At 42.7% G+C, this 232,143-nt stretch overlaps 2 protein-coding genes and 1 long non-coding RNA gene across 5 annotated transcripts; 1 reads left to right on the forward strand and 2 right to left on the reverse strand.

The window, feature by feature from the left end:
- Nucleotides 1-35,421: 35,421 nt before the first annotated feature.
- On the reverse strand, nt 35,422-148,893 carry GRIPAP1 (GRIP1 associated protein 1). Of its 2 annotated transcripts, XM_060763131.2 has the most exons (26): nt 148,596-148,893; nt 140,026-140,092; nt 137,155-137,216; nt 136,299-136,325; nt 133,817-133,924; nt 131,037-131,202; nt 128,371-128,603; nt 125,478-125,525; nt 125,336-125,367; nt 123,227-123,274; nt 117,751-117,850; nt 115,710-115,787; nt 105,760-105,852; nt 101,697-101,831; nt 100,458-100,553; nt 97,715-97,927; nt 97,425-97,538; nt 97,022-97,099; nt 94,072-94,167; nt 92,424-92,480; nt 91,033-91,132; nt 76,003-76,130; nt 73,457-73,585; nt 72,346-72,439; nt 48,697-48,851; nt 35,422-36,585 (listed from the first exon to the last, which is right to left on the reverse strand). In XM_060763131.2, exons 1-26 carry the CDS (start codon nt 148,635-148,637, stop codon nt 36,493-36,495), a joined length of 2,592 nt encoding a protein of 863 aa, XP_060619114.2. In that variant the 5' UTR covers nt 148,638-148,893; the 3' UTR covers nt 35,422-36,492. The 2 variants fall into 2 exon arrangements, with proteins under 2 accessions (XP_060619114.2, XP_060619115.2); XM_060763132.2 differs by lacking the exon at nt 105,760-105,852.
- A 3,531-nt stretch (nt 148,894-152,424) lies between these two features.
- TFE3 (transcription factor binding to IGHM enhancer 3) lies at nt 152,425-212,292 on the reverse strand. Its single transcript, XM_060763130.2, has 10 exons — nt 211,914-212,292; nt 181,811-181,924; nt 174,250-174,463; nt 172,618-172,908; nt 172,404-172,481; nt 162,528-162,645; nt 162,356-162,412; nt 157,544-157,619; nt 154,917-155,064; nt 152,425-154,809 (listed from the first exon to the last, which is right to left on the reverse strand). Exons 1-10 carry the CDS (start codon nt 212,021-212,023, stop codon nt 154,513-154,515), a joined length of 1,503 nt encoding a protein of 500 aa, XP_060619113.1. The 5' UTR covers nt 212,024-212,292; the 3' UTR covers nt 152,425-154,512.
- On the forward strand, nt 167,124-168,451 carry LOC137096108 (uncharacterized). 2 transcript variants are annotated; one of them, XR_010909273.1, is made up of 3 exons: nt 167,124-167,267; nt 167,410-167,487; nt 168,347-168,451. It is a non-coding gene; the product is annotated as an uncharacterized lncRNA (long non-coding RNA). The 2 variants fall into 2 exon arrangements; XR_010909274.1 differs by lacking the exon at nt 168,347-168,451 and adding an exon at nt 167,853-167,903.
- Nucleotides 212,293-232,143: the final 19,851 nt, after the last annotated feature.

Here is a 232,143-nt window from a genome sequence, read left to right on the forward strand (position 1 = left end):
TAATGGAAATCTATATAAATAAAAATGTAACGTTTGTTTGTGGGATTAACATAACTCGAAAACGAATTGATACCAAATTTGGACACAAGACACCTATCAGGCCAATGAGTGACCATCACTAGTTGGTAAAGAAATACATTTAGCTTACAATGGCTGGATGGGTTTGCTAAACATATATATATATATATATATATATATATATATATATCTGTATTTTAAACGTATTCTTTCAAATGACTGCCTGCTGCATAATCTTTTCTAAACGTCCTGGTGGGAAAGATGTTTCATATGCCATGAGACCGCAAGGTCAAATCCATAAAGTTTTGTATTAAGCATCATAACTCCTTAATTTTGTTTCAGTAATGTATACATACAAACCTTATATTGAAACTTTATATAAAAACACTGAAAAACACGGCTAAAGGGACTTTAAAAGCGGAAAAAATCCTTACAATGCATGCACAAAACCATATATATACACACACATATATACATACAAAACACATACAGACTGGGCCACAGCAATGCGTGGAATCACTAGTATAACAATAACAGCAATAAGGGCCTTGTCTGTGGCTGCCCCATTCCTCTGCAACTCCCTTCCTAAGGAGATAAAGGTGGACCCCTTCCTCCCCGCTTTCAAGAAACAGCTGACGACATAACTTTGCTCACTGGCTTACAAGGAGGAGGAGGAATAGTAGCTGGTAATACTACCATTATACCCCAGATTAATAGTTGCCATCCGTATCCATGCCCTGCTCATCCCACCAGCTCAATAGATATCTTGAGCAATAATTAATCCATTTGCCCCAAGGAAATGGAAATTATTGTTTCCATTCAATGTTTATTTAATTTTAGTTTGTTAAGTTATAATTCATGTTTATATGTAGGGTTGTTTAAATTTTGTTAATATGGATGCATTGTTGTTGTATTCGGGCACTGAATGTTTGCCTTTTATGTTTGAAATCTGCCCTGAGTTCCTTCGGGGAGATAGAGCAGAATATAAATAAAGTTTTACTGTTATTATTATCATTATTATATACTAAAATAATAAATGTAATGATAACAATAATAGGTAAAGCTAAAGGTTTTCCTCTGACATTAAGTCCAGTTGTGTCCGACTCTGGGGATTGGTGCTCATCTCCATTTCTAAGCCGAAGAGTCGGCGTTGTCTGTAGACACCTCCAAGGTCATGTAGCCAGCATGACTGCATGGATGCCATACCTTCCCGCCAGAGTGGTACCTATTGATCTACTCACATTTGCATGTTTTCGAACTGCTAGGTTGGCAAAATAGCAATAATAAATAGAGTAAAATAATAAATGTAATAATAACAACAATAAATAGAGTGAAATAATAAATTTAATAATAATAATGGAGTAAAATAATAAATGTAACAACAACAACAATAACAACAGAGTAAAAAAATAAATAACTTTTACTCGAATATAAGCTGAGGGGGTCTTTTTCAGCTTCAAAAAAGGGCTGAAAAACTAGGCTTATACTCGAGTATATACAGTATTTGTGAAGATATTTTTTTAAAGGGTGGAGAATGCACCATGAAGAATGTAGCTTTCCTCTTGCTAGATATATTACAAAATAAAGGCAAGAGTTTGGTTTGAAGCACAAATTACTTTTCCAAAAAATAATGAGAAAGCAATACATTCAGGGAGACTGATTTTTCAGACAGTGGTTTTCCTCTGCTACACTTCTGGTATAAGTTTGTACAAGCAGATGATCCAAATAATTAAGCTTTACCTGGATTGACCCACCACACGCTTTGAGGAAGAGGGGAGGGGTGCATTTTTTTTAATGCTGCCGGAAATGACACGCAAACACATAACACACACGAGGTAGCAAGACTCCTCTTACGCACTGCCTCTTTTCTTTGTTTTCTTTCTTTCTCTTTCATGAGAGAGAGCATTTAATCACACACTTGCTTTTATTCAGGCGAGGAAAAAACAGTTTATCACTCCCTTCTCCAGACTGTATAAACTGGCCTTGAGATGAAGCAGAGGAGGTGACCTACGGCAAGGGGCAAGAGCAGTGCCATCCTTGTTGGAGTCCTTGGGGATGATGGGCTACGCTACAGCGGGAAACAGACTCATCTTCTGGAAAGTTGTGAGTGGGTAGGAGGAATGCAAAGACTGTAAACACGTGGTTCTCACTCTCAGCAGTGACAAGGCTCTTCTCTTGCTCCGTAGAGAACTGGATGATGCCAAAAATACCATCTTGTCTGAGTCGGTCCTTCCAGAGAAGTGGATGGATCTTAGAATCATAGAATCATAGAAAGAGACCATAAAGCCATCCTGTCCAACCTCCTGTCATGCAGGATTACACAATCAAAGCACATAAGAAGATGTGAACCTTCAAACGGTTCTGGCCCAAATTACCTGTCTGAACGCATTTCCTCCTATGAACCAGCTAGGACGTTAAGATCATCTGGGGAGGCCCTGCTCTTGTGATCCCTGCATCACAAGTACATCTGGTGGGGAAGAGAGACAGGGCCTTCTCAGTGGTGGCCCCTCAGCTGTGGAACGCCCTTCCTACAGAAATTAGATCGGCCCCCTCCCTAACACCAAATTTGGACACAAGACACATATCAGGCCAACAAGTGACCATCACTCATAAAAACACAGCAGAAGAGACTTAAAAAGCCAAAAACCAAAAAATACATTACAACGCATGTGCAAAACCACATATATACATGCAAACACACATATATACACATATACAGAAATATATACACACCCAAAACACATTTACACAGAAAGGAGGAAGGAGAGGAGAGAAGGAAGAAGAGAAAGAAGGAGGGAAGGAGAGAAGGAAGGAAAGAAAGAAAGGTAGAAAAAGAAGGAAGGAGAGAAGAAAACAAAAAAGTGAAAGAAGGAAGGAAAGAGAGAGGGAAGGAAGAAGGAATGAAAGAGAGAAAGAGGGAGGGAAGGTAGGAAGGAAAGAGACAAGGAAGGATGGAACGAAAGAGCAAAGGAAGGGAGGTAGAGAAGGAAGAAAGAAAAAGGGAAAGAAAAAGAGGGAAAGAAGGAAAGAGAAAGGGAATGAAGGAGAGAAAGAAAGAGAGAAAGAAAGAAAGAAAGAAAGAAGGAGGGAAGGCACCGCGTTGCAGGTACAGCTAGTAACATAACATAACATAACATAACATAACATAACATAATATATAAACCTATTTTGGGGCTCCATGAAAAACCTTTGCTTTCAACTTTTGCGGCTGAAAAAGTGTGAGAACCCCTGCTCAAGGCATGCCTTTTCTCTTTCTCATCCCCTAGGCCAAGAATTTTGTTCATGCCACTTTTCATAGGGATGGTAGTTTGCTGCTTTCTCAAAGAGGAGAAAAAGCTGCTTCTTCGTTTTCTGCCAGTTACTGCATTTCAACATCTCCCTGCATAAACAATCGTGTCAGGAAACGAATTCTACTTGCGTATTCTCTCGTCTTCTCCATACTTCAGTTTTATATGTTGCATTGCAGGAGGAAGTCTTTTAAACAGCCGTCACTGAGAAGAACATTCAAACAAAACAAACCTCTACAAACACACTCAGTCTGAAATGCAGCAATAACAAGAGCTTGCTTCTTCAAACTGGTACCTTTCTGGGGTGCTGGATCAAAATTCTCATCATCCTCAGGATAGGAGTATATACCTAGGTGGGCAGTGCAACACATTTAGATGGAGCAGATAAGGCAAGACTTGGCTTAAATTTCTTCACTACAGGTGTTTGCAGACAAACTCACACAGAGATGGTCAAGACTGTGATTTCCCTTTTGTTGTTGTTGTTCATTTGTTTAGTTGTTTCCGACTCTTCGTGACCTCATGGATCAGCCCACGCCAGAGCTCCCTATCGGCCATCACCACCCCCAGCTCCTTCAAGGTCAATCCAGTCACTTCAAGGACACCATCCATCCATCTTGCCCTTGGTCGGCCCCTCTTCCTTTTTCCTTCCATTTTCTCCAGAATCATTGTCTTCTCTAAGCTTTCCTTTCTTCTCATGATGTGGCCAAAATACTTCATCTTTGCCTCTACTATCTTTCTCTAAGGAAAGCTTAGAGAAGACAATGATGCTGGGGGGAAAGGAAGGAAAAAGGAAGAGGGGTCGACCAAGGGCAAGGTGGATGGATGGTATCCTTGAAGTGACTGGATTGACCTTGAAGGACCTGGGGATGGTGATGGTCGACAGGGAGCTCTGGCGTGGGCTGGCCCATGAGGTCACAAAGAGTCGGAAACGACTGAACGAATGAACAACAACAAATTATATTATGGTCTGGGTGCTAGACTCTGAAAAACTTGGGTTCAAATTCCCAGCCAGCCATGGAAACCCACTGAGTGACCTTAGGCAAGTCATACCCTCACAATCTCAGAAGAAGAAAAAAGGCAAAGTCCTTCTGAACAAATATTGCTAAGAAGATCCTGCGATAGGTTTGCCTTAGGATTTCCATAAGTCAGAAAGGATAAAGACGTGCCACCATCTCCTCTAAATCTAAACACAGGCACCAATATGAACACAACGAAGAAGGAAGAGCTTCTCCTACAAGAACTGAACTTCCACCTCCAAACTGAGCAACTTCAGAGACAACAATGGAATCATGTATTTCACTCTGGCATGAAATTAGAACAGTCACATTTTTCTAACAGACCAAACACATAGTACCCCAGAACTGTAATTTTAGAACATATTCACAAGATGTCCATACAAAAAATGTGTTACTTAGATCCCTGCCAAGTAACAAATAGATCTGGAACGTGTCCACTTAAATTTAGCTAAGGTCAAATTCAATGATTATCACTGAAGCCATTTTCAATTTTCTGTAAAATATTTATAGGGAGTGAAATTATAAGTACACCTACACCGTCTATATAGTCTATTGGTCCAGAAGAGAGAGATAAATCTGGGACAGGGAGGACCTCCTGTAGGCTCCTTCTACACTGCCATAAAATCCAGGCTATCAAAGTAGATAATCCACATTATCTGCTTTGAATTGGATTAGATGAGTCTACACAGTGCCTTATAATCCAGTTCAAAGTCAATAATCTGGATTTTATATGTCAGTGTAGAAGGGACCCTAGATATTTTCAAACTACATTATCTTTTAAAAACCCTCCTGCTTAGATACATCCTACCTCTGTTCACGCCCAGTGTTTATTTTAATTTTTTTAATTTATTACTTCTGGCCTGGCCATAAGGTTTTAAATTCTCTGTGTTATTGTTTATATGTAAGTTATATTAATTGTACTGTTTTATTTGCTTGATGTTTTGTTTTTACTGATGTGTTGTTGGGCTTGGCCTCATGTGAGCCGCCCAGAGTCCCCTTGGGGAGATGGTGGCGGGGTATAAATAAAGTATTATTATTATTATTATTATTATTATTATTATTTTATTGTCATAGGCTTTCATGGCCGGAATCACTGGGTTGTTGTAGGTTTTTCCGGGCTATATGGCCATGTTCGAGAGGTATTTTCTCCTGACGTTTTGCCTGCATCTATGGCAAGCATCCTCAGAGGATTATTATTATTATTATTATTATTATTATTATTAAGCAATAAAAGAAGTACTAGAATAACAACCTCGCAATTGCCCAATGAGTGAAATATTATTAAGTCTTCAGAGTAGCCAGCATCAAAATCTGTAATTTAAAGAAATACAGTATTATAAACCAAGAGTCCCAATATAAAGTTTCCACAAGGAGCAATCTGTAAATTAAATTTGCACAAACATGGAAGCATCAATACAACAAATTCAAGTTATCTGGAGGAAGCGGTTTCAGAAGGAACTTTGTGTAGCAGTTTTAACAGTTTTGTAGCTCTTTCCAAATATATTTTGCAGTCTGGGTGAAATAAATAAGTGGTATCTTCATCCATTGGCATGTAAAAAAAGGGATAAGGGTAAGTATTTCAATGTTATTTCAACACTGACAATGGGATAGCCTTGAATACTGCAAATGTGCAGAAGTTCAAGAAGGCCAAATTTAATTTCAGAGGAGTTATTATGGGTCACATTTAGGGGAGGAGAGTTGTCAAAGGCAAAAGGGTGGCTCTAGAAATACTATTCTATTTTAGTTTAAAGCTCTTCATTAAACCTTTAGATAGGCATGTCAACTAAGGGGGAAATATCAAAGGCAAAAGCTGGGAAACCACTGGTGGTTAGCATCTTGTTCACACTTCAAGTAACCCCATTTCGAGTGAGATGGTTTCTTGCCATGGAGTCCTGGCTATTGTAATTTCATGAGGTATTTGGAATTTTTCTGCCTGGGAAAATTCTGCCTACTCAAAGAACAAATTCTAAAATTCAAGAGGAATCCTTGGAAATAGGTGGAATATAGTAAAGGTAAAGGCTTCCTCTTGACATTAAGTCTAGTCGTGTCCAACTCTGGGAGGTGGTGCTCATCTCAATTTTTAAGCCGAAGATCCAGTGTTGTCCATAGACACCTCCTAGGTCATGTGGCTGGCATGACTGCATGGAGCGCTGTTACCTTTCCAGTGGAGCGGTTCCTATTTATTGACTCATATTTGCATGTTTTTGAACTGCTAGGTTAGCAGAAGCTATCAACGGGAGCTCACCTCATATTTTGGATTCGAACCACCAACCTTCTGGTCAGCAAATTCACCAGCTCATCAGTTTAACCTGGTTTGAAATGAAAATAACCGTTACTGAAGGATCTGAGTGCCATAATTGTGTAATGTGAAAGAGAAGAGAAGAGAATATGGCTATCTGGAGAATCCTAAAATGCTGGATTAGCACTTGCAGGGTGAACATTTGGCCTTTGGGACTCAGGTTGCCTTGAAAGCCAAGGAAAAATCATGCATCACCCACAGGTCTGCTGCCTAAGGTGGCTACCCCAGCCCATCTAATTGCAAAGCCAGCCCTGCCTTTTCGTATTTTAGTTAGTTTCAGTTCAGGCACCTTATATAATTATTTTGCCCCAGGCAAAAACTTCACAGCAAAGCGTATCTAGCAGGAGCAAGTATTTTGGCTATTCCTACAGTGCTCTTCTCCCTAATACCCTTTCATTTTCAACTTTCCTCTGAAGCACATTTATTAAGTCCTACATGCAGGCTACAAACAGGTCTTTAGCAGAAAGATGAAGGGATTGTTATCTAAGACCATGAACCCCAATACCCACGACCCCAGGAGTCCATGGATGAGCTTTCCCCAGAAATCCAGTTCAGCTGGTCTCCACAGACAGCCTCTAGCCTGAATCTACAAAGTTGTACAAGCATGTAAACACACACCAGGAGGAAACATTGAGACCCTCGCCAATGACTAATCAAGACCAAACTTGGCATACAGAGCCCCCATGACCCAATCTACATCCTGGCGCACTTTCGAGGAGGACAGACAATGGATGATGGGACTTCAAGTACCTCCACTCCCTTCCCAAGACTACTGCAACCCTCATCTAATGACCAATCAAGACCAAACTTGGCACACAAAGCCCCCATGACCCACTCTACATCCTGGTGCTGTTTGGAGGAGGATGGACGATGGTTGATGGGACTTGCAGTACCTTCAATCACTTCCTGAAACCACAGCGACACTCATCCAAATACCAATAAACACCAAACTTGGCACAGAGAGCCCCCATGGCCAACTCAACATTCTGGTGAGGTTTGGGGGAGAACAGACTATGGATGATGGGATTTCAAGTACCTCCACTCACTTCCCAAGACTGCTGCAACCCTCATCTAATCACCGATCAAGCCCAAACTTGGCACACAGAGCCCCCATGACCCACTCACCATCCTGGTACAGTTTGGAGGAGGATGGACCACAGATGATGGGACTCGCAGTACCTTCACTAACTTCCTGAGACCACTGCGAGCCATATAAATAACTGATAAAGACCAACCTTGATACACAATTTCTTTCTCAAATAACCCGGGCAGCGCCGGGTCCCCAAGCTAGTACAGGGTTAGTCAAAATGCATAGGCCAATAAGCCATTCAATTGAATGGCTTATTGGCCTATGCATTTTGACTAACTCTGTATTTTAATAAAACGTACATGGACATTGCATTGGTTTTCCACATAATCACCATTTAGTTCAATAAATTTTGTCATCCGTGGGACGAGTTTTTGATGCCTGTCTCCTAAAAGTTTCCCTCCACCTTTTTCAGCCAGTTCATCACTTCGATTTTCACCTCGTCCTCGTTGGAAAAATGTTTTTCACCCAGGTGTTCCTTCAATGTAATGAACTGATTATAGTTGCTAGGTGTGAGATCGGGGCTGTGAGAGGGGTGGCTTAAAACATCCCAACCAAATGAAGTCAACTAGTCTTGTGCTCCATGAGCGGTGTGCAGACTCGCATTGTCGTAAAGAAGACTGACTCCCACCTTCAGCATCCCACGGCATTTATTTTCTATGGCTCTGCAAAGTTTCTTCATGGTCTCGCAATATATTCCGTACCCATTTTGTCACATGCTGTCTTGACATTATGTCCTCTCCATAAGCTGAAATGATTTCATGATGAATCGCAACGGTGTTCATGCCCTTAGCATTTAGGCTGCGTATTACAGCGTGAACTTCGCACTTGGAGGGAAAACAAGACTCTGACTGTAAATAGAAAGTCAGCTGTTGTCCTTACCTTTTTGCCTTGTTTTTTTACTCGTGTTCTATTTTGAAATGGTCATACGACTGGCCAAATAAATAAATTATTATTATCACTTGGAGGGAAACTAAATGAGGACCTTCATCTCTAAGCTTCACCACAACGCCAGTCGATGAGCTACCAACGACTGGCACTGCTCGTTCGCTTCCGCAGGCTTCCCGCTACACAGCAGTGCTACCAACTTCCCCCGAGAAAATTCGCCATGAGAGATATGTGCCTTATAATCTTACTTTCCGTATAACCCTCGTATAACAACTAAATATTACGAATTTGCCATCTTTCATTCCTTGAGGGCCCCTTTACTGATACCAGACAAGGCATCACAAAGAAACTAATGAGATGATTTTTTTTTCTGGCACAGATATTGATATACCTAACATAGAAAAAGTCATGCTTTTACCCTTTCTGCATGTTGAGTGTGCAAATAATGTGCATATAATCAACTTCGATTGAGAATATGCCCAATATTTTATTAGTGTATGGAAATTATATCTTTGATTTAGCATCCTATTGAGATTTTAAAAGGGTATAAAATACTAATGGATCTACTAAAGCTATTTTTGAGTTATTTAAAAGGTGATGTAGAAATGTTTGATTTAGAGATTATTATTAATTTGCTGACAGCAGCCAATTTTTTTTTACTGTATCATATTTTTTAAAAAGAATGCTGCCTCTCCCTTGATAGATTTTTTTAAAAAAAGATTGGGGGTGTGGAAGCTGCTCGTTGACAGAAATTGACTGACTATATAAAAGCAAGAGCAAATTCAGTGTCTTAAAATGGTGCTGAGCAACAGGTTATGGTCAGATTTTAGAGTAACAAACTTTTGGATCGCATTTGACCACTCTGTTCTTTTTCCTAAATTTGAATTAACAGTTTAGAGGGATGGGCCAAAACTAACAAAATGAAGTTCAACAGAGACAAATGCAAGATACTCCACTTAGGCAGAAAAAAATGAAATGCAAAGATACAGAATGGGGGATGCCTGGCTTGAGAGCAGTACGTGTGAAAAAGATCTTGGGGTCCTTGTGGACAGGAAGGTGAACATGAGCCAACAATGGAATGTGGTAGCTAAAAAAGCCAATGGGATTTTGGCCTGCATAAATAAGAGTATAGTGTCTAGATCCAGGGAAGACCACACCTGGAATACTGTGTTTAATTCTGGGCACCGCAATTGAAGGGAAATGTTGACAGGCTGGAATGTGTCCAGAGGAGAGTGACTAAAATGATCAAGGGTCTGGAGAACAAGCCCTATGAGGAGTGGCTTAAATTGCTGGGCATGTTTAGCCTGCAAAAAAGAAGGCTTAGAGGAGACATGATACGGCCATATGAGGGGAAGTCATAGGGATGAGGGAGCAAGCTTGTTTTCTGCTTCCCTGGAGACTAGGATGCGGAACAATGGCTTCAAACAACAGGAATGGAGATTCCACTTGAACATTAGGAAGAACTTCCTGACTGTGAGAGCTGTTCAGCAGTGGAACTCTCTGCCCTGGAGTGTGGTGGAAGCTCCTTCTTTGGAAGCTTTTAAACAGAAGCTGGATGGCCATCTGTTGGGGGTGTTTTGAATGTGATTTTCCTGTTTCTTAGCAGGGGGTTGGACTGGCTGGTCCACGAGGTCTTTTCCAACTCTATGATTCTATTATTCTATGAATTTAGAACACATGCATTTGAAAGATGATGTGTTGTGCATTTTTATCACCCTTACTCTCATCTTAATTTTAGAAAGCTATAAAAATAACGATTCAACAAATACGCAGCCTTATTTATTTCCTATATTTCTACCACGCCCTTCTCCCCCTGAAAGGGGACAGCCTTGAAGACTGTCAACCACATTGTGCTTTGTTTGCGTTTTCGATTTGCGTTTTTGGTCATATTTTATTGTATTTTGTTGTTTGGGCTTGGCCTCATGTAAGCCACTCCGAGTCCCCATTGGGGAGATGGTGGCGGGGTATAAATAAAGATTATTATTATTATTATTATTATTATTATTATTATTATTATTGTGCTGCTGCAATATGAAACAAGCAGTACATATGAAAGAAAGAAAGGCTGCTCTTTGCTGGAATATGTCCAGAGGAGGGCGACTAAAATGGTCAAGGGTCTGGAGAACAAGCCCTATGAGGAGCGGCTTAAGGAGCTGGGCATGTTTAACCTGAAGAAGAGAAGAATGAGAGGAGACATGATAGCCATGAATAAATATGTGAGAGGAAGTAACAGGGAGGAGGGAGCAAGCTTGTTTACTGCTTCCTTGGAGATTAGGACACGGAACAATGGCTTCAAACTACAAGAGAGGAGATTCCATCTGAACATGAGGAAGAACTTCCTGACTGTGAGAGCCGTTCAGCAGTGGAACTCTCTGCCCCAGAGTGTGGTGGAGGCTCCTTCTTTGGAAGCTTTTAAACAGAGGCTGGATGGCCATCTGTCAGGAGTGATTTGAATGCAATATTCCTGCTTCTTGGCAGGGGGTTGGACTGAATGGCCCATGAGGTCTCTTCTAACTCTTTGATTCTATGATTCTATGATGCTTTAAGACCAGAAAACCTACCATGGAGTGTGATAGTAAGCAAAACCAATGGCACAACAATGAATGGTGCTAATATATCCAAAGAAAATTGAAAAAAGAACACAATGATAAAAGCTATTACATTTTGATCTGATTAGTGAATTAACCATGGCAGTACGTTGCTTGAGTTCCAGAAAACAGAACTGGCTGCAGGATCTGCCTTATAGTAGCATTCACTCAAACTAAATTAGACCAAGGGGAGTTAGGCTCTCCAAATGATTTAGTTCAGACCCCCTATTATCTCTATGGGCCATGGCTAGAGCAAAGGGATAGTATAAGGTATAAGTCCATAAGCAACTGAAAAGCCACAAGTTCCCCAGACTTGATTAAGGCAGCCATCCAATTCAGAGATGGCCAGTCATCCTGCACTGATCCTCAAATGTCTGCTTTGTTTGTTTATGCTCTCCTTCTGAACACTGGCCCAGGATTTTCTGCCGGACTGTCTGATTCATTAGCTTCCACTTGAGCTGGGGAAACTCCTCGTAAAGCCAAGCTGAAGGGCTACATCGCTAGCCGTTCCAGCAGGACAGCAGCCGCCCCCGCCATTGGACTTCTCCCCCTGCATCTCCGAGCTGGACACTCCAGCATGAATCAACCTCTGAATCAGCAATGAAGGAACAACCAGCACTTAGCAGCGATCAATACAGGCCCTGGCTAAGAGCTGTTCATTACAATGGCCAAATGCCAAGCCCTCCCTCCCTTTTCCAAGGCTGGCATGCAACCAAAGGCAACTCCCCCTGCCCTCCCCATTAGAAAAGAAAGAAAGAGAAACAACAACAACAAGTACTACAACCACAACAACAGCTATTATGAGATTCTAACTGAATTAGGGAGAATGGCTTCCTCAAGGTTAGAGGAATGCTAATCTAGAAGACAGGATTACCACTCCTTAATGATCAGATCCCAACCAACCGTAGGTTTGGCTCAACAGGCCTGAAAATGGACAGTGTGATGTGGAATCGATGAGGTGGTTGGTTCTTTAGAAAAGAGTGAATGCTTAGATTTCAGCTTCACTGTGCAGCGTCAGATTCATGGTGCGTTTATGCAGCTATACACCATGACCACAGTTTGTTTGCAGACGGTGTGGTCATAGTGCATAGCTCATGGTCTTTCCTTCCACCTACACAAAATGCAACTGAACAAAAAACAATAATAATAATAATAATAATAATAATAATAATAATTTAAGTTTATTTATATCCCACCCCATCCCGCCCATCTCCCAATGAGATTCAGGGCAGCTCACAATATAATCAATAGTGCATAGCTCACGGTCTTTCCTTCCACCTACATAACATGCAACTGAATGAAAAACTAATAATAATAATAATAAATTAAGTTTATTTATATCCTGCCCCATCTCCCAATGAGACTCAGGGCAGCTCACAATATAAACAATAGTTCATAGCTCATGGTCTTCCCTTCCACCTACACAACATGCAACCGCATGAAAAACTATAAATAATAATAATAATAATAATAATAATAATAATAAATTAAGTTTATTTATATCCTGCCCCATCTCCCAATGAGACTCAGGGCAGCTCACAATATAATCAATAGTACATAGCTCATGGGCTTTCCTTCCACCTACACAACATGCAACTGAATGAAAAACTATAACTAATTATTATTATTATTATTATTATTATTATTAAGTTTATTTATATCCTGCCCCATCTCCCAATGAGACTCAGGGCAGCTCACAATATAATCAATAGTGCATAGCTCATGGTCTTTCCTTCCACCTACACAACACGCAACTGAATGAAAAACTATAAATAATAATAATAATAATAATAATAATAAATTAAGTTTATTCCCCATCTCCCAATGAGATTCCGGGCAGCTCACAATATAATCAATACAATAAAATACAATACAATACAATACATAAGGTAGGATAAACAATAATATAAACATAAATTAACTAGAAAGGACTATAATACTTCAGTCGGTTGGAGAAGGTTGTGTTTCTGGATTTTTTCTAAAAAATACTCCCTCTGTGCCAATCCTGCCATTAGATAATCATAGAATCATAGAGTTGGAAGAGATCTTGTGGGCCATCCAGTCCAACCCACTGCCAAGAAGCAGGAAAATCGCATGCTAAGCACACCCAACAGATGGCCATCCACCCTCTGTTTAAAAGCCTCCAAAGAAGGAGCATCCACCACTCTCCGGAGCAGAGAGTTCCTGCAATAGGAACCAGATGCTATGAGTGACATGGCCAAATGTGTGCTTGGGGAGTAATTTTCTTTCCACTTTCTTTCGCAGTTTTTGAGGATTGTTCACAATTGGGAATTATTTATGCAAAATATACATGTGGCTGTTTTGCAAGGAATACACTCAAAAAGTGGGTTGTAGGTTTTTCGGGCTGCATGGCCATGTTCTAGAAGCATTTTCTCTTGATGTTTTGCCTGCATTGATAGCAGGCATCCTCAGAGGTTGGGTCTGTAAGCCTTTGACAATACACTCAGAAAATGCTGTGTTTTCTGCACCAAATAAACATGCACAAATTTTGATATAAACAAGCATCAGAGTTTGTGCATGGTTATTTGGTGCAGGAAACACAGCATTTTCTGAGTGTATTGTCACACTCTCTCAGCCTCAGAGAAGGCAACGGCAAACCTGCTCTGTGACCATATCTTGCCAAGAAAAGCTCCTTATGAGCAGGTTTGCCGTTGCCTTTCTCTGAGGCTGAGAGAGTGTGACATGTGCCCAAGGTTATCCTTGAATTTCCATAGCTGAGCAGGAATTCATACCCAATTCCGCCCAAGCCCTGAGTGCATCTGTGAAATTGCTACACCACACTTGCCTCTTTCTTATTTTTCAGCATTGGACAGAGGACATCTTAATTTGAGAGATAGGACTAACTCCTACAAAGATGCCCTCAATCCACTGCTAAAAATGGACCTATGAGAATGAACCAATAGTAAGAAGCAGCATTCATTTTCTCACAGTCTGATTTTGGGCACCAAATGGAGTCTTGGAGGAATTCTCGAGTTGATAGGATGAGAATACAGACACAAGATACATACTCAAAGGAGTTATTCTCTCCCAGTACTTTGTTGAGATGCTAGGGTCCAGTTTGCTTCTCAAAGGAGGCAAGATGAAACACAGCAGGGATCAAAGGCATGGAGTCCTTGGATGCAATTCCCATAACATCATGGGCTGTCTTCCTATGACTTCCTCTCACATATTTATACATGGCTATCATGTCTCCTCCCAGCCTTCTCTTCTTCAGGCTAAACATGCCTAGCTCTTTAAGCCACTCCTCATAGGGCTTGTTCTCCAGACCCTTGATCATTTTAGTTGCCCTCCTCTGGACACATTCCAGCTTGTCACATGTTCCTTCCCCTGTAGCATGCATAGCCTTGGAGAGTAGCAGTGTTTTTTTTTTATTATCACAATGTCATCTTGGAGTGAACGGTGTGCTGCCTTGCTGTTGTGGCATTCGTTTCTCTAGCAATCCGCTAGGCAACCTCCCCTTCCCTTTGTGCAATTATTCTCCAACCCACTCAAAATGCTCCCAACTTCCCAAAATAGGCCTGAGCTGAAGCCAGCCCCGTCCCCACCCCGCAATTCACTCCTCACCACCTTCTACAAAGAGGCAGAATCCTTCTTTCCCACCCCGCCATGCCCACATCAGCTTTCAATTAGCTCGGAGTCTGTGACAACCACCGCTCTTTAATCTGAATCCTTCAAAGCCAGCCTCAGCGACAGGTGGGTGACAGTGACCCTGATATGTCAGTGCTTGGGAGAGATGCGCCCCAGAAAAACAACCGGCACAGGAAGAAGAAGGCTTATTACCACCCTACCTCCAGCCCCCGCATAGAATCGCTCTCTATTCCAGAGGTGGGAACATAAAAATCTGCACCTCTAGAGGAAAGAAGAGCGACAGAACAGGGCTGCGGCTCTGTCACAGAGCCCATGTTTCCAGGCTGGAGCAGGTGGCAATCCAGCCAGATCATATCCTCCAACATTTTGCAAAGGAAAACCAGGGATGTAGTCGAGCAAGAGCCGAGCGAGGCCAAAATGGCACAAGTTATTAAAGTGGAAGGACACACAAGACAGAAGAAGCAGTTTGCTTTTTCCCGAGACAATTGGGAAAGGCAAGATTCTTCCCCCTTCCTCTCTTGTATCGTAACTGCAAGAAAAATTACTTTTGAACTACTTTTTTTCAACTACTTTGAACTCAATTTGCAGCAAATAAAGTAAGCTGAGGACAAAGGAAGAATGTAGAAGGAGGAGAAAAAAACAAGGATATTTGGAATTGAAAAAAAAGAGGACTAATTGGAGTTATTCCTGCCAAATTGGGACAGTTGAAAGATATGTAAGCTTCCAAATGTTGTTGATGTGCAATTCCCAAACAGCCACTAGGTAGTGAATAAGTATTTGCAGTCCAATGACATGCAAAGGGCCATATGGCTCCTCATGCCTGATAGCTTCTTCCAATGGATAGCAACAGCCTGGCCTAAATACCTTGAAGGCAGGCATGTAGCCGGGGGGGGGGGGGGGGGGGGGCTTTGAGGGGCTTCAGCCCCCCCCCCCCAATTCTCATGGTGGTCTGCGAGAAGGCCTTACTGGTGCATTATTTAAACTGTTATGTTTATTCATATCATGATCTGATCACCATACTCAATATATCCCATATGCATGGGGGTATTGGGGTAATGATACAAAAGGTTTGCTAGGCTAGACCCTCTTTCACTCAGACTCAGCCCCCCCCCCGCCCCCGCCCCCCCGAAACCTTCCCTGGAAAAAAATTCAGCCCCCCTCCCCGAAACGAAATCCTGCCAGTTTGCTACCGGGCACAATTCAAAGTGCTGGCTTTGGCCTATAAAGCCCTAAACGGCCCCGGCCCAAATTACCTGTCCAAACGCATCTCCCTCTATGTACCATCCCGGAGATTAAGATCCTCCGGGGAGGCCCTGCTTTCCGTCCTGCCATTGTCACAGGCGCAATTGGTGGAGACGAGAGACAGGGCCTTCTCGGTGATTGCTCCCCAGCTATGGAACTCCCTTCCTTGTGAGATCAGGTCGGCCCCCTTCCTCCTGTCCTTTAGAAGGATGGTAAAAACTTGGTTGTGGGACCAAGCTTTCGGGACAGGGCAATGAAGTGACAATGGGAAAGATGACAGGGCCAATTGGATTTGATGCGGATGGCTAGGACGGTTTTAAATTGTGCTATTTTAAATGGTGTATTTTAATATTTAGATAAATGTTTTTTAATGTTTATGTATTGTATCCGGGCATTGAATGTTTGCCATGTATATGTTGTGCTCCGCTCTGAGTCCCCTTCGAGGTGAGAAGGGTGGAATATAAGTGTTTTAAATAAATAGATAAATAAATAAATAAATAGATAAATAAATAAATAAATACATAAAGATTCTTTGTCTAGGGAAAACCTTTACAATTCATGGGGTCACCATAAGTTGGCAGACGACCTGAAGCTGCATGCACACAAACACGGGGGTAGGTCAGACTCTATTTGATATTTCAGATAGAATTAATATTTCTGGGGTCTCTTGGCCTTTAAGTCTCCCTTTTAGAGGGGTAATTTAAAGAAGGGTGCAGCAAGTACAACATTTCCAGGGGAGGGCAAGAGTCTCGAGAATGATTAAAGGATGTGCTCAAGATTACACTGAAAAAAAAGGAGGGGGGGAAAGCAGGGCTGTCACTACTATTTAAAAATACCTCTGTAATAACTATAGCAAAGCTATCAACACAAATCAAAACAGCCTCTTTTTAAGCGAAAAGGATATATGCCTTTTGACAGGAAGAGCTAGCAACACGGGCCCATTTACATTGTTTATAACAGTCGCTGGATGCGTACAGAAAAGCAGTGAGAATTAGCCAGAAATACTAGTGCTCTGTGGGCTAAACCAGACCCAAGTGCAAGGATGGGACCAAAGGGCTGCACAGCCAGGCATCTGGAAATGGCTCACATCTGTGCAGGCTGCCCATTTTAGTAAGAGTCCCCAGGACTTTTCCCAATGATATCTGTTATTTCTTTCTTTACAGTATTTATTTATTTGAGGTATTTATATTCTGCCCTTCTCATCCCGAAGGCGGATCTCAGAACATACATATACGGCAAACATTCAATGCCATTTTATGCACAAAGAAGACAGACAATTATACATAGAGGTATATATATCAGCTTTCCTAACTTTGGCATCTTGGAGGCTGTTTGTGCTCCATTCCGGCCACTGAAGGGTGTGTGTGTGTGTGTGCGTGCTGTCGCTCCATTTCCAAGTTTTTATGATAGAACCCATTAGGAAATGAGATTTATAACCGAGGAATAAAAATCATGTTACATAGTGTTGTGTTTTTAGTAATGTTGTAATCCGCCTCAAGCCACAAAAGGAGGCGGGGAAGAAATAAAATTATCTACAGACGTCACATGCAACTTCTAGAACAATTCCATCAGTGTTGCCTCCAAAAAATCCTGCAAATCTCTTTGGAAGACAAGCGGACAAATGTCAGCGTGCTGGAAGAAGCAAAGACCACCAGCATTGAAACGATGGTCCTCCGCCATCAACTCCGCTGGACTGGCCACATTGTTCGGATGCCCCACCACCGTCTCTACTCCGAACTCAAGAATAGAAAACGAAATGTTGGTGGACAGGAAAAGAGATTTAAAGACGGGCTCAAAGCCAATCTTAAAAACACAGAAATGCTGGACCACTCTCACAACCACCATGTCAGACTACACAGAGAAGCCATTGAAATCCACAAGCATGTGGACAATTTCAACAGAAAGGAGGAAACCATGAAAATGAACAAAATCTGGCTACCAGTATTTAAAAAACTCTAAAATTACAACAGCACAACAACAGAGAGGAAACAAACAAGGACATCTAATCACCCTCAACAAAAGTTTGCTCTAGGCACTGCCAAGCCATCAAATGCTAATTAAGGTGATCAGTTGAAACATTCACACCTAGCTCTAGCAGACAAGAGTCCTTTGTCCCACCCTGGTCATTCCACAGATATATAAACCCCTTTTCCTAGTTCCAACAGACCTCACTACCTCTGAGGATGCTTGCCATAGATGCAGGCGAAACGTCAGGAGAGAATGCCTCTAGACCATGGCCATATAGCCCGAAAAACCTACAACAACCCAGTGATTCTAGCCATGAAAGCCTTCGACAATAAAACCTTAAAAACTCTGGCATAGACACTGAAAACTTGGAAGCCCTGGCCCTTGAGCGCTCCAGCTGGAGATCAGCTGTGACCAGAAGTGATGTAGAATTTGAAGAGGCTTGAATGGAGGGCGAAAGAGAAATGTGTGAAGAGGAAGGTGCATCAAGCCAACCCGGACCGGGACGGCCTTCCACCTAGAAACCAATGCAGATAAAGAATAGGGCTCACCTATGGACAGTCACCTATGGACTCACCGCCAGTACACCGATCTTGGAAGGCAATCCTACTCGGACAACAAGGGATCGCCTAAATAAGTAAGAAAGTAAGTAAGTAAGTAATTACTACTACGACTACTACTACTATTGCTACACAGGATTTTCCCTGCCAAATTGGGATACACATTACCTAGACTGATGGCAATCTAAGTTCAACAATTTCTTGGAGGCCACTATTTCACTTTGAACCAATAGCTAAGGTTTTCTTCTTTTGCTTGTGCTGAGAAAGAGTAGAGGAATTTCAAACGTTAAAAAGCATTAACACTAAAGGGGAAGAGAATAAAATTACATTAAAATTAAAAACTTGTCTCCCATAGAAGTCTTGGCCCAGCTTCCCACATTTCCCCTGAAGACAACTGTGTATTTGCAGAGCTCCCGTCCACTTTAGTGGGAGTGAATTTAGCCCCCAAAGGGCAGGTCTCCTCTGTGAATCTGCTGTCTGAAGCAGACCTACCTTGGGGTAGTGGCTACCGGCCTTCAGACTCCAAGCAGTGATTCCAAATAACAGGCCTCGTTTTTCAGTAACCGTTTTGTGTCCCATCTTTTATGACAAATTGATTGACATCCTGGCTCAATCGATAAAGGATGCTGCAGGCGAGGGAGGGCAGGAACTGTCACTGCTTTTCAGCAGCACTTAAGACATTTAGGAATGAAGAAATCATCAGGGCAGCATCCCAATAGTCTTCCCACGCTACCCTACAGTTTTTCCTCCTTGTTGCTTTTTCTGTGTGTTAGAAACGACTTGAGAAACCGCAAGTCGCTTCTAGTGTAAGAGAATTGGCCGTCTGCAAGGACGTTGCCCAGGCTGGATGTTTCACTATCCTGTGGGAGGCTTCTCTCATGGGAAGCTGGAGCTGACCAACGAGAACTCACCTCTTCTCATGGATTTGAACCGCCGATCTTCAGGTCAGCAGTTCAGCCGGCACAAGGGTTTAACCCATTACACCACCATGGCTCCTTCTTTGTTGCATCCAGATCTCAAGTTCAAAGGGTTGTTGTTATACACCTTTGAGTCACTTGTGACATGATTTGTTCAGAAAGGGTTTGCCATTGCCTCCTCCGAGCCTGAGAGAATGAGATGTGCCAGAGGTCACCCAGTGAACACTTATTTGAACACTTAGACAACTACACCACACTGGTTCTCCTGAGTAATGAGGTTAGCAGGCTGAAACATGCTATTCAAAACTTAAGGTGATTAGGTAAAGGTTTTCCCCTGACATGAAGTCCAGTCGTGTTCGACTTTGGGGGTTGGTGCTCATCTCCATTTCTAAGCCGAAGAGCCGGCGTTGTCCGTAGACACCTCCAAGGTCATGTGGCCGGCATGACTGCATGGAGCACCGCTACCTTCCCACTGGAGTGGTACCTATTGATCTACTCACATTTGCATGTTTTCGAACTGCTAGGTTGGCAGGAGCTGGGGCTAATAGTGGAAGCTCACACAGCTCCCCAGATTCAAACCTGCAACCTTTTGGTCAACAAGCTCAGCAGCTCAGTGCTTTAACCCACTGATTAAAAACCTATACTGATTTCTGGAAAGGCTTGGCTTAAAAGCTATGTTTTATCTTAGTGCTGGAATGAGGCCAGTGTTGGCATCCGTCGGACATGCTCCAAATAAGGAGCTATCAAGGCACCTGTCTCATATAGGCTGAGCTTTCCTTATTTGGAATTTCAAAATATTCCAAAACCCTAACCCATATGGGTGACTGACATAGTGATACCTTTCCTTTTTGATGGTTCAATGTACACAAGTTTTTCCTTCACACAAAAAAATCATTAAAAATTATATTCAGGCTATGCATGGAAGGTTTGTATGAAACATAAATTAATCTTTTGTTTAGACTAGGGTCGCATCTCTAAAATATCTCATTAAGCATGAACATGTAAATTCAGCTTTTCTGAAAACTGAAAAAAAATCAAAATATTTCTGGACTCAAGCATTTTTGGATAAGGTCTACTCAACCTTTTATAAGAGACACCAAGTTATTATGACCACCCGGTGGCGCAGTGGGTTAAATCCCTGTGCTGGCAGGACTGAAGACCGACAGGTTACCGGTTTGAATCCAGGGAGAGGCGGATGAGCTCCCTCTATCAGCTCCAGCTCCTCATACGGGGACATGAGAGAAGCCTCCCACAAGGAGAATAAAAACATCAAATCATCTAGGCGTCCCCTGGGCAACGTCCTTGCAGACGGCCAATTCTCTCACACCAGGAGCGACTTGCAGTTTCTCAAGTCGCTCCTGACACTACAAAAAACCTCTATATTTCCCAAAGCTCAAATGAAGTTTTGAATTATTATGACCACCAGTAATAATTGTTTGATACCGTAATGCAGAATGCAGACTCAATTGTCTGCTCAACATTTCTGCTTCAGGTACAAAACTGCACTGAAAAGGGGGCCTTTCACATTATTTACATTTATTTATCTATGACACTAGCCACCCCCTGCCATGAGTTGCTGTGGCCCAGTCTATGTATATGTGTTTTGTGTGTATATGTGTGTGTGTAAGTGTATATATTTGTGTATACATGTATATATGTGGTTTTGGGCATGCATTGTAATGTATTTTTATTTGGGGGGGGGGGGTTAAGTCTCTTCCGCTGTGCTTTTCAGTGTTTTGATGAGTGATGGTCACTCGTTGGCCTGACAGATGTTTGTGTCCAAATTTGGTGTCAATTCGTCGAGTGGTTTTCGAGTTATGTTAACCCCACAAACGAACATTACATTTTTATTTATATAGATTTATATGCCGCCCTTCTCACCTCGAAGGGGACTCAGAACGATTTACAAGATATATATACATACAATATATTAAAGTATTGGCATAGTACAATATCAGTATGATATATTACTATATTGTAGTACACTATTATTTTGTGATATTGTTACTAATATTACATGTAATATAAAATATCTATATAAATAAAAATGTAATGTTTGTTTGTGGGATTAACATAACTCAAAAACCACTCGACGAATTGACATGAAATTTGGACACTATACCCCTAACAGACCAACAAGTGACCTTCACTCATAAAATCTCCCCTCAAAACAATGGAAAGGACTTTAAAAAAAACCCAAAAATGCTAAATGATGAAAACTAAATGACAATACAGAAAAAATGGAAGGAAAAGGGAGGGAAGGAAAGGGAGAAAGAAAATAAGAAATAAAGAGAGAAAGAGGGAGGGAAAGAAAGAAGGAAGGAAAGAGATCGAGAAAGAAGAAAGGAGAAGGAAAGGGAAAAGGGGAGAAGAAAGGAAAGAGGTAGAGAGGGAAGGAGAGAAGGAAAGTGAATAATGGAAGGAAGGAAAGAGGGAGCGAAAGAAGGAAAGAAAGAGGGAGAGAAGAAAAGAAAGAATAAGGAAAGACAGAAGGAAGGAAAGAGGTAGAGAAGGAAGAAAGGAGAGGAAAAAGGGAAAGAAAAAGGAGGGGAAAGAAGGAAAGAGGTAGACAAGGAAGGAAGGAGAGAAAGAAAGAAAAAAAGGGAAGGAAGGAAGGAAAGAGTGAGGGAAGGAAAGATAGAAAGAAAGGAGAGAAAGAGGGAGGGAAAGTGGCCCACAGCAAGGCGTGGCAGGTACAGCTAGTATAATTAAAATATTGTATTATTATTAGTAGTATTGTATTGTATTACATTATCTATATATATAAAAATGCTCTGTGCGTAATGAGTACCCTAAAAACAAAAAATCTACGGGGCCAAAGGACCCCAAATCTGGCAAACAAACTCCTCACAATCCAAGGCCCCTAACTAACACTAAGGCAAAGGATCAAAGGGAAGAGGCTGAGGAGAAGGAGGAGGGGGAGGAGAGAGAGGGTGGAGGAAAAGAGGGAGGAAGGCCACACTCTGTGCACACACTCTGACTCTTTTCCCCACACACACTCCCACAGCACAAGGGAAGGAGAAAGGTGCCATGAAGGGGATAATAGGGACACACGAAGCTGACATTGCTTGGAAAGGAGTTCCAAAGACCATCCAGCCCCAACCTCATTTGGCAGTGAAGGAAGACACCATCAAAGCCCTCACAACAGATGGCCAATTAGTTGGAAGAGAGCCCTAAAGGCCATACAGTCCAACCCCCCTCCTTCCCTCCCCCTTCCTATCCTTCCTCCCTTTCTCTACTTCCCTTCCTTCTCCTTCCTTTACTTCTTTCCCTCCTTCCTCCCTTCTTTTTCTCTATCACTCCTCCCTCCCTTTCTTTCTTTCCTTCCCTCCCTTCTCTTCTTCCCTTTCTTTCCTTCCTTTTTCACCTCCCCTCGCCAGCTTCATCCTCCTTTATTAAATCTACCGTGTAGATGCACCCAAAGTCACCCCTTCCACAACGCCATGTAAAATCCAGTTTATCTACTTAGGACTGGATTATATGGCAGTGTAGACATTCACACACACACACATATGGATGGATGTTGGCTCACTGGTTGGTGATACACACACACACACACACACACACACACAATACTTTATATATTACTATTATATATACTGCTATATAATACACATATATTATATGATATATATTAGGGCTGGGCGGTTTCGTTTCGTAATTTCGTAATTCGTTAAAAATTCGTTTTTTTTTATAACGAAGTGATAACGAACCATTCAGGAGCAACGAAAAAACGAAACGAATTTTTAAATTCGTTTCGTAATTGTTTCGAATTTGTTTTGTATTCGTTTTGTAATCGTTTTGAAATCGTTTCGTTATTATTTCCGCATGTCTGGGGCAAGTTTTATAGTTGTTGTTTGTTTAATCAGTGAAAAAAAAATATATAAATATCACACCAACAGTCAACAACAGAGGGAGAGGGAAGCTTCAGAAGTTCCCCCTGTCCCATATGGAGGTTTTTTAGCGTATTGCGCGGTCGCGTCCGCCATTAACGAATCGATTCGTAATTGTTTCGTTATTGTTTCGTATTGTTTTGTAATTTACGAAATTTCGTAAATATCGAACTTTTTAAAAGAAAAATTTCGGAATTCTTTTAAAAATCGAAACGCAAAAACCCCCAAAAAACAAATCGATTTTAGAAACAAATTTTTCCGTGGTTGCTCAGCCCTAATATATATTACTATATTAAATAGACTCATAGAATAGAGTTAGAAGCGACTCTACTATGGTATTGGGGAGAACAGATAGGAAGGAAGGAGAGAAGAAAAGGGAGAGGAAAAAAGGGAAGGAATGAAGGAGGGAAAGGCTGAAGGAAGGAAAGAGAAGGAGGGAGGGAAGGAAAGAGGGAAGGAAGGAAGGAAGGAGGGAGGGAGGGAGGGAGGGAGGAAGGAAGGAAGGAAGGAAGGAAGGAAGGAAGAAGAGAAGGAAGGAAAGAAAGAGGTACCAAAGGAAGGAAGAAGAGAAAGTAGAAAGGAAGGAAAAGGGGAAGGAAAGGCAGGAAAGAGGTAAGGAAGGGATGGTGGGAGGGAGGGAGGGAGGAAGGAAGGAAGGAAGAAAGGAAGGAAGGAAGGAAGGAAGGAAGGAGAAAAGGAAATAAAAAGTGAAAGAAGGAAGGAAACAGGGAAGAAAGAAGACAAAGGAAGAAATAGAGAAAGGGGGAGGGAAGGAAGAAAAGAGAGAAGGAAGGATGAAACCAAAGAGCGAAAGAAGGAATGAAAGAAGGAGGTAGAGAAGGAAGAAAGGAGAGAAAGGGGAAGAAAAAGGGGGGAAGGAATACGTAGGTACCTCTCTTTCATAATAGACCAGATATCTATCTACCTCTACTTCGAAAATTCTTACTATAGGCCACAGCAACGTGTGGCAGGGTACAGCTCAGAATATTATAAATATTATATGTATATACAATATATTATATTATATTATTAGCAAAGCACAGGAGACAAGATGAAACTATCTATATAGCACTTTGATTTCAAAGTTATAGCACTTTGCTTCCAAACCAGGGATCAGCAGTTTAGGAGAAAGGGTTCAGATTATCACCCAAAGAGCTCTTCTAGTGCCTCCCCAAACAACAAAAACCAGGAGTCCATAGGATGTAGTCACGGCAGTTAAAGGGAATCACTGTGATATAATTGTGTCATATTAAAGGGATCAATTCAGTGTGTGTATCAAAGATGCAATGATTTGATAATGATTTCTGTAGCACTTGTAAAGTTCAACTCAGTTCACACGTATTATCCTAGTCATTTTACAACCACCATCCTCTGAGGCAGATCTGTTTTATTATCCCCATATTGCAAGTTGGGGTGAGGCTGTGGGAGAAAGTGATTGATTGCACAGCGGAGAAAAGAGGACACCTTAGATTTTTCTCTTAGCCACGGCATTGACGCTTCTTCTTTTGTAATACTTCCTGATGAGAACAATTCAGAGCAATACAAGAGGCAGATAATGGGCAAGAGACAGGGTTGAAAGACTGCAAAGAAATGGAAATGGTCAAAGCATACACAGGTTCCCATCCTAAAATCTCTGTTAGTGGAGCCTTTTTTTAAATGTCAGGAGCAACTTGAGAAACTGCAAGTCGCTTCTGGTGTGTGAGAATTGACCATCTGCAAGGACGTTGCCCAAAGAATGCCTGGATGCTCTACTATCCTGTGGGAGGCTTTCCTCATATCCCAGCATGGGAATCTGAGACTGACAGATGAGAGTGCTGATCTTTTGGTCAGCAGTCCTGCCGGCACAAGGGTTTTACCCATTGCTCCACTAGGGACTCAGTGGAGGCTGAGCAACCTTCAGAGAGCATATAGTTTCCATATTACAATATCTCTCTTTATTCCTTCCCCGTAGATGTGAATAATGGCTATTCACACCACAAATTGTCACCCGTTTCCTTTGTAGCATGGAAGTCAATGGGATTCAGATGCAAGGGTTGCATACCACCCTCATTCCTAAATCCTAAAGTTTTCAGGAAGTTACCTTCTCTAAGTCTGTGTCTATGGTTCCCAACCTTTTTTTTGACCAGGAACATCTTGGCCAGGGACCACTTTAACCAGGGTTCATTCTCCAACATTAATACCAAATCGGTTTTTGGTCAACTTTAGATTCGGTTTGGTTATTTGGGGTGCTGATTCAGAAAACTGCATTGGATAGATCACATCAGCTCTAGCTTCTGATACAAAACATATACCATCCAACACCAGGACTGTGATGCAGCTGGCTGGGAGTCAGCTCCATTAAGATCACTACTGACCAAAAGGTCATGAGTTCGAAGCCAGCCTCGGTCGGAGTGAGCTTCTGACTAATTTGTGTAGCTTGCTGTCGACCTTTGCAGCCCGAAAGACAGTTGCATCTGTCAAGTAGGAAATTATTTATTTATTTATTTATTTACAGTATTTGTATACCGCTTTTCTCACCCGAGGGGACTCAAATTTAGGTACCGCTTATGTGGGGAGGCTAATTTACAACGCCATAAAAATCTCCAGCAAACATGGAAAGAATGAGGAAGTACTTCATCAGTGTCACAAATGGACAATGAAGCGACGGCTCCCCTGGTGGCCAGAATACCCTCATGAAAATGCTGGAATGTTAAATAGCCTCTGTGTGCCTGTCTATATATGTTGTGTGTCTATGGCATGGAATGTTTGCCATGTATATGTACATTGTAATCCGCCCTGAGTCCCCTGTGGGGTGAGAAGGGCAGAATATAAATACTGTAAAACAAATCGATATAAATAAAAACGTAATGTTCGTTTGTAGGATTAACAGAACTCAAAAACCACTGGACGAATTGACACCAAATTTGGACACAAGACACCTAACAACCCAATGTATGTCCTTCACTAAAAAAATTGATTTTTTTGAGTTGTAGTTGCTGGGATTTATAGTTCACCTACAATCAAAGAGCATTCTGAACCCCACCAACGATGGAATTGAACTAAACTTGGCACACAGTTCTCTCATGACCAACAGAAAATACTGGAAGAGTTTGGTGAGTAATGTCCTTTGATTTTGGAGTTGTAGTTCATCTACATCCAGAGAGCACTGTGGACTCAAACAATTCATGGATCTGGACCAAACTCTACACAAATACTCAATATGCCCAAATGTGAACACCAATGGAGTTTGGGGAAAATAGAATCTTGACATTTGGGAGTTGTAGTTGCTGGGATTTATAGTTCACCTACAATCACAGAGCATTCTGAACCCCACTAATGATAGAATTGGACCAAACCTCCCACACAGAATCCCCATGTGGGCCACAGCAACGAGTGGCAAGGGACGGCTAGTAAATAATAAATCTGCTCGCCTACAGAAAACCTTATTTAATAATCCTTGGCACTATAAGAGGGTGTTGTGATGTTGCGTTTATCGTTTCTGTGATGTTCCTATACTGTTTAATGCTTTTTATCTATTATGTTTTATGTATACTGATTTGTTGGAAACCGCTTTGAGTTGCCAATTGGCTGAGAAAGGCAGTATACAAATACAGTAAATAAATAAATAATAAATTGTGAGACCAGTCACTCTTGTCGCAGTAGTAACAGGGAGGCTGCGGACCATATTTTAAGACTTCGGATCATGGACCACAAGTTGGGAACCACTAATCTACACCAATATTGTCAGCTCCAACTGGCAGCAATGATTCTCAAGTATTTCAAGCATTTTTACCTTCATTCAAGGCACCAAATCCCGTTTGATGTCAAAAGCTAAGCACAGTGAGATCTGGCTGGTATGTGGATGGGAGACCACTAGGGACTACTAGGTACTGTGGGCTATATTTCTGAAGAAGGAAAAGCTCAACCATCTCTGAACATTCCCCGTCAAAGAAAGCTCTATGAAGTTTGTGGATCACAGTATGTTGACTGGCAACTTGAGGCCACATGTATGTGTACATTGACATCTGTCAAGTAGGAAATTTAGGTACCACTTATGCGGGGAGGCTAATTTACGACACCATAAAAATCTCCAGCAAGCATGGAAAGAATGAGGAAGTACTTCATCACTGTCACAAGGAAGTACAGTGTCACAGGAAATACTTCATCTGTGTTCCTCTTAGGTCAGTGTTTCTCAACCTGTGGGTCCCCAGGTGTTTTGGCCTACAACTTCCAGAAATCTCAGCCAGTTTACCAGCTGTTAGGTTTTCTTGGAGTTGACAGCCAAAACATCTGGGGACCCACAAGTTGAGAACCACTGTCTTAGGTGGTCTCCCCATCGAAGCACTATCCAAGTATGACCCTGGTTAGCTTTCCAAATGAAATGAATTCATTTAGGATACTAGAGTGGCAAAAAAACCTCATTAAGAACAAGTGTATGTGTATCTGTTTTAACCACACCCTACCAGTGAAGACTGATATTTTGTATGTGTGCACAGTGGGAAAGAAAGTACACAACCAGTACAATTTTTGTCTCCAGTGCAGCTGGCAACACCCTGATGCAGGGATAAATATTTCATTGTTATTGTTCCCCAGATCAAAGGCCCGGTTTTATTTAGATTCTCGGGGGCGTCGTAAGCAGTGGAAGAAAGAGAAAAAAAAATCAAGAGAGGAGAGAATCAGAGAACATCCAGGCGCTTTGGTTTCATCCTGTGAAAGACAGGTTTTGTGGGTGAAAGGAGCCTGTAATGCAGCTGCCCCTTGAAGGCAGGACTGGATTCAGAACACCAGGCAACGTATCGGTGGGTAACCTACTTCTGTCACTGTTGGGAAGTGACAGTCTCTCTTCCTGTCTGTCTCCTCATCCATGAGAAACCAAGCAAAATGCTAGCTCTCATGGTTCAAAAGAATACCTGACAGCTTTAGGAGTGTCTGATGTAAACGCAACCATCAGAGGAGGAGGAATGGGGAAGGAGAGCTCCCGAGGATCAAGCATAGCTCTTTTCCTGCTTGCCAGAACTACTTTCCTAGCCATTCATTTCTAGTTTAACAGAAAGAACAGACCTCAAGACTGCACAAAAAGCACATACTCTATAGATGCCGTACGCTGTTGTTGCATATGATTCTGGTTCTAACAGCAAGATTTTAGGCCATTTCTAACAAAAAACAAAACAAAACAAAGAGCTGTCTGCTCTCCTAAACACTAGTAAACAAATATGTTGCAGATCTATCCTTCCAGCCAATTCTCTTCTATTAACCCTACTTTTCAAAGGAAAAAAATCTGAACACTATTTTCCATGTGTTGTCGAAGGCTGTCATGGCCGGAATCATTGTGTTGCTCTGAGTTTTCCGGCTCAGTTTTATTTACAGCTTTTATATTCCGGCCTTCTCACCCCGCAGGGGACTCAGGGCGGATTACAGTGTACACATATATGGCAAACATTCAATGCCAATTTTTGACATACAAACATATACAGACCTACACAAAGGCTATTTAACTTTTTCTGGCTGCCAGGGGAGCTGCTGCCCTTCATTGTCCATCTGCAACGCTGATGAAATACTTCCTGCATTCCCCACATGCTTCTGCGCTGGAATGCTTTTGCTGGAGTCTTCTTTATGGCCTCATAAATTAGTTAATTTAGCCTCCCCACACTTTAAAGTGGTACCTAATTTTCCTACTTGACAGATGCAACTGTCTTTCGGGTTGCAAAGGTCGACAACAGGCTGCACAATTGGTTGGAAATCCACTCATGACCTTTTGGTCAGTGATCTTAATGCAGCTGACACTCAGCCAGCTGTGCCACAATCCCGGTGCATGACCATGTTCCAGAAGCATTCGTCTCCTGACGAATGCACTCTACATGGGACTGCTCTTGAAAATGGCCCGGAAATTTCAATTGGTTCAACGGGTGGCGGCCAGGTTGTTAACTGGTGCTCCTTACAGGGAGCGGTCAACTCTCCTGTTTAAGGAGCTCCACTGGCTGCCGTTCATTTTCCAGTCCCAATTCAAGATGCAGGTTCTTACCTACAAGGCCCTGAACGGTTTGGGACCCGCCTACCTGCGTGACCGCATTTCTGTGTACGAACCCACACAATCTCTTGGATCATCTGGAGGGGCTTCCACCTCCATTGCAGGCGCGATTGGTGGGGACGAGGGAGAGGGCCTTCTCGGTGGTGGCCCCTCGACTCTGGAATTCACTTCCCAAGAACATCAGGCATGCCCCAACTCTGGCAGTCTTTAGGAGGAGCCTGAAAATGTGGTTGTTCCAGTGTGCTTTCCCAGAATAAGGAAACTCTCAGCAATATGGCCTCTAAATACACTTTATTACTGACCTAGGACTGTCTGCACACCCCATCCCTCTCTAAATATTCTATCCGAGTTATATCTTACCTGTTCATGCCCAGCATTATTTTTTTAAATTTTAATTATTACATTTGGCCCAGCCATAGGTTTATAAACGTTTGCTGTGCTATTGTTCATGTTTATTGCTTATTTTTGTTTATGAGATTTATTTTAATTGTTTTGCATTGCTTGTTGATGTGTTGTGGGCCCGGCCTCATGTAAGCTGCACCGAGTCCCTTGGGGAGATGGTAGCGGGGTATAAATAAAGTTTTGTTTTTATTTTTATTACTAGCTGTACCCGCCATGTGTTGCTGTGGCCAACCTTCCATCCCTCTTTCTCTCCTTCTTTCCTTCCTTCCTTTGCTCTGTTTCCTTCCTTCCCTTTTCTTTTTTCCTTCTCACTTTCCTTCTCTACCTCTTTCCTTCTTTCCCCCTTTTTCTTAACTTCTTCTTTCTCTCCTTCCTTCCTTCGTTCTTTCTTTCTTTCTTTCTTTCTCCCCTCCCTTCCCTTTTTCTGTATTGTCATTTAGCTTTTCGTCATTTAGATTTTTTGGGTTTTTAAGTACTTTCCCCTGGTTTATGGGGGGGGGGGGGTTATGAGTGATGGTCACTCGTTGGTCTGTTAGGGGTATAATGTCCAAATTTGGTGTCAGTTTGTCCAATGGTTTTTGAGTTATGTTAATCCCACAAATGAACATTAGATTTTGATTTATATAGATTATCGTATACTACATTATTGTAATTATTTATTATTTACAATTTATTTTTATTATTTTTATTTATATAGATTTCTAGCGGTCCCCTGCCACGCTTTGCTGTGGCCCAGTCTGGTGATCTGGAAAATAAAGTAATGAGAAAGTGTTGGTTTCTAATATATGTAATTTCTTTCTTCTTGTGGGTAAACAGTATTTCTTGCTGTTCCTTTGCCAGTGTTGATGTGGAAATTGTTTGGTTTGCCTACTCTGGAACATGCAACATATCATTGTCCTTCTTTAGGAGTCCATTTCAAATCTTTGATACTGCATCTGTCATAGACATGTGTGTGTGTGAATGGATGGATGGCCCTTTGTCAGGAGGGATTTGATTATGTTTTCTTGCCCTGGTGAAAGGAATTGGACTGGATGGCTTTAAGGCAGCATTTCTCAACCTGGTAAGTCAAGACCCCGGGGGGGGGGGGGGGTCACCAGGGAGGTGTCAGAAGGGTCACCAAAGACCACTAGAAAACACAGTATTTTATGTTAGTCATGAGGGTTCTGTGTGGGAAGTTTGCCCCAATTCTGTTATTGGTGGGGTTCAGAATGCTCTTTGATTGTAGGGGAATTATAAATCCCAGTAACTAAAACTCCCAAATGTCAAGGTCTATTTCCCCGAGACTCCATCTGTGTTTATATTTGGGCATATTGAGTATTCGTGCTAAGTTTGGTCCAGATCCATCATTGTTTGAGTCCACAGTGCTCTCTGGATGTTGGCAAACTACAACTCCCAAACTCAAGGCCAATGCCCACCAAACCCTTCTAGTGTTTTCTGTTGGTCATGGGAGTTCTGTGTGTCAAGTTTGGTTCAGTTCCATCATTGGTGGAGTTCAGAATGCTCTTTGATTATAGGTGAACTATAAATCCCAGCAACTACAACTCCCAAATAATAAAATCATAATTTTTTGAGTGATGGTCACTCCTTGTGTTGTGAGACGTTTTGTTGCCAAATTTGGTGTGATTTCGTTCATTGGTTCTTTTGTTCTTAAGGAACTCATTATGCACAGAGCATTTTTTTATATATAGATTATATCGAATATTGTATTCTACATCATTATTGAATTATTATGTATTATTAGACCAAATATTTCATTTTACAGTAACTGAAGGTAAAGATTTTCCCTTGACATTAAGATTATTATTATTATTATTGTTGTTGTTGTTGTTATTATTATTATAGAAACCCAGAACTAAGAGTTCCAGTTGCGGAGAAAAAGGCCCTTTCCTGACTGAATTTTGGACTAAGCACCACACCCAAGATGGCGGATTTGCGTCAACAGGTCGAGAGTCTCATTCCCCTCAGTGGGCTGTAGCGGGAGGGGGACTCCCGTAGCCGCCATCTTGGGTGTGCAACTTTACCTGCCGAGGTATTTGGTCACGCCCAAGATGGCGGATTAACATCACCACGTCGAGCGTCTCATTCCCCTCAGTGGCTTATAGCAGGAGGAGGTCTCCCGTGGCCGCCAGCTTGAGTGTGTCACTCTCTTTTACTGGGCTTCCTCACGCCCAAGATGGCAAGCGCAATGCCAAATACCTTGGCATTGGGGGGAATTTGCATATGCTAATGAGCAGTGAGGGAGGATGGCCGTTGGTGCGTCTCGTGCTGGCTGTGCCTGCGTGACAGGGGGAAGAGAATGGGTTTGCACGCAGGCGCAGTGTTCTCTTTTTTCTTTGTAGAAATTTAAAGGTCTTATTGTTTTTTGGGAGGAATTTTTTTGAGTGCAGGACATAGATTGCCTTGAATGGTGTCTTGTGTCCAAATTTGGTGTCAATTCCCCCAGTGGTTTTTGAGTTCTGATGGTATCACAAACGAACATTACATTTTTATTTATATAGATATGATGATGATGATGATGTTTCGCCCACGTCTATGGCAGACATCATCAGAGGTTCCACAGATATATAGACCTCTCTTGTGAAGGTTCCAATATACCTCACAACCTCTGAGGATGCCTGCCCAACAAAGGATTCCCCCAGGCAGGAAGCAGCCAGGCTTTGAAGCTGCAGGGCCATTCAATGCTAAGGTAGCCAATTGCAGCATTCACACTTGCCTCAAACAGACATGAGTTCTTTCTCCCACCCTGGATGTCCCATAGATATAGAACACCCACTTGCCTAGTTTATTTATTTACAGTATTTATATTCCGCCCTTCTCACCCCGCAAGGGACTCAGGGTGGATGACAAATGCACATATACATGGCAAACATTCAATGCCATAGACCAGGGGTCCTCAAACTATGGCCCGGGGGCCGGATACGGCCCTCCAGGGTCATTTACCCGGCCCTCGCTCAGGGTCAACCTAAGTCTGAAACGACTTGAAAGCACACAAGAACAACAACAACAACAATCCTATCTCATCAGCCAAAAGCAGGCCCACACTTCCCATTGAAATACTAATAAGTTTATATTTGTTAACATTGTTCTTCATTTTAATTATTGTATTGTTTTTAAATGGTTTTTCCGCTACAAATAAGATATGTGCAGTGTGCATAGGAATTCATTCATGTTTTTTTCAAATTATAATCCGGCCCTCCAACAGTTTGAGGGACTGTGACCTGGCCCTCTGTTTAAAAAGTTTGAGGACCCCTGCCATAGACACATAACATACATAGACAAACACTGAGGCAATTTAAGCTTCATGGGGGCATGTTCGAATTCCGGCTAGTGGGGGAGCTGTCGCTTCATGGTCCACTTGTGGCACTGAGTCCTTGATGAAGTACTTCCTCATTCTTTCACTCGCTGCTGGAGATTTTTATGGCATCGTAAATTAATTAAATTAGCCTCCATGCATAACCGTTACTTAAATTTCCTACCTGACAGATACAACTGTCTTTTGGGCTGCAAAGGTCGACAGCAAGCTAGACAAATAGTTGGGAGCTTACTCCGACCCGGGCTGGCTTTGAACTCATGACCTTTTGGAGAGTAGCCATATTATCATACACAGTTGCTCCCCCTCAACGGTTTTTGTCCCCAGAGTATATTTTCCCCACCTGTATGAAGGTCCATATTTATGACCCCGTTCCTTTATGAGTTTCTCCCCCACAAACAATCTGCTGCATCCCTGTCTCATCCTGATTTTAGTACATTTAGTATTTTAGTTTTTTATCTCGAACATTGTTATTTTATTGTGTATGATTTTGCTGTAGCTTTTTTTGTATTTATATGTTGTATGTATTTTATTGTGTTGCTATTGGTTTTGGTTTTACTTTATTGTAATATGCTGTTGGACTTGGCCTGATGTAAGCTGCCCCGAGTCCCCATTGGGGAGATGATGGCGGGGTATTAAATAAAGTTTATTATTATTAATTTATTATAGTGGTGATTTAATGCAGCTGACTCCTAGCCCACTGCGCCGCAACCCGGTCCTCGTTTCCAACAGACAGGGGCAGCTCAACACGTTACGGCAAAGTAAGCATTTGCAGTATAGTTGATTTTGCCCAGGGGCGCTCTTGAGGCGCTCTTGGGGGAAAATAGACCTTGACATGTGCAAGGGATGTATAGTTCACCTACAATCAAAGAGCATTCTGGACTCCACCAATGATGGAATTGAACCAAATATGGCACACAGAACTCCCACAACGAACAGAAAATATATATCAGTGATTGGTGGTGGTGGGGGGGGGGGGGGGGGCAAAATACTGTTTGCTTACCTAGGGCCGCCTCTGCTAACAGACACCTCAACCTCTGAGGATGCCTGCCATAGATGTGGGTGAAACATCAGGAGAGAATGCTTCTGGAACATGACCATACAGCCTGGAAAACTCACAGCTACCCAAACTACGAGGGGTATTTTTAAAGTAAGGTCTGTTTTGTTGTAGACACTAGTATTTCGCACTCATACCACAACGAGCGCGTGCGTCATGTACTGGCATGCCTCGGAAACAACTGTGCTCAGTTTCCGCTCTGTAGCTAACCTGTACGGTTCTGTTCTGTGCTTTAAAAATGTTTAAGACTATCAACTCACCCAATTATGGTCGAAAGCCTCAAAGTATTCTTAAAAGAGTGGATATCGAAAGAACAATCAGGCTTTCTCCCCAATAGTCAAATTAAAGACAACACAAGAATATTAATAAACACAATTTAATATTATGAGAGACATAATGAGAAAAAACTCGCATTACTTTTTGTCGATGCCGAAAAGGCTTTCGACAAAGTTAACTGGAATTATCTGAAATTGTTAATAAAGGAAATAGATATGGGACACCATTTTAGAAACGTAATTGATGCAATCTATAAAAATCAAGAAGCTACATTAATAATTAACGGCCAGGATACGGTGATACTGTTATGAGTGAAAGCAAAGTGCGTAAGTGGGTATGATAATTCAAAGATGGCTGTGACAACGTCCATGATGAAGACCGCTTCGGTCGCCCTTCTTTGATTACAGTGAACTCTTGGTTATTGGAGCAGGTGGCAAGTTTTTATGAAGAGGGTATTTTAAAATTGGTTCAGAGTATGATAAGTGTTTGAACAAACTTGGCAACTATGTCGAAAAATAGAGTGAAGTATGTACTTTCTGAAAATAAATTTACTTTTTTGAAATAAACTTTCGTTGTGTACTTATGTTCAAACGGACCTTACTTAAAAAATACCCCTCGTATTTTCCAATGGCAGAGCATTTGAGCTGCAAGAACAGCTCTGAAACTGTGGATTTGTGGGGCCCAAATCTCACTTCCCCACACATCAGGGTCTAAGAGAGGTATTGGATTTTCATTGAGCAATTCCAGTAAGAGAGTAGCCCAGAAAACACACAGGCCGGGAAGATTTTTTGAACATCTCTCAGAGACACTAGCCGTTGCCTGTTACGGCTGGAAGACTTGCGAAGCAATACTGCAAAAGAGCAACAACACACAAAGAAAGAAAGAAAAAAGAGAAAAAAATGTCAAAATATATCACTCATTTCTCTCTCTCTTTTCCATACAGCACACACAACATTCTCCCAGCAATTCATTCACCACGACTCAGAGCCAGAAGCCTGCGCAGACTTCAAAAGAGGGACGTTTAATCCCATTTCACCCCACCTTTTCAAAGCAAAGACAACACAGAGGTAGAGCCGGTCCAAAAAAACAAAATCATTGTTTGCATTATCAGTTGCTCAACAATTACAGCTTGGTACAAGTCGTTGATAACGTTAAATAAACACACAGCCCCACGCCACCCTTATCCTCACCACAGAAAGTGCAGCCGGGACCTTGTACGAGCTTCTTGCGCGAAGAGAAGAGTTTGCACTGCTTGGGTTCAATCCCACCTGGGGGAGGGAATCATCACCAATATATATATACATATATATTTATTTATCTATAATATTTAACTCTTTATTAACAGCAGCAACAGCTGGAGACAGCTGGGACTGACCAAGCATGCAAAATGAAGCTTGTGGGAGAACAAGGGACCAGCGGCGAGGTGGCATGAACGAAACATAAGGGACAAAGCTGGAAATGAAGGGCAAGAGGTTACAGGTGGGTGGGGAAAGTGTGGCATCTTCACTTGTGGTTGGACTGCAGCTCCCACAGACCTGAGTCAGTGTGAGGGATGATGGGAGCTGCAATCCAATGACATAAGGGGGAGGGGTTCTCAGTTGTTCCCGACCGGAAACCTGCTATTCAGTGCTGGTTTACATTATTAAAATGACTACCCTAAAAACCAAGTTGCAGTTTGCCTCCCATGCCACTAGGAGCGCTAGAGCAGGAAGGCTGCTTCAAGCAGTGCTTCTTAAAGGGCCAGGCATGACAACCCCAAGAGGGAACCGACAAGAGCATAACTAGCATGCATGTGACTTGGGAGAAAGAAATCTGTTTTGGGGAGGGTCTTCGCCGGGCAGTGGTTTAAGGAGAATCCATTTGTGGCATTAAGAAAAGGGGAAGACAGACAGTTGGAGAGGTTTAAAAACACCTCCGCAAAATAAAACTAGCGAGAAGTGATCCAATGGAGGAGTGCAAAGGAGGGGGGAGGGGAGGCAGAAAGTGCCAAGACTCGCTCCAGCCCCACAACATCAGCAATGCAGCTGTGGGCACAGCGAAAAGGGGTTGATGTCCTTGGACGGAGTGGAGCTCAGATGGCATCATCCAAGGCAGGCTCAGCATCAGGGGACGGGACACACTCCTTGCTGAGACGGACAATCTCCTGGGACAGAACTTCCAAATCCTAGAAGTGGGAAGGGAGGGGGAGGAGGCGGGACCAGGGAAGGGAAGGAGGCAAAAAGAGAAAAAAATGGTGTTAGGAAAAGATTAACCAATTAGTTTCATTGAATCATAGAGTTGGAAGAGACATCATGAGCCATCCAGTCCAACCCCCTGCCAAGAAGCAGGAAAATCGCATTTAAAGCACCCCCGACAGATGGCCATCCAGCCTCCGTTTAAAAGCCTCCAAAGAATGAGCCTCCATCACACTCCGGGGCAGAGAGTTCCACTGCTGAACAGCTCTCATGGTAGGAAGTTCATCCTCATGTTCAGGTGTGTTACAGTAAGTCGTAACAGGATCAAGTGTGTGTGTGTTAAAGAAAACCTTGTGTTGTTATTATGTGCAGCTGCTAATGTAGGTCAACTAGTAAGTTTGGACCACACCGAGTGGGGTGTAACTGTATTGCTTTTAGAATACAGTTCAGTTTTTGCTCTGAGGAGCCTTTGTTCAGGCATTTTGCTCAACCATTTTTGCTGCTCTCTCATTTAGATGAAGATGAAGAAGCCTTATTCTGTATTGCTTACAAAGACTATGTAAGTTTGGGATGTTGAAGGTTTTTCCGGGCTATATGGCCATGTTCTAGAGGCATTCTCTCCTGACGTTTCGCCTGCATCTATGGCAAGCATATAGCCCAGAAAAACCTACAACAATCCAGTGATTCCGGACATAAAACCCTTCGACAATACTATGTAAGTTTGTTGCACTGTTTGTAACATGGCAAGTTTATGTTTTAACTCTGCTGATAAGAGTAAAGTTTTGATTTCCTTTTTCCTCTTGCCTGGGTGCAATGTTATTGTGTCTTCTGTATTGGACTTGACTGAAATAGGCTTAGCGCAACAAGGTGGAATCTCCTTTCCTGTAGTTTGCAGACATTGTTCTGCATCCTAATCTCCAGGGCAGCAGAAAACAAGCCTGCCCCCTCTTCCCTATTACTTCCCCTCACATATTTATACATAGCCCTCACCCTGTCTTCTCTTCTGCAGGCTAAACATGCCCAGCTCTTTAAGCCGCTCCTCATAGGGCTTGTTCTCCAGACCCTTAATCATTTTAGTTGCCCTCTTCTGGACATATTCCAGCTTGTCAATATCCCCCTTCAATTGCGGTGCCCAGAATTGGACACAGTGTGATTCCAGGTGTGGTCTGACCAAGGCAGAATAGAGGGGTAGCAAGACTTCCCTGGATGTAGACATGAGACTCATATTGGCTTTTTTTGCCCATAAGGCCAGGAATGTAAAGACTTGGGAACCGCTCTGAGTCCCCTCGGGGAGATGGAGCGGTATATAAATAAATAAATAAATAAATAAATAATAATAATTATTATTATTATTATTATTATTATTCCAAGACACTGCACTGTGGGTGGGGAGCAGGGTAGACAGTATATCTGCCTATGTGGATGGAGAATGGGCTTTGGGAATAGTCTAGTGTGAAAGGAAGAAGAGGGCAAAGGTTGGTTGGTGTAATCTCTCTGCAATCCTTAGGCTATAGTGGCCAACACACATTTTGGGGCTCAAATGTTAGACCTGTTGCTGACTTCCTTGGATCTAGACCAGGTCCTCAAACTAAGGCCCGGGGGCTGGATGCGGCCCTCTCAGGTCATTTACCCGGCCCTCGATCAGGGTCAACCTATGTCTGTAACGACTCAAAAGCACACAACAACAACAACAACAACAACAACAACAACCCTGTCTCATCTGCCAAAAGCAGGCCCACACTTCCCATTAAATAAATAAATAAAATTAATTAAATTAATTAAATAACATTATATTTATATTAAATAAATTTATATATTTATATTAAATAAATTTATAGTTGTTAAAATTGTTATTCATTTACATTATTGTATTGTTTTTAAGTGGCTTTTGCACTACAAATAAGATATGTGCAGTGTGCATAGGAATTCATTCATGTTTTTTTCAAATTATAATCCGGCCCTCTGACAGTTTGAGGGACTGTGATCTGGCCCTCTGTTTAAAAGGTTTGAGGACTCCTGATCTAGACACTAGACTCATATTGGCTGTTTCTGCCGTCGCATCATATTGTTGGCTCATGTTTAACTTGTTGTCCATGAGGACTCCAAGATCTTTTTCACAGTATTGTCGAAGGCTTTCATGGCCGGAATCACTGGGTTGTTGTAGGTTTTTTCGGGCGATATGGCCATGGCATTTTCTCCTGACGTTTCGCCTGCAATAACCAGAGTGGGACAAATGCTAATCAAGGTGGTCAGTTGAAACATTCACACCTAGCTCCAGCAGACAAAAGTCCTTTGTCCCACCCTGGTCATTCCACAGATATATAAACCCATTTTCCTACTTCCAACAGACCTCACTACCTCTGAGGATGCTTGCCATAGATGCAGACGAAACGTCAGGAGAAAATGCCTCTAGACCATGGCCATATAGCCTGAAAAAACCTACAACAACCCAGATCAGATCTCTGTTTTCCATACAGCTGAACCTGACTCCCTGCACAAAATCCAAGACTCCAAAAGCGCACTTTTTCCTCTTCCCTTGAGAAAGAAGCCCCAAAGTGATCAGACTGCTCCCATGCAAATCTACCACTCTCCATATGTACACTATCTCTCTCCTTTCCATGGAGCAGAGCATAGCGGATGGAACAGACTCCTCAGGTTTGCCACACTTTGAGCATTATTAGACTGAGTCTTTCATAGGAATATTCTGCTATATGGCCATGGCCTAGAGGCATTTTCTCCTGACGTTTCGCCTGCATCTATGGCAAGCATCCTCAGAGGTAGTGAGGTCTGTTGGAAGTAGGAAAATGGGTTTATATATCTGTGGAATAACCAGGGTGGGACAAATGCTAATCAAGGTGGTCAGTTGAAACATTCACACCTAGCTCCAGCAGACAAAAGTCCTTTGTCCCACCCTGGTCATTCCACAGATATATAAACCCATTTTCCTACTTCCAACAGACCTCTCTACCTCTGAGGATGCTTGCCATAGATGCAGGCGAAACGTCATGAGAAAATGCCTCTAGACCATGGCCATATAGCCCGAAAAAACCTACAACAACCCACATCTTTTTTACACTTACTGCTGTTGAGCCAGGCATTCCCCATTCTGTATCTTTGCATTTTTTTTCTGCCGAAGTAGAGTATCTTGCATTTGTCCTTGACAAAATAACTTTTGAGTTAGGCCAACTGCAAGCCATGTTGGCTGCGAGATTCTGGAAATTGCAGTTCCCTTTCTTTAGAAAAGTAATTGATGCAGCTAACAGCAAAGACTGACTCCCTTCTTCGAGACAGATATATGCACACCCACACACTATTCCCAGCTAGTGAGCATCTGCATGCAATTCATTATCCAATTAAAAATTGCTCATTGATCACCACTGGGCTCTGCATCAAAGGAGAACTCCGGAAAGAAGGAAAACGATAAAGCACCGGCATCATCATCAGTGAGGCTTAAAAGGCGGAAAGAACGAGCCAAGATTCCCGAATGCAAGTGAACCTCTCTATTCCCTTGCTTGAGTGTGGCCCAACCATGGAGAGCTCAGCTGCTTGCCCCACATCAACCCACTGAATGGGACCTCATTCAACCCCAGTACCTGAGCGCAGGCAGCGTCCTTTCCCAGCTCCACAGTGCACCCTACAGGCCACTAACCAGCCCACCCACACCACTTCATTTACCCTAAAACCCGCACTGGCGCTTCCTCAGCACATCCCTGCACTGCATAATGTAGCCTTGGGACCCAACACAGCCCTGACCGCAGAAGACAGTCTCCTTTCTCTGCCCCAGACTGACCAATCCTTTGCAGCCCCAACCTTGAAGCCCGTCCTCTGAAGCAGCCTCAAGCCCCATCCCCTCCCCATTCAGATACAGCTATAAATAGCCTCCTCTTTCCGCTGACATCACTCTTTCGTCCCCTTCTTCCATTAGGACGCTGGAAGGATCAGATTCTACATTAAGCTAATGGGGGGAGAGTGAGTGAGTGAGAGAGAGACCCAAACACACCACATAGTATACTGCAAAGTCTTCCACTGGGGCAGGCACGCTCTTCTCTCTAGCTCTCTCCTTCTTGCCTCAGCCATTAAAGCAGGCAAGCAGAAGAACTGCCTCTCTGGATCACACGAAAGGGCTCTCTATGTCCAGAAATCTTTTCCTAACAGCGGCCAGGATCCCAGGATAAGCTCACAAAATATAGGGGAAACGGAGTGTCTTTCCTCTATTGTCTGTAAACAAACAGATCGGAGGGGGTGTCTTTTTGGACAACTCCCTCAAGTCCTCCAATGAGGGAATTCTTGTTGTAATTTTTTTCCCCAGCCTCGGATTCAGGTACATATTGTTGTTGAACATGGAGGCATTCCGGGTGACTGTGATGAATCCCTCTAAAAGAATGGAAAAACCCATAAAATGTTCGCTATGAACATATTTATAGAAGTCAAGTGTTTACTTTCTCTCGTTCTTTATTTCCTATCTCCCTTTCTTTTTTGGAATGTTTGGGAGTAATTCTCAGGGCATTAGGATAGGAATTTTAGGACCCTTGGATAGTAATATAATTAACATTGATATAATTAGATCAATAATATAATTATTTTTTGGAGGCATCAGTGCTGCCTCCGAAAAATCATTCAAATCTCTTGGGAAGACAAGCGGACAAATGTCAGCGTGCTGGAAGAAGCAAAGACCACCAGCACTGAAGTGATGGTCCTCCACCATCAACTCCCCTGGACTGGCCATGTTGTCCGGATGCCCGACCACCGTTTCCCAAAGCAGTTGCTCTATTCCAAACTCAAGAACGGAAAACGGAATGTTGGTGGGCAGGAAAAGAGATTTAAAGATGGGCTTAAAGCCAACCTTAAAAACTGTGGCTTAGACATCGAGAACTGGGAAGCCCTGGCCCATGAATGCTCCAGCTGGAGGTCAGCTGTGACCAGCAGTGCTGTAGAATTTGAAGAGGCATGAATGGAGGGAGAAAGAGAGAAACATGCCAAGAGGAAGGCGCATCAAGCCAACCCCAACTGGGACCGCCTTCCACCTGGAAACCAATGCTCTCACTGCGGGAGAACAAGCATATCAAGAATAGGGCTCCACAGTCACCTATGTACCCACCGCCAGCACATCTATCTTGGAAGACAATCCTACTCAGACAACGAGGGATTGCCTAAGTAAGTACTAATACTACTACTACTATTCCTACACAGGATTTTCCCTGCCAAATTGTGAAGGCGCGTCAAGCCAACTGCGACCAGGACCGCCTTCCTCCTAGAAACCAATGCCCTCACTGTGGGAGAAAATGTAGATCAAGAATAGGGCTCCACAATCACCTATGGACCCACTGCCATGATACTACACTTGGAGGACCATCATCCTAGACTATGAGGGATCGCCTAAGTAAGTAAGTAAGTAAACCACTGAGCTGCTAAGCTTGTTGACTGAAAGGTCGCAGGTTCGAATCCGGGGAGCGCCGTGAGCTTCCGCTGTCAGCCCTAGCTTCTGCCAACATAGCAGTTCAAAAACATGCAAATGTGAGTAGATCAATAGGTACTGCATTGCTGGGAAGGTAACAGCGCTACATGCAGTCATTCTGGCCACATGACCTTGGAGGTGTCTATGGACAACGCCGGCTCTTCAGCCTAGAAATGTAGATGAGCACCACACCCCAGAGTCGGACATGACTGGACTTAATGTCAGGGGAAAACCTTTACCATTACCTATATACATATAATATTTATAATATTATCATGTAATATAATATAATACTACTAATAATAATATGATATTATAGTTATATATTTTATACTACATGTAATATTATTAATAATATTACAATATAATGGTATAGTACAATATAGTAATATATAATACTGATATTGTGGTATGCTAATAATATATATTGTATGTATGTGTGTGTGTGTGTGTGTGTGTGTGTGTGTGTGTGTGTATATATATATATATATATATATATATATATATATATATAGTAAGCTGCTCTGAGTCGCCTTCAGGGTGAGAAGGGCGGCATATTAATGTCGCAAATAAATAAATAAATATTCTAGACTACATATCCCACCATCTCCATCCATTATGGAAAAAGACCACAGGATCATAGGCATGGTAGCCCAGGACATCAGAAGGGCTAAAGCCCAAATTCCTTCGCTCTGTTCCCAGAGATTCTGAGACATCTTCCCTCCAGACCAGTGGTTCTCAACCTGGGGTCCCCAGATGTTTTGGGCCTACAACTCCCAGAAATCCTAACAGCTGGTAAACTGGCTGGGATTTCTGGGAGTTGTAGGCCAAAAACATCTGGGGACCCCAGGTTGAGAACCAGTGCTCCAGACCAAAGCCTAGGGTCGTTTCAATCTGCACAATTATAATACTGCGATTCCACTTGCGATGGTGTCCTATGGATTCTTAGACTTTGTAGTCTCTACCTGCCCATCTCTTTGCTGCAAATGCCATGATCCCACAGGACAGAAACATGGCTGTTAAAGTGGCATCAAAGCGTTGCAACTGTGTGGTGGGAAAGGACTTCCAAAAAAGGGCAACAGCTACCTTGCTGAAATGTCAAGAGTGGGAACCGAGCCGTTTCCAGGCACGTACAAGAGGTGTGGGATTTCTGCCTTCAATCGCTCTCTTTTGCTGTTGAGCCCTCCCCACCACTCGGGTAACAAGCGTTCTCCTCTAGCTTTGGCTTGGTCACTCATTTGTGGCACAGGAAGACGGATCGAGCGTCGGCAGCTCCTTGGCACGAGGCGGCAGCTGCTCTGAGCTCAAGGTCGCCCCAGCCTCAGCTTGGAGGGAAACCTGCTACTCCCTCAGCTGCCATTTGGAGCCAGCGCCTGGCTCATGCTGCCTCTCTTTCCCCAGCAGTCACCTTGACCTGTGCAGCATGCAGAGAGCGGGCACAGAAGCAAGACAAAGGGCCCCGCAGTGGCATAAGCTCCCTTTTCCACTCGACCTGGGGCCAGGGGCACCCACAAAAAAGGCAGTCGTATCTTTCCAGTCCTTTATACAATGGCAATATGTCCCTAACAACAGCAACAAGAAAAACAAGAAAACTGATGACATTCCACTACTCATTACACCAGTGTAGTGATGTCGACAGGCTTTACCTGCCCAGAAAATCAGGAGCAGAGGGCTTCTGCAAGTGAAATAAATGGTAGAAGAAGAGAAAAATGCACTGACAGATTATGTGAAAGGCAGTCAAGAACCAACATTGAGGGAAGTCAATAGTGCTTCAAGTGCAAAAGACAAAGAGTGAATACCGTAAAAACACCATCCAGAGCAGAAGAGAAAACTGGCCAAAGAAGGCTCTCCATGGACAGTTCCTGGGAAAAATTGAGAGCCAAATTGGAAAAGAAAAAACATGGCTGTGGCTCACAAATGGGACTTTGAAAAAGGGGATGGAGGGCCTGATTCTGGCAGCCCAAGAACAAGCCATTAGAACCACTGCCATCAAAGCCAGAATTGAAAAGTCGATGACAGATACCAAATGTAGACTCTGCAAGGAAGCAGATGAAACAATAGATCACATCCTCAGCTGCTGCAAGAAGTTCGCACAGACAGACTACAAGCTGAGGCACAACACCGTTGCTTAGATGATTCATTGGAACTTGTGCCACAAATACCATCTGCCTGCGACAGCCGGAAAAAGTTACACAAGCCGGAAAAAGTTACAGAGAATAAACACACCAAACTCCTCTGGGACTTCCGAATTCAGACAGACAGAGTTTTGGAGCACAATACTCCTGACCTCTCAATTGTGTTAAAAAACAAAGTATGGATTGTCAATGTTGAAATCCCAGGAGACAGCAGGATTGAAGAGAAACAATGTTGGAAAAGCTGACACGATATGAGGATTTAAAGATCGAACTGCAAAGACTCTGGCACAAACCAGTAAAGGTGGTCCCAGTGGTGATCGGCACACTGGGTGCAGTGCCTAAAGACCTTGGCCTGCACTTAAACACAATCGGCGCTGACAAGATTACCATCTGCCAGCTGCAAAAGGCCACCTTACTGGGATCTGCATGCATTATTCACCGATACATCACACAGTCCTAGACATTTGGGAAGTGTCTGACGTGTGATCCAATACAACAGCCAGTAGAGTGTCTGCTGTGGACTCATCTTGTGGTGTTTCAAATAATAATAATAATAATAATAATAATAATAATAATAAGTGTTCGACTTGTGGTTTTGCGATACGAAATCCAGCATATAGATTTCGTTTGCTGTGACATACTGTGCTTTTGTGTCAGGAAAATAATAATAATAATAATAATAATAATAATAATAATAATAATCTTTATGTATACCTTGCCATTATCTCCCCAAAGGGGACTTGGGGCGGCTAACATGAGGCCAAGCTCCCCCCAAAAATACAGCAAAGTTAGATACAAAACAATAGTAAAAATACATCTCAACAAAATACATAAAGTAACAAAACAAAATAAACAGTGTGAAATAACATACTAAAAATCAAACACAAAGGGCGGGCCAAATGTGCAAGATAAAATGTTAAAACATTAAAACCCTGGGTGAGACAGGGATAGAAAAATTGCATTTATGAGAAAGGAGCCCAAGATGGAGGAGCAATGGGGTTTGGCTTTCATTAGGACAGGGAAAGTCCATCATGAGGGCAACTGTAGATGGAAACAAACAAAATGGGTTGAATGGTCACTCTCCGAAGGCACATCGGAAGAGTCAAGTCTTTAGATCTTTCTTAAAGGCTGCTGTAGCGAGATCCAAAGCTGGGGGGCCACAGCGGAGAAGGCTCTCTCCCTCGTTCCCATAAGTCGGGCCTGTGATAGAGGAAGGGGTGAAAAGAGGGCCTCCTAGGAAAAAGTGTTCTCTCTCCTCAACCTCTTTCCTTTGATGTGGAGGCACTCTGAGAAGGTTCTGCTGTCTACAGGGGTGGCTACGTTTACCAAGCCCTTCCCCTCTCCTGTCCAGCTAGCCTTCCCTTTGCAGCCCTTCCCATCTTCTGGATCCAAGGATGGATCTCATAATCCCCAGATTTTTAAAAATCTGGCTTCTTTGGATGTGTCTATCTGAGCAGAGAGGCTGGATCTACAGTCTCAGGTTCCAGTTTACTCAAGTTTGGCACCCCTGCATGGCCACCCCTGCCCACTCCCCAAAGGCACTCTGCAACAAGGGTTCTACCACCTGAACATTAAGGGGGTAGAGTGCCCCCTGGTGGCACCCTGCAGCCACAAGAAATGCATGTGCACTCCTGCAACTGCAGTCTGGCCACACGCAGTAGTGTAAGACACAAGTGTGCAAAAACACAATATGATCACAAAATCAACCATGCCCGCTTGAACACCATGAATAATTTAAGCCATACGTTAATCTAGTTATTAGCTTTACCTATCATCTCTCCGACCCCCTGTATCAATAGGACTATAGTGTCTAGATCCAGGGAAGCCATGCTCCCCATGCTCTATTCGGCCTTGGTTAGACCACACCTGGAATATTGTGTCCAATTCTGGGCACCATGATTGAAGAGAGATATTGACAAGCTGGAATGTGTCCAGAGGAGGGCGACGAAAATGATCAAGGGTCTGGAGAACAAGCCCTATGAGGAGCGGCTTAAAGAGCTGGGCATGTTTAGCCTGCAGAAGGGAAGACTGAAAGGAGACATGATAGATATGTATAAATATGTGAGGGGAAGTCAAAAGAGGAGAGAGCAGACTTGTTTTCTGTTGTCCTGGAGACTTGGACGTGGAACAATTGCTTCAAACTACAAGAAAGGAGATTCAACGAACAGCTTTGATAACAACAACATTATTAACAACATTATTAACATTATTCAGATTCCATCTGAACATTAGGAAGAACTTCCTGAATGTGAGAACCGTTCAGCAGTGGAATTCATTGCTCTGGAGGGTGGTGGAGGCTCTTTCTTTGGAAGCTTTTAAACAGAGGCTGGATGGCCATCTGTCAGGGGTGCTTTGAATGCAATATTCCTGCTTCTTGGCAGGGGGTTGAACTGGATGGCCCATGAGGTCTCTTCCAACTCTTGGATTCTATGATTCTTACGTTTTGCAATATTATGCTGGGGTAGTGAGGGGAGATTTGCTTCTTGGCTTCTCTCTGTCACTCCCATCTGCTCTGAGGTTGCCCCATTCATAAACTAGGCCTAGAAATTATGTGATCCTTCAAGTATTGCTGGTTTGCAGTTCCCCACACCCCTCATCACAGTCTATGTTGGCTAGAGCTAATGAGAAGTCCAGTCTGCCAACACTAAAAGAGTCACATTTCCCCCATAATACTAGCCAACATACATTTTGGTGCCTCAAATGGTGCCTGCATTCTGGGTATATCTGACCTGCTGATTCCAAAAATGGCACAAGTTTTCCCCTATCAGCTCTAGTTTTTGAGATTCAGAGTATATGTCCTGTATTACTCTTTGTCTGCTTGCTCATAGAAAATCATGTTATCTAAGAAATTAGAGTCGATGCGCTCTATACAATGCAATTTTCTGAATCAGCGCCCCAAACAGCAACAGGCCTAAAAACCAAGACATCGTGCTTTTTTCTTGGTTGGGCTGTGCAATCTTGTTAGATGTTGTTATTATTGTGTGCTCACAAGTACTTTAACTATGGCAACCCTATCATATTTATTTATTTATTTATTTGCCCTAGCTGGCATTGCCCCCCCCCCCCCCATGTGCGATGGGAAGTTGCTGCTAAATGTGAGAGAAATAAGGTTGAACACTGTGAAAGCCACCCACTACATGGCTACCAGCCTCCTCCCAGTAGACTCAAATCAAGGAAAAGCTTTATCAGAATGACCACTCCTCTTGGCGTCCCTCCAGCAACAGCAAGGGTATCCCTCTGGGCAGCTAAGCCAGGAAATCCCAACTGGATGCCCCCCCCCCCCCCCCCCGCCACGAGAGTCTTCTTCCGGGGACAAACCAAGAATGGACAACCTGGAAGTCCCTGAATAGACTCAGAAGTGGAGTGTGCGGATCAAAAGACAACCTGGCAAAATGGTACTACCTAAAAGAATCCCACACCTTGTGTGACTGTGGAGCAGAACAGACAACTCCGCATCTGTATGCTTGTCCACTATGCCCTGCCTCATGTACAGAGGAAGAATTGTTGGAGACTACAGACAATGCTGTCACTGTTGCCCGTTTTTGGTCAAAAGATATTTAGCCACCTGTGCTCCTTCTAATTTTATCAGTTTCATACTAATTTATGCAATGCTTTTGATACGAAATTAATAAATAACCCTATTTATACCCCGCTTTTCTCTACCCCAAAGGGGGCTCAAGGTGGCTAACAACAAAGGCAATTATTCAATGTCTTAAAACACATACATTAAGATAAAATTAAATTAAAATTAATACATATTAAGCATTTAAAAACATTTAATTCTATACTAAAATCACGCAGTCCATAATTGTAGTCCAAGCCATTCCATTGTCACTGCACATATTCCAAATTTGTTATTGCACTTGACGATTCTCCAAAAGCCTGATTCCAAAGCCAAGTTTTTTACTTTCCTTTTGAAGGCTATGAGGGAGGGGACTGATCTAATGTCACTGGGAAGGGAGTTCGACAGCCAAGGGGCCACCATCAAGAAGGCCCTGTCTCTCGTCCCCACCAGACGTGCTTGCGAGGGGGGTGGGACTGAGAGCAGGGCCTCCCCTGACAATCTTAATCTCTGAGGTTTCATAGGTGCCATATTTTAACATAACTTCTAGTTTTTGATTGAAAAAAGTATTCAGTTGGTAGGCAATGGTAGTCCTGATCCATAGAAGTGTTTGTGTACAAGGAGGAGGGTGTCAACATATTTTTCTTTTACCACCATCCTATAATATCTAAATTATGAGTGGGAAAGCTTTGGCTTTCAGACATTTTAGGCTTCTCTCCTCAAAAGCCAAAGTCAAATACAGCCAAGAGCAAAGGATTGTGGAAAAAATTGCCCCAAATATCTGAAGTATCAAAGATTTCCCCACCCATGATATAAATGGTAAGTTTCAATTGAGTACCAGAGGTTGAGTGATATATCTTCTTAGCTCTATGATTCTCCTGTCCTTCATTTACCCCACTTTTCTATGCTCCATCTAACCCAATTTTACCACTAAAAGGTTCCCACACACCTTCTGTAAGTGCATGTTTTTGGTGAGTTGCTCCTCCAGCATGTTTTGTAGCTTCTTGTTCATCTCACGCAGGTTCTCATCTCCCGGCTTCACCAAATCCCGCAAGACACTGCTCAGACTGCTCCGGTCAACCTGTCCATGGGCTCCTGAAACATCTGTCCCAAAGAAAGGGTGGGAAAGAAAAGGAGAGGTTGAGAATGTCACAGGATGAGGTTTCATGGTAGACTACCTACAACTTGAGTTAACCAACCAATGCTTAGGCTATGCTATCTCAGAAGCAGAAGGAGAGCAAGTGATTGTCACAATTCAAATCATTTCTAACTTCTGTTGACAAGATTGGTTCAGAGGAGATTGTCCACTACCTTTCTCTGGAGATCAGAGTATGACTTGTCTAGAGACAGAGGGTTTCCTTGGTCAAGTGGGAATTTGAACACAGTCTCCCAGTGCACTAGTCCAACATTCACATTGCTACACCACATTGTATGACCCTTAGAAAGATTCTCTCCACACAAAACCTCAGCATATCTGAGAAGTAGGCAAGAATATTTTGTTCTGACAGCTATCTTTCAGTGTGAAAGAAGCGTTCCTACTTGTACTCGGTTCTGTTCAAAGTGGTATAGTATAGATACATATTGTACCATATTTCATTGCATAATAGTCACCATCGCATAAGAGTTGCACCAACCCTTTTATTTATTTATTATTTATTTACTTTGCTTGTATACCGCTCTTCTCAGCCCTTAGGCGACTCAGATCCTGGTTTTTGAGATCCTGGTTTTTGTTTTTATATTTCCTCACATAATAGTCGCACGTACACACACACACACATATATACACACACACACCTATGCATCTGCCTCTTGGAGGTGGACAGCTTTACAGTTATGGGGTTTCCCATGGCTGCTAGTCAGAGGAAACCCAGTAGCTGCCACAAAAATTCACCACATAATAGTTGCACCCACCCCTTTTCCTTCTTCCACACATAATAGTCGCATGTACATGCACACACATATACACACAAACCCTGGCCCATGCATCTTCCTCTTGGAGGCGGACAGCTTTACAGTTATGGGGTTTCCCTTGGCTGCTAGTCAGAGGAAACCCAGTAGCTGCCACAAAAATGCACCACATAATAGTCGCACTCACCCCTTTTCCTTCTTCCACACATAATAGTCACACGTACACACACACACATATACACACAAACCCTGGCCCATGCATCTTCCTCTTGGAGGCAGACAGCTTTACAGTTATGGGGTTTCCCTTGGCTGCTAGTCAGAGGAAACCCAGTAGCGGCCACAAAAACGCACCACATAATAGTCGCACCCACCCCTTTTCCTTCTTCAAAAAGGAAAACAAGCGCAATATGGTATTTACCACCACAGTGAAAATCAGGCCTGTGGTCTGCGCTGATTCCAGTATGAACCATGTGGCATAACAAGACCTTCAGACCACGGCCATGTGACACAGCAGAGAATGATGACCAAATACAGAACAAGGATTCTGCAACTATGGCAAACCCCCACCCCACCCCCGACAATCCTCAAGAAGTGGTTAATTCAATTGGTTTATTTCTGCAGACCTTTGAGACAGAATCATAGAATCACAGAGTTGGAAGAGACCCCCTGGGCCATCCAGTCTAACCCCCTGCCAAGAAGCAGGAATATAGCATTCAAAGCACCCCTGACAGATGGCCATCCAGCCTCTATTTAAAAGCCTCCAAAGAAGGAGCCTCCACTGCACTCTGGGGCAGAGAGTTCCACTGCTGAACAGCTCTCACAGTCAGGAAGTTCTTCCTAATGTTCAGTTCTTCCGTTCTTGTAGTTAGGTGGAGAAAGTGCTCCCCAAGGTTGTAGAACTGAAAGCATTGGCTTTTATTGGTGTGGATATGGATTCATCCGTTTATTGCTTATTCATATTGCAGATTAGCCTAAGGGGCTCATTGGTCATGAAGAAAAGTAGAACATGAGAGAAACAAAGTACGTTACTTTTACAAACCACAAGTCAAATTGTCACACCTCTTTCAGGTGTAATGGCCCTATTCCCTGAATGATTCAAGCAGCAAACATAATGCTACTTGGCTGATCAGATTTAATGATGCGGCAACATTAAAAAGCCAGTTCAAAGGGAGGGCAGGGCATATGTGTCTGAGTAAGCGTTAAAGAGCGACTGGCATTGCAAATACTCCCAAACTATTGGGGAAAATGGCTAAAATCAGAAGGGTGTTTTGCAGCGCGAGTAATTATTGTCATAATTATTATAATCCACAAAACTTTGTACGGCAAAAACATATTCATACTTAAGACTCCACAGGACTCCGTTGTTTCTGCTGCAACAGACCAAAACTGCGACCCCTTTGGGGCGCAATGTTATACAACTACTTCCACCGCCCTAACCCCTTTCAGCTCGACCCCAGTGGGTGCTCCATTTCAATTTCAATACAATAAATAAAACAATTGTGATATCGACCCATGACTCTATTTCCTCGCAGAACTGGCATTTATACGCCTGCGCTCCCACTTCCATCGCCCTCTAACCATTACTCACTGCTCTCTTTTCCAAAGCTTAGGATGGATCTAATCTCATCAGGGGACTGACATAAATTTGGGGTCTTTCCCTGCAGGAAGGCTGAAAAACTGCTCAGCCATGAAATTAGCAAAACAGCAGGAAACAGATAACAGCAGTAGCCCATTCTCCATCCTACTCCAAGAAACCGGCTTCAAAAAAGAAAGATCTGGAACAAGAACTTAAACGGGATTTTCAAAAAAAAACTTCCATACTGGAAGGAACAACCAACAGGCCTCCCACATGACTCCTGTTGCAGCGGATGTTACATGGCCCTGTGAGAATATGTTTCTGTTGTATGGACTGGCAGGAGGCAGGCACAGACCAGCATGAGGACAAAGCTGCAAACATGCCTCAAGTAAGACCAGATGTTGCACCCTAGAGCAGGAACAGAACCCTCTAAACCAGTGTTTCTCAACCTAAGGGTCGGAACCCCTGTGGGGGTCACCAGGGGGTGTCAGAGGGGTCGCCAAAGACCATAAGAACACAGTATTTTCTGTTGGTCGTGGGGGTTCTGTGTGGGAAGTTTGGCCCAATTCTATCATTGGTGGGGTTCAGAATGCTCTTTGATTTTCAGTGAACTATAAATCCCAGCAACTACAACTCCCAAATGTCTAATTTCCCCAAACTCCGCCAATGTTCACATTTGGGCATATTGAATATCTGTGCCAAGTTTGGTCCAGATCCATCATTGTTAGTGCTCTCTGAATGTAGGTGAACTACAACTCCCAAATTCAAGGTCAGTGCCCACCAAATCCTTCCTGTTGGTTATGGGAGTCCTGTGTGCCAAGTTTGGTTCAATTCCATTGTTGGTGAATGTCAGAATGCTCTTTGATTGTAGTGAACTATAAATCCCAGCACCTCCAACTCCCAAATAACCAAATCAACCCCAACCCCACCAGTATTCAAATTTGGGCGTATCGGGTATTCGTGCAAAATGTGGTCCAGTGAATAAAAATACATTTTGCATATCAGATATTTACATTATGATTCATAACAGTAGCAAAAGTAGTTATGAAATAGAAATTAAAATAATTTTGTGGTTGGGGGGTCGCCACACCATGAAGAAGTGTATTAAGGGGTCACGGCACTAGGAAGGTTGAGAACCACTGCTCTAAACATTAATCACACCACACCTTGAATGAAGGAAGAGTTCTTTTTTTATTGAAGAACTAGCTGTACCCGCCACGCTTTGAGGTGGCCAACCTTCCCTCTTTCTCTCCTTCGTTCCCTCCTTCTTTCCCTCCCTCTTTCCTTCCTTCCTTCCCATCTTCCCTTCTCTTCTTCTTTCCTTCTCTATCTCTTTCCTTCTTTCCTTCCCCCTTTCTCTACATTCCCCCCTTCCTTCGCTCCCTCTTTCCTTCCTTCTTTCCCATTTTTCTTCTCTCCTTCCTTCCTTCTCTAACTTCCCTTCCTTCCTTTTTCTTTCCCTCCCCTTTCCTTCCTTCCTTCCTTCCTTCCTTCTCTCTTTGCTTCCATGCTTCCTTCTCCCTTTCCTTCTTTCTTTCCCTCCCTCCCTCTTTCTTTTCTTTTCTTTCTTTCTTTCTTTTCACCCCTTCCCTCCCTCTTTCTTCCCTTTTTTCTGTATTGTCATTTAGCTTTTCATCATTTAGCTTTTTGGGGCTTTTAAAGTCCCTTCTGCTGTGTATTTCAGTGTTTTTATGAGTGAAGGACATACATTGGGTTGTTAGGTGTATTGTGACCAAATTTGGTGTCAATTCCACCAGTGGGTTTTGAGTTCTGTTAATCCCACAAACGAACATTACATTACATTTTTATTTATATAGAGAACTGCTGAGTTTTCTGGGCTGTATGGCCCTGTTTCATAAGCATTCTCTCCTGATGTTTCACCCACATCTATGGCAGGCATCCTCAGCGGTTGAGGGATCTGTTAGAAACGAGGACCGGGTTGTGGCGCACCCACATCTACAGCAGGGATCCTGGAGCCCCCGGTGGCACAGTGGGGTAAACCCCTGTACCGGCAGGACTGAAGACCGACAGGTTGCAGGTTCGAATCCGGGGAGAGCGTGGATGAGCTCCCTCTATCAGCTCCAGCTCCTCATGCAGGGACATGAGAGAAGCCTCCCACAGTGATGGTAAAAAAATCAAAGCATCTGGGCGTCCCCTGGGCAACATCCTTGCAGACGGCCAATTCTCTCACACCAGAAGCGACTTGCAGTTTCTCATGACAAAAAAGAAAGCAGGGATCCTCTGAGGATGCCTGCCATAGATGTGGGTGAAATCTCAGGAGAGAATGCTTCTGAAACCTGGCCATACAGCCCGGAAAACTCACAGCAACCCAGTGATTCTGGCCATGAAAGCCTTTGACAACACAATGTTTTTATAGTTTGTGAATGCGCAACCCATCCACACTTACAAAAAAAAGAAAGGTACCCCATTCAGAAAAACAAAACAAAAGAACGTTGTATTTCTAGCCAGATCCAGTTTTATTCCCAAATGTATACCTCTATGGGCAGGGCCGTAGCCAGAAAAATTTTTCGGGGAGGGTTGACAATTTTGGCGGGGGTGTGTGTGAAAATTTGGGGAGGGGGGGTTGAAAATTTCGGGGAGGGTTGAAAATTTCGGGGGGGGGGGGGGGGTTTGAAACCTGCCTCCTAGCTCACGCTGAAGCAAAGAGCACAGCAGAGGGCAGAGCAGCCTTCACTAGCCTGCAGCTCTGCCCCTGTCAACCACCTCCACCAAGTCTGGCCTTCAACACACACACACACACACACTACTTGGTTGCTTCACTACATCGGCTATTGCTGCAAGTAATGACAGTGTGAATAAATTGTCAATATTTGCTTGAGATAGTGCTTACTGTTCTGGAGGGACTCTTAATTTTTTTGCATCTCATAGACAGCATGGGGATTTGGTTAACCAGTTAAAACTCATGAGTAAACCAGGTTTTTTTAAAAAAAATCTGAAACATTTCGGGGAGGGTTTGAACCCCTAAAACCACCCCCTCGCTACAGGCCTGTCTATGGGGCATTTTGGTTTCCCCAATGACAGAAAATTGGACCCACTGGTCTTCTTTTTGTTTTGGACTCCAGTTCCCACAATCTCTTGTCAGTGAGCCATGATGGTTGGGACTGATGGGAGCTGCAACCAACAACTCATGCCAGATAAAATGTCCCCAGGACAACTTCTATTCAAGTGATCAGGCAGTCGCTAACTATCTTCTTTCAGATAATCAATAGGCTCCATTAAGCCAGAAGCTAAGGTGCATCACCAGTCTCTACACACAATTGTACAAGTCCCAAGCTGGATTTAGCCTTTTTTATTTGGATCCTCTGGTTCTGCTCTTCCTGATGCCCAACCCTCTCTCCTTCCCCAGTTCATGCCACTGGATGAACCCTAGTTCACAGTACTGTCGCATTATTTAATATTTCCCCTCTGTGCTGGAAAACATAGCAGTGAAGGGCTGAAACTGAACAGTGGGGTTCTTAGCTTCTTTCCTCCTGAAGGCTTGGGGGCAAAACAGAGCATCCTCTGCCCTTCCTCTTACAACTGTCTGTTGCCAGTTTTGCTCCCTCGATTCCCCAGACTGATGCTGGGCTAAAGCATCCTTGACAACATGATCGATGCCGGCTGCTCTCCCTGCTCCTCAACTTCAACCCTCATCAGCCCAGCTGTCTCTCAAGATAGAAATCCTTCCTGTCCCTTGGCTGAGCCAGTGTGCAGCAGCCCATCAGGCAGATACACACACAAAGATACATTCACTGTGTGACCAATGGACCCCAAAGAAAATGGAAGTCCATTCTCCCCAGCCGTTCCCTTGTGTCATCCCATGTATTTATTTATTTATTTATTTACTGTATTTGTATACCGCCTTTCTCAGCCTTTCAGCGACTCAAGGCAGTTTACAGGCAACAAGTAATATCCATAATATCAAAATGCACATAAAAACATTAAATACAATATAAAACCACAACAGCCAGGAGACAGGTGTTTTTAAAGTCTCTTCCTCAGTCCCTTTTCTCCTCTTAGCTGGCTTGAGGGCGGGGTAGGGAGAAGCAGCAGGATTTCCTCCTTCTCCTCCTGAGGTGGCAGGCAGATGTAGTAAGCAACAGCCAGGAGACAGGAGTTTTTAAAGTCTCTTCCTCAGTCCCCTTCCTCCTCTTAGCTGGCTTGGGGGGGGGGGTGAAGCAGCAGGATTTCCTCCTTCTCCTCCTGAGGTGGCAGGCAGATGTAGTAAGCAACCTTCTCCTCCTGAGGCGGCAGGAAGATGTAGTAAGCAACAGCCAGGAGAGAGGTGTTTTTAAAGTCTCTTCCTCAGTCCCCTTCCTCCTCTTAGATGGCTTGGGAGGGGGAGAGTAGCAGCAGGATTTCATCCTTCTCCTTCTGAGGTGGCAGGCAGATGTAGTAAGCAACCTTCTCCTCCTGAGGCGGCAGGAAGATGTAGTAAGCAACAGCCAGGAGACAGGTGTTTTTTTAAAGTCTCTTCCTCAGTCCCCTTCCTCCTCTTAGACAGCTTGGGTGGGGGTGGGGGAGAGTGAAGTAGCAGGATTTCCTCCTTCTCCTCCTGAGATTGCAGGCAGATGTAGTAAGCAACAGCCAGGAGACAGGTGTTTTTAAAGTCTCTTCCTCAGTCCCCTTCGTCCTCTTAGCTGGCTTGGGGGGGGGGGGGAGAAGCAGCAGGATTTCCTCCTTCTCCTCCTGAGGTGGCAGGCAGATGTAGTAAGCAACCTTCTCCTCCTGAGGCGGCAGGAAGATGTAGTAAGCAACAGCCAGGAGACAGGTGTTTTTAAAGTCTCTTCCTCAGTCCCCTTCCTCCTCTTAGATGGCTTGGGTGGGGGTGGGGGAGAAGCAGCAGGATTCCCTCCTTCTCCTCCTGAGGTGGCAGGCAGATGTAGTAAGCAACAGCCAGGAGAGAGGTGTTTTTAAAGTCTCTTCCTCAGTCCCCTTCCTCCTCTTAGCTGGCTTGGGAGGGGGAGAGTAGCAGCAGGATTTCATCCTTCTCCTTCTGAGGTGGCAGGCAGATGTAGTAAGCAACCTTCTCCTCCTGAGGCGGCAGGAAGATGTAGTAAGCAACAGCCAGGAGACAGGTGTTTTTTTATAGTCTCTTCCTCAGTCCCCTTCCTCCTCTTAGACAGCTTGGGTGGGGGTGGGGGAGAGTGAAGTAGCAGGATTTCCTCCTTCTCCTCCTGAGATTGCAGGCAGATGTAGTAAGCAACAGCCAGGATACAGGTGTTTTTAAAGTCTCTTCCTCAGTCCCCTTCGTCCTCTTAGCTGGCTTGGGGGGGGGGGGAGAAGCAGCAGGATTTCCTCCTTCTCCTCCTGAGGTTGCAGGCAGATGTAGTATTGTTTCTGGGGGGAGGGGCTCCCTGCCAATGATCCAGGAGACATGGTGGAAATTGAAAAGGTTTTATCTTGTGTCAAGGATGGGGGACCTTTGGCACTTTGGAAGCTGTACTTGGGATAAGCTACAATCCTCAGAGTTCCTAAGCAGTGGCCAAGTTCAAAACATCTGGCAGCCCAAAGGTTAGACACTCCTTCTTTATGTCCTTATGTTAATCCATACTGAATAACAGTCTCCAGCAGCTAGCATCACTTTCCAATTATTGTCAACCCAAGTTCTAAGCCAGTGGTTCTCAGCCTGTGGGTCCCTATAAGTTTTGGCCTTCAACTCCCAGAAATCCTAACAGCTGCAATATATGTCTATGTGCTTTTAAATGCCTTATCGGGGTACCTTATAAATTTCAAAGGATTTTCTTAGACAAGGAATACTCAGTGTTACCAGTTCCGTCCTCTGAAATCTAGCCCACAGCACCTAGTATTCCTTGATGGTTCTCCATACATGTACTAGACCTAAACAAAGTCAGGGACCTCAGAGCCCGGGTTCTGCATTCTTAGCATTACATTACCTTGCATCACACTGCTTCTGATGAAAAGCCTTACCCCTGAGGCCTCCAAGGCTTCCCCAATAAATTGGATTCTACCTCCATGGCCACAGCCACTGGAACCATCTTCAGTCACTCCCTGCACTAAACAGCTTACAGAATCCCTAGGAGCCCCCGGTGGTGCAGTGGGTTAAACCCCTGTGCCGGCAGGACTGAAGACCGACAGGTCGCAGGTTCGAATCCGGGGAGAGGCGGATGAGCTCCCTCTATCAACTCCAACTCTTCATGCGGGGACATGAGAGAAGCCTCCCACAAGGATGATAAAAACATCAAATCATCCAGGCGTCCCCTGGGCAACGTCCTTGCAGACGGCCAATTCTCTCACACCAGAAGCGACTTGCTCCTGACACGACAAAAAAAATCTTCCCCTTCAACAGGTGAACATTGGGCCTCTCCCTTTCCTTTTTCTTGCACCGAGGGTCTCATCATCTCCAAACACTGCCACTACATGTTTGGATACTTATCTGAAAGAGTAGATGTAAGAGTTCCCGAACCAAAATATGAATCACTGCAATGGACAGTACATTTAGGCTGAAACAAACACTGTGTCATTTGAAAGCACAGGTATCAGGGAAATAGAAGGGGATTCAGGCCTGATTCACTGCTGCACACCACAGGTGTTGTTGCAACACCTGTGAACACCATCAGGAGCTTAGAAAAAGATTCTCAGGATGCTTTAAGAATTTGATCCCTCTTGGGAACACTTATCCTTAACAGCCAAGTTTTGCTGCAGGGATAGAAAGGTACAAAAACAGATGATTATGGCAGTCCTAATGTTACCACTTCTCTGTTTCCTCGTCTTCTCGTCACTTATAAAGTGCCTGATTTTCTACTACGTCTCAGATAATCACAAATCTACCTCACTCTCTTCAGTTTGCAAATCAAATAAAGCAGTGTTTCTCAACCTGGGGGTCGGGATCCCTCGGGGGGTCGTGAAGAGGTGGCAGAGGGGTCACCAAAGACCTTCAGAAAACAGTATTCTCTGTTGGTCATGGGGGTCCCTGTTTGGGAAATTAGGTGCAATTCTATTGTTGGTGGGGTTCAGAATGCTTTTTAATTGTAGGTGAACTAGAACACCCAGCAACTACAACTCCCAAATGTCAAGGTCTATTTTCCCCAAACTCCACCAGTATTCACACTTGGGCATATTGAGTATCCGTGCCAAGTTTGGTCCAGATCCATCACTGTTGGAGTCTACAGTGCTCTTTGGATATAGGTGAACTACAGCTTCCAAACTCAAGGTCAGTGCCCATCAAATCCTTCCTGTATTTTCTGTTGGTCATGGGAGTGCTGTGTGCCAAGTTTGGTTCTATTCCATCATTGGTGGAGATTCAGAATGCTCTTTGATAATAGGTGAACTATAACTCCCAGCAACTACAACTCCCAAATGTCAAGGTCTATTTCCCCCAAATTCCACCAGTGTTCACATTTGAACATATTGAGTATCTGTGCCAAGTTTGGTCCAGATCCATCACTGTTTGAGTCTACAGTGCTCTTTGGATGTAGGTGAACTACAACTTCCGAATTCAAGGTCAGTGCCCACCAAACCCTTCCCGTATTTTCTGTTGGTCATTGGAGTTCTGTGTGCCAAATTTGGTTCAATTCCATCGTTGGTGGAGATTCAGAATGCTCTTTGATTGTAGGTGAACTATAAATCTCAGCAACTACAACTCCCAAATGACAAAATCACCCCCCCCCCCAACCCCACCAGTATTCAGATTTGAGCTTATCGGATATTTGTGCCCAATTTGGTCCAGTAAATGAAAATACATCCTGCTTATCATATATTTACACTACGATTCATAACAATAGCAATACTACTGTTATGAAAACAATGGTATGGTTGGGGGTCACCACAACATGAGGAACTGTATTAAGGGGTTGCGGCATTAGGAAGGTTGAGAAACACTGAAATAAAGGATGGTTTGCAAATCAAATCCAACAGTATTCTGACCCACTGTTGGTAGAGTGTCGGCTGCATTAAGATCACTCCAACCAAAAGGTCATGAGTTCGAAGCCAGACCAGGTTGGAGTGGGTTTCCAACCAATTGTGTGTAGCCTGCTGTCAACTTTTGCAACCCAAAAGATAGTTGCATCTGTCAAGTAGGAAAATAAGGTACCACCTTAAAGTGTGGGGAGGCTAAATTAACTGATTGATGAGGTCATAAAGAAGACTCCAGCAAAGCATTCCAGCGGGGAAGCATGCGGGGAATGCGGAAGTGCTTCATCAGCGTCGCAGATGGACGATGAAAGCGACAGCTCCCCTGGCAGCCAGAAATAGTTAAATAGCCTCTGTCTATGTCTGTATATGTTTGTATGTCAAAAATTGACATTGAATGTTTGCCATATATGTGTACACTGTAATCCGCCCTGAGTCCCCTGCGGGGTGAGAAGGGCGGAATATAAAAGCTGTAAATAAATAAAAATAAATAAATAGAGAGGCTTGGATGCTCCTGGTACCATTACTTAGACTTCTTCTTCCCTCCCTTAACTAGGCACTACATATCTAAATCTGTGCTCTTTATTTCCCCATCTCCAATGACCATCTACTAGACCTTGTTTCCTTCTCAAATCTAGACCCAAGAGAAGTGAGTATGCTCAGGTCACTTAAGGAAACCACCTTAGACTAAATACATTAAGTTTCAATTACAACAGTGGGAAAACAAAGAGGGTTATTATTATTTTTAATCCACCCCCCTATTCTGAGGACTCTTGGAGCCATAGGGTCAAGGAATTACAGCAGTGGATTAGCAGCAACTCCTGGATCCCGTTACAAAGATCTGGAGGACAAAACAGACAGAGAATGACAGACAAAGGCAGAAGGAAGCAGCGCAAGATGCAGAAGGAGGAGGAGGAGGTTTGTATTTTTAGCGTTCATGAAATATTCACTGGCTGGGCTGTGTGTTGCCAAGCTGAGGCGAAGGCGACCCTGCACAAGCTATTTATAACTGGCTCCTGTTCCCTGCCTGCGGCGCGGTTCTGCGTGGAAGTATGGAAAACTTATCCACAGTTACTCCAGAGGATCCTACACTTGACGCCCCCCTATGCTCAACTATTAACTCTTTGCACACAATTTCCTTTTCCTCCAGGCTTTTTTGGATCGCTTTTAATGTGTGTCCCACTCCAGACAACAACAGGATTAGGTTCTTGTGGGTTTTTTCGGGCTATATGGCCATGTTCTAGAGGCATTTCTCCTGACGTTTCGCCTGCATCTATGGCAAGCATCCTCAGAGGTAGTGAGGTCTGTTGGAAATAGGAAAATGGGTTTATATATCTGTGGAATGACTGGATGGGGCACAGAGCTCTTCTCTGCTGAAGTTAGGTGTGAATGTTTCAGCTGACCACCTTCATTAGCATTTGAAGGCCTGGCTGAGCCTGGGAAAATGTTTTGTTGAGAGGTGTTAAGATGTGCCTGGTTGTTTCCTCTCTGCTGTTTTGCTGTTGTAATTTTAGAGTTTTTTAATACTGGTAGCCAGAGTTTGTTCATTTTCATGGTCTCCTCCTTTCTGTTGAAATTGTCCACATGCTTGTGGATTTCAATGGCTTCTCTGTGTAGTCTGACATGGTGGTTGTTGGAGTGGTCCAGCATTTCTGTGTTCTCAAATAATATGCTGTGTCCAGGCTGGTTCTGCTATGACTGACTTCTCTGGTTGAAGTAGTCTGCAGTGCTTTCAACAGAAAGGAGGAGACCATGAAAATGAACAAAATCTGGCTACCAGTATTAAAAAACTCTAAAATTACAACAGCAAAACAGCAGAGAGGAAACAACCAGGCGCATCTTAACACCTCTCAACAAAACATTTTCCCAGGCTCAGCCAGGCCTTCAAATGCTAATGAAGATGGTCAGCTGAAACATTCACACCTAGCTTCAGCAGAGAAGAGCTCTGTGCCCCACCCCAGTCATTCCACAGATATATAAACCCATTTTCCTATTTCCAACAGACCTCACTACCTCTGAGGATGCTTGCCATAGATGCAGGCGAAACGTCAGGAGAAATGCCTCTAGAACATGGCCATATAGCCCGAAAAAACCCACAAGAACCTAGTGATTCCAGCCATGAAAGCCTTCGACAATACAACAGGATTGCAAATGGGGAAAAAGTGGAGATACATGGGAAGCAGAAGATGTGTGGCGCAAGAAGGAAGGAGGCTACAAGAGAGGCTCCAGACCGAGGAAGAGCAAATCAGTACACAATACTTAGCAGCCTCGTCTCATGCACTGCAGGGTGGAGGGTGGGTCAAGACTGAGGACAGACTGCAGAGGGAACGCCTGGCAGAAACCTTGGGAAAGCAATCGGATGGGTGGGGCTGAGGTTTTTCTCTCCTCCTGGCCTGATGTCCCGGCTTCTTGCTCCAATTGACTTGCCAAATGATTTGCTGAGCCTGGCACTTTCTCATGCCAAGAGCAAAGAAGTTGACCGCTACCTGTACTTCCAACCTTTTGTGAATTCCAAAGTCCCTGTGTAAACTTCAATCCAAATGGTATGGAACTGTAATAATTTCACCCCATGCCTTCCCTTTCATAAATGAAACTCAAGAATTCTGACTGCCTCGAATTCGACTTTCCTCCTCGTTCTATTTTTTGCTGGAAAAAAACGGTACCTGCCGAAAGCCACTGTTTTAAGTTGGGGGCTCAGCTTCTCCTTACTTTCAGTTAAAGCTTTTGCACCAGCTATGACTTTACCTCGCAAAGTCTGACTTTGGCCACAGTGGTCCACGCCTTGGTTACATCCAGATTGGATTATTGTAATGCACTCTATGTGGGGCTGCCCTTGAAGATTGTCTGGAAACTCCAACTGGTACAAAGGTTGGCAGCCAGATTTCTAACTACAGCAAATTATAGGGAGCGTATAATGTCCCTATTAAAGCATTATTATTATTATTATTATTATTATTATTAACACAAAAGTGCAGTATGTTACAGCAAACGAGATCTATATGCTGGATTTCGTATCACAAAATCACAAGTTGAACACTTCCCAAGCGTCTAGGACTGTGTGATGTAATTTCGAATGATGCGCACAGATCCAAGTAAGATGACCTTTTGCAGTTGACAGATCATAATTTTGTCGATTTTTATTGTTTCCAAATGCTGGCTGAGATTTTTGGCACGGCACCCAGTATGCCAGTGACCACTGGGACCACCTGTACTGGTTTATGCCAGAGCCTTTGCAGTTCGATGTTGAGGTCCTGATAATGGCTGAGCTTTTCCTGTTGTTTTTCTTCAATGGGACTGTGACCTGGTATGGCAACATTATTATTATTACTATTACTACTAGCCGTCCCCTGCCACGCTTTGCTGTCGCCCACAGGGGGGTTCTGTGTGGGAGGTTTGGCCCAATTCTATCGTTGGTGGGGTTCAGAATGCTCTGTGATTGTAGGTGAACTATAAATCCCAGCAACTACAACTCCAAAATGTCAAGAGTCTATTTTCTCCAAACTCCACCGGTGTTCACATTTGGGCATATTGAGTATTCGTGTAGAGTTTGGTCCAGATCCATCATTGTTTGAGTCCACAGTGATCTCTGGATGTAGGTGAACTACAACTCCAAAACCAAAGGACACTGCCCACCAAACCCTTCCAGTATTTTCTGTTGGTCATGGGAGAGCTGTGTGCCAAGTTTGGTTCAATTCCATCGTTGGTGGGGTTCAGAATGCTCTTTGAATTGTAAGTGAACTATAAATCCCAGCAACTACAACTCCCAAATGACAAAATCATTTTTTTTTAGTAAAGGACATACATTGGGTTGTTAGGTGTCTTGTGTCCAAATTTGGTGTCAATTCGTGCAGTGGTTTCCGAGTTCTGTTAATCCCACAAATGAACATTACATTGTTATTTATATAGGTTATTATTATTAATAATAATAACAATAATATTAAGATTCCCTCAAAACAAAATTGGAATCCTTCCAGCTGCTGATCCTGAATGGTTCTCAGAAATTCTGCTCCCCAAAACATTCCTGCTTCTCTAGTAGAAGGAATTCAAACCCCAAGGTTACAGAGTTATGGTTGTGTGTTAGCTACTCAAGTGTGGAATTTTGTATCCAACAAAGATTTTGGTAACGTTGAGATTCTCATCTTCCTTCCTTCCTTCCTTCCTTCCTTCCTTCCTTCCTTCCTTCCTTCCTTCCTTCCTCCCTCCCTCCCTCCCTCCCTCCCTCCCTCCCTCCCTCCCTCCCTCCCTCCCTTCTTCTTTCTCTTAATATTTTTTTAAAAGGAAAAGCAGCTTTATCGTCTTTCTGATTACAATGCCAATATCGTTGCAAAGCTAAGATTGGTATTGGAGGAAGATGAAAGAGAGCTGCAGGAGCTCTCCACCGTACAGAAATTGAAGCCTCGCTGTCCTGTGTGACTTCTACTCTCTTCCTCATGTGAGCATAAAGCAAAACAAACCATGCATGTAAGTATAGGCCTTTTCTCCTTGTTAGCACAATTTATACAGGTTGCAGAACTGTGTTTCTCCTGCAGCAGAATTTTAATTTTCCTTCTCGCAAAGCACAGCATAAACACCTACTTAAGAGTAGCTGCAAGGGTCAGTTGAAATGTCCACACGCTTGAGCCTCAGGCTCTGAGGTCTTCAATAAGTCTTGGATTAAATGCTTCAAAGTGTGTGAACACACAAGAGACCGTTCCAGAAAACACTGCTGGGGGAGCGGGGTGCGGCAACAGCAAGCAAGGCATAAAAAGAGCGGTGAATCAAAACCTGCAGAGAATATGAAATCTGTCTTATATCAAACCTTCCTGCTTTGGAAGCAGGGAGTGGGGAGAGGTTCAGACTCTTCATCATGTCAGCCTCCTTACAGATCAAGGGTGTTTTCATGCACAAAGCTTAATGCTTCAGATAGGTTTTTAATGTGAATGCAAAGCCTACAACTGGCTTGGACACTGGCATTACATAAGCAAGACCTCTCCAGCATCCTCTCCTCTCTTTCTATCGACAGAAAGAGGTGCCATCCTGTATCATCCAGACCGCCCTCCCACCACACTACCACAAGGGAAAAGAAAATGGCCCCAATCAAAAGGCAACTAAGTGCAATAATAATAACAACAGCAAGTGGTGATCGGCACACTGGGTGCAGTGCCTAAAGACCTTGGCCTAAACTTAAATACAATTGGCACTGACAAAATTACCATCTGTCAGCTGCAAAAGGTCACCCTACTGGGATCTGCACGCATTATTATTATTATTATTATTATTATTAGCTTTATTTGTACCCCGCTAGCATCTCCCGAAGGACTCAATGCGGCTTACAAAGGCCAAGGCCTCAAAACACAACATTCGCCGATACATCACACAGTCCTGGACACCTGGGAAACGTCTGACGTGTGATCCAATACAACAGCCAGCAGAGTGACCTTGTTTGCTGTGTACTAATCTTTCTGTGTTTCAAATAGTAACAACAAATTTATTATTACACTCTGCTTTCATCTCCCTGAAGGAACTCGGGGCGGTTTACACATGGGACAAAATGTCCACAGTCCTTAAGGCAAAAACATAAAAGCAAAACAATCCATTAAAAACAAAATACAATTAAAATAATTAAAATAAAACATAGCAAAACATAACAATCAAATAAAACATATCAAAACAGCAGCCTTAAAACTCAATCAGACAATACACAACAAAAAACCAATAGCCAGAAATACTAAGATGGACATGATCAGGCTATAAAAAGGACTGGGTGTGGATTAGAGGAAAACAGTGTTGTCTAGGACCAGGGGATTGGAAGAAGTGCAGAGAACAGAGCACTATCTGGGAGGTGGGGGGGGGGGGGGGGTAGGGACTGGGCATTTATAACTAGGAACTAGTCATTCTAAAATGCTTGATTGAACATCCCGGTTTTCAGGTCCTTACGTAAGGAGGACAGTGTAGGGGCCTGCCTAATAATAATAATAATAATAATAATAATAATAATAATAATAATAATAAGCTTTATTTATACCCCGCCACCATCTCCCCGATGGGGACTTGGAGTGGCTTACACGAGGCCAAGCCTGAACAACATATTACATCAAAATAAAACCAAAACATAAACAACAAGCAACATCATCAAAATTACATGAAAAAAGTAACATTACAATAAACAAAAAACACAGTCGCAGTAAACAATGGGCGGGCCACATGTACAGGATAAAATGTTAAAATTCTAATGAGATAAAAGCAGGAGCAAGTTATTTGCAGGGAGCTCATAAAGATACACAGGGTTGTGAAATGAAACTTCCCATTTGGGGGCGTGTACTCCTGTGACAGAAGCATTGAGGGGAGCATAGAATCGTGTTGTGCACCTACTCGCCAAAGGAGCAGCAGAAGAGCCAGGTTTTAAGGTTCTTTTTTAATGTTTCTAGTGAAGGGGCTTTCCTGATCTCTCCAGGTAAAGAGTTCCAAAGTTGGGGAGCCACCGAGGAGAAGGCTCTCTCCCTTGTAACCACAAAACGGGCTTGTGAGATTGGTAAAGGTGACAGGAGGACCTCCCCCGAAGATCGAAAGGCCCGGGTTGATACATGGAGAGAGATGCGGTCACGAAGGTAGGCAGGTCCCAAACCGTTTAGGGCTTTATACCTTGAATTGGGACTGGAAAATAAATGGCAGCCAGTGGAGCTCCTTAAACATGGGAGTTGAGCGCTCCCTGTAACTAGCCCCAGTTATTAATCTGGCTGCCAAGCATTGAACAAGTTAAAATCCCCACACTCTGCTAGTTCTGTATAGCACTGAGGAGAAGCCACTTATTTAAGACAAAACCATCATGCAAAGAAACATGATGGACATGTTTTCCTGTATGATCTTAATGTGTGATGAATCACGTTCCTCTTGAACCGTAATACTGAACTCACTTTCAAACCCACACTAGGTTAAGTCCTCTCATTCAAATGAAGACAGGACTGAGTAAGAGAGATGAACTTAAAAAGATGTAAGCGAGTAGTCCAATATGTATAGATTAGCCATCCCCTGCCGCGCATTGCTGTGGCCCAGTCTGTGTATATGTGCTTTGTGTGTATATATATTTGTGTATATGTGTATATATGTGTGTTTGCGTATATATATGTGTGGTTTTGCGCATGCATTGTAATGTATTTTAATTTTTTTGGCTTTTTAAGTCTCTTCCACTGTGTTTTTCGGTATTTTTATGAGTGATGGTCACTCATTGGCCTGAGAGGTGTCTTGTGTCCAAATTTGGTGTCAATTTGTCCAGTAGTTTTTGAGATATGTTAATCCCACAAACGAACATTACATTTTTCTTTATATAGATTTTAAATTGATATGACTTTAAGTCATTTATATCCTGCTTTTCTTTTACCCATATATATCTCAAGGGTTATTATCAAAGATCCCCAAAGAGCCTCTGACTCACATGACTGAGCATCCCCCGACATGTTTACCTTCATCATGTGCCTTCAAGACCTACTTGCTGGACTACGACTTATGATCTGGGATAAGACTCTCTAGTGAAGCCCCCAGCTCATAGAAATCACTTCCCAGATTGCCTCTGCTCTCAAAACCTTCAGCAAAAGCTATTCCTCTTTCAAGCTTCCCTACTGTATAATGGTTATAAGCTTTAAAAATAACAGCAGGGGATGAAATTCAGAGAACCATATTCCACACAATAGAAAAGCCTTCTCATTTTTTTAGAGCAACAGAGCTACCTATCATAAGACTTTTTCACCTTGGGGGAGGTTTTCGAGAAGGCTTTTGCAATTTCAGGAAAGCATGGGTGATAGCTAGAGAAGAGAATGGCTAAAAAGAAGCTTGGGGGTCCTCCTGGACTCATCCCTAAGCCTGGAATCCCAGGTTGCAGCGGTGGTCAGGGGAGCTTTCGCACAATTAAAACTTGTGCGACAACTGCGCCCGTACCTTGGGAAGTCAGACTTGGCCACGGTGGTCCACGCTCTCGTTACATCTAGGATAGACTACTGCAACGCACTCTACGTGGGGTTGCCTTTGAAGACTGCTCAGAAGCTTCAAATAGTCCAACGAGAGGCAGCCAGGTTAATAACTGGGGCGGCATACAGGGAGCATACAATACCCATGTTATGCCAGCTCCACTGGCTGCCAGTTTGCTACCAGGCACAATTCAGAGTTGTGCCCTAAACGGCCCTAAACGGCCCCAGCCCAAACTACCTGTCCAAACGCATCTCTCCCTATGAACCATTGCAGAGATTAAGATCCTCCGGGGAGGTCCTGCTTTCCATCCCACTATTGTCACAGGCACGATTGGTGGGGACGAGAGACAGGGCCTTCTCGGTGATTGCTCCCCAGCTATGGAACTCCCTTCCTGGTGAGATCAGGTTGGCCCCCTCTCTCCTGTCCTTTAGAAGGATGGGAAAAACTTGGCTGTGGGACCAAGCTCTCGGGACAGGGCAATTTATTTATTTATTTATTTATTTTGAGCACTTCTACCCCACTCTTCTCAACCCCTGAAGGGGGACTCAGGGTGGCTTACAAAAAGGCACCATTCGATGCCAGCAATACACATAACGATATAAAATAAAATACATAGCAGCAACTTTAAACAGTTAAAACAATCCAATTATACAATAACAGTTAATAAAAACCGATCTAATGACCAACGTTCGCCAAGTTCAAAGTCATTCATTCTGTAAATTCATTCTGCATTGTCATAATCCTATCCAACTCTTGTCGTCATTGTCCTTTATCTGTCTGCCAGATTACCCAAAGGCCTGGTCCCATATCCATGTTTTTAGTTTCCTTCTGAATGAGAGGAGGGATGGCGATGACCTAATTTCCTCGCTGAGCGAATTCCACAGGTGAGGGGCCACCACTGAGAAGGCCCTGCTTCTCGTCCCCACCAACCTCACTTGTGATAAAGGCAGGGCCGAGAGCAGGGCCTCCCCAGAGGATCTTAAACTTCGAGGCGGGACGTAGAAGGAGATGCGTTCGGACAGGTACGCTGCAATAAAGCAGCAATAGAAAAGATGACCAGGCCAATTAGATTTGACGTGGATGACTAGGACAGTTTTAAATTGTATATTTTAATATTTTGAGAAATGTTTTTAATGTTCACGTATGTATATAAGAATTTGTGTCCCGGCATTGAATGTTTGCCGTGTATATGCCGTGCTCCGCCCTGAGTCCCCTTCGGAGTCAGGAGGGTGGAATATAAATGTTTTAAATAAATAAATAGAGAGAGAGAGAGAGAGAGGAATGGAAGGAAAGATGGCTCTTGGAGTCTCTCTGCATCACAAAAAAAATTCTTCATGATATCACAATGGATTTTTGATACCCAACCAGAGCCAGATTAGCAAAGCTATGGTGAGCTGGAAGGGCGAAGGAATAAAAGAAAGCAGCCAAGGGGAGTAGGTCTGCATCATAAACACAAGCATGTGCTTCCCTCTGTACTGCAGTGAGCTTGAGTGGGAACAGCCCCTTTCACTGGTTTCGGTCTGAGTCCTTCGATGGGAGATGGTGCTAACAGGTTTTGACAGCAGGTCCCTGTGGAGGTTTTCACGTCAGCTACTGCAGGAGAAGGCCCCGTCATTCCCTCCCACCACCCCTAGCTTTACTGATGACACAAAAAGGTCCCGTCCGCAGGCCAGGCCTGTCACGGAAGCAATGCGGAGGCAGGAGCTGGGAGGTTGTGTCCTGGGGAAGGAGGCACTGCCACAACTCTTCCACATCCTCCTCTCACCCCTCTTAAATAACTGGAACCAGCTCCACTGCTGTTTTTGTTTCGACTTTACAATGCACAAGCCTTTCTTGTGGCTCAAAAATGACACTTTTGACACCACCTGAAATATTCAAGAGACTGCACGCAAAGGGGTGGCTGTTCTTGTTGGCAGCGCAATGCCACTCCATGCCAATCAGGAGTCAATATGTCAGAAAGTATGGGCAGGGAGATTATGAAAAAAAATATGCAACATCATCACCCCCTCTCTCAGATGTCCTTGACTTCTGAAATTTAATTCAATGGCACAATTTTTGCATAATTTAATTTCCTATGATTTGATTCCCACCCTTTTCCTAGTCTCTCAAGGTTTGTGTAGAAATGAAGATTTGTAAAAAAAAAAAAATGGGGGTCAGATTCAAGGGGGCAGGTGGTTCCCACTCAATCAATTTTCATGTGGCAGGTCGGTGGGGAAAGCTTGCTTATTGATTGATTGATTGATTGTATTTATATACCGCCTTTCTCACCCCTGGGGGGATTCAAAGTGGTTTACACATAAATAAAGGCAAGATTCAATGCCTTATATTGGGCACCGATACGATGCCAATACAAACAATTACAATAGTATTGTCGAAGGCTTTCATGGCCGGAATCACTGAGTTGTTGTAGGTTTTTTCGGGCTATATGGCCATGGTCTAGAGGCATTCTCTCCTGACGTTTCGCCTGCATCTATGGCAAGCATCCTCAGAGGTAGTGAGGTCTGTTGGAACTAGGAAAAAGGGTTTATATATCTGTGGAATGACCAGGGTGGGACAAAGGACTCTTGTCTGCTAGAGCTAGGTGTGAATGTTTCAACTGATCACCTTGATTAGCATATAATGGCCTGGCAGTGCCTGGAGCAATGTTTTGTTGAGAGGTGATTAGATGTCCTTGTTTGTTGCCTCTCTGTTGTTGTGCTGTTCTAATTTTAGAGTTTTTTTTAATACTGGTTGCCAGATTTTGTTCATTTTCATGGTTTCCTCCTTTCTGTTGAAATTGTCCACATGCTTGTGGATTTCAATGGCTTCTCTGTGTAGTCTGACATGGTGGTTGTGAAAGTGGTCCAGCATTTCTGTGTTCTCAAATAAAATGCTGTGTCCAGGTTGGTTCATCAGGGGCTCTGCTATGGCTGACTTCTCTGGTTGAAGTAGTCTGCAGTGCCTTTCATGATCCTTGATTCGTGTTTGGGCAATGCTGCGTTTGGTGGTCCCTGTGTAGACTTGTCCACAGCTGCATGGTACACGGTAGAATCCTGCAGAAGTGAGAGGATCCCTCTTGTCCTTTGCTGAACGTAGCATTTGTTGGATTTTCTTGGTGGGTCTGTAGATAGTTTATATGTTGTGTTTCCGCATCAGCTTCCCTATGCGGTCAATGGTTCCCTTGGTGTATGGCAAGAACACTTTTCCTCTGGGTGGATCTTCGTCTTTATTCTCGTGGCTTGTTCTTGGCCTTGTAACTCTTCTGATGTCTGAGGTGGAGTATCCATTGGCCTCTAGAGCTCAGTTGAGGTGGTTCAATTCATCTTGGAGGAGGTGGGGGAGCCATTGAAATACACAAGCATGTGGACAATTCCAACAGAAAGGAGGAAACCATGAAAATGAACAAAATCCGGCTACCAGTATTAAAAAACTCTAAAATTACAACAGCACAACAACAGAGAGGAAACAAACAAGGACATCTAATCACCTCTCAACAAAAGTTTGCTCTAGTCATGGTCAGGCCATTATATGCTAATCAAGGTGGTCAGTTGAAACATTCACACCTAGCTCCAACAGACAAGAGTCCTTTGTCCCACCCTGGTCATTCAACAGATGTATAAACCCTTTTTCCTAGTTCCAACAGACCTCACAACCTCTGAGGATGCTACCCATAGATGCAGGCGAAACGTCAGGAGAGAATGCCTCTAGACCATGGCCATATAGCCCGAAAAAACCTACAACAACCCAATTACAATAGTAAAATCACAATTAAACATAAATCATAATTAAACAATACATCAACAAGCATTAAAACAATAAAACAGCCTTGTCAGTCAAATCGCCGTTCCAGTCAATGTCCCTCTAAAATGCTACATACATCTACTGTCCAAAGGCCATACATCTACTGTCCATGGTCCCAGAACCATGATTTTAATTTTTTTTCTAAAAGCCAGGAGGGAGGGAGAGGATCTTACCTCATTTGGGAGTGTGTGCCATAGGTGGGGGCCACAGCCAAGAAGGCCCCCACCTATGGCAGGGCCTCCCCGGATGATCTTAGATTACGATGTGGGACGTAGGGGTGGACGCGTTCAGACTAGCAAGCTGGGCCAGAACCGTATAGATCTTTATAGGTCAAAACAAGCACTTCGAATTGGGCTCGGAGATGGACCGGCAGCCAGTGGAGCTGTGATTGGTCTCACACATATGGCTGTAAAACTTTACAAGTTACACAAACGCCATGGGGTAATGAAATAAAGAGCCATGTCTCCTATGGCATATGAAAGAACTTCTGACTTGCATTCAGGGGAGTCACATCTTTACCGTTCTCTCTTCCCACTCATGTACAAGGGGATGACGCTGTGCTTGAAGGAACGGATAGGCAATATGCTACAGGAAGAGTTTAGAGTTCAGAAGATGCTCTTCCTATATGCATTTCTTGTCCACGGGTTTCAACCAGTGTTAGTGGTACACTTGCTAACAGTTCTATGCAATTGTAGTATTTGCTTTCTTTTTTTAAAAAAAAAAAAACCTGAATTACTGTATTTTCAGACATTTTTAAAAATACAGAATCACCGTATTTTCAGACATATGACTATTTTGTAATCTGAAGTCTAAAACATCTGGAGAATTAAATGTTTAGAACCACTAACCCCATCCCATCCATCCAATGAATATCCCACCTTTTTCCCAATATGAGACTCTAGGCAGACAGCAATATGATTAAAGTGAAATACAATTAAAATAATGGATGATACAAAATGTTAAAATAGACACTGAAAACATGAATTCAAAATACTGTTAAAAGGCCATTAATATGCAACATACCCCAATGAAAAGACCTTCTGCATCACAGTTAACACAAAAAGCCCTGAATAAACAGAAAGGTATTCACAGGGTATCTAATACACCACTTGGGGAAAAAATTAACCCACTGCCCTATGAGTTCGGGAAGAAGATTTTGAGGTACCTTTCTGTGGCCTAATTAGGCTGAAATAAAATAAGCAAGACAAATCAAAGTGGTCAATTGCAACATTCACACTTGCCTCAAACAGACAAGAGTTCTTTCTCCCACCCTGGACATTCCACAGATATATAAACTTCACTTGCCTAGTTTCCAAAGACCCCATAACCTCTGAGGATGCCTGCCATAGATGTGGGCAAAATGTCAGGAGAGAATGCTTCTGGAACATGACCATACATCCTGGAAAACTCACAGTAACCCAGAGCTGATTTTGTTTTGGGCCTTCTTTTCCCATTTCCCTGGTACAAGGTTACAACACCAAAGGCTGGCTTGGCCAAACTTGTGAATGTCACACTGCTCACCAATGCGGCTGTCCATCACATAGGTCTCAATGATGGCACTCTTCCGGCACAGGTCCTCAGCCATGGAGGCACTGCTAACTTCCAGGTGCTTCACCTACCAAGGAAAGAAAATATTATTCCTCATCTTCACTCCATCTTGCCCAGAGCCCAATGCTATACCCCAAACCTTGGGATCTAACACACATATTAGTGTCTCCTATAACCTGACACAAGCCAGGTATATTTAGACTCTTGATCCCCAACTCCAGTCAGCCCTAACATTAGGTAGAATGAAGCAACTGCTCGGGAGGCAGATGCTGGGCATGCTTTGCCTAATCCCCAGTGTAACCACTATCTCTCTTGGTCTCTTTGAATTGGAATTAAAGTGCAATGGAGGACTGCTATACTATCTGCAGGGTTAAAATAAGTTTCAACATGCCATCCAGATAACTTCTGCATGTGAAATAAGGAGGGAGGAAGATGCCATCTTGTTCTCAGCCTAAGGACAAATGTTCTGGGCTGGCTCTGCCCAGAAGGCATCATTTTAGGTCTCAATTTCTGTTCTCTCATTATGAGCCTTATTTTCAAGGTGCATCTTATAAGCTTATATAAGCTTATAAAATAAGCACCTTATTTTCAAGCTGAATCTTATAGGCTTGGCTTCTAGACATATCCACTATATTATGGAATGGACTTTATATGCAAGTTTCACCTGGAGCTGACTTTCATGGGCTTATCTGCACCCAATGAGGTCAAGTGGCAGCAATATTCCCAATAGCAGTGGTTGACTCTTCTGATGACTGGACTCCACTCACTGGACTGGGCCACTAATGCATGGACATCTAAGTGGGCTATTACAGGAGGGCCAACATAACAACAACAACAACAACAACAACAACAACAACAACAACAAGAACAACTATAATAAACTTTATTTATACCCTGCCACCATCTCCCCAATGGGGACTCGGAGCGGCTTACACAGGGCCAAGCCCGGACAACATATTACAACAAAAATAAAACCAAAAAACAACAGCAACATCATCAAAATTACATGAAAAAAACAAACACCCAGAAGGATTTTTCCTCAATAAACCTTCACCAGCCCTTCCCAAACTAGGAATCTTGATACCTTCTCTTCCAGTAGCCACTTCTCCTGCTGAACTTCAGCCAGGCGTTGGAATAGCTCGGAGATCTCTTCATCTGAGAGGTCAGCTGGCCGTGGGGGTTGCGACTGGGACTGCGGACTACCTGTGGTTGACTGGGAAAGAAAAACAGGGGGATATGGAGACAGGCAAGCAGGATAATACGTGGCTTGGCAGAATTGGTGGTGATTATAATCTATACTCCTGCCTCCATCAGTATTTGGAGGACCAAGCCAATAGTGTCCATCACATAGGTGAAAGGACACTATGTGATGGACACTAACAGCCAATAGTGAAAGGACCATGGCAGTGACATCTCCAGCCCACCCCCTGTTTGGGTACCAGCCAGCATGTCAACAACTCAAATCAAGAAATAGTTTTCTAAGATCTACAGACACACTCGCTGGAACACCTCAGCAAGCGAGATTCCAAAAGTGGCAGGCTCAAACCCAGAACCTCAATGATACCAAATGAGAGACTCCCTCAAGGGCACGCAGAAAACTCGGCGACTTGGAAGGCGCTGAACAGACTGCGCACAGGCACCACGATATGCAGAACCAACCTTAAGAAATGGGGCCACAAAGTGGAATCCACGACATGTGAGTATGGAGAAGAGCAAACCACAGACCACCTGCTGCAATGCAACCTGAGCCCTGCCACATGCACAATGGAGGACCTTCTTGCAGCAACACCAGAGGCACTCCAAGTGGCCAGATATTGGTCAAAGGACATTTAATCAACTACCAAGCTTGCAAACTTTGTGTTTTGTCTGTCTGTTTGTTTGTTTGTTTGTTTAAAAATGCAATACAACTGTTTGATTTGCTCCTGACATGATAAATAAATAAATATCTTAACTTCTCCTCCAATTTTTTTTAAACTTTCACCTCACCTTTCACATTGTTGAGTGAACTTCCAAACAATAAGATGTTTAGAAATCATAGCTATAAGCTCCCAAAGCAAGCCACCCACGGTTATCTCTGTTATCAAAGCACCTACATCGTCTGAAAACAGATGCTTCTTTACAGAGATATTAAAGCTCAGAAAAATGTGTTTGTGTATGGAAAGAGTGGGGATATACAGTGTAGCTTTACAAGGAGAGATCAAGCCATAATATCAGGACAGCCGTATGCAGTGGACAGTCTCATTTCCTCGATGGGAAGGTCTGCCAACAAAGATAAATTTAGTGCCAATGGGTGGGCTCACAAGGGGCAGGTGTCCTTAAAGCTACTTTCATTTCAAATGTCAACATTTCATTTGAGAAATGTGATAATATAAACTACCAAAAAAAAACCTACACAACAAAACTAGAGCCTGATACCTAATAAAACTAATTTAAGGTAGTGAGTTGAGTATATCTGGCTACCAGTATTTAAAAAAACTCTAAAATTACAACAGCACAACAACAGAGAGGAAACAAACAAGGACATCTAATCACCTCTCAACAAAAGTTTGCTCCAGGCACTGTCAGGCCATTATATGCTAATCAAGGTGGTCAGTTGAAACATTCACACCTAGCTCCAGCAGACAAGAGTCCTTTGTCCCACCCTGGTCATTCCACAGATATATAAACCCTTTTTCCTAGTTCCAACAGACCTCACAACCTCTGAGGATGCTTGCCATAGATATAGGCGAAACGTCAGGAGAGAATGCCTCTAGACCATGGCCATATAGCCCGAAAAAACCTACAACAACCCAATCGCTTCGTACTTTGAGCCCCCTGGCTGCAGCACTGTAATAAAAGTAAAAGGTAAAGGTTGTCCCCTGACATGAAGTCCAGTCATGTCTGACTCTGGGGTGTGGCCCTCATCTCCACTTCTAAGCAGAAGAGCCGGCGTTGTCCAGAGACACCTCCAAGGTGATGTAGCCAGCATGACTGCATGGAGCGGCATTACCTTCCCGCCAGAACGGTACCTTCTGATCTACTCACATTTGCATGTTTTCGAACTGCTAGATTGGCAGAAGCTAGGGCTGATAGTGGAAGCTCACACCGCTCCCCGGAATCGAACCTGCGACCTTTCGGTCAACAAGCTCAGCAGCTCAGCGCTTTTACCCACTGTGCCACCATAATAGCTCTTGTAAATCCATGAAAAGTATTATAGAGTGATGAGCTATAAGTTTTGAACTGGGTGGCTATATCTGCATTTACTAAGCCATTTTAACAAACTAATATATTTTAACAGAAGATTTGGATACACTTACACACATATACTGACCATCTGAAGTTATTGCAAGTACTGTTATCTGGCAAAAAGCAGCTTACAAATACCATAAACAAAACATGCCACGTCAAGGACTCTGAACAGCTGATGCAGACAGGTGTGAACCAACTCCATGCCTTGGAGTCCAGTTTCCAGAATCCACCAGAACCAGTTTAACCATTCCTCAGATTCCCTCCTTCCATCCAGAACAAACAAATAAAACACACCAGAAGAACCTGTAAACCCACGCTGGGTTTTGGAAAAAAAATCTGCAGGTATAAACAAAGTGTAGTGATAAATTGCACACTGTCAAACCTCACATCAACTTTCCTCACCTTGTTACTACCAGGCCCGGATCCCTCTTTCATGATTTCACGATAGCTGAAGGATGAGATGCTGCTGCTGTCCCCAGTCTGTGCCCGGCTTGGAGAGCTGATATCTGCCAGGACGAGATCCTCTATCCCTGGAAAGAAGTGGCAGTGTTAGAAAATCAAGCAGGCTCAATTACGGACTCCCGATGTTTTAGCAGCAAAAGGAGCCTACAATGTATTTATTGATTTATTTAAAACATTTATATTCTGCCCTTCTCACCCCGAAGGGGACTCAGGGTGGAGCACAGCATATATGCGGCAAACATTCAATGCTGGGACAAGAATTCTTTATATGCATATATAAACATTAAAAACATTTCTCAATATTAAAATACATTGTTTAAAACCGTCGTCGTCGTCAACATCCAAATCCACAAGGAAAACGCCATAGGTGCCACTCTCCATCTTTGACAGTAAAAATGCAACTTAAACAACTGAATGATTTGCTGTCCCCCATTACATGCAACATTTACTGTTTGTATCAACTGCTTCACGGTATTTAATAGCAAGGATGGTCTTGAACAAGGTTCAAATCCATTCAGAAAATGTACCATCTCACTAAACATCCGGCCCAGCAATTCCCAGGATGCCTATGGTAGTTTCTGTCACCTGTATATGTGTAGTTTAAGCAAGAGTGCATGGAGATAGTTCCCCATGTAAATCCCGGCCACAAACATATTTTTTCGTGTGTGTGTATCTATGTAATTTAGTAATTTAATGTATTTTTATTTTCATTTATTTTTAATTTGTTGTACCTCACCTTGAGCCATCAGGAGAGGCAGGTAATAAATAAACTGTATTATTATTATTATTATTATTAATAATAATAATAATAATAATAATAATATTAATACACTTTATATCTATTCTGCTTTATCTCCCTGGAGGGACTCAGAGCGGATTACAATACACATGAGGCAAACATTCAATGCTTTTTACACAGAGTGAACAATGACATACAACACAGAGAAAGGTATCTTATTTTATTGTAATTTGTTGTTTGGACTTGGCCTCATGTAAGCCGCCCCGAGTCCCCGTTGGGGAGATGGTGGCGGGGTATAAATAAAGATTATTATTATTATTATTATTATTATTATTATTATTATTATTATTATTATTAAGGGCCTTCCTCTTTTTCCATCTCTGGTGTCTGGAGGCGATGGGGAGATGCTCTTGTTCCATTCTTCCATGCCGAGATGCCTGTTGTCCATGGACATCTCTGATTGTCTTGCTAGCATGTTTGCGTATCTGCCTGTGGCACCCTTTTACCTTCCCTTGGAGGCAGTACCTATTGCTCTAGGTACTGCTAGATAGGCAGAAGCTAGGGCCAACAGCAGGCCCGTAGCCAGGATTTCGATTCGGGGGGGGGGGGGGTGTGTGTGTGTGTGTGAGTTTTTTTCAAGGGGGTTTCGGGGGGGCTGAGTTTCAGGGGGGGGCTGAGCCTGAGAGAAAGAGGGTCTACCCTAGCAAACCTTTTGTATCGTTACCCCAAAAACCCCATGCATATGGGATATATTGAGTATGGTGATGAGATCATGATATGAATAAACATAACAGTTTAAATAATGCACCAGTAAGGCCTTTTTGCGAACCACCATGAGAATTTCGGGGGGGGGGGGGGCTGAAGCCCCTCAAGCCCCCCCCCCCCCCCCGCCCCCGGCTACATGCCTGGCCAACAGTCAGGAGCTCACCCTGACTCGTGACTTTGAACTGCCGACCTTCCGGTCAGCAAGTTTCCTGCAGCTAGTGTTTTAACCTGCTGTGCTACCGTGGCCCTATTATTATTACTACTATTGCTACTACTACTATTACTACTATAGGCTAGTTGATTCTCTTTGAATGCAAAGTTCTGCCAATAGCTTTCTGATATCTTCTTCTTCTTCTTCTTAGGCAATCCCTCGTTGGCCGAGTAGGATAGTCTTCCATGATCAGTATTTTTGTGGGTCCGTAGGTGACTGTGGAGCCCTATTCTTGATCTGCATCTTCTTCCGCAGTGAGGGCATTGGTTTCCAGGTGGAGGGTGGTCTCGGTCGGGGTTGGCTTGACACGCCTTCCTCTTGGCACGTTTCTCTCTTTCACCCTCCATTCGTGCCTCTTCGAATTCTGCAGCACTGCTGGTCACAGCTGGCCTCCAGCTGGAGCGCTCAAGGGCCAGGGCTTCCCAGTTCTTAGTGTCTATGCCAGAGTTTTTAAGGTTGGCTTTGAGCCCATCTTTAAATCTCTTTTCCTGATATAGACCTGGGTTGATCTATGGATGAAGGTCTGGGAAACTTGAGGGGAGGGGTACAGAAATATTTGAGAATGGAGCTCACAAGCAGTCTCATGTGCGCACCTGAAATTATTTATTTATTTATTTATTTAATTTATTTGGTACACTTGTATACCGCTAATATCTCAGCCTATACGGCGACTCATTGCGGTTTAAGCAAATGAATGCTTACATAGCTCTTCACCAGCAAAAAGTAAGCTCTCCTTATATGTTCAGTGTCTTTACCAACTAGACTGCATATATTAAATAAAACCAATTTCAGGTAATGAATGATACAGGAACTCACAGGCGAATATGTGCTTTTCAACAGGTCTGCTTTGATTATAGCCCCAAAAAGGTCTAGCTCAAATTAAACATTGATTAGGACTGCTGTTATTATTTCTTTCCCTAGTACTGAAACTAGCTGGATACAAAAAATGAGAATGGTTCCTTGGGGGGTTCTCATTGCCTGCAGATTCTACTTCTCTGTTGGAGGTGGGGAAATGGTGGCAGTGGCAGAGAGCCTGCTTGTTCTTAGCAGAATTTCCGATCCCTCCTGTGTCCAAAACCTGTCCTAAATCGATCCCTGTACTCACATCACCCCCCATCAACGAACTCTTTTCCTCTGGAGCACCAAGCTCGCGCTGCAAAATGTGGGAATCTCAGGAGGCCTACAGGAACGAGGCAACAAAGATCTTGTTTACATAATCAGGAATGCGCAAGAGTCCTGAGCAGAGGTAAACGCTCTCGATCTATCAGCCAGACTGCAGGATCCCACCCTTCCCCAAAGTTTTGGCTTCTCCAGCACATGCGCAACATACTCCCCCTAGTGGCCTTAATCATAGCTAAAAGCAAATCCTGGCTAATTTTAACCAGGATTAAGCCTACGAAGAAGGCAAATGGTGAACTCATGATGAGAAGGTGGAGTCTGGGGAAGTTTGGGGGACTCCCCCCCCCCATTCTCTTCTTGATCCCTCAAATTGTGATCAGATTGGGACACTTCATTGCTGGTTAAAAAGAAGTCCAATTAGCAAAACCTATGTTGGGGCTGATAGCAGTCAGGAGCTCATTCAAGAAGCAAGCTCAATATGATTATTGCACAGGCTCAGGCTGTTTAGCTACATGCCAGTCCCCTAATAGACAGCTTAAGGACAGTTGCCTTAGTCACCTGTAGATTGGACTACCGTAACGCACTCTACGTGGGGCTGCCCTTGAAAACAGCTTGGAAATTCCATATGGTCCAATGGGCGGTGGCCAGGTTGCTAACTGGTGCTCCTTACAGGGAGAGGTCAACCCTCCTGTTCAAGGAGCTCCACTGGCTGCCATTTATTTTCTGGACCCAATTCAAGGTGTAGGTTCTTACCTACAAAGCCCTGAACGGTTTGGGACCTGCCTACCTACGTGACTGCATTTCTGTGTACGAACCCACACGATCTCTTCGATCATCTGGAGAGGCCCTGCTTGTGCTCCCACCTGTATCGCAAGCGTGATTGGTGGGGCAAGGGAGAGGGCCTTTTCGGTGGTGGCCCCTTGACTCTGGAACTCACTTCCTAACGACATCAGGCATGCCCCAACTCTGGCAGTCTTCAGGAGGAGTTGTTCCAGTGTGCCTTCCCAGAATAATGAATCCTCAGCACTTTGTCCTCTAAAGCACTTTATATCGATTTAGGTCTGTTAGTATGTCTTTACCACACCCACTTCCTTATCTCGTCCATGACCAGCATCATTTTAATTTTAATTACATTTGGCCCAGCCATAGATTTTAAAGTGTTTTGTATTATTGTCAATGCTTATGTTATTGTCTATGTGATTTATTTTAAATGCATGTATTGTTATTGTTATTGCTTGTATTGTTGTATTGTGGGCTCGGCCTCCTGTAAGCCGCACCGAGTCCCTTGGGGAAATTGTGTTGTTGTTCATTCGTTCAGTCGTCTCCGACTCTTCGTGACCTCATGGACCAGCCCACGCCAGAGCTCCCTGTCGGCCGTCACCACCCCCAGCTCCTTCAAGGTCAGTCCAGTCACATCAAGGATGCCATCCATCCATCTTGCCCTTGGTCGGCCCCTCTTCCTTTTACCTTCCACTTTCCCCAGCATAACTGTCTTCTCTAGACTTTGCTGTCTCCTCATGATGTGGCCAAAGTACTTCAACTTTGTCTCTAGTATCCTTCCCTCCAATGAGCAGTCTGGCTTTATTTCCTGGAGGATGGACTGGCTGGATCTTCTCACAGTCCAAGGCACTCTCAGCACTTTCCTCCAACACCACAGCTCAAGAGCATCGACCTTCCTTCGCTCAGCCTTCCCTAAGGTCCAGCTCTCACATCCGTAGGTTACTACAGGGAATACCATGGCTTTGACTAGGCGGACAGGGCCTTCTCTGTGGCGGCCCCCCGACTTTGGAACGCCCTTCCAAAAGATCTCCGACAGGCCCCTACTCTAGCTGTTTTCAGAAGGAATTTAAAAGCTTGGCTGTTCCGTTGTGCCTTCTCAGACTAGGAATCCCCACCCCAAGTCCTAGTAGCACCTTAGCATAACTAATCGTCGCTGCACATCGCACTTTTAATCCTACGTGCCTCCTGCCATTTCAGCACTTTTAACCCTTATACCCCAGTGCGCCGGCCGAACCAGTTTTAATAATGCCTTGATGTACTGCCATTGTCGTTATTTTGCTTATTGTTTGATTTGCTTTGCTATTGTTGTGTTATGTTTTCCTATTGTATTGTGTTTTGAGGCTTCGGCCTGTGTAAGCCGCATCGAGTCCTTCGGGAGATGCTAGCGGGGTACAAATAAAGTTAATAATAATAATAATAATAATAATAATAATAATAATAATTTTATAGAGACTGGACATTGCTCTCCTCCCAAGAAGTAAGCGTCTTCTGATTTCCTGGGAAAATGGTAGTGGGGTAAAAATAAAGTATTATTATTATTATTATTATTATTATTATTATTATTATTGCCTGGATTGAATTCCCAGCCTTAACTGCATTTCTGTGTACGAACCTACGCAATCTCTTCGATCATCTGGAGAGGCCCTGCTCTCGCTCCCGCCCCCTTCACAGGCACGATTGGTGGGGACGAGGGAGAGGGCCTTCTCTGTGGTGGCCCCCCAACTCTGGAACTCACTCCCCAAGGATATCAGACAAGCCCCCACATTGGCAGTCTGTTCCAGTGTGCCTTCCCTGAATAAAGGAAATTGCAATAAAAAGAACCTATGCTTTAAAGTTATTGACAAGTCATTCATGACACTCTGATATGCCATTACTTACTAGATTTCCTGTCCAGCACACTAGCAGTGAAGTAGGCAGAACACTTAGTGGAAAGAGACTACTAGGCATGTAGGAAGCGAGAAATCTGATGAGTGAGAAGTGCAGCTGCCTAGCCCGGTGGATGAAAAAAAGGAGCCATTCATTGCTGGGAGTCTGGTGCTGCCAAGGATAGCCACCTCCCTAACCCTTCACATGCCTTGTGCCTTGTTCAGATGATCTACCTGTTAACTCGGGCACCAGCTTCCACCTGAGACTCCTTCACTTAAATGATCTTTTCTTTCGCTTCCCAAGAGACAAGACACGCCAGAGTGTCAGTGGCCCTCTTGTTAAGAAGAAAAGGAAAGAAAAAAGAAGAGGTGGAGAGAAGGCCTTTTAAAGCTCGACTCCACGCTGGGAAAAGAAAAGCCCTGTGGAGAGAGAAGGAGTTCTTTGTGCAGACTGCCAGGAGGGAGGAAGCAAGAAAGGAGAAATTCAGAAGTCCCTTTGCGTTTGGAGGAACTGTGAGATCAAAGCCGCAAGATAAAAAGGCATCGCTGGCCTGCAACTTGCCAGGGGCCAAATGACAGACCCTCCTGGGGCCCAAGCAGTTCATACTTCAAGGCTCACTTTTAAACGTGTGTGTGTGTGTGTGTTGCTCTAACAGTAGCTGCAATGGCAGGCAGGCAAGAGCCTCATTCTCAGCTATGCGAACCTTGTTTGAATGCAGACTGCAGACCCTTTCATGCGGATTGATTATCTCTTCTTTTGAAAAAAAATAAAACTCTCTTAACCACCCTCTTGCCTTCGAAACCACTGTGCATTGAAAGGGCACCTTCCTCCTCTTCTTCCTTAAGATCATTTCCTTAAGATGTCTACAATTGGAGGGAAGAGAGTACATAAACGATTCGGGTACAAGGACATGAGCTCGAGTGCATGAAATCCAAGAGGTACAAAGCCAAGGAAAGGGGCACATTGTAACTTCTGAAGGATGGATAGATTTCACCATGAAACAAAAAGAGATGGAAAATATTGAATTCTGAAAGCGAGCATCGTTTTACTAGCATGCTAGGAGGGAGGTAGGATAAGTAAATAATGGAAGTGAATAGAGCACTTCCATATAGAATCATAGAATCATAGAATCAAAGAGTTGGAAGAGACCTGATGGGCCATCCAGTCCAACCCCCTGCCAAGAAGCAGGAATATTGCACTCAAATCACCCCTGACAGATGGCCATCCAGCCTCTGTTTAAAAGCTTCCAAAGAAGGAGCCTCCACCACACTCCGGGGCAGAGAGTTCCACTGCTGAACGGCTCTCACAGTCAGGAAGTTCTTCCTCATGTTCAGATGGAATCTCCTCTCTTGTAGTTTGAAGCCATTGTTCCGCATCCTAGTCTCCAGGGAAGCAGAAAACAAGCTTGCTCCCTCCTCCCTGTGGCTTCCTCTCACATATTTATACATGGCTATCATATCTCCTCTCAGCCTTCTCTTCTTCAGGCTAAACATGCCCAGCTCCTTAAGCCGCTCCTCATAGGGCTTGTTCTCCAGACCTTTTATCATTTTAGTCACTCTCCTCTGGACACATTCCAGGATTAATAATTAAATGTGGACAACCTACAGATGTTGGTGGCCTGCTAAACCCAGCAAATTTGGCCAATGTTGAGAGATAATGGGAAGAATACCCATTATCAGTATTGAAAAACTCTAAAATTAGAACAGCACAACAACAGAGAGGAAACAAAGAAGGACAGCTAATTACCTCTCAACAAAAGATTGCTCCAGGCACTGCCAGGCAATCAAATGCTAATCAAGGTGATCAGTTGAAACATTCACACCTAGCTCCAGAAGACAAGAGTCCTTTGTCCCACCCTGGTCATTCCACAGATATATAAACCCTTTTTCCCAGTTCCAACAGACCTCACTACCTCTGAGGATGCTTGCCATAGATGTAGGCGAAACGTCAGGAGAGAATGCCTCTAGACCAGGGGTCTTCAAACTAAGGCCTGGGGACCAGATACAGGTCAACCTAAGTCTGAAACGATTTGAAAGCACTCAACAACAGTCCTATTTCATCAGCGAAAAGCAGGCCCATCTATGGCAAGGATGCTTGCCATAGATGCAGGCGAAACGTCAGGAGAAAATGCCTTTAGAACATGGCCATATACCCCAAAAAAACCTACAACAACCCAATGGGAAGAATAATCAACCAACTCCTAGAAAGCCACAATATTTTCGTTCTTAACATAAAAACTCTATTAGGTTTCACAGCCACCAAACAAGACAATCTAGGATGGTGTTTCTCAACCTTTCAAATGCCATGACCACTTAATACAGTTCCTTGTGCTGTGGTGAACCCAACAATAAAATTATTTTTGTTGCTACTTCATAACTGTAATTTTGCTACTGTTATGAATCATAATGTAAATATCTGATATGCAGGATATATTTTCATTCACTGGACCAAATTTGGTACAAATACAAGATATGCACAAATTTGAATACTGGTGAGGTGGGCGGGGGGATCGATTTTGTCATTTGGGAGTTGAAGTTGCTAGGATTAACCTACAATCAAAGGGCATTCTGAACTTCACCAGTGATGGAATTGAACCAAACTGGGCACACAGAACTGCCATGACCAACAGAAAGCACTGGAAGGGTTTGGTGGGCATTGACCTTGAGTTTTGAAGTTGAAGTTCGCCTACATCTAGAGAGCACTGTGGACTCAAACAATGATGGATCTGCACCAAACTTGGTATGAATACTCAATTTGCCCAAATCTTAACACTGGTGGAGTTTGGGGGAAATAGACCTTGACATTTGGGAGTTGTAGTTACTGGGATTTATAGTTCAGCTACAATCAGAGCATTCTGAACTCCATCAATGATGGAATTGAACCAAACTTGGCACACACAACTCCCATGACCAACATAAAATACTGTGTTTTCTGATGGTCTTTGGAGACCACTCTGACACTCCCTCATGATCTCCCATGGGTCCTGACCCCCAGGTTGAAAAATGCTGATCTAGGATCATTCTGATATTATGAATGGGGATGGTGGGGGTTGCAGACCCATATATTTAGAAAGCTGCTGGGTTGGGGAAGATTTTTTAAAATGAAATGCCAAAGAGTTGCTTTCCACTTGATGAAATTACTACAGAGCTCCTTTTCACAATGGGATTTGACAGCACACAGAGGGCCTAAAGCAGGAATACCAACAGCAATGGCCAACTATTTCAGAGACTTTTTTTGTTATTAATTGTTTTTAAATCTCTGTTTTCAAAAAAGGAAATGAAGGAGCAGGAATCTGGTAGCATCCGTAACATTAACTAGTTTTAATTTTAGCCTGAGCTTTTGTGGATATAAACTCACTTCTTCTGAAGCTGTACCAAGTGGTATCAAGGCCTCGGGTTATGAAGCATATTTATACAGTTGTGGAAGTGGGACAGAAAGTAATAAGATTCAGAAAGATAAAAGTAGACATTGAAGGTTTGTTAAGGATACAGAAACAAGAAACCTAAAATAGAAGTGAATACAGTCAGCCCTCTGTATTCACGGATTCTGCATCCATAGATTCAACCATCCACAACTTGGGAAAAAAACTAAAACATTGAATTTGCCACTTTATGTAAGAGACACCATTTTAACTATGCCATTGTACATAATGGGGCTTGAGCATCCATGGATCATATCTTATGCTATCTATGGGGGACTTGGAGCCAAACCCCAGCAGACCCCAGGAGTCCACTGTACTCTGTGGATCTGCACAGTCTTGTAAAAATCCTAGCTCAGTCTTCTCTAGAGCAAGTTCTCATTTGAAACTATGCACATCACAAAGCCTGCTCAGCCAGGTAAGTGCCAAGGAACTGATGAAGAGTTTAGTCTGAAAGAAAAACCTGGTGATGGGAGATGTCCCTCAAGGGTTGTGAGTCTGGGGCCCCTTCCACGCAGCTGAATAAAATGCCACATTTTCTGCTTTGAACCAGGATATATGGCAGTGTGGACTCAGATAACCCACTTCAAAGCAGATATTGTGGGATTTTCTGGGTTATATGTCTGTGTGGAAAGGCCCTGGGTTTCTGCCCCTCTCAGAAGCTGCCAGAAAGCTGCCTCACCATCATGTTCCTCAGAATATTCCCTTCACTTTATAGAATGATTGTCTTTGCCCCCATTTGTCTTCACCTTTAATATTTCCAGCTCCAACGAAAGGTTAAGCCTCCTCTTTTAGTGTTAAACCAGCAACATTTACGAGAAAGAATATGTAAGGCCCCAAAGAGACTGATACTTTACCCTCCTCTGTCTCAAAGAATGACAAGCCAGGGCTTCTCTGCTCCTCTTCCCAACCTGACACTGTTCACAATAGGCAGAGAACTCTGCCCACAGAGGAGACATCAATGAAAGACAACTAGAGAGAAGTCTGGTGCTTTGAAAGGGAAACATTTTGCCTTCCAACAGATCCGGGAATATTTTCACTTATTTTACCTCCACCTGCATCCTGTCAATATTTGCCGGCTCCCTAGAATGATACTAAAAATCCACTCTTCAATGACTTTCTTTCAACTATTTATTTATTTACCGTGTCAGGGCAACCAGTCGATTCATCCAGTGGTTTTTGAGTTCTGTTAATCCCACAAAAGAACATTACATTTTTATTTATATAGATTCCTCTCTCTTTTTCTTCCCTTCTCCCTATTACCTCCCTCCCCACAACCTTACCTCTCTCCCCTTCACCCCCTACACTGCTATCCCTATTTTAAATATACGACATGCTGAACCCTACAGATGTACCCTCAAAAAACCTCTAATAAATAGCAATTAATGAAAAAACCTCCAGATAATGAGACTCCACTATAGTCCGAAGCAGCACATTCCATTGCCAAACAGCTCTTACCATCAAGAAATTCTTCCTAATGTTTAGATGGAATTTTTTTTCCTGCCATTTGAATCCATTCCACAGGAATCACTACCTCTTTCCCTGACCTTCTGAGAACAAAAACAGGGAGAAACAGGGGCGCATACATTGCCTTGAGCTCAGTAGAAAAAAGGCACAGTACAGATAAAAGAGATATAACTTGCACATACAGCCCAATTCTCTCCTAGTGCACTATCAGAACATTTTTCCAACCTGAGACAAAACTACAAATTCTGAGACAAAACTACAAATCCCACACCCTCCAAATCACACTCTCTTGAAACCTAGATACATTATTTTTGTATATAAGGCAGAAAAATCCCACAGGAGACTTTCCACGCTCTGACAGTAAATATACAGTAATATTAAATTACATAACAAACAACTTGCCACCCTTTCATGACATCAAAGATCTGATGCCTGACGTGTCTTCCGCACACAGGAACCAGTCCTGAGCACCAAATTAGCATGTCCCTTTTTACACATCCTAATTTTATACCCATATCCTCTTTCTTCAGCCTCCACACCCTCACAGGACTCAACCAGATGGCTTTTTAAAAGAAATCAGCTTTAAAAAAAATGCTGACATTCCTGCAAGGTGTTTCTCGCTGGACCACACAGCCAAGGTGGCCAGGTGTCTGACTGACTACAATGCCAGCGAAGCAGCTGGCATCTAACAACCAGGGGTACCTGGGGGCCGTAAAAAGTGTATTTTTCATGTCACCACCCAAAATATTTCTCATGATCCCAACACTGCTGAGCCAGGAACTTAGGAAGCTTGCTAGCAGAGCAAATTCTTAAGAATAATGCGAAGTAGGGACAACGCTAGCAGCCAATATTACATTTTTTGCTGGATGTGATGCTGCATTTGGGGTAGGGATCCAATGTCTATCATCCCAGAAAGGACTGTCATGGGAGTCCTTTAGTGATAGATTGGAACCAAAGGAAATCAGTATCCAGTGATAGATCTCTGAAGGAGATGCTATAGATTGACAGGGACTTCCAATTCTCACTTTTCCAATGACTGATTTTAAAATGGCAACAAGAAATTAACTTCTCTTTTCCTACCTGTCCTGTCTGAACGCATCTCTCCCTATGAACCATCACGGAGATTAAAATCCTCCGGGGAGGTCCTGCTTTCCGTCCTGCCACGATCGGTGGGGACAAGAGACAGGGCCTTCTCGGTGACTGCCCCCGGCTATGGAACTCCCTTCCTGGTGAGATCAGGTCAGCCCCCTCTCTCCTGTCCTTTAGAAGGATGGTAAAAACTTGGCTGTGAGACCAAGCTTTCGGGACAGGGCAATAAAGCAGCAATAGGAAAGATTACCAGGCCAAGTAGATTTGACGTTGTGGACGGTTTTAAATGGTGTATTTTAATATTTTGTTAAATATGTTTAATGTTTATGTATGTATATAAGAATTTGTGTCCCGGCATTGAATGTTTGCCGTATATATTCTGCCCTGAGTCCCCTTCGGGATGAGAAGGGTGGAATATAAATATTTTAAATAAATAAACAATACTACAGAAATGGAGAAAGTTTAGGGCAATCCCGAGTGGATTTTTAGCAGGAAAGCACGGTGAGCTCAATTCTTTTCTAACACTTATAACCAACTCCCAGGCTGAGAATTCTCTAATCCCAGTGGCATTTCTTTTCAGCTTGCCTCTGGCTGCTGGATAGCAGGGATTTATTAAAGTCAGTCCAACATGCCTGAAGCTTTCTCACCTTCTGCTTTGGTTAGGATACTAAGCCATACACATCTACAGTTACAGCTGGAGGAAGCAACATTCATTCTCAAGCCTTCTCTATAAAGATGTTTGTCTGTTTTATAATGTGTCGTTTTATAACCTGAAGTACTGTATATACTTGAGTATAAGCCTAGTTTTTCAGTCCTTTTTTTAAGCTGAAAAAGTCTCCCTTGGCTTATACTCGAGTCAAGGTTTTTTATTATTTTACTCTATTATTATTATTATTATTATTATTATTATTATTGCATTAATCATTTTACTCTATTATTATTACATTTATTATTTTATTCTTTATTATTGTTATTATTACATTTATTATTTTACTCTATTATTACTGTCATTATTTGTTGTTGTTCATTCGTTCAGTCGTCTCCGACTCTTCGTGACCTCATGGACCAGCCCACGCCAGAGCTCCCTGTCGGCTGTTACCACCCCCAGCTCCCTCAAGGTCAGTCCAGTCACTTCAAGGATGTCATCCATCCATCTTGCCCTTGGTCGGCCCCTCTTCCTTTTGCCTTCCACTTTCCCCAGCATAATTGTCTTCTCTAGGCTTTCCTGTCTCCTCATGATGTGGCCAAAGTACTTCAACTTTGTCTCTAGTATCCTTCCCTCCAGTGAGCAGTCGGGCTTTATTTCCTGGAGGATGGACTGGTTGGATCTTCTCGCAGTCCAAGGCACTCTCAGCACTTTCCTCCAACACCACAGCTCAAAAGCATCGATCTTCCTTCGCTCAGCCTTCCCTAAGGTCCAGCTCTCACATCCGTAGGTTACTACAGGGAATACCATGGCTTTGACTAGGCGGATCTTTGTTGCCAGTCTGATGTCTCTACTCTTTACTATTTTATCGAGACTGGACATTGCTCTCCTCCCAAGAAGTAAGCGTCTTCTGATTTCCTGGCCACAGTCTGCATCTGCAGCAATCTTTGCACCTAGAAATACAAAGTCTGTCACGGCCTCCACATTTTCTCCCTCTATTTTCCAGTTGTCAATCATTCTTGTTGCCATAATCTTGGTTTTTTTGACATTTAGCTGCAACCCGGCTTTTGCGCTTTCTTCTTTCACCTTGATTAGAAGGCTCCTCAGCTCCTCCTCGCTTTCGGCCATCAGAGTGGTGTCATCTGCATATCTGAGGTTGTTAATGTTTCTTCCAGCAATTTTCACCCCAGCTTTGCATTCATCCAGCCCCGCACATCGCATGATGTGTTCTGCATACAAGTTAAAAAGGTTGGGTGAGAGGATGCAGCCTTGCCGGACGCCTTTCCCAATCTTGAACCAGTCTGTTGTTCCGTGGTCAGTTCTGACTGTTGCTACTTGGTCCTTGTACAGATTCCTCAGGAGAGAGACAAGGTGGCTTGGGATGCCCATCCCACTAAGAACTTGCCACAATTTATTATGATCCACACAGTCAAAGGCTTTAGAATAGTCAATGAAGCAGAAGTAGATGTTTTTCTGAAACTCCCTGCCTTTCTCCATTATCCAGCGGATATTGGCAATCTGGTCTCTCGTTCCTCTGCCTTTTCTAAACCCAGCTTGAACATCTGGCAACTCTCGCTCCATGTATTGCTGGAGTCTTCCTTGCAGGATCTTGAGCATTACCTTACTGGCATGAGAAATAAGGGCCACTGTACGGAAGTTTGAGCAGTCTTTCGCATTTCCCTTTTTTGGTATGGGGATATAAGTTGATTTTTTCCAATCTGATGGCCATTCTTGTGTTTTCCATATTTGCTGGCAAATGGCATGCATCACCTTGACAGCATCATCTTTTAAGATTTTAAACTGTCATTATTACATTATCATTATTTTACTCTATTATTATTATATTTATTATTTTACTCTATTATTATTGGAAGGATATGTAAACACATTTACACTGAAGAAGGTTAGAATAATGGTTTAATCAGAGGACAGTCTTATCTTAACGTACAGTTTTATCAAAAACATTTCACCTACCGATGCCTCAATTAATGCAATTTTATTGGTATCTATTTTTATTTTGGAATTTACCAGTAGCTGCTGCATTTCCCACCCTCGGCTTATACTCGAGTCAATCCATTTCCCCAGTTTTTTGTAGTAAAATTAGGTGCCTCAGTTTATATTCGGGTCGGCTTATACTCGAGTATATACGGTATATGTCTTGAGTTGCAGTTTCCTTATCTCTATACTAGCCATCCCCTGCCACATGTTGCTGAGGCCCACATGGGGATTCTGTATGGGAGGTTTGACCCAATTCTATCGTCGATGGGGTTCAGAATGCTCTGTGATTGTAGGTGAACTATAAATCCCAGCAACTACAACTCTCAAATGTCAAGATTCTATTTTCCCCAAACTCCACCCGTTTTCACATTTGGGCATATAGAGTATTCGTGTAGAATTTGGTCCAGATCCATCATTGTTTGAGTCCACAGTGATCTCTGGATGTAGGTGAACTACAACTCCAAAACCAAAGGACACTGCCCACCAAACCCTTTTATTGTTTTCTATTTGGTCATGGGAGAACTGTGTGCCAAGTTTGGTTCAATTCCATCATTGGTGGGGTTCAGAATGTTCTTTGATTGTATGTGAACTATAAATCCCAGAAACTACAACTCCCAAATGACAAAATAATTTTTTTTGAGTGAAGGACATACATTAGGTTGTTAGGTGTCTTGTGTCCAAATTTGGCGACAATTCGCCCAGTGGTTTTTGAGTTATGTTAATCCCACAAACGAACATTAGATTTTTATTTATATAGAATCATGGCTTCTGCTTGTTCAAAGGCTATGACATCAGTTTAATCACAATACCATTTAGAAGACAGGAAGAAGAAAACATCAGAGCCATATTCTTCACCTGCTGACACCTCTCACCTGTCCTGCTCTTGCTGTTGGTCAAGATCTCTTGGAGGCGTTCTTGGAGTTTGTCCGCTCGCTTACGTTCCAAGTGGAGCTGCCGCTTGAGGTCTTTCAGCTGTGGGGGGGGGGGGGGGAACACACAAAATGATGGACGGATGATTCAGGGCTAAAGGCAGGGCTCCCCAGGGTTTAACCACACGTCAACCCAGTCTCAGTGCCGAATATCAATTGTGCATAAGTAAAGAACTCCAAACAATCCTACAAGCAAATATAAGCTCCTCCTACACTGCCATAAAAAAATCAGATTATCTGCATTGAACTGGATTATATGGCAGTGTAAACTCATATATAATAATACAAGAAGAGGCCGGGACTGTGGCACAGCTGGCTGAGAGTCAGCTGCATTAAGATCACTACTGACCGAAAAGTCATGCGTTCAAAACCAGCCCGGGCCGGAGTGAGCTTCCGGCTAATTTGTGTAGCTTGTTGTTGACCTTTGCAACCCGAAAGACAGTTGCATCTGTCAAGTAGGGAATTTAGGTACCACCTATGTGTGGGGAGGCTAATTTAACAAATTTGCGAGGCCATAAAAAATCTCCAGCAAAAGCATGCGGGGAATGCGGAAAGTACTTCATCGATGTCGCAGATGTACGGTGAAGCGACAGCTCCCCTGGTGGCCAGAAAATTGGAATGTTAAATAGCCTCTGACTGTCTGTCTATAAGTGTTGTGTGTCTATAAGTGTTGTGTGTACATTGTAATCCAATCTAAATTTCCTGCCGGGTGAGAAGGGCGGAATATAAATACTGTAAATTAATAAATAAATAAACAAGCACTGTGGTCCTTGAATCTGATACTATTTTTTAGCTCTGTGTTTATGTGTGCATGTTGGCGGGGGGTGGAGACGTGTGTATATGTGTGTGTATGAAAGAGAGAGAAAGAGAGAGAGAAAGGGAGCTGAACTTAGGAGAAACTGCCTTCCAGTACATAGAAAATATTCTAAAAATGTCCTTAAACAGAGTGGGGGGGGGGGGGGGGGAGCTTAGCTTTCGCTTCCAAAGAGCAAATCATAGAATCATAGAATCCTAGAGTTGGAATAGACCTCATGGGCCATCCAGTCCAACCCCCTGCCAAGAAGCAGGAATATTGCATTCAAATCACCCCTGACAGATGGCCATCCAGCCTCTGTTTAAAAGCTTCCAAAGAAGGAGCCTCCACCACACGCCGGGGCAGAGAGTTCCACTGCTGAACGGCTCTCACAGTCAGGAAGTTCTTCCTCATGTTCAGATGGAATCTGAACATGAAAAAAACCTTGGTTCAAGCATAAACTCAGCAAGGTCCTTTCCCCTTTGGTATTATATCATGCCCACCTTCCCTTTGCTTCCCATGAGCAATCCCCATAGCTTACCGCTGCACTGCCTTTCTTCTCCAGGATCCGTTGCCCATCTACTGTGTCCTTCACCTCCTGCCAGAGAGACAAATACATCACAGACCCACTTCTACTAAGCTTATTGCTACACTAGCAACAAATTGAGCAATTTCTCTCTTTGCTCATCTCATCTATACATTCCTTTTGTGAGACAGAATTGCTATTTTTCAAGGATCACACATTTAATTGCTTGGCCATGCTTGTCCTGTAAGCTGTAGAAGGCAATTTCCACCCTCAAATTCTTTGGAGGGGGTAGTAATGTCTTTTCTTCTCTAAGACACAAGCAAGCCTGGTAGCAGAAATTAACTTTTAAAAAAACCTTACATTTGTAGATATTTCACTCTTTTGCTTTTTTACTGACAGAGTTCACTTCGAAATGCCCTGCCACCCACCAGTTTCCAGGAGCTCATCTTTTCATTCAACCATATTGCTCGATTCAGTAGCAAGGAAAATGCAAATCAGACACAATGTAGTTAACTATCCCTAAGGTAAACATAAAGATTTCCCCTTGAAATTAACTCTAGTTGCATCTGACCCTATTTTCCCTAGACTCCACCAATGTTCACATTTGGGCATATTGAGTATTCATGCCAAGTTTGGTCCAGATCCATCATTGTGTGAATCCACAGTGCTCCTCTGGATATAGGTGAACTACAACTCCTAATCCCAAGGTCAATGCCCATCAAACCCTTCCAGTGTTTTCTGTTGGTCATGGGAGTTCTGTGTGCCAAGTTCGGTTCAAATCCATTGCTGGTTGAGTTCAGAATGCTCTTTGTTTATAAGTGAACTATAAATCCCAGCAACTACAACTCCCAAATGTCAAGGTATATTTTCCCCAGACTCCACCAGTGTTCACATTTGGACATATTGAGTATTCATGCCAAGTTTGGTCCAGATCCATCCTTGTGTGAATCCACAGTGCTCCTCTGAATATAGGTGAACTACAACTCCCAATCTCAACGTCAATGCCCACCAAACCCTTCCAGTGTTTTCTGTTGGTCATGGGAGCTCTGTGTGCCAAGTTCGGCTCAACTCCATTGCTGGTGTAATTCAGAATGCTCTTTGATTATAAGTGAACTATAAATCCCAGAAACTACAACTCCCAAATTACAAAATCAGTCCTCCCCCAACCCCACTAGCATCCACATTTGGCCGTATTGGGTATTTGTGCTCAATTTGGTTCAGTGAATGAATTTACATCCTGCGTATTGGAGATTTATGACTTATAACAGTAGTAAAATGACAGATATCAAGTAGCAACGAAAACAATATTATGGTTGGGGATCACCATAACATGAGGAACTGTATTAATGGGTCATGGCATTAGGAAGGTTGAGAACCACTGGCTTAGTCCAAGGAAGTTTTTACTTTTTGCAACTGACCCTGAGAGACATCAATATAAAAACAAAGGCTTGTGTCTGGGAAGGAAAAGTCTGGATATCTGAACTAGAAGGAGACAGTGCCACCTGCCGATCTATGCTGGGCACTACAAGCAATCTGGGGAAAGAGAGACACTCTGGCAGATGGGCAATCCTGGCAAGAAGAAAGGGAACAGATGGATCTAAGAACCTCATGCTGCCAAGCACCACCTCCCAGGGGAAGCTGGCAGGCAGCAGCACAAGCACACCTGTTTCAGGCGGTTAACTGTGTCTATGTGTTCATCCCGGGCTCTTTCGATCTCTCGCAACTTCTCCTTGCTTGCTTCCACCTCTTGATCCTTCAGCTGCAAGGGAAACAACCCAATAGCAGATTGGTTGCAGATATGGTGCTTAAAAGGCAGAACAAAACATTAGGCCAGAGGACTGGGGTGGGGATTTGAAGGGGAGAAGGACCAAGTGGGGATGTATCATATTTACTCAAATCTAATGCTCACCCTTTTTTACCAAATTCCCTTCCCAATATTAGGGTGCGCATTCGATTTGCATAACATGGGAATCTTCATGCAGAGCCAAAGCAAAAAGGAGAGTAACTTCAGGAACACCTGGACCTCCTATCTGAGGGACACAATGTCCAATTTGCCAGGGTTCAAAGCTATGCAAAGATGGAATTTGTAGTTTGACAAGGCATCAGCATTCTTTGGCAGCCCCCATGATCCCAAACTACAGACCTCATGACCCCATAGCATTGAGCCAGGACAGTTAAAGGGGATTCATTTCTTTCTTTTCCTTTGCTGAAAGCTTTGGTGTTCTAACATTGTTGTTTTTAAAGAAGGAATTATAACCACGCAGTCACTGTAATGCACACCTTTTTCTTTTGGTCCCAATACAAGGTGCAGGTTCTTACCTACAAAACCCTGAACAGTTTGGGACCCACCTACCTGCGTGACCGCATTTCTGTGTACAAACCCACACGATCCCTTCGATCATCTGGAGAGGCCCTGCTCGTGCTCCCACCTCCATCGCAGGTGCGATTGGTGGGGACAAGGGAGAGGGCCTTCTCGGTGGTGGCCCTTCGACTCTGGAACTCACTGCCCAAGGACATCAGACATGCCCCAACTTTGGCAGTCTTTAGGAGGAGCCTGAAAACATGGTTGTTTCAGTGTGCCTTCCCAGAATAAGGAAATACTCTCAGCAATAGATCCTCTAAATGCACTTTATCATTGATTTAGGATTGTTTGTTCGCCCCATCTCTCGCCAAAAATTCTATCCCAGTATATTACCTTGCTCATGGCCAGCATTATTTTTTAATTTTTAATTATCACATTTGACCCAGCCATAGATTTTTAAATGATTGTTGTTACAGTTACTGTTTATTGTTTTTTTTGTTTATGAGATTTATTTTGATTGTTTTGTATTGATGTTTTATTATTGCTTTTGTTATTGCTTTTATTATTGTTGTTCTATGGGCTCGGCCTCCTGTAAGCCGCACCGAGTCCCCCTGGGGGAGATGGAGTGTGGTATAAATAAAGTATTATTATTATTATTATTATTATTATTATTATTATTATTATTAGAAACAAAACATGATGAGTCCACAGCAGACACTCTGCTGGCTGTTGTATTGGATCACACGTCGGACACTTCCCAAGTGTCTAGGACTGTGTGATGTATCGGCGAATAATGCGTGCAGATCCCATTAAGATGGCCTTCTGCAGCTGGCAGATGGTAATCTTGTCAGCGCCGATTATGTTTAAGTGCAAGCCAAGGTCTTTCGGCACTGCACCAGTGTGCCCATCACCACTGGGACCACCTTAACTGGTTTGTGCCAGAATCTTTGCAGTTCAATCTTTAAATCCTCATATCATGTCAGTTTTTCCAGTTGTTTCACTGCAATCCTGCTGTCACCTGGGATTGCAACATCAACAATCCAAACTTTGTTTTTTAACACAATTGTGAGGTCAGGAGTATTATGCTCCAAAACTCTGTCTGCCTGAAACCGGAAGTCCCAGAGGAGTTTGGCGTGTTCATTCTCTGTAACTTTTTCCGGCTTGTGATTCCCACCAGTTCTTTGTCGCAGGCAGATGGTATTTGTGGCACAAGTTCCATTATTATTATTACTATTTATTATTATTGCTATTTATTATTATTATTATTATTATTATTATTATTATTATTATTTGGTTTCAGGATTTTGAAAATTGAGGTGTGTATTAGATTCAATGGTGCATTAGGCTCAATACAGGTATGTTTATATCTTCAATTTCACCACAGCAGTTTCTTATCCCCACCAGATAGACAAACATATATCAAAAGGCTAGTTGGAGTTGGGAGGTAAAGGGGAAATAGAAAATAGAAAAAGTGGCGTGTCGAGGGAGAGCTCAATGCTCTTTCTCTTGACAAATGACCCTGCACTGCCTTGCATGAATGCTGGGAACTGGAAATTCCCTGCAGTTCCAAAGTCTCAATCAGTACCACCCACCTCTTCACATCTTAAGAGATGAAGGACCAAGGGACCTAATTTAGTCCAAAGTCTAGGAAGTCATAGAATCATAGAATCAAAGAGTTGGAAGAGACCTCATGGGCCACCCAGTCCAACCCCCTGCCAAGAAGCAGGAATATTGCATTCAAATCACCCCTGACAGATGGCCATCCAGCCCGTTTAAAAGCTTCCAAAGAAGGAGTTTCCACCACACTCCGGGGCAGAGAGTTCCACTGCTGAATGGCTCTCACAGTCAGGAAGTTCTTCCTTATGTTCAGATGGAATCTCCTCTCTTGGGGTGGGTATGCAAAATGAATCTTATTTATCAGACTACACTTCCAATATAAATAATTCATTTGTACTCCATTTTGAGGAACAGCGACATAAAAATACGTTAATGCAAATAAATAAAGGCAAGATATCTCCATTATGATATGAGTTCCTAGTCCAATTACCTAGCTGGACAAGTCTCATGTCTGAACAAGTCTTGGGCACAGATAGAAGGAAGCAGAAATATGCCATGTCTAAACCATGAGCCCAAGATAGGATGGTCCTTGTTCTTGGCCTAGCCATAACTCACAAAGGCTGTATCAGGCCATCACTAGTAAGAAAACGACAAGTCCAACCAATCTGCAGTATTTTTTTAGTTTGGGAGCTCATTGTCCAGGGTGCCTCTTCTCCCAATCTGGAGGACACTACAATTCCCGCTCTCTCCGTACCTGCAGGTCTGCCAGATGCTGTTCCTTACAGGCTCGGAGGGCTTCTGCATGTTCCTGCTGGTGCTTCTCTATTAGCTCCTGGGGAAGGGAGAAAATAAATCATAAAATTCCTTGAGACTAGAAGGTGACCAAGTTTATGAGGCCTCTGGGGCCCTTCTAACAGGGACCTTGGGTTCTCCAAAGGTCTGGAAAACAGCTCCTACACCCCTTTATGATGGGCTGGAACTTCTGAAAGTTAAAATTCAAAAATTTGGAGAGCCCAAGACATAAATAATGTCATTTCTGATGTGTGCCCCATTGCTAAGAAGCATGCAGTCAGTGACATAGGATCAGGATTTGCACAAGTGGGAGGAGGTGAAGCAGAAAGCCTCCAGTGCCCTATGGTTCTTGTCTAGACTGTCACCTCTGCATCTTTAAGCCGCCGCTCGAACCATCCCTTCGTGCCATCCATGGACTGTATTTGCAGGCGCAGCTCCTCCACAGTTTGCTGCATGGACTCCAGCTCCTGGCTACGAGCCTAGAAGTGCAAGAGAAAAGGGAGAAATGCAGGTGTTCCAGAAGCATGGTAAGTCACTACTTTAGCCACTGAACAGAGGCAAGAGGCAGCTTTCATTAAGAGAATGAATCTCTGGTTTGGGTACGCTCCGTTCTTTGGGGAAATGTGACTTAGGCTCCTCCTTCCTTGAGCAATACCTTCTCCTCCTTAAGCTGCCCACGCAGCTCATCTTCTTGCCGTTTCTTGTGCTCATGCAGTTCACGCAGCTCTCGCTCATAGCGTGCTCGCACGGCTAGCACCTCTTTCTCATGCTGTAGGCGGAGGTTACTAATTTCTTCCTTATGGCGTCCCTTTTCCTGGAGGGTCTCAATGGCCATCTCATCTAGCATGGCTTTGCGCTTCTCTGCTGTCTGGAAAGCAAATCCATGTTAGAGTGATTACCTTGTATCAAAAAGAACAGCTCAGCCCTAATACAATGTGAAGTTTCTCACCTACCCACAGACCACAGAGCTGACGAGAATCTGGTTCATGAAGCACAGTTCACCCCTACCCCAATATTTGGGAGAGAAGTGAGGTTTAATCCTAGCGAGTGGGCTTATTAACAAAAGACCATCCTCATAAATAGATAGCAGAGTGACTTAGCAGCAGCATGACCCAGCACCAGTAGCCAAAAGTGGAAAAAAAGAACAAAAACACACAGACCAATGTCATTTCTTCCATAGGAGGCTTTTCTTTGTAGTAAAATAATATGGTTGCACTATTTACAACACAAATAAACAAATACACAGTAACTTTACACACAGCAGCCTTCACACTGGAGCTTTCTCATATGAGGCTTCTCTCACACAGAGGTTTGCCTCACAACAAAAACAAAACAAAACTTTATTTATATACCACTCTATCTCCCCAAGGGGACTCAGAGCAGTTTCCAAGTGACATAATCAATACATACAAAGAGAACAGCATGAACATAAAATCAACAATCACTTAACGTATGGAAACAACGTATTCAACAAATGGAATTTTTGTACAAGTTATACAGCATGCAGTTCTCAAAACCAAAAATGATTTATCTTATATGGTATAAACAACGAATTCTACAGCAAGATATACATCTGTTTTAAGGTTGTTTTGCAAAAAAAAATGTCAATAACAATACACAGTTTGTGAATCTTCTTGCAAGTCTCTTAATCCAGAGCTTCTTGATTAAAGTAAAGTTTGTCCACGGCAATACACAGTTTATCAGTCCATGTTTTTCAAAATCACAGTTTGTCAAGCACAGTTTATCAGTCCTTTTTCAAAATCCTTTTTCAAAATTACAGTTTCAAAATCCTTTTTCAAAATCACAATTTTAAAGGGGCCCCATATAGTCCAAAATCACTTAGGGTCCTAGTTTTAGAGGTGGTTACATCCTCCATAAATATAGATTTATCTACTAGACTACTACAACATGAAGCCTTTTGGATTTTTACTCTTGAAACTGTATATCCTAAGGGTCTGAATGATTCTATTTCATTTCAGAGTTTCATGTGAGCAGGCACAGGCCTTTTAGAACAGGTTTTTCTCTTTTGAGTAACTTACTATTGCAAACTGGAACACACCCACACTGACAGCTATATGGGGCCCCTTTAAAATTCTCTTCATACACTATTACTTTCTCTTTATATATTAGAATCTCCACCTGCTTCCTTGTGCTTGCCACAGAAATATACCTAACAAGCAGAGCACCTTGTAGGGGAACCTATGTGAGTATTTTGATTCTAGTTGTATATGTTTTTTACTTTGGATAATTGCATTCCTTACTATGTTTAGCCACTTAATATGTTCCCTTCAGGTCCTCATTATTGTTTATCGTACTTGAAGAATTGTACAAAAAAAACTTATTACTATCCCCTGAAGAAGACTGTACACAGTCGAAACCGGTTGTGGTTGACAAACTGTGATTTTGAAAAGGGATTTTGAAAAAGGACTGATAAACTGTGCTTGACAAACTGTGATTTTGAAAAACATGGACTGATAAACTGTGTATTGCCGTGGACAAACTTTACTTTAATCAAGAAGCTCTGGATTAAGAGACTTGCAAGAAGATTCACAAACTGTGTATTGTTATTGACATTTTTTTCAAAACAACCTTAAAACAGATGTATATCTTGCTGTAGAATTCGTTGTTTATACCATATAAGATAAATGATTTTTGGTTTTGAGAACCGCATGCTGTATAACTTGTACTAAGATTCCATTCGTTGAATACGTTGTTTCCATACGTTGAGTGTTTGGTCTTAGGGACCTTTGCCTTTTGCATTTCAGGGAACCCTTGCTCTCTATTCATAAAATTAACATGACAAAATAAGCATTAAAAACCACAATAGCACATATATTTAAAATAATCCTGCCTGTTCAAGGCAGTTTAAAAGGCTGGGCCAGGCCGGACTGGGCTAGTGCGAATTTAGAGGGCCCAGGAAATTAGGTAGAGTCTATGGCTGTACATTTCCAGGGCCTAACAGAAGAAAGTGACCTGGGTAATTGGTAGAAAAATATGTGGCCAATTTCTACAGTATCTGGGGCAGAGCTAGAACTAGTCGTTCTCGAAGGTTTGTTTAAACCATCAGGTCTTCAGGCTCTTACGAAAAGAGAGGAGGGATGGGGCCTGCCTTATTTCTCCAGGAAGGGCTTTCCAGAGGCGGGGGGCCACCACCGAGAAGGCCCCCTTTCTCGTCCCCATGAACCATGCTTGTGACAGTGGTGGGAGCGAAAGGAGGGCCTCCCTGGAAGATCTTAAAGTTCACACTCCTCAGGATGACACTACCTTTGGCCCACGAACTCTAACAGGCTTCGGCCTACCAACTCTTTCAATGTTTGACTCACACTTGTGTAATCAAAAATACCCAGTTAATTTTTAATATTTCTGACATGCCTGTCCCTCCTCCTGCCCTCATTTACCTTCCTGGTTTCATCAAGGTCTTGTAACAATCTGTCTTTCTCCTGCCCAAGTTCTTGTAGCTGCTCCAGGAGACGTGTGTTGGCCCGGAGTGACTCCTAAGAGATGAAAGAGAAGGTTATCTAAAGCATTGTTCTTTAGGACAATCACTACTTCTCTCTCCACAATCAAGTTTTTTTTTCAGCACCCCAATACTGTGAGACCATTTTATATCTCTGATGACACACAGGAGCACTCAGAATCATATAAACTGAGAATCAGGAATGGCAAGGAGTGTAGGAAAAGAAAAGGTCCAAGAGTCGGGTGGGAAATGAAACAAGGTTAGGTTGTTACCTTCTCTCTGCTCCCAGCTCTCTGCGCAGCAAAGGCTCCCAAACTGGCCATTTTGCATATTGTACCCAAGAGTGGAGAGGAGAAGGAAATGTAAGTCTTCTGAAACATCTTTCTCTTCTCCCCTCCTCTCCAGAATATGCAAAGCGGCCAACTAGACCGTGCATCAAGCAGCAGAGTTCTGCTATCTGTCAGGGGCTGTTGCAATACACTGCAATACAGGAGCATTGCAATACACCCAAATACTTGGGAGTCACTTTGGACCGTGCTCTGACCTACAAGAAGCACTGCCTGAACATCAAGCAAAAAGTGGGCGCTAGAAACAACATCATACGAAAGCTGACTGGCACAACCTGGGGATCACAACCAGACACAGTGAAGACATCTGCCCTTGCGCTATGCTACTCTGCTGCTGAGTATGCATGCCCAGTGTGGAACACATCTCACCACACTAAAACAGTGGATGTGGCTCTTAAAGAGACATGCCGCATTATCACGGGGTGCCTGCGCCCTACACCACTGGAGAAATTACACTGCTTAGCCAGTATTGCACCACCTGACATCCGCCTGGAAGTAGCAGCCAATAGTGAAAGGACCAAGGCAGAGACATCTCCAGCTCATCCCCTGTTTGGGTATCAGCCAGTACGTCAACGACTTAAATCAAGACATAGTTTTCTTAGATCTACAGAGACACTCGCTGGAACACCCCAGCAAGCGAGAGTCCAAAGGTGGCAGGCCCAAACCCAGAACCTCAATCCATGGGTGATACCAGATGAGAGACTCCCCCCTGGGCACACAAATCTGTGTGTTTGTTTTGTTCTGTTAGAATTGTAATACAATGGTATGGTTGCTGATGACACGATAAATAAATAGGGGCTGTTGAAGGGCTCTATGTTGCTTTCATGACCTACCTGGAGCTGTGTGTTGAGGTCATCCCGCTGGGCAGTCAGTGTTTCCTTTTCGTTCTGACACTGCTGCAGCTCTGCCCCCAACGTTGCCACTTGATCCCGCATCAGATTCATCTCTTGGGCCTTGGATGTCTGGATCTACAGGGGAAAAAAACCAAGGACAAGAGTGGAAGAGACTGGTCTGAAAGCCATCTGAAAATACTCATCTCTCCTCTAAACCTTCAAACCATGAATGGTGTAGTGGGATCTAACAGACTAAAAAATGGCCACAACACATATAGCGTTCCTATTTCTCCCTAGTACCTTGGAAATATTCAACTATGTCTCAGTATGACATTCAAAAGACTAACCCCTTTGACATTTTCTTTTAACTTATTGATTCATAGCAAAAATGCCTTTTCTCTGTATTGTCAAAGGCTTTCATGGCCGGAATCACTGGGTTGTTGTAAGTTTTTTTCGGGCTATATGGCCATGTTCTAGAGGCATTTCTCCTGACGTTTCGCCTGCATCTATGGCAAGCATCCTCAGAGGTAGTGAGGTCTGTTGGAACTAGGAAAAAGGGGGTTTATATATCTGTGGAATGACCAGGGTGAGACAAAGGACTCTTGTCTGCTGGAGCTAGGTGTGAATGTTTCAACTGACCACCTTGATTAGCATTTGATTGCCTGGCAGTGCCTGGAGCAATCTTTTGTTGAGAGGTGATTAGATGTCCTTGTTTGTTTCCTCTCTGTTGTTGTGCTGTTCTAATTTTAGAGTTTTTTTTTTAATACTGGTAGCCAGATTTTGTTCATTTTCATGGTTTCCTCCTTTCTGTTGAAATTGTCCACATGCTTGTGGATTTCAATGGCTTCTCTGTGTAGTCCGACATCACTCTCAACAAAAGATTGCTAATCAAGGTGGTCAGATGAAACATGCACATCTAGCTCCAGCAGACAAGAGTCCTTTGTCTCATCCTGGTCATTGCACAGATATATAAACCCCCTTTTTCCTAGTTCCAACAGACCTCACTACCTCTGAGAATGCTTGCCATAGATGCAGGCAAAACTTCAGAAGAAATGCCTCTAGAACATGGCCATATAGCCCGAAAAACTTACAACCCACTGCCTTTTCTCTGTTGCACATTCAGGGAAAGTGTTAGTGTCCCACACAAGCTAAGTGAGCGACACCTAGGGTCTTCTGTTATGAAGGGCCTCCACATACAAGACAAATCTGTTAAATGGAGACCCTCAAAATTCATGAGACCCTCAAAATTCCCATAGCGTACAAAATAGCTATTTTAATTTATCCTTAGAGGGCTGAATAAGTTGGGGGGGGGGGGGGGGAGGGGAGGATAACTTGAACTCTGGCAAACTTAACATTTCTCTTATCACACTCTGGTGTTATTGAAGACTTAACCAACCAGGGTCACTCATCGATAAAAGGCCAGCACCTTAAATTAAGTACTGAAGCATCACAAAATTCTCTGATGACTTTGCTACTTCAGACTACACAGTTTCCTTTTCAGTAATTAATTCTACAGACTGTAACACAGTATTGATAATCTTTTCGATCTGTGCTGGTTTTGGGAGGGATCTGATCGTGAGAACACTTTTTGGAGAGAGAAAAACTACAAGTATCCCCCAGTGTACTCCTACAAAATAATTCTGCTGAGACATATCCTTTATACTCGTGTATACATCTAGACATTTTAGTCCAAAAATTGACCCAAATAACTGGGTTGACCCCATGGGTTAGTATAGATCTGTATCTTATCTCCTATCATCCCCTTCTCTGAATAGCATGGCAAAAGGTGAGCGCCCAAGAGAACTTAAAAGAAGCACCATCCACCTCTGCTCTTTCTGATGTTATGCCAGAATGGGGCCGCTGACCCCATAAAACAACACTGGTGCTTTCTCCTCTCCATGGAATGTCCCTTGACCAATCCACTGATCATATTACAATCCAAAATTTTGGCTCCCAAACCATATTTACATGGTTTGGGTCCAGGCTATCTACAGGTTTGCCTTCTCCCATTCAATCCACCCAATGCACTGAGGTCCTCTGAGGGGCAGTTACTCCAGTCCGCAAGTCCCTGACTGGCGCCTGTCACTGAGAGCATTTTTTCATCTGCCACCCAAGACTATGGAACGGTCTGTCAAAAGAGTCCCGACAGCTAAATGAGCTGTTGAAATTTTAAACCCATCTAAAGACCTATCTCTTCCAGCAGGTCTACCCAAGCATAATTTTTAAACTTGTGTCCTGTGTTTTAATCTCTGTCCTCTGTATTTTATATAATCATATATTTAATATGTTTATTTTATGGAACTACATTTTAATAAGTAAGTTTATAGAATTTCTGCAATGTTTGTGTGCTATGAACTGTGTTGTGGCCTGCCACGAGGAGAGGCAGGTAAGAAATATTATTATTATTATTATTATTATTATTATTATTATTTGATACACAAAAACATTACGACACAGCAAACAAGATCACTATGCTGGCTTTTGTATTCGATCACACGTTGGACATTTCCCAAATGTCTAGGACTGTGTGATCTATCAGTGAATTTTTTTTGTCGTGTCAGGAGCGACTTGAGAAACTGCAAGTTGCTTCTGGTGTGAGAGAATTGGCCGTCTGCAAGGATGTTGCCCAGGGGACGCCCGGATGATTTGATGTTTTTATCATCCTTGGGAGGCTTCTCTCATGTCCCCGCATGAGGAGCTGGAGCTGATAGAGGGAGCTTATCTGCCTCTCCCTGGATTAGAACCTGCGACCTGTCTGTCTTCAGTCCTGCCAGCACAAGGGTTTAACCCCCTGCGCCACTGGGGGCTCCTTATCGGTGAATAATGTGTGCAGATCCGAGTAGGGTGGCCTTTTGCAGCTGACAGATGGTAATTTTGTCAGCGCCAATTGTTTTTAAGTGCAGGCCAAGGTCCTTTGTTGTTGTTATTATTATTTGAAACACAACAAGATGAGCCCACAGCAGACACTCAGCTGGCTGTTGTATTGGATCACACGTCGGACACTTCCCAAATGCCCAGAACTGTGTGATTATCGGCAAATAATATGTGCAGATCCCAGTAAGGTGACCTTCTGCAGCTGGTAGATAGTATTTTAGTCAGTGCTGATTGTGTTTAAGTGCAGGCCAAGGTCTTTAGGCACTGCACCCACTGGGACCACCTTGACTGGCTTGTGCCAGAGCCTTTGCAGTTTGATCTTTAAATCCTCATATCGTGTCAGCTTTTCCAGTTGTTTCTCCTCAATCCTGCTGTCACCTGGGATTGCAACATCGATAATCAATACTTTGTTTTTTTAACACGATCGTGAGGTCAGGAGTATTGTGTTCCAGAAATCTGTCTGTTGTTGTTGTTGTTATTTGAAACACAACAAGATGAGTCCACAGCAGACACTCTGCTGCTGTTGAATTGGATCACACGTCGGACACTTCCCAAGTATCTAGGACTGTGCGATGTATCGGCAAATGATGCGTGCAGATCCCAGTAAGGTGGCTTTCTGCAGCTGGCAGATGGTAATTTTGTCAGTGCCGATTGTGTTTAAGTGTAGGCCAAGGTCTTTAGGCACTGCACCCAGTGTGCCGATCACCACTGGGACCACCTTTACTGGTTTGTGCCAGAGTCTTTGCAGTTCAAATAATAATAATAATAATAATAATAATAATAATAATTATTATTATTATTATTATTATTATTATCTGCTTTTCAGAGAACTGTGACATTCAAAAATTATCCCAGAAAATCAGAGTAGCTTTTCACTAAAACCAGAGATTTTTTATTTTACTAAGAATTCCCATCTAGGCAACATATTTTATGTCCACTCTACCTTGTTGTGCCACTAAAAATGCAGAACTCACAAACCTAACCTCACAGACCTTCCCAACGAGCAATCTATAAGCAACCTCAGTCCATGTGGACCAAGCCATTTTGGAATATGGACATCAAAAGCGGCCCTCCCTCTCAGCCAGGGGTGGGTGACTCTGGTCTTCTAGATGTTCCAGATGAGCCCCCTGGTTTCCATCACCACTTCCACCCCTGAGCAGCCCTCTGCTCCCACGGAGGGGCCTGGTACCTGTTCTAATGCTGCCAGATTGGTTCTCAGAGCATCATTTTCAGTCAGAATGGTCTCAACCTGCTCCTGGCTCTCCGCACTTTGACAAGCAACCTAATACCCCACAAGGTAAAGGATGGGCAAAGGGGAAAAAAGCAGAAAAAGAGAGAGGAGAGAAGAGGGAAAGGACAAAGCAGGAGAAAAAGAAGAGAGAAAGAGATTAAAAACACAGGGCAGAATATGGAGGCAGTGGCAGCTCTGTGCTAGTGCTCGTTTTCAGAAAAAGCAGGCTTGCTTTGCTTGGAAACCAAATGACAAAAAGTGACATAAATTGCAGGAAAAAAATAGATCAAATAAATGCATTTAATACACACAAGTTGTTAAGACAAGGCACAACTATTACAGATTTTTTAAAAGCACATAATGCATCTAGCAGAAGGAAAACATGAATGGTGAAGAGGGAGGGAAGGCTGCTTATGGAGATAAGAGGTCTAATGCAATCTCTTAACTTGCTAAGAAATGTGAAAGTCAAATAGGAATGTTAGAGCTCTTGTGGCAGGAATGCTACTGAAGGCAATGGCACATTCACACTAGGATTTTGGGGAGAGTTCCTAAGGATCCCAAGAAAAAGCATGATCATGGGGACTTCCCACTGCAGCAGGACTAGATGACCACATTCACTTAATAATAATAATAATAATAATAATAATAATAATACTTTATTTATACCCCACCACCATCTCCCCAAGGGATTCAGAGTGGCTTACATGAGGCCAAGCCCAACAACACATTAGTAAAAACAACAAGCAATAAACAAATAAATAATATAATTAATATAACTCACATATAGACAATAATTCACTTTGAAGCAAGTGAAGTCGGATTTAGGAAATGTTACTGTCGTGGACAACAGAATCCTATGAACTGCACTGGACCAAATCCTTCAACTTTTAGCTCAATTTAAAAAAAAAACTTGCCAAGCTCCGACATGCATGATAATAGAAACAGATTATGTGGAGGGCTACTAAACCCTGAAATCCAGATTACCAACAGTGTGCAGTGGTTTGAGTCCAAGAGATTCAAATCTCCAGTGGGTCACAGAAACCCACTGCATGTCCTTAGGCAAATTACACTCTCTCAGCCTCATAGAAAGGTAATGGATCATCTTCTTTGTAGAAATTCGCAAAATAAAAATTTAAAAACCCTCTCCAAGATAGGATTACAACCTGTTCACATGTAGCAGCCACCAGATGAGCCACGTGGCTAAAAGGAGGCTCCTTCATAAACAGATTCACAAACATTTCTAAACTGAGATGGTGTGAAAACAGCAAAGGAAACAGATATTAAAATAGGAACCTAATTTGTTCATTTATTTATTTTATTTACAATATTTGTATACCGCCTTTTTCGACCCCGAAGGGGACTCAGGGTGGTTCACAGTGTTGGCAACAATTCAATGCCATCGATTGAAATTGACCCACCCCTAATACAACAGCTGAGAAATTACTTCAATTCATTGAATGTAAAAAATTACATACACACACTCACTCACCTACACACAGAGGTACTAAAACATAATTTACGATTAGAAATCCACTAAATTACAAGCCTCCAACCTATGTAAAATAAAGACTTAGCAATACAATTGGAAAATGCACATTAAAAAGCACCACATTTTGAAACATGTGCAGAAACACATTTGGGCTCGTGGGAGGAAGCTAGTTTTGAAATTGTACATTAAAACATGCTTTTTGAAAGACATATAGGAAAAAATCCATGCAGCAAAAAAAAAAAATCAAACTCATACGGCAATTAAATAAAGTTAGAACAGACATTAAGGTGTAAATTTAGTGTAGTGGTTCCCAATCTGTGGTCCATGGACCACCAGTGGTTCACAAGAACTAAAATATGGTCCACAGCCTCACAATTACTACACTGTTGTAATGAGAGCGACTGATCTCACGAAACCCTCTTATAGCGCAGAGGCTTATTAAATATGATTTTTTGTGTGTGTGAGCAGATGTGACTACTGGATGGCATATGTTCTGTATCAGAAACTAGAGCTGATGTGGTCTATCCAATGCAATTTTCTGAATCAGCACCACAAATAGCCAAACTGAATCTAAAGTTGGCCAAAAACTGATTCGTAAGTATTTTGGTGCTAATATTGGGGAGTGGTCCCTGGTCAAAGTGGTCCCTGGTAAAGTGGTCCCTAGTCAAAAAAAGTTGGGAACCACTCGTTTAGGGGGATAACCATGGGGAAAAGGAAAAATGATTGCCTCCAAAAGAAATTCCACCCCTTCAAGCAATTATTTTAATTCCCAAATTTGTAGAGCATGAGACACCGAAGGCTGTTCACACCAAGAATTATTATTTTTTTGGTAATTTTGCCTACACTGTATTTTCAAATGCTCAACTGAAGCATTATGTTATTGTAATTGCAGAAATCTGGGAACTGAAATAAGCTTTCATGGGACTGCAAAATGTTTATCAGAAGCACAATGCATCCCTTCCATTGATCCCTATGAGACCGTCAACAAATTTAAGCACTATAGATTCACATCTCTCCACCAACACATTTAAAAGGGAAGAGGGAGACCATGAGAAACAGGAACCAACTCCACATAGAGGTGAACCACTATGCAAATCTCCAAAATTTATTTGGTTGCAGAAATCATCCTTTTCTGGCATAGAAAGTGTTATGAATTTGTGCACAAAATATGTCAAGTCCTGTTCATACTTCCAGGGAACGGGGAAATACGCACCCCAGGTCTGGTGGGATGGTTACATGAAAGCAATCAGAAACTATAACTGATTTTGACAAAGGATAAACTTTAAACAGCAGCGACAATAATGCACTCTAAATGTGTACCATTTCACTCTTCATTAACCTATATACCTTATGTCTTTTGACTGGTAGTTCTAGATCAAGAGAGGTACAGATGACATTATGAAAAAAGCCAAGCAACTCAGGACTTCATGTCTACCATGGCAACCATGGGGCTGTCCCAACAGGTATCTGGCCCCACCCACAGTGCTGGACATACATTGGACTTGGTTTTCTGCCAGGGATGGGAGGAAGGTGGCGGTGTTGAGGAGTTATCCATCTCTCCGTTGCCATGGACCGACCACCACCTGGTCAGCTTTAGATTAACTGCACCCCCTAACCTCTGCAGAGGTGGAGGACCCATTAAGTTGGTCCGCCCCAGGAGGCTTATGGATCCGGATGGATTCCTGACGGCTCTTGGGGAATTTCCTGCCGCCTCGGTTGGTGATCCTGTTGATGCCCTGGTCGCTCTCTGGAATGGGGAGATGACTAGGGCAATAAACACGATCGCTCCAGAACGTCCCCTCTCAAGTAGCCGAGCTAAACCAGCTCCTTGGTTCACTGAGGAGCTGGCAGCGTTGAAGCGAAAGAAGAGGGAACTAGAGAGCGTGTGGCGTTCGAATCCGAGCGAGCCAAATCGAACACGGTTTATGTCCTTCTTAAGGGCATATGCCGCGGCAATAAAAGCCGCAAAGAAGACCTTCTTTGCGGCCACTATTGCGTCTGCAAAGAACCGTCCGGCCGAACTGTTCCGAGTTGTCAGAGGCCTGTTAAAACCCACCATTCAGGATGGGTGCCCTGATGACTCGGCAGCTCGCTGTGAAGCCTTTGCTCAGTTCTTTGCAGACAAAGTCGCTTTGATCCGCTCTGGTCTGGACACCATATTAACGGCAGTCTCTGAGGATGTAACACGAGCATCTGCTTGTCCGGTTTTGATGGATTCATTTCAATTGGTTCAATCCGAGGATGTGGACAAGGTGCTTGGAGGAATGAGAGCTACCACATGCATCCTAGACCCCTGCCCATCCTGGCTTCTGAAGGAGGCCAGAGGGGGATTGGCCGAGTGGGTGAAGGTGGTGGTTAATGCCTCCCTCCGGGAAGGCATCTTTCCAGCCAGCTTAAAGCAAGCTGTAATAAAACCGCTGTTGAAGAAACCATCACTGGACCCCACTCAATTCGTCAACTTCCGGCCTGTTTCCAATCTCCCCTTTTTGGGAAAAGTCCTGGAACGTGTGGTGGCCTCACAACTCCAGGCATTCTTGGTAGACACGGATTATCTGGATCCGGCACAGTCTGGCTTCAGGCCGGGGCACGGTACTGAGACAGCCTTGGTCGCCTTAGTGGATGATCTGCGCCGGGAGCTCGACAGGGGGAGTGTGTCCCTGTTGGTGCTTCTGGACCTCTCAGCGGCTTTCGATACTGTCGACCACGGTATCCTTCTGAGACGCCTCGCGGGAATGGGTCTTGGAGGAACTGTTTTACAGTGGCTCCGCTCATTCCTCGAGGGTCGGTCTCAGAAGGTGTTACTGGGAGACTCCTGTTCAACCCCACAACCTTTGTCTTGTGGGGTTCCTCAGGGCTCAATATTGTCTCCCATGTTGTTTAACATTTACATGAAGCCGCTGGGTGAGATCATCCGGAGTTTCGGAGTGCGATGTCATCTGTACGCGGATGATGTCCAACTCTGTCACTCCTTTCCACCTGCTACTAAGGAGGCTGTCGAGGTCCTGAACCGGTGCTTGGCCGCTGTGACGGTCTGGATGGGGGCGAACAAATTGAAATTGAATCCAGACAAGACAGAGGTACTCCTGGTCAGTCGCAAGGCCGAACAGGGTATAGGGTTACAGCCTGTGTTGGATGGGGTCGCACTCCCCCTGAAGACGCAGGTTCGCAGTTTGGTTGTGATCCTGGACTCATCGCTGAGCCTGGAGCCCCAGGTTTCGGCGGTGACCAGGGGAGCATTCGCACAGTTAAAACTCGTGCGCCAACTGCGCCCGTACCTTGGGAAGTCTGACTTGGCCACGGTAGTCCACGCTCTGGTTACATCCCGTTTGGACTACTGCAACGCTCTCTACGTGGGGTTGCCTTTGAAGACGGCCCGGAAGCTCCAACTAGTCCAACGTTCGGCAGCAATGATACTAACGGGAGCGGAGCGCAGGGAGCATACAACTCCTCTGCTGCACCAGCTCCACTGGCTGCCGATCTGCTACCGGGCTCAATTCAAAGTGCTGGCGTTGGCCTTTAAAGCCCTAAACGGTTCTGGCCCAACTTACCTATCCGAACGTATCTCGGCCTATCAGCCCGCCAGGACCCTAAGATCTTCTGGGGAGGCCCTGCTCTCTATCCCGCCTGCTTCACAGGTGCGGCTGGTGGGTACGAGAGACAGGGCCTTTTCTGTGGTGGCCCCGCGGCTATGGAACGCCCTGCCCTTGGAGGTAAGATCAGCCCCTTCATTGATGATATTCCGAAGAAGATTGAAGACCTGGATGTTTAAGCAGGCATTTGGTTAACCCAATGCAACGAATGGTAACTGACTAAAGGACTGGCAACATGGATGACGAACTGGATCACGTTTTTAGTTGAGAGTTGAACTGGATTGGTATTGATGTATGAATTGTGTTTTTATGTTTTTTATGTTTTTTATGCTTTTAACTTTTTTACTGTTGATTGTTATATTATGTTGTAAACCGCGTTGAGTCGCCGGCTAGGCTGAGAAACGGCGGTATATAAATATAGCAAATAAATAAATAAATAAATAAATAAGCAACTCAGATTTTCGATTTTGAAAAAAAAGCACATTTAAAGCATACTCTAAATGCAAAAAAGAGATGTGAAACTCAACGGAGTTTATACATCAGAAAGCTAAAACCACAAACATGGAGAAATATCCTCCTCCTTTAATCTAATTCACTTGACTAGACACATTAGCAGAGTTGGTTCTTTTATTTATACCTCCTCTTTGCAAAATTACTCCTTTCTAGGCAGTGTACTGTGTGCTTTAAATAATATAAGAACAAACTTAACCATCTCAGACTGCTGAAGGAGATTAGGATGATATCTTCATATTTCTCCACCAAACTTTGGGAAAATTACTATTTTGGACCATCATTCTCAGGGTCCCACAGCCAGAATGACAAAAATGGGTGACATTTTGGTCTCCATCAGCAAAGAAAAGCAAAAGAACAGGAGGGAGATACAAGGTCTGGCATTATAGATGACTTTGTTGTCATTGTTCGATGCCTTCAGGTTGTTTCCAAGCTATAGAAACCCTAAGGAGAACCAATCAAGCAAGATTTGTTCAGAGGAGGTTTCTTATTGCTTTCCTCTGAGGCAAAGATAGTGTTACTGCATGGGCTGGTGAAATAACAACACCCCATCCAGAAAAACAAACAAATAAAAAATCTCATTAACCAGTTGGGAAAGGTACAGTTGGCCCTCAAAAAGTTAGTGGAAGTCCTTTCAAAATATGTTCAATACTTACTTCTAATTGGTAATGAACACCACTTCAAAATAACATTGGGAAAAGTGCTTCAGTTATGTATCCAAAGAGTAGCTATGAAAGCAAGAAAGTTTAGAGCAAGGGTCCTCAAACATTTTAAACAGAGGGCCAGCTCATAGCCCCTCAAACTGTTGGAGGGCTGGATTATAATTTGGAGAAGAAAAAAAACATGAACGAATTCCTATGCACACTGCACATCTATTATTTGTAGTGTAAAAACATATAAAAACAATACAATAATTAAAATGAAGAACAATTTTAACAAAAACAAACTTATTAGTATTTCAATGCGAAGTGTGGGCCTGCTTTTGGCTGATGAGATAGGATTGTTGTTGTGGTGGTGGTGTGCTTTCAAATAATTTCAGACTTAGGTTGACCCTGACCGAGGGCCAAATAAATGACCTTGGAGGGCCGTATCCAGCCCTCGGGCCTTAGTTTGAGGACCCCCTGTGTTAACGCCTAGATTCCTCTGGTGCATTTAACAAGGTATTCGTGTCAGTTAAATATACTGAGAAGCGGAAAAGTGCAATTCTGTAGATGTTTATCCAAAAGTTTTGTACTCAACTCATGCACACACACACACACATATATTGAAGACAGTTTCTATACAAATGAAATGTGGAGTAGGCTATGCCTGAAGTAAATGAGGAAATGCACAGAATGAGGGATCAATAAAAAGGAGTACGGGGTAATAGTATCTTATCCAGAACTCTAAAATACTCCAGAGCCTTCCACATGGGTGACTGGGAGAATGGCCCCTTCACTTTCTGATGGTTTAGTCTACACACACATTGTTTCATATACAAAATTATTTTAAAATATTTAATAAAATTATCTCCAAGCTATATTTATAAGGTGTATACGAAACACAAAATAAGTTTTTGTTCAGACTTGGTCTCAGCTCCAAGAGATCTTTTTACCTACGTATATACAAATACAAGTAATCCAAACCCTAGGGGGGAAAAATCATGGAATCCAAAACACTTCCAGTCCCAAGTACTTTGGTTAAGGGACTCAGCCTTTATAAACTGTGAAATGGAGAAATGAACAGAAAAAGAAAACCAGTTTGCAAAATAGATACTGTATATACTCGAGTATAAGCATAGTTTTTCAGCCCCCCTCGGCTTATTGTTTTAAATTGTTTTTAAATTGTGTTCGATTTTAGCCTGTTCTTGTAAGCTGCTCCGCGCCCCAGGGGAGTGGCGGCATATAAGCTTGAATAATAAATAAATAAATAAATAATACTCGAGTCAAAGTTATTTATTATTTTACTCTGTTATTATTTTATTACATTCATTATTTTATTCTATTTATTATTCTTATTATTATTATTATCATCATCATTACATGTATCATTTGACTCTATTACTATTATTATTGCATTTATTATTTTACTCTATTATTGTTGTTATTTTTACATTTATTATTTTACTCTATTATAATTATTACATTTATTATTTTACTCTATTTATTATTTGAAGAAAGTCAGAATAATTGTTTAATCAGAGTTGGACAGTCTTATCTTAAATTACAGTTTTATGAAAATATTCAAAAACATTTAAACTACTGATGCCTCAATTAATGTAGTTTTATTGAGGCATCAGTAGTTTAAATGTATCTATTTTTGGCATTTCCTACCCTCGGCTTACCTTAAAGTCAATATGCTTTTCCAGTTTTTTGTGGTAAAATTAGATGCCTCGGCTTATAGTCAGGGCGGCTTATATTCGAGTATATACGGTAATTAAAAGAAGGGAACATAAGATTTACAACCTGTGGAACAAAACAAATATACTTTTTTTTCAAAGCCAGCACTAGGTGAGCCTCCACCCAGGTTTTTCAAAGAACAAACATGGGTGGATTTGACTAATGCTCTTATTTATCAGCTGACTCCACTTTCCCTGCCCTGTGGCTATTCTTATGCCATGGAAGTATAAAAAAAACTTTCAAATTTCCTAGAAGTAACACAATCCATTGATTTCGAGTCCTTGTGGCTGTTAATATGTGCTTTTAAGAGAGAACGATACCTACTGAATTATCAACATGAGGGGGCATGGGGGGGTTGTAAATAAAGTTTTCACCAATTAGGGAAAACGTCTTTGTCCCATCCAAGGAAAGTAGAGGCAAAATTATACAAAACAAGCAATGTGAAAATACAGTAGAGTCTCACTTATTCAATAGGTTGGCAGAACGTTGGATAAGCGAAAAGGTTGGAAAATAGGAAGAGATTAAGGAAAAGCCTATTAACATCAAATTACATTATGATTTTACAAATTAAGCACCAAAACTTCATGTTTTACAACAAATCGACACAAAAAGCAGTTTAATACTCGGTAACGTGATGTAGTACCATATATACTCGAGTATAAGCCGACCCGAATATAAGCCAAGGCACCTAATTTTACCACAAAAACTGGGAAAATGCATTGACTCGAGTATAAGCCGAGGGTGGGAAATGCAGCAGCTACTCAAAATGAAGCCAGGAGAAGGCAGGGGAAGGGGCTGGCAAAGCGGCTCTGGGCCCGGGCTGCCTGCCGCTTCCCCGGGCCGAGCCTGCCTTCTCCTGGCTTCAGGATGGGGCCTCGCCTCATCCTGAAGCCAGGAGAAGGTGGGAGAGGCAGCAGGAGAAGCGGATTTGGGACCGCGCCGCCTGCTGCCTCCCCGGACCGAGCCTGCCTTCTCCCGGCTTCAGGACGGGGCCTCGCCTTGTCCTGAAGCCAGGAGAAGACGGGGGAGGCGGCAGGAGAAGCGGCTTTAGTACCGCGCCGCCTGCCGTTTCCCTGGGCCGAGCCTGCCTTCTCTTGGCTTCAGGGCGAGGCCTCGCCTCGTCCTGAAGGCAGGAGAAGGCGGGGAAAGGGGCTGGCGAAGCGGTTTTGGGCCAGCGCTGCCTGCCACCTCCCCAGGCCGAGCCTGCCCTATGGGTGGCAGAGGGCGTCCCGCAAGTGTCGGAGGGACACCCCGCAAAAGGTGGAGGTGCCCCATGAGCAACGGAGGGCGCAGCGGAGTAGGAGGAGGCTGCAGAGGAGGCTTCGGAGGTGAAAGCAAGGCCTCCAGCCTCCCCTGTCGCCACTGCTTTTACCGCAATTCCTCCTTCTCGGGCCCACTCCATGGTGCCAATTCCTTAACTCGAATATAAGCTGAGAGGGGCTTTTTCAGCCCCTGGAAAGGGCTGAAAAACTCGGCTTATATTCAAGTATATACAGTAATTACTGTATTTACGAAATTAGCACCAAAACAGACAAGGGTTCTTTCTTTCTCCCACCCTAGACTTTATTCCACAGGTAAATATACACTCCACTTCCATCACCTGTGGATTCAGGAAGGAGGCAGACTGCGTTGGATAATACAAAATGTTGGATAAGCGAAGGTTGGATAAGCAAGACTCTACTGTATAAGAAACACAAGTCACAGAACTCCACTTTTCTTAGCGCCAAATTCAGGTTGCGTTGGAGGATTTCTTGGGAGTTCCCGAAGGACGAACAAGAAGGCAACACACATTTTAAAATAGAGCGATTTACTATTTCATACAGATCTATAATACTAGAGGGCCACATGCGGTATCATTACATCCCTATTCAATACAGGTCAGAATTTCTTAAATAAGAAGCTCTTATTCATTGGAGGGGGGATACACATGGGTATACTCACTTGGTCATGTAGAGCTTGCAGGGCAACTTCATGCTCTTTCCGACGGCTCTGCAGTTGGTCCTTTAATTCAGAAAAGCCCTGTAAAGAAAGCAATAAGTTAAACCAGGAACTGTGATACAAGGGAATGTTTCACCAGTGCACTATCAACACCATAAATATGTGTATTCTGCAGAAATATGTTTTAATATATGCATTTTAATGTATTCAATGATAATATAATTTAATTATTTTGTGCTCTAGCTTGAGCCATTAGAAACGGCAGGTAACAAACTATCATCAACACCACCATCATTTATATAGTGCCATCAATGTACATAGTATTTTACAAGCAAAACAATAAAATAAAATAGATCCTGCCAAAGGGGTACGATCTAAAATATGTATATTAGGCCTGGGCAATGCATGGTTCTAAATGGTTCTAAAGTACTTACAAAACTAAAGTTCTGGTGGTGAAAATTTCAGAACTCTAACAAAACTATCAAAATTTAATTATTATTTCATTGTTGGTGATTTTTATGAGAGAACCAATTAGGAACTCCCATTTATAATGAAATTTTGAGAGTTTTGTTAGAGTTTTGAAATTTTCACCACCAGAACTTTAGTTTTGTAAGTACTTTAGAACCATTTAGAACCATGCATTGCCCAAGCCTAATATACACTTACACACACAAAGGGAGGAAGGAATAATAAAATCTAAAACCATAAGTAAAGGTTTCCCCTTGACATTAAGTCTAGCCGTGTCTGACTCTGGGAGGTGGCGCTCATCTCAATTTCTAAGCCGAAGAGCCAGCGTTGTCCATAGACACGTCATGTGGCCAGCATAACTGCATGAAACATCATTACCTTCCTGCAGAAGGGGTACCTATTGATTTATTCACATTTGCATGTTTTTGAACTTTTTTTTGTCGTGTCAGGAGCAACCTGAAAAACTGCAAGTTGCTTCTGGTGTGAGAGAATTGGCCATCTGCAAGGACGTTGCCCAGGGGACGCCCGGATGATTTGATGTTTTTATCATCCTTGTGGGAGGCTTCTCTCATGTCCCCACATGAGGAGCTGAAGCTGATAGAGGGAGCTCATCCGTCTCTCCCCGGATTCGAACCTGCGACCTGTCGGTCTTCAGTCCTACCGGCACAGGGGTTTAACCCACTGCGCCACTGGGGGCTCCTATTATTTTTGAACTGCTAGGTTGTCAGAAGCTGGGGTTAATAGCGAGAGCTCACTCCACTCCCCGGATTTGAACCGTTGACTTTTCGGTCAGCAAATTCAACAGCTCAGCAGTTTAAACTACTGTTCCACTGGGGTCTCCAACTAAATCTATACAATATAACAATCTGTTTAGATAAAATACCAAAAAAACTGTATAATACAAAGCAAACTGATGAATATATGTTCTTGAAATATACAAATTTATAAAATATTCTTAAACTACATTCTAAAAGCTTTGTAAAACAAGAATATTTTAAATTATTTTAATTTTAAAACTGTTAAAAAGGTTTTATTATGTAACAGCTGCATATCTTTTTTCCAAGAACTCAGAAAAAATATTTTGTACATCTGTTTTTTGATGTGTAAGAATTATGGGGCTTTTTCTTCTTTTTACCTTACTATTTTCTACTTTCCTATCTCCTTGCAAATATTCCCCCACTTTCCCTTTAACTCTATAAAATACTCAATAAAAAATATAATTAAAAAAAAGAAAAGAATTATGGGGCTTTTGTGCACAAAAACACTGTTTCCAGATAACGCCATGGGGATTTTTTTGTATGAGATGGCTGGGTTCTGAGAAAAAAACAATAATTTTGTACAAAACATTATTGTTATTTGTTTTTGTTTTGTTTTGGCTCAAACCCCACAACTTTCACACAAAGACCCTATGTATGTTTCTGTGCAAAGAAGCATATCAGGATAAGCAAATATTGAGAGAAAGCAATGCAACATTCTAACCATTGTGTTATTTTTCTGGACCAGGTCAAGAAACTCATTTTTCAGCCAGAGAACAAAGAAAAGGCAATTTTTCAACATAAAGATAGGTGACACTTACCTGGTTTGCAGCCTGGAGTTCCTGCTGCAGCTTCTGGTTGCGAATTTGTAGGGACTTGAGGTCCTCCTCCTTCCGTTGTTGAATCTCCTCAATTTTAGTCCTAAAAAGTGACAATGAGAGCTTTATTTTTACAGAGAATGAACACAAAGGGGAGATGGCATACCCATATCCTTATGTCCCTTTCCTCCTTTACATCCATGATGTGCATCCATGTGACTGACAACTATTTCAAACTCTCCCTCATAGGGCCCTTCCAGACAGGCACGATAATCCCAGGATTTGATCCCAGATTTTCTGTTTATCCCAGATTATCTGGCAGTGCGGACTCATATAAAGCAGAAAACATGGGATCAGATTCTGGGATACTGTCAATCTTCATGACAGTATCTCAATTTACTCTCCTTGCTTCTGCTTAAAAGTTCTTACTTTCTCTTATTTCCGACTCTACTGCTTCCTTGTCCAGTTTCAGGGACCTTTTACAGCCCCCGTTCTACAATATTTCTGGTTGATATTCCAACAGGAGAGAATGTGAGATGTTTTTGGATTGCAATCCCCATTAGCCCCAACCAGCACAGACAACGAGAAGTTGGAGTCCCAACAGAGCTGCACATTCTTCTTCCAGCTCCATATTCAGGTCAAATAACTCTTGGGAAAGAAAAGGTGAGAATCTGCATACAAAAGGTATACTTCCTACACCCAGGATCCAATTGCATTTGCGTAATATACACTGCAATTTGAAAAATACAGATTCTATTCAATGTTCTACTCGAATTCCATATATATAGTAACTAACCATCCCCTGCCACGCTTTGCTGTGGCCCACATGGGGGCTCTGTGTGGGAGGTTTGGACCAATTCTATCGTTGGTGGGGTTCAGAATGCTCTGTGATTGTAGGTGAACTATAAATCCCAGCAACTACAACTCCCAAATGTCAAGATTCTATTTTCCCCAAACTCCACCAGTGTTCACATTTAGGCATATTGAGTATTCGTGTAGAGTTTGGTCCAGATCCATCATTGTTTGAGTCCACAGTGATCTCTGGATGTAGGTGAACTACAACTCCAAAACCAAAGGACACTTCCCACCAGACCCTTCCAGTATTTTCTGTTGGTCATGGGAGAACTGTGTGCCAAGTTTGGTTCAATTCCATCGTTGGTGGGGTTCAGAATGTTCTTTGATTGTAGGTGAACTATAAATCCCAGAAACTACAACTCCCAAATGAGAAAATCAATTTTTTGAGTGAAGGACACACATTGGGTCATTAGGTGTCTTGTGTCCAAATTTGGTGTCAATTCGTCCAATGGTTTTTGAGTTCTGTTAATCCCACAAACGAACATTACATTTTTATTTATATAGATAGGCAAGCATGAGAAACCCCCCACTATATTGGAAATAAGAATGAAAGAAAGAAAATGTTTTACAAAGTGCAACATATGATCAAAGAGAACAAATGCCACTATTTGATACAGAGCTGTCTGTCAATAAAGGATTGCCTTAGTAAAGGAACAGTATAGCAGTGCTATGTGTTGTTGACAGGCTATATATATAGCTATTTTTCATATACATTCAGTACAAGACTGCCAAATGTTGAATGTGAGGGTAATCTGGCTGTGACATCTGTCACCTCATTGCTCGCCAGGGTTGATTCGGCTGATCTGGTTGGCTAGGCGGGTGTTCCCGTCCTTCCTCACCACTCCACTTATGTCCTTCCCGAAGCTGCTTGGTGGAAGAGGACGACATCCCAGGTATAGGAGTGTACCAAGGTCTCCAATTTTTTGTTCTGGGCATGTTGTTGTTGTTGTTCATTCATTCAGTTGTTTCCGACTCTTCGTGACCTCATGGACCAGCCCACGCAAGAGCTCCCTGTCAGCCGTCACCACCCCCAGCTCCTTTAAGGCCAAGTCAGTCACTTCAAGGATGCCATCCATCCATCTTGTCCTTGGTTGGCCCCTCTTCCTTTTTCCTTCAATTTCCCCCAGCATCATTGTCTTCTCTAAGCTTTCCTGTCTCCTCATGATGTGGCCAAAGTACTTCAACTTGGTCTCTAATATCCTCCAATGACCAGTCGGGCTTTATTTCCTGAAATATGGACTGGTTGGATCTTCTTGCAGTCCAAGGCACTCTCAGACTATCAAATGTAATGGAGTGGTCTTACTATTTCTCAAGTCTGGGGGTGAGCCTGGATTCATCACTGACCCTGGAGCCTCAGGTGTCAGCAGTGGCCAGGAGTGCCTTTGCACGATTAAAACTTGTGCGCCAGATCCCCTATCTCTTCGAGGGGACTCAGGGTGGAGATGAGTTCAAGATATCCCATTAAATTAATTGATGCTTCATATATACCTTATAAACAAAGCTTGACGGTAATTTTGTACACAATATTTTTGATAATTTTCTGCATGATACAAACAATCTGTGTATGCCAAACCATCAGAAAGCAAAACTGTCACAGTCTCAACTAGCCAAGACAATTTTGGGTAGTCAACTTTTATCTGAGATATTGGTTAATTCTGCAAGTATGTAAATTTATTCTGCACTGGCTGTCCCCTGCCACACATTGCTGTGGCCCAGTCTGGTGATCTACAAAATAAAGTAATGAGAAAGTGTTGGTTTCTAATATATGTAATTTCTTTATGCTTGTGGGTAAACAGTATTTGATTACGTTTTCTTGCCCTGGTGAAGGAAGTTTGACTGGATGGCCTTAAGTATTTTATATTGGTCATAGAGGTTGTGTGTGAGAAGGTTGCCCCAATTCTATTGTATGTGGGATTCAGAATGCTCTTTAATTGGAGGTGAACTATAAATTATTTATTTATTTACAGTAACTACAACTCCCAAATGTCAAGGTCTATTTCCCCAAAGCTCCATCTCTGTTCCTAGTTGGGCATATGGAATATTCGTGCCAAGTTTGGTCATGATCCATCATTGTTTGAGTCTACAGTGCTCTCTGGATGTAGGTGTACTACAGCTCTCAAATTCAAGGTCAATGCCCACCAAACCCTTCTAGTATTTTCTGTTGGTCATGGGAGTCCAGTGTGCCATGTTTGGTTCAATTCCATCATTGATGGAGTTCAGAAAGCTCTTTGATTGTAGGTTAACTATAAACCTCAGTAACTAGAACTCCCAAATGACAAACTCATTTTTTTAGTGATGGTCATTCCTTGGGTTAGTAGGTGTCGTGTGGCCAAATTTGGCAGCAATTTGTCCAGTGGTTTGTGAGTTATGTTAATCCCACAAATGAATATTACATTTTTATTTATATAGATTTGCAAATTTGTACCTTATATTAGGGAAGGGCCAAAACAGGATCCCTTTGAAAAGCATATGCTCCCATGAAAAATATTGAATTTAATGCTCTGGTTTTAAAAATGCCAACATCATCAATAAGAAGGCTGAGAGGAGATATGATAGCCATGTATAAATATGTGAGAGGAAGCCACAAGGAGGAGGGAGCAAGCTTGTTTCCTGCTTCCTTGGAGATTAGGACACGGAACAATGGCTTCAAACTACAAGAAAGGAGATTCCATCTGAACACGAGGAAGAACTTCCTGACTGTGAGAGCCGTTCAGCAGTGGAACTCTCTGCCCCGGAGTGTGGTGGAGGCTCCTTCTTTTGAAGCTTTTAAACAGAGGCTGGATGGCCATCTGTCAGGGGTGATTTGAATGCAATATTCCTGCTTCTTGGCAGGGGGTTGGACTGGATGGCCCATGAGGTCTCTTCCAACTCTTTGATTCTATGATTCTATAATTCTAAGAGAGGAGTTCTTCCCCATCCTTCCCCTGCCTTAACAGCAGCTGTGATGTGGGCTGGGAGCTCAGTGTAAGGTCCTTGTACCATGATTCGGATGGCGCCTCTCTGCAGCTGCTGCTCAATAAAGGGAAAACACCCAAGGGCAACCAATATGACTAATCACTTCTATTCTAGACCTTGTTTAGCCTCTCCATCAGCTTTTTCACCAGCCACTGCCCACATAATTTCAAGTCTATTTTCTTAGTCACAAGACTTTGATTGCTTTTTTTAAGCAGAAAGGGATTATTTCCCTTGCTGTCATTATTTCCCCAGACATTGCAATGGCTTTTTTTCATCAAGTGAAAATTTCATTCACTGAATAGTTTGTGCCCCCTCCCACCCCAATTTTAAACACTGGTTTAAAATCTGTTTCAGTTTTAACTAAACACAGACCAAAACAACAAAGAAGAGATGGTAAAAACACTCGGAAAATCTCCAGCGATCCACAATCTACCTCTGGCTCACAAAAAAAAATGACTCTTCGCTTTGGCAGCATCTAGCCTGAGAAACTATTTACTCTGAGAGTTACATCTTGATTTTCTTCTTATGGCCTTTTGTGGGCATCTGGTTGCTAATTTTGTTCGGTGAACATCTAATGTTGTCATATTTACTACTTCTTAGTCTGCTTACTATATCATTTTGCTTTGCTGCAGTTTATTTTGAGACCACGCTATGGACTGGAATGTATTTTTGCTTTTAACGTATTTGTAAACTGCCTAGAATTCCCATTATGAGTCCAGGTCCAAAGGTAAAGAAGTAGAGGCAGGTGAGATAGCTTTAGCAGCTGCACGACAAGGAGGCTGGGGAGAGAAAAGGCTTGAATTCCCCAGGTGTGGCACAAGGCAAGGCAAAGGTCTTTGCTTTTCCGTCTGTCCAACCAGCCGCCTTCGCTCCAGCGCAGCCGAGCGTGAGATGCAACTTGTTCTGAGCCATCGACTGGCCGACTCAGCTCAGCCTCCTGGGATCCGTTCTGCCAGGCTTTACGTAATGGCGCTTGCCAAGCTGCCATGACCTTCTCCTTGCTGAGACTGGAGCAATGGCAAGGACTTCTAGAAACTCATTTTACGGCTGCTGCTTCTGTAGGTTCCTCCTCTGCCATGCCACTTGCCAGGAGACGTAGCTAACTGTAAAATGCTTTATAATCAGAGCCAATTTCTTCGACAACAGAATTGCGGGTGGGGGGGGGGCTTCCTCCAAATCAACTGTTGGACTGCAGCCCCTATCAGCCCTGAGCCAGGGAGAGGGATGATAGGAGATGCAGAACAGCAACATCAAGACAGTCAAATATTTCCCTGTCTCATACTTGTAATACAAACAGGTCTGAACTATGCATCAAATACAACTATTGTTCAATACACAGATGGGAGTTTTCAATACCTAGCCCCATACTGCTTATGCAAGGAGGCTAATTTAACTAATTTATGATGCATAAAAATCTCCAGCAAGCATGCAAAGAATGAGGAAGTACTCCATCAGTGTCACAAATGGACAGTGAAGCGACAGCTCCCCTGGTGGCCAGAACAACCTCATGGAGCTGGAGTGTTAAATGGCCTCTGTGTGTCTGTCTGTATATGTTGTGTGTCTATGGTATTGAATGTTTGCCATGTATAAGTACATTGTAATCCGCCCTGAGTCCCCTGTGGGGTGAGAAGGGCGGAATATAAATACTGTAAATAAATAAATAAAATACCTGCTGTCATTGTAGAGGGCTTCTTTTTCTGTTTGAAGACGCAGGAAGCTAGTAAGAGAGAAAAAAATAAAGACATAAGTAGGACAGAGGGAAAAATCACTGGCCAACACACATTTTGGTGCCTCAAATGCTAGCCCTGTTTCTTGATATATTTGAACTGTTGGTTCCAAAAAGGGCACCAGATTTCCCCCATGCACTTTAGCTCTTGAGATAACATATAGCATCTACTAGACACCATCTGCTCACCCGTATAAAACAATGACAACCATATCTAAGAATATCTAGGGGTCTATCCAATGTAATTTTCTGAATCTGAACTCCAGATATGGCGCTAAAACCCAAAACAAACGTTTGTTTGTTTTTGCTGGACTGTGCAATCACATATGGTGTGTAACCTTGCTGATTGGAAAAGGAAATTTGGCCACCCTTGACATTGACTGGAAACATTGTTTACTTGAATTACAACTCCCAGGATTCACATACTCAACATGGTCACTACACTGACAAGGAGACACTAGAAGTTATATTTATTTATTTACAGTATTTATATTCCGCCCTTCTCACCCCACAGCGGACTCAGGATTGATTACAATGTACATATACATGGCAAACAATCCATGCCATAGACACACAACGTATATAGACAGGCACACAGAGGTTATTTAACATTCAAGCTTCATGAGGGTATTCTGGCCACCAGGGGAGCTGTCGCTTCACCATCCATTTGTGACACTGATGGAGTACTTCCTCATTCATTTGCTTGCTTGCTGGAGATTTTATGCCGTTGTAAATTAGTTAAATTAGCCTCCCCGCATAAGCAGTACCTAAATTTCCTAGTTGACAGATGCAACTGTCTTTTGGGCTGCAAAAGTTCACAGCAAGCTACACAGATGGTTGGAAGCTCACTCTGACCCGGGCTGGATTCCAACTCATGACCTTTCGGTCAGTAGTGATCTTAATGCAGCTGACTCCCAGCCAGCTGCGCCACAGTCCTGGTAGTTACAAATAGTAACTTTCCCAAGCTTTGATGAGTAGCCTCCTTTTCCTAGTATACTGTCATCCCTCTGTATCCAACAAATCACGGCTCAAATTTTTTTAAAAAATATAAAAGTAAGCGTTGATTTTTGCCATTTTATATAAGGGATGCCATTTTACTACACAATTATACATAATGGGACTTGAGCATCCTTAGATTTTGGTATCTTTGAGGGGTCCTGGAATCAAACCCCAGCAGATTCTGAGGGCTCACAATACACAGAAAGAGAGTTAAAATGAAGGGCTAAAATGCAAAGCATTTACTATGGTTCCAGTGTGATGTAATGACCTGAGCCCTGGGAAAACCCTTTTTCAATTCCTGTTACTGTCATGGGGCTCACTGGATCACCTAATCAAGGTCACCTCACCAGTTATACTGCCCCTTTCCTTCACTGAACTCCATGGAGTCTATATAAGTAATCTGTTTCCTCCCTTATAGAGAGTTTCCATAGCACTTTGTCCTCCAAAGCACTTTACATTTTAGGCCTGCTTGTATGTTTTCCACAAACGCCCCCATCACTTTTTCGCCCATGTTCCAACATTACTTTCAATTTTAATTTTACATTTGGCCTTCCCATAGTTTTTAATCGTGTGGTCTTATTGTTAATGTTGCATTATTGTATTGTCCATGTTTTATTTTTAATTGCTTGTATTGTTGTTATTACTGTTTGTATTGTTGTATTTGGGCTCGGCCTCATGTAAGCCGCACCGAGTCCCTTGGGGTGATGGTAGCGGGGTACAAATAAAGTGTTATTATTATTATTATTATTATTATTATTATTATTTCCACAAAGTCACTGCAAGCTGAATAAATGTTATCCATTTGATGAATTATTTTAAAATCCTTCCAAGTTAGAAGGGCAAGCAATTTGTTTTTAATTTAAAACCAATGCTAAATGGCTGCAGCATGCCAGATATATTCCACAAACATACAGAATAGACAGAGCTTTGGCAGTACCTCTTTCTAATTTGTGAATATATTTCTTAGCTGAGTAAGGTAGGCCATCTGGCCCACTAATAAAAATGAATCTCATTCCCTACCTTAGTGGAATCCCTTTTCCTCCCTGAACATACCTCTCCTGCTTCTTCTTTAGCTTCTCTGCAAGCTGCACAGGAAAGAAAGGATGTAAACTAACACAGGTAATTGCGATCACAACTTCCAACTGCCTCCCCTACTCCTCCCTCCTTGACACACACACACAAAATGTCTTTTCACCTTGCTCAGTTCTTGCTGCAAACGGGATATTTCTGTTGTCTTGGATGCCTGCATGAGGAATAGACAAGAGTGTGGAAATATTCAAGTGCTCAACCTGCCTCACATGCATTTTTTGGCAAATCCCTCCAACTGCCCACCACCACTTTTGCACAAACACTGATTCTATCAAAGACAACTGAGACCTTTTGACCCCCCAGGCACATTGGACTTTGAGCTCTCAGGGGCCCTGTTGAAATGCAACAAATAGTAAGGAATGGTGAAGTCTGTGATCCAAAACATCCAGAGCACCCAAGGTTTTTGGTATAAGGTATAAACTAATCTAAGTTGAGGGCAAGGGAGAAACAAAGGTCGCCTCTTTCCCTCTGATCAAACACAAGGAAACTAGAGGCAACTGACTACCAATGCCTCAGGATTCTTCTCTCTTTTCCCAATGTAAACAAAGACATGAACAGGGAACTTCGTAATATTCAGTCTATACAGCGCAGGGGATAGGGATGTGAAGACTTTCTGATCCTGTTAGACTGCTCCTCCCATCAGTTCACACCAGCTAAAATAGTATATTGGGCACTTGGTATCCACTGGGGTTGGGTTCCAGGACCACCCATGGATTCAAAAATCTATGGATGTTCAACTCCCATTACATACAATGGCATTGCAAAATTATATAAAACTAGCTATCCCCTGCCATGCGTTGCTGTGGCCAAGTCTGTGTATATGTGTTTGTGTGTATATGTGTGTGTATGTATTTTGGTTCATGAGGTCACAAAGAGTCAAAAATGACTGAACGAATGAGTAAAGGAAGTCATTTTTTAAATTTTTGCCCTCTTTTTTCTCTCTCCCTCTCTCTTTCTTTTTTGGGGGTACTTTTTTACTCTCCCTTTTTGCCTGTATCCTTCTTATTTTTTCCCCTCTCTTTCCTATACTGCTATTGTTCTCACTCTTTCGTTGGATTGATAAAACTTAATATATTTCTTTTTTTTAAAAAGAAATGACTGAACGAATGAACAACAACAAATATTTGTGTATACGTGTATATATGTATGTTTGCGTATATATGTAGTTTTGTGCTTGCATTGTAATGTATTTTTTATTTTTTGGATTTATTTTTCTGCTGTGTTTTTCAGTGTTTTATGAGTAACTAGCTCTCCCCTGCCATGCGTTGCTGTGGCCCAGTCTGTGTATATATGTTTTGTGTGTGTATATATGTGTGGTGTATATATATGTGGTTTTGCACATACGCTGTAATGTTGTTGTTTTTTGTTTTGTTTTGGGCTTTTTGGGCTTTTTAAGTCTCTTCTGCTATGTTTTTCAGTGTTTTTATGAGTGATGGTCACTTGTTGGCCTGAGAAGTGTATTCTGTCCAAATTTGGTATCAATTTAGGGTTATGTTAATCCCACAAACGAACATTACATTTTTTATTTATATAGATGGTCACTCATTGGCCTGATAGGTGTATTCTGTCCAAATTTGGTGTCAATTCATCCAGTGGCTTTTGAGTTATGTTAATCCCACAAACGAACATTACATTTTTTATTTATATAGATGGTCACTCATTGGCCTGATAGGTGTATTCTGTCCAAATTTGGTGTCAATTCATCCAGTGGCTTTTGAGTTATGTTAATCCCACAAACGAACATTACATTTTTTATTTATATAGATGGTCACTCATTGGCCAGATAGGTGTATTCTGTCCAAATTTGGTGTCAATTCATCCAATGGCTTTTGAGTTATGTTAGTCCCACAAACAAACATTACATTTTTTGTTTATATAGATGGCAAAATCAAGGTCTGCTTTTTAGAATATTTTGTTTTGAATAGTTTCCAGTTGTGAATGGTGGAATGTGTGGAATCCAAATACATGCATACAGAGGGTTACCTATATTTGATGGTTTTACCACTGCAGCACCACAGTCAGCCTTCTGTATCTAATAGATTCTGCATCTTCAAATTCAACCATCCATGGATTAAAAATATGCCAAAATAATATTCAAAAAGCAACTTTTTGTTGTTTCAAATGGGGGATATCATTTTACATAGGGGAAACCATCATTGTACACTGATAACTACACAGTTCGGGCCCAGCTTACTTGTCCGAACGCATCTGCCCCTACGTTCCACCTCGCAATTTAAGATCATCCAGGAAGGCCCTGCTCTCGCTCCCATCAACAGCGCAAATGCGGCTGGCGGGGATGAGGAGCAGGGACTTCTCAGCTGTGGCCCCCCGACTATTGAACACACTTCCAAAGGAGGTAAGATCTGCTCCATCGCTCCTGACCTTTAGAAAAAAATTAAAATCTTGGTTCTGGGACCAGGCTTTTGGACAATAGATGTATGCATCTTTTAATGGGACAAGGAATGGAATGGCGACTCGACTGATTAGACTGTTTTATGGTTTTAATAACTGTTTTGATATTTGGTGATGTACTGTTTTTAATATGATTTATGTCTAATGTGTGGGTTTACTATTGTAGTTGTAAGGCATTGAATTTTTACCATTATCTATGTGTAAACCGCTTTGAGTCCCCCTAGGGTGAGAAAAGCGGTATATAAATACTGTAAATAAATAAACAAATAAATAACTTAATAAACCATTAAACCATTTGGAACGTTTTGTGTAGTTGGAACATGTTTCCATCATGAAATACACTGCTTTGAAACTGGATCCATCATTTTGAAACAGCCTGTATATGGATCTTGAACATCCACAGATTTTGGTGTCCCCAGTGGGTCCTGAACCAATGGCCAGCAGATACTCAAAGGCCCACTGTATGGAGATATATTGAAGAATGATGGGAGCCCCAGTGCAGCAATATCACACATCCTTCTTACCAGCTAAGACTGCTAGCCACTGGTTTCCAAGGGAGAAGAGCAGTGCTCCAGGAGATCTCTTACCTCGAGGCTTTGCAGCTGCTCTTTCAAGAGAATCTTCTCTTCCCGCTCCGTCTGCCATTTCAGTTCCACCTCCGAGAGCAGCTGCTGAGAAGTACTGCCACCTCCAACATCAGATGCCTGAGGCTCCACACTCTCTTGCCCGGCAGGTGGAGGCTCCAGAGAAGCGTCCCCCTTCCCGCCACCTCGGTTTTCGGCTTGCCGGGCCACTTCCTTCTCGTAGCGCTCCTGCAACGCTAAAGAGACAGAGCGACTCCAAACTAGCCCTGTAGATGCCCAGCTTTGGAGTTCACATTCAACATGCCGTAGGTTCCCTTAGAGTCCAATCCCTGTCCCACAAACCCCTCTTTGCCCTGATCAGTCATCATTTCGACTCCTAGCTTTAAACTTTAGTGATCACTTTGCCATTGCTACCCCATCAATGAGGAGGAGAAAGACAGCGTAAATGTGAGATGGGTTCTCCCACAAAGAGCTCGGGACTATTTCATCAACCCTTGGATTTAAAAAAGAAACTATACTCTCAATTTTTCTATTTGCCCCAGCAATAAGACTTAAGAGGGAAAATCAACGTACGATGCCTTGTGAATTTCTGCTATTCTTTTGTTTGCTCATTTTTAAGAATTTCTGCTCTTTTTGCTCTTCCATCATTTGCCTGAACCTTAATAATGATAATAATTTTTTTTTTGTCGTATCAGTAGTGACTTAAAAAACTGCAAGTCGCTTCTGGTGTGAGAGAATTGGCCGACTGCAAGGACGTTGCCCAGGGGACGCCCGGATGATTTTTGATGTTTTTATCATCTTTGCGGGAGGCTTCTCTCAAGTCCCCGCATGAGGAGCTGGAGCTGATAGAGGGAGCTCATTCGCCTCTCCCCGGATTCGAACCTGCGACCTGTCGGTCTTCAGTCCTGCCTGCACAGAGATTTAACCCACTGCGCCACCGGGGGCTCCAATAATAATAATAATAATAATAATAATAATAATAATAATCTTTATTTATACCCCGCCACCATCTCCCCAATGGGGACTCGGGGTGGCTTACATGAGGCCAAGATCGAACAACAAATTACAGCAAAATAAAACCAAAAACACATGCAACAAACAACAACATTGTAATTACATAAAATATATGAATATATTAACGATACAAGATTACAATAAACATAGTCACAATGACAACGGGCAGGCTACATGTGCAAGAAAATGATTAAAAAACCAATTAAAACTGATTAAAAACACGGGTGAGATAAAAGAAGAAGCAGGGGGCTCATTAAAACGGGGATTGTGGAATCAAGCTTTCCCACCTTCCCTTCCATTGAGTCCCCTCTGCTCACATTACATCACAGGAGGGTGAACCTTGACTCCTCCAGATGCTGATGAATGATTCCCACCATGTCTCATTGCTCACTAGGTTGACTATCCCTGATGAGAACTGAAAAGTCAACACCACTTGGATGGCCAATGGTTCACCACCTGAGATCTACACATGCATCCTAGTTTGCCCTTGATGTGACTAATGATGTGAACAAGATCAACTCAGTGTGACACATGGGCTGGGCTAGTATAGTTTAAGTATCCCATATCCAAAAGTCAACATACTCCCAAATTCAAAACTGTCCACATGGGATGATTGAGACGGTGACACTTTTGCTCTCTGTGTATGTAACATAAATAGATATTATAATTATATATTAGTATTACATGTAATATTACTAATAATATTACAATATAATGGTATAATACAATATAGTAATATTTAATACTGATATTGTACTATGCTAATAATATAGTATAGTATATGTGTATATATCTTGTAAGCCACTCTGAGTCCCCTTCAGGGTGAGAAGGGCGGCATATAAACAGATATATAAACCCTTTTTCCTAGTTCCAACAGACCTCACTACCTCTGAGGATGCTTGCCATAGATGCAGGCGAAACGTCAGGAGAGAATGTCTCTAGACCATGGCCATACAGCACGAAAAAAACCTACAACAACCCAGCGGTATATAAATGTTGTAAATAAAATAAATAACGAAATTTCATGTTCAGACTTGGATTCCACCTCCCACATCTGTGGTTCCCAACTTTTGGTTCTTCAGTTGTTTTGGATTGCAACTCCCAGAACTCCCAGCAAGCTTACCAGCCGTAAGAAATTTTGGGAGCTGAAGTCCAAAACACCTGGAGGACCAAAGGTTGGGAACCACTGTCCTAGATATTACTCTATGTAACACAATTTTTGTTCTTGGGTTCTAAATGTCATTTCCTTATTGGTTCTATCGTAAAAACATGAAAAAAGTTTATTAAACTGTTTTTGCGGGAAGCCTCATGGAGACTCAACCCATTCAACATAGTCTGTGACAGGCACAAAAACAAATTTTCTGGAGTATAATGACTACTTTCAAAGTAAGTACCTCACAATTAAACAGGAAACAACACTTTCAAACCAAGAGCAGATTTTTTCAAATTTTGCCACACAGTGTTATGTATCTACAGTATATGCAAATACAAGTATTCCAAAATCAGAAAATCAAAAATCCACAACACAACTGCTTGCCATCATGATGGCGCAGCTCTTTTTAACAGTGAAATCTCTCTGCTGTTGTCTCTTCCCCTTTCCCATGCCCATGATTTCCCTGACTTTATCCCAAGCCCAGTGCCGCCAAGAGCAGTACCTGCCATGTTCTTCTGTAGCGCAGAGTTCTCTGCCTGCAGCCGCAGCAGTTCTCCATCCACAGGGCTGGTTGGGGTGGATCCTTCTGCGGCTCCTGTTCCTGCCACTGACCCACCCTCCCGGAGGGTCTTGTTCTCTTTCTCAAGCTGCTCGATTTGGGTGCACAGCTGGAAGGAACAAGAAAAGCACAGAAGGTTATTGTTCAACATCAGGACACACACAGAGTTAACAATAGTGGAAGGGAAAGCAAAAAGAAAATTCATTTATTGTGCAAATATCTTCTTTTCAAGAAAAAGTAAAGTCATCCCTCAGTATTTATGGGTTAAGTAGTTGCAAAATTTCTCCAGTTAGCTACGACCATTCCAACTTCTGGGTGGTTCTTGTACTCCTACGATGGTTCTTTGGAGACTGGAATTGTGTGTGATTGTTTTAATAATAATAATAATAATAATGCCTTGGTCACCTCTGGGTTGGATTACTGTAATGCGCTTTACGTGGGGCTGCCCTTGAAAACAGCTCGGAAATTCCAACTGGTCCAATGAGCAGCGGCCAGGATGTTAACTGGCACTCCTTACAGAGAGAGGTCAACCCTCCTGTTCAAGGAGCTCCACTAGCTGCCGTTTATCTTCCGAGCCCAATTTAAGGTGCAGGTGCTTACCTACAAAGCCCTGAACGGTTTGGGACCAGCCTACCTGCGTGACCACATCTCCATCTACGAACCCACGTGTTCACTTCGTTCATCTGGAGAGGCCCTGCTCGTGATCCCGCCTGCATCGCAAGCACGTTTGGTGGGGACACGAGACAGGGCCTTTTCCGTGGTGGAACCTCGACTCTGGAACACCCTCCCCAAAGATCTTAGACAGGCCCCTACATTGGCAGTCTTCAGAAAGAACTTGAAGACTTGGCTGTTCTGATGTGCCTTCCCCGAATAGGAAATCTCCAATACCAAGTCCCAGAAGCACTTTATTAGAATTAAGATTGCCGCACACTGCACACTGCACTTGCCCTACAATCCTTACATATCACCTGTCACATCAGCACTTTTAATACTGTACCCTTTACTCTGGTCCGGCCCAGTTTTATTGTGTTTTGGTGAATTGTTTGTTGCTTGTTGTTTTGTTGTTTTAATATTGCTTTAATTGTTTTAATTTGCTTTAGGTGTATTGTTATGTTGTGTATTGAGGCCTTGGCCTTTGTAAGCCGCATCGAGTCCTTCGGGAGATGCTAGCGGGGTACAAATAAAGTTTAATAATAATAATAATAATAATAATAATAATCTATATAAATAAAAATGCAATGTTCATTTGTGGGATTAACATAATTTAAAAACCACTGAGCGAATTGACACCAAATTTGGACACAAGACACGTATCAGGCCAACGAATGTCCATTAGTCATAAAAACATGGAAAAACACAGTAGAAGGGACTTAAAAAGTCCAACCCCCCAAATACATTACAATGCATGCACAAAACCACACATATATATATATACACAAACACACATATATACACACATATATGCATATATACACACAAAACACATACACAGAAAAGGGGGAAGGAAGGAAGGAGAGAAGGAGGGAATGAGAGAAGGAGGGAAGGAGAGAAGGAAGGAAAGAAAGAAGGATAGAGAAGGAAGGAGGGAGAGGAGAGAGAGAAAGAGGGAAAGAAGGAGGGAAAGAAGGAGGGAAGGAGAGAAAGAAAGAAGGGTAGAGAAGGAAGGAAGGAGAGAAGGAGGGAAAGAAAGAAGGAAGGAGAGAAAGAAGGAAAGAAAGAAGGGTAGAGAAGGAAGAAAAGAGAGGAGGAGAGAGAGAAAGAGGGAGAGAAAGAGGGAAAGAATGAGGGGAGAAGGAAAGAAAGAAAGGTGGAGAAGGAAGGAAGGAGAGAAGGAAATAAAAAGGTAAAAGAGGGAAGGAAGGAGAGATGGAAGGAAAGAGAGAAAGAGGGAGGGAAGGAAGGAAAGAGACAAGGAAGGATGGAACCAAAGAGCAAAGGAAGCGAGAAAAGAAACAGGTAGAGAAGGAAGAAAGAAGAAGGGAAAGAAAAAGAGGGAAGGAAGGAAAGAGGGAGGAAGGAAGGAAGGAAGGAAGGAAGGAAGGAAGGAAGGAAGGAAGGAAAGGGGCAAGGAAGGATGGAACCAAAGAGCAAAGGAAGTGAGAAAAGAAATAGGTAGAGAAGGAAGAAAGAAGAAGGGAAAGAAAAAGAGGGAAGGAAGGAAGGAAGGAAGGAAGGAAGGAAGGAAGGAAAGAGGGAGGGAGGGAGGGAGGGAGGGAGGGAGGGAGGGAAGGAAGGAAGGAAGGAAGGAAGGAAGGAGAGAAATAAAGGAGAGAAAAAGGGAGGGAAGGTTGGCCACAGCAACGCTTGGCAGGTACAGCTAGTAATAATAATAAAAACTTTATTTACACCTCGCCACCATCTCCCCAAGGGGACTTGGGGCAACTTACATGAGGCCAAGCCCAGCAATACAGTAAAAAAATATAACACAAGAACACAACAGAAAATAAGAAAATAAAAATAAATTAAAATTAAAAAACCTATTGTGTGATCTTATTGTGTGATCTTACTTGGCAAATTAAACTCTCTCAATCTCGGGGGAAAGTAAGGCCAAACAAATTTGGCGAAGAAAACCTTGTGATAGGTTCGCCATGAGTCGTAAGTGACTTGAAAGGACACAACAACAACCTGCGGCCACCCTACTCAAGAGCGGATGTCTTGTGTTGTGCAGTGCCCTCCAACAGGCATCAAGAACTACAGCAGGGACTGTTCTTACAGCCCAGTACCTTGGAAAGCTCTTGCATGAGGGTGCTGTTCTGCAGCCTGAAGTCATCCTCTTGGCTGTGCAGTTTTCCCTGAAGCATTTCATTTTCACTAAGCAAGGCATCCACTTCCTGGAGGAGAAAGAAAGAAAACATAGCAACAGGACATGACGAGAACGGATAGACAGCCAGAAGATAAGGCTGGTGGAGCAGTATCCATACAACAAGCTGAGCTCCGTTCCAAGGCTAGGAAATGCTCTCCCATAATCACTTCCTACCATTTTCTCACCAAGATACAAATCCACTCAGCTCTATGGCAAGGATAATCAACTCCAAAGAGGTGACTATTTCCCACCCTGCAGCTCCCTTGCTCCTCATGCGACACTTTTTGTTTTGCTTCTGGCTGAGATCTGTGTTAGCAAAGGGTCATGAGAGCAAAACCAACATTGGGGTTTTGAACCATTGGGGGATGTGTGAAATCACCCACAGAAATGAGGGGCTTTGAGGAGCTTTAGGGGCCACAATATGGGATCCTAAGGGCAACACATGGCTAAAAGGCCATATTTTCTCAATTGCAGACTTCTGGCAATTGTGAAGAGGGCAGATGAGGGTAGCAGATTGGGCAAGATGTAATGAAAAAGGAGGAACCGGCTGAAAAAGAGCTGCTGTTTACATAGATGGTGCGCCTTTAGAAGACACTTTTTCTCTGTTGCACAGGCCACTTCTATTGTGATTCTAATTATATTTACACCCCACATTTTCCCCAGTTTGGATTCCAAGTTGGCTCTAAACCACACATTTAACATTCACAGAACACAAATTAAAAAATTATTAAATTATTAAATTAAATTAAAACCAGTTAAAACGTAAGATTTAAAAAAACACAGCACAACATAGGTTATAGAAAGTCCAGCATCTATATATATGAAAATGCTGTGTGCATAATGAGTACCTTAAAAACAAAAGAACCAATGAACAAAATCACACCAAATTTGGCAACAAAACGTCTCACAACACAAGGAGTGACCATCACTCAAAATTATGATTTTGTCATTTGGGAGTTGTAGTTGCTGGGATTTATAGTTCACCTACAATCAAAGAGCATTCTGAACTCCATCAACAATGGAATTGAACCAAACTTGGCACACAGAACTCCCATGACCAACAGAAAATACTAGAAGTGTTTGGTGGGCATTGACCTTGAGTTTTGGAGTTGTAGTTCACCTACATCCAGAGAGCACTGTGGACTCAAACAACGATGGATCTGGACCAAACTTGGCACGAATATTCCATATGCCCAAATATGAACACAGATGAGAGTTGTAAACACTGGGATTCACAGTTCACCTACAATCAAAGAGCATTCTGAACCCCACAAACGAGAGAATTGGGGCAAACTTCCTACACAGAACTCCCATGACCAACAGAAATTACTTAAGGCCATTGAGTCCAACTACCTTCACTAGGCAAGAAAACATAATCAAAGTCCTCCTGACAAAGAGCCATCCAGTCATAGATATAGATAGATATGATTCACACACACAGAGATATAGTATCATAGATTTGAAAAGGACCTCTAAAGAAGGACAATTACATGTTGCATGTTCCAGAGTAGGAAAGCCAGACACTCTCCACATCAACACTGACAAAGAAACAGCAAGAAATACTGTTTACCCACAAGCCTCAAGACATTACATATATTAGAAACCAACATTTTCTCATTACTTTATTTTCCTGATCACTAGACTGGGCCACAGCAATGCGTGGCAGGGGGCAGCTAGTATTATATAATTGCAGTTGTCACTCAGTCCTCAAAAATATGTCAGAGCAGAAAGGTCTTCATCCATCTGTAGAACAAAAATAGGATTCCAGTCCAAGTTCCCTGAGAAAAGAGATCTGAAGCCTGTGGGCAGCAGCCAAGAAGCTCCCACTCTGTGTCCACCACATATACCTATAGGGCTGGCCTCAAATCTCCAAACAAAGGAGGTTTGTAAAGGAGGACATGGTTCTTCAAATAATCTCTTTCCATTCATTCACATTTACAAGCTATAGTTGCACAAAAATTAGGGCATCACTCTATCACCTATGATCAACTAGATCTCAGTCCGTCCCTTTAAATATTTGTGGAAGCAATTTTTAAATTTGTTTATTTTAAGATCTGGGCTGGAGATATGCCAATCAAGGACAGCCCTAGGGCCCTTCGAAACAGGCCATATATCCCAGGCTTTCTGCTGTAAACTGAATTATATGAGTCCCCACTGCCAGATAATCTGGAATAAACAGAAAACCTGGGATCAGATCCTGGGATATAGAGCATGTCTGGAAGGGCCTCTAACTGCATCTTAAATTACCAATACTCCCTGGCTATGTGGAAAAGGGACATCACAGGAGAAGAAAGCCTCTACTGACAAGTGGGCAGAGAAGAGCGAAGATGACAAATGATAGGATAGATCTGGACTAGGTGGCAATCAGGACCATGCAAATGACTTTGTTCAAGAAGTCTTACCTGAGCCTTTTTGCTCTTGCTCAGAGCCTGCAAAGGAAAGACAAAAGGTGAAAACATACTTAAAACATGGGCATAGAGGAAGAGACAAATCACTTGTTGCCACATATCAGAATCTGCTGTTTTTAAGTATTTAACCCTTTAGTTATTGATCAATATCTGGGGCAACATGCTATTCATTTCCAATCTAAGAGCACTGGTTCTTGGACAGCGTTTTTTATTAGGAGACATAATTGAGGTATGTTTTTAATACTATTGTTATGGTTTTATATTACATATTCATGCTGTTAAATGTTTTATGGTGCATTGGGCATCGAATCGTTGCCTCTGTAAACCGCCCTGAGTCACCTGAGGGATGAGAAGGGTGGTATACAAATATAGTAAATACATAAATCTTACAATACTGAGTAAAGGTGCATAGGGGGCACCAGGAACAGATTCCTGTAAAGATTTGGGGGGAAAAATCACTGAATCCCAAATCCAAAAGAGATAACCTGGCGCCACCATAGCTTTGAACTGGAGTTGAGTTGTGACAAATATTTCCAAGCCAGAGTGTATCTGTAGTGCCTGACAGATTAAATTCCACCGTGTGTAAAAAGAAGGTCCATTATCTACTCTATCCACACACACACATACACACATCACATCCTACTTTATTATTATTATTATTATTATTATTATTATTATCTTTATTTATACCCCGCAAATCTCCCGAAGGACTCGATGCGGCTTACAAAGGCGAAGGCCGCCGACAACACAGCATACAATACACAATAAACTCATAAGCAAATAATAAAACATCAAGCAAGACAATAAGACAATAAACAATAACATCGTGACACAATTAATATCACTTCACCTTCTGAGACTTGGCAAATTCCTTATCCAAAAATGCCACTCGTTGCCGAAGACCATTTAATTCTAAAAACAAAAATAAAAAGGGATTCAGAACCAATGAAATAGTTTAGAGACATAGCCATTATTATTTTGTAATTCTATTTACACAACGTAATGATGAACTAGCATGATGTAGTGGTTGGATTATGATTCCAGGAGGCCAGGATCTGAATCCCCATTCAGCCACAGAAATGCAGTGCATGATATTAGGTAGGACTTACAGGAAGACAGTGACAAACCTCCTCTGAACAAATCTCATCAAGAAAACCCTAGGACAGAGTTGCCATTGGGCAGAGTGAACCTCACAATAAGAACTCCTACCTGAAGTTGTTGTGTATCGTTGTATGCCTTTGAATCATTTCTGATATTCTGATTTTACCATAGCATTTTCTTGGCAGAATTTATTCACAGACGCTTTGTTCTTGCTCTTGAGTCTGAGAAAGTGTGACTTTCCCAAGGTCATTCAATGGGTTTCCATGGCTGAGTAAGGATTCGAACCCTGATTTCCCAGTGTCCTAGTCTAATGCTTAAACGACAACAACATGCTGGCTCTCATTTACCTGAAGACCACGTAGCTACAGTAATAGTATTATTATTTGAAACACAAAAAGATTAGTACACACCAAACAAGGTCACTCTGCTGGCTGTTGTACTGGATCACAGGTTAAACATTTCCGATTGTTATTATTATTACTAGCTGTCCCCTGCCAAACGCTGCTGCGGCCCAGTCTGTGCATATGTGTTTTGTGTGTGTATATATTTGTGTAAGATAAAGTTAAAGGTTTTCCCCTGACATTAAGTCCAGTCGTGTCTGACTCTGGTGGGTGGTGCTCATCTCCATCTCTAAACCGAAGAGCCGGCATTGTCCGTAGACACCTAAAAGGTCATGTGGCTGGCATGACTGTATGGAGCACTGCTGCCTTCCCTATAGATCTACTCACATTAGCACGTTTTAGAACTGCTAGGTTGGCAGAAGCTGGGGCTAACAGCAGGAGCTCATGGTCTGTGGGAGCCAAAGGGGTTGAAAGTACTACAAATCCCATCATCCTTTGTCTGTCCTTCCCCATACCTCACCAGGACGTACAGGGGGTCATGGGGGTTATGTGTGCGAAGTCTGGTCCAGGTCCCTCACCTGTGCTGATCACAGTGGCCTGTGAAAGTGGCAGCCAATCAGAAAGCTGCCACATACACCTCCGCATACAAACACACATACATACAAACATATAAACATACACTTTTATTATAGGTATAGAATATTATTATATTATTATTATAAGAATCAGAAATGAGAAAATATCTTAAGAGATACAGACACTAGCATTTGGGAATTCTATATGTACAGAAGAATGACTTGAAACCTTCTGACACATGACTTGGGTACAATTAATCTTTTAATTATATATATATATATATATATATATATATATAGAAAAATATAGATACACACACATACATACATACATGCACTCACATATACATTCACATTTCTTGTCCTCAAAGTAATCAGTCCCTGCCAAAAGCAATTAAGAAGCAACAGGGGAGAAAGAAGCAAATAATTCACACCTTTACTTTCCCTTGTTGGAAGACCAGAGTGGGGAACTAGGAAGCCCTAAGACCTTTGCACAATTTACGGCACTTTTGCTAGTAACCACAGGAAAGCTCCTTTGGCAATCTGCCTGGCTTCAAAGATTTCATCAGGCATTGCCCATATAGCTCAAGCATATTTTATAATGATTCAAACTACAAAGCTACATGACTTTTTGGCTTTGAATGACAGTCTTAGCATACATCACATTCTGAGCATATACTTCTTTTGGGGGGGGGGCTCTTGCAAATGCATGGCACACAGGTAGTTTCTAGGCCTGGGCGGTTTCGTTCGTTAATTTTGTAATTCGTTAAATATTCGTTAATTTTAGCAATTACAAAACGATTACAAAACTTATTTTTAAACCCGGAAGTGTTTTTAAATATCGAAACGGCAGGCGCCAAAAAATTTTGTATTTCCGTCCATTTCGGAAATACGTAAGATGGCCGCCTGGCGATGCTTGCTGGGAGCTCTCCTCTCTCGGCACCGGCTGAGCAAGCGAGCGAGAGGGCGAGCGAGAGGGGCGAGCGGCAAGCGAGAGGGGCGAGCGGCGAGCGAGAGGGGCGAGCGGCGAGTGAGAGGGGCAAGCGGCGAGCGAGAGGGCGAGCGGCGAGCGAGAGGCGAGTGAGAGGGGCGAGCGGCGAGCGAGAGGGCGAGCGGCGAGCGAGCGTTGAGCGAGAGGGCCCGCCAGAGTGAGTGCCTGCCTTCCCTCCTTAATAATAATTTTAATTTCTCCTCCCTATTCTACTAAATTAATAATTAAATTTAAAAAAATTTAAAAAATATTGAAAAAAAAAGGGCGCCATCTTTACAAAATGTTTTGTAAATATTAACGAAATTTCGTTAATACCGAGCTTTTTTAAGGGAAAATTTTGTAATTATTTTAAATATCGAAACAAAAAAACCCCCCCAATTACAAATCGATTTTAGAAACAAATTTTTGCGTTGTTACCCAGGCCTAGTAGTTTCCTGTGGATTTAAAACACCATTCCTACTTATAGTTTTCCTCCCATGATTTTCTCCTTAACATTACCGCATCTGCAATGGATGCAAGTCAAATGTAGGGATGTATACGTTGAATTTGCACAGATATGAGTATCTATCAGTGAAAAGGGAATTTTCAAACTGTGGCATTAGGTGCAGGAAACCAATTGCCCACACTAAAGAAATTAGAGCAACGAGGCTGAATATCACAGGAAGAGAGCCTTGCATATTCAGAGAGAGAAACCAAGAGGGCTTCCTTCTTACCAGTAGTGTTCTTGCGAAGTTCATCGGAAAGTTGGTAATTCTGTGTCCGAAGTTCCAGGAGTTGGGTCTAGCAACAGAAATTGCAGCAGTTGAAAAAGACTGGCAAAACCGATAAGTAAGGCAGAATCCAACCTGTTGTAAGTAACATGAAAACTCTGGGCTGGAATCTAGGCTTATTGAGATATAATTTACATATGGTTTCTCAAACTATGGATAATGCATTCAGTTTTTTAGAAATAAATCTTCATAATTTATCTTTTTTACAGATTATGGACATGAAACAGTCTAGTTCAAAGCCACCATGGAGTGGAGAATTGAAATCTGCCCCCCAGAAAGCTGGCTAATGAAGTTCAACAGCTCTCTGCACTGCAGGTTGAGAAAGAGCCACAGAATATGTATGCAGCCAATTCAGTAAAACCAAAAAAAAAAAAAATGCTCCAGTTGGTCCTTCAATATTTGTTAACGGGAACATTCCTCATACTTGATTTATTTTAGTGCACAATAACTACAGAACAACACAGTGGAACTCCCCTCTCCCATCATCCCAGTCAGAATAGCCAAGGATGATGTGAATTGCAGGCCAAACTCATTGGGAGAGGGGGCTTCCAAGTTGTGGAAAGCTATTTTAGTCTTCCACATGATGTCGAAGTGCAACTCCCACTAGCCCACTTCAAACTACAGGAAAGGAGATTCCACCTGAACATGAGGAAGAACTTTCTAACTGTGAGAGCTGTTCAGCAGTGGAACTCTCTACCCCAAAGTGTGGTGGAGGCTCCTTCTATGGAGGCTTTTAAACAGAGGCTGGGTGGCCATCTGTTGGGGGTGCTTTGAACGTGATTGTCCTGCTTCTTGGCAGGGAGTTGGACTGGATGGCCCATGAGGTCTCTTCCAACTCTATGATTCTATGATTCTAGCCCTAGGAAAGTTCAGAGATGCAATACAACAATATTTGGAGGACCATTATTTACCATTGGTCTAGGTTTTCCTGAACATTGACTAATGATATGGACTGGTCAAGATCCAACAGCTACTTCCCAAAGAGGCCTCTTGGTGAGTTCCAGTACTGTCTCTTTTGCTTGTTAGGATGCTGTCCAACCGGCCAGCCAAATCCTACCCTCCTAATGATCCAGATTCTCCACTTGCTAGTCTTCTAATTGACCCTTTCCATTCAACCCCAAACCTTTTGTTCTGAGAACAATAGATCTCCTCATTAGCTTGTTCTCTTCCCTGGGAGAATTAGCAGTTTCTCAACATCAAACGAGTCAGCCAACAGCATGAACTGACAACTGCAAGGATGACCCCTGAATCTAAGGGAAATGTATCACCACTTTCATTTATTTGCGTCTGACAAAGTATATCCTTCCAGAAACTTTCTAGTTCAGAGGTGTCAGACCCATTTTCATTCAAAAGTCACATCAACCTTATGATTGCCTTCAAAGGGCTGTTGAATCCATTAATACGGAGGAACAATTGTTTTTCATAGAGTGGTCAGTGCTCTTTACTTTTTACCCAGTTTGGGTCCCTGGATGTTATTGAACGACCACTCCCAATCACTTTTCATCATCTTTCATGCAGACTGGGGATCATAGGAACTGCCACCCAATGGTGCTTATGCTCTGCGGTTGGGGAATGGTTAAAGAACATCAGGCATAACATCCACACGCCTTGCCCACAACCCCACTATCCTGGTAAATAGAATAAACTGCACCCTTCCAGATGTTACTATATCAGTTATTATACATATGTGTGTGTGTGTGTGTTTATATATATATATATATATATATATATATATATATATATATCTTATTATATCTATATATATAAAAATGCTCTGTGCATAAAGAGTTCCTTAAAAACAAAAGAACCAATGAACGAAATCACACCAAATTTGGCAACAAAACGTCTCACAACACAAGGAGTGACCATCACTCAAAAAACTACGATTATGTCATTTGGGAGTTGTAGTTGCTGGGATTTATAGTTCACCTACAATCAAAGAGCATTCTGAACTCCATCAATGATGGAATTGAACCAAACTTGGCACACAGAATTCCCCTGACCAACAGAAAATACTGGAAGGGTTTGGTGGGCATTGACCTTGAGTTTGGGAGTTGTAGTTCCCCTACATCCAGAGAGCACTGTGGACTCAAACAATGATGGATCTGGACCAAACTTGGCACGAATACTCAACACGCCCAAATATGAACACAGATGGAGTTTGGGGGAAATAGACCTTGACATTTAGGAGTTGTAGTCACTGGGATTCACAGTTCACCTACAATCAAAGAGCATTCTGAACCCCACCAACGACAGAATTGGGGCAACTTCCCATACAGAACCCCCATGACCAATAGAAAATACTTAAGGCCATCCAATCCAACTCCCTTCACCAGGGCAAGAAAACGTAATCAAAGCCTTCCCGACAAAGAGTCATCCAGCCATAGATATACAGAGATAGATAGATAGATAGAGAGAGAGAGAGAGAGAGAGAGAGAGATATGATTCACACACACACAGATATAGTATCATAGATTTGAAAGGGACCCCTAAAGAAGGACAATTATATGTCGCATGTTCCGGAGTAAGCTAACCAGACAATCTCCATTCAACACTGAGAAAGAAACAGCAAGGGATACTGTTTACCCACAAGCATAAAGAAATTATATATATTAGAAACCAACACTTTCTCATTACTTTATTTTCCATATCAACAGACTGGGCCACACCAACGCATGGCACAGGGCAGGTAGTATATTATATATGTTACTATATCTGGCGGAGACGAGAGAAAGGGCCTTTTCAGTGATGGCCCCTCAGCTATGGAACACCTGGGTTTGAGAACCAGGAATCTTGCCCCTTCTCACTGATACTTGGAAAGGGGATACTATGTGGGGTTGCCTTTGAAGACTGTTCGGAAGCTCCAAATGGTCCAATGGGCAGCAGCCAGGTTACTAACAGGAGCAGCGTTCAGAGAGCACACAACTTCTTTGTTGCGCCAGCTCCACTGGCTGCCAGCCTGCTACCGAGCACAATTCAAAGTGCTGGCTTTAGCCTATAAAGCCCTAAATGGCCCTGCTTAACTGTCTGAACAATTCTCTCCTTAGGTTCTTGTGGGTTTTTTCGGGCTATAGGGCCATGTTCTAGAGGCATTTCTCCTGACGTTTCGCCTGCATCTATGGCAAGCATCCTCAGTGGTGAGGTCAGAACATGGCCCTATAGCCCGAAAAAACCCACAAGAACCTAGTGATTCCAGCCATGAAAGCCTTCGACAATAAATTCTCTCCTTATGAACCATCCAGGAATTTAAGATCTTCTGGAGAGGCCCTGCTCTCTGTCCCACCTTCTTCACAGGTTCGGTTGGCGGGGACGAGAGATAGGGCCTTTTCAGTGGTGGCCCCTTGGCTAGGGAACGCCCTCCCCAGAGATATTAGATTGGCTCCCACTCTCCTAACATTCCAAAAAAAAAGTCAAAACCTGGCTTTGTGAGCAGGCTTTCTCAACTGCAATGTCGTAAATAATTACTTGATCTCGGACAATTGCAATTGGATAAAGATGCAGACTGTGGCCAGGAAATCAGAAGACGCTTACTTCTTGGGAGGAGAGCAATGTCCAGTCTCGATAAAATAGTGAAGAGTAGAGACATCAGACTGGCAACAAAGATCCGCCTAGTCAAAGCCATGGTCTTCCCTGTAGTAACCTACGGATGTGAGAGCTGGACCTTAGGGAAGGCTGAGAGAAGGAAGATCGATGCTTTTGAGCTGTGGTGTTGGAGGAAAGTTCTGAGAGTGCCTTGGACTGCGAGAAGATCCAACCAGTCCATCCTCCAGGAAATAAAGCCCGACTGCTCACTGGAGGGAAAGATACTAGAGACAAAGTTGAAGTACTTTGGCCACATCATGAGGAGACAGGAAAGCCTAGAGAAGACAATTATGCTGGGGAAAGTGGAAGGCAAAAGGAAGAGGGGCCGACCAAGGGCAAGATGGATGGATGGCATCCTTGAAGTGACTGGACTGACCTTGAGGGAGCTGGGGGCGGTAACGGCCGACAGGGAGCTCTGGCGTGGGCTGGTCCATGAGGTCACGAAGAGTCGGAGACGACTGAACGAATGAACAACAACAAAAGATTCTGAAAATTAGATACAGAGGATTTATGTTTTATTGATTTTATTGTTTATGGAATTTTAAGGATGTTTATATGCTTTAACTGTTTATATTATTGTGGCATCGAATTGTGCCGGTTTTGTAAACCACCCTGAGTTGCCCTCGGGCTGAGAAGGGCGGTATAGAAATACAGTAAATAATTAAAAATAAATAATCATAACTCCCATCTTCTTGCAGCAACACCAGAGGCACTCCAAGTGACCAGATACTGGTCAAAGGACATTTAATCAGCTACCAAGTTTGCAAAATTTGTGTTTTTTTCTATCTGTTTGTTTGTTTTGTTCTGTTAGAAATGTAATAAAATGTTCTGGTTGCGGATGACACGATAAATAAAAAATAAGCTCAAACTATGACGTCTAATGATGACAAATACAGGGACTGTAATCCAACATCTGGAGGGCTGCATAAAATAACATGGCGGGCCAAATTTGGCCCACAGACTTTGAGTTTCACATTTGTTGTAGGTTCTCCAGTACAATTCTAAGTCATTCTTGGCCCAAAGTCCTTCCTGTGAATAGAATCCACTATTATCTGCAATTTCACGAACCCACACAAAGTCCAAGAATGTATCTCCTGCAGATATAGGGGTCATACGGTATCACAAATAGCTTTTAAAAAAAGGAAATTAGCTTCGGAAAGAGGCCTTGTGTTTATCACATGATGCCCCCACCACCACCACCCCCTTCATTCCCAGCTCATTTCTCCTGATACCGAACAGCCCTCCCCTGGGCCTCCATCAGCAGACCAAGCTTCATGCCATTGTTCCATAAACCCAGCTGCTGCAAAGGCCATTTGTTTAAGTGAATAACTCACTGTGAATGCATTTAGGCAAGCAACAACTGGCTTTGTGCCCTTTGGAAGAGTCTATCTGCAATGTGGCTGTGATAGCTGGGATGCTAAACCAAAGAGATGAAATCAAAGAGCGACAAGTGCTGCTCCTTCCCAAAGAAATGAGAAAAGGCAGCAAGGCAAGCAGCACTGAAGAAGCCCTTCACGACCAGCTCTCGCAGATGGGAGCAAGAAAGGAGGAAAACAAAAGATTATAATCCTTATCAAAGGATACTGAGAAATCATGCCAACAAGGTATGCAAATACGGTGGGTTCAAAGCATCACCACCATATACGGATATAAAGTCTCATTATTATACAATGCTGTAGTCAAATGGTGAGCCTTATAAAAAAGGCAACATCAAATTTGATTTTCTGAATTTATTTTGAAATTTTTAAAACCATGGAGGCTCGAATCCATGGATACAGAGGGTCAGCTGTACATTTTATGTATTCATCAAGGTGCACAGGCTGATCATGATGGGAAGGAAGGCGATGTCAGAGCCTTCATGCCAAAAGAAGGGCTAAAGGTAAAGGTTTCCCCTTGACATTAAGTCTAGTCATGTCCAACTCTGAGGGGTGGTGCTCATCTCCATTTCTAAGCCAAAGAGCAATTGTTGTCCATAGACGCCTCCAAGGTCATGCGGCCGGCGTGACTGCATGGAGTGCTACTACCTTCCTGCCGAAGCAGTACCTATTGCTCTACTCAGATTCACATGTTTTCGACCTGCTAGGTTGGCAGAAGCTGCACATAACAGTGGGAGCTCACCCCACTCCCCGGATTCGAACGGCAGACCTTTCAGTCAGCAAGTTAAGCAGCTCAGCAGTTTAACCCGCTGCACCATCAGAAGGGCTAGCACCAGAAAAAAACTTGGCCTCCAGATGTGAATGGACTGCAGCTCCCATCAGCCTAAATGTTGAGCAAGGGTGCTGGGAATTGCGGTCCAGCATCTTTCAGATAGCCACAGAGTCCCTCTCCTCTCTTCTAGGTCCAAAGGTCCTTAAGGGGTAAAGGAGAGGAAGGGTAAGCCTTCACAAGTTTAACCAACAGCCCTTAAAACAGGGTTTTCAACCTGTGGATCCCCAGATGTTTTGGCCTTCAAAGCCCAGAAATCCTAACAGCTGGTAAACTGGCTGGGATTTCTGGGAGTTGTAAGCCAAAACACCTGGGGACACACAGGTTGAGAACTACCGCTCTACACAGTTCAGCACCACTTTATAATAATTTAAATAACTTTTTTTAATTGTGTCAGGAGCGACTTGAGAATCTGCAAGTCACTTCTGGTGTGAGAGAATTGGCCATCTACAAAGACATTGCCTATGGGACACCCAATGTTTTGATGTTTTACCACCCTTCTCTCATGTCCCCCCATGGAGAGCTGGAGCTGATAGAGGGAGCTCATCCGCACTCTACCCAGATTCGAACCTGCAATCTGTCGATCTTCAGTCCAGGGGTTTAACCCACTGCGCCACCAGGGGCTCAATTTTAATAACTATTAACTTAAATAATTATTAACTATTAAATAACTCTTAACTATTAAATAAATTTTAATTGTGGTTTATATACATTCATGTTTATGTTTTTATCTTAGATGTAAATTAATTGACAGGTTGTTGTTGTTCATTCGTTCAGTCGTTTCCGACTCTTAGTGACCTCATGGACCAGCCCACACCAGAGCTCCCTGTCGGCCGTCACCACCCGCAGCTCCTTCAAGGTCAATCCAGTCACTTCAAGGATCCCATCCATCCATCTTAGAATCATAAAGTTGGAAGAGACCTCGTGGGCCATCCAGTCCAACCCCCTACCAAGAAGCAGGAATATTGCATTCAAAGCACCCCTGACAGATGGCCATTCATCCTCTGTTTAAAAGCCTCCAAAGAAGGAGCCTCCACCACACTCCGGGGCAGAGAGTTCCACTGCTGAACAGCTCTCACAGGAAGTTCTTCCTAATGTTCAGGGGTCAGCCCCTCTTCCTTTTTCCTTCCTTTTTCCCCAGCATCATTGTCTTCTCTAAGCTTTCCTTTCTTCTCATGATGTGGCAGGTTATGTTATTATTTAATTTCTGATTATATAATATAATTTTATTTTTGGATCTGGTTGGTTCGTTATTTGTACTTGTATTTATGAAGGTACTATGGCACTGAATGTTTGCCCTGTTTTGTCAGAATCTGCCGAGTCCCCTCAGGGAGATAGGGTGGAATACAAATAAAGGTTATTATTATTATTATTATTACTTTAAGTGTCATGGCTCAATTCAATGGAATCCTAGGTGTTTTAGGGCCCTTCCACATAGCCCTATATCTCAGAATATCAAGGCAGAAAATCCCACATTATCTGAGTGTGGACTCAGATATCCCAGTTCAAAGCAGATATTGTGGGATTTTCTGCCTTGATATTTTGGGATATAGGGCTGTGTGGAAGGGCCCTGGGTAATCTGAGGCCCCTTCCACACTGCTGAATAAAATCCAAATTATCTGGGTTGTTGTAGGGTTTTTCGGGCTATATGGCCATGTTCTAGAGGCATTCTCTCCTGACATTTTGCCTGCATCTATTTGCCATAGATGCAGGCAAAATGTCAGGAGAGAATGCCTCTAGAACATGGCCATATAGCCCGAAAAACCTCAGAGGTCTTTAAGCATCCTTTAAGGCCTTGCATGGTCTGGGGCCGATGTACCTGAGGGACCGCCTCACCGCTACCAACCCCAGAGATCCCTTCATTCTGAGGACCGAGATTTATTGGAAATCCCCAGTGTCAAGACCTTGCGTCTAACAGGAGAGAATGCCTCTAGAACATGGCCATATAGCCTGAAAAAACCTACAACAACCCAGTGATTCCGACCATGAAAGCCTTCGACAATCTACATCTGCTTTGAACTAGAATGTATGACAGTGTGGACTCTGTTAACCCAGTTCAAAGCAGGTATTGTGGGATTTTTGCCTTGATCTTCTGGGTTATAGGGCTGTGTGGAAGGGCCCCAAGTCCATACTCAGATAATGTTGGATTTTCTGCCTTGATATTTTGTTATATAGGGTTGTGTGGAAGGGCCCTTAGTTCAGTGCCTTTCTAGACAGGCCCTATATCCCAGATCTGATCCCAGGTTTTCTGTTTATCCCAGATTATCTGGCTGTGTGGATTCATATAAAGCAAAAAACCTGGGATCAGATCCTGGGATATAGGGCCTGTCTGGAAGGGGCCTCAGTCTTGAGCCATGTCGAGTTAAAGTGGAGCCAAACTGCATTAATTCTACAGTGTAGATACACCTCTGGTGGCCATCCACAGATCCCATCATCCCTGCTCACCGATGCCTTGATGGCAGCTGCAGTGCACCCACCTGTGGAAGGATACAATATAAAAAGGTCTCCATCCCGCAGAGATGGCAGCCGGCTGCATTCCCCAGAAAGTCGCTTCTCTGTAACGTGTGAACGGGCCTCCCTCTCAAACACGCGTGTTTTCCTAACTCTGGATCCTTACGTCATCCAACCCTCATCTCATCCCCCGCAATTGGACCCTCCCAGGTAAAGCCACCACATTAGATACGACACGACACGGGTGTTACGCATCCCGACGTTCAGACACGCACCTGCATGCGCTCGAACTCCTCTCCGGACAAGGCCTGCGCCATCTTCCTCCTCCTCCCCGCCCCCTCCGCCCCCCAGTTCGGATCCGGCCTGGTTCGAGGAAACCAAGGCGAGGGGGGCGGAGGGAGTCGGAGGAGGGGAGAAAAAGATTAAGAGGGAGGCAGGAGCGAAAAAGGCGAGGGGTGACTTTAAGGAAATACCATAGAGAGGGAGCGGGAGAGAGGACACAGGACAGGGCTTTTCATTCTCCCTCTGTGCCTGTCTCTTCCCCCTCTCCTGCCTCAACCGGAAGAGCGGGCACAAAATGACGGAAGGCGGAAGTGAAGGAGGGGAAGGAGGAGTGTCGCGGAAGACTCCGCTCTAGGACACCATAGAAATGTGCCTGACGTAGCCCTTTGGGAAGGAAGACACGCCCAGCTCTGCGGAACTTGACAAAAGGGGCCGGCTTTGGGAAACATAGAGGTACTAAATTTTAGAGTCACTTGCCACTTGTCAGAGACATCTTCGCATGCGCTTTGCTACTCTACTACTGATTTCGCATGACTACTATGGACAAAAGGGGCCGGCTTTGGGAAACATAGAGGTACTAAATTTTACAGTCACTTGCCACTTGTCAGAGACATCTTCGCATGCGCTTTGCTACTCTACTACTGATTTCGCATGACTACTATGGACAAAAGGGGCCGGCTTTGGGAAACATAGAGGTACTAAATTTTACAGTCACTTGCCACTTGTCAGAGACATCTTCGCATGCGCTTTGCTACTCTACTACTGATTTCGCATGACTACTATGGACAAAAGGGGCCGGCTTTGGGAAACATAGAGGTACTAAATTTTAGAGTCACTTGCCACTTGTCAGAGACATCTTCCCATGCACTTTGCTACTCTACTACTGAGTACGCATGACTACTATGGACAAAAGGGGCCGGCTTTGGGAAACATAGAGGTACTAAATAATAGAGTCACTTGCCACTTGTCAGAGGCATCTTCCGATGCGCTTTGCTACTCTACTACTGAGTACGCATGACTACTATGGACAAAAGGGGCCGGCTTTGGGAAACATAGAGGTACTAAATGTGTAGAGTCATTTGCCACTTGTCAGAGACATCTTCCCATGCGCTTTGCTTCTCTACTACTGACTACTATGGGATATTCCTCACCACGTTAAAACAGTGGATGTGGCTCTAAATAAGACATGCAGCATTGTCACAGGGTGTCTACTGGGTTGCTGTAAATTTTCCAGGCTTTATGGTCATGTTTCAGAAGCATTCTCTCCTGACGTTTTGCCCACATCTATGGCAGGCATCCCCAGAGGTTGAGGGGTCTGTAGGAAACTAGGCAATTGGGTTTTATATATCTGTGGAATGTCCAGGGGGGGGGAGAAAGAACACTTGTCTGCCTGAGGCAAGTTGTAATTGACCACCTTGATTGGCATTAAATAGCCTTGCAGTTTCAAAGGCTGGCTGCTTCCTGCCTGGGGGAATCCTTTGTTGGGAGACGTTAACTGGCCCCCATTGTTTCTTGTCTGCCAGAAAATAAAAAATCGTAGTGATTAGATAATTCTTGCATGCACGTTTTGTGTGATTATTATTTATTATATTTATATCCCGCTTTATATCCCCCAAAGGGGACTCCAAATGGCCTTGTTGGGACAGCAAGGCCTGTCATTCCCTTCCATCATCACGCTGACTGTGAATGATGGGATCTGCACTCTTAGCACTCTGACTTTATAGGAAATTGTCTTATCATGTAGTCAAGGGAAAACAGGACACTTTATGGCAATGTTTCTCAACCTGGGGGTCGGGACCCGTGGGGGGGGGGGGGCAAGGGAGTGTCAGAGGGGTCACCAAAAACTATCAGAAAACACAGTGTTTTCTGTTGGTCATGGGGGTTCTGTGTGGGAAGTTTGCCCTAATTCTATTGTCGGTGGGGTTCAGAATGCTCTTTGATTGTAGGTGAATTATAAATCCCAGCAACTACAACTCCCAAATATCAAGGTCTATTTTCCCCAAACTCCACCAGTATTCACATTTGGGCATATTGAATATTCGTGCCAAGATCCATCATTGTTTTGAGTCCACAATGCTTTCTGGATGTAGGTGAACTACAACTTCAAAACTCAAGGTCAACGCCCAACAAACCCTTCCAGTATTTTCAGTTGCTTATGGGAGTTCTGTGTGACAAGTTTGGTTCAATTCCATCATTGGTGGAGTTCTGAATGCTCTTTGCTTGTAAGTTAACTATGAATCCCAGCAACTACAACTCCCAAATGACAAAATCAATCATACCCTAACCTCACCAGTATTTAAATTTGGGCGTAGTTGTGCCAAATTTGGTCCAGTAAATGGAAACATATCCTGCATTATCAGATATTTACATTACAATTCATAACACAGCAAAAATACAGTTATGAAGTAGCAACGAAAATAATTTTATGGTTGGGGAACTGTAAAAACGTTACGCAGCATAAGGAAGGTTGAGAACCACTGCTTTATGGTTAACAGCATCCTTATGTGACCAAGATAAAGTTGTTCTTGAGGCTGCAGCAGTTGCTTTGACCTAATGTTTTTGAACTAAACTCTCTATAGCCCCCAAGACCATGGTGAAGAATTAAGGATTCTGTAACCTGAAGAGGGGCCGACCAAGGGCAAGATGGATGGATGGGATCCTTGAAGTGACTGGATTGACCTTGAAGGAGCTGGGGGTGGTGTCGGCCGTCAGGGAGCTCTGGCGTGGGCTGGTCCATGTCACGAAGAGTCGGAAATGACATTATTTCCAGATAACACTTTGTAATATTGTAATTTGGGAAGCGAATGTCCGGCGGCACCCAATTTACTCAATTTGAAACAACAGACAAGGCTGAGAGCATGGAAAAAGACAATGGACAACCTACAGTGCCTCCACTAACTTTCCTCCCACTCTTTCTTTTGACTCTATTGTGGATCACTAGCTAGGCCGCTGCTGCAGTTTATTTAAAATGGTAGAATCACAGAGTTGGAAGAGACTATATGGATCATCCAGTCCAAACCCCCACCATGCAGGAAAAGCACAATCAAAGTACCCCTGGCAGATGGCTATCCAGCCTCTATTTAAAAAATTCCACCAAAAAATAAAAAAACCTCCACCACACTCCAAGGCAGAGAAATACGCTGTTGAACAGCTGTTACGGTCAGAAAGTTCTTCCAAATGTTCAGGTAGAATCTCCTTTACTGTAATTTGAACCAATTGTTCTAAGTTGTAGTCTCCAGGGTACTGAATGAAGTGACTATCTATATAAATAAAAATGTAATGTTCGTTTGTGGGATTAACATAACTCAAAAACCACTGGGCAAATTAACACCAAATTTGGACACAATACACCTATCAGGCCAAAGAGTGACCATCACTCATAAAAACATGGAAAAACACAGCAGAAGAGACTTTAAAAAGGCAAAAAAACACCCCCAAAACATTATAACACATGCTCATAACCACATAAATACATATATCCACACATATACACATATGTACAAATATACACACATATTCCCACACAAAGCACATATACACTGACTGGGCCACAGCAACGCGTGGCAGGGAACGGCTAGTTGAAAATATAACAGTTCAATGGTCGAGTGAAAGTTAGGTGGGGATTTGTGGTCCAAAACAGACCACAAATCTCAATGTCTGTAGGCTTTCAGGGATTGTTTCAAACACCTTTTAAGCACCAAAGCTTAAACTTACCACTTACCAGCCAAATATGGTTATCAATAACTCTGTTCCTTTCCATATGCCTATATTATTTAATTTTCTGAAAAATACAATTAAAAAAAACTCAAATACAACAGAGGCTATAGAAAATGCTCATTGCTGGTTTATTTCTTTAGAAGCTTCTATTATCAGAAGTGGGAATGTTTAAACATACAAAGTAGAAAGGACAGAAAGTGGTGTCTGGGTCATGGAGGGTGAAGAACCCACAACAGGAAAACCAGTTCCTTCCCTCATTCTGAAATTCTCCCCTCTGTCATCCCCTGAACACTACACTCTCATGCAATGCTTTATTAGTGAAGCCTAGCCCTATTCCTTCAGCATCTACAACCACTTACCTAATCTCACTTTTTCCCAACTTGCTCTGTTCTCAATTATTTTTCTTATTAGCAAGACATAATGAAAGAACACGAGTTTGCACTGATTACCCATCTTCTCATTTCTCACTCAAAAGGTGTTGAGATAGAGGTGTGATCATTCCTCCTGCCTTCCATAATTTAAACATAATGATGTGTTCAAATATAGTAAAGTACAGGTCGAGCTTCCGTTATCCAGAATCTTGAAATACTCCTAAATTGTCCACATAAGTGGTTGCAACAATAATATCTTTGCTTTTCTGATGGTTCAATGTACACAAACTTGGTTTCATTCACAACATTATAAAATACTGTGTAAATTCAATTTATGTCCATATGAAACATAATTCCATTTCATGTTTACACTTGGGTCCCATCTCCCAAGATATGTGTATGTATATACAAATATGACATTCCGAAATCCGCAACATTCCTAGTCCAAGCATTTTGGATAAGGGATACTCAACCTATGGTACCTTTCTGATCATCCGAAGAAGTATTTTGCAGCACTGCCTCCTGAAGGGCAGTGGCTAATAATCCTTTCACTTTAACCCAATCTAGACATCCAACAACAGAGACAATGTTGTGCGAACTGAGCTTTTAAAGGGTTTGTGTTTTCGTAATTTGGGGTGGGGGGGGGGGGTTAACACTTCTGTCTGACTGCATTCACACAGTAGAGACCAAATGATTGTCTTTGCAACAATTACAATAACTTTCTAATGCCCATCAAAAAACAGTTCATACAGAAGCCTGGTTTTCAATCAAAGGCTAGTTGATTCAATAAACAATAGTCTCATTTCTAAATATTTCTCTTCAGATCTATATAGTATGCAAAATTCCTCTTTAAAAAGTGATTATAACTTTATTTATACATATATCTTTAAAAACGGGAGAGATATTTAAATTAAAAAAAGATAGGGTAGGTAGCAATTAAGTCCTATTGAGCAGTTGTTACTCTTAAGGTTTGAATGAACATACAAGTAAGCGCGAGGGAACTATTTCACTATTTTCCTCTCCCTTATTCCTCTGCTCACAAGAAAACATGAGGGATAAAATCAGGTTTTTCTTTCAGCCAATTCAGAAGTGAACAAAATTGCACAAATAAAATAAAAACCCCAAAGTTTCACCAAATGTTAAAGCAGCAGTTTCAAGAAGGGTAAGATTTACAAATAAAAAATGTCCAATATCTATATAAAATAATGCTTATTTTTAAAAAAAGGAAGGAGGAAGAGGAGGACAAGGCTCTGTGCTATGCAAAAGCTCTGAAAAAGAGGCCACTTTCCTCCTCCCCTCTCAAGCCAGCTTCCTAAATTATATACAGTGAAGGTGCAAAGGGTCTATAAAGCAAGGGCTGGAGTGAGCAAACCAAAGTGGGTGGCTATACACTCCTCACACAGTGATAAAGAAATGCCCTACTAGAGTTTTAAAACAGGGCAGGGGTAGGGAAATGCATACAGATCTACTTTCTAGCATCTCTGAACCTTCGGTGAGTACGCATGGTTTAGGATCCCATCCTTTGATAACGGATAACCTACTTCTGCTGCTTTCTAGGGAGATTTGGTATCAAAAACAGCTCAGCAAGCCTGCTTTCCCATGGAAGGAAACTGAATCCATGCTATCCTTCCTGTCCCCCGGTTGAGGGGGCAACAGAATGCTGAAAAGAGGTGGTAATTCAGAAGGGACATGGGGAGGATCCTCCACAATTTGGATCTACCGGGATCAGAGGAAAGGTCTGACCGGGGAAGGGCCGAATGTATGAGAGGTGGAGCCTTATCCAGCTCTTCCTTTCGAACCACCAGAGTCCCACATGCTGCCATCACGAGTCGTCTTCCATGCTGAAACTGGAACGGCGGCTGCTGCCCTTGGAGGCGCCAGGCGAGACAGAGGAAAGCAGTGGGTCGGAGGCGCCGAGTGGGGACAGAGCAGTCCCATCGTCCATGAGAACATCCTGCAGGGCTCCCCCGTCTGATCCCAGCGCAAGACCCAGACCCAGTTCCTCAGCCGAGAACGGCAGATCCAGGGAGTCTGCAAAAGGGGGAACTGTGTCTCCTGCCAAAGACTGCGTCATCGAAGTCAACGGCAACCCGTGCATCTGGACCTGCAGCTCCAATTCCTAGAGGAGAGAGCAGAGCTTGGCGAGTGAGACCCAGCAGCACGCCTGAACGGGGCCTGTGCCCACTCTGCCCCACCCACATGGCAGCACAACACCCCCTTGGCTACCTGCACACGCAGCTGCAGGCTACGATTGGCCTGCTCCAGCTTCCGCTGCCGGATCTCCATCTCCTTTGAGCGCTGCTGCTCTTTCTGCAGCTTCCGAATGTAGTCCACCGAAGCCTTCAGGATGGTCCCTTTGTTCCAACGCATCTCCCTGAGGGGAAGAAAGGCATGCAAGGTCCTGTCATTGCCCACAGCATCCAGTGATGGTCACCTCACAGGATCAGAGCATCTAGCCCAGTGGTTCTCAACCCATGGTCCCGGGACCACCAGTGGTCCACAATAATGAAAATATGGTCCATGGCCTCACCACTGCTACACCATTGCCTCGAAACCATGTGGCAACAAGAACTACTGGTCTCACAAAACCCTCTTATAGTGCAGAGGCAATGGGGATGTCGGGAGGGAGAACTGACTATCTACAAAAGATCAATACTACCACATCATTCATTATTTATTTATTTACAGTATTTATATTCCGCCCTTCTCACCCCGCAGGGGACTCAGGACAAATTACAATGTACATATAAATGGCAAACATTCAATGCCATAGACACACAACGTTCAATGCCACAGACACACAACATATATAGACTGACACACAGAAGCTATTTAACATTCCAGCTTTTAATGAGGGTATTCTGGCCACCAAGGAAGCTGTTGCTTCACCATCCATTTGTGACACTGATGAAGTACTTCCTCATTCTTTGCATGCTTGCTGGAGATTTTTATGGCCTTGTAAATTAGTTAAATTAGCCTCCCCACATAAGCGGTACCTAAATTTCCTACTTGACAGATGCAACTGTCTTTCAGGCTGCAAAGGTCGACAGCAAGCTACACAAATTGGTCGGAAGCTCACTCTGACTCAGGCCGGCTTCGAACTCATGACCTTTCGGTCAGTAGTGATTTTAATGCAGCTGACTCCCAGCCAGCTGCTCCACAGTCCCAGTGCACCAGCTCTAGATAATTGAATATGGTTTTGTGTGAGTGAGCAGATGGTGACTACTGGGTGGCATATGTTCTGTATCAGAGACTAGAGCTAATGAATGCAATTTTCTGGATAAGCACCCCAAATAACCTAACTAAATCTAAAGTTGACCAAAAACTGATTCGTAACCCTTTTGGTATTAATATTGTTGAGTGGTCCCTGGTCAAAAAAAAGGTTGGGAACCACTGACCTAGCCAAATGTCAAAGGATTTTTTGTCCTCCAAATGTTGGTTAGAGAAGTAGTTCTCAAATGATGGTCCTTCACATATTTGGGGCTCCAAAAATTCTTCACCATTATTATTAATTATTATTAACTTTATTTGTACACCGCTAACATCTCCCGCAGGACTCGATGCGGCTTACAAAGGCCAAGGCCTCAATAAAACAACAGCATAACAATACACATAACATTTCATGCAAATCAAAACGTTAAGCAATAACAGTAAACAATAAGACAATACACCATAACACGATAAAACTAGGGCCGGGCCAAATGTAATGGGTACAGATTAAAAAGTGCTGAGTATGACAGGTGAAAAGTGCTAAAGTGCTTCTGGGACATATTGCTGGAGTTTCCTATTCTGGAAAGGCACACCGGAACAGCCAGGTCTTCAAACTCTTCCTAAAGACTGCCAGTGTAGGGGCTTGTCTGATGTCCTTGGGGAGGGTGTTCCAAAGTCGGGGGGCCACTACAGAAAAAGGCCCTGTCCCTCATCCCCACCAGACGCGCCTCCGACGCAAGTGGGATCGTGAGCAGGGCCTCTCCAGATGAATGTAGAGAACGCGTGGGTTCATAGACGGAGATGCGGTCACGCAGGTAGGCAGGTCCCAAACCGTTTAAGGCTTTGTAGGTGAGCACCTGCACCTTGAATTGGGACCAGAAAATGAACGGCAGCCAGTGGAGCTCCCTGAACAGGAGGGTTGACCTCTTTCTGTAAGGAGCACCAGTTAACATCCTGGCCGCCGCCTGTTGGACTAACTGAAATTTCCGAGCCGTTTTCAAGGGCAGCCCCACGTAGAGCGCATTATAGTAGTCCAATCTAGAGGTGACCAAGGCATGGACCACCCCGGCCAGATCAGCCTTTACGAGGTACGGTCGGAGTTGGCGCACAAGTCTCAATTGTGCAAAAGCCCTCCCGTACACCGCCGACGACTGAGCCTCAAGCGTAAGTGATGAATCCAAGAGGACTCCCAAACTGCGGACCATTGGCTATACCAACTGCTACTTCTTCAAGTCCAAAACTTCTGGAGGACTGGAGTCTGAGAATCACTACAATACACCATTTATTGTTTTGTTTGTTGTGTTTTAACTTATATCCTGCCTTTCTTCCTAAATCAGAGAGTAAAATTAAATCCAATTAAAACAGCAGATGGCATCTTGTTCAAGTCATCAGTTAACTTATGTTGGCTCCATATATTTCTTAGGCTTTCCTAAGGCAAGGAACATTCTGTTTTGTTAACTGTTTTTTTTTGTTGTTTTTTTTGTATTCAGTAAACATCAGAAAGTGGAATTTGAAAGCAACCACACCTATGGGGAGGGAAGACAGTGGGAAATTTGGAGTTTTCTTGCATAACCCTAACCCACAGAACAGGCCTTTGTCCCACTCTGACGAAAAACCACACATCACCACTTTGCCAAACTTACGGATCATTTGATTTTGGAATGAGAGTCCCCAGTTCTTTGATTCTGTCATTGATATTGAACCGCCGCCGCCGCTCAACTGCAAAGAAACAAAAAGGATGTTAACATGCCATTGTAGGAAGTACAGCTGCTTTTACTGTTGCAACTGTTATTAATAACTAACAACAATTGAAATTTTGGGACACATTTCAGTAAGGAAACTGTTCTTCAGTTCTTCCATTTTATATAGCCTCCCAATGGCCCAGAAAATGGAGATTAGGTAAATACAGAGCGGCTTGATCAAGGCTGGCCAATCCTCAAACTGTATCATACCTGCCCATATCAGAGCTAAAAGTAGGTATCGGGGAAGGCTGGCACTAAGCAAATAATTATGTTTCCAGGGGACTTCAGATAAATGTCTAGACCATTGGTTCTCAACCTGGGTCCCCAGATGTTTTTGGCCTACAACTCCCAGAAATCCCAGCCAGTTGACCAGCTGTTAGGACTTCTGGGAGTTGAAGGCCAAAAACATCTGGAGACCCCAGGTTGAGAACCACTGGTCTAGACCTTATTGCTGGAAAAGTATGACTGAAACTGTAAAATCTCACACGGCCTCAAGATTTTCTGCAAAGACTGTTCTTCAAGTGCTTCCTTTTATCACAAACAATCTCATCTGTCATGTACCCTGAAATATTACTATGTGCCAGGTTCAAGTGTTCCCATTTCCCCAGACATTGCAATTGATCACACCTTTTAGCTACAGAGCCACCTTAAAACTGGGCAAACACGTGGCAACTGCCTCAGACTGTAGATTCAGCTTGACATGAAAAAGCAAAAAATAGTCAGGTATTGAGGGCCTAGTTTTGTTCAATTTCCAGCCTCCTTGAGTAATTTAACTTGGTTGGCTTTATGTATGTTGAACCTTGTTCTGGAGTGCTATTTTTTGCTCTGCCTCAAACAATAACACATTTTGAACCAGTCCTGTTTGCTTTCGGTTTTATTATTGTATTTGTACAGTAGTGGTTGTATACTACTTGGAATCCAGCAAAGGATTAAAGATGGTTTAAGAGCCAAAGAGTAAAGCGGGATGTAAAAAATTACTTCTAGGAGTTAGAAAAAACAAGAAGCTTATCAATTCCTTGCTTCTCCCTCATGACTAGCAGAAACTGAATTACATGGAAGAGATGTGACTTTAAAAACTTAATGTCAATAAACATATACGGGGCACAAAGTTCATTCCTCCCTGGTATAGACCTTCCCATGGTACGTAATGCTGACACTGTTATTGCCCCATATCTCATACCAGTGCCACATCTGAAACATTTACATTGTTATGCCCATATATTATACGATGGTGAAATATTTCATGTTTTACATTGCTATATGGATATGTGTATATATAGCATGTGTTTGTGTGTGTTTGATATGATGAATAAAACCAACCTTTGTGATGAATATTATTATCGTTGGAATATTTAACTGTGCGTTGATTTTGAAGTTGTGCGAATTTTAAGTTGCTTGTTAATGTGCCTTTAAGTCATCTATTGACTTGTGGTGATCCACGAATTTCATAGGGTTTTTAAAGCAAGGAATACTGAAAAGTGGATTTACTAGTTTCTTCCTCTGAAATACAGCCTACAGCAATTGGTATTTGTTGGCCATCTCCCATCCAAGTTCTAACCAGGGCTGGCCCTGCTTAGCTTCCAAGATAAGCTTAAGAATTAGTTTATTTGAGATATTAAGATTGATCTTGCCTAACAAGAGACTGGGAGAGGAGCAGCGCTGGATCCCTTTGAGTCCATCATTGTGTTTATATGGTATCTAGGGATTCCTCATTGCATTTTCTTATGCACCAAAACCAGTTTGGCCTGCAAAGGATTATTCAGCACTTTGGAGCCAGTTTTTATGTATCACTAGCTGTCCCCTGCCACGCGTTGCTGTGGCTCAGTGTTTTGTGTGTGCGTATATATATTTGTGTATATATCTATATATGCGTGTTTGTGTATATATGTGGTTTTGCGCATGCGTTGTAATGTATATTTTGGCTTTTTTGACTTTTAAAGTCCCTTCCACTGTGTTTTCCAGTGTTTCTATGAGTGATGGTCACTCGTTGGCCTGATAGGTGTACTGTGTCCAAATTTTTTGTCGGTTCATCCAGTGGTTTTTGAGTTATGTTAATCCCACAAACGAACATTACATTTTTATTTATATAGATGGAGAACTAAAGAAGAGGAAAGGGGAAATGTTCCAATGGTAACTGTAAGCACAACACTGGATTTTAGTCCAATGACCTGCCTTCACCAGTCTCTTAACGTAAAGCAGCACAGAAGCTTCAGCCCTTCTCTTTTTCTATTAATAGAATCAAAAAGGAATTAAATCCTTTTTTTTCTAGGCAATATTTGAGACTACATGCAAGCCCAAATACAGCTACATTACTGGACCTCTGTGACACAGCAGGTTCTTACGTAAAAACATATAGAAAAATAAGGAAGAAAGAAAAAGACAGGGAAAAGGAGAGTGAGTGGGGAGAGAAAACAGAGAGGGAGAGAAGAGGTGACATGACCTCAACTAAGCCAACTGAGTCAGGCAATCCGGTTCCCACCACCCACACACAGCAGTCCAGCCCACAGCACCCTCTGCAAGCTGGCTCAGCCTGTTTGTTTTCCGCTGGAACTGAACAAATCAACAGGCCGAGCAACTTTGCAATGTTCTTTTCTTTCCTAGTAGAAGCAAGGAGCCGCTTAAAGTCATCCAACATTCATTTCCTCCCCGTTTAAAGAAACTATGAAGAAAAGGGGAGCAAAGTGATGACACAGTTCCTAATTCTACCCCCTTAAAGATTTCCTTCCAATTTTCAGCAACTTCAAACTTTTGTTGAGCATTTAGAAAGATACTTTAGGCACTCAAAAAAGGGGAAGGCAAAGAAACCAAGGGGTGTTAATAAAATAAATACAAAACTTCCTGGTGTTAGTAAATTTTACTTTCCGTCACACCAAAAATTTGCGGATTAAGTAAGAATTTCATTGGGAGGCAGAATGCTCTCATTTCTCTCCCACTCATAGCTGGACATCTAGATTGGCCCATAAGGTCCAACCAGTTATCACCTTCAGCTATAATGCACACAAAGGTTGACAATCAAGCGTTTCACAGTCGGATGGGAAATTTTAGACTGTTGTTAACTTTTGTTGTTTATAATATGGATTATTTGTTTTTAGCTATAGTTTTATGTTCTATTTTATTTATTTATTTATTTGCGGCATTTATATGCTGCTCTTCTCACCCCGAAGGGGACTCAGAGCGGCTTACAATATATATTTTCATACAATATATTATATTATTAGCATAGTACAATATCAGTATATATTACTATATTGCACTATACCATTATATTGTAATATTATTAGTAATATTACAAGTAATGTAAATATATAATTATAATTATAATAATATGCACGTTTAAGATGTTGTGAGCCGCTTTGAGTCCGCTCTGGAGAAAAGTGGCATAGAAATCTCTGAAATAAATAAACAAGAAATAAACTCTATAATTTCCAGCTGAATTCTCTTGCCCTTTGCTCAACAGTCCTGTCTATTGCAATGTCTGCAGCGTTTTCTAAGTTTAAACTGCCTTGGTATTTTCTCATGATCCCATGAGGTCAGTTCTGCAGTAAGAGAGTTCATTGCTAGCCTTGGATTTTAAAGCTGGAGAAGGTTTTAAGCTTAAGCTCTATACCAATGAGAGAAATCTTATGTAAATATTCACTCATTAATTCTATATACGTTCACAAGGGCAATTGTTCTTTAAGAGGAAAAAAATCCAAGGACTTTATTTTTGTTCAATACATGGCTCTCCTCTTCCTCCATTTTATTGCCACAACAATCCTAATGGGCTGAAAGTGAAACAGTCACCTAGAGAGTGACGAAAATACCCAGGAAGTTTTCACAATTCAGCTAAGACTGGCACTTCAACCCTTCAAGTCCAACACTCTTAACAAAAAAGCGAGAAATATGTTGTTCTCCTGGGATGATTGGCACACGGCTTTCATCAATCCTTATCCCCTATGGTGATGGAAGATTAGGGAAACTGCAGTCCAGCAACATTTTGGGGGCAACCTGCTCTCCCTACTGTAACTACTACACATCAGTGGATTTCAAGGGAACTGAGGAAGTCAATGGGTCTCATCTAAGCATGACTAGGTCTGGAGTCAACCCACCATCTGGCCTGATATGAGGCACAGTCTTTGCTCAGCTATATAGAAAGTTATTTTGAAGGATCCCAGCTTCAAGTTGAAATCTTAAACAAATTGCTCAATATTTTTCCCATTCCCCACCCTCAGTACAGGTGGCCCTTGGTTAGATTCCAGGATTGAAATTCATGTATATTCAATGACATAAGAAACAGCAAAGTCAAGGTTCGTTTGCTGGATTTAAAAAAAAACCCATTTTCAAGCTATGGATAGTTCAATTCACAGATTCAGTATGCCCGACTGCTCATTGGAGAGAAGGATAGCAGAGGCAAAGATGAAGTACTTTGGCCACATCATGAGAAGAAAGGAAAGCTTAGAGAAGACAATGGTGCTAGGGAAAATGGAAGGAAAAAGGAAGAGGGGCCGACCAAGGGCAAGATGGATGGACGGTATGCTTGAAGTGACTGGATTGACCTTGAAGGAGCTGGGGGAGGTGACGGCCGACAGGGAGCTCTGGCGTGGGCTGGTCAATGAGGTCATGAAGAGTCAGAAACGACTGAATGAATGAGCAACAACAAGCCACATAGGGCTGAATGTACTGGACCACCCAATCCAGACCCTTAAGATGAAGTCGGCTACATTTGACACTCACTGAGATTATGGTTGTCTTTCTTCTGCCTTTCTTTCAGAAATGCTTTGGCTTCATTCTCTACAAAGCAGAAGAAAAAATATAGAGAAACAAGGAACAACAGTCAATATCAGCTGCCACACTCCCCGGTACTGTAGCATTTATTGGTGCTGTTTGGATCTCCATAATCCAGTACCTGACATCTCTCTCTTGATATTGGGCAGGTCAGCTGGGCAAGAGTTGCTGACAGTTACAACTGGCTCCATCATCCCTTGGTTGCTGTACACATCCAGGAGGTTTCCAGAGACAGGCAGCTAGACATGAGGAGGAAAAGAAAGAATTCAATCTACTTTCTTGCCTACACAGCCAAGAATGCCTATTCTCAGATTTAGACACAACTAAGTAAAAGCTACAGCTTAGATCAGAGATGGAAATCATGCAGACATTCCAAATGCTGGTGAACTAAAACTCCCACTGGTAAGGAAGGCTGGACCTTTTATCAAATGACATCTGGAGGACTGCATGATTCCCACCCCTCTTCTAAAGCACTGGTACTTAAACTGTGGGTCCCGACCCTAAATGGGGTCCTCACAGCTCAATGCTGGGATCACAAACAATCTGACAATGGTGAAACGTTTCGGAATACAATCTATTTATTTATTTATTTATTTATTTATTTACTATATTTGTATACCGCTTTTCTCAGCCCTTGGGCGACTCAAAGCGGTTAACAGTAGCAAAATTCAATCCTCAAAACATCATCATACAACAGTTAAAAACAATTAAACAGTAGCATAATAGACCATCATTACAAATCAATAAAACATACTTAAAATCATGAACCAGTCTCATCATCCAATTGTTCCATATTCCTATGTTTGTTACACTGCCTTTTCTAATGCATGCTCGAATAACCAGGTCTTCACTTTCCTCCGAAATTTTAACAGGGAGGGGGTCAATCTGTAGGAAGGGCATTCCATAGCCCAGGGGCCACTACTGAGAAGGCCCTGTCTCTCATCCCCGCCAAACGTACTTGTGACTGAGGAAATTGCCAGAGGAAATGTTTAATCAAATGCACAGAAGAACATCCATGTCTTCAAATCTTTCCAAAAAGTGTATAAGGTGGGGGCTAGTCTGATCTCCCTAGGAAATTCCAGAGTCGGGGGGGGGGGGGGGGTCGACAACCGAAAAAGCCCTCACTCTCATTCCCACCAAAGAGACCTGTGACTGAGGTGGAAGTGAGAGAAGGGCCTCCCCAGAAGATCTCAGGGATTGTGTGGGTTTGTAGAGGAAGATGAGGTCTTGTATATTAAAACTTTAAATATGAAAACTTTAAAAACACGTTAAATTGATATGTGTACGCATTTGCCTCGTTTTTGAATTCTGTTATCTTGTGTCATCTCACTGTTAGCTGCCTTGACTCCAGTGGAAGAAAGGTGGGATAAATAAAAAGATTATGATGACAACAACGATAATAATAATAATAATAATAATAATAATAATAATAATAATAATAATCTGAAATCACAACACAGCCATTTATTTTATTCTCATTGTCACTGCATTTATTTAGATCTCACATTCCTTTCTTTAATAAGACTAAAAAAATCCCAAAAGGAATTCAATACTGCATTATCAGCACAGGAGATTTCAAATATAAGCAAGATACCTGCCTCTCACACACAAACTCACCAATGTGCCAGCATCACAACAGATTCCCATGAAGTCATAATATAGCCATGTATGTATAAGTTTGTGTTTCTGGGTTTACATTTATTTTTTGCTGGGATGTCAGATACAAAAAACACACCTCTCACTTCAGTCTAACTTGGGCCTTGTTTCAGTAGCATCACAGAGAGAGATGCAGACAAAGAAGACGTCAGATTGGAGAATGGGGTCATCTTCACTTGGCACAAATCTTACATTAATAATCATTCTCAGTCTTTTCTTTCTTACAGGAAGAAAAGGAAAATCACAAAATTGTCTACTGGAACCTAGAGATGGACAAGAATATTTCGTCAATTTTAAGAAACATACGGAATCCTCTGGAAGAGGATTCGTATGCTCACTTGCGGCCATCCAGGAAAGTATCTTTGGTGCCTTCCTTCGAAGAGCAGGTAAGTATCTCCAGGCTGGGATAAGGCTGCTTTTTAGACTATGTCTCCGTAGGGTGACATACCATCCCCTCCCCCCAATTATAGGTTTGGAGGGCTAAGGCACCAGAGGAAGGAAGGAAGGAAGGAAGGAAGGAAGGAAGGAAGGAAGGAAGGAGAGAGGAAGGAGAGAGGAAGAAGAAAGGTAAGTAAAGAAAGAAGGAGGCAGGGAGGGAGGAAGATGGTTCCATCCTCACTTAGGCCTCCAAAAGGGCTGAAACTGAAAAGACAAAGCTTTTTAGACTACGTCTCCGTAGGGTGACATACCATCCCCTCTCCCCAATTATAGGTTTGGAAGGCTAAGGCACCAGCGGAAGGAAGGAAGGAAGGAATGAAGGAAGGATGGAAGGGGAGAGGAAGAAGAAAGGTAAGGAAAGAAAAAAGGAGGGAGGGAGGAAGATGTTTCCATCCTCACTTAGGCCTCCAAAACGGCTGAAACTGAAAAGACAAAGCTTTTTAGACTATGTCTCCGTGGGGTGACATACGATCCCCCCTCCCCCTAATTATAGGTTTGGAGGGGTAAGGCACCAGAGGAAGGAAGGAAGGAAGGAAGGAAGGAAGGAAGGAGGAAGGAGAGAGGAAGGAGAGAGGAAGAAGAAAGGTAAGGAAAGAAAGAAGGAGGCAGGGAGGGAGGAAGATGGTTCCATCCTCACTTACGCCTCTAAAATGGCTGAAACTGAAAAGACAAAGCTTTTAAGATGGTATGCCTCCATAGGGTGACATACCATCCCCCGCCCCCAATTATAGGTTTGGAGGGCTAAGGCACCAGAGGAAGGAAGGAAGGAAGGAGAGAGGAAGAAGAAAGGAGAAGAAGGAAGGAGAGAGGAAGAAGAAAGGTATGGAACAAATTGGCACAAATCTCACATTCATAATCATTCTCAGTCTTTTCTTTCTTACAGGAAGAAAAGGAAAATCACAAAATTGTCTACTGGAACCTAGAGATGGACAAGAATATTTCTTCAATTTTAAGAAAAATACGGAATCCTCTGGAAGAGGATTCGTATGCTCACTTGCGGCCATCCAGGAAAGTATCTTTGGTGCCTTCCTTCGAAGAGCAGGTAAGTATCTCCCAGCTGGGATAAGGCTGCTTTTTAGACTATGTCTCCGTAGGGTGACATACCATCCCCTCCCCCCAATTATAGGTTTGGAGGGCTAAGGCACCAGAGGAAGGAAGGAAGGAAGGAAGGAAGGAAGGAAGGAAGGAAGGAGAGAGGAAGAAGAAAGGTAAGGAAAGAAAGGAGGAGGGAGGGAGGAAGATGGTTCCATCCTCACTTAGGCCTCCAAAAGGGCTGAAACTGAAAAGACAAAGCTTTTTAGACTATGTCTCCGTAGAGTGACATACGATCCCCCCTCCCCCTAATTATAGGTTTGGAGGGCTAAGGCACCAGAGGAAGGAAGGAAGGAAGGAAGGAAGGAAGGAAGGAAGGAAGGAGAGAGGAAGGAGAGAGGAAGAAGAAAGGTAAGGAAAGAAAGAAGGAGGCAGGGAGGGAGGAAGATGGTTCCATCCTCACTTAGGCCTCCAAAAGGGCTGAAACTGAAAAGACAAAGCTTTTTAGACTATGTCTCCGTAGGGTGACATACCATCCCCTCCCCCAATTATAGGTTTGGAAGGCTAAGGCACCAGCGGAAGGAAGGAAGGAAGGAAGGAAGGAAGGAAGGAAGGAAGGATGGAAGGAAGGGGAGAGGAAGAAGAAAGGTAAGGAAAGAAAGAAGGAGGGAGGAAGGAAGATGGTTCCATCCTCACTTAGGCCTCCAAAAGGGCTGAAACTGAAAAGACAAAGCTTTTTAGACTATGTCTCCGTAGAGTGACATACGATCCCCCCTCCCCCTAATTATAGGTTTGGAGGGCTAAGGCACCAGACGAAGGAGGGAGGGAAGGAAGGAAGGAAGGAAGGAAGGAAGGAAGGAAGGAGAGAGGAAGGAGAGAGGAAGAAGAAAGGTAAGGAAAGAAAGAAGGGGGCAGGGAGGGAGGAAGATGGTTCCATCCTCACTTACGCCTCTAAAATGGCTGAAACTGAAAAGACAAAGCTTTTAAGATGGTATGCCTCCATAGGGTGACATACGATCCCCCGCCCCCAATTATAGGTTTGGAGGGCTAAGGCACCAGAGGAAGGAAGGAAGGAAGGAGAGAGGAAGAAGAAAGGAGAAGAAGGAAGGAGATTGGAAGACGAAAGGTATGGAACAAATTGGCACAAATCTCACATTCATAATCATTCTCAGTCTTTTCTTTCTTACAGGAAAAAAAAATCAGAAAATTGACACCAGAGGAAGGAAGGAAGGAAGGAAGGAAGGAAGGAAGGAAGGAGGGAGGGAAGGAAGGAAGGAAGGAGAGAGGAAGAAGAAAGGTAAGGAAGGAAAGAAGGAGGGAGGGAGGAAGATGGTTTCATCCTCACTTAGGCCTCCCAAATGGCTGAAACTGAAAAGACAAAGCTTTTTAGACTATGTCTCCGTAGGGTGACATACGATCCCCCCTCCCCCGAATTATAGGTTTGGAGGGCTAAGGCACCAGAGGAAGGAAGGAAGGAAGGAAGAAAGGAAGGAGAGAGGAAGAAGAAAGGTAAGGAAAGAAAGAAGGAGGGAGGGAGGAAGATGGTTCCATCCTCACTTAGGCCTCCAAAATGGCTGAAACTGAAGACAAAGCTTTTTAGACTATGTCTCCGTAGGGTGACATACGATCCCCCCTCCCCCGAATTATAGGTTTGGAGGGCTAAGGCACCAGAGGAAGGAAGGAAGGAAGGAAGGAAGGAAGGAAGGAAGGAAGGAAGGAGAGAGGAAGAAGAAAGGTAAGAAAAGAAAGAAGGAGGGAGGGAGGAAGATGGTTCCATCCTCACTTAGGCCTCCCAAATGGCTGAAACTGAAAAGACAAAGATTTTTAGACTATGTCTCCGTAGGGTGACATACGATCCCCCCTCCCCCGAATTATAGGTTTGGAGGGCTAAGGCACCAGAGGAAGGAAGGAAGGAAGGAAGGAAGGAAGGAAGGAAGGAGAGAGGAAGAAGAAAGGTAAGGAAAGAAAGAAGGAGGGAGGGAGGAAGATGGTTCCATCCTCACTTAGGCCTCCAAAAGGGCTGAAATTGGAAAGACAAAGGTTTTTATGCTATGTCTCCCCCCCCCCCCCCCCCACCTATTACAGGTTTGGAGAGCTAAGGCACCAGAGGAAGGAAGGAAGGAAGGAAGGAAGGAAGGAAGGAAGGAAGGAAGGAAGGAAGGAGAGAGAAGAAGAAAGGTAAAGATAGAAAGAAGGAGGGAGGGAGGAAGATGGTTCCATCCTCACTTAGGCCTCCAAAATGGCTGAAACTGAAGACAAAGCTTTTTAGACTATTTCTCAGTAGGGTGACATACCATTCCCCCCCCCCCCCCAATTATAGGTTTGGAGGGCTAAGGCACCAGAGGAAGGAAGGAAGGACGGAGAGTGGAAGAAAGGTAAGGGAAAAAAGAAGGAGGGAGGGAGGAAGATGGTTCCATCCTCATTTAGGCCTCCAACATGGCTGAAACTGAAAAGACAAAGCTTTTTAGACTATGTCTCCGTAGGGTGACATACCATCCCCTCCCCCCAATTGTAGGTTTGGAGGGCTAAGGCACCAGAAGAACGAAGGAAGGAAGGAAGGAAGGGGAGAGGAAGAAGAAAGGTAAGGAAAGAAAGAAGGAGGGAGGGAGGAAGATGGTTCCATCCTCACTTAGGCCTCTGAAATGGCTGAAACTGAAAAGACAAAGCTTTTTAGATGGTATGTCTCCATAGGGTGACATACCATCCCCCTCCTCCCAAATTATAGGTTTGCAGGGCTAAGGCACCAGAGGAAGGAAGGAAGGTAGGAGAGAGGAAGAAGAAAGGAAAAGAAGGAAGGAGAGAGGAAGAAGAAAGGTAAGGAACAAATTGGCACAAATCTCACATTAATAATCATTCTCAGTCTTTTCTTTCTTACAGTAAGAAAAAGAAAATCAGAAAATTGACGCCAGAGGAAGGAAGGAAGGAAGGGAGAGAGGAAGAAGAAAGGTAAGGAAAGAAAGAAGGAGGCAGGGAGGAAGATGGTTCCATCCTCAATTAGGCCTCTGAAATGGCTGAAACTGAAAAGACAAAGCTTTTTAGACTATGTCTCCGTAGGGTGACATACCATCCCCTCCCCCCAATTGTAGGTTTGGAGGGCTAAGGCACCAGAGGAAGGAAGGAAGGAGGGAAGGAGAGAGGAAGATGAAAGGTAAGGAAAGAAAGAAGGAGGCAGGGAGGAAGATGGTTCCATCCTCAATTAGGCCTCTGAAATGGCTGAAACTGAAAAGACAAAGCTTTTTAGATGGTATGTCTCCATAGGGTGACATACCATCCCCCCCCCCCCCCCCAATTATAGGTTTGGAGGGCTAAGGCACCAGAGGAATGAAGGAAGGAAGGAAGGAAGGAAGGAAGGAAGGAAGGAGAGAGGAAGAAGAAAGGAAAAGAAGGAAGGAGAGAGGAAGAAGAAAGGTAAGGAACAAATTGGCACAAATCTCACATTAATAATCATTCTCAGTCTTTTCTTTCTTACAGGAAGAAAAAGAAAATCAGAAAATTGACCCCAGAGGAAGGAAGGAAGGAAGGAAGGAAGGAAGGAAGGAAGGAGAGAGGAAGAAGAAAGGAAAAGAAGGAAGGAGAGAGGAAGAAGAAAGGTAAGGAACAAATTGGCACAAATCTCACATTAATAATCATTCTCAGTCTTTTCTTTCTTACAGGAAGAAAAAGAAAATCAGAAAATTGACCCCAGAGGAAGGAAGGAAGGAAGGAAGGAAGGAAGGAAGGAAGGAAGGAAGGAGAGAGGAAGAACGGTAAGGAAAGAAAGAAGAAAGAAGGAGGGAGGAAGATGGTTCCATCCTCACTTAGGCCTCCAAAATGGCTGAAATTGGAAAGACAAAGCTTTTTAGACTATGTCTCCGTAGGGTGACATACAATCTCTCTCTCCCTCCCCCCCTCCCCCCCCCCCCCCCCCCCCCCCAATCATAGGTTTGGAGGGCTAAGGCACCAGAGGAAGGAAGACCTATATTCAAGGCAAAGCAGTTCCTGGATAGAGGAAGCCTACCATCAATGCAAAACCAGGGCTCCATAATGGATCGTTTCTCAGCATTCCCATCTTTTAACCTGGCAATACAGGCCGCAGCTGGTTGCCTGAATTGGAGCCGAGAAGGAATTTTTCCCCATTGTCCCCAAATTGGCTCTGGGTGGAAATGGGTTTTTCGCCTTCTCTGCATTGCCTTCCCCCTGATTGCTGCAAATATCCTTTGATTTGTAGCTCAGGAGGAGTTAAAAGATGGGTTTTCCCGGGAGGAAGAATGGATCACCTCTTCTTTGTTCAATAAAGTTCATCAATTCATGCTCAGTTCATACAGGTGTGTTGTCTTGTTGTTTGACATAAAGATTCAAAGACAAGGTTGTTTTAGACATTTACACAAATCTGTTGTGCAGTGTTTACATTCAACTCTGCAGAAGAGGCTGTACTTCACAAAAATCAGCCTGTTCAGCAAGCCTTGCAAATACTGGTTTCTTATCAATAATTGGTTTATTTTACATCTCAGGCAGAAAGAAAAAAAGTTTAAGAAACCCTGTTCTAGAGGATGAACAACTCAGCCAAAGATTATTGAAACTACATTTTTAGTTAACATCAATTGCTGAATAGCTTCCTTGATTCATAGAATCATAGAATCATTGAGTTGGAAGAGACCTCATCGGCCATCCAGTCCAACCCCCTGCTAAGAAGCAGGAATATTGCATTCAAATCACCCCTGACAGATGGCCATCCAGCCTCTGTTTAAAAGCTTCCAAAGAAGGAGCCTCCACCACAATCCGGGGCAGAGAGTTCCACTGCAGAACGATTATATCCATCTGGAATGTGGCCTTCCACTTTCCCTGTTGCATTCTACCTGACCAAGCATAACTCTTCCTATTGAATCAAGCCTTCTTGTGATAGTCCAAGGCACACTAGACTCAGATTAATGTGTCTGATTTACTCAGGAACCCTTTATTCTGGACATTTTAACATAATGGGAAATGATGTGGAAAATGGCCTTTGTGCTCTCAGAAATTATCATCTCTTGAAAAAGAAACATTTGTGCATATTTAATGCCATTCAATTAATAATAATAATAATAATAATAATAATAATATAATAAACTTTATTTATACCCCGCCACCATCTCCCCCAACAGGGACTCGAGGTGGCTTTCATGAGGCCAAGCCCAAACAACAAATTACAACAAAGTAAAACCAAGAACACAAACAACAAGCAACATCATAATTACATAACAATAAAAGAAGAAGAAAAAACATATAAATATATTAGCAATATAAAATTACAATCACAGTGACAATGGGCGAGCCACATGTGCATAATAAAGTGATTAAAAATGATTAAAAACTCGGGTGAGATAAAAGGAGGAGGAGGTTATTTGCAAGGGGAGCTCAGTTAAAAAAAACAGGGTTTTGGAACCAAGCTTTCCCACGAGGGGGGACGACGACACGTGTACTCCAATGACAGAAACGTTGAGGCTAGGTGATAGTGTGACGTTATGTACCTACTCACCAAAGGCGCAGCAGAAGAGCCAGGTTTTGAGGTTCTTTTTAAAGGTTTCTAGGGAAGGGGCTTTCCTAATCTCTCCGGGTAATGAGTTCCAGAGTCAGGGGGACAGAGAGGAGAAGGCTCTCTCCCTAGTGCCCAAAAGGCGAGCTTGTGAAACTGGCAGGGGCAAAAGGAGGGCTTCCCCCGAAGATCGGAGGGCTCAGGCTGGTTCATGAAGGGAGATACAGTCATGAAGGTCAACAGTTATTATAGAAACAATATACATTTTACTAGTGACAGTCCGCATCGTTTTGATAAATTTGTCTGGAAGTTCTGATCAACTCTCTCTGTTCAACATTCCAGGAACCCTTTCACATGACAGAATTAGAAAGCTATGATTCTACTTTAACTGGCATGGCTGCACCCTATGGAATCCTAGGATTTGTAGTTTAGGGAGGCACGCTTGGCAGGGATGAGAGACAGGGTCTTCTCAGTGGTGGCCCCTCAGCTGTGGAACGCCCTGCCTACAGATATCAGATCGGGCCTCCTCCCTGCTGGCATTTCGGAGGAAAGTGAAGACCTGGCTGTTCGAACAAGCATTTGATTAAACAGTGTAATTGAACATAGGAATACGGAATAATGGATGATGAGACTGGATTCTGATTTTACTGTTGAGGCGCTAATGATTGTTATACGGATGTTTAATGATTTATGTTACAATTGTTTTTAATAGCCCTATACTTGTCTCGTGATGTTTTGTATCGATGTTGTTCACCGCTTTGAGTTGCCTGAGGGCTGAGAAAAGCGGTATATAAATAAAGTACATTAATTAATTAATTAATTAATTTAGCATTCTCAGCCAGAAAGTGCCTCCTTTGATTTCTCAGGAAACTACAAGCTCCGCGTAAGCATTAGGAAGAACTTCCTAACAGTAAGAGTTGTTTGGCAGTGGGGTATGCTGCTATACTGATCACATGGATCTTTTAACAGATTCTGTTTTGAGGCTGTTTTACCCAATTTATATACCTGGTTTATGTAATGTTATTATTGTTTTCATGTTGTTGTATTTTATGTATTATGTATTTTATGTATGGCATCTTTGTGTGCTATTTTGTGAGCCGCCCTGAGTCCCTATAGGAGATGGTGGTGGAGTACAAATAAAGTATTTATTTATTTATTATTTCGCACAGAGTGGTGGAGTTTTTTTCTCTGGATATTTTTAAGCAGAAATTGGATGATCATCTGTTGGGTGTTTTGATTGTGAATGGCCCTTTGGGTCTTTTACAACTCTATGATTCTATGCAGGCAAGGGGGCTGAAAAGGAATCAAAGCAGTATAACTGCATACCATAAACACATTTTTCTCTTTAGCAAACTTAGCAGGAAAAAATATTCTACTCACAGTGCTAGGCATCTGTAGACCACCATAATCATTGTAGCTGGATTCGAGGCTGATAATTTCATCTATGACATCATCAATCTGACAAATGAAAGGGGAAAAAAAGAGCAGAAAACATAAACCACAATGAAAAATACAGCCTACTGGAAATACTTGAGAAAGCAAGGAGATGCCAGCAAAACTGAGGGAAACTAGTAAGGGGTGGGAGGATACTCACCTCTTTCTCAGAGCTGGAGCCAATGTTCAGCATAGCCATGGGGCTATTGGGGGCACTCCCAGTCCCACCTGCTACTCCCTGCTGTTGCGGCTGCTGCTGAGTCAAACCATGTTGAGACTCAGGGGCAGAGGCAGCCTGTGGGGAGCAGGATGGTGGTGCCCCTGGGCTGGCCCCAGCTAAGGCCTGGGTTGCCATTTTGTTGCCCATGGCAGTGGAGAGGTACTGCTTGACCTGCTGCCGCTGAGCTTGCTGGATGTGGTACTTGGTGGGGTTCTCCAGGTGAGTCTGAACCTAAGCAAGGTGGGGCAGAGAAGGAGAAGGGACACAGTGTTAGCCAGGCCATTCAGGTGGAGGATGCCAGTCTTTTCAGGCATAGAAGATACATTTCTAAATCTAAAGCATTTCAATGTTAAGTCTGGAGCAGTAGTGTGTTTGCAATGTAGTGTACTGTATCTTTGATCTTTTACTGGAAATTATGTTTTACATATATTTTAATCATTTTATATTTTTTTCAAAATTACATAATAATAATTATAATTATAATAAGAATAACAATTTATTTGTAACCCTTGTAAACTAACGCTTTAACCTATTAAAAGCCACCTTGAATTTCATCTTGAGAGAAAGTAAAATATAAATTCAATCAATCAATACCAGCCTGAGATACTTTGCCATCTGAGACAGAGAAGCAAAGGACACCCTTTGGAACCCATCAAAGGCACAGATCATAGTACTCAAAAGTCAGCCAAATTCTGACACCTGAAGCAGAAAGTCTCAAAGTAACTACTATTCATTCCTGGAAGTACAAAAAATATCCAGGTTTCTTTTACACTGCATACTTATAGTACTGTTGTTCTACTTTAACTGCCATGACTGTATTCCCTGTACTCCCAAGGATTGTAGTTTGGTCAGAGGCACTAGCAAAGTATTCTCTGTCTGGGAATTATAGAGGCTCCACTCCCAAAACTGCAAATCCCAGGACTCCAAAGAATATAGCCATGGCAGTTAGAGTGGCACCACAGTGCTATAACTGTATATTGTGAAAGCATATCTGGTAATAGCAAACAAACATGAAACATCTGCTTTTTCATAGCTTCCACAATCTGCCACCAGCGAGAAATGCCTCACCGTGCACCAGCCTTGGGACTTAAAAAAGCAATGCTGAGACATATCTCTAGTAAAAATCTTGAATTCTAGACTAACTTGGCCACTTAATCACTTCTGTTATTAGAGACTGAGTATCAGAAGGGCAATCAGATTATTGCAATTAGTTTATTTAGGGGAGCAAAGATGGCTTGCTGAACTGCTAATGTTGCCCACCCTTGTGCTACACCAACAGGAATCTCACAAATGGGATAGAAGAGAAATAGATTCCACAAATAAATAGCAGAAAAGAGATTTCAAAAGCCCCACCTGCCTGCTCCAGCCAACCCACAGCCATTTGAAGCTACAATCAGTGTGCAACTGGAGAGGTTGGGAGTCCCATATCTCATTCAACCAGTGTGCAACAAGACAAAAATGGGCTCCCCAATCTCATCCAGTGCTTTCCCTTCCTTCCACACCTTCTCAGCAGAATCAAAAGCAATACTATGTCCCCCAGACTGAGGCTTGATACCTATCTCTTTCTCTTACCTTCAATACCTCCACAGGGACCTGGGCAGGTGCAGGGCGAGCCAGTGGGCTCACAGAAATGGCAGGTGTGGAAGGCGCCAGGGGTGTAGGGGTGAACTGTGCAGCTTGCTGCTGCTCCCGGCGCTCTTGCTCCTGGGTCTGTGCTCGCATCAGCTGCTGGCGGAGAAGCACCCGCGACGACATGCTGGGACCTTGCGATGGAGCACTTGGCGGGCTGCAAGAACACAGAACAGGGAGATCAGCAACCACCAGGGTTATCATCCCTCAACAGCCAGAGCCATGCGCAGTGCACATATGAGGAATCATTTGTAAGTTGGATGTTTGTAACTCAGGGACTGCCTGTATTTCAGCAAAATAACAAAACTCTGTAATAAATAATAGTTGGTTTATTAGCCACCAGCAGATGGTGGTACTGCTACATAGAGCTCTGCAAGGAGTATTGTTCAAAGGGGGGATCCCTGGAGCAGTGCTTAGAAAGGATACAGAAAGGAAATCATTTTACCCAGTGGCCACAGTTTTGGTGGAAAAAATAACTGCAGGTCCCACTCATCAGTTAACTATAGAAGAAAACTGCTCTAGTTTTTGTTTTTGATGTGTACTGCCTCATTACCATTATTATTATTTGAAACACAACAAGATGAGTCCACAGCAGACACTCTGCTGGCTGTTGAATGGGATCACACGTTGGACACTTCCCAAGTGTCTAGGACGTGTGATGTATTGGCGAATAATGTGTGCAGATCCCAGTAAGGTGGCCTTCTGCAACTAGCAGATGGTAATTTTGTCAGGGCCAATGGTGTTTAAGTGCAGGCCAAGGTCTTTAGGCACTGCACCCAGTGTGCCGATCACCACTGGGACCACCTTGACTGGCTTGTGCCAGAGTTTTTGCAGTTCGATCTTTAAATCCTCATATTGTGTCAGCTTTTCCAGTTGTTTCTCTTCAATCCTGCTGTCACCTGGGATCGCAACATCGACAATCCATACTTTGTTTTTATTATTATTATTATTATTATTATTATTATTATTATTATTATGAACATGGCAGGCAGAGGAGGCATTTCCCAACAGGATTTTCGAATCGGTATCAATACTGTTTCATTGCTCACGGTTTCTTGGACATTCTGTCTTCTTTTTTTTCAGTGTTTAAGGATTTTTATTAAAGCAAGAATTTTATAACCCAAATTATGGTTCTTTGCTCAGCTATCAATCCTTACTATTAACTACAACAGTAGTGATATTCTGAGCTTTTCCACAGTAATTTACAAAATTAAAGAAAGGAATGCTTTAATTTTGTACTGTGTTGAAAATTATGTCTCTCGGGTTTTATAAAACATTAATTTGGGGTTTTTTTCAACTTTTGCTATTTTTTGTATTTTGAATCAATAGGTAATCTAGGACTGTTTTGCTAGTCCTGGCATTTGTTGTGTACATAAGCTTCAAAGTTTCCTTTCCTTTTTTAAATACATTTTATATGTTTCAATGTTTTTCTCAATATTTAGTAGTTTTGTCTTCTTTGACCCTCACAGCTATTACAGAAGGAAAGAAGTATCAGTAACCAAGTTGTCTCATATGTGGCTTTCTGACAGGAGATGTCCTGCCTTTTGCCACCCTCATTTCCTTTAACAGAACATTTTGGTTGTCATGGGATGAAAGAAAAAAAGAAAGTGCATTATTGTCCTACTTTTATTTAAATATAAACTAGGTTTATATCTAAGGTTGCCAAAGTAGAAGTGGGAATTTCAGCCTGTGTTGCTTGTTATTTGGTTGTCTGACAAGCAACCCCAACTGAAATTCTCTTTCTACACAAGTATTAAAAGCACAGGAACCAACCTCAGTTTTTTACTCTGGCAACCCTTAAATTTCCTCTTTAATGATGTTGTTCTAATTTGTATTATAGGATGGTTATTGTTGTTTTTATAACTCTTTGTTTTATACTATTTAAATTGCATTTTGTTTAAGCCATTATTACTTATTTTGGTGGCTCAAATGTTAGCTCAGTTGTATGTATATTGAACCTGTTGATTCCAAAAAGGCACCAGTTTTCCCTTATCAGCTCTAGGTTTTCAGATACAGAATATATGCCATCTACCAGTTTTCATCTCCTCGTCCACAGAAAATCATGATAACCATATCTAAGAAACTAGAGCTGATGCAGTCTATCCAATGCAATTTTCCAAATCAGCGCTCAAAATAACTCCAGGAATAGGCTTAAAAACCAAGACACAAAGAAATTTTTTGTTGGGCTATGTATTCAATCTTGGGTGGAAGGTTAGGCTTCAGTGTCAGGGAAGACTCTATCTGGATTCTGTTATAAGCTGGATGAAAAGACTGGCAGATCAAATTCAGTCTTTAGCTCTAGCCAAAGTTTCCCAATCTATGCTGTGGTCAAACTTTTGTATGTTTGTATGTGTGAACTTAGTCCACCAGCCAGAATGCCTTGCTTGCTGGTGGGTTCTGGGAGTACCTATCTGGCTGTGTTGGTTAACATGCCTCCTATGTATCTAGAACAAACCTCTTCAACGTGGATCTAAATCCACAACTGAGGTAGAGTAACTGCAGCTGTTCCACAGGCCATGACACAAAATACTGAAGTCAGGGATCTACCAGAAACGGAGCTTCAACAAAAAAGCGGACATATGGAAGAAAACACTGGAAACCAGGTTTTGATTCTATGGAAACCTGATGGGTGACTGTGGGCAAATCACACACTCTCAACCCCAGAAAAACCTCATGAAAGGGTCACTTTAGGTACCCAAAAGTCAGAAATGACTTGAAGGCCAACAATATCAGGATTGGGGGGGAGGGGGATAACTTCTTGCACCCCTTGAAAATGGGAGGAGAAGTGACATGTCTGGGGCAGAAATACAGTGAACTGAAACTACTTTATTTGTTTTCAAAAAGTTTCATCCTGTTTTAGAAACAAAAATGGGAAGGAAAAAGAAGTCTGTTGTAGCACCATTAACATTAACCCATCAATTTCAGCAGCAGCTTTCATGGACTACAGCTCACTTCTTTAGACACAAGATGGAAGCTATGGTTCATGAGGCCCTGCTCTCGCTCTCATACCCTTTGCAGGCGCAATTGGTGGGACAAGGGAGAGGGCCTTCTCTATGGTGGCCTCCCAACTTTGGAACTCACTTCCCAAGGATATTAGGCAAGCCCCCACATTGGCAGTCTTTAGGAGGAGGCTGAAAACGTGGCTGTTCCAGTGTGCCTTCCCTGAATAAAGGAAACAATTCCCTGCAAAATGTCCTCAGAAGCACTTTAACTACCTGTTGGGTTGCTCTCCCTACATTTCTTTTAAAACCCTCCTGCTTAGATGCATCCTATCTCTGTTCATGCCCAGCGTTTATTTTTAAATTTTTAAACTATTACATCTGGCCCGGCCATTTTTTAAAATTTTTTTGCATGTTATTGTCTATATGTGAGTTATATTAATTGTATTGTTTTATTTTCTTATTGCTTAGTTGTTTTTACTGATGTGTTGTTGGGTTTGGCCTCATGTAAGCCGCTCTGAGTCCCCTTGGGGAGATGGTGGCTGGGTATAAAGTTTTATTATTATTTATTATTTTGAAAAATGTCACAAAAGAACTTCCCCTTCCCCATTCAACTAAGTTTAGTCATTGTTACATTGTATTATTGATGTATTACATATATTTTTTAACAGACTGTACACCTTCCATAGAACTTCGAATAGTCGGGGGATTAAAAATGCAATCCAACCACAAACACACACAAAGCAAGAATTGTTTGTCTAGTTAAGAAGGTATCTTCACTGATTGGTCACAGTCCTTTAACTAGAGCACTCAAATCCATCTCCTTCTATCCTCCTAATCCACCTACAATACCATTAGTCTTTTGGACTAAGAAACAGATCTCATTTATATATAAAAGTGCTTTAAATAGCCTCTTATCTCAAAATCATCAATGGGTGATAAGAGCAGAAGCTTCAGATAGGGCAGCGAACCTCTGAAGGTAATACCAGGTATGCAGAGATTCTGCATACCTGGTCCTCACTATATGCTTTCTCACTTCAGTGGCCAACATACCAGCCTTTTCTTCATTAAAAAATCCTACATTGGGTTGTTGTAGTTTTTTTCGGGCTATATGGCCGTGTTCTAGAGAATTTTCTCCTGACGTTTCGCCAGTATCAGGAGAAATGCCTCTATAACATGGCCATATAACCCGAAAAAACCTACAACAACCCAGTGATTCTAGCCATGAAAGCCTTTGACGATACATTAAATCCTAGAGGAAATAAGAGGAAATAAAGTTGCTTCAAGTAATAGAACTGGAACCATACATATTCTCCGACTTAACAATATCTGAGCACAAATTACTTAACTGGTTCACATTCACATCTTGGAGATCTCCCCACCCCACCATCTCTTTCTCCTTCTTATTTAAGCTGTATCTGCAACCTCCTTGGGGCAGGGACTTGCCTTTTCATTACATTACTCTGCAAGGTGACCAATGCACAGGGAATGCAATAAGACAATGTTTTTCTGACTACGGAGTGGAAAATGAAATTGCTGAGTAGGGAATTTGCATGGCCCCTTGTTTAGCAACAACACACTGTCAATCACATTGTGCACAGTGGATTTGCTGCGTAAATGTTAAGTCCTAGAAAGCTGTGGCCAACTGTAAACATCCCCGCACACACGTATGCATGGCAAACTTCATGTGTGATCAATAGGCATCAGGTGATTCAGTCTTTATTACACATTCAAAAGGCATCCATATTACATGAAAATCATTTGGGGGAACCCAGTATCCGTTCTTAAACTGAATGCAGGAGATAGCTTGGGGTTCACAAAGAATGGGAATTTCCCCCTGCCTTGTTTGCTTCTCCTCCCATTGTTTGCCCTGCAGGAGATGACTGGCTGATTTGCAAAGTCCAAAGGTTAACATCGGTCGGAGATCAGAACCAGCTTCTGCCACAGAGATAGAGAGCATTCCTTCTTGCCACTGCTGGAATGTGATTCTCATCAGCTCTATACTCAGCCAGCTTAATTAATGTTCAATATAAGGAAATATGGGAGCTACAGGACAACGGCAGCTGAAAGGCTGCATTCTGTATATGTCTCCTTGAGATGTTATTGGACTACAGTAATGACTCCCAACCACTAGGTAGGTGTGATGGGAGTTGCAATCCAACAACATCCAGAGGGTTAAACCTTCCTCCACCATGTACAACACTGATTCGTAATACTACCCTCAGCTTAGTGACCGAAAGATCTTAGAAAGCTCACTTTTTATATTTTTCATAACTGGAATTCCAGTATTTCCATACTGTTTGCATTTTAAAATGTATATATGTGTGTGTGTGTGTGTGCGTGCGTGTGTGTGTCTGGATTTTAACTGTGGATGTTTCAGTGCTGTTTGTGTTTAATTCTTTTTAATGTTTATACATTTATATATTTTAAATTGTATACTAATGCTTTTATGTCAAGTCACTTTGAGTTCCCTTTGGGGAGATAAAACAGGGTATTATTATTATTATTATTATTATTAATAATAATAATAATAATAAGGTAAAGGTTTCCCCTTGACATTAGGTCTATTCCAGTCCCACCCTGGGAGGTGGTGCTCATCTCCATTTCTAAGCCAAAAAGTCGGTGTTGTCCATAGACGCCTCCTAGGTCATGTGGCCAGCATGACTGCAAGAAGCGTCATTAACTTCCTGCCAAAGAGGTACCTATTGATCTACTCACATTTGCATGTTTTCAAACTGCTAGGTTAGCAGAAGCTGGGGATAACAGCGGAAGCTCACCCCACTCCCCAGATTCGAACCGCCGACCTTTCGGTCAGCGAGTTCAGCAGCTCAGCAGTTTAACCCGCGGTGCCACCTGGGGCTCCAATAATAGTAATAATAACAACAATAATAGTAATAGTAATAATATTAAGCAGTCTTCGATACAGATAGTTCTCATAAAATAAAACAGTAACAGCACTACAATCCATGGAAAAAAAGCACAAGTGAAAAGTAAAGCTAGCTGTCCCCAAGATAAGGGCAGTGAATCAATTCCAGGTTTTATTACAAACTGTATCCAAGGTGCTGAGCCCTATTCCCAAAAAAGCTTCAGTACTCTGAAGTTTGGACTCAAGCCCAGTGTAAATTCACCATTGCATCCACATGGAAGCCACCTGCTGCTTCTGTTTACGAATTAAATAAAATGAACAGTCAATGCCCGAGTAAAAAGACAGATCTTTAGCCAAAACAGGCAGTACTATTTTCATTGATGGCTGCGGATGTCTGGAAGCTGTAACCCATAATAAAAATTATGTTACTAGGCTCTAGTCACCAGCCTACAGTTTGAATCAATTCCTAACAAAGCAAACTCTTTTCAATATGTGATTTACACTAGCAACTGCCAATACATTTTGGATTTCAGTTCCCAGCATCCTCTCTCATTGGTAATTCAATGTTGAATCCATACTACCTGGAGGGCCACAGGTAACCTAGACCTGCTTTTTTGGAGTATAAAAAGTATGGAAACACCTGAAGGGGTGGATGAGAGAGAAGCGATAGTCAAACAAGAGGCACGATTCAAAGCATTACTGTCCATCCAATGATGCAAATTGGAATATCTGCATGTGCACAAAAAAATCAATAACCCAAATAGACCATGAGTTGTCATCAGTTTTACCACACTATTCTTGAAAAAATACCATTATTATTGCAATTTAAGGAATTCTATAGTGTTTTGAGTGTTGGAGTACAAATCTGGGTTCGATTCCCTGCTTTGTTAAAAAAAAAAAAACCTTCTGGGTGATCTTGGATGAGTCACACACTCTCAGCCTCTGAAAACCCTGTGATAAGTTTGCTTTACTGTCGTCATATGTTTGAAATGATTTCGAGGCACATGCTAACAAACAGCAATAGCTCACATTCTGAACTTAACAAACATGCATTAAAAATGGCTGCGTTGGCAGAAGTGTCAGTCATTTCCTAAACACTCCGTGTGTCTATCTGACTACGTCTAAATAAAAAGAAACGTTAATTGTTATGGCAGCTTTGACCTGTGAGGAAAATAGGAGTCACTGCTGCAGAAAAAAACCTAAAGCAATAAAAAAGATTTATGAGCCTAGTTCAATCTAATTTTGTCTTATCTTTGTCTCTCTACAAGGTCACAGTCCTCAAATGGGCTACAGAGCTATACTAACAAACAGAGGCCATATAAAAATAACAGAGATGACCTAAATGCAGCATTATCCCAGGGTCTCTACCAACTTGCCTGCAATTAAAATAGTAAAAACAATGGAGAAGCTGAAGTGACCAACATTTAATTCTTGAAGCACTGGCAAGTTATATCAAAGAGAGTTGGGTAATGCATAGAAGATAAGATATATGTGAATATACGAATGTACTGTCTCCTTCCAATGCAACCTATTTGAAGGGTTAATTGGCCTTTGGTTCCTTGTGAACTGCCATAACAAGAGGAGAAAATAGTTGAGGAACATCTTTACTTTTCTTTTTTTCCTCCCCACCCACCAAGACTTGAAAGTCCCCAAGATGGTTGATCGAACAAATGAGTTGGCTACTGCTCTGCTTTCCTACCTGACACCAATAGGCTGGCTCTTGAGCTCGTAGAAGTTGTCGCTGTTCAGGGAGAGGATATTCTCCAAGTCAATGTCGGCCACAATCCCAGACTCTGGAAGCACGGAGTCAAGGCTGTTTGAAGAAACACACACACATTTAAAAGGATTGAGTCACCATGCTTAATCTTCCAATTCTACAAGTGGTTATCTCTGTTGATAACTGTGAGAGCAAGCCTCTCTAAGGCTCCCTCAAGACAATAGAGGACATAACTTTCATCATCTTTAGCCATAGACAGCATTACTAGCACTACCTTTCCTTGGAGGATTCAACCACTTGTGGTCAGGTATGCTCTAATAACCTGCCAATTGGGCTACTACTATGTCCTATAAATGGGTCTCTCCTGAAATAGTACCTTTAAAGTTTAACTGGTACCTAACTGGTCACCTTCAGGAAAGGTCAGTCCACTCCAGCAGATATATTTTGGTCTTGTTCTATTGGTACCGGTTTGCCTCTCTGTTTCTGATCTCAAGTTCAAAAGCCATTTCTGACATGGGACTCACATGCTATATATACCTTACATCCAATTCAATCTACCGTGCACACCATTTAACCACAGATGTTGATGCTACATTCTCCCACCAAGGTAAGTTAATTGGGTATTCACAGTGAGCAAGGATTTCTCAGCAATGTTTTCCACCTTCTGTTATATCCTTCACAGGGGGGCCCTAAAAGATTATAAATATATTTTTATAAAACCAGGCATTTGATGCCATCTGTGTTTGTTTTAATTTTTTCTTCCTGAAGGATCTGTGATGGAGTTATACCAATGAATTATACCCACTTTAAAAATCAGCCACTTTTATGACCTCCATGTGATTGCTTTTTTAAAATGTTTCTTGCAAGTTCATTTTTGTTTGCTTTGTGAATAACTATGGTTTTGGATGCCAATTTAAATGTTGCTAGCTATTGTTTATTTCTTTGGGAAACCAATCAGACTTCATGACTAACTACTGTTTACATACTAAACTCACATTCACAATTCTTCTAGACTTCCTTGGCACAACATTTCACTCATAACATGGGCCCCACTCTCTGAATAAAACTCCTTCATATATTCATAATATAAGCCCCAACCCATTTAGTCTGCAGAAATATCTGAAAACAACATGTCAGGGCCATTCCACAAACTGATGCTACAACAATGCGGATTCAGCTAATGTTGCTGTAGCATATTGCTTGTAGTTACTTGTTTTAAACCTTTCTTTTAAAAATGATTAAATGTTCACGCATTTCTAAGAATTACCCAAGAATGATCCCCAAGATCATTTGGAAGAAATGAATAAATAAATGCTTTATATTGCATTGGGAAAATAATAGTATATGTCATTATGTCAATTGTTTGAAAGGGATACTATTAGCACCTCACTTTGAAGTCTCATGTTCTGGATTATAAAGTACATCATAGAACCCAGCAACTGTGTAGCTATAGGAATGGCAACAAAAATCCTGTTTCCAATTAAATTTCTCTTCAGTCTCCAAATTTCTAACATTACAGAAAATTAAAAATTGTAAATAATTTACTTCTCGCTCTCTCACGTCTTGAGATCTCATTTCCTCATTCACTTTGCTTGCTCATTTAGTCTAGACGGCTAAACTTTATTTCAACATGTTCAAACAAAGCTTTGTTACTGCAATGCCAAAAATCGGAAAAAATAAGGATAATTTTACCAAGGAGGCACAATTCTTGAAGGGGGACAATGTCTTCACTCCAGTAGCCACATCTTTGGTGCCCAGCAGACCTGAGCGCAAACCCACACTCAGCCTTGAACCCACTGAGTAAGAATGGGCCACTTACTATCTGTCAGGTTAACATACCTTAACACAGTGGTTCTCAACCTGTGGGTCCCCAGGTGTTTTGGTCTACAACTCCCAGAAATTCCAGCCAGTTTTTCAGTTGTTAGGATTTCTGGAAGTTGAATGCCAAAACATCTGGGGAATCAAAGGTTGAGATCCACTTCCTTAACATTTTTTGCACAAATAAAACTGTGGTGGGGGGAACACACACATTTGTGCTAAGCTCCTTGGAGGAAAATAAAAACAATTTAAACCTATCCATTTAAGCCATTGTGCCCATTTACCGAAAGAGGCATTTCCAATAAAGGTGTAAACCATCACATAGTGCATGCCAGAGCATTTATTCTACTGCAAAGTTCCCAAAACTGAATCAGGCGACTGTGTTGTGAAATTGGCCTAAGATTTACAACACAGAATTACAAAATTAGGGAGGTCTCATCAGTGATCGAAACCAACATCCTGCTCTATGCAGAGAATCCACCTAAGCAGTGATTCCCAAACTGTGGTCCTCCAGGTGTTTTGGACTTCAGTTCTAAGAAACTCTGACAATTGGCTGAAGTGGCTGAGGCTGCTGGGAATTGAAGTCCAAAAGATCTGGAGGATGTTGGAAATTACAACCTTCTTCAAGCCTTCTCTAGTAATATGTTTATCTATGATCCAGTTGCTTACTGTTTCCTGCATGTATATTCTAGTATGCAGCTTCCTTTACTCTATGGTTTCTGAGAAGTTATAGAAGAGGCTGCAGACCACATGCTCTCTCTCCTTTTGACTATGTGACCTATTGTTATAAGAGAGATGCCCTGGCCAAATGGCACAGAGAACTATCTCAAACATATCTGAAACTGGACTGATACGTTTTGTACCTGTGCAAGCTGAACATATGAAGACTGTGAGTAAACCCAATATGTTATTTTTTTGTCAAAGTCTACTTCATTTTTGTCTCTTAAGTGCATGATATAAAACAAGTTGTTTTATTGGAAGGTATATATATATATTGGGCACTGAAAAATGCTTCTGAAGCACTGTTATTTGTATACACTGGCAAAATCTTTGTTATCCTAACCGAACAGAGATAACAGGTTATTCAGTCTAACAACTGAAACCACTGCCTTGCATAATTATATCTGGTTGTATACCACAAAAGAAGATTCTACTCTAAAGAGTTTTTGGCTCTTCTCTGAAAGGCCATGCTTTTCTAAAAGTTATGATCTCCAAATTGTGTTTTCCAAAAGTTAATCAATGCCATTTTCCAAAGGAGAATCAGAGCCAGTATCATATTTCTCCAGTCTTTCTCTGGGGCCATCCAGACACCCCACTGCCCCCTACATAATTGGTTCCAATGTCATATTGATGAAAAGTTCCTTCTAATGTCCAAGTGAAATTTGCGCTCCTATATCTTAAAATCATTTAAGCCCAGCCTGATCTCTGGGACAACAGAGATCAATCTGTGTCCTCCTCTCTGTGGCAGCCCTTTAGGGAAATAACATCACCTCTGAAGATGCCCTCCATTGTGAACCATTCCTCATAGACTTTGTTCTTTGTATCTCTTATCCTTGTTGCCCTTCTCTGAATCTGCTCTAACATGTCAATATTCTTCCTAAAATGAGGCACCCACATAAGACTTGCCTAGGACAGAATATAGTAGGGTGGATCTGTAGTTTGGCATCAATAACTGCCATGGCTTAATGCCATGAAATTGTGGGGGTTGTCCGTTTGTAACATCTTTAGCCCTATCTTTGTTTCTCATGAGATTTATTTTTCTACTTCTCATGATTTCAGTGCAAACATTAGTTATTCAATACTGTCCTGAATGGTAAAATGCACAAAATCCCTGACAATCTCACTCGGTAGGGGGGAAAGCTTTTTAGAAGATTCATAAACAGAGGTTTATATTCTTATTGTGCACATATCTCTGATGCCTCAAGGGTTTAATTATAAAACAGATAAAATGCATATTATCATTAGAAAGCTTGCCCCTTCATTGCAAAAATATATGTATTAATCTCTTGGTGAGGGCAAATTGAACCTCTATTTTTCAGCAGATGCAGACCTAAGAAGTAAAGTGAAATAATCACTAACAGATGAATTATACTTTCAATTACCATGTTATCCACACCAAAGTTATCCATCTTTTCCATATGCCAGATTGAAATGCTGCACTAAGAACAACCAATTCATTCCACAGATCTGAAGCTGTGGAGAAAAATGTTGGATTGGGAAGGGAAAGTATGCTATTTACTAACAATGTTCAATGGCTAAAAGTAAGAATACTTGCTCATTTGGGTAGTTTTTGATTCGGTATTTTAGAAGGCAACAGGAAAAGAGGAAGGCTGTATTATAGAAGGATTGATTAAATCAAGGAAGAAAGGAGATAATTTGCAAGATACAAGCAGTAAAGTTGCTTACTGAGACTCTTGGGGACCTCTTGGGATTCATCTACACCATGCATGGGCAATCTTCGGCCCACCAGGTATTTTGGACTCCAACTGTCAGAAATCCCAGCCAGCTTACAGGCTGTTAGGAATTGTGTGAGCTGAAGTCCAAAACACCTGGAGGACAGAGGTTTGCCCATACCTGATCTAAACTGTAGAATTAATGAAGTTTGACAACACTTCTGCTGCCATGGTTCAATGTTATGCCATCAGGGAAGTTACAGTTTTACAAGTATTTAGCCTTTTCTCCCAAATAGTGCTGGTGCATCACAAAACTACAAATCTCATGTTTTCATAGTTGCCACTGAGCCACGAAAGTTAAAGTGGTCTCAAACTGCATTAAATCTACAGCATAGATGTGTCACCATAGGTCAAAACTGATTTGAATGGAACAATATCCCTTGCCAGTTTGGTCAGTTTATCCACAGCTTAACAATGAGATGATTCAGGACGAATTTCACATTGACTGAGCAAGTTATATAAAGGCAACCTGTCTTTAAAGAAAGGACTGATGTTGCAACTCCCTAATAAACTGATCTTTCATTACTATCTTGGCATCATGTTACAGACTATCCAGACAAACGCAGCTCTGTGGCCAGAGTGCCTTGGTCACCACACCTGAGATAAGCTGCCATTAAAACAAGAACAGAAAACCTGGCAATTACAGATGTCCCTGCATACTAGACTCTATTACGAATCTAATGAAAAATGGCGCAAACTGGGATAGAAAAAAAGGAGAGAGGAAAACATCAATTTTCAGTTTGGACAATCATATTGGAAATATTTACCAAAGTACCACTTCAGAATTCCAGTAAAATAGGCAAAATGATGAGTCAGGAATTATTTGCCATTATATAAATCTACAGTAATACATTCCAGATAGTCTGTCACAAAAAGGGTACCGTAATAACAGAAAACTGGGAAATATACAGGAAAAAAGTCAATGGATATCATAGGTGGTTATTATTATTATTATTATTATTATTATTATTATTATTTCTTACCCACCTCTCCTCATGGCTTGAGGTGGGTTACAAAACTATTAAAATAGATAAGCACAGCAAAAAGACTAGGCACAGCAAAAACATTACAAATACACATACTAAAACGTACCTCCATAAAACTTACACACCAAAACATATCTCTACAAGATACATACTAAAACACAGAGATCAAGCAAAGGACACTTAAAATTTGGGTAGGCCTGCCAAAAGACAGAGGTCTTTACATGGTTTTTAAATTCCGACAGCTCATCTAGCTATTTCCAGCTGGCAGGTCATTCCACAGTCATGGGGTGGCCAATGAAAAGGACCTCTGGGTGGTAGTTTCCAGTCAGGTAGGAATGGAAAGAAAAAATCATCCTTACCAAGATGTATTACTTTATTTAGAAAGTAAGGAGTAAGCTAGGGACCAATATAATGTAATATTTGAACACTGATTAGCACTGGAGACTTGAGTTCAAATCCACATTCAGCCAGGAAACCCATCACTGGGTGGCCCTAAACAAGTCACTCTTTCTCAATCTTAGAGGAAAAAAAGAACAAACTTATTCTGAACAAATCTTGCCAAGAAAAGCCTATGATAGTCCATCTTTGGGGCACCAGAAATGACATAGGGATGAGAATCATGTAGCCCTTCAGTTGTTATTGGACTACAGGGCTCAGAATTCCTCATTATTACTTATACTGGCTAAGGCTTCTGGAAGTTGAAGTCCAACAACATCTAGAGATCTAGATGACTACCACTCCTGGGCTAAGAGGAAAACAACAACTTACACAACTATGATCAGAACAGACAGAAGGAGCAGGGATAAGCTAGTCTGTCTCAGAACACCAGGATGGAAGGACTGTGACTGTGTAAGAACTAGTGACATCTTATGTTACATATAGGACAGAATCCTTTTTTCTTCTGTAACAGACTTCACTTAATCATCACAAACAGTGAGACATTTAGCTCAAGTAGCTTTAAAAACAGTAAGACTCATATTTCTTTAAGACGTCTACTGATATCATCTGCACATAACACCTGCTAACGAATTTGTTATATTCAGTAGTAATATACATTAAATTGTTAGGAATTATATGAGCTTTTAAAATCTAGTTTGCTCTAATTATACACTTGTAAAACACATCTGACAGACCATATCTAGTAACAGGAGGACTCACTAGATGGATTCTTGTGGTGCATTTACACTGTAAAATTAATGCAGTTTGATATCACATTAACTGCCATGTCTCAATGCTATGAAATCATAGGACTTTTTGTTTTATAACAGCCAAAGGGTGCTGTTGCCTCACCGCGCTCCAACTCCCAGGATTCAATAGCATTAAGTCAAGACAGTTAAAGCAGTATCAAACTGTATTAATTCTACAGTGTAGATGTACCCTTAGCATGACAAGCAAAGTAATTCTTAGTAGAGCTCGGAAACATGATTCCCAGATTTCTTCAGCAAGCAGAGCTATTCTAGTTGTGAGAGTCAAAGAGTAACATTTCCAAGCTTTCTGCTGGACTCCTGTGATACGAAGATTATATATTATCATTCTATTTGTTTAAATCATTCGCTTCACTGCCAAAGGTGCTAAAAACAAATGTACGGTATTTAATATCTATGCCATATTCACTTACATTCCAGATTAGTTTGACATCTCACAAGTTTTCCAAGACACCTTCTCTCATCGGCACTCACAACAACGACAGCAGCCAAGTGAGAGACGGAGAAGCCGAGTGACAACTAAGAGTGAACAATCTCAGCTTGCTAGGAATACCCAACTCCACAAAACATTAAAACCAAGGGAGGAAAGTTAATTTTTGTATGGAACTGGCAGCCAAAGATTTAAGAATGAACAATGGAGAAAATAAGAACAAAATTGCTCTCACAGAGAGGAAAGAATAGACCACTTGGCGTGACCAGGTGAGGGATTAGAAAAGCAGGAGGGGAAATTCTCTACCAATGTCCCAAGTATGAGGAAGTGGCAATCAGACTTTCACTGCACAAAACTGCACACCAGCGAGAACTACACTGTTTCAGTATGGGAGGAAAGAAAAATAATTCCACCCAGAAATGGTAAATATGAGGGTGAAAACCCATCTCTCATGGTGACCAGACTACACCTCACCTCACCTCACCTTTTCTTGCCAGCTTGTTCAAAGGCCCATTTAACAGACCTATTTTCATTCCAAAAATGCTCAGTGTGCTTCAGAAATAAAGTAAAACATTTCTACATTCTAAAACCTTCAATGAAAATGCATAAAACCACACAGATACACAGATCGTGACAAACAAAACAACACCCAGGTAATTTCAAATCTCTTAAAAATTGATATGACACTGCTTCTTAGTAATAATGACCACTGTAGTTAATTAATAAGGACAGTTTATATTAAACAAATTAACTTACTTGGATGGATTTTCCCATTAGGAAATGCACTGTGCCTTATTAATTTTAGGTCTGAGACCAGTTTCTTCCTGCTTGCTTGATGCCTTTAATGCCTTCGCTTTTGGTTTCTTGCTGTTTTCATATCCCACTAGTAGGGTAAGACCTTTTCTAAGCATTATCAAAAATGTGTCTGGTCGAGGACAGATCAACAATGTTTCTAATAATAATGCTTAGCATTTCAAAGGCACAGTTTAAGCTTTCAAATAGTTTAACATACATGAAATCCAAGGTTTGTTGACTCTCCAGTGTTGTTGTTATAATCCAGTTCCCCCCCACACACAATCTCAGCCAGCTAGGTCAAGGCTGAGACATGATGAGAGTTGTAGCCCACCCAAAGGACTAGATTTCCCCATCCTTGGACTAATCTTTGAAAAAGTATTATATAGAAGGCTGGTATTATTATTTTGATATACTAATGTAGAGAGAGGGAAAGATGGAAAGTTGTGGCAAAAGCAATACATCAACTATGGCATCTTTTGTTTCAATATCATAACAATTATGCTTAGATCCCCATATCCGCAGGACAAGTAACCACAATTTCAATTACACACATCTGGAATGTCTTCCCTGTGGGTATGGGGTCTTACTGTAAACTTATATTCCCCGTGGGTTGTGTAAAGTGAATCTACTACCTATGAATACCCTATCCAGAATTCTTTTGGACTGAATATTTCATTATCCAAAGAAGGACTGAAACTAAGGAGTGATGGGCCCTGGTATTCATTAGTGGTCTCCCATCCAGATACTAGTTACATCTTATATTAACAATATTTTAGAGAAGCGTTGTTGTGTGAGTTTCCCGGGCTGTATGGTCATGTTCCAGAAGCATTCTCTCCTAACGTTTCACTTGCATCTATGGAAGGATCCTCAGAGGTTGTGGCCATGAAAGCCTTCAACAATACATTTGAGAACATTCAAATGTACCAGATCCTATGTAATCTTGGAAGCTGAGAATGATTAGCTCTAATTAGTATTTGGATGTGAGACCACCAATGAATATCAGGTGCTGTAGACTATATTTTAGAAGCTGGAACTAACAAAACTATCACTTAGTGTTCTTTGCCTAAGAAAATCCTATGAAATTCTTGGGTCGCTATAGGTTCACAGGCAGCTTGAAAACACACACACACACACACACACATTTTTTAATTAAATACAACATTTTTTAATGTGAGCTCTCAGAACTGTGCGGGTCTAAACAATCTAAAACAATTCCAGATAAAAACAATAAAGTACTTTAAATAGAATTAAAGCATATTAAACAGATCACCAAGTTATAAAGAGCCTCAAAGGCTAAAATAGTTAAAACCATGCATGTGTGTGGATGTGCTTTCAAGTCGTCTGTAGACATATGGCAGCCCCAGGAATTTAAGAGTTTTCTCAGCAAGAAATACTCAGAGGTGGACTTGTTCCTTCCTTTGAAAGAAGAGTCCAGAGCACCTAGAAAAATGGGAATAATTAGGCTCTGAGAACTGAAGTCCCAAACATCTAGAGGACCAAAGGATGAGATTGAAACAATCTGTGATAAGAATTACAGGAAGGAAGAATGCTAGCAAGACACCACTATTTGTGATTATCATGAACAATGTAATCTCTGTAGTAATCTTACTGGATGCTGATGGAGACAGTGAGACTTCTTTACTGTATTCTTCTGAAATAAATCTATGACCCATGAGGGAAAGGGGAATGGAAGGAAATATATGTAGTCAATTTATTATGGGCCAGACTTTAAGGAGACTGCATCAGAAATCAGGAGTTAAAAGGGGAAAAAATTCCGTCAACATAAAGAAGTCATGCTTCACATTGGGTCAAGGACCCCCCACGGATATTAAAATTCATGATGCTCAAATCCCATTACATACAATGGTGTAGTAAAATGATGTCCTTTATATAAAAAGATAAAATCAAAGTTTGCTTTTTGGGATTATTGCTCTGAAATATTTTCAAGCTGTAGATGGATAAATGCATGGATGAACAATCCGTGTACAAAGAGAGCCAATTGTACATGGATATACGTATGTGTTAGGTAACACAGTTGTAGATCATCCAAATGAAATTCGATAACCAGCCATCTTCCCATAGCTATTCTGCAATGCTTCCATCATGATGTGTTTACAGCATTGTCTATCTCCCAAAGGACAGTCAACCATAACGCAAGGAGCAGACACCTCAGCCAGGCAGCAGCAGTTGATAGTGGTGGACACTATTTCAGTGGTGATGATGAATCTGCTCCAGATTTGACCTCTATCCCACAAACAGATTTAGCACCTTGGATAGATCCTAGGCTAACACCTGGACTGTATCACAAACCCACTGACATGGAGATCACCATCCAGCATTGTATAGGACAGTGGTTCTCAACCTGGGGTCCCCAGATGTTTTTGGCCTTCAACTCCCAGAAATTTTAACAGCTGGTAAACTGGCTGGGATTTCTGGGAGTTGTAGGCCAAAACACCTGGGGACCCACAGGTTGAGAACCACTGGTATAGGAAGTCCTGGCTTTATGCCTTGCAACTAGGAGGTGCTGATTTACTGCACAGCACAGATGGGGAGCATATGATTGGGACTATAAGCCCCAGCCAGAACAGTCAATGGCAAGGCATTGTGGGTAATGTAATTCAAATTATCTGGATAGTCAAAGGGTCCTTGGCTATGCCTGAAGTCTTATGCTGGAAAAGGCTATGGAGGGAGGATAAGTCCTCTAGAAAGCACTACATAAAATATTAATTCCTATATCAGTGCTATGCAAATAGTGTTTCTGGTCTGGGCCAGTCCCCAACCACTAAGAGAAAGAAGCAATTGTAGTCCATGGAAACAAAATATGCTTAATACCTAACATACGCCTTTTGGGAAAACGTGAGATCAGTGGAATAAATTAGCTGTGATTTAAGTCAAACTTTTTCAATTTCAGCATGTCAAGATCTGATCTTTGGTCTGATCTTTGAAGCTAATCAGGATCAGCCATGGTTAGTACTTGAATGGGAGACTGTCCATGAATACTAGGTTCTCTCTCTCTCAAACACACTCACGCACACTCTTTCTCTGCCCCCCTCCCTCCCCCCCCTTTATATATATAAAGTCTAATTTTTATTCAAATAATCAAACCTACAGTCAAACAATAAAACATATACCAGGTTCTGTAGACTAGATTTCAGATGAACTTGCAACATCACCTCTGAGTATTCCTTGTCTAAGGAACTCCTATATAATGGAATTGCCATAAATCCACAGGTGACTGGTACATAATGTAAACATATATCAGAGTAGCAATGTTTAATCAGTTAATCTAATCATTCAGTTCTGATAAAAGTTTATTTTTCATCTAGATACTTAAAACATGTCTAGACATACAGTGCAATCCTTTATTTATTCAGAATTATGCCCTCTGAATTCAATAGCATGTAGTCCTCTCCACAGTACAGGATGTTTATAATTCCAAACCTTAATTCATCCCTAAAGCACAACACCAAAATCCAGCACATGCGCAGAAGCTACTGGCACAAAAACCATCCAGACTTTTCTACTGTCATAGCCTTGTGTAGTCTGCACCAAGTCCTTCGAAAAACATCACTTTACATTTTCCTTAATGCAGCAGAATTCACACAAAATTTGTGCCTGGACTGATCACTGGATAAGTGCATGAATTCCAGACACCTTCTCCAAAAATGAATCCCGTTTCTCTGTTTCCTATGGCCACCAAATTAGGAGTGAAAAACACTCTCAAAAAGATCTTCTGAAGATGCCAGCTAGATGCAGACAAAACATCAGAAGAAAATGCTGCTAGAACACGGCCATACAGCCCAGAAATCACACAACACCTCACTCTCAAAAAGTACTATACACTTAGCATAGTTATAGAAAGACAGCCTTGGAAGTAGTGACAACATGGAATGGAGGCAGAAGGCATCAAATAACCACATCAATCCTGATGAGGTAGGATCCAAATATAAAAAATAAAAAATACCTTTTGCACAATGGTGTTATAACATTTTGATGCTACTTTTGAGTACACTGAATCCTGGGATTTGCAGTTTGGGGAGGCATTGGAGGTCTTAAAAATTCAACGTAACCTTCCAAACTTTTCAGAATTTTATAGGATAAAGTCATACTTATCAAACAAGAATCATAGCACACTAATTGTATAATATCAAAGGGCACTAAAGTAGTACCTACACATTATTTTTTGTTCATTGATATACAGCTTAATGCTGCAACCTGAAGCATGAAACAGTTAACTGTGATGCAAAGTTTAAACAGCAGTTCTGAACCTCCAAGGAAATCCCCATGGTTACCACTCCTACAAATACAGACCTGTAAACAAATACCACAGCACACCAGACATTGCAATAAATACAACTCCCTTCCTCCTTTAATCCTATAAAACTCTTACCTGGACCTGTCTTGATTATTTATAAGAGAAAAATACTTCAGGATAAACATCCCAAGATGAACAGACACACATTTCAAAAGTAAAATTGCCAATAACAGCAATATTTAGGGACAGAAGCTGTCAATGACTGATCAACTACACATTTAGCAAGGTTGATATTAGCTACTGCTAATAATAAGAAATTTAAAAGATACTAAAGGCAGTGATTGTGTCTCAGTACAAACAGTTTCTTGTGTTTGATTAAAGCTACAGAGCCAGACTGCTTTCACTACTGAGAACAAGGCAACATGATCTATGCCCGGCTTTGGCATGATGCTCATCAATTAATCAACTTATTAAAAAAAAAAACAGGTAAACTAGAAGTCTTTTGTGACAGTCACTGTCATCCCATGAAATTCCACATTATTATAGAAGTTTATAGAAATCAGGATACTTGGTATACATTATCTTTCCAACAATACTGTGAAGCATAGTTCCCCAACCAGATGCCTGTAACTCCCACTAACCCTAAACATTTTGCACAACTGGATGGGGATTCTGGGAGGTGTAGTCCAATCATCCAGCATGGAGAGGAAAACTGCTATGAGATGTCATCTCCATGATCCAGAAAATAGATTTATATCTGTTAAGAAGTAAATCCCAAGCTGGAACCTTTAGGGCAGGGGTATCAAACTCATGTTCACTAAGGGCCACATCAACCATTTTGTTTCTAAAGGGCCATTGAATCCATGAAGAGAGAATCTGTGGTTACAGAGGGCCAACTATAATTAGTTTACATAGCAGTTGGTGCTCTTTGTTTTTTGCCCAATTTGATTCACCAGATGTTATTGTACAACAACTCCCATCATTTCTGATGATCCGCCATGTGGACAGAGGATAATAGAAATTTAAGTTTTCCCCAACCCCTGAACTTGAGGCTCTGAGGTTGGAGAAAGGTTAAAGTACATTTAAAGTCAGACATAATATCCACAAGCCTGAATATCTAAATTCAAACGCCAATATCCTGACTAAAGAGGAACAACTACAGCCTTCCAGATGTTGTTGTATCCCAACTCCCATTAGCTCTAGCAAAATGGGAGTTGTAGTCCCGTACCTAGAGGGCCACATAAAATGACATGGCGGGCCAGATTATTTTGCACATCCACTTTAGGGTATTTAGGCCCCTTGGGATTCACTCTCAAGTAAATGCACCCAGAATGTATCAGTGGTTTGTGAGTTAAGATGGAATTTGAATTGTGCCCTTCCCAGCAAGGAAGACACTACAAAACTCATGCCAAGGAGTTACAAAAGTCCTCTAGAATAGAGATCATACCAGTACAATTTCTCAATAGGACTAGCAAAACATACAATTCACCCCGCTTTATGCAAGGGTTTGTGGGGGCGGGCGAAGAGAAAACACCTCCTCCCTGAAATTCCCACATGGGCACCTTTGAAGCTGACGCAAGGAAAGCAAGCCTATTGAAATAAATAGGAAAATGAGCATAGCTGAGATTGGCACGGTGACACCACAAAAAATCCCAAAAGAGTGTGTCAGGGGCTTGTGTAAAACGTAAAAGCTTTCCTCCTTCTCAATACTGTTTATTATTTCTAAAGATATCACAAAGTAGCAAGGAATGCCAATTTAATGTAGCGGTTTGAGCACTAGAAGACAATTCTGGATTTGAATCCTCATTTCAGCATACTGGAATTAGGACTGGGCAAGTCACACTCTCTCAGCCTCAGAGGAAGGCAATAACAAACCCCACTCTAAACATATCTTGCCAAGAAAAACCCCTGATAGGTTCACATTAAGGTCACCATAAACGAGAGCAAACAACAATTATGGTGTTGTGGCAACAGTGTTGGGAGTGAGCAGATCCATTTTCAAACCATCATTCCACAGTCACCATCACTTGCAAAAGAGAAGCCCAATTTAGCTTCCTCTTTCTTCCCATCTACACTGCCAAATAAAATCCAGAGCATCTGCTTTGAACCTGACTATATGGCAATGTAGACTCATATAATCCAGTTCAAAGCGGATAATGTGGAATACCTGCCTTGATATTCTGGATTATATGGCAGTGAGAGACTAAAATTGGGACATTTTCCCTAGATGTTGGGAGTAGAGGAATTGTTGCAAAGGGCTTTTCAAAACACAAGAACAAGGCCCCTTCCACACAGCTGAATAAAATCCCACATTATCCGCTTTGAACTGGATTATATGGCAGTGTTAACTCATGGTCCTTCCACACATCCCTATATCCCAGAATATCAAGGCAGAAAATCCCACAATATCTTCTTTGAACTGGATTGAGTCCACACTGTCATATAACCTAGTTCAATGTGGATTTTATACAGCTGTGTAGAAGGGTCCCTTGAATATCAAAGCACAAAATCCCACAATATCTGCTTTGAACTGGGTTATCTGAGGTCCTTTCCACACAGGTGTATAAAATCCCACATTATCTGCTTTGAACTGAAATATATGGCAATGTGTACTCAGGGCCCTTCCGCACAGCAATATAATCCAGATTATCACAGCAGATTGAAGCCCCCGGTGGCCCAGTGGGTTAAAGCGCTGAGCTGCTGAACTTATTGACCGAAAGATTGCAGGTTCGAATCCGGAGAGCGGTGTGAGCTCCTGTTGTCAGCCCCAACTTCTGCCAGCCTAGCAGTTCGAAAACATGCAAATGCGTAGATAAATAGGTACTGCTCTGGCAGGGAGGTAACGGCGCTCCATGCAGTCATGCCAGCCACATGACCTTGGAGGTGTTTATGGACAACACCGGCTCTTCATCTTAGAAATGGAGATGAGCACCAACCACCAGAGTCTTACTGGACTTAATGTCAGGGGAAAACCTTTACCTTTACTTTTACACAGCAGATTATCCACAACATCTGGGTTATCTGAGGCCCCTTCCACACATCTCTATATCCCAGAATATCAAGGCAGAAAATCCCACAATATCTGCTTTGAACTGGGTTATCTGAGTCCACACTCAGATAACAAGGGATTTTCTGCCTTGATAGTCTGGGAAATAGGGCTGTGTGAAAGGGCAATGGGTCCACACTGCCCCATAATCCAGTAAAATGTGGATTTCATGCAGCTGTGTGGAAGGGGCCTCAGATAACCCAGTTCAAAGCAGATATTGTGGATTATTTGTCTTGTTATTCTAGGTCAGGGGTCCTCAAACTTTTTAAACAGAGGGCCAGGTAACAGTCCCTCAAACTGTTGGAGGGCCAGATTATAATTTGGGGAAAAACCATGAATGATTCCTATGCACACTGAACATATCTTATTTATAGTGCAAACAAAAAACCCCACTTAAAAAATACAATAATAAAAATGAAGAACAACTTTAACAAATATAAACTTATTAGTATTTCAATGGGAAGTGTGGGCTTGCTTTTGGCTGATGAAATAGGATTGTTGTTGTTGTGTGCTTTCAAGTCGTTTCAGATTTAGGTTGACCCTGAGTGAGGGCCGGGTAAATGACATTGGAGGGCCGTATTCGGCCCTGGGGCCATAGTTTGAGGACCCCTTTTCTAGGTTATATGGCTGTGTGGATAGGTCCCTAGCCTCCCCCTAGTAAAAGTCAAGGCTATCGTTTGCCTTCTCCTTCCAAACAGTCAAAACAAGGAGGGAATTATGGCAAAGGATGTGTCTACACTTCAGAATTAAAGCAGTTTGACACCACTTGAGCTGGAGAAATTACACTGTCTAGCCGGTATCGCACCACCTGACATCCGCCGGGAAGTGGCAGCCAATAGTGAAAGGACCAAGGCAGTGACATCTCCAGCTCATCCCGTTTGGGTATCAGCCAGCACGTCAACGACTTAAATCCAGACATAGTTTTCTAAGATCTACAGAGACACTTGCTGGAACACCTCAGCAAGCGAGAGTCCAAAAGTGGCAGGCTCAAACCCGGAACCTCAACCAATGGCTGATACCAAATGAGAAACCCCCCCTGGGCACACAGAGGACTGGGCGACTTGGAAGGCGCTGAACAGACTGCGCTCTAGCACCACGAGATGCAGAGCCAACCTTCAGAAATGGGGCTACAAAGTGGAATCCTTGACATGCGAGTCGAAGAAGAACAAACCACTGACCACCTGCTGCAATGCACCCTGAGCCCTGCCACATGTACAATGGAGGACCTTCTTGCAGCAACACCAGAAGCACTCCAAGTGGCCAGATACTGGTCAAAGGACATTTAATCAACTACCAAACTCACAAATTTTGTGCTTTCTCTGTTTGTTTGCTTTGTTCTGTTAGAAATGTAATATAACTGACTGGCTGCCCTGACAGGAGAAATAAATAAACCACTTGAGCTGCCATGGCTTCATGCTATGGCAGTGGTTCTCAACCTGTGGGTGTTTTGGGCTACAACTCCCAGAAATCCCATTCAGTTTACCAGCTGTTATGATTTCTGGGAGTTGAAGGCCAAAACATCTGGGGACCCACAGGTGGTATGGGATATTGGGAGTTGTAGTTTGGTGAGGCATGTGCCCTCTTTGACAGAGAAGGCTCAGTCAAGGCCTTGTGCAACTACAGCTCCCAGGATTCCATAGCATTGAGCCATGGCAGTTAAAGTGGTGACAAACTGGATTAATACTGCAGTGTAGCTGTATCTAGAAAAGGCTTTATTGGTGGGGGGGGGGGGGGAGCTTCCCATAACAAGCCATGAGAGACCAGGCCCAGGCCTCGCTCACCTCCTCCTCCTCAGCACTCGTTCCCCATCCTGGCTTCCACGCAAACAGGCCGGGCGGCGTTTCCTGGCGCGGGCCTTTTCGGAGCCGCATTTTAAAACCCGCCTGAGTGCGTGGGGAGGCGGAGGGAGGCCTCGGGGACCGCCCTGGGTTATTTCCAGGCGTCCACACGCCGCCCTCGGTCCTTGTCCCTCCCCTCCAAGGGGTCCCCCTCCCCGCGCCCACGGCTCGCAGGAGGAAGGAAGGCGTCCATCTTGGCCGGGCCTTGTTTTGTAGACAGGGAAGACTGTGAGGGAGAAGGCCGCGCTTTCGAGAATGGCAGCGCCCCTTCCCGGCCACCAGGGGCCGCTGTTCGGTCTCCAGGCTCTGCCTCAGCCCATTTCGCCTTAAAGGGGCCGCGCCCGCAATCTGCCACCAGGCTTCCTTGGTTGCATCTATGGTTTGGGTCTTTGGAGCCCTTCCACACTGCCCTTTATCCCAGGCTCCTGCTACACAGTTGTATAAAACCCACATTGAACTGGATTATATGACAATGTGGACTCAGGCCCTTCCACACAGCTATATAACCCTGAATATCAAGGCACAAAATCCCACATTGTCTGCTTTGAACTAGGTTACATTGTCATATAATGTCAGACTACACAGAGAAGCCATTGAAATCCACAAGCATGTGTACCATTATTAGAGCAATCACAATCACAGCACCTGCGAAGTTTCCTAGGAGTGGACAGGACGACCCCAGCTGCCGCAGTAAGAGCGGAACTGGGAGTACACACAGTGGATGGCTTATCCAAAATCAGGGCCTACAACTACTGGGCAAAACTGATGGCCATGGAAAATGATAGACTCCCAAAACTGTGCCTGTTAGAGCAGATAGAAAATCAACATCAGACCTCTTGGTTAGTTCTCCTGACAAAATACATTAGGAGCTGTGGACAAAGTTGAAGTACTTTGGTCACATCATGAGGAGACAGGAAAGCCTAGAGAAGACAATTATGCTGGGGAAAGTGGAAGGCAAAAGGAAGAGGGGCCGACCAAGGGCAAGATGGATGGATGGCATCCTTGAAGTGACTGGACTGACCTTGAGGGAGCTGGGGGTGGTAACGGCTGACAGGGAGCTCTGGCGTGGGCTGGTCCATGAGGTCACGAAGAGTCGGAGACGACTGAACGAATGAACAACAACAACATCCGAATCTCTTAGAAGAGTTAGACCCAAAAATAGTTGCTCAACGAGTATTGGATATAGAAGGCCAAAAAGACATCGCTACCCTCAGTAAAGTTGGCTCACTGAAATGGTTATGCCGCTTTAAACATACCTTCCAAACAGCTCGATATCTAAAAACAGAAATGCCTAAACACCTTAGGAGGGTATTTACCAGAGCTCGTTTTGAACAGCTGGATACAATGGACAAGCACGGAAGGTTTAATCAAGTCCCATACAACGAACGATTTTGTATTTGTGGAGCACCAGAGGTGGAGGATATCACACATGTATTGTTCAACTGTGAGCTGTATAAGAAAGAGAGAGATCATTGCCTTAGACCATACATTACTCAAAAAACACACTGGGACCCATATATTAAAACCTCATTTTTGTTGGCCAGCCAGAATCCTAAAATAACACACAAAACAGCCCTTTTTCTATTCAAAGCAACACAGCTGAGAATTGCACATTTAGAATCAATTGGGGTAAACTGTGGAGGTGACGAAGACATTTGACCTGAACGAGATCTTGTTAACAGCTTATTTTAACTTCTTTTATACCGAGGGTTGTATGCTGTATGTATGACTATGTGTTAATTGTGTAATGTGTTAAATGTTTTGATACGGCCAATAGGCCAATCAATAAAACGTATCTATCCATCACAAGCATGTGGACAATTTCAACAGAAAGGAGGAGACCATGAAAATGAACAAAATCTGGCTACCAGTATTAAAAAAACTCTAAAATTACAACAGCAAAACAGCAGAGAGGAAACAACCAGGCACATCTTAACACCTCTCAACAGAACATTTTCCCAGGCTCAGCCAGCCCTTCAAATGCTAATGAAGGTGGTCAGCTGGAACATTCACACCTAGCTTCAGCAGAGAGCTCTCTTCCCCACCCCAGTCATTCCACAGATATATAGGCCCATTTTCCTATTTCCAACAGACCTCACTACCTCTGAGGATGCTTGCCATAGATGCATGCGAAACGTCAGGAGAAATGCCTCTAGAACATGGCCCTATAGCCCGAAAAAACCTACAAGAACCTAGGTTATCTGAGTCTACACTGCCAAATAATAATAGTAGTAGCAGAAATGTTGACCATTTCCGCTACCTTGGCAGCCACCAAAGTCAACATCGACGCTGAAATACAACACTGCCTGAGCTCTGCAAGTGCAGCATTTTCCCGAACGAAGCAGAGAGTGTTTGAGGATCGGGACATCCGTAGGGATACCAAGGTGCTTGTCTATAAAGCTATTGTCCTCCCAACCCTGCTCTATGCCTGTGAGACGTGGACTGTCTACAGATGTCACATGCAACTCCTGGAACGATTCCATCAGCGCTGCCTCCGGAAAATCCTGCAAATCTCTTGGGAAGACAAGCGGGCAAATGTCAGCGTGCTGGAAGAAGTAAAGACCACCAGCATTGAAGCGATGGTCCTCCGCCATCAACTCCGCTGGACCGGCCACGTTGTCCGGATGCCTGACCATCGTCTCCCAAAGTAATTGCTCTACTCTGAACTTAAGAACGGAAAACGGAATGTTGGTGGACAGGAAAAGAGATTTAAAGAAGGGCTCAAAGCCAACCTTAAAAACTCTAGCAAAGACACTGAAAACTGGGAAGCCCTAGCCCTTGACCGCTCCAGGTGGAGGTCAGCTGTGACCAGCAGTGCTGCAGAATTCGAGGAGGCATGAGTGGAGGGTGAAAGAGAGAAACGTGCCAGGAGGAAGGCGTGTCAAGCCAACCCCGACCGGGACCGCCTTCCACCTGGAAACCAATGCCTTCACTGTGGTAGAAGATGCGGGTCAAGAATAGGGCTCCACAGCCACCTACAAACCCACAAAAATAGTCATCAAGGAAGACCATCTTACTCGTCCAATGAGGGATCGCCTAAGAAGAAGACGGCAAGGCTGCATACTCTCACCCAACCTTTTTAACTTGTATGCAGAACACATCATGCGATGTGTGGGGCTTGATGAATGCAAAGCTGGGGTGAAAATTGCTGGAAGGAACATTAACAACCTCAGATATGCAGATGACACCACTCTGATGGCCGAAAGCGAGGAGAAGCTGAGGAGCCTTCTAATCAAGGTGAAAAAAGAAAGCGCAAAAGCCGGGTTGCAGCTAAACATAAAAAAAACCAAGATTGTGGCAACATCACAATAAAGTAAATAAAACATAAAAATACAATAAAACCATGCAAAATACAACCACGATGAGCGGGCCACATGAACAAGATAAAATGATAAAAACTCAGGATGAGTTAGAAATGGAACGGAAAATATTTGTGCGGGAGAGAATCATTGGAAACAAAGTGCTAGAGACAGGCCTCCCAACAGGTACGGGAAAATACAGTATGGGAACAAACATATATCCCAATTCAAATCAAATATTGTGGGATTTTATTCAGTTGTGCGGATAGGGCCTCTGAGCCCTTTCAGACAGGCCCTATATTCCAGGATCTGATCCCAGGTTTTCTACTTTACACTGAATTATGAGTCCACACTGCCAGATAATCTGGGATAAACAGGAAACCTGGGATCAGATCCTGTATATAGGGCCTGTCTGGAAGGGCCCTCAGGTGATCCAGTATCTCAAAAGCTCCTGGTTCAAAATAGCAGGTGCCAAATGACGTCCTCTGAAAACACGGGAAAAATCACTACAAAGTGCTAAAAACGTGAGATTTTCAGTTTCAGAAATATCTCGGTTCTGGATGGAAAATGTGGATATTCAAATCTCTGTATGTCCCTACCCTCTGAAAATACAGGAATTTTATGTTGGTTTGTTCCCAGGTTTTTTATGTCGGTTCCTGAAAACATGGCAACAGTTGACTAGAGGGCGCAAACTTTATCCTGGCGAGAGAAACTTTGTCCTTTACAAGTTTAATGAAGTTTGTAATACACAAAGGTTTTGCTATGTAATCAACTTTCCCCATGTTTTTATTATAAAAGTAATAAGGAACAGACATATATAACCCAGGAACATCACCCCGTTGTTACCAGGCACAAGTACATGGCCAAACTTGTCTGGACAGATGGCCGTGAAGCCTCTGACTGATGATGATAATAATGACAAAATTCTGTTCCTGGCTTGAAAGTGTCAGTTCCTGTTTAATAGTGTAGTCCTGACTTTGAAAGTTTGGTCCTACTCCACAAACTTTCTTTGTATGCCATAAACTTCATTAAATGCGTGGAGGATGACATTTCTCTTGTCATTGTAAACTTTACCCATCTTTTCACTTACTTCCAAGCAAGCATGTCAAGGATTGGAGTCATGATGTGCATATTAATTCAGAAATAACTCATCTTGTGTTGAATAAGACTTTAGTGAGTAAAGGCTTTAATTCCTTTAAAGAAATCATCTTTAATGACACATGTTCCTTTAATCACACATGTTCCTATATTCTCGTCTATTGTTTTGTTCATCACGCATATGACATTTTTTTCCAATGTAATGGCATATATTTTAGCAATATTTTTGACATTCTGGTTGATTCTAGACTATCCTGTTTCTGTATGCCTGGATCTGACAAAAATAATAAATGTGTATTTTTACCTTTCACCGAGTCAGTTTAACCGGTCAAGCAGTGTGGTTTGTAAAGCCTTGCAAACTCTAGAAAAAAATGAGCTGTAACTCGAAGCTGAGCAAGAAGTATAACTTAAGGCAAACTGACGGGAGTTCATTTTTGTCATTTCTGCCCAAACAACATGTTGGACTTTGAAAAACAAGTTAAGGTGGGGTAGGTAGGAAATGCTGACTGTGCAGACAGAAGACTCCGACAACACCAAGCTATGAAGCTGAGCACAGCATGCCTTTCCGCTCAGCCCTCCATATTTATTTGGTTTAGGGGTATTGTTTATTTATTTACTGTATTTGTATACCGCCTTTCTCAGCCCGTAGGCGACTCAAGGTGGTTAATAGGGCAAAAGTCAATGCTTACCATGTCATAAATACAATTAAAAACATAACATATAATAAAAAACTAAACATATAAAAGTAACATTAAAGCCTAACATCAGTACATTAAACCTGACATCAATGAATCAATACGTCTCCTGGGAAGGTAAAAACTGAAAATAAATTAATTCTTTAAAAAAAACTGGGAGAAGACCTCCCTAGGAAATTCCTGAATGACTCTATTGTTAACTTATCACGGAGGCTGAAGGATCTAGGAATTCCTACATTGTAATCAAATTAATGAATAAGTCAAAACCACAAACGTAGAGGGACAACTGTCGTTGGGTTCTGAATCACTCTCACATTCAGCCATTCAGCAGGACCACAAACACGCTGTATTTTTAGCAATGTGGTTGCTTCATTTTGGCCCCTTCCACACAACTGAATAAACTCCCACATTTTCTTCTTTGAACTGGAATATATGGCAGTGTGGACTCAGATAACCCAGTTCAAAGTAGATATTGTGGGATATTCTGCCTAGATATTCTGGGTTATATGGCTCTCTTGAAGGGTCCCTAGACTTCAGAGCATATTTAGATACTCACTCTCCCCTGCCAGGAAATGTTCTATATACTTGAACCCTAAGGGCACATCTACAGTGTAAAATTAATGCAATCTGACAACCTTTTAACTGCCATGGCTCAATGCTATGGGATTCTGGGAGTTTTAGTTGTCTAAAGTCTTTAGCCTTCTTTGCTGAAGAGGGCTGGCACCAAACTACAAATCCCACAATTCCATAGCACTGAGCAATGACAGTTAAAGTGATGTCAAACTGTATTAATTCTATTGTCGAAGGCTTTCACGGCCGGAATCACTGGGTTGTTGTAGGTTTTTTGGGCTATATGGCCATGTTATAGAGGCATTCTCTCCTGACGTTTCACCTGCATCTATGGCAAGCATCCTCAGAGGTAGTGAGGTCTGTTGGAACTAGGAAAAGGGGTTTATATAACTGTGGAATGACCAGGATGGGACAAAGGACTCGTCTGTTGGAGCTAGGTGTAAATGTTTCAACTGACCACCTTGATTAGCATTTGATGGCCTGGCAGTGCCTGGGGGAATCTTTTGTTGAGAGGTGATTAGGTGTCCCAGATTGTTACATCACCAAAACAAAAGAGAGGAAACAATCTGGAACATCTAACCACCTCTCAACAAAAGATTGCCCCAGGCACTGCCAGGCCATCAAATGCTATTTATTTATTTATTGTATCAGGAGCAACCAGACATTTGTATTACATTTTTAACAAAACAAACAGACAAACAGACAGACAAAACACAATGTTTGCAAGCTTGGTAGTCGATTAAATGTCCTTTGACGAGTATCTGGTCACTTGGAGTCAGAGGCATCAAATGCTAATCAAGGAGGTCAGTTGAAACATTCACACTTAGCTCCAGCAGACAAGAGTCCTTTGTCCCACCCTGGTCATTCCACATATATATATAAACCCTTTTTCCTAGTTCCAACAGACCTCACTACCTCTGAGGATGCTTGCCATAGATGCAGGTGAAACATCAGGAGAGAATGCCTCTAGAACATGGCCATATAGCCCTAAAAAACCTACAACAACCCACTGTATTAATTCTACAGTGTAGATGCACCCTAGGATGACACTTTCTCTTCTGTTTGGTTTTCCCTGCCTGTCTCCAGTTTCTTTATCACGTTTCTCATTTAACACTCAGCACTTTGTCATCTTTCACATCACAGCCCTGTTCAGACTACCATCATTTTCTTGCAGCCTATTCTTGAGTCGACCTCAATCACCTGAGTATGTTATAAAAGGAAATTATAAGCATGTAGCTACAGTGGGGAAAATGTAGGCATTGTTCCTCTAATCGGAATCCCACTTTCTTTAATGAATTTTTCCTTCAGGCCTGTAATTTCTGCCAAAACTATCATTTTACATCTCCCCACCCCCAAATACCATCTTTGTGCACCACACAAGTCATTGATAGAGTTTTCTTAGGTAAGGAATATTCAGAGATTATTTTGCCAGTTTCTTCCACGGAAAAGTAGCCTACATCACCTAGTACGTATACTATCAAATAAATACATAGTGGATTGAGCTGTCACACTTCCAGGTGCTCTGGCACTAAATACTTTGTAGGCTATGCTCCTACTTTTAAAGCAGGAGAAACTGAAGATGAAGGAATGACGCCTTGAACCCATGACTCACAGATCCACACCCAGCTTTCATTATATATTCTAATTCATACTTTCTCTTTTCTTCCTACACATCAGTTAGTATTGATAAATTACGGGACTTTCCCAAAGAAAGCCATACTAGAACAAGAAAATATGAGAGGATATATTTATTTGTAGCATTTATATTCCGTCCTTCTCACCCTAAAGGGGACTCAGGGCAGATCACAGAACATGTACACAGCAAACATCCAATGCTGTTAAACAGACAGGATAGACAACAGATAGAGGCATATGTCTGCATTTTTCCCAACTTTGGCGTCCTGGAGGTTGGTGATTGATTCCAGCCACGGGGGGGGGGGGGGGGTATTGCTCCATCCTCTATGACAGTGGTTTTCACCCTGTGAGCCCCCAGATCCCTTGGCCTTCAATTCCCAGAAATCCTAACAGCTGGTAAACTAGCTGGGACTTCTGGGAGTTGTAGGCCAAAACATCTGGGAACCCAGATCTATAGAAATGTAATATGTTCCTGACTCTCACAAACTAAGGCCCCTTCCACACAGCTGAATAAATCCTACATTATCAGCTTTGAACTGGAATATATGGCAGTGTGGACTCAAATAACCCAGTTCAAAGCCGATATTGTGGGATTTTCTGCCCTGATATTCTTAGTTATATGGCTGTGTGGAAGGGCCCTTAGCCTATGTACTTATCAGTAACGAACTGTGTTGGAACCAAAGTTTGGAAATCTGGCTTTTTTATTTTTGAGGACAGTTTCCTAAATCCTTAGATTGCCAGAATAGTCTTCAAAAGTTCTGGTTAGAAATACTGTTGGAACTGACTATCTGATCCATTATATTAAGAGGCAAGTGAAAATTCAGAATCTCTAAAACAGGCAAACTTTGACTCTCCAGGTGATTTGGACATCAACTCCCACAATTCCTAACTGGTAGGCTATTATGAATTGTGGGAGTTGAAGTACAAATATCTGGAGGGCCAAAGTTTGCCCATGTCTACTCTAAAATGTACATCTTATAAGAAAGAGAGAGTTCAGAGAGATAAAAAGCTTCCTGAGAGCAGAAGAAAAGGATTTTATAACACTACTAGCCTGCCACGCGTTGCTGTGGCCCAGTCTGGTGATCAGAAAAATTAAGTAATGAGAAAGTGTTGTTTTCTAATATATGTAATTTCTTTATGCTTGTGGGTAAACAGTATTTCTTGCTGTTTCTTTGCCAGTGTTGATGTGGAGATTGTCTGATTTGCCTACTCTGGAACAGGCAACGTATTATTGTCCTTCTTTAGGGGTCCCTTTCAAATCTATGATACTATATCAGTGTGTGTGTGTGTGTGTGTGTGTGTGTGAATCTATCTATATCTATATCTATGGCTGGATGGCTCTTTGTCAGGTAGGCTTTAATTACATTTTCTTGCCCTGGTGAAGGGTGTAAGACTGGGTGGCCTTAAGTATTTTCTCTTGGTCATGAGGGTTCTGTGTGGGAAGTTTGGCCCAATTCTGTTGTTGGTGTGGTGTAGAATGCTCTTTGATTGTAGGTGAACTATAAATCCCAGCAACTACAACTTCTAAATGTCAAGGTCTATTTCCCCCAAACTCCACATCTGTACATATTTGGGCATATGGAATATTTGTGCCAAGTTTGGTCCAAATCCATCATTGTTTGAGTCCAAAGTGCTCTCTAGATGTAGGTGAATTACAACTCCCAAACTCAAGGTTAATGCCCACCAAACCCTTCTACCATTTTCTGTTCGTCTTGGAAGTCCTGTGTGCCAAGTTTGGTTCAATTCCATCATTAGTGGAGTTCAGAATGCCCTGTGATTGTATGTGAACTATAAATCCCAGTAACTACAACTCCCAAATGACAAAATCAAAATTTTGAGCGACGGTCACTCATTGGGTTGTTAGGCGTATTCTGTCCAAATTTGGTATCAATTCGTCTAGTGGTTTTTGAGTTATGTTAATCCCACAAACTAACATTACATATTTATTTATATAGATGTAACAAAATTTGAAAATTTTTTATCAGTTCCTGGTTTTAAAGTGTTATTTCCTGTTTAATTGTGCAGTGCTTACTTTGAAAGTAATTGTTATACCACAGAAACTGGAGCCCCCAGTGGCACAGTGGGTTAAACCCCTGTGCCGGCAGGACTGAAGACTGACAGGTCGCAGGTTTGAATCCGGGGAGAGACGGATGAGCTCCCTCTATCAACTCCAGCTCCTCATGCGAGGACATGAGTTAAGCCTCCCACAAGGATGATAAAAACATCAAATCATCTAGATGTCCCCTGGGCAACATCCTTGCAGACGACCAATTCTCTCACACCAGAAGCAACTTGCAGTTTCTCAAGTTGCTCCTGACACGACAAAAAAACAAACAAACCACAGAAACTTTGTTTTTGTGGCTGCCACAAACTATGTTGAATTGATTGAGTTTCTAGGGGCTATTCATTGAAAAATATAGCAGAATGTGCTGCAGGATGTATCTCAAAAATTATGTTTTTGCAGTTTAATAAACTTTTTTTCCCATGTTTTTACGACAGAATTAAGAAATGACATTTATAACACAGGAACAAAAAATCGTGTTACATTGTGTAATCAACAAGTAAATCAAGTGTGCAAAGGGAACTTGTTGAAGCACCTCTGAAATTGAGAGAAAGAAGTTGCCAACCTAAGCTTTCCTAGGCTTTAGTCTACTTCATTGGAGGCCAAGGGCAGTGGGGAAGAATTCAGCTAGAAGCTAAGTTCAGCAGAATTTGTATTTTTAAAGCAGGGAGGGAAAAAGAAGTGAAAACTGCACTGTTGTCAGAAAACAGAAGGAAACTGAGTCATGAAGCTCCTACTCGCACCATGGCTACCCTCCTCAGCACCCCATCCACACAGATAATGCTGTGGTTTTCAGCAAATGCAAAGCACGGGGCTGGGAAAGCACCCGGAATTGGGACACACTGAGCTTTTGTATCTCCGTTCCAGATCCCTGCTGAACTTGGCTTCTGAAATCCAGCATAAAATTAGGCCTCTGCTGTAGGGGAATTCCTCCTTTTCCCGAGGCCTCCCTTTTATCTTTGTGTATCACCTGGACTTGGATTATAGCAAACCCCAGGACACTGGCTGCGAACACAACTTTCACATGGCTGATTAAAGACAGGCTTTTGGCATATGCTCAGAGGCACAGGCTCCTCTCCTGGTTTCATAATGTGCCAGCACAACAGGGTTTTTAACGTTCTGGAGGCAAATTTAAATATAGATCAAAAGCCATTCCGCACATTATGCAGATTAAAGTGATAGGTACTTCCAGGTGTGATTGTACTAAATTGTACTCTAAGGTTAAGAAATATTACACTATGTAACATGATTCTTGTTCCTGGGTTACAAATGTTGTTTCCTTATTGGTTTTATCCTAACAACATGGGGAAAAGTGTATTAAACTGTAAAAACTTTGGGTTGTAGGTTTTTCCGGGCTATATGGCCATGTTCTGGAGGCAATTTTTCTCCTGACGTTTCGCCTGCATCTACGGCAAGCATCCTCAGAGGTAGTGAGGTCTGCCATAGATGCAGGCGAAACGTCAGGAGAAAAATTGTCTCCAGAATATGGCCATATAGCCTGGAAAAACCTACAACAACCCAGTAATTCTGGCCATGAAAGCCTTCGACAATACATGTAAAAACTTTGTTTTTGGGGACATCCTGCAACACATTTTGCTATCGTTTTAAAATGAATAACTGATTCAGCATAGTTTGTGGCAGCTACAAAAGCAACGTTTCTGGAGTATAAGAACTACTTTCAAAGTAAGTGCCGCACAATTAAACAGGAAAAAACACTTTCAAACCAGGAACAGATTTTTCCCCATTTTTGTTATATAGTGTTATTGGAATGGTAGAAGCTTCTTCCTGAACCACCATTTATTAATTCCTTAATTAACTTCCCTCTACATTTGGGGCAAAGACAAAGGGAACCCGCAATTCTGGATCACTTCAAAACACAGTATGGGCAACCTGTGGACATTGGACTACAGCAGTGTTTCTCAACCTGTGGGTCCCCAGATGTTTTGGCCTTCAACTCCCAGAAATCCTAACAGCTGGTAAACTGGCTGGGATTTCTGGGAGTTGTAGGCCAAAATACCTGGGGACCCACAGGTTGAGAACCACTGGACTACAGCTTCCACTATCTCTGACCATCAGCCATGCTTGCTGGGGATGATAGTTGGTTGAGTCCAAGTGAAGCGGGAGGGTCAAAGGCTTCTTGAGGACACAGACTAAGGGTGCATCCACACTGTAGAGTTAATGCAGTTTTGACACCTCATTAATTGCCATGATTCAATACTATAGATTCAAAGGAATTGCCATTTCACAAAGGGCCCTTCCACCTTGCACCTATAACCCAGAATATCAAGGCAGAAAATAACACAATATCTGCTTTGAACTGGTTTATCTGAGTCCACACTGCCATATATCCCAGTTCAAAGCAGATAATGTGGGATTTTATTCAGTGTGTGGAAGGGGCCTTAGTCTTCAACCTTTTCTTCCAAACAGTGCTGGTGCCGCACCAAACTACAATTCCCAGGACTGCATAGTATTCAACCACAATAGTGGAGGTGTGTCAAACTTCCATTCCACAACGCAAAGGCAGCACTAGTCATGGAAGACTTACGCTGCCAATTGTATTCTCTCAGGTCCAGTTCAAAACAGATATTATGTGATTTTCTGCCTTGATACTCTTGGATATAGGGTTGAGTCCACACTCGGATAATGTGGGATTTTCTGCCTTGATACTCTTGGATCTAGGGCTGAGTCCACACTCAGATAATGTGCTATTTTCTGCCTTGATACGCTTGGATATAGGGCTGAGTCCACACTCGGATAACGTGGGATGTTCTGCTTTAATACTCTTGGATATAGGGTTGAGTCCACACTCAGATAATGTGGGGTTTTCAGCCTTGATACTCTTGGATATAGGGCTGAGTCTACACTCAGACAATGTGGGATTTTCAGCCTTGATACTCTTGGATCTAGGGCTGAGTAAACACTCAGATGTGAGAGTTTCTGCCTTGATACTCTTGGATATAGGGCTGAATCCACTCTCAGACAATGTGGGATTTTCAGCCTTGATACTCTTGAATATAGGGCTGAGAAAACACTCAGATAATGTGGGATTTTCAGCCTTGATACTCTTGGATATAGGGCTGAGTCCACACTCAGATAATGTGGGATTTTCTGCCTTGATACTCTTGAATATAGGGCTGAGTCCACACTCAGATAATGTGGGATTTTAAGCCTTGATACTCTTGGATATAGGGCTGAGTCCGCACTCAGATATGAGAGTTTCTGCCTTGACACTCTTGGATATAGGGCTGAGTCCACACTCGGATAACGTGGGATTTTCAGCCTCGATACAATTGGATCTAGGGCTGAGTCCACACTCAGATAATGTGGGATTTTCAGCCTTGATACTCTTGGATATAGGGCTGAGTCCACACTAGGATAACGTGCGATTTTCAGCCTTGATACTCTTGGATATAGGGCTGAATCCACACTCGGATAATGTGGGATTTTCAGCCTTGATACTCTTGCATATAGGGCTGTGTGGAAGGGCCCTAGATGGGCCCCAAAGTGCAACAAGACACCTTAACACCCACTACAAGATCTGCACACACTAGTTCAAAGTCTAAGTCACAAATGCATTGGGGGATAATCTCTTGCACACTTATTGCACGAAAAGTCACAAGCGCCTTGCCAATGGTGCTGAGCTTGCGGCCTGTCAATCAGATGCTTGCAGCAATCTACACTGAGATTTTGAGGGGGATCCTCTCCCTTTTCAAGCCTTGAGACCCCCATCTGTAGTGTTACACCCCCCCCCAACCCCTAAAAAATAGCAGAGGGCCCTTCCACACAGGATATCAAGGCATAAAACATCCCACATCACAGATATTATGTGATGTGGGATTCCCTGCCTTGATATGCTGTGTGGAAGGGCCCTGAGTCCCTGGAGTGGCAGGTGTCCCTTACCTGAGCAGCTGGATGGCGTCCGTGGAGCGTGGGTCTTCCACTAGGACGAAGACCGTGGCGGGGGGCGGCTCGGGGTTGGGGGGCCTCTCGCTCGTGTCATGGGACATCATCCCCGAGACCCCCCTTCCTTTCCCCCCAGAGGAATGCAATCTAGGCCTCTCTCTCTCTCTCTCTCAAACTAGTCGAGAGAGGGAGCTTCCAGATCCAAGCTTGGTCCAAAGAGTGGGCCAAACTGATCGCTCTTTTCCAAACTCTGCCTTGCAAAGCGGTGCAAAGGGCTCAACCCCAGGCCAGTCTCCTCCCAAGGCTAGAAGGAAAACATCCAGCCGGGGGATTGCCTCATTTTCCGGCTCAAGGAGGGAAAGGAGGGGAGGGGGGGATCTCTCTACTGGAAATGACGTCGGGCTGGGATCCACCCACTTGGGAGGGAGTTAAAGGGAAAGGTCTCTATTTCTAAAGAGCTCTGCCAGGGAGGTTGTGGCCCCTTCCACACAGTCGTATACAATCCACATTGAGCTGGAATATATGGCAGTGTGAACTAAGGACCCTTCCACACAGCCCTATAACCTAGAACAGGGGTCCCCAAACTTTTTGAACAGAGGGCCGGGTCAGAGTCCCTCAAACTGTTGGAGGGCCGGATTATAATTTGGGGAAAAAAAACATGAATGAATTCCTCAAATATCTTATTTGTAGTGCAAAAAACACTTTAAATAATACAATAATTAAAATGAAGAACTATTTTAACAAATATAAACTTAGCAAAAAGAATCTGTGAACCCCACCTCCTCCAAGATGAACTGAACCACCTCAACTGGGCTCTCCAGGCCAATGGATACTCCACCTCAGACATCAGAAGAGCTGCATGACCAAGAACAAGCCACGAGAGTCAAGATGAAGATCCACCCAGAGGAAAAGTGTTCCTGCCATACATCAAGGGAACCACTGACCGCATAGGGAAACTGATGAGGAAACACAACATACAAACAATCTACAAACCCACCAAGAAAATCCAACAAATGCTACGTTCAGCAAAGGACAAGAGGGATCCTCTCACCTCTGCAGGAGTCTACCGTATACCATGCAGCTGTGGACAAGTCTACATAGGGACCACCAAACGCAGCGCCCAGACATGCATCAAGGAACATGAAAGGCACTGCAGACTACTCCAACCAGAGAAATCAGCCATAGCAGAGCACCTGATGAACCAACCTGGACACAGCATTTTATTTGAGAACACAAAAATGCTGGACCACACCAACAACCACCATGTCAGACTACACAGAGAAGCCATTGAAATCCACAAACATGTGGACAATTTCAACAGAAAGGAAGAAACCATGAAAATGAACAAAGTCTGGCTACCAGTATTAAAAAATTCTAAAATTAAAACAGCAGAGAGAAAAACAGGCAGGGACATCTAATCACCTTTCAAGAAGAGTTTGCTCCAGGCACAGTCAGCCCATTGTTTGCTAATCAAGGTGGTCAGTTGAAAAGATTCACACCTAGCCCAACTTACAAAAGCCTTTTGTCTCACCCTGGTCATTCCACAGATATATAAACCCCTTTTTTCCCAGCTCCAGCAGATCTCACCCTCTGAGGAAGCTTGCCATAGATGCAGGCGAAACGTCAGGAGAAATGCCTCTAGAACATGGCCATATAGCCCGAAAAAACCCACAAGAACTGAGGGATAAACTTAGCAGTTTAGAATAAATATAAACCTAGCCGTTTGAAAACATGCAAATGTGAGTAGATCAATAGATACCGCTCCGACAGGAAGGTAACCGCGCTCCATGCAGTCATGCCGGCCACATGACCTTGGAGGTGTCTATGGACAACACCGGCTCTTCGGCTTAGAAATGGAGATGAGCAGCAGAGTCCCAGAGTCGGACATGACTGGATTTAAGCCCCCCCCCCTCCTTCCTCCAGGAGGCATCCAGGATGCCTCCCCGACGGAGGAGAGGCTGGGCCCACGGAGGCAACGGGCAAAGCAGGCCCAAGTATTTTGGCACCCCCCCCCCCCAACCAATCATTGATATATATTTTCTGTTTGTCGTGGGAGTTCTGTGTGCCATATTTGGTTCAATTCCATCATTGGTGGAGTTCAGAATGCTCTTTGATTGTACGTGAACTATACATCCCAGTAACTACACTTGCCGCACTTGCTCCCTTGCCTGGCCCGCTTTGGGTCCGGAGGCATGCACCAAAAGTCACCTCTTCTCCTGACTTTCTCCTCAGCCATTGGGACCAAGAGAGAAAGAGACAGAGGTGGAGATGCCCACCTTTCCTGAAGGTAGGCGCAAAAACAAAGGAGGGAGCCGAGGTGGGAGATACCTCCAGCCGGAGGGGCTCTCTCTCTCTCTCTCTCTTGGTCCCAATGGCTGAAGAGAAAGTCAGGAGAAGAGGCGACTTTTGGTGTGCACACTGGGGTCTTCAGACACGCCTCCGGACCCGAAGCGGGCCAGGCACGGCGGCTCCGCCCCTTGGCCCACCCGCGGATTGGAGAGAGGAGAGCGCTGGGGGATCAGGAAAGGGAGCCGGTCATGGGGAAGGGATCGAACACGGAGAACAATTGAGCACCGGCTCTGCTCGTGCACCCGGTGGCCAGGTGGAGCAGGAATGAGAGGGGCTAGGCAAGGCTCAAGGGCCCGGCCCCCTTGGGAAGAGGATCGCCCGGCAGCGAGACAAGAAAGCCGAGGCTTCCCCTGGACTGCTAGGGCTGTTGTGAGCTGAGGGGGCGCTCCTCATGTGGCGGTCGAGGGGCATTTACAGAGGCGCATCTGTGCCCCTGGCAAAAAAAGTGTTCTGCGACCGCTTACTTCATGTAATGGATGAGCCACCCCTGGATATCTGAGTCCACACTGCATATATTCCAGTTCCAAATGGTTTTTATATTGTCATGTTGATGGTTTTTAATTGCACTTTATGGATGTTCTAGTCTGTGTTGGAAACCTTAAGTCAATAGGAATTTGCCTCAGGAAATAAGAATGAATTTCTCAAGGCTTATGTCTTGCTGGGGTTACGAAAGGGTGGCTTTCCATATTTTCATATACAAGCACACACATAGGGGATTCATAAGGCATGCACAAGGGAGAAATGGAGGGACAAGGAAATTCATATAGACCCATTCCACCCACCAAAGTCCATAAAGAGTCCAATATTATGAAATCACATAGTACCCAAGTCATGATGGGGAGTCTATGGGGTTGGGGAAAAATTCCAAAAAGTTTTCAAAATGTTTTAAAAGTTGAAGGATGTTGATAAAAGTTGTAAAATCCAGTGAGGCAAGTTGGAAATGGTGTCCCAGAGTCCATGGAGTTCTTATGAGCCAGCTGCCAGCATGGAAGATCAAGATCCATGGAGAGAACTACAGATCCCTCCTCACCAGGGACCAAGGCGGCCCACCGACATCTTGTAGATCCCATGGGGTGTCCACGACAGTTTCCCAAGATCAGCAGGCTCCTTGGGCACCCAAAAAATGGTGGCAACAAGATAGTGTCTTAAGAGAAAGAGCTGTGCTCCAGGTCGAGGTTTGAGAGGCAAAAAGGGTTATTCCCAGGGCAGAGGGGTTAGTGGAGCAAAACCGAGATAGCCATTAGTCTTAGAATTCTCCCAGGAGAAGAATCACACCCTTTTTGAAGCGATCCGTTGACTCACAGATACGGGGCCCAATGGGTTTCCGTATCCGTGGTTTAAGGGAATGCAGTTTTGGCCTACCGGGATATGAAGATCACATCCCAGGCGGGCTGGCAGCCATCTGCGGCCCGGGAGAAGAAAGGTTTATGGAGAGAGAAGTTTGAGGCAATGAAAGGACACAAAGTAACACTATGGAGACGAAAAAGGTTACAATTAATTGATACTTTTTATTGGGGGGATTAATTACACTGTTAGGAGGGGGAAGAAAGCAAAGTAATAAGAAGGCTTCTGAATTGCAGCTGCTTCTGTGGCCACGTTCATGCAGGCTGGCCCAAGCGGGCCAATGGAGAACTGAGGAACTCCCTGCGGCAGGTCAGATCAGCTTGAATGCAGGGAGTTCCAGGTTAGACCTCAGGCCCTCAGATCTTCTAGGGCCCCCTCTCTCTGAGGGCCCTTCCAGGCAGGCCCTATATCCCAGGCTAATCCCAGGTTTTCTGCTTTAAACTGGGTTATATGTAGTGCCAGATAATCTGGGATAAATTAGATCCTTGGATAAAGGGCCTGTCTGGGGGCTCCTCCACACAGCCATATAACCCAGAATAGCAAGGCAGAAAATCCCACAATATCTGCTTTGAACTGGGTTATCTGAGTCCACACTACCATATATTCCAGTTCAAAGCATATAATGTGGGATTTTATTCAGTTGTGTGGAAGGGCCCTCAGATAACCCAGTTCAAAGTAGATATTGTGGGATTTTCTGCCTTGATATTCCTGGGTATGGGGCTGTGTGGAAGGGCCCCAAGTTTCAACTCCACCTGAATATCAGAGTTTATCAAGAATGCCAAAATCCAAAGTGGTAGTGGCACCTTTGAAGTCGATAGGAGCTTTAGGAGGGTTTTCCCCAGGAGGGACCCTAAGACCCCACCAAAGAGGGATCGCTACTTTGGTGAGCCAAGAGAAGCCTAATTTCAGCAATTTTTATTTCCTTAAAAATTCAAAAGAAATCTCACCAAAGTTGAAGAAGCGGCACCGAGGTGTTTTTATTAGCGATTCAGCTGAAAAGGATGCAATCTAGCAATCATTCGCCTTTTTATAGGAAAAAAAGGCTCAGAAGTTTCAAAATTCCCGCCCTCCACCCGGCTCGATAGTGATTGGCTGACGCGATAACAGCTGGTAAGAGACTCGGCAGCCCGCCCTGCGCCAGAGCCAATCACAGAGCTCCTCCGCTGTGCAGGAACCAATTGGAGAGCTCCTACCGCCTCACCGCTCTGGCAAATCAGGAGAAGGAAGGCGGGACGAAGAAGAAACAATGGGGAAGAACTTCCTGACTGTGAGAGCCGTTCAGAAGTGGAACTCTCTGCCCCGGAGTGTGGTGGAGGCTCCTTCTTTGGAAACTTTTAAGCAGAGGCTGGATGGCCATTTGTCAGGGGTGATTTGAATGCAATATTCCTGCTTCTTGGCAGGGGGTTGGACTGGATGGCCCATGAGGTCTCTTCCAACTCTTTGATTCTATGATTCTATGATTCTATGATTCTATGGTTTGTGAATGGATTAATGGAATTCATGCCTTGGGGGTCCTGAGTCCGAGACTCCGGCCTGCAAAGGATGCCCAGTCTATTGTCTTTTGATGGATCTGCGATAAGCGTTGATTGCTTTAATGAGTTTTCCTGTCGCCATCAGATATGACACAATGAAGAGGCTGGGATGAATGTTTGTTGTGGCAAGTTTTGAAAGGAAAAACAGTTTTGGGGGGAAAGACTTTTCGAGGGTCTTCCGCCCCCCCAGGGTGATGTGATCAAAGATGCCAGGTGAGGTCCTTTGTTTGGTGGCCCAACTCCGAGACCAAGCAAAAGACCCTCAAGTTTATAGTTCCATGCATTAATATCAAGATAAGGGTTCTTTTTGGTGACTGCTGATTGCCCTTTCAACACAGCTGGCAGCTTCCTTGATGAGTTTCCCCGAAGGGAGGGGAAGGGGGCGATGGGCTGGGTGTCAGGGCAAAAATAAGGGAAAAATACATGGGGAAATATAGGAATCACAAGAAATTCATATCAAGCACTCCTCCCTCCCCCCACCCGCCAGAGAAATTGATTAAAATAATAATTTTTAATAAAACATGTGTCCATGGTTTATGCGGAGGAAATTCATATGTAAAAATGAGTTTATTAGAGCCAAAAAGGTTTTGAAGAAAGTCCATCAGTCACAAAGGAAGCTTGGTGATTTCCACTGAGCCAAGAAATGGATTCCTGCAGCGCCAAGATCGAGCTGGTTCTTGGTCCTTGGTAAACTACAACTTCTTCCAAGGACTGGGACCCCAAGGCCAGGCTCTTCCCTGAAAGCCTCATGGGGTAGCTGCACCGAGTCTCCAGGTCAGGGGCTTGGCAGAGGCAATGGAATGGCGAAAAGCAGCAGCACAGCTGCAGCGGAGCCGGTCTTTTGACAATCAGCTGTTTCTTGAAATTATATGCTTAAAAGATCATTCCCCGGGCGTAGAAGCCTGAAATGCAAAAAGCGAGATAGCAGATAGTGTTAGAATTAAGCTAGGAAAAATATGCCACCAAAATGGAGGCAATCCGCTATCTCGCCTTGGGGGTTTCCGTATCCGCGGTTTGGAGGAGCGCAGATTCAGCCTCCCCGGAATGCCAGGAAGGCATTCTGGGCAGGCCTGCAGTCTCCCGCAGCCTGGAAAAGGTTAGTTTCATGCATTGGGATAGTTTCAAGCAAGAAGAGACACAAAGTATCAAGCTAGAGAGTTAAAAGTTGCAATTTCATTAATCTTTATTTAGGGATTTGTTACAAAGTTGGGGCTTGGCAGGGAAGTGAAAGGAGAAAGCATATGGCTATGCAGAGTCCCTGGTTGAGCTTGCTGTTGGGGCACATTTCATCAATTTGGCCCAATCTTTGCACCCAGGAACTGTGGAACTTCCTGCCGCTGGTCACACCAGCTTGAAGGCAGGGACCTGGGATGCCCTCGACGACACCTTTGCTTTCTGGTGGTTCCATATACACAGACTTTATTTCATGCACAAAATATACAATATATTTGATTTCAGGCTATGCGTATAAGGCAGTGTTTCCCAAACTGGGTTCTATGGAAACTAAGGCCCCTTCCACACACCTGTATAAAATCTACATTGAACTGGATTATATGGCAATGTGTACTTAGATAATCCAGCTCAAAACAGATATTATGGATTATCTGCCTTGATATTCTGGGTTTATATCTGTGTGGAAGTGCCTGGTGTCTCATTCTATCCAGAATAGCCAATGGCAAAGAATGCTTGGAGTCCTTGGGGATAACATCATGATTCTTACTTCTGCTGCAATTCTCTGCACTTTCACCTGGATATAAGGCTTGTGAAATGCATAGGATTTGCTTCTGCATAGATACATGTAAGATTATACTGTAAGGTTCTTGTTCATTATATTTTTAAATTTCCACAGCAGGGTTTATGGTTAAATCAAAGCTCATTATTTGGAATGGCATTCATTATCCATTCTCTGACGCCTAATATTTATGCTAGGTTTCCCCACTTGATACTTGATTATTTTACTGTGTATGAATTTTAACTTAGTTGTTATTGTAATTTTATGCTGGTATTATCCATAGATGATCTTGAGAAAAGCAGATCAAAAATCTTCCACTGAGATACTCATTTGTTTAGCCCAGTAGTTCTCAATCTTTGGGCCTCTAGGTGTTCTGGACTTCAACTCCCAGAAATCCCAGCCAGCTTCCCAGCCGTTAGGAACTGAAGTCCAAAACACCTGGAGGCCCAAAGGTTGGGAACCACTTGTTTAGTCCATGAGTTCCCCTGAGCTCTGCTGCATTATATGGCAGTGTAGATGGAGCTCTTGAACAGAATACTTCTCTAGGCATTTGTAGGTTTTTTATAGGCCCTTCAACATAGCCATATAACCCAGAATATCAAGGCACAAAATCCCACAATATCTGCTTTTGAGGTTGACAAACGTGCAGGCCCCTGCTTTCAGACTGATTTGAACTGCAGCGGGGAGTTCTGCAGTTCCAGAACATCTGGTTGGGCCAGCAGCAGCTTCAACTAAGAATAATTTCTTGCTTCCTTTTCTCTCCCTTACCATAACATTGTAAGAATACCCCAATAAAAGCATCCTTTGATTGCAACTTTTCCCTCTTCATAATGATACATTGTGTCCCTTCACTGCCTCTAAAACTCTCTAACATGAATCTTTCCTTTCCTGAGCCACAGTTTACTGCTGGCTCGCCCGGGAAGCTCTTACAGTGCCCCGGGGATGCCGAAACTGCGTTTCTCTGAACCGCGGATATGGAAACCCATTGGGCCCCCGTATCCGTGGGTCAAAGAATTGACTCCAAACCAGTGCTATCTTTTTCCTAGACTAATTCTAAGACTAACTGCTATCTTACTTTTTGCATTATGGACCCCTGCACCCCGGGATAATAACTTTTACCTCAAATCTCATGTGGAGACCAGCTGACTTCGATCCATGGCTCCATGCAGCTGCAACATTCATGCCTCCATCTCATGGGTGACCAGAAGCCTGCCAATCCCAGGGAACCTACTGTGGTCACCCCTTGGGACCCCCAGACCACTGACAGGCTATTCTGGCCCTTGGATGTAATTGGATTTTTGAATGGATTTCAACCCTCAGTGCTCACAGTGATTCCAATGTGCTCCCCGTGGACTTTTATTAACTTTCCATGACCCTCTGTGAACTTTCCCCAATTTGGCCATGGGGCCAAGCAGTTACCAAAGCTGGCTGGCAGGGCTGAAGAGGAGAGAACAGACACATGAGGCAAAAAGAGATACAAAGAATCACTTGAGAGGATAACACACCATAGTGTACCATAGTGTATGTTTATTACAGGTTTAAAGTATCCAGGGCACTTGGTAGCTGCTACTGGGGACCCTTCCACACAGCCCTATATCCCAGAATATCAAGGCAGAAAATCCCAAATTATCTGCTTTGGACTGGAATATATGGCAGTATAAACTCAGATAACCCGCTTCAAAGCAGATATTGTGAGATTTCCTGCCTTGATATTCTGGGATACTGGGCTGTGTGGAAGGGCCCTCGGTTTCTCCAATCCTCCAAACATTCGCATAATCTATTCCAGGGGTCCCACTCTCTGTAGCTGCCTGGCTGCCTAATGGTTCATTGCACTTTAGAAAAGTTACTGTTTTGGACTATAACTCCACAAATTTCACAAGCTGCATACCATACTGGCAAATGGATTCTGGAAGGGTTATTGAATAATAGACATGCCCTGCCTTATTGGAGCCCTGCCTTGACACTTGTTTTTCAATTCAGGCTCCAACATGTCCAGAGATCTGAAACCATGGATTTAGTTGAATGATGTTGCAAACATTTTTCATATTAAAAAATACATCACAGTGTGAAGCATGTTTTTCCAAAGAAAACAATGTAATTTAGGGCAGTGCTTTGTAAACTTTTTCCATTTGATACACCTTTCTGCCTGAGAAAGTTTTACATGACCCTGAGTATAGAAGTTTATAACATAGGCACGAAAACAAAACATTAACTGATAAGAACTATGCCTTTGCAAGCCTTGTTTAACAGACTGGTTCTCCTTATGGCATACAGCTGAATCATTCTCTGCAGAGCCCAATGTTGTTGTTATTGTTGTTGTTATTATTATTATTGTTTTACTGACTTATTATTATTACTATTATTATTATTATTACTAGCCGTCCCCTGCCACACATTGCTGTGGCCCACATGGGGGTTCTGTGTGGGAGGTTTGGCCCAATTCTGTCATTGGTGGGGTTCAGAATGCTCTTTGATTGTAGGTGAACTATAAATCGCAGCAACTACAACTCCCAAATGTCACGATTCTATTTTCCCCAAACTCCACCAGTGTTCACATTTGGACATACTGAGTATTTGTTTAGAGTTTGGTCCAGATCCATCATTGTTTGAGTCCACAGTGCTCTCTGGAAGTAGGTGAACTACAACTCCAAAACCAAAGGACACTGCCCACCAAACCCTTCCAGTATTTTCTATTGGTCATGGGAGAACTGTATGGTTCGATTCCAATGTTGGTGGGGTTCAGAATGCTCTTTGATCATAGGTGAACTATAAATCCCAGCAACTACAACTCCCAAATGACAAAATCAATTTTTTTTGAGTGAAGGACATACATTGGGTTGTTAGGCGTCTTGTGTCCAAATTTGGTGTCAATTCATCCAGTGGTTTTTGAGTTATGTGAACCCCACAAACGAACATTACAGTTTTATTTATATAGATTATTATTATTATTAAATCAGTAACCTTTTTACTGAAACCTTTTCACAATCTCTGAGGATCCCTGCCATAGATGCAGGCGAAATGTCAGGAGAGAATGCTTCTGGAACATGGCCATACAGCCCGAACGTTTTACAGAAACTCAGTGATTCCAGCCATGAAAGCCTTCAACAATACTCGCAATCCTTTTTTTTTAAGCCTCTTAATGTACACTTGATATAAATAGCTTTTTCCATTAGCTTCTCTCCAGCTTGGGTCTTTGAGAGCCCTTCCACACAGCCCTATAACCCAGAAAATCAAGGCAGATAATCCACAGTATCTGCTTTGAATTGGGTTATCTGTGTTCACATTGCCATATAATCCAGTTCAATGTGGATTTTATAGAGCTGTGTGGAAGGGGCCTGGATTTCAATCTCTAGCAGAGAAATATCTCTTCTTGCAGTTTCCAGACAATCCAGAAAGAGGTGCTGTCCCCACAACCTGTTATTTACAGGCGGCCAACTCCTGTTCTCTCCCACCAGCAGCAATCTCATTAGGCGAGGAAGTGATGATGGGGTGTTTTGCAGATGTTGGGCCTCTTATTGCATTTCCACTATTGGCCTAAAAATATCACAAGTGGAAAAGAGGAGGACGGGATTTGGCAGCTTTCGTGAATGGTCTCTGGGAGTCGGAAACAGACAGACGAGGAGGAGGAACAGACTGTTGTGTGTGTTTCGTGCATATGTCTGGAAAACAAAGCTGTGTGGACCATTGGCTGGAAATGCAGAATTATTATCTGACAGGTTTTTTCCCCCTGCCCAGCCTTGGCTCCCTTCCAACTCTTCTTTTTTTTATTACAGATTAGCTTGGGTACCCTGCAGTGCCCGGGTTATTTGAAAAAGGCATCAATAATAATAATAATAATAATAATAATAATAATAATAATAACACTTCATTTGTACCCCACTACCATCTCCCCAAGGGACTCGGTGCGGCTTACATGAGGCTGAGCCCAAACACACAATACAAGCAATAATCACAGCAATACAAGCAATTAAAATAAAATATAAACATATAACTTTATCAATAAGACAACATACAATTAAAACTATGGGAAGGCCAAATGTAAAATTAAAATTGGAAATAGTGCTGAACATGGACGGACAGGTGATAGTGGCGTTTGTGGAGAGACATATGAGCAGACCTAAAAAATGTAGTGCTTTAGAGGGAAAAAGTGCTATGGGATCGTTAATCCAGGAAGGCACACTGGAACAACCACGTTTTCAAGCTCCTCCTGAAAACTGCCAGGGTTGGGGCCTGCCTGATGTCCTTAGGGAGTGAGTTCCAGAGTCGAGGGGCCACCACCGAAAAGGTCCTCTCTCTCGTCCCCACCAATCGCACCTGCGATGCTAGTAGGATCAAGAGCAGAGCCTCTCCAGATGAACAAAGAGATCATGTGGGTTCGTATACAGAAATGCGGTCACGCAGGTAGGTGGGTCCCAAACCGTTCAGGGCTTTGTAGGTAAGAACCTGCACCTTGAATTGGGCATTGTTTGTTTTGGGGTGCTAGGTAATTTCATTTAGTTAATTAGTAACACTATTTATTAGGAAAAAGCCAGAATGTGGTTTTGCTGAATGTTCCTATTAGAAAATACATAACAATGTGGGTGAACTACATTTCTCAGAAATGTGGGTCAATCTTCCCCAAACCAGTATGCCATGTTGGGTGTGTGTGGCAAGTTTGGTCCAGATCTGTCGTTGGCTGGGTTCAGTGTTCTATGGGTAAGGGTGAACTACAAGTCCCATATGCCAAGGGCAGTCACCCCCAAATCCTGCCAGTATTTACAGTTCGATTACACTTAAAAATGTAGCTCTTCTGACTTATTTAAATTCAACTCAAGTACAAACCTACAGAACCTATCTTGTTTGCAACTTGGGGACTGACTATATGTATATATATATTCTACTCCCACAGGTACAACACGTCCATGGGATGGTGATGACAAGGGATGGTGATTTCAAAATGGATCTGTTCACTCCATTTACATAATTGTTGGATGCCTTCAAGTGTATGGTACCTTAAGGTGAACCTATAACAGAGTTTTCTTGGTAAGACATGCTTGTTGTGGATTCACCTTGCCTCCCTCTAGGGCTGAGAGAGTGTAACTTGCTTAATGCCACACATTGGGTTTCTACAGTTGAGCAGGGATTTGAGCTCTAGGCCTCAGAGTCCTAGCCTAACATTCAACCATGACACCATACCGCCTTTCTTACATCTCCATAGGAAATCTGCTACATAGGAAATCTGCTACAAAACAGGAGCTTTTTTGTTGCGTTCCTGAGTCAGAGAAGCAGATGGCGAAAACAGAACTGCCTGCATCAGAGGAGTATCCTTGCTCAATCAATGTTTAACATTTACACACATGATCGGCCACCGACAGAAGGGACACAGAGTTTAATCTATGCTGATGATCATCACCACTCAAGTAGAGAGTTTTGAAATGGTTAAACAGAAGTTCTCCAAAGCTTTAGGTGCTCTTACTGCCTATTACAGGGGAAAACAGCTTATTCCTAATCCATCTAAAACTCAGACATATGCTTTTTACCTTAAGAAAAGACAAGCATCTCAAGCTCTGAGGATTACCTGGGAAGAAACCCCACTGGAGCACTGCACCACACCCAAATACCTGGGAGTTACCCTGGACCATGCTCTGACCTACAAGAAACACTGCTTGAATATTAAGGCAAAAGTGGGTGCTAGAAATAATATCATGCGAAAGCTGACTGGCACAACCTGGGGATAACAACCACACACAGTTAAGACATCTGCCTTTGCGTTTTGTTACTGTGCTACTAAATATGCATGCCCAGTGTGGAATACATAACACCACGCTAAAACAGTGGATGTGGCTCATAATGAGACATGCCACATTATCACAGAATGTCTACATCCTACACTGCTGGAGAAAATTATACTGTCTAGTTGGTATTGCACCACCTGATATCCATCGGGAAGTAGCAGCCAGTAATGAAAGGACCAAGATATGGACATCTCTGGCCCATCCCCTGTTCGGATATTAGCCAGCATGCCGACGCCTTAAATCAAGGAATAATTTTCTAAGATCTGCAGAGATACTCGCAGGAACACCTCAGCAAGCGAGAGTCCAAAAGTGGCAGGTTAAACCCCGGAATCTCAATCAGTGGCTGATACCAGATGAGAAAATCTCCCCTGGGCACACAGAAGACTGGGCGACCTGGAAGGCATTGAATAGACTGCGCTCTGGGACCATGAGATGCAGAGCCAATCTTAAGAAACAGGGTCACAAAGTGGAGTCCACGACACGTGAGTGTGGAGAAGAGCAAAATACAGACCATCTACTACAATACAACTTGAGCCCTGGCACATGCGCAATGGAGGACCTACTTGCAGCGGCACCGGAGGCACTTGAAGCGGCTAGCTTCTGGTCAAAGGAAATGTAATATAATGCCAAGTTTTTCAACTTGGCTTGTGGTTTTTCTATCTATCTATATATAAATGCTCTGTGCAGAATGAGTACCTTAAAAACAAAAGAACAAATGAACGAAATCACACCAAATTTGGCAACAAAATGTCTCACAACACAAGGAGTGACCATCACTCAAAAGATTATTATTTTGTCATTTGGGAGTTGTAATTGCTGGGATTTATAGTTCACCTATAATCAAAGAGCATTCTGAACTCCACCAATGATGGAATTGAACCAAACTTGGCACACAGAACTCCCATGACCAACAGAAAGTACTGAAAGGGTTAGGTGGGCATTGACCTTGAGTTTTGGAATTGTAGTTCACCTCCATCCAGAGAACACTGTGGACTCAAACAATGATGGATCTGAACCAAACTTGCCATGGATACTCAATATGCCCAAATGTGAACACAGATGGAGTTTGAGGGAAATAGAGGAGTTGTAGTAACTAGGAGTTGTAGTTACTAGGATGTATAGTTCACCTACAAGAAAAGAGCATTCCGAACCCCAACAACGATGGAATTGGGCCAAAAATCCTACACAGAACCCTCATGACCAACAGAATTCTGTGTTTTCTGGTGGTCTTGGGTGACCCTTGTGACCCCCCCGGTGACCCCCCCCCCCCCCGGGTCTTGACTTTCCAGGTTCAGAAATGCTGCTTTAAGGCCATCCAGTCCAACTCCCTTCACCAGAGCAAGAAAACTTAATCAAAGCCCTCCTGGCAAAGGGCCATCCAGCCATTTACACACACATATATGTATATGACAGATGCAGTATCCTAGATTTGAAAGGGACCCCTAAAGAAGGACAATGATATGTGGCATGTTCCAGAGTAGGCAAACCAGACAATCTCCACATCAACACTGGCAAAGAAACAACAAGAAATACTGTTTACCCACAAGCATAAAGACATTACATATATTAGAAACCAACACTTTCTCATTACTTTATTTTCCAGATCACCAGACTGGGCCACAGCAACACATGGCAGGGGACGGCTAGTACATTATAACTGTATTCTCAAATTGCTTCTGATATTATAAATAAATAAATTACAAAGCCATAACTATTTTTCCTCCTATGGAGAGATTTAAAAATGATGATAATGAGAAAGTGGCATGCCCATCCCAAAAATAGATGGGCTTCAGATCTATAGATAATGCTAGAAACACACACTCATGCGGCAAACTCCGTGAGACTGTAGTATAAAAATGAATAGGGTTCAGAGCTAGCCATGCCACAGACAGACTCAGAGTTGGCTGCTTTGCATGGCACCACATTTCCAGCTATCTATTTTGGGATTATTGTACTTTCACTGCTACAGTCAAAGAGAGGTATATGTCACATTTCCGAACCCAGAAATAAACTAAAGTCCCGATTTGAGTGCTGTACATTCTGAGGCCAATGTGTGGATGCATGTAGGGAAGGACTCCTCCAGCAGCAAAATATCATAAGCTGGCCCTGAAATATATTGGTCTGCCCACGTGCTAAAAAATACCCCAAAAAACATTGACATCTTTTAACAGCTAATATTAGCTAAGGGGATTACTTGATGGCTAAGTAATAAAATTTATGTTGAAGAATAAATGTGATAGTAATGATTGAATCAGAATTACAAATTCCCTCTTAGCACAATTTCATGTCAGGTGTTCAAATGATGATCCCTGCACAGTAATGCACTCCTTGCATTGTCAAGCCGCAAACCTCACTTCAGTGTCTCTTTATCATTTTGTGACACTTTCTCCATGACTATTGGAATCTTTAATCCTCTTAAGGATGCATACATTTTGGGGGAAATAGTAAAAAAATATGAAATAAATTCCAGAAGCACAGCTGGCCCTCTGTATCCACAAATTCTGTATCCATAGATTCTGGAGAAATTATACTGTTTAGCTGATTTGCACCACCTAATATCCGCTGGGAAGTATCAGCCAATAATAATAATAATAATAATAATAATAATAAGCCATTAGAACAAATGCCATCAAAGCCACAATTGAAAAGTTGACGACAGATCCCAAATGTAGATCTGTCGAAGCAGATGGAACAATAGATCACATCCTCAGCTGCAGCAAGAAGATCATGTAGACAGACTACAAGCAGAGGCATAACACCGTTGCTCAGATGATCCATTGGAACTCGTGCCACAAATACCATCTGCCTGCGACAAATAACTAGTGGGATCACAAGCCGGAAAAAGTTACAGAAAATGAACACGTCAAGCTACTCTGGGATTTCCAAATTCAGACTGACAGAGTTTTGGAGCACAATACTCCTGACCTCATGATCGTGTCAAAAAACAAAGTATGGATTGTCGATGTTGCAATCCCAGGTGACAGCCAGTAAAGATGGTCCCAGTGGTGATCGGCACACTGGGTGCAGTGCCTTGGCCTGCTCTTAAACACAATCGGCGCTGACAAAATTACCATCTGCCACCTGCAGAAGGCCACCTTACTGGGATCTGCACGCATTATTCACCGATACATCACACAGTCCTAGACGTTTGGGAAGTGTCCGATGTGTGATCCAATTCAACAGCCAGCAGAGTGATCTTGTCTGCTGTGGACTCATCATGTTGTGTTTCAAATAATAATAATAATAATAATAATAATAATAATAATAATAATATACTAACTTTATTTTTATACTCCACGTCTACCTCCCCAAAGGGACTCGGGGTGGCTTACATGAGGCCAGGCCCAACAGAGCAGTTAAAACATAACACATTAAAATACAAAACAACAATATAAAACAAAACAAAAACAAAAACATCCACATTATAACAAAATATAAAACAATGATCAAACCAATAATGAAAGGACCAAGGCATCTCCGGCCCATCCTCTATTCAGATATCAGCCAGCACCCCAACATACACACACAAATATAGGCCGATGTTGTTGTTGTTGTTCATTCGTTCAGTCGTCTTCGACTCTTCGTGACCTCATGGACCAGCCCACGCCAGAGCTCCCTGTTGGCCGTCACCACCCCCAGCTCCTTCAAGGTCAGTCCAGTCACTTCAAGGATGCCATCCATCCATCTTGCCCTTGGTCGGCCCCTCTTCCTTTTTCCTTCCACTTTCCCCAGCATAATTGTCTTCTCTAGGCTTTGCTGTCTCCTCATGATGTGGCCAAAGTACTTCAACTTTGTCTCTAGTATCCTTCCCTCCAATGAGCAGTCGGGCTTTATTTCCTGGAGGATGGACTGGTTGGATCTTCTCGCAGTCCAAGGCACTCTCAGAACTTTCCTCCAACACCACAGCTCAAAAGCATCTATCTTCCTTCGCTCAGCCTTCCCTATGGTCCAGCTTTCACATCCGTAGGTTACTACAGGGAATACCATGGGAATACATATGGGAATATACCTTGTGTATTAGCCTATATTTGTTTGTATGTATATGTATACACACACAGACACACACACAAATATAGGCTGATACACAAGGTATATTCATATATATATATATATATATATATATATATTCCCATATGGGAATATATCTTGTGTATCGGTCTATATTTGTATGTATGTATGTATGTCTGTGTGTCTATATATATATATATATATATATATATATATACACACACATATATACATACATACATACAAACAAATATAGGTTGATACACAAGGTATATTCCTATATGATAATATACCTTGTATATCGGCCTATGTTTGTATATGGGTATATATATATAGAGAGAGAGAGAGAGAGGAATATACCTTGTGTATCGGCCTATGTTTGTATATGGGTAGATATAGATATACACACATACATACATATACATATATATATATGGGAATATACCTTCTGTATCGGCCTATGTTTGTATATGGCTATATATATATAGAGAGAGAGGAATATACCTTGTGTATCGGCCTATGTTTGTATATGGCTATATATATATATATATATAGAGAGAGAGAGAGAGGAATATACCTTGTGTATCAGCCTATGTTTGTATATGGTTATATATATAGAGCGAGAGAGAGAGAGAAGAATTTACCTTGTGTATCGGCCTATGTTTGTATATGGCTATATATATATATATATACACACACACACATACATATACATATATATATATGTATATTTACCTTGAGTATCGGCCTTTGTTTGTGTGTGTGTATATATACACAAATATAGACCAATACACAAGGTATATTCCGATACACACACACATATTTCCATATGGGAATATACCTTGTATATCGGCCTATGTTTGTATATGGGTGTATATATATATATATATATAGAGAGAGAGAGAGAGAGAGAGGAATATACCTTGTGTATCGGCCTATGTTTGTATATGGGTAGATATGTATACACATACATACGTACATATACATATATATATGGGAATATACCTTGTGTGTATCGGCCTATGTTTGTGTGTGTGTATATATACACAAATATAGACCAATACACAAGGTATATTCCGATACATACACACACACATATTTCCATATGGGAATATACCTTGTATATCGGGCTATGTTTGTATATGGGTGTATATATATAGAGAGAGAGGGAGGGAGGGAGGGAGAGAGAGAGGAATATACCTTGTGTATCGGCCTATGTTTGTATATGGGTAGATATATACACACACACACACACACATACATATACATATATATATATATATGGGAATATACCTTGTGTATCGGCCTATGTTTCTGTGTGTGTATATATACACAAACATAGACCAATACACAAGGTATATTCCGATACACACACACACATATTTCCATATGGGAATATACCTTGTATATCGGGCTATGTTTGTATATGGGTGTATATATATAGAGAGAGAGAGAGGGAGGGAGGGAGAGAGAGAGGAATATACCTTGTGTATCGGCCTATGTTTGTATATGGGTAGATATATATACACACACACACATACATATACATATATATATGGGATTATACCTTGTGTATCGGCCTATGTTTCTGTGTGTGCATATATACACAAACATAGACCAATACACAAGGTATATTCCGATACACACACACACATATTTCCATATGGGAATATACCTTGTATATCGGGCTATGTTTGTGTGTGTGTATATATATATATACACAAACATAAACCAATACACAAAGTATATTCCGATACACACACACACACACACATATATTTCCATATGGGAATATACCTTGTATATTGGGCTATGTTTGTATATGGGTATACTATATATATATATATAGAGAGAGAGAGAGAGAGAGAGACGAATATACCTTGTGTATCGGCCTATGTTTGTGTGTGTATATATATACATAAACATAAACCAATACACAAGGTATATTCCGATACACACACACACATTTCCATATGGGAATATACCTTGTATATCGGTCTATGTTTGTATATGGGTATAGAGAGAGAGAGAGAGATTGGAATATACCTTGTGTATCAGCCTATGTTTGTATATGGGTAGATACATACATACATACATACATATACATATATATATGGGAATATACCTTGTGTATTGGCCTATGTTTGTGTGTGTATATATATACACAAATATAGACCAATACACAAGGTATATTCTGATACACACACACACACATATATTTCCATATGGGAATATACCTTGTATATCGGCCTATATTTGTATATGGGTATATATATATATATAGAGAGAGAGAGAGAGAGAGAGAGGAATATACCTTGTGTATCGGCCTATGTTTGTATATGGGTAGATATATATATACATACATACGTACATATACATATATATATGGGAATATACCTTGTGTGTATCGGCCTATGTTTGTGTGTGTATATATATATACACAAATATAGACCAATACACATGGTATATTCCGATACATACACACACACAACCACACACACATATTTCCATATGGGAATATACCTTGTATATCGGGCTATGTTTGTATATGGGTGTATATATATAGAGAGGGGGGGGAGGGAGAGAGAGAGGAATATACCTTGTGTATCGGCCTATGTTTGTGTGTGTGTATGTATACACAAATATAGACCAATACACAAGGTATATTCCGATACACACACACTACGTGGGGCTGCCCTTGAAGACAGCTCGGAAGTTCCAACTGGTCCAATGATCAGCAGCCAGGATGTTAACTGGGTCCCCTTACAGAGAGAGGACAACCCTCCTGTTCAAGGAGCTCCACTGGCTGCCGTTTATATTCCGAGCTCAATTTAAGGTGCAGGTGCTTACCTACAAAGCCCTGAACGGTTTGGGACCAGCTTACCTGCATGACCGCATTTCCATCTACGAACCCACACGCTCACTTCGGTCATCTGGAGAGGCCCTGCTCATGATCCCACCTGCGTCGCAAGCGCGCTTGGTGGGGACGCGGGACAGGGCCTTTTCCGTGGTGGCCCCCAGACTCTGGAACACCCTCCCCAAAGACCTTAGACAGGCCCCCACATTGGCAGTCTTCAGAAAGAACTTGAAGACTTGGCTTTTCCGATGCGCCTTCCCAGATTAGGAAATCTCCACTACCAAGTCCCATAAGCACCTTATCAGAACCAAAGACTGCTGCACATCGCACTTGCCCTAGAAGCCTCATATACACCTCCTGTCACATCAGCACTTTTAATTCTCGTACCCATTACTTTGGCCTGGCCCAGTTTTTATTGTGTTTTAGTGTATTGCTTTTGCCTGTTGTTTATTTGCTTTATCCTGTTTTTAATTGTTTGATTTGCCTAGTTTGTATTGCTATGTTGTGTGTTGAGGCCTCGGCCTGTGTAAGCCGCATCGAATCCTTCGGGAGATGCTAGCGGGGTACAAATAAAGTTTAATAATAATAATAATAATAATAATAACAGACACACACATATATATATTTCCAT

Source organism: Anolis sagrei, chromosome 2, assembly GCF_037176765.1.
Source record: "Anolis sagrei isolate rAnoSag1 chromosome 2, rAnoSag1.mat, whole genome shotgun sequence".
Classification (NCBI taxonomy): domain Eukaryota; kingdom Metazoa; phylum Chordata; class Lepidosauria; order Squamata; family Dactyloidae; genus Anolis; species Anolis sagrei.

What these genes read in the sequence shown, in the direction of transcription:
- GRIPAP1 (XM_060763131.2), bottom strand. Translation starts at nt 148,637, where the DNA reads ATGGCGCAGGCCTTGTCCGGAGAGGAGTTCGAGCGCATGCAG. An exon ending in GGCGGCTTAAAGATGCAGAG is followed by an intron (nt 97,100 to 97,424) that starts GTGACAGTCTAG and finishes TCCCTTCCCCAG; the next exon opens with GAGCTAATAGAGAAGCACCA. An exon ending in AAAACATGCACTTACAGAAG is followed by an intron (nt 36,586 to 48,696) that starts GTGTGTGGGAAC and finishes TCCCACTTCTAG; the next exon opens with GATTTGGAAGTTCTGTCCCA.
- TFE3 (XM_060763130.2), bottom strand. Translation starts at nt 212,023, where the DNA reads ATGATGTCCCATGACACGAGCGAGAGGCCCCCCAACCCCGAGCCGCCC. An exon ending in TCCCTGTGGAGGTATTGAAG is followed by an intron (nt 172,909 to 174,249) that starts GTAAGAGAAAGA and finishes CACCTTGCTTAG; the next exon opens with GTTCAGACTCACCTGGAGAA. An exon ending in ATTCCAAAATCAAATGATCC is followed by an intron (nt 155,065 to 157,543) that starts GTAAGTTTGGCA and finishes TCTTCCCCTCAG; the next exon opens with GGAGATGCGTTGGAACAAAG.